Source organism: Lethenteron reissneri, chromosome 25 (assembly GCF_015708825.2).
Source record: "Lethenteron reissneri isolate LAM-NWPU_2019-01 chromosome 25, ASM1570882v1, whole genome shotgun sequence".
In the NCBI taxonomy this organism is placed as follows: domain Eukaryota; kingdom Metazoa; phylum Chordata; class Hyperoartia; order Petromyzontiformes; family Petromyzontidae; genus Lethenteron; species Lethenteron reissneri.
The window spans coordinates 13,809,805-14,055,953 of record NC_083803.1 but is presented as its reverse complement, the minus strand read 5'-3'; the positions used below and the strand labels follow the sequence as shown (position 1 = coordinate 14,055,953).

Genomic DNA, 246,149 nt, shown 5'->3' with positions numbered 1-246,149 from the left:
TCGAAACGTCGTGAGAATTTTATTGTTTTATTTTTATTACTTTATTATTTCCCTTCTACGTGACTTTACCGACAGAACCAAGATTAACATCCCTGAAATTCACCAACGACTCTCCTGGCGCCCTTGTACGCCGATCTGAATTCCTCCAAACAGACATCGTCACATCGTCACCATCCAAGCTTTTATTTTACCCTCCGAGAGCCAATCGTGCTTGCGTGGGCGATCAGGTTTGTTACAAGCGGCTGCGAACTGGCGTTGTTCGTGAAGGGCAGCGCAGGGGAATACAACGTTGGACTGTTTAATGCTGCAACGTGCATGCTCCCCATCTTCACCAACCCTCATTGACCAGTGTGGTGAAGTATGATCAACTAATCCCGCCCCCACACAGCCTGCACGGTGCGCAGCGCCCCTCATCCATCAGTGGATTGACACAAGGGGCTATGCACGTACATACGAACCCTAAGCTTCTATTTGCAGAGACTTCAGCCCATCGCAGCCACATTTAAATCGACACCATCCTCAAGGCTGCGTTGCCCAGCGAGAGAGCAAGCTGATGGCAGACAGAGGCAGCCGCTTTTAGTGGAAACACCTCTGACCTTTTCACCTCTGCCAAGGGTCCCTAACCCAGACTCCCAGTGGAGGCCGTGAATGGGGGGGGAGGGGGCCTAAGGTCCTTTCCTGTGCGGCAACAACTCCAGCCTCCACCCAAACACAGCCGTGTCCATTAAACTAAGGAGGCTTTTTTTACATTTTTCAACGTCCGAGGTATTTTTTTGTGTGGAGCGGTGGCACAGTGGTGAGTACATCGAACTACGCACCGGGCCATCCGAGTTTTGTTTCAGGCCACGGCGACCATCAGTGGCGAGTGATGTCCAAACTGCTCCTGGGCCCCCTCACTCACCAACCCGCACTCACCCAGTGGGTTTGAAGTATGGTCAAACAGCCCCCCCCCTCCCCCCAGTGTGACACGGGGAGGAGGCCTATATCCAGCAGTGGATTGGCAAAAGGCTGTGAATTAATTGTCCATTTTATATCGACGGTGCACGCATTCACTTACATCCTTTTTGTTAATATTAAACATTTGGCGCAAGACATAGACATGCAAAGATGCATCAGTTTGCTAATTGCAGTAATATAAATTCTCTAAAGCTACAACACATGCATCAGATCACGTAAGAATTTATGCCCTATCGATTTAAGTAGATTACAAGCAAATTATGCATACTCTTTGGTTCTTTCGGTAAAGTCACGTAGGTAGAAAAAATAAGATCACGACGTTTTCATCGCACCCCAAGCAACCGTCATCAGCGGATGATGACGATCAGGCGGATGACGACGATTGCTTGCGTTGCGATCGAAACGTCGTGATCTATTATTTTTTCTATCTACGTGACTTTACCGAAAGAACCAAAGAGTATGGATTATTGCAGTCACGAAAGCTTCAAATCAAGAAGCAAATTATGTTTAGACTAATGGGAATTGTACAAACCAGACATAAGAGAAACAATACTAAAGAGATGGTGACGAAACAAAAGTAATTTATCAATTACAGTCTAATCACAGCCCTGAACAGCACAACTATTCGAAACACCATGGCGAAAATCACCACAGCTCCAGTAGTAACCCATCGTGTGAATTTGAGTCGAGAGTAAAAATGATGCAAAGGGTTCGTCCAATTTCCCAAAGTAGTCAAGTGCCAGTATTTCATTCGAGACCAAGCTTCTCTGTAATTCCTCTTGTACACAAAGCACAAGCGCTAAACCTGCCACTCAAGCCAACGAGGTCCCATAATTTAACTCTCCGACCAGCCTCCGCACCCTCCATCCATTGATTTGATCATTCACACCTTGCCGACGAGACCCTTAACTCACCCGAGGATGCTCAGGAAACATTCACCTGGAACGCACGAAGGCCAATGCATCGTCGTGGATACGTTCAATGACTGCGCCCTTAACCTGCTCGCCTTATTCTAATCCGGGTAGCCGAAACACGAGCAAAGCTTGGAAAGATGAGTCAATTTGGTGGATTACTCAACAAAAAATCGTAATTAATGACCACTTTGGAGTCGATCACTCGAGGTCATTTTAAAAATGGCGGTCTTACCAACAACTTTCCTCGTGAAGGTGGGAAACCCTCTTACAAGCCAGGCTCAGCATGGCTCGGTTGACGATCCAGGTGACATTAAGCCCCGTTCATTCTCTCATCCAGCGGAACAAGTAAAAAAAACATCTTTTCCCCAAAATATTATTGAGTTATTCGATTTGTCAAGGAATCGTATCGTTAAACCATAGAGTAATTTATGCCATAAAAAATACTGGATAATGCAGCTCTAAATATTGGCTGGAATGCTCACTGTGAAGAGACTTTTATCTTGTTTCATTTTATTTCACCCACAATGTTCTGCAAAAGAACATCACAAGTTTCAGTTTTTTTTTATCCTGTTATGGTTTGTTTGGAATGGCGAATTATGAATACGATGTTGTTCATGCAACTCAGCAAAAATTAAATGTAACAAAAACACAAAAAGGGAAAAACAATGTTTTGCAAATATACGCTGCACATTCCAAGGGCACATAAACAGTTAAAGTGCAGCCCTGCAATGTATTTCTGAAGCCACTGCTCGCAAAATACCCTCCACTAGAGGGAAGCTCTATAGAACCCCTCTAGAGGTTTTCTAAAGGCACCGTGAGCCTCGAGATATTTGGCACAGCAAAGGAACCAGGAACATTCACACTTTGTACACGGGCAAGTCACCCACACAAGGATGGTTGACGTTCATCTCGACACTGAAAAAAACCCAATGGTCTCTCATTCTCTGTTCTCCCTCACAAACGGAATATAAATATATCCCTGGCTTAACTTAATTACAACATAGGTTCAGACTTCGCAAGGCTTAGCGTGAATAAATCCTTAGTTTACGTATAAATTCTCAACTATCCAAAGCTTTAAGACAATGACAATGAAGCATCGCTGCATATAGTTTATTCCCAGAAAAAAATAACTTTGTGCAGAAATGATTTATAGTACAAATTAGAATTTACCTATATTCATTACAAGGTCATTCTAATTATGGGTAACATTCCATCACTTCCGCAGACCATTAGAGAAAATATTTTACGCAGAAAAAAACCCCACCAGCAACAACAAAAATTACAGACGTCTGCGTACGGCTCCTCAATATACACATAGCTCGCACACACTCATCTGAGTAAATAACAGCGCTCGCTAACCCAGGTCTGAGAGAAACGCCGCTCAAATTCCCGCGGCTACCGCACGTCTTGTTCAGCGTGGCATCTCCTTGGGTACCTCTTCAGAAGAAAAAAAACACCAATATCGACATTATTCAGCATCACAGAGCATCACGTGAAGAGATCAAAGTTCATGAGGCACTGCTTCATCCTCCGTTTCAACAGAACCGAGAGCCATTCGCGTTGCCGCCTGGATCGGACATGGCACGCGTTTAAAACGGGAATCTCGCAGAGGGGGTTCCCCCTGCTTTGGAACGATGGTCAGGTGGCGGTGGCGGCGGCGACGACGACGATGGGTCACGTGGCCACGGCAACGTGGGTGAGCTTCCCGTGCGGACGCTGGGACAGGGGCGACCGGATCACGGCGGAAGTGACAATTGTCCAGCGTCGTCTGCCGAGTCTAGAATGCGACACATCAGGGATGATTCCACCTGCAGGGGCACAACAAGGAGCATATTGTTTATTGGTTCACGCTAAATTATTATGAATATGTTTAACAACTCTCATACAGCGTGTTACTAAAAAGAAATGTCCTTTATTTATCTAAGAAAGCCTCAGAACTCTTTTTTTTCACGAGGGACCTGCATTGCCATGTTTGACCAATTCAATTCGTGAGTGGTTTCCATTTGGGATGAAATCAGAGTGCATTGAGAAAAATTACACGGATTAGGGATGGGGGGGGGGGGGTGACACTAAGAGCTCCACACAGGCATTCAAAAATAGAACACTGCATTGTCTTGTCCCGGTCACCTCGCAGCCTAAGCCGACCAACGCCTGCTATTCTCAGGCAGCCTGCTATTCGTGTACTCAACGGGCTCAACACTACTTCGCTTGTGTGTGATCGGACACATTCAATCAGGGTGATTTTGTAATGGGCACTGGCCCGATCCTGTTTTCATACCGGATTTGCATTCCGTAAATAGCGTCGACCAAGTTCTTACAATTTTAGGAATTGCTTCCCGTAAAGCCCGCGTAGCCGGCACAGCTCAAGTTGCCGTGCGGAATCTCAAGCGAGGGGTCTTAACTGCTGCTCCGGCTGGAGGCCACGCTAAGGATGGCCCAGTGTTGGGTTCGGCTCGGTGCCGAGTTTGCACGCACAGTGGCCGAACGATCGTGCGAGGACTCCGTGCCAAACCCAGCGCTGCTCGGGGCATGCTGCAAACACTAATCGTAAAAATTGGACAAAAAAATTTTAATGACTACATAGTCCGTTGAAATATGGAAGAGGGGCAAATTGTTGGAGGTGGAGCAACTATCCAACTCCTACTAATTATAACCCTAACCACACTGGCCAATCACAATCTAGCCTTGCTACTAACAGTAATGCTAACCAAACACTACTCCTACCAAACTTGCCAAAGCAGATACCAACCCTACCCATAACCCTAACCATATTAGCCAATGAGACCATAAACCTTCTACTAACCATAACCTTAACCACACAAGCTAATCAAACACCACCATTACCCGTAACCTCAGTGACACGAGTCAATTACAAGATATCCCTGAGAATAACGCTAACCCGACCAAACACTAAACCTAATCCCAAGCCCGAAAAAAACGAGCCAATCAGCTCCGAGCAAGGAACTTACCTCGACCCGGACCCAAAAAACAAAGTCCAAGCTGGATCTTTACGCGCAGGCCTGTTTAACTCGTCATTCCCTTTACACGACAAGGAAGATTCGTTTTCCCAGTGGTTAATTGGTAACAAGCCCCATCTTTGTACGGTAAAGAGGATGGCGGAAAAAAACATAGCAAGTGTCTACGTGAATTTGAAAGTGCCTATTCATGCAGCCACCTACTTAAGCTGCCCTAAAAATAAACACGCACACAGAGCACATCTCACAGTAGACTCTTCATTTATATTTATTCACGGGCTGATACGTAGACGGCTGGAGCGGTGTCGAAGTCACCTGAGATCTACCAATCGGATATTTATCCATCACTAGAAGCATCTTAGCTGCCCTAATCGGGGAACAGAGGGGAAATATTTTCAACCTGCTAATATTGGTGACTCTCCAATTCACTCGCTCTTGACCCTTCGGGCCATTAAAATAAAAGCACGGAGCAATCGATGCGAATCATCAATTATTAAGGAAATAAACGGATATGGAGCCTTGCAAAAAAGACACAATTTTATTGGAGTCACCGTGGCCTTGAGAGCATTAGTTAGCTCCAGCAAAAACGCAATCGGCCATTAGCGATCTCAACATAAATCTGCGGTTGCCTCTTAATCCAAAGTTGTCCCTTAACCACTGTACTATTGTCCCCTGAGCAACAGTCTTTTTGGTACCATTTCCACAATGGTTTAAACAAAAGCCATCACAAACCTGTGAGGCAGGTTAAAGGTGCATCCCCGCAGTTGCTTGCACATGCCACTGCTGGCAGAAAGGCCGACACTAAATGGATCTCAAGAGAGCCCTCTACAGGGTATCGGGCACCCTCCCAGGCTGGCTAAACATTTTAGAAGATGTGGCGATACTCGTCTCACCACACGTGCCTTGCTGATCGACCTAACTGTTGTTTACCCATTTATTCTGCTGTGTGGACAGAACCGGGGGGGGGGGGGGGGGGCGGGGGATTTAAGAAACTTGGACATTCTTATAACTGCCACATCAGAAGATTGAATAAAACCAGCAATCTGTGGAACCCAAGGCCAGTGTGCTAACCATTTTACCACAGCAGCACCCTGAAGGCAGGTAATAAAGAGCTATTTAAAGGTTCAGAGATCCAATAAGCAGACAGTACCTTTCAAATAGCCTTAAATAACATCAGCAAATGATAATCCATGGCCCTGTCCACTTCTCCACCCATCCACGCAAATGAATTCGACATGTTTCCCGACAAAAAAGTATAATATTTCTTATTTTTCCCAAAAACATAATATCGCTGTTTACACAACTGATTTGGACTTCGCCCTCACATGCACATTTGATTAACATTCTTACAAGTTATGAAAATCATGTGCTCTTACACCGACGCTGTGAATCATCACACTACACCCCTCTGGCAGATGTTGTGGTTCCACATACGTCAGCCGAAAAGCAAGTAGCCAATTTTAACCAGGGAGGTTTGAGTGGAAAACACACATAAGCGGCAACAAAACGGCTCTGCTTTTTACATAACCCACGGAGCAAATGGATTTTAAAAAATACACCACTGCCAATTGAACGATCAACAGTTATTCACGCAGCTCCCCTTAAGCCGCCTCTATCAGCCACAGCAGATGCCGCGGACTCGCAAAAACACAAATCTGTCCTCGGCAAAGCGTGAGCTTAGGGGCGGAAGTGCTCGCTCTCCCGTACTCCAGCACGCGCTAGCCTGCTGGCCCACTCACTGCCTGTGCCATCTGTGCGGGACGAGCGTTTGCAGTGGCCGTCTGCCAGGTGAAACCAAGCACCTGCGTCGCCCACGACTCGCGTGTAAACACTCGCACACCACCCGCATTCTTTTGATCGATTAAAACGCTGCTGCGATGGCTCCCTGAACAATACCATTAACGTCCTTCCTGCATCGTGCATACCACAGCATTTTCTTTGCAATCGAACTGAGACGATGAGATAATTAAGTAAATATGAACAAAATTTGGATTGCAGACGATTACCCCGCTCTCCTTTTTAAAAATTGGTATTCGACCCGACATCTTGCCTCCACCGAAGGAGGGAAACCCCCTTACAAGACACGCCCAGTGTGATGCGACTGATGACATGTGTTAAAAAAGTAGTCTGGTAACACTGGTCAACAAAAAAAGCATTTTTTTCTGGCCTGGACTTTTGCAGCTGTTTTAGACTAATTTCAGGGTGCTGATTCCAAATCTGATCTCAGATTTTCTCTATCACATCTATTTTTATGCTATCGGCATACCCCATTTTCATTGATTGTACCCGAAATTAACTCTGTCACTTATGATTGTAAGTTGTTGCGAGTCAGTGACTGCTTTAGTGTTAAAATATGGTGCTGTATTTTTAGGATAGTGTGTTTATAATATAATTTTATGTAGATATCCACATTTATTTAATATTTTTTCTTCTGCAGTTTTTATTGAAAATGCAATATTTGATATCTCAAAAACCTGATGTGATAGACAAAAACTGATGCCAGATTTGAAATAAGCACCCAAAAATTACCTTAAAACCATTGGAATACCTTATGCCAGAAAAAGTGTGTTGACCAGTGTAATTGAAGTGATCATCAGTCGAGTAATGGACTACTCGAATAACCGAATTGCTAAACGATATCTTGAAGTGCTTGTGTGCACGCAATGCTTGTGGCTGATGCGTAGTCGAGCACGTTGCAAGCATATACAAAGGCATGACTTAGAAACGAACATCTTACACTGTGGAATTAAAATGAGCAAGTTTGGAAAAATCACGCGTACGAACGGATGCTTTGCAACTTCCACTTGTCTCCGCAATTATTGAAATAGCAGAGTGTAGGCCGGTGGCTGTTAGAGCAAAATGTGTCTACATACTCGGAATATAATTCTCTGGTCTGTGTCTCTAAGTTTTAGGCAACCTTTTGATCAATTTGGCAAGTTGTCTACGACGCTAGTCCTCACCCATGAGAGCAAAGACGTTATTGCAACGTTTTGCTCATGCTGGCTCATCTTCACCCGTTATTGTTTCCCCCACCCATTATAGACGGCTGGTACGTAATGTGTTAATGCGTTCAAACTTAGATGAAATGCGCTAAAAAACAAGAGCATCCTGTGACTCACCCCGAGTATGTATTGACAGCTGTGGGGTTCAAGCATGTACACCGTGACTGCGTGCGGGGAATCGGACTCTTTGCATCTGAAAAGAATTCAACATGCTCAAATGAAAATCGATCATGTAAACATTACTCTTCGATAATAACAGTATTTTTTTTATATATTATAAAGGCGTATCACTTTGGCATGACGTATGAATTCAGCAGCAGACAGTCAAAGGAGTCAAACAGTCGGTGAGTGATGGGCACGCGAGTGGGAGGACAGTTCAATCCTGGATGTGCAGGAACTTCCAGAAACCGCAAGCAAAATGACCAGCTGAGGATGTGCCGCCTCTCACTCTTTGTGCCAAATACAATATTACGCCCCAGAAAAAAGCTCTTCCAGGCCAAAACATCCGCGGCCTTTGTAACTAGTCTACTTTGGGATGAGCCCTTTCGCCACTTGCTGAAGGCTTCTGGAGAAATGCTCCCATTCATAAAAAAACAGCTTTAGAAAGGAATGTGCCAAATTGGCCAAGGTTAGTGTCTCCCCCTCGTGGCTGTCGTCCATGTCAGAATCACCCGCAGTCATGTACACCGAGCCCGTTCAAAGATGTATCCGTAAGAGGCTGTTATTTCCTCGCAAGAAGTCTTTTCAAGCTCCATCGTAGAGAGGTCAGCATTTGTTTTCAAAGACTGACAAGAGCAATGTCTGTTACCGTACAGATCAAGGTGATAAACAATAGAAAACAAGAAACTTCTTTGCCTCAGAATAAAGATGCATTGAGATGATGTAAGGAAGCTCATGGGAGAATAGAGTATAAACAATATTAGAAGTTCAGAAGAGAATGCAACAGAGCATTAGAGACGTAATGAAGAAAGGGAGGTTTGTGATGGGAGGAACACGTGTACAGGATGGAGGAGGATAGGAGATTACCAAGACAGGCATTAGAGAGGAAGGCAGAGGTTGCTGACCAGAGGAAGAGATCGAAAGCCAAACGCTGTTGGTGATGAGACTGTACGAGTGGTCTTTGAAGGACGTGTTTATTGTGTAAAAAGAAGTGCTGAGACCTGCAGAGCGGACCTTGAAAGTAAGAATGAACTTGTCAACAGCGACAAGGTGTAGCAGACACAACCCATGGTGCGGTGTGGTCACGAATGCCATGAAATACGATGACCTCTTCACGATTCGTTTTAAAGTATAGCAGAGAATGGCAGTAGAGGAGCAAAGACATTATTCACCTTTACTAATATTACCATGTAACCTGGCCAGGAGTTATGCGACTCACTTCAGCTTGACGATAACTTGTCTGGGCTTCCCGTTAATGTCGCACAAATCCCCATGGCCATAAAAATGTGACACGGATCTGCAGGAACAAAACGTGGTAATGTATCAGTCATCGCCATGGGGTAGGGTAATGTCCACATGCAGTTAATACTCTTTGACTGGTATATCTGAGCCACACTCACACGGTAAGGGTGATTACGACTGGCGATTTGGCTATAAGAGCCAGAACCAAACCCCGAAACTGACCACACAAGACAACCGAAGGCAAGGCAGTGGGGGTGAATCATTCTCATCATATAATGCAACTCGCTCGCTGCGCGTGACGTCAGCGGGTTCTGCGGTGGACAAAACAAGCTGGTGCCTCCTGAACCGAGCATCAGGCTGGCTCGGCATGGCCCCGGTATGGCTCAGTTGCACAGTGGAAAACAAACAGGTGTGAGGTCCTTCACCAAAAGGAGGTAGCCAGGAGGTTCTGGAGGGTCAGTGCACTGGGGGCTGGCACCCACTGAGGTCCCAGGGTTCTGATCTGGACAGCCACTCGTGATTAGAGTGGGTTGTCAAGTGTTACCAGCTGACGGAGTTAAAACAATCAGATTACATTTGTATTTTAACATAAATTGGCGAAATTACACCTTTGATAGAGATTGTGCGTTCGATACCGACCCTGACAGTTGTATATTTGGAGTTTGCATGTTCTCCCTATGGTCGCGCGGATTTTTCTCCTCCGGTTTTCCCCTCCACATTTAGAAACATGCGTTTGGAGTATTTGGCTGCTTTAAATTTCCACGTGATAAGCTGCTTTGTTGAGCTACCATTTGTGGCAATGTCACTTCTGAAAAAGAGCTATATAGCTCAGTAGAGGCCTGACCTGGTAAAATAAAAAAAAATAGTTTAAGAGTTCAATTATACCCCAACAGTGGCGGTTAAATTTCGATTTAAGGCTTTCATGACTGCAGGGATTCATCTTCTTGGTTCTTTCGGTAAAGTCACGTAGAAGGTAAATAATAAAATAATAAAAATAAAACTTAATAAAATAAAATTCTCACGACGTTTCGACCGCAGCTTGCGTTGTGGCCGAAATGTCATGAGAATTGTATTTTATTATGTTTTATTTTTATTATTTTATTATTTCCCTTCTACGTGACTTTACCGAAAGAACCAAGAAGATATACCCCAACAACTTACTCAATATCGGAGCACGGTCCACGTACTTGATTTTGAGAGTGCCGTCGGCTGCGCGCTGGTAGGCACGGGGGGTGCTTCCCTTGGCCCAGACCTCGTGCTCCTCCTTGTTCCACGTGCCGACCACGATGACCGTTCTCGTGCCATCCTTCTCCTGATCACGTGCGGACGTGACACGCGAAAGCAGTGTCATTCGCTCACCTCGTTTACCGACTCCCCCCTTCTCAGTCACCTGCTCGCTCGCCAATGCACTCGCTCACTCAATCACCCCACTCGCTCGTCTGTTCACTTCCTCACGCACCCACTTGCTCGCTCACCAACTTGCCCACTTACTTGCCGACTCACTTTCTCATCCGCTTACTCACCTACCTTACAATTCACTCGCTCGCTCACCCACCCGATCACTCACTTGCTCAGGTCAGTGAAACACTTACATACTTCTATTTAGAAAATTGCCTCAAGGTAAATTGCTAGTTATTTATGCGCAGAATCGCCGCATTGTTGCAGGGTTTTATGCTTCGAATGGAATCTAACGGCCACCCTCATTATTACTGCGGGTGTAATAACCGTAACAATACACGCAATCGGCTTCACAGTGGACGTTAAAGATCCCCTGACATCACGAGCGAGAGTAGGACGATGAGTGCCAGCGTCCGTGTCAAAAATTTGAAAATTACGCACAAAAAGCTCAATTGGGATTGTACAAAGCAATCATCGCCCCACCATACTGGCAGCCTAATGCCCCCAAATCACTCTTGTAAATGAAAGGCTCATGGTCTTGAATTCTCACCTGGTTAAACAAAATACACTCGTGTTTCAATCGAGCTGCTGACAGTTCTGCACCTCCCGATACATGCATACAGTCCGTATACAATGATGCCCCTCAAGCCATGCGTGATTGTGATGTGGTAGTGGTGGTGGTGGTAAGAGGCAACACAAACCTCGTGGTATTGATGCACGTGCCTGCCATAACACAACTCGTACTTCCACCACCCGACGCCCTGTGACAGAGGAGGAAAACAGGCGTCGGTAAACATTTCACACGCTGAAATGTATTGCAAATGCATCACCGTCAAATCATCATCATCATCAGCTGTGATCTAGCCACTGCTGATCGAAGGCCTCTCCAACCCATAGTTCTTTCCCACGTTCTCGCAGTGCAAGAATCCGTTTGCTGTTTGCGCACGAGCCGACTTCATTGCCCTACCTCTATTATAGGCATCCTCTCATTAATGCGAACGCAGGTAAAATTCACACTGTACATTTTGATCGGCTACACATTTAATAGTTCATAATTTACTTATCATTTAGCTTTATAAATTGTCCGTTAGCGAGCACCTATGAACGCCGGCACGGCACATGAGGCAGTGGGTGGCCAGCACCACACCAGGCCACCTTTGCCTCCCCAGTGGTGATGTTTTTACACACCGCACCAGGTACTTATTTGAGGCTGAGTCGACCTATGGGAGAGGCCCAGAACTGGGTTCAAAAAATCGTCACTTGTGTAGGCCGTGAGCGGGAATCGAACTCGGGTCGCCGGGTCCGTAGCGCGGCGCGCTAACCACTACACTACCGCTCCCCGCTGCACACACACACACACACGTGTGCGTGCGTGCGTGCGTTCGCGAGGGCTTACCCCGTGGAAGCAGTGCGATCCGGCCAGGAACGCTCGGAGAAGCTGCTCGTCGGTCACAGACGAGATGAGCGTCATCGTCCTCTGCCCGCCAACCTGTGCCGTGGCACGATGCTTGTGGGCCTGCTCAGCCGCCTTAATCGCCAAGTCGGGTGTGGCAGATTTCTCCTGCACGGCCTAAAGCAGCGGAGAAGATGACCGTGAGTTGTGCGCAGTGATTTAACTCCAACGCTTGCCTTCCTTGCCGCACTCAGGCACCGGATGTCGAAAGCGTTAATGTGTTATCTCTGTCTAGGTGTGCCTGTCTGTAGCGGGCGTGGGTCACAATAACTCTTGTAAAGATGACCCAATGTAAATTACATTTTAGAAGAAGGTCCAAAGTCAGCAAAGTGTTACGCGAAATTAGACGAAGAAGCCCAGAGCTAAACAGACAAAGAATGACGACAACAGAGGACGTGGATCATGATCAATGATCTCGATAATAATGGTGACGATGAAAATTACAACAATGACGGCTGACCAGGCTTGGCCCAAGACCCTCACAAGCTCCACCTGGCTCGTGCAGTTCAAAGGAGGGTCTTGTGACCTGGGAGGAGACCTGAGAAGCAGATTTGACCCCTCACCCGTAACGACCGCGACCCCTCACCCGTGAAAACCTTGACCCCTAAAAAGTAATGACCTTGACCCCTAACACGTAATGAACTTGATACCTAAAACGTAACGACCTTGATCTCTAAACCACGACGTTGACCACTAACCCACAACTATCTTGACCCTTAACAAACTTGACCTCTAACCGACAACTACCTTGACCCCTAAATCCACAACGACCTTGACCCCTAAATCCGCAACGACCTTGACCCCTAAGCCACAACGACCCTTACCCCTAAACCACAACGACCTTGACCCCTAGCCCGTGACAACCTAGCTGGCGACCTGTCTGGTCCTTTGGAAGGTGTCGCGGGGCAGGCTGCTCTCCTTCTGCTCCTGCTCCATGCGGTCGAGGCTTTGAGGCCGCGCAGGAGACCCGGGGAACGACTGGCAGTGAATGTCATTGATGGGCGTCGTCTTGAACCTGCAATGTAGCACAAAAGCCGGTTAATCCAAGTGATCGCATATAGATTGGGGACACTTTCCAGAGCAGGAACCTCCTGAAACTCGTTAATACTGAGCACGCACCTCTCTCTATTCGCTGTGTCACACCTCTTACCATCTCTGTGAGTGGCCAACATTAATGATTCATATGTCATAGCCTGCACTTGCTGGAAAAAAAAAATCAGTAAAATGGAGAGATTCATGTTGTTAGAATTAAAAGTGTCTGCATTATTGAGTTACATTTTCCAAAAGTGCTGCGTTCTGCTCATTTTCCCCCATCTACTTGTTCCTGATCCACATTCAATAACTTAAGGTTAGAATTACTGATGATTGTGAAGAAAAAATTTACACAATGATGACCACCACCACCACTGCGGATGGGGAGATGGGCGACAGGTGCTAGGCCGAATGAACTCCACAACTCCGTTGAGTACGGTTGGCTACGTACGGTGCGAGCGAAGTTCAACATACACACATACACACACACAACTCGTGGACACTCACTTGTACTTTGGGTGGCGGCACAGCAGCGGCGTGAGCACGACCACCTCGTACTCGCAGCTCGTCACCTCGGCCACGGAGAGAACCTCGTGGCGCGCATTGGGGTGGCACACGTAGAGGACGGAGGCGCGGCGCGGCACGCCGCCACGCAGCCCGCACGTCGTGCCGTCACCCATCTCAACCGGGTAGTAGGCCGTCATCTGCCCGTCGATGTTTTTCATCGGGATCTAACGTGGCACACGCATGCATACCCGCACACGTCAGTTTGTGCTTGAATAGAGACAAAGAACCCATCCCCCAACCACCTCTCCATTGTATAGCCTGTTAGCAAGCAAATGCTGGTAGCAAACACCGATCAGATCGACAATCATCACAGGATGGACACAGTTGATAGGCCTTAGAACCACTCAACTGACTCAGACCAGGCATTTAAATCAGGTATACTTACTACCGCACATGGAAAATAATTCTTTGTCTTTCTTGAGTTATGGGTAACAAATCCACACCTGTGTTGCAAATGAACACATAGTGAACAGACAGCAAGTCTGTCATGAATATAGAATGTATGCATAGGAAGCCAAGTTCATCCATGTAAAATGACATTTCCTTTCAGTGCAACGGCCGATCGTAGCCTTCGGCCCCAATGTTTTAATGCAGCCTTTGTTTACACAAACGAAACAGACATCCTGCCTGTGTCATTACACACTTGTTACCCACGACCCACCAACCATGGCCAGAACATGAAGCCCTTAGCAACAATGGGAATCCAACAACGACCACAACAAAGTCCAACAAATTAATCTGAAACCGGATTTCGGTGAAAGATTACGGACACCAGCATCCACACACTCGTATATTTCAATACAACGGGGGGGTAAAACCAACTTGAGCCACGCGACAGCCCCGGTAACTCGATCCTCAATGGAATCATTAGTCGTCATTAAATGATAAATTGTTACTAATTGCATTAAAATTTACCGCAAGTTGACACGCAGCAATATTGCTCGCGAGCGTGCACGTGCCACACGTCAACTGGCTGTAGATGTTTTTCAGCAGGCCAGAGATCGCTTGCCAGCGTAATTAAATTATCTCGGCGAGACAGGAATGTGCGCGCTGTCTGTTTCTAATTTTAAAGCCAAGCAAAATCACAACAAAATAGTTTGAAAGAACACGGCTAGATCCATGAACTTTAACGAGGAAACCCATAAATCCCACTTAAAAAGTGCAGCAACTATAAGTTCAGAAGGAAACAAGCCAGCATGGCTATTCCATTGAGGAAGCCTCCTTTTAAACAACACAAAGACAAAAACCCCCCCATATAATTCTAGATTTGAAGCTTTCGTGACTGCAAGGATTCATATTCTTAGGTTTTTTCGGTAAAGTCACGTAGGTAAAACATTAAAATTAATGAAAGTAAAATAAAATAAAAATCACGACGTTTCGGAGGCAACACAAGTCTCCGTCCCACCTGATGACGGAGACTTGTGTTGCCTCCGAAACGTCGTGATTTTTATTTTATTTTATTTTCATTAATTTTAATGTTTTACCTACGTGACTTTACCGAAAAAACCTAAGAATATGAACCCCCCCATATAGCCTTGACCAGACTGCTCAGCCAGTGCTGTTTGCGAGTCCCTATATATGCAAATGCACTCACTGACACGGACTCATCCAGCACATAAAATGTAACTACTTTAAAGAAATTATTTTTTATTTTACCAGATAAGGCCCACTGAGTTATATAGCTCTTCTTCAGAAGCGACCTGGCCACAAACGATAAAGCCCAATGAAGTGGCTTATCACGTGGACAATTATAGCAGTCACATACTCCAAACGCATGTTTCTAAATGTGGAAGGAAAACCGGAGGACCCGGAGAAAAATCCACGCGACCACAGGGTGGTGAACGTGCAAACTCCAAATATACAGCGGGCGTCAGGGTCGTGATCAAACTCACGACCTCCTGTATACCAGGTGAGGTAGTTACCATCTCGCCACCCTACATGCTTGCACTGTAACGTAACGCTGTAATGACAAATACAATTGTCTCTTTGAGAGTATGTTGTTGACAACTTGCCAAAATAAATATACAGCTATAGGCACTGACACTGAAAACCTTCCCGATGTTTTGGAGAGCACGGTAGTTTACGTGAAAATCGAAACGTCGTATTCTATTATTTAATTAATTTTCTTTCTACGTGACTATACCGAAAGAACCAAAGAGTGAAAATAGGGTTAGTGGCATTTCAATCGGTAGCATACTGCACGCCTGCCAATCCTACAGATTTGATTGACATGCTGTAAATGTTTAAAACCAATTGACGGCACATCGATTTTCAAAGCTCAGCATTCCATTTCGTGGATTTCTTGAAGGACAATTGTCCTGACGGAATATTTGCTTTTAAAATCAGTATGTGGTAAAATGGTTTAAGAATCGGCAGCCTACCGCTTACACCGGTACGTGTGGCAAGTTGGGATGCTGCCTATTAATAATGACAGGGTACTCGGTAGGCATCGTCCATCATAAAATGTTACTCACATCATTGTTCTTTGTTGATGTATACTCATGTTTGCTTGGTGTTTCGGTGTCTGAATAAAGGAGAGTAAAATAATCCAGTCACATTGTCTGCACACATTACACAGCTGGCTTTGCGCGATTATGAATATATACATGACTCATGGATAATATTAAAAGAAACATAAAACAAACTGGAAGGGGTATTTTTGAAAAACTTGACAACCCACAAAAGTACTCTGGTGTGTTTCCGGGTGGAAATGCGTGTCGCTCGCAATGATGTCCGACGTTTCGAAGGAGCTCCCAGCACCTCGAGTGTGAAACGTCGAACACACGGCACAACCACATCGGAGAGCTGTACACAGCACAACCGTGAACACCTGCACGGCAGTGCCCAAAAAAGTTGATTTGCCCAAAAAGCAGGCTTTCGTTGAGAGTGGGAAAATTCAGTGAAGCGAGTGGAATACTAATTCTGCTGAGCATCCACCCGTGAAGATAAGATACGATAAAAAGAAAAGTGTTTTATGTTAAAGAGATGCCAGCATAAGTCATCAACCAAAAAGTACAAATGTGGGTTACCAAATTTTTCCAAGCCACCTCTCAATTGTCTGGTTGAATGCCAGCAACGACTGTTTCTTACTTTTTGTCAGCTCTGGGTCATGTTTGGCAATGTATCCCAGGTAATATTCTTGCACAGTCACTCTCTGTAAAACAATGTCACTCAAATTGCATAAATGAAATACCAAAGACACATAACGCACTATTATACCATTTACAGATGAAGCAATTTTTGGTGAAAACTGTATTAAAAATAAAATTGTTTAATTAAAATGTATGTTCTGTGTAGCGTAAACGGTGTTGATGTTTGCAATGAAAATCATGCCAAATACAAAAGCTCAGGACTAAATCAGAACTAAATAACAAATTGGCTGAAAACATCTTAACGTACATAGGACTCCTGAGCCTGGGCAATCTGCACAAATCACAACGCTACATAAAACAAAACATTACTCATTGTCATGGTTACCAATAACAGCATTTCATCACGATAACAATAAAAACTATTTGCACTTATTATGACCCTTTGGGGGTCAATGTTAGAAAAATGTTCTTTAAGAGCCGTGAGATGAAAGTGTGTTACCGACCTGCCCAAACTCTTTCTCCTCGTGGTACTGGCGAACGTGTCGCCCATGGCAAACTTCGTAAGTCCAGTAGGGCTCAATCTGCCCGGAGAGAGAGGCACGGGGTAAGGCATGCGCTGTCAATAACGCGAAACCAGATCAACTTGCAGCATTCAAGAGAGCATGCCGTCCTGGTGGCAAGTATTCAAAAAGTCCTGCCTCAGGGGAGATGTAACAACCAAACGCTTCACCGACATGCATTTACACACTTTGTCACTCCGACAGTGAATTTCTCAAGAGCATTTTGCATGCCACTTTGGATTCAACTAAAGTAGGTTACTGTACACATCAAGGACATACCTTTCTGAAAGTGTAGAGATAACCGAACATAATAACTGTGACATGTCAATGTTTAAGATAACATTGTTTTCATTATTTTTTGTTAATGCAAGTATAACACTTTGCTGTTGCCGACGTCTGCTGGCCGAGTCGTCCTTGAAAAATTAACTTCAAAGCTCAATGGGCTTCACTTGAACCTCATGGCAAGACCCCGGGGACCCACAAGCTCCCGGCTCTCGCATAAACTGCGTTGCGACATCATTTTATGTCTGCTGAAGGCGAACGATACGGCAATCTATTCTTCTCGACGAGCTCTACACGATGCGTTAATCAAAGTTTCAAAGTTTTGTTTATGACTACGGCAATTTTGGCAATGGATTGATTTCTGGTGGGTCGCGGCGTTTATGTGCGCGGTGGGACGGAGTCGCCAAAAATAAAGAACGATTTTGACTTCCATTTATTGAGGAGCCCGGGGTCCCGCCATAAGGTTCACTTATTGAAAACTAATTTCTTCAGGACTGCTTCACGCATTTAGTTTGTTGTCCATCCCCCACACCTTCGATTAGCAAGGTTTTCTACGTACGGAGCGAAAGAAGTTCAACATACATACATAATGAGGAAATAGACTTCTTCTGAACTTCCAATAATAACAATGTTCAGCTATATTTCAATCCACTGATGGACAAAGGCCTCCTACATGCCGTATCAGTTGTGAGGATAGTTTGACAATACTTCATCAAGCTGAACAATGTGGGTTCAAAGGGGGTTGCGGTGGGGAGGGGGATCTAATGACACTGATGTGAGCCGTGACTGGGAATCAAACTCAGGTGGGCAGGTTAAGAGTGTGGTGCGTATCCAATTCCACTCCCGCTCCACCCCTAAGTAAGGTGCAACAAAATCTTATATTTATGATCCCATTCATGGCCCAAAGCTCCACTTGTCTGATGGATTTGCTGTGAAGTAGCTGCAAAAGCTGTTGTTAACATTTCCGCTGCCTGTGCACTGGACCAAGAGTTACGTGCAAATATTTTTTAGTTATGCTATTGCGTGACATAAATGGTACATTCTCGAGTGTGTGTGTGTGTGTGATCTCCGTACCAAGTCAAGGTCAAAATAATGATGATAATTTTGGTTGCCTTTGGGGAACAGCTATTACCGTTGAAATATAAACAGACAAGGCTCCGCTTCACCGTCCAAAAATAAATTTAAGTGGCCTCGAGGTCCCCATACCCGATAGGAGCAGCTGTTTTGCTTAAACAACGGATCCAAGAGCACGTCTGGGTCGGGAGCCTTTCCCATCTCTTCGTCATCCTGGAAAAAAGAAAATCACAAATTCACTCGAGTACAGAGGTCGCAATCGGGTACCCGATACCCGTACCCTACCTGATACCCGGCTACCCGTTTGCGACCCTGGTGCGGGTACGGGTAGGCCGTGAGTCACTGGTGAGTAACCGTTTGTCACTCATTTCCCAACGTCTTGTTTCTTCTCACAATTCAAGTTCCTAGAATCAACCCACCCGCACCTGCAACATGGCTTCATCCCAGAGGTCGCAATCGGGTAACCGATACCCGTACCCTACCCGATACCCGCTACCCGTACCCGGCCGGGTATCGGGTACGGGTACCCGTACCCTACCCGGCCAGGTACGGGTACCCGTTTGTGACCCTGGTGCGGCCGGGTACGGGTACGGATAAGGAATCAAAACCCGTTCGCGACCTCTACTCGAGTATTACGACTGCGTAGATCTTCATGGTTGGTTGTCGATTCCCTTGAACTCTCCAAAGCATTTTCAGAAATTTAACTGAAGAGGCTTCCAGCATGTGGAGCAAAATGTCAAGAGATCATGCTGAACTACTCACGGTACAACCCAAAAACATATCAAAGAGTCACTCTAATATTACCTACCACTCACGAGGAAGCACGCAACCAGACAGGAGGATTTTATTTTAATTACATAATGTGAATTTTAAAACATGAGGGCTGTACACTATAATAGACATACGGAAACTAAAGTATTTAGACTCACAGCTTCACATGATGGGGAATACATGGAACACTGTTGATGATGATCAAAGAAGTGATATGATTGTGACAACAGTTTGCTGCGAGCTGGGAAAGATGGACATGATCGTTTTGCTCCTCGGGTGCGAGTTACCTGGTCTGCCCTCTCCACCGACGGCAACATGCACTTGTACCGCTCGTTTTCTTGCGTCGTCATGATGATGTAATCCTCATCGCGGTACAACGCACCTGACGTTGGCTGTAATATTAAAGCATTGCATTAACATGGTTAATACATTTGAGGATACTGAAGTAGTGAGAAATATTTTTGTAAGTTTGGATAATCCATTGCACGTGTTCCCATTGGACAGATTATAGAGGCCCATTCATATGACACCATCTTCCACTCTTTGGGTGACATTATTACAATCAGCCAGTCAATCCACTGCTGCATGAAGGCTTGCCCAAGCTGCTGACATCTATCTCAATTATGCAATATAATAATCCACCTAGCGTCTGCACACGAGCTGATTTCATTGCGTCAACTCCTTGGTGGACAACCTCTCGAATGAGTTCCATCTCTTGGCTGTCACTTCATCATTATTCTTGACCATGTCCCATCTATTATCGTGACATGTTCTTCCCAAGGCCACTTACTTTAATTAACAATTCGAATGCTGTCATTTACGTGCATACATACATTCGCTAATCCATGCAGTACTCTTTCTGTATTATTGTCTTTTTGTACTCTTGATGCCCGAGTGATTCATTATGACAATCGTAAAAGGGGACAATCGAACTTGGGCCTCAATTCAGTGATGGAAATATTGATTAGGATTATCATTGGCATTGGGGGTCGGGAGTCCTCCAGTGTCCGTGGTTCTAACTTTCGCGGAACCTACTGGAAGCTGTACGGCATTCATTTAAAACAAGCACAATGTCCAAATGCCGACTGTGGATGGAAACAATGTCGTTACATTGCCTCCTCAAGTTCTCCTGCATAAGACCATGTTTTCGGTCGACATCTCATACTTTTCTCTTCATTGCCATAAGTCCCCCACCCCCTCCACACTTTCTTCAAGTTGTTATGCAAACGCCTTCCTTTTTCTACCTCTTGGCCTTTTCCCCCAAAATACTTCCACAACTTTTTTTAGCAAGCATTCACTTATGACAAGACGCCCAATCCAGATCGTATGCACGCTCTCAATGTTTCCAATTAAGACTTATTTCCTTCTGGACCCATTCGAGCACTTCCTCATTGCTCTTTCTGTAAAACTGATTTTCTACATGTGATGCTATGCCCACATCTCAAATCTCTCCAGTTTTCCATCGCCATTCATTATCATTAGCATGGATGAAGGCATCCCCATCTCTCACGGTCTTGCGATGCAACAATTTATCTAGCTCCTCCAAATGAGCTTATTTCATCACTCCATCTCCGCAGGGCACACCATCATCTCAGGCGAGTAGCCTTCTTTGGTTGCCACTCTGTCCATCATCTCATAATCCCGTCTAGTGTTGTACTGCACAGCTCACTATACAGTCACAATGATGCATATTTTTTTGCATATGCTCACAAATCCCAGCCGTTCCCCTTCCCGTTTGCCAGCACCATTCAAGCCTTAAGTTTAAAGGTGAACTCTCTCTATCCATGGCTCTATGTACGTACAGGTTGATTCCTCTATAGATACACCATTGATTTTCATGGACCCACTTACGTTTAACTTAACCGCAGATTGAATATTGTGATGGTATAATATCTTATATAGGCCAGTGATAACAGGCGCTACGTGTAATGAAGCTGGTGGCAGACTTTGAAGTAAAATTGCGTATAATTGCTCCATATTTTTCCCCTATGTAATTGGTGTCTCCATAAATGCCTCATTGTGTACGTTTTAGAGAGGGCAAATGTTGGGTGCTTAGCCGATCCGAACACGTTTTTTTTGAATGCCTCATCATCACCAGATCATGGTCCATCCACTGCCGGATGGAGGCTTCTTCATCCAGCCACCACCACCTATCACGATCTCACGCTGTTACTAATCCACCCAGCACCTGCCCACGCACCGATTGTCATCGCTCCAAGTCTCCTTGTTGGACCGTACTCTCGGACGCGTTACATCCCTTGGCTGCCGCCACGGTGAATGACATTTGGTGGTACACGTGTGGTACACGTGTGTAGATCTTGCCGTGCGTCTATGCATGTAGAAATTATTTTGCATGTCAATGCACGTACAACTGCGCTGTGTAGACACGTACACTTGCCATTGCACACGTGTGTGTTATGCGTGTCGATACATGTACACACGATACGCGTGTCTGTCCGTACATGTATACACATTATTTAATACGTGTACCGTGTCTGCTTGTAATATACATGTAACAACAGCGCCACCCACCAACGTCAGCTCGTGTCCCGGCCAGGTAATGTGGAATGGCACGTCGTCCGAGAGGATGCCGGCCCGGGCTGTCCCGCAGAGCGCGAGTAGACAGAGACCCCCGGCGAAGTTCACATGAACTCCTCCTCTCACCCATCCTCCTCTTCCACCACCACCATCATCACCATCACCACCTCCTCCTCCACCTCGTCTCGTCCGCCCCGTGCACATCGCTTTATTCCGTGGGCCGACCTGCTCAGGACACAGCGGAGACAGCAAGGCAGCTGATGTAAGAAAATGTAAATGTTTTAAACACTAACTGGTGATTCTAGTTACATCGGAGCTATCGGCAGCGATGTGTCAAGCTGCACTTACGGATGTTACTCTTCGCCGACTCCACGATTACGCGACTCGCACGACGATTCCACTGAATCGATTCCGGAAATGTTATTATTGTTACCATTGCGGTGCTTGTAGAAAAACTTTTTTTACAGCGCGCGATAGCTGAAGGATTTGTGTATCAACGATATGGACCGTATTAAAATGGAAAAAAATGTGTGTACATTTTTTTTTATAATGCGTGGATCTATGAACTCGCGTAAAATTAGATTCACATTACGGGAATCGATCCAGGACGAGGAGTTGGTGACGAGGCGTGGGGGGGGGGGGCCGGAAGCTGGGGGGGGGGGGGGGGGAGACCGGAAGCGCGCGCGGGATCAGCTGATTAGCCACGCGGCCCGCTTCCGGCGCGCGTCACGGCCACCGGCGGGAATAAACTTTATTGACAGCGAAGCCCCTCGGTGGGGTGGGGGGGGACTCGCTGTCAATAAAGTTTATTCCCGCCGGTCGCGTCACTAGGACTCGATTTCAATAAAGGTATTCTATTCTTGGTCCTTTCCGTAAAGTCACGTAGAAGGGAAATAATAAAATAATAAAAATAAAACAATAAAATTCTCACGACGTTTCGATTGCAACACAAGCAATCATCATCAGATGTGAAAACCACAGCAAAATTTTTTTTAAATTGTAAAAAAATTGCTGTGCCCCACAAGGAGGGCTCCTGTGTGAAAACCTGTAGGCCAGGTGACATCCCCACGAGGCCCTATGTGGGGGTGTGTGCGTTCAAGTGGGGGGTCAGGGATGAACAGCGTCGGCCAAGCTGCTTTGTTGTGTTGGCATCCCGGGTGTATCATCACACTATCCTTGTCCAATGTTAAATCCACTCCCGGGCCTCCGATTTTATTTCAAATGTACGTGGAATTGATCGCTCTGCTTTGCACACTTTCAGTAGTTTTGTATATTGTGTTCTTTTCATTAGGCCTTGCACTTCTTGTATTTCTTGTGTCGATTGTACCGTGTTGCGTGTTGCACGACTTTTCCATTCGCAACTTGGGCATGTACAGTTGCGTTTCGATTGTTTCGTTCGCGTTTTCTTTTGCCGTAACCAGGTTTATAAAACCAGGTCCCGATCGAAAACAAGAATTTTTTGGCCAATGGGATTTTTTCTGTGCCAAAATAAACCTCAACCCACACGTATGAGCCTGGTGTGTTGGGTTGGTGTGAGCCACGGCTCTGGTGGCTCTTTATGCCTGAGCCAGGTTTGGTTTTCGTGGGTTATGGGCCACAAGCGTTGCTCCCAGCACAAGCCAATTCTCAATGTGAGAATTGTATTATGTAAAATTTGTATTTTTTTTATTATTTCCCTTCTACGTGACTTTACCGAAAGAACCAAGAAGTTGAATCCCTGCAAGTCACGAAAGCTTTAAATTGAAAAATGTTATGGTTTGGTCACGTGTTTTCAAGACATGTGAGCCACAAAGGTTAGACAAGTTTCACAGTTCTCCACCACGTGTGTTTAGGCATGAGCCACCGATGTCAGCTAGGTATGTAAAGTGAGCCATCTGTATTGAAGGTGAGGTGTTCAATGGGCAGATCTGAATCACGTGCGATCAGGTGTGAATCTGTGGCTGTGAGTAGGTGCCACGTGTACTGTATGAGTTGGGAACAACCCACTGTGTGGGCTGCTTGATATTAAGTGCCGGTGTTAATTGGACAGAAATGACCCACTTTTGGTCAGTGGGCAGGTTGTAATTTAGTCAGAATCCATGACCAAATTGACCAGAATATGCCAGATTTTGGAAGCCTGGATAGGTTTGAGCCTGGTAGGGCTACATCGCGGGTAGTACAGCAACATCAATTGTTGTACCGTACTTCTGTGTTTCCACCACTGTTCTCTCCGTCGTCAACAATCTGCACTGAGCTGCTTGGCGAAGCATGGATCAACCCCGACTCCCAACACAGGTGTGGGGAGGCATTAACCCAGCAGTGGACTGCCTAAATGGGTTTGCACCCACAGATTCACCGTAATATTTTAAGTGTCAGCCACGAGAATAAAAGTACTGCACTAAAATGTAAGGACAGGGACAAGCGAGGCATCGCTGATATCACGATTTAATTTTTTGTTCCATTAATACAGCAAACCACAGTGAAATTACAATCAGTGCATAATATACTTTATTGTTGACAATGGATTGCTTTCAAATTATTTTAAAAAATAACAAACGTTAAATACAATGCCTTGCACGTGGGTGTAAATGCCAGTGATGTTTTGCTAAAAGCTTCATTCTAAAAGCATTTACAAAATGCTTAACTCGGTGCGCTCAGCTCAGTGAAATTGAATAATTTATAATAAAAAAAACTAAAAATTGCTTTCACTTGCCTTAACAAATAACTTCTAAAACATCACGTAAACAATTTTAACACAGTAGAAACAAAAAAACAGTTAAATAAGTCTCATTCGAAAAAAAAGTGTAGCAATCCAGGAATGTCAAAAATATATGGTGAGCAAACAGGAGTGCAAACTTGAAAAATGTTAACAGAGTGCAGGTCGTTTTGCACAGGGACAAGGTCCGGACGCAGTGACAATACAGCACTTAGATTACATGGTGCCTGTAACACATGAAAGGGAACGAATGCATTTCTCTCGTAGAAATATTTGACGTGGTTCACCGATGGGACCCTGAGACAGATTGGCAAGCGCCTGTGTGGTCCGCCAGGCCTGCATGTCGCTTCCACTGGCAATGTTACACACTAACCAGGCGGTGGCGCTGTTGCGGGTTTTCTCACTTCCAGTCTTTAAAATGTTTTCTGCATGCGTCTTGTGTGTGTGTGTTTGTACCATCGGGTGCGAACGGAAAGTGGCTCTTCCTTTTTCCACTGAAGCAAGTCAACTCATTACACTTCAACAGCACTATCACACCATCCCCCCCCCTTTTTTAGAAGTCTTCACCAAGTTTACCGTTGTTCAAATGTGAACGACGATGAGCGTGTAAGTTCTCCGACGTGTTGTATCACGTGTGGTTCAACATGATGTCCGACGTTTCGCGCTATGTGCTGGGAGCTTCTTCGGGAACCGAAACATTGGACGTCATGCCCAAGAACACGGGGCACAACTTGTAACATATCAGAGGGCCATGAACCACGGCTGCGAAAACCTACCCAAGTAGTAATGATTTGCTTGCCATGGCCTTTAGTCGAGTGTACAGTCTCTCCAATATAGTTAACAGCCTTAGGAACCAAATGTTCCTAGGAACCAAAGGTTCACTACTGACGATGCGCTCCACAAATTTCACCAGGCTCACTGTTCATGAACTCTTGGAAGTGCTTGCACAAAGGATAGTAACATCTCATCCTGTGTTTTTGGAATCTGAATTTAGCGTTTTGTCTATTCCCCAGTGGTTCGGCGTGGTTAGTAAGGAATGAAAAGGCCCACCTCCCCGTCCGATTTTTCCTTTCCCCACCCTTCTTGTAGAACTAGCGCCTCGGCACATCCGTGAGCCACAGCGCAGTCGCACTGCCTGCAGACTCAACAAGAGCTGCACCACTGATGGTCGCAGAGCAGTTATTGCGATCAATACGTGTTGGGGCAAACCTAGAGGTTATTTCACTCCAGTCGTTTGGCATTAAAAACACGAGGCATTGGTTGGCATTTAATGATTAACCCATCAGCACGCGAGTGATTTGATGAAATGTCACGACTCGGCATCACGATTATATTCGAGAATCGATTAAACTTGTCTTATTTTAACCACTTAATTTCTCTTGGTTCTTAATTTAGTCCATCTTGTTTGTAGTTTTGTTCTTCAAATTGGGCATTAGTGAGCATCAGCATATCATTTGCATATACAGTATATTGCATACATCATATCGATTCACATGCACAATTTGATGCATGTATGAGCATGATAATCGATTGTATTAGATGAATCCAGGTTTCTCGCTACATGCCCAGGCATTATCCAGAGGTGTGTGGCCTCAACAGGACTCAACTAGCTCAGTGAACTCTTGCCAAACGGTCACACAAAAGCCATACATTTTGCGAGATATTAACTACCTCGCCTGGTATGCAGGGGGTCGTGGGTTCAATCCCAACCCTGACACCTGTATATTTGGAGTTTGCATGTTCGAATGTTTGCATGCAAACTCGCGTGGATTTTTCTCCGGGTCCTCTAGCTTTCCCCTCCAAATGTAGAAACATGCGTTTAGAGCATTTGGCTGCTATAAATTTCCATGCGATAAGCCACTTCGTTGAGCTACGTAGCTCAGTATCCCTCACCTAGTAAAATAAATTATACACCAACAGTCACTAAAGCTTTGGTTTATGCATACTGTACTCTCATCTGCCAATACAGCAATACATAATCTTCACAAGAAGTTCAGTCTTTATTTCCAATGTATAACAGTAGTTTTAGTCCATAGGTCAGCTCTCCATATCAAAACTAGTTCTAATTGGTTTTACAACCCATGTATCTGCAGCATTCCTACAACCTTGGTTTTAAAATACTTATAACCAAATACGCCATTTAGAATACCGTAACCGTTAAACATATTTTTTTTAACGTAAAGGTGCAGCCCTGCAATTGCTCACTTGCGCGACTGCTGGTGGAAGGGCCTCCACTAAAGGAGCTCTACAGAGCTCCTCTAGTACCACATACTCTAGTTAAATATTGATCATAGTAAAAACAAAAATCCGTATTTAAAACGTTGACAAAAGCTGCGTATGTATTTATCAAAAGAAGTTTTCCTGCCACACTGCTGCAGGGATCGGCGCTGTGAGCGATTGCTGAGCTGTGCGAGTCGAGGTCTGGCCTGAGTGTTGGTGGTTGCTCTTCAATGTGTTTGGAGGGGCTGAAGAAGCTCTCGGCACAGGGAGCGAAACGTCGGACACTGTGCCGAATAACGTGCGGCACAACCCGAAAACACATCGAACAGCCGTACAGAGCAGCCGCGGAAAACCTGCACTTGGTTACGATGAGTTCCCTTCGTGCTCCCCCTGCGGTTCGTCCTCATAACTGCGCCCCTCTCATCGAGGTGATTCGCGCCTTCAACCTGGGGGCGACGGAGGCGCAAACGGTAACTCTGTGGCCACCAAACGATCAAATCACCAATTAAAATGGTGATTACATTTAATACGTGCACACAATCTCACAGCGCGAGGTTGTCACAAATGCATTTTAGTGTCACGGACGAGTATAGTCTGCGGTAGTTTCACAGTAGGGGGGAGATTTTGCGATGTGCTTTTACTAAATTAGGTGACTTGCGAGTATTTTTCTTTAATTTGGAAAATGCGTACTGTGATGCTGACAAACATGGCCTTCTCTTCAAAGAATATCTCTGGATCTTTAACGTCTGCCGTGACGCAGACGGCGTGTTAGAAATTTCCGGCAGATTCCAGGTGGTTTGCTAAAAGTGTAGCTTCGCTCGAGCAGTTGAGACAAGGGCCTGTGCACGTACGACTGATCACCTGCATATACATACGATGACCTGTTACATTCTGTCCGGAGTTTTTGTCCTGACCTTGCGACCTGCTGCGAAGATCCGCCTGGCCTTGACAATGGCAGAGAGGCTCGGAACTGGGCCTCCAGCTTCATGTAGATCCCACCCGGGTACTGGGAACGGCAGCGTAGCCCACTCATAAGCAGGATGTCTGTGAAGGTGTTATATTGTGATAGTACTGTAGTATATCGTAGTTGTTAGCACATTAAGCTTGCAATCTGGAGGTCACCGGTTCGATTTAATCTCCTGGCGTGGCAGATGATGCAATAGAAAAGTTATTGTTTAAATTTTTTTTCATTTTCGTAGTTTCCCCTCCACATTTATCCTGATTGTGTCATCGGAATCGTGGCATGAGACAAATAATCTAATTATATCTCCCACAGAGCAGTGTTAAGAGAACGGCCCACAGAAGTGGTTTTCACAGAGCTACGTCTGAGCTTTGGTAAACACAGTAGGGGGCAGCACTTTCCAATCCGCTCGGCACAAGACAGTAAATATCTGTCGCAAGACCAATGTTTTTCATTCTCGGAACAGAAATTTTGCCAAATGAATCGAAGAAGCAAATTGAATGCGATGGCTTTTTTGCACAACGGTGACCGTGCTGAATCCATAAACTCGCTCCACTTGAGAACTCTGTCCAATAGCAAGCGGCTGCCTCCATATGAACCCAGGATTCTCAGCAGTGCCAGCTCAGCGCTCTGATCGCAGAGTCACTCCGCCACCTCAATGGGCAAGTTTCTTAAACCCCCCTCACCACCGCCCCCACCTCTGTCCACTCAGCAGTATAAATAGGTACCTAATCATCGATCGGCAGGTCACACGTGTGGTTGGGTAAAGTGTGCGTACTCCTACCTCTTCCAAGATGTCTGGTCAGTGTGGAAGGGTAGGACACATACGCTAATGAAGTTTATCTCGAGCTCCCTCTGATGGAGGCCCTTCTTCCGGCAGTGGCGTGAGCAGGCAATTTCAGGGAATCACCTTTACCTTTGACTAGGTCCACAAACAATCGTGTTGTCCGTTTCGTGAAATGTCGTCGTGTACGCAATTATTAATGCACGTTTTTTTTCTGTGCAACGTTTAATTACCTGACGATATTGATGAAATCATTAAGTAAGAAATCAAAAGTTGTAACTCAAGAGGCATTACCTCGTGTATCGACGCGGACAAGAGGCGTTTCTCTTTTTTGTCGTGTTACCTCTTTAACTTCCTTGGTCTTGGCGCGATCGGTGCCTTCACTGCAGCGGAGCTTGGCGAGGTAAGCGCAGAAGTCGTTCATCCTGCGCTGGTCTGCACACACGCCCACCATCAAACACGAGCAACTCTGCATCTAAACAAATAACTCGAGCGAACGGTCTAGAGCACGATTCAGCTACATTTTTTCCACGGACCACGTGATACAATTAGCGTGTGCTGGCGGGCCAACGATGATGTCATCTATCCCGCTTACAGGTGTTATGAGGTAACATGGAGTTGTGACATCATAACGTCTGTACATGTGACCGCTAATATGTAGGTCTCATCTACAGCTTTCTCATGCCCCTCTTGTATATCTCACGAAGAGATGATAATTTGTCTACAGCTCTTGTCATCGCAATCTCTTGTTTACCTCTATTTCAGCTCATTAGTCATGATCTACATCTCGGTGGCCAACATCTCGAGGTGGGCCACAGCTTGGCGGGTGACTCCAAGAGCCTTTGTAGGCTAGATGTGGCCCGGGGGCCGTCAGTTAACGAACCCTGGTCGAGTGTATACCCGTAGGATTCCTCCGACTAATCAGAAAACACGACGACCAAATGCAGAACTGCATCAAATGTGCATGCGTGTGCGATGCTTGTTATCTGCCAGCGATCAGGAAAGAACAAAAGCTGTAACTGTTGCCTGTGCGTCATGGTAAGCGTGTAACGATGCGTCGATTCATCCGTTAGCGATTCTTACACTTGCGTGACATGCGTCAAATCGCGCATGAGAATCAATTACAATCATTGCAAGTGATATGAAAATATCACCATTGGACTAACGCAAGGACAGGCGATATCAATAAAACATTACAGACTAATGGGAAATAATAGTTTTTTGCATTCAATCGTGAAGATCCGTCGCAATGCACAGGCGGGTGGAGGGGTGTGGGTGGTTGATGACTTGCTACGTGCGTGGTAACGGGACTTTGCGTACCCTCCTCACGCTGGGTGTCCTGATTGTATCTCATGGAGCGGCACACGTCCCACTTCTTCCGCTGCGCACACACACTGCGAGTGTCCACACACAGACGGGAACTACTCGTTACGGTTGTTACGGGTCCGACACGACGAATAGCATCGCCTCTCGTTGCTGCCCGTCCCGCACCGCAGACCCATGCCACAACGCACCTTTACATCATCCGCACCTAGTTTACACAACAAAGGCTCATTCCTAACAGCGTGCTTCAGCCGCACCGAACCTCACAAAAATAATATCCAGGGCCTACCTTGGCTCCTCCAGTATATATACAAGGACTGTTTTCTTGGAATTTCTCTCACTTGATACAGCTATCGTGCTGTGACGGTTCCACCTGAAGACGGAAGCTTGTGTTGCCTCCGAAACGTCGTGATTTTTATTTTATTTTAATTAATTAATTTGAATTTTTTATCTACGTAACTTTACCGAAAAAACCTAAGAATATGAATGTCACCTCCTCTCCAAGAAAGATCTGTTCAAGTCCTCTTTAAATTCACTTCCCACCCCCATTGCCCCCGCCCATCCCCCCGTGCCCCAACCCCCCCCCCCCCCCCAAACACAATTTCTAAGTGTCCCAAGGTATAACCATCATATATAGGTAGGTAAAGGTGCAGCCCTGAAATAAATTAATAATGCCGCTGCTGGTGGCATGGCCTCCACCAGAGGAAAATCGAGAGAGCCTCCTCTAGAAGGTGTTTTGGCCTACTCTTCCACATTGACTATTTTGGCTTACTCTACCACGTTAACTATGTTATCATCATAGTCGTAATTTTTTTAGAATTTTTTTGAGATGGTATCATCATCATGAGCCATTGTCTATCCACTGCTGTATGAAGGCCTCCCCATTTTATCATGGTGCCTCGTGTTCCCGCAACGTCTCAATCCATCTCGCTCCGACACGTGAACTCATCGCTCGACTATGGTGGTGGTCAACTTCCCAGGCATGCTCTCTCATTTGGCTGCCATGGTGTTACCACCAGCCTTGTCGCATCAGTTACAATGGAGATTGAATAACAATATAAATTCACTCAAGTGCAAGCCGACTTGTTTACATAATACATGTGCAAATGCAGGTTACTTACTTGAATGGGGAAGGGCTCAACAGGTTTACCTATGAAAGAACAGATTTTTTTTCACACGTAAGCTCAAACAAATGGTAACAATTCCGAATTCATCAAATCTGGGCTATACCTTCACACACATTCTTTCAAAAGCAAACACATGGAATGCCTTGGCACCTTTTCTTTTGAGGCGTGCGAGAGGTTTTCTTCCTGGCTTTGATGGACTTCTTGGCCTGTTTCTTACCTAGAGAGCAAAGAGGGGAAGTTTCGCTCATCCTTGTTACATTTATACTAGCAGATGCTGGTTTACGGTTCCTCTGTAGCCGTTTGCGTCAAGAGCCACTACACACACAGATGATTGCACTGCGCTCTGCGATTCTGGGCTAGGTATCGTAAAAAATGTCATCAGCTCTTAGCATACTCATGATGCATGCATCACAACACACGCATCAAATCACAGAGATATGAAGCAATGTTTTTTACAATGAGCATGTTGCATGTGGGAGATGCCGTGGTGTAATGGCTAGCACACGATTCAATGTCTTAGCGCCCGAGTTGAGACGCAAAAACTCAACATATTTGTCAATAACTCTGTGGCCTTCAAATAAAAAAATATATATAACGGGTGACATTTCGGGCAAGGCCCTTCCTTCACAGGACATAGAGAGGCCAGAGAGGTAGCAATGCAGTATCACCAATTAATTAACAAAATGAAAAAAAAACCCTGAAAATCCCCATTCCCACGTCGTCCATCCAGCATTAGAAGGAGGTGAGTGGGGGTGAGACTTTTTGCAACTATTTTCGCATTGTCCATTTAGTCAAGTAATCGAAAAGATCATCAATAGAGCAATAAATGTCAAGTAATCGCGTGGCGCGTTTAGATGCACTTCGGTGGCCGTCTGGAATGCTCTTCCTTCCCATATTAGGAAGCTACTGGAGCTTTGCGCTTTTAAATCTCGATTGAAAATGCATTTCTTTTGAACTGCTCTTTGTGTTTAGTTTGTTGTCCTTCCGCCGCACCTCCGATTAGCACGTTTGGCTACGGTGCGAAAGAAGTTCAACATACGTACATTATTTTATAATATTAATAATGATTTAAATTCATAAAGCGCCCTTAAACAATCGTTCTCTGGGCGCTATGCATGGAAAGGCGAAATAGTTAACAACCAAGTAAATAAGAAGTGAAGAAGACGTTTGAAAATAACTAAAGGGAGAAAACCATTTTAAACGTATATGTTTTTGGTCGAGATTTTAAGATTTATAAATTGTCTCGGAAGTCCTGACCTCGAAGGGCAACGAGTTCCAGAGTTTAGATGCTGTGATGCTAAGTTGGCAGTGGTGCACGAGTACAAATAACAACAGCAACAAAAAACAACAACACATTCTATTTCGTATTAAAGGCTCTCGTGACTGCAGGAATTAATATTCTTGATTCTTTCGGTGAAGTCACGTAGAAGGGAAATAATAAAATAATAAAAATATCAAACAATAAAATTCTCACGACGTTTCGATTGCAACACAAGCAATCATCATCAGGTGTGAAAACCACAACAAGAAAATTGCTGAGGATGATTGCTTGTGTTGCAGTCGAAAGGTTGTGAGAATTTTATTGTTTAGTTTTATTATTTCCCTTCTACGTGACTTTACCAAAAGAACCAAGAATATAACAACACATTCATCAAATGACACTGTGGCCCAAAAAGCACAGTATGTAACAGGCGACGTTTTGGGCAACAGTCCTTCTGCACAGCACATAAATGGAGAGGCCAGGGAGATAAGAGTGGATACGAATAATAGTGAGAGACAACACTTTACACGTCTTCTGTTTTGAGGCAGTGTTACTGACGAATGTGTTGACGTTCATGACTACTTAAGTTATCGAACGAAAAAACTGCTTGGACCTCTCTTCTTGTGCACCTCCTCCTCGTCTCCAACTTCATCATCTGTCACCTCCGACCCCGTCGTGTAATCATCATCCTCAGAAAGCAGGGCCTGGACCTTTAACTGCGTACAAATACAATCAACAGCTGTTGCACAAAAATTATATACAAATGTCAACCAAATCAAACACTGCTGTATATGAATTATAAATTAACCTTCGTGCAGTTTGAATACTGTGATCTAAATTGATGAAATTGATGTGTCACTAAGCCAACAGGTTTTCAATCTTTGAAGCAAAAATACGCCCATGTCTTTTGTCTAAAGCATAAACACATCAGAAATTAGATAAATCACAACTCTAAACCATTGATTTGTCAGTCTAAGGACAGGTTTGTTGTCCAAGTTTCCGCCACCCTCTCCAATCTAGCGCTTTCCTTTTTGTTTCATCACGCGCCTCCTCCCTTTCTTAAATGGCCCTCCCTTGCTCTATCTAAAAAAAGCGATTTTATTTTACCAGGTAAAGCCCACTGAGCTATTAACTCTTTTTCAGAAGCGACCTGACCACAAATGATAGCTCAACGAAGTGGCTTATCGTGCGGAAATGTATAGCAGCCAAATACTCTGAACGCGTGTTTCTAAATGTGGAGCGAAAAACTGGAGGACCCGGAGAAAAAAAATCCACGCAACCACGGGGAGAGAGAACATGCAAACTGAAAATATACAGGTGTCAGAGTCGGGACCAAACCCACGACCTCCTACACACCAGGCGAGGGAGCTCTCACCACTGCGGCACCCTATCGCTTGCTCCTTTTCCTCAACATCCTTCCGAGAGCTGTCTTCAGAAAGCCTACACCGCTGACAATATAGCCACTGCAGATCTTTTTCCTTCTCTCAATTGTTTCAATGAAACATCTCTTCTCCCGATCCCACATCAGCACTTCCTCTTCACTCTTTCTTTCTGTCACTTACCCACATCTCAGTCACTTATCAGTCACAAATAAAATGACCTGCCTGCCACAGCTGACAATCCCCTCGATATGACAATGGTCAGTTTAGTTGCTCTTCAGTCTACGAGAAGGACTTACCACATCTGCCACTTTCTTTAAACCCGCAACGTTGGTAGCGCCCTCCACATCGTGCTTCTTTACCTCCGTGGCGGCCGCGGCGGTCCAGTCGCTGCCGTTTCGTGTAAAGAGAAGGCGGAAACACAAAAGGCCTTGAATTCATTACGTCGTGTTTAAAAGCCAGTCTCTTTCAACGACACAAGCTGCTCTCTTACACGAACGAGTGTAAAACTGGGTGCAGTGATTCAGTGCTTGGGAGGCAAGGCTTGGTGGATCACGTAGAGAATCGATCGGGGACCCCGTTAAATTTCTCTCCTCCATAGCTTGGGGCCTGGGCCCCTCCGGTCTGTGGGCCCGGTGCAGTTGCACCACCTGCACACTCAATAGGCATGCCAATTGAATACAGTGGGTGAATCGTTATCTGGGGTTACCCACCTCATCCGCCCTACCCCCCCAAGGCACAGGTGCCCTCACCTGCTGGCGGATGGCGTGAAAGGCACGCACACAGCGTCGCGGTGAAGCAGGAGGTCCTGGTGGACGCGCGCACTGGGCCCGGCTTCGCCAGGGCCTCCCCCACTTGCCCGTGACACCACGTGGTCACGTACTTTGCAGCCCTGCGAGGCCGGGGGGGGGGGGGGGGGGTGGGGAGTTGGGGGGGGAGGGTTAGTGAGGGGTAGGGTAGCAAATCGGGTTCAGCTAAGACTGGATTGGTTGGCACGGTGAGTTAGGTATGGACGGGGAGATGGTGGCATGGCGAATCAGATGTAATCATGACTCTGATTTGTAACAATGAATTAAATCACTGGGAGGGATTCATCGGATACCAATTGCTACAATTGTAGTGACACTCAGGGTTGACAGGAAGGTTTTTGGAGGCCTGGGGCCGTCTCTGCCCTTTCTGTTGTTGTAACTTCCCGATATTTGGACATCTGTGAAAAAGAGCTTCATAGTTCATCGGATTTCTCCAGGATAAATAAAGATCCTGACCCTGAGAACCCCTCGGATCTGAGGTTTGGGGCGAACTGCACTGATTGAAGCCCGCCACTCCTCCCCGGCTGTTCCCATCCATGGACCTGGCAATGCTAGGCAAACGATGCTGTTGTTTAAACTCGCAGGTGAATGTGTTCCCATTGGCAGCAGTGGCTGACCTTGCTGGGCTGCAAGAGATCAAAGCGGAGCGTGCGCTGCTTGCAGCAGGGATAGATCCCTAAGCCAGTGGGCGCGCCAGCCACCCAGTCATCCCCGTAGAGGGCCGGGTGCGTGTGGTACAGGCAATGGGACAAATCCTTGCACAAGAAAACCTGCGACAAAAACACACATGCACACACACGTGAAATGTTACTTAGAATACGAATGAGCTTTGGAAAAGGCAAGCCTCATTGCTTGCGTTTTGAGGGTTGTGGCATTTTATGTTGACTTACAGCTCCAGCTGAAGATTACAAAATATACCAAAAGAAAAACTTCTCGGAAAAATGGTGCTTTGGACATGCTGGAAGTATGCTACAACATTGCAGATCTGACTCACAGGGGACTTAAGTATAGGTGGATATGGTGGTTGGATATGCAACATACTGTATTTGTAAACAATACAGATCTTTCTGCGGAAAATCTACTCATATCCACCAAATTAATGCCACCCACACCACTAACTTGTGCACACGCACCTACCGTTAACCTTTTGTACCAAGTAGTTGTGCAGAGCATCCCTCAAAATAATCACTGACATCATACACCAAAAAATACAAACGGGTACATGATTGCAATTTATTAGTTAAATCCATACTTGCAGAATTGTTAAACGTCGACTTATCAGTCAGATATGGCACGTTGAGTTTTCATTATTTTCAACATAGGTTGAAAGCGTTTTATGCATCAGCTCGTCCATGTGTCCATTGGTAAGCGGCAGGTGCACTATAACAAACGCAGATCCAATATGAACAAAAATTTAAGAGAAAGCTGCGTTGCTGTTAGGGACTAGCCCACTTGAAACCTAGCCGTATTGCCCAAATTCTTGGCCAAAACTAGGAACACACAAACCAGCGCAAAACGAACTATTTGATAACAATCAAACGCAGTTTGCTCCGACAACTCCCCGTCAGCTTCCGTACTGCCAACCGAACACTTACGAAGGCAAGCGCGTGCTGGAGAACATTACATAGTCCATACGTGTGCATGATTCTTCCTGAACCTGCTTGCGTTAGACTGCACCTGATTGCAGCGGGAGCAGGTGAGGTAGTTGACGGTGCCCCAAAGGCGCCAGTAGACGTTGCGCCACGACTTGAGCTCCTTGTGGAGCACCGACAGATACTCGTACACGTCCCAGCCGCTTTCCCTGCACGGGAGGAGCAGGGCGGAGAGACAGCGGCGTGAAGGCACGTGTTATTTTCTAGAAACTTTATTTTCATGCGGTGTCGATAAATGCACTCGGAAGACGAGAGTCAGGAGTGGTTGTTGCAGTGTCGACCGGTGAAGTTGGATATCAGGAGTTATCCTCTGCCCACTGTGTGCGTGTGATCTCTGTGGAAGGGTGTGCGTCGTTCAAATGCCGGTCTTGCTAAGTCACAAGCGAACTCACAGGAGCCAAACGTACCAACCGTATCAGATGCCGAACAATTACCGACTCCATCCTTGGGGACGGACTGCATGATGATGATGATAAATGAAGTCAACTGCATTAATATAGAGGTCGAAATTTGGGTGCTAACCTGATCCTAAAAGGCAACTGTACGCCTCATCACAGATATGCTTGTCTGGATATGTATCGTCATTGGTGTGTCTGTCCACTTTCACTCGTCTGTGTCTAGATACACGCATCTGTCCATGTCTATTCGTGTACACCAATCGGTTCGTGTGTCTGTATACATGAAAAAATGAAAATTCCAGAAAAAATCACCAAGCGAGAGAGAGGGTGGGGTGAAGTGGGAGTGGGGGGGTTTTCGGAAAACCTGACATGGCGATACAGAATCTCTCCGTGGCGGTCGATGAGCATCTGGCTGCGCACGCACGGCAGCTTGCTCTGCGTGTCCTTGGTCAGCAGCCTCCGACAGAGCCGGCACCTGCAAGAAGACACGACGAGAGGCCGTGGCGTGCGGGCGGGCGGGCGGGCAGGGCGGGCTGGGGTGGGAGCGACAGCTGCTCCAGTCGGGAAAGAACATCACTACGGCGTCGCTTAGGTAACGACAAACAAACACGGCAAGCCCCTGCTGATATCTTGATATTGAGCCTGATAACTGGGAGGTGACACGGCCTTAGCGGTCGCGCGTTGACGACTTGTTGCAAAATTCTACTGTTCGAATCCAGCGGCTGCCATGGTTAATGCTGGAGATGTATTAACCATAAAAATACGAGTTGTCTGCTTCAAAGTGGACGTTAAAAATCACGCGACGGCATTCGCAAGAGTACGCCATCGTATGCCAGCAGTATGGTCAATATTTTAAAACTTACCCGTAAATGACTCAATAATTTAACTTGATATCCCGTCATTCATGCAAAACTGCATATCACAATTGGTTTACACATAGCAGTCATCACCCCCAACTGTGGAACATTGGCAGGACCCTCTTGAAAAAGTCATAAGGCTCAGTCAGGCTTTCCTGAGTAAACAAGTATAGTAATAACAGGTTTTAATCAACAAATAAATGCATCATTACACGTTTACTCTCCCCCTGAATTTGCCATCACCAAGCGTGGGGAAGTATGGAAAAATAAGCCCCACGTTTCGCACAGCATGGGGGGACCCTTATTCTAGCAGTGGTTCACAAAAGGACCGCATGTATACATTTGTTATCTTACACTAATAAGGAGAGAATATTTTGATTTGAAGCTTTCGTGACTGCAGGGATTCATATTCTTGGTTCTTTCGGTAAAGTCACGTAGAAGGGAAACAATAAAATAATAAAAATATAATACAATATAAGACAATGTTATCGTCTTATATTTTTATTATTTTATTGTTTCCCTTCTCCGTGACTTTACCGAAAGAACCAAGAATAGGATAGAATACGTCGCATATCCGACCATCACTTTTCCATTCTGGTAAATTAACTGCATGCACCCAGTGCAGTATTTAGACAAGGTGCAACTGTCACTCTACAGACGTTCACACGTCTGATCTTTTTCACAAATCCGCCTATACCTCCAGTCCCCCCAGCGTGTCGGATATGCGACCTTGTGTTATTTGCAACTAACGGCTGCAACTGCGGCGCTCACCTGTAAACAGAGGCGGCGGAGCTCGGAGAGTCAGGGTTCTTGTGCTCCGCGTCGAACAGCCGCTCGATTTTCTTACAGAAGATTTTACTGGCAAGAGCACACGGACAGCAAAGACCGAGAGCGTTACGCTGAATGATACAAATTCCTCTTGAAGCAATTTGCGATGTTTCAAGACAAAACATTGGCAAACAGCCTCTACGTTATCTTTACATCTTCTTGGTTCTTTCGGTAAAGTCACGTAGAAGGGAAATAATAAAATAATAAAAATAAAACAGGTGAAGAACAGGTCTGTCGGAAAGACAGCGTTCACCTGAGGACGGCTGCTTGCATTGTGGCCGAAACTTCGTGAGAATTATTTTATTATGTTTTATTTTTATTATTTTATCATTTCCCTTCTACGTGACTTTACGGAAAGAACCAACAAGATGAATCGCTGCAGTCACGAAAGCTTTAAATCGAAAGTTATCTTTACACTCAAGAGCATCGTCAATAACGCCGTTTCAAACAATGACCCTTCTTCACAGCATATAATTAGCTCATGCATTGGGTGTGTTCTTAATCGTACCTGTGCATCACTGCGAATGCAGCATCGCCAGATAATTTGTCAAAGTTTTTGTTTTATTGTTTTGCTCTTTTCCGCCCAAAATCATTCCGGTTGTGCTCTTGGAAATGCATCACGAAATGGAAAATCCATTCCGAAATCTTGCGGTCGCGTGCTCCATGTGTCAGGGAATGGCTGTGTTGCAGATGTTTCACGTGTACCCAAAAATAAATATGTTTTATGCAGTAGGGGTCACAATTTCCAACACACGCTGCTAAGAGGCAGCTTGCCACACGTCAGTCAACCCGTTATTTTTAATTCTCCAGAACTAAAATTTGTCAAATTAAATTCAAAACGAAGTTTAACGGGAGGTTTTTGTTGTTTTGTTCAATAAGTCATAAACGCACCGAAACCATCAACTCAATGCATTTGAGAGTACAATTTAATCACGGGCGGCTGCTCATATTCAAACCTCGGAACATAGCGGTGCCATCTCAGTGCTCTAGCCCTGGCCACTTTGGATTCTCAACCAACATCGGTTTAGGTCGAGGTACACCGATTGTTGTCTTGCACAGGTCGACGTTGACCAATTTCTCTTGTAGCCCCGCCCACCACCACCACGTTCCATTCCCTGGTTACCACATTCAGATAAGCCCCTCCCCCCTTAACTTGTATTTAAGGGCTGGTCTTTTGGAATTTTCCTCACTTGATGCAGTAATTTTAGCTGTGACGGTCCCACCTGATGACGGAGACTTGTGTTGCCTCCGAAACGTCGTGATTTATTATTTAATTTAATTTCCATTATTACTTTTATTAAGTTTTAATTTTATTTTTTACCTACGTGACTTTACCGAAAAAACCTAAGAGTTTGTAATCCAGCACTGTGGAGGCGAGGGTAGGTAGATCACTCAAATGCTGTGAAACTCCCGTCCCGTAGGCACCAAGGTGCCATACCCTGACTCGCCAGGAGAAGGCAGCACAGCAACTGGACTAATCACCATCTGTTTCCAACTGTGCAGGGATAGGCAGTTGCCCTCTCGCACGCGTGGATTGTCTCCGGACGCTCCGGTTTCCTCTAGTTTGTATGAAGGCTCATCTATTGGCTGAAAACATCTTAAAATACCAATGCAGGACCCTTCTGAAAAAGAGTCCTATGGCTCAGTGTGGCTTTCCTGGATAACTAAGTAATTATAATTACATTAAAATAACATGTGCCCGATCTTATCAGACCTTGGATTGAGCCTGGGAGAGTGCTTGGATGGCTGACCACCAAGCACAAACGCAGGTGTTGTAGGCCCTGTGGGCAGTAGAGGGCAGTGCAGCTAAATCCATTGTTCTGTGCTCCCTGCACCTTCATCCAATGCGCACTGGCCCAGCGTGGTGAGGTATGGTAAACTAACACCGCTTCTGAATGTGGAGAGGCCCTCATCCAGAAGCGGACGGACAAAACGCGCTGCACGTGTAGTGGACGAGAATGCGTTGGCGCGCGGCTGGTCAGCAGGGTGTGCCATTGCGCTGGAAATATGAAGATCCATAACCAGGATGTTAAGTAAACAGGCACATCAGCAATAGACAACGATGCTTGGTCACAAGCAAAGCACGATCAACATGGGACGGAGTAAACAGAGTGCATTCACCATCTGTCCCAGAGGTTCTTGTTTATCGTAACGGGGATTTTGTTGCCATTGGAAGCAACTCCGCCTAATGACAAACACGGATGATGGTTGGGGAATTATGGTAACAAATGGCCAAACGTTATGCGGCATGTTTTTAAACCACTTAAACATTCACCGCGGGTGGCCGGGTGTCTCGGGGAGGTCGTACTGTGTGAGAGCAGAGCTGGCGCTGCCGAGTGCCTGAGTTCGAATCGGGGGGTCAGCCGCCCATAGTTAATTGGATTCTCGAGTATAGTGGAAGCAGAGAAAGCTGCTAAAGACTGCCCGGCATGGCGTGGGCTTGTCGTGGCCTTATGCTCCACAGGAAGTGAAGAGTGAGTAAATCGTGTATCGTGTGAGTTGATGGTCTCAGAATGGTCGCGAATTACTTTTTATCAATTTAATAAATGACTTGAGCATGGAACACTACATAAGTGGGGTTGCTATGAAAACTAGGAGCGGGGCATACAGAACATGTGCAACTTTCTTGAATAACCTAAGCCCAATGACGTAATTGTGAAAGTAGTTGCACGACATCTGCCAGACTGTTCTCGACACAGAGTGGTGCAATGCTTGCCACACTACTCACTGCTAGGGTTTCATATTGAAAATGTCTTTGTCTCATAGCCAGACAACTAAAGAACAATTGCAATATAATTGTGAAGATTTTTTTTTTAAACAATTCAGGACACTCGTGCAAACTAAACCCCACCTCCTAAACTTGTCCTTGCGATCCTTGAGCTCCTCGGCCTGGCTGTGAGTGAACAAATCCGCGATGCGCATCACCAGCTCCTCGCCAATGCAGTTCATGTTCGAGGGGGCTGACACCACGTCGGCCATGCGGGCATGGCAGTACCGCACGCACTCCTCCACCTGCACGCGTACGGGAGGGAAATGAAGGCAGTTCACCATCATCATCACTCTGGGGCGGTGACGTGGCCCAACGGTAGTGCGTTCGCCGCTTGTTGCAGATATTCGCGGTTTGAATTTGGAAGGCTGCCCTGGCGAATACTGCAGAAGCATTAACCATACAGTGCATGCCGTCTGCTTCGCAATGGACGTAAAAGACTCTCCTGACTTTATTTTCAAGAGTGAGCCATTGTGCGTCGGTGTTATGGTCCAAATTTGCCAAATTACCTGCAAATTAATCAATTAGCAAACAATGCCCCCGACTGTGAACTTACTGCAGACTGTTGTTTGTTGAAACATAGTGCCTTCGTGATAGCCTTGCGTTATAAAGGTGGCACAACAACCAAATGCACTAAATTAATATAATTACTGTCACTTAATATTTGTACGACACCTCTCAAGGCACCGGGCGGCAAGGGACGCCCCATGGCAGCTGTCCCTGTGAGGCACAAGCTGAACACAACACCGGCCCGCAAACGGTCATTCGTCTGTCAGGACAGAGGACGACGCTGCTTTCCAATTCTAGAGCAAGAAAGAAGATGGGCCATGGTCCGAAATTTCAAGCAAATTAGATATTTTTACTTTTAAGGCCAGTGTTACTGATGTGCGTGTTAAGGCTTTGTTATTTGTATTTGTGCACCACTGGCAATGTAGCAGCATCACCTTTGAAGAAATACAAGTTGGCTTGAGAAGAACACATTACAGATGGTGAACGTTGTAAACATATGCCGTCGAGGTCCCGAGGAAATTGTGAAACAGTGAAATTTTGGAACACGGCCCCAAAACAAACAATCCGAGCACACGACCGAAATTAAACACAACTTCACAAATGCAATAAAGCAATTACGCACAAAACACATTGTACGAAAACATATTTTATCGTTAGCTCACTCTGCCATTGCGTCCGAATTATGAGAATGACAAATCTCCAAGTGCAATAACAGACGTTGCAAAAATTAGTTGTAATTTTAAAAAAAAGAATTAAACAAGAAAAATGGAAATGTCACAGCCTTGGTTTCGCCTCGGACTTATGAGACTGGACGGCCTCGAACGCAAGCACTGAGCCGCACCAGCGGATTTATTCCATGACGACGGTGGGGCTTTTTGGCGTGGATGAAATCAACACAGTCCAACCGTTGTCAAGAAACGAGTGTCGCAGGCACAACTGCGTCTCCGTTTGGAAAACAAAGGCAAAACAGTGCAGTGTTTGTGCAGCGTTTCAAAATATCGGCTCGCACAACCAGCTCGCGTTCCTTACGAGGGGTCACGGCGTTGCTGCTGCTGCTGCTGCTGCGAGATGTGCGTTCCCACAAGGCAAATTAGCCTCAGCTGAAAAAATATACGAAAGTTTACGCATACTCACCAAAGAGTCCATTTTTAGGAATTCTGACGAGATGAGAATTGAGATTACGTTGTTTGGTTCTGTATGGGTGGTGGGGAGGGGTAACATGGAAGTGTACATTTATCAGTACCGTATAATGCACGTGAAATTTAAACGTAATATAAGTTTTGGTAATGGTTAGAGAGTTGAAATCAAAGACAAATGCTCTTTTTTTTTAATTGCATTAAAACTCACTATTGCGTTGCAGTGGACCATTATAGGTAATACCATGTTTCAACAACATTTCCGTGTTCATAAATACTGCTGGATATTGGTCTCAAAAGCCAGCTAATGGCTAAAACATTTTTTGTATCGTGAGATACAAAACAGAGTTCTATAAAAAAAATGGGTTAATAAAATTTACTAAATTGAATGATCGAATCAAGTTTCATCAGGGTTGCGATTCAACTCAACACTCCGGTAAAACGTAGCACATTTGTTACAGGAGTGACGTAAAACGATTACGTATCAGCATATATGCATCGAGAAATATTGATTCTTACACATGAAATTCAATGTATGTATCTGCTCAAGAATCGACAGTATATGAATTATTACATCATGCCATCCCCATTATAGAGTAACTAAGAGGTTAATTAAAGATAGTAACAGGGTTTTTGCTATCACTGAACGACATCGCAGCTCCGTGAATCTCGATTGTAGGGATCAAATAGATTAACGATGGAACTGCTGGGTCCACAAGAGGAACACGACCTTGCCCCCTTAGGGGTGGCCGGGTGGCACGGTAATCGGAGCACTGCCCCGGAAGAGCGCAGAACCTGGGTTCAAATTCGGGTTTCAGCCAACCGCGATTCAGCAGGATTTTCAAGAGGTGTAGTCAAAATGTATGGTCTCAGCTTGGTTGCAAATGACCGCACAGAAAAAGCAGAACATTCAATGTCGCCTTTTTTCCACTTCATTTGGGGAAGTTATTTCTCTCTCTCATATTATATTATTTAAAAAAGAAGTTTGCTGGCTGGTTGCCTAGCTGGCTATGCGCCATCCTGACTGACTGGAGGCTATGCACTACCCTGGGCGCCAGAAGGAGGGGGTGCATGGGTGGCCGGCACACAAGTGGGGGTGTGCGGTGGGGGGGGGGCATAGTGAGGGGGTGCGGGGTGGGCCACAGAGGGGAAGTGCAGGTGGGAGTGGTTGCGGGGGCCGCGGGGGGCACGTGTGGTGAGGGGTACACGAGAAAGAGGTGCAGTTGGTGAGGGGGGGGGGCACTGGGGGTCACCTAGCGGTGGGGAGGTGTGCATGTTGGGGGTTGAGGAAGACGATTGTTATTCACTATATAGCCAGAAAAAGTTTTGCTGGCTGGCTGGCTGGCTAATCGGCTGGAGGGAGGGAGGATCACATCCAAATGATGTACGGGCTGCTAGTCTTCTTAAGCATATTACCAATAAACCCCCTTGGCAACGCGTGATTTTCTAAACAAATCAAGGAAACATAACAAGATGGCATACCAAGTGCGTGCAACACGCAACACCACGGGAGAAGAAGCTCCTACTCACAAATACAAAAGCAGTACGAGCAGAAGCTATTGTTATGGTACCATTTTGCGCCTAGAAAGCTCTTAAAACAAATAAGCACGGAGGCTATTTCCATAGACAATGGTGTTATGCATGGCAGCAATCAGCCCCTGTAAGAGCTGACATTTCACCAACTCAGCTACACTTATTTTGGTCTTGCACAGCCAAAGTGTCTGCACAGCATTTCTGCAGCAGGGGTTCTCAACTTTTCGGGGCTGCGATGTGGCCTATCGGTAGCCTATTCACCGATTGTTGCAGAGCTTCACTGTTAAAATCCAGCAGCCGCCCTGATTATTACTCTGGGTTTAATAAAGCGTAATAATATTACGCGATGTCTGCTTTGCAATGGACGTTCATTATCCCAATGGAATTCGCAAGAGTCAACCCATGTGTACCGAAGTCATGGCTCAAATTTGTCAACTTGAAAAATTACTCGACTGGAAAAAAGTAACAATCATCGCACATTACTGCTTTAAACTTGGTAGAACACTTCTAAAAAGCTCATGAGACTCGATGAGGCTTTGCTGGGTAAACAAGAGTAATACAATTAACAGCTACCCCACGGTTTCAACAGTGTTCTCTTTGTATAGTGATCAAAATGGATGCATTGTAATACATCACCTATATTCTCAGGATGTTATTCATGGGTTAGTAGTGCGTCCGTAACAATTTGTCAGCACAGTCTAGAATCCTGCTGTGATCTTCATACAAACCCCCGAGCCTCTAGCAGCCACCACAATGCTTATTTTTAGTTGCACGAGGGTTCGAAATACTATTTTACGCGAGCACTACCAAGCTGCGGCTGCTCTCCGCGGTCTGCAAGCCGCGTGTTGCGCTTGACATAGCGCATGAGCCAGTCGAAGATGTGCGCGTCGCAGTGGACCGAGATGTCCACATCCTCCCAGCGCTGGGCCTCCATGGAGAGGTATTCGGAGAAGTAGCGCATCTCCTGCACCAGCAGCTGGCGCGGGCAGCTGAAGTCTCGCTTCACGCCGCGCGCCTCGTCGCACACGTGGATCACCATCGTGGGCCTGCGTGCACACACGGACACGCACGCGTGCAAAGATTACCCCTGCCGCCGTCCCACCCCTTGTGGCCTTTAGCAGACTGTCGGGGTAAGTGCTGTTAGAGAGCAACTATTAATGCAGGCACAGCACACGAAAGAGTGGTGGTGCTCAGACGCTTTTGTCGCCCAATCGCTGTATTTATTCACCGTACCAGGTACTCATTTAAAGCCGAGTCAACCTATAGAGGTGACCTCGGACTGCTTCAGCTATTAGACACTGCTCGCCATTGGCATTTGTCCTGGCTGGGAATTGAACTCAGGTCTCTGGATTCATAGCACAGTGTGCCCAACTACTGTGCCACCACTTCCCAAATGCCACCACAAACAATGGCGCGTACACACTCATATGCGTGCATATCTTATCACTGTCAGCTAGAGGCAGAGTAGGTATGGTGCTTGCTGGAGTCCCATGGGCAGTTTCATACAATGCCTTTATTTTTCAGGAGGCTTCTGCATTGGGATGTTTGACCAATACAAATGGAGAGAGTTGCACCTCGTGATGGAACCTGGAGTATCCAGATGAGCCATGGATAAAAAAGCCAGATTTAAGGGAATGCTCACTGATGTTCACCGTGGCTGGGCAACCAAACTCGGGTCACCGATTTAATCATGCGGTGCACGAACCAGCGTGCCACAGCCTCATACATTAGGTCCAGCCACAGCTTACCCCTGACTTTCCGTTGACTTCTTTGGCTCTGCAACATCAGCTGCATCTTCCTCCTTGTGGAGCCCGGTTTTGGCAGGAGATGTAGCAGGAACATCTTGACGCAAAACATAAAAATCGAAAAAAGCAACTCGCCAAGCGTGAAAAAATTCCTGATTCAAATAGATTCTTAAGCTCGCAATGCGTGCATCCGATCCTGTGTGTATAAAAATACATTATTTTAACATTGGGTTCTTGAATCGAATTTAGACCCTGGAACGGGACAATTGAGCTAATCGCTGACAGGATAATCACATTTGCAACATAAACAAGTTTTGACTACAGAATACTGTAACGCTCAGCAGAATGCCGTGCTGCGCACCTGGGGGCCAGCACGCCACGCTGTCCGTCTGGGTTGACGGCTGCGCCTTCATGGCGCAACGCAGCAGCAGCAAGTCCTTGATGTGCCCGACCAAAGCCTGGAACGGCGCGTCCGGCCCATCGTCACCTGCCGGATGAGCCCTGGGAACGAGCGAGAGGACGGCGCTTCTTCTCTTCAGCTCCTCGAAACGCCGGGCACACTGCGAAGCACAGCGACGCACTCCCATGAATGACCCTTCTCCGTGAAGTGCTTCCTCGACGTTTCCACAGCGCGTGCGCAGAGCGTCCCGCGTTTCCACCGCGCAACGGGCAGAGTGCAACCGGTGGTAAAGAAGGTGGCTCAGTTGGGCCAAGTCAAGGGCCTCCGTGGGGCAGTTTGCTTGCAGGGCGCCGAAGAGTAGTTTTTAAGTACCCTTGGCAGGTCACATGCTAACACCCTCCTTCGCGTTATCCAATAATAACGGGAAGATTCCGTGCGAGTGTAAATGGGCCCTTGCAGCGACGTGACTATACATTTTAAACGCAATGTTGTCAGCTGTACAATATTATCCCCTCTATTAGCTGGTTAGCACGGCTGAGATGCTCACATTGACAACTAATTACGTTTCCGGGTTGTTTTGAAATGGAATTGTAACTCAAGCCATTGCATTTATAGCACAGTGTGCAGACCACTGTGCCACCCGCTCAAGAATGAATGTACATACTGTGACTGCGAGCAGTACATGAGCTGAAGTCACGGGCTGTGAACGGCTCAAGGGCAGTGGGTCCCCCTCCCCCGCTCTAAGTGGTCCCCCGTGGCTCATAGCTCTCGTGAACCGATGGGCACTTCACGAGAGGCAAGCCGTGATCATAACGTTTTAAATTAGCACCCCCTTGACATGGTAATTATGCTCTATTAAATTGTGTACACACGTGTGCGACATAAGAAGTCACTGCACTAACAAAGACACACACGATCATGAAAAAGCGCACACAGCACTCGTCTAAGGAACCTTCAGGATTCACAGGGTACAACGTTAATGCCCAAAACGCCGTTCCCCAAGCCTTCTGTGTCATCAACCCCCCCTGCTCTACAGTTCCAGTCCAGGCACACGACCTTGCTTTTTCTGTACAAATCTACAAAGTATAATTGCGTGCCGTTTCTGTGCAGCACATTGAGATGCGGTCACATTTAGACGCGTTATAAATTCCAACTGCATTGTACTGTACATGTACAACTTGCTTTATCAATCCTCTGCTGTGAGGCCTGTTTGACCATACTTCACCACACTGGACAGTGCGAACTGGTGAAGATGGAGGGGGGGGGATCAACAATAGACGTTTGCTGCACTATCCGCTACTAACCACAACACCTAATTACCCCTTGCTTTTACACACGGTTGTCACCCAACAAGCATTAGCCAGGCCCAAACACGGTTAGCTTCTGACATCCGAAGCATGGTCACCACTCCAAACGCCTTCCAGGCCCAACAATTCTGCTTAGCTTCTGAGATCTGACTCTATCAGGCGTCAACGGTGGTCACCCATTGGAGCACTATCCGGGCTCAACACTCCTCAGCTTCCGAGATCTGGCGAGATGTGCGGCACACCGCGGTTTATTTCTCCACAGGCATTGTGTACACTGCATTGATTCGAAGGAGGACGGGGGGGCCTCACATCGTCGGCGCTGCAGCCGGGCACGAGCCGAGCGATGCTGCCCCAGTCGCCCGGCGGCTCGAGGACCAGCAGCGAGCGCAGCACCGAGTCGAGCAGCTCCTGCTGCGCCGCTTGCGCCGGCCACGCACCGCCGCCGCCACCGCCACCCTCGGGTTGTCCCACTTGGCTCATCGTTCCTCGCCAGTGGCTGCAGACGCATGAGAAGAGTGCTCTTCATACCCATGCGTTTCCGTCGAGCAGACTGCCAACCACATACCAGCTGGCACAAAATCCTCTTTCAATGTTTTTGTATTCCCATTCATAAATTATGAATAGAAAAAAAGATTAGCCCTCTGTTAGTCCACTGCTGAATGAAGGCCTCTTCACACAGTGTTGGTCAGTTATCAGGGGGTTAATAAGATTTCACCACACTGGTCAGTGCGAATTGGTGAAGGAATGGGAGCCAAGACTAGATCAGATAAAACTCGCTCCTGATCTTGGCCGTGGCACGGCATTTAACTCAAGTTATTGGCTTCATAGCGCAGTGCGCAAACCACTGTGCCCACCACCTCATGAATTAATGTACATGCCATGAAATACAAATCTGCACCGTTCTTGTGCATGCACCTCTAATCTGCAATGGCCCACCGTCTGTTGGGTATGAACATAGAATAGATGGTGACAGCTGATACCGTGCCAGTTCCAACAAATTTTTTTTACAATCTTTAGGAAAAACTTTTACGTGGCTTATCGTAAAGGAAGACACTCAACCAAAAAATCATTTTCTGGACGATGTAATAACAAAGATTAATTAAATTTTGATTTAAAGCTTTCGTGACTGCAGGGATTCATATTCTTGGTTCTTTCGGTAAAGTCACGTAGAAGGGAAATAATAAAATAATATAAATATAAAACAATAAAAATTCTCACGACGTTTCGACTGCAACACAAGCAATCATCAGGTGTTAAATCCAGAGCAAGACATTTATTTTATTATTTCCCTTCTACGTGAAGGGAGCCAAGAATATAACGATTAAATTAATCTATTTGATTTCATCAATTTTCATTATTGGCTATATCGTCACACTACACAAGTGATGAATTACTTGATTCGATGATGACGAGGGTCACATATTATTAAGCATTTACGACAACACTTGAAACATTTCAGAACATTGCGCTGACTATTCCCTCTGGGGTGACATCAATCAACTTCCAGGCTGTTGTTATTGGGCCTCCAAATAAAAAACCAAACGTATTTCTTATTTTACAGTTTTACACTCATATATTCCATCAAATGTCCGCTTTCTAGCTCTCTGATGAAATTCGACTTCAAATAAGTCGCTGTCAGAATCACATATACAAATCAGACGCAAGACTCTTGCCATTTGTACGAACAGCTCGGCCTCAAAGCACTCAAGCAGCACATTTTGCCAACAACTGCAGTGTTGTATTGCAAATTGTCAAACGTTTCGTACATAATTAATAACCAAACTCTCTCTCTCTCTCGTTAACACAGAGCATAGAGTCTTAAACATCTCAGCAGGGTTTGCCCTGGTTAAATCGGGGGGAGGGAGGGAGGGAGGCAGTTATATGAATGAGCCCCGAGTTGGTTTCTCAGCCCAAGGTGACCACGGCGGCGGGTGATATCTGAATCGAGTCGGTGCCCTTGACCCTCCTTCACTAACCAAACCAATGACCAGTGCGGTGAAGTATGGTCCAACAATCCCCCACATTGTGGGGGAGGCCTTCATCCAGCAGTGAGAGGACATCGGGGCTAAATGTTGTGTTTGTTTATGATTGAGTGTTTAATGACTCAGTGCAGTCTGCGAATAGTAAATGATTAACCAGTAAGGTCATTGCCCAAGACTTCCTGGCAATACTCTCCTGTAATGATTATAAATCTATTGGGCCCTCAACGTGTTCAATAACGATCCAAAGTAAATAATGAGCCACTGAGCTTCGAAACCCGTAACTATTATTTACTTTTTACCATTTACTCGTTCAAAGGTTCATCTTCTTGGTTCTTTCGGTAAAGTCACGTAGAAGGGAAGTAATAAAATAATAAAAATAAAACATAATAAAATAATTCTCACGACGTTTCGGCCACAACGCAAGCAGCCGTCCTCAGGTGAAAACCAGGTCTGTCGAGGCGACAGCTTGGAGCATATATATAAGCTGGGTTGGAAGGGGGGGGGGGCGCCTTGACAAAGGTTGTATTCCCATTTTCCAATCTACGTAAAAGGGAAAAACAAGATAAAGGTGCAGCCCTGGAATTGCTTGATAAGGCCACTGCTGGCAGAAGACGGGCCCCTCCGATGAATTAGGCCTACTCTTCCACGCTTGCCCGACGTCTTGTAAGGAGGTGGCAGCGACCAGATTGTACCCATTTATACTGCTGGGTGGACATCGGCCGTGGGGGGGCGGGGGGGTTGGTGGCATTGATGTAAGTGCCGCACCGGGAGATCGAACGGGTGAACTCTGGCATAGATTTTTTCTAGAACAAAAAAAAATCTACTTTCAAAAACTGGCACCTCGGTAATGTTGTTGTCCCTAGCTGCTGCCCAAAGTTTCGGTAACGGTTCACACACAAAAAGAAAACTTTATCTAAGAGGCCGTCCATAAATGACGTCACGTACCTGGGGGGGGGGGGGGTCAGACATTTGTGACGATGTGTGACGAGGTGGGGTGAGAAATGTGACGTCACATCAAAATGCGCAACTTTAAATAAATATAGACAACACGTTCTACCGAATTAAATAGACTTTTTAATTAACGTTTTCTCCTACAACATCAGAGTGCAGCGCCACATTAAATGCGCACTACAATGACAATAGTTTAAAGCGATCTGAAGCATGTTTCATTTTCAAAATGGAAATATGGTTTTGGGTGTGGGGGGGGGGGCAGAGCTTTGTGACGTCATATTTGAGGGGGGGGTCTGACTCTTTGTGACGCCGCGTGACGAGCGGGGGGGAGGGGTCAAAAATCATACAAAATCGCGTGACGTCATTTATGGACGGCCCCTTGTCCCTGGCTGCACAAAGCTTCGGTAACGGTTCGCACACAAAAATGAAACTTTATCTAAGTTGAAGAATACTGTCGTCAACTCGAGTTGACTTACTGCTCTCCCAAGCCGATCTAAACTCAACACATTCCTCAATAACGCCACCCTAATGGGATGAATAAAAATAATTTATGTGCGACGTTTCAGGCAATGGCCCTCGTGCATAGCCACCGAATCTGCTTGTGCACCACCACTACCAACGTAGCATCGTGATTTTTGTGCAACTTTATCAGTTTTAGATTCGAAGCTTTCGTGACTGCAAGGATTCATCCTCTTAGCTGTTTTTCGGTAAAGTCACGTAAATAAAAATAAATAATAAAAATAATGACTTTATCAGATTCATAAAATCGGACGTGCGGCGAAGGAGCGAATCGATATCATCCGGGGAAGCAATACGCCGATTGAACGATGAATTGTTGTCTTATAAGATAAATAAAAAGGCGTGAAAGCCGCTCACTTGCCCGGCAGCAGCAGCAGCAGCGTCATTCAAACCTCGGCACTTAGCAACTGCTGGGCCCCGTCCGCCTTTATCTCTCCTGTAGACACCTGACTCCTCCTTCACGAACGCGTTCCCCTGGCTTCTGATTGCCGCCACACGTCGATGATTTATCTTCGATTATTATTATTATTTACAGATGTAGAATTAATTCAAACAACGAGTATATACATATTGATATTTGACACTGAAGTGATACTGTAAAGGAACGATACAGATGACAGTGAATACTGTACGGGAGGTGGATATGCCGGGCTGCCAGGGGAGACGGCCCCGCCCCTCGATCAGCTGTTCGCTCCACCCACGTGATCCCCCCCCCACAACCCCCCCCACCCCCAGAACCCCCCCACGTGATCACCCCCACCTCACCCCTCCCCTCACTCTCACTCCCGGTGACGGAAATTCAAACATCACGTGATCACCCCCCCCCCCCAAATCCTGCCCCCACCCCCATACGCAACGCACGCGCTTCACACCACGTGATCCACCCCCCCACCACTCACCTTCCCCACCAAAGACAAAGGTCCCCCCGTAAGAGGCTGTCGGCCAGACTGTTGGGGCAAGTGCTGTTAGCGAGTAGCACCGAATGAAGGCCGGCAACTGTGGGCACAACGAGAGGGTGGGGGTGGCCAGCGACTACGTCCGGCCGCCTTTGTCTCCCCCCCCCCCCCCCTGTGACGATGTTTAACACACCGCACCAGGTAGTCATTTTGAGGCTGAGTCGACCTAGGGGAGGCTCAGGGAGCGATTCGCAGCGTAACGCTAACCGCTGCACCACCGCTCCCCTTAACCCCCCCCCCCACCCCCCAATCTCTAACCTCTTCGAATTCCATAAAGCGCATAAGAACGCATGGCTATTTCTGATTGGTCCGTTTGGGCGGGCGGGGGTCGATATTGTCACGTGCGCGCCGGACGGACCAATGAGCGGCGAGCTCACAAACCAACACCGGTACGCCCGCCGGCGTATGCGGTCTAGGAAATTGTAAACAGGAAGAACCCGGCGTGAACGGTGCGTGTGCGTGTGTGTCCACAGCGTCATGGGGATTATAACATTCACAAAAGTAGCACTTTTAACGAGCTTTATTACAAATATGCGATCAAAATAAACTCGCCCGCTAGCGTCTTGTTGTTGTTGTTGTACGTGCGGCGAGGTGGATATCGGTGTTGGTTTGTGAAGTGGAGTTTCTTCTATATTTGAAGCTTTCGTGACTGCAAGGATTCATATTCTTAGGTGTTTTCGGTAAAGTCACGTAGGTAAAACATCAAAATTAATAAAAATAAAATAAAGATCACGACGTTTCGGAGGCAACACAAGTCTCCGTCATCAGGTGGGACCGTCACAGCCAGATCAGCTGCATCAAGTGAGGCAATGATTCATAAGTGGAGTTTCTTTTTTGTTTAATTGCGAGACCCGCCGCTGTTGCTGTGTGGCGTTCTCGCTCCCGTCGTCCGAGCGACGCGGGTTGACAGATCCCAGCGGCGGCCTTCGCTGCCGCCGAGGCGAGCGGACTGCACCGCGTGCGTTTGAAGGCCACGGCGTGTCGATCAGCGAGTTAGAGAGTCGTTTAAAACGCGCCTCGCACACGGGAGCGAGCGAGCGAGCGGTGCTGTGGTTGTAATTTCATTCAGTTCAGTGTTCATAATAAGGGGCCGTCCATAAATGACGTCACGCACCTGGGGGGGGGGGGTGTTTTGAGAAATGTGACGTCACATAAAAATGCGCAACTTTAAATAAAGATAGAATTGTTATACATAATATAGGGTTTTGGATCAGATCGCGTTATTTATAAATTGTGTCGTAACCCTCCACCACCCGACAGGGCCAAACAGTAAAACATGTGTCACGTTTTTCAAAGGACAAAATAATTCACTTCTTTAGCCCACCGGTGTGCTGAAGAGAGAATTAACAGCATTTTAAAATTGTTATAGCAACACTAATTGTTATAACAACACTCCTACAACATCAGAGTGCAGCTCCACATTAAATACGCACTGCAATGACAATAGTTTAAAGCGATTTGACGCATGTTTTATTTTCAAAATGGAAATATGGTTTTTGGGGGGGGGGCAGAGCTTTGTGACGTCATATTTGAGGGGGGGGTCTGACTTTTTGCGACACCGCGTGACGAGGGGGGGGGTTCAAAAATCGACCAAAATCGCGTGACGTCATTTATGGACGGCCCCTAATGACACTTTCTGTAGTGCCCTAAACCTAATGGCGAGCCATTTAGCCGGGCAATGATGGTGGTTTATCGCACGCCTCTAATCTAGCACCGTGGAGGCGAGGCTTGGTAGATCGCACACATGTTGTGGAACTCCCTTCCCGTAGGCGTCGAGGTGCCATGTACCCTGGCTTGCCAGGAGATGGCAGTACAGCAAGTGGACTAATCGCCATCTGTTTACATCTGTGCGGGGATTAAGTATTGCTCCCTCGCGTGTGTGGATTTTCTCCAGGCTCCTCCGGCTTGGTCCCACGTGTATAAACTCTCATTGATTTGCTAAACACGTCTTCAAAATAAATACCGAAATGCAGGACCCTCCTAAAAAAGAGTCTTACCACTCAGTGTGGCTTTCCTGGATAACTAATTATAAATAATATATATCTACAGGAGCGCTCAAGTGTTGAACCATTTACTGTTTAAATTAAACGAGTTGGTAACACTGCGTTCGCAGTGGTTCACAAACAAATGCTACACATTCATGAATTACGCTGCCTTAAATGGAATACTGTACTACTATATAATTGGTGACGTTTCAGGCAGTAGCCCTTCATAGCACATTAGGGTTACTATTTAATGTTTAGTTTATTTAAAAGTAGTTTCACCACCCCTGGTCTGTAGCGTTTTGTGTCTAGCTTTTGTCTGAAAATGGAAGAAAATGTGTATATTGAGCATAATAGTTTTAAAGTAACAAAACAGTTGCAGTAAGTCAGAATTTATTCTAGGTTTATGATAAGTTTAGAGTTCACTATTGGAGTTGCCTTCACATATTTTGCAACACAAGTCTCAGCTATGTCTTATATTACGTGAGTTGTCAATCTCTAAATGTATCCTGCACTTCTCTGTTTAATCCACCACTGCTGCCTGGCAGGATGAACACAATGAAGACAAATCCGCCGTCCCCGAGCAAGTGTCGAGGCCGGGCTGCAGCGCCTTGCAGGCAGGGCGCACAGCCGCCCGCCGTGCGACCCACGGGCCGTCCTCTGTGGCGCAACGCCACGGGCTCCCTGACGGGGGTCACGGGGGTCACCGGCGTGGGGATCGCACCGACCGTGGCCGACAGCGGAGGACAGCTGAGCCTGCCCCTTGCCCAGTCACTGCCCCCGCCTGTGCCCCGGCACCCTGCCAAGGAGGCAGCTGCGAGCATGGAAACCCAAGAGGGAAGTGGCAATACAGCAACAGATTTGCACGTACAGGTAGAGCAATGGCTGCAAAATAACTCGCTTTTACGTTTTCAGACGTGTACAGACTTGTCGTGACATGTTAAATATTTAATGGTCATATTTTTTTCTTTTAATGTGTTTCTGATAGTTTCAAGACAGGGAGAAAGAGCTGCTGGATCAAATACGTGCCTTGACAATGCAGGTGAACCTGTTGGGACAGGAAAATAAGGATAAAGATTCAATGGTGACATCACTGACCGAACAAATGGATGCAAAGGTTAACTTTCATTTTTTTGGCCTTTCAAGAGCAAAAATGATTTATTCTGGAAAGAGGAGTTTGTGAAAAGTGATGATTAAAGCCTCGTGCAGGGGTCAATGGGGCTTTTTGTTTTTTTCAGGAGCTGGAGCTTGAGGAAAGGCTTGCCACTGAGAGGCAGACGCACAGACAAAGTCGAGAGGAACTTGCTAAAGTTGAGAACCTGGCAAAAGAGCGCATGCTTCTCTTGCAGGAAAACACACGACTGCATCACGAAGAAGTGGAAAAGATGCAAATGCAGGTTTGCATACGTGCGGCGCTCTGGTATGGTAGCATAGCAGAATTTAACATTTCACGTATTATCTTGTGGGAACTGCATAATTTGACTGACCACAAAAAATGTAACGACACTGCAACATGTACAGGCCTTTTAAGTAAATGATTTGTCTTAAAATGTTTTAATTGTCTATGCTGTGCTTGCCCAATGGATCAATGAATGTGCATCATTTTGTTATATGTTTTATTTTGAGGCAGCACAAAGAGTCTATGGCTGCAGTTCTAGAAGGTAAAGAGAAGGAGGTGCAATGCTTGGAAGAGAAGATTGGCAAGCTGAAACAGCACATCGCCGACCTGTTAAATGGGAGGTCCAGGTAAGAGGTTAAACTGGAAACGTATGAAACGGAACATACTTTTGGGGAGCGGGGGAAAGGCAGATCAAGCAGCTGCCCACCACCCCCTAACTTTTTAATGGAATATGCAAACCAGTTAGCACCGTTGGGTACTTATGGTGCGAAAGAAGTTCAATATACATGGGCCAATGTCCCCCCAACTTCAACTCTACAATCTTTCCTACACTTCTGGCTAAAGTGATGCTCCTCAGTATTCTTATGAGCAAATATGGTATTCATCTTCTTGGTTCTTTCGATAAAGTCACGTAGAAGGAAAGTAATTAAATAATAAAAATAAAACATAATAAAATAATTCTCACGACGTTTCGGCTGCTTGCGTTGTAGCCGAAACGTCGTGAGAATTATTTTATTATGTTTTATTTTTATTATTTTATTACTTCCCTTCTACGTGACTTTACCGAAAGAACCAAGAAGATGAATCCCTGCAGTCACGAAAGCTTTAAATCGAAAAATATGGTATTATGAGTACACTCATACAATTTTAGTTAGGAAGTGATATTCCGATGCTTTCGGTCTCAAAGACGGTTTATGATGCCAGCAGATGAAGATAATTTACTTGTAATAAAGTTGTTTTTATTCCACTTACGGGCATTAACCATTTCATGAAAATGTTAAATGTTATTCACAGAGAACGGCAGCAGCAGCTGGATGAGCTGAGGAAAGAGCTGACCCGGATTACCCAGGAAAATGAACTCATGCAGAAAAAACTCAAACGATACACGTCTGGAAAAGAGGTGTTAAACGTTGTACGAGCCAAACCCACATAAATGCATTGTATGAGTTTATCTTAGCAACCTATTGAGTTTCTCAAACTCGCAGTCTGAACATGTGAAGTTACCATTATCGTCGCTTATCTGGACTCAGAAGCATCATGTGAATCTCAATAAAATCGATTTGTTTTTCATGTACTTAAGTCATGTTAAGCTATAAAGTGCCATTACATCAGCAGGTAATGTGTGCCTTATGTTGTGAAAGAATATATTTACTTTTGTTATTTAAATAATGTATACACATTTTGTCCGTCTTTGGTACTTTTGTATTGCATCAACGATTAATTACCACTAAATTAGAGGTGAATGATTAATTAAGCTGCATGCCTTCAATTATATGTCAAGTAAGTGAACCCAAATGTTATATTTCATATATGCGAAAGTGTAGGTTTTCATTAAAATAATATGCAACCACAACAATAAATAATACCAAAGTGGTGTATCCTGGGATGGACATGGTTTTAAAAATGAGAAGAAAATGTGTTTTAAATACAAACGACGCCACAGCGATGTCACTGGAGTGAAAGTACGCTCACCAACGTGCACGAGTGGTGGAGCGATTGTCAACGAGAGTGCACTTGGTACTGGTAGAAACCTCCTGGTTACATCAGCCCTCAGGGGATTATTGTGTCCGTCCGTCGTGCAGGGAGGGGCTGGGTGGGGAGGGAGGGGCTTGGTGGGGAGGGAGGGGCTTGGTGGGGAGGGTGGGTGGGGGGTGGGAGGGGTGTGGCTGGTCACCCCGTGGTGCCCTTATAAAACTCAACGTTTAACCTACTCACGCCGGCTTGTGCCCGCCCTCACAGTCGGGCATATTTGCGGAATACACCACGCCGCCGTTGACCCTGGCCATTGACCGAGCAACCCAACGTTCCGACCAGCTCCCTCCACAGGAATGTGTTTATGGCTGGGGGCGGTCCATAAATGACGTCACGCGATTTTCGACACTTTGACCTCCCCACCCTCGTCACACGGCGTCACAAAGAGTCAGACCCCCCCCTAAAATATGACGTCACAAAGCTCTGCCCCTCCCCAAACCATATTTCTATTTGGAAAATAAAACATGCTTCAAATCGCTTTAAACTATCGTCATTGTAGTGTGTATTTATTGTGGCGCTGCACTCTGATGTTGTAGGAGAAACATTCATTAAAAAGTATATTTAATTAAGTAGAACGTGTTGTCTATATTTATTTAAAGTTGCGCATTTTGATGTGACGTCACATTTCTCAAACCCCCCCCCCCCTCGTCACACATCGTCACAAACATCTGACCACCTCTCCCTTAGGTGCGTGACGTCATTTATGGACGGCCCCCTGGCTGGAGAGGGGGACCAACGGTCACGTGCAAAGGATGTGCGGGCTGATAGGCATTATGTAAATCGCTTAAACCTGGTCTCGTCAAGTTCAAGTTCATTTATTAGGTATAGCCCTGTGAGCCATTCGGCTCTTGAATCGGGTGCAACCGCAACAAACAAAAAACTAAAACATGAACAAGAAAACATCTTAAAGTGAATATGTGACTAAGTGCAAACAGAAAATCCAAGAAAAGACAGCAAAATATTGCAGAAAAAAACACCGTACACCAACGCTGTGTGAAAAAATCCCAGTGGGATGCAAGTCAAACAACAACCACAAGACAACTTAGATTAAGGCCATCAGTCTTACTCTGTACTACAACAAACATGGCCAAACCAAAAAACTTTTCGAAAATCACCAAAATAAAGCCATAAAAGCAATGAAACAGTGATCATAGGAAACTCTGCAGCTATAGCTGGCTGCATGAGTCACTCCACAACAGCAGGAGCATCAGTTGGAGTATCAACATTTTTCAATGCACCTTAAAGATCAGCACACTAAATCAAAACACAGATCATACTTTGCAGCGATCTTCCGGAGCGAAACATTGTATTTTAGGCCACTGAATTGCAGTGGCAGCTAGGGGTGTACAACTCCTCGTCTCTATATTTCAGCATTTTGCTGCCGTTTTGCTTTCAAAAACTGATCCTCGGTTTACATTTTCTGCTGTTTTCAGCAAAAAAAAATGTGATGACGCTTGTTTACGAAATGAAGCCCCACTCAGTCTCAAGGCTCTTTTCAGGAGGGCCCTGCCAAGTTGTCGCAAGAGAGAGAGAGAGAGTGATGTTGTTATGTGTAATACAAAGTGAGTTATTTGCAGGCAATTATTCAGCATTGGGATGGTTTGACCAGTAACAGCTTTTTGTTGTTTGCTGTGGGAGCAAAGCGGAGAACCCGGATGACACCCATGCAGAACGGTGGGTCAAAATACAAAGCTTCTACACAGGAAGAGATGCGAGTTGGGAATCGAACCGAGTCATATCTTTTGATTTAAAGCTTTCGTGACTGCAGGGATTCATATTCTTGGTTCTTTCGGTAAAGTCACGTAGAAGGAAAATAATAAAATAAAAGAAATTATATATATTATTTATATAAAATATATTAGTAATATTATTTAAATAATTTAAATATATTTTTTTTATATATTTATATAATTTTATTATTTCCCTTCTACGTGACTTTAACGAAAGAACCAAGAATATGAGTAATATCTTGTTCGATATCTCGAAACGTTTATTTGCATTTGCGCCAACCACGTTAACATTGGGTACACGCTGCGAACGCGTTCACCCTGTCAGCCAATCACACGCGAGTGGGCGTGGCAATACAGTTTTATTTGCAATTTTTTAAAAGTTATTTGTTTACTTTTATTATATTTCGCACCCCTATCGTGTTTTTGTATTGTTGTATCATTCTGACGTGCCCCAACTGGACATCTGTGAAAAATAACTTTATAGCTTATCGGATTCCTCCTCGAGTTTAAATGAACACTGTGATCTCGTGTGCACTTTGTAAACGCGCTCAGCCTCGGCAGCCAATGGCTGCTCAGCTCGCCCATTGGGGTGCACTCTGTGAAAGTGCCACGACCACGCGCGACGTTGCCACGGCAACGTTGACAACAGAGAGAGCGAGAGGAGAGGCCGGCTGCCATGGAGGAGGAGGCGACCGCGGCTCCCAGAGCCCGCCGCGTCTTCATCAACCGCGTCGACTCGTTCCTGGGTAGGAGCCTCGCGCGGGTGAGTGGGGTGGATTTGGCTTGTTGGATGAGTTGGGCTGGGTGAGTGGGGTGGGTTTAGCCTTTTTGGGTGAGTTGGGCTGGGTGAGTGGGGTGGGTTTAGCCTTTTTGGGTGAGTTGGGCTGGGTGAGTGGGGTGGGTTTAGCCTTTTTGGGTGAGTTGGGCTGGGTGAGTGGGGTGGGTTTGACTTTTTGGCTGAGTTGGGCTGGGTGAGTGGGGTGGGTTTGTCTCTTTGGGTGAGTTGGGCTGGGTGAGTGGGGTGGGTTTGATTTTTTGGGTGAGTTGGGCTGGGTGAGTGGGGTGGATTTGACTTGTTGGGTGAGTTGGGCTGGGTGAGCGGGGAGGGTTTGACTTTTTGGCTGAGTTGGGCTGGGTGAGTGGGGTGGGTTTGACGTTTTGGATGAGTTGGGCTGGGTGAGTGGGGTGGGTTTGACTTGTTGGGTGAGTTGGGCTGGGTGAGCGGGGTGGGTTTGACTTGTTGGGTGAGTTGGGCTGGGTGAGTGGGGTGGGTTTAGCTTTTTTGGGTGAGTTGGGCTGGGTGAGTGGGGTGGGTTTGTCTCTTTGGGTGAGTTGGGCTTGGTGAGTGGGGTGGGTTTGACTTGTTGGGTGAGTTGGGCTGGGTGAGCGGGGTGGGTTTGACTTTTTGGCTGAGTTGGGCTGGGTGAGTGGGATGGGTTTGACTTTTTGGGTGAGTTGGGCTGGGTGAGTTGGGCTGGATGAGTGGGGTGGGTTTGACTTTTTGGGTGAGTAAAAAGGAGATAGTACAAATACTGTAAGTAGTTACAGCAACAAGGGGCAGTACAAACAATTTACATCGCGTTTTCGAGACAGTACAAAGTATATATTACAAACGTGACATGGCCATGAATGGTGTCAAATTCATCATTTCGCTGGAGGTGGGTTGATTCATTATGTGGCTAGTGACAGCCATGTGTTTGCATTAGGACTTAATGACTGATGAATGGATTTTGAAATGAATGCTTGCATGCGCGAGTGGATGGATGACTTAATAACTTAGAGGCCCTGGCTTTAGATGATGCTCAGTTTCTCCTAAAATTGCATCTAGAAATACAGCAAGGACATGCAGTCTGGGATTCATTATCTCCATCGCCCGTGCAAAGGCAAGACGTCTGTCTAAAAGTCGCATGAGCAGTGTTGCATGAGCGTTCCCACCACAATGAGCCGCGGTACATGGCAGGGTCATAGATTACTCAAGTGTGTTCAAAAGCGTTGAATTGCACCGACGTTAATAAGGGACACAGCAATAACCCCTTCCCCCCCAAGGAGAACACGCCAGCAAACGTGGCTTTTCTCTAGTGTCGTGCTGTGCAGCTGTTGAGTTGTGATGCACAAACCCGGCCTTAGAGCACAAATGTGGCTCCTGGGATATTAGCAGTGAAACGAATGCTCCCGAGACTGTGAATTCTCACTGTGAAAAGCGAGGCACAATTCATCAACTTCAGCGTTCCATGGAGGTGTCATGGAAACGTAGATACATGTTAGACTTGTGCCACGAGTCGCCGAAAACTGGAGCCTACAATTAGTCGGGGGGCTCAGTGGAAAGGGCACTTGCCGAACGTGCAAAGATGATAATAAGAATATCAATGACTTTTGTTTTACCCAGGAAAGCCTTGCTGATTCTCAAGACGCATTTGCAGAAGGTTCCTGCATTGGGATGTTTCTCACTTGAGTTCTCTAACCATGGGCAGATCCATGGCTCAAGCTCTTTCCAGCCCATCTGTCTTCCTTAACGTTGTTTTTTTTTAAACCATCACCGGATGCAGTTTAACATTATAGCAAGGACATTTGGGATGTTTAGCTGATTCCATTAACAAGTGTTTGCCTTCATTGGAGGAAATCGGAGTACTCAGATAAAACCCATGGTAGCAAGGGTGTAACAGTGCAAGCTCTGAAAATATGTCTTTAAGAATTTCTTACTGTTCTGCCATCTCCTATATGTATGTATTTTGAACTTCTTTCACACCATATATAGTCAATCTCATACTCCCAGGCAATCTCCCATCCAAGCAGTATCCAGGGTCAATGCTGCTTAGCAGCTTCTGAGATCTAATGAGGTCGGACACATTCAGCATAATTTGGACGCAGGTAACAAGATATCACTGGTGGAATATACGAATGTGAAACTTAGGTTTATGTGCTCGTGAAATAAGCCAATGCCAATGGAGGTCAGGCACATGTGGGGTGATTTGCGCATAAGCGATAATTATGGACATTGAGTAGTGGAGTAATTTGAGAGGTTGGGGCAGAGTGAGAGGCCAGGCAAGAAATATTGTGACCTGTCTCTAAAGATATTTTTCAAAAAAGATGTAACGGAGCACTTTCAAGAAATTTTGACAAATTACAAGCCCTCAGTGTTACTTTGCGAAAACCGAAATAGTGGAAAACAGGTTTTATTCATATCTTGTAAAAGAGACCAAATCTAGAAGATGTCCTGTGAGATGATGCAAACCAAGGGAGGACTGCGAGATAGAGTGAAAATCTTAATTTTAGAACTTTCGTGACTGCAGGAATTATTATTTGTTTCTTTCGGTTAAGTCACGTCTAAAGATAAAATAATAAATTAAATTAAATAATAGAATACGACGTTTCGATTGCAACACAAGCAATCATCATCAGGTATAATGAAATAGCGACATAAAATCTAACCAGAAAACTATAGACAGACATATTAGCAGACAGATATCACCAAGATACATAGAGAGAGCAACACAGGTAACAGAGAGAGGTGATAGAGTGAAGGCTGGCACATGTGTATAGGATAATTATATTAAAAGCTGGGACGCATACCGTGGATAATACTTAATGCTTGGCAGTGGATTAGAATGGGCCTATGGGATTCTATATATTAGCCGGGCATGTTGCCCAAAACATCCCTCGTAGGAGGTATTTTGTTTCTTGTTAAGCGTTGCATCAAGTGGGAATATGAATAATTCATTTATTTTTGACCAGATGCTCCATTGTGTGTGGATTGTGCGAGAAAAGGTGTGTGTGTGTGCATGACCAAAACATTGGCAATCATTGTCCATTTTTGCTCATAGCATTTGTCGGGCTGTGTGGTCGGAGCATCCTTGGAAAGCATGGAAGGGATGGAAGAGGACGAAGAAGAGGAGGCGCATGATGAGATGGATGGGGAAGGATCTGGACAGGGCCCATCAAAGGCAGCTCGTGTAAAGATGACTTACCAGGTTGTGGGCACCCTTGGACAACCTGAAAGCCCGGAGCCTGATTTTGTGCAGCAAATCGTGAAGGTATTCGCAGCAGTCAAGGTTCACTACTGACGATGCGTTCCCCAAATTTCACCAGGCTCACTGTTCATGAACTCTTGGAAGTGCTTGCACAAAGGATAGTAACATCTCATCCTGTGTTCTTTGGAATCTCCAGCCGAATGCACAATTTACCACCTTGGTCACAAGTGATCAAATACATCCATTCTGTAGGGGAAGTGCTCTTTCCAATAACGTTTAGTAACCCAGCAGAATTTGTGTAGCAAACCTGGCTCTACTGATGAGACCCAGAAAGTCAAACCAATCCCAGAGGTTTGCCTGCTTAAACCAAATGTTGCTCGATAACATTGGTTCGAAAGCCTTATTGGCTGATGGACTGAAGATTTATGATACTTTGGCAATGTAACAAACTCTCATATGTTTACTGACATTGGATTATTTTGTAGCAAAATAACATGAATGTCAAAATATACTGCTGGAAAGCAGACATCTAAATTGTAGGTGAAGGATGACACATCACAAGGTTAGTAAAAAGTCAGAAAACAATAGGCCTAGTCCGTGTATAAGAATAACAATTATTACCCCTTTTATGCACGTGATTTATTCTTTGGATAGACAGATCGAAGTGTTTTTATTTATTTATTCTGTTCATTTGAGTTTTCCGCTTATACTTTTCACAGCCTTCGTCACGCGAAGACCTGCTTTGCCATCTGATGGAGTGTGACATCATTGTTTACAACATCACGGAGGATGCCGATCAGACAGAGGAAGCCTCCTGGGCAGTCACCGGTCAGAACTGCCACAATTGGATTTACCGCTGGGCCATAAGCAGATGTTATCGCTGAAAATATGTGGAAAAAAACATTGGCTTTTGAGTTTGGGTTAACGTTTTTTTTCAAAATGTTGTTTCACAGAATTTCATGAGAAGTTGAAAAGCTTTGAAAATCCCAAGATGTTTGTTCTGTTGTCTACGATAATGACATGGGCACGTACCAGGCCTCTGGACCCTGTGAGTGCAAAATACTGATTGTCGTTTATTTACTCAGGAAAGTCTCAGTCTCTTTCAGAAGAGTTTTGAATTGGGGTAATGTTTGCCATTTTGTAGAACACCAGGGTACCTGGAAAAAACCCATTCATATGTTGAACTTCTTTTGCACCGTACATAGCCAATCGTACTGATCGGAGGTGCAGGGGGAAATAAAACAAACACAAAGAGCAGTTCGAAAGAAATTCGTTTTCAATCAATCGAGAATGAGTTTTCAATTCACACGAGGGAATAAAGCACAAAGCGCCAGAAAGATAGAGACTCAATCCATTGGATAAATCTCGCGTAGTTTCTGCGATATGAACAAATCGCGTGTATTCAGGGCGAAAGCAAATGGGCAACACTTGTACACACACTCTCCGCGACTTAATGAGGAGTTTTATATTTGGCACGTGCACTACAGTGTTATCGTGTTGGTCCCAGGATGATCCAGAGCTGGACTTCACGGAGGAAGATTACCGGAGGAGGAAGCCCCATCCCAACTTTACACAGGAGATAGATGTAGAAAGACTTGTCATCAAGCTGGGAAAAACGGTTAGTGCTGCATAACACGAGTACAGTCTTTAATACATGGTGTGAAACAAAACAACAGATTCACAAACAATATATTTACCACTTCAGCGTGTGATTCTGCTTGCTTTCCAGAATAAAACCACGTTCTCCACCTTTGTGCTGGCATCTGGTCTCGTGTATGGAATGGGAGAGAGTGTTTTTCATCACTTCTTCAAGGTAACTTTGTTTTGCTGATAACACAAGATAACATAGACTGCCACGGTTGTGTCATGCGACTCGTTTGCAAAGTGAGCCTTAACAGCGCAGAGTTGTTGTTGGTTGCAGACAGCGTGGCTTGGAGAATTGTCTGCCCTGCCGATATACGGACCCGGAAGCAACATTGTCCCAACTATCCACGTTAAAGACGTAGCTGGGTAAGAGATGCTGCCATGGTGAAATGGTTATCGCGCTGGACTTGCAATCCAGAGGCCGTTGGTTTGATCTCCTGGCGCGGCAGGTCAAACAATGTTGCAGTCTTCTTAAACCTCCCTGCCTGTATCCACGTAGCAGTGTAAATGGGCAGGTTGCATGTGGTGGGATGAAGTGTGGGTACTCCAACCTTTTCCAAGATACCTACTGTGGAAGAGTCCGAATATTGATTTATCCTGCAGGAATCTGACGAGCTACAAAGCTATTTTTTACAGATGTCCAGTAGTCACAGAGTCACAGATGTCCAGTCGAGCAGGCCAACAAACCCTCGCGAGTGGCTGTCTAGGACTTCCTCTCGTGGAAGCCCTTCCACCAGCAGTAGCGTGAGCAAGCAATTGCAGAGCTGCATCTTTTCCTTTCATGCTAAATTGCGGGCCAATTATTTACCTATCAAATCATCGATCCATATTAATGATTGCGCTAGTGATGCATGCATTGAATTGTGCGTGTGGGAAGCCATTCATTATAATTCACGCAAATGAAGTGAACAAAACTGTACAAATTAGATGAAAATAAATAAGCGCTCAACAGACAAAGGCAAACATTCAATTGTTTTGCAATGCCACCATAATGCCTGGTAATACTAGTCCACTTTTGTTAGACTGAGCTCCAACTATATTGTCAAATACACCAGTTCACCAGGAATGCACCGATAAAAGTATTTTTTTATATCTCTCAGGCTAAGTATGGTTGAGCCTGGATAGTACAGTATCTGGATCCGCAACTACTGGGCATAAAACAGCTGCTGTAAGGCTTTCGCACAGCTGCATCATCAGCAGAGGGCAGTGCAGCAAAATCTATTGTTGTACTGTACTATGTTCCGGCATCTATGCTCCTCGCCTTCATCAACCTGCCCTGACCAGCACGGTGAAGCATGGTCAGAAAACCCACGTCACGCGCACAGCAGTGGGGAAGCATTCATCCAGCAGTGGATTGACAAATGGGCTGTGCATGAAGAGCATATGCTTACGCATTCATGGTGAATTGCTCATAACATTTCAATATGTCTGTCTCTTTCAAACAGTGTGGTGCAGAATATATTGGACAGAAAACCAAAGGTCCACTACTTGCTTGCTACAGACAGCTCAAAGCACACACTGGAGGAGATCGTCAAGGTATTTGCTTGACATTAAGGGTTGTATTTTAGTAAAACATAGGGTATTTAATCCATGTTCTCTTACCTTTTAATTTGATTATGCTATTAGTTTAGTTTCATTAATCTTGCATTCCTTATTCTTATTATGTAACCAGTGTCACTCTTGCGAACTAGACCACGTTCGTGTGTTTGTCTTAACGAGTTGTTTCCACGTCTTGCTGAGTTAAATATTGAATTGGATTTCATGGACTGTAGTTTATGAACTCATGCATGACAGTACAGCACCCGTGGGATTGGCAGCCGCATTCTTCCAGCGGTCAGTCAGTTCCAGAACTTCGTTCGCCCAGCACCGCTGTGTTCGCGGATTCGGCGAACAACCCTCATCGGGATTTATGGAAGGTTCAGCGTGTGATGTGTCACGTGGTGTGTGTTTTGTTAAAAAGTCTCGCACTCGAAATCTCACCGAATTTCTGGAGGTGGCAGCAACGGGGCTGTTACCGCGTAGTGTCATCTCGTCAGCGCAGGATTAATAAAAAAAAGTTGTTTAATTGACTTCTGTGAATGCCTTTGCCCTATTTTGTGTATAATAAATGCTGTCTTATTCTTGTTTTTTTCGGTAAAGTCACGTAGAAGGAAAATAATAAAATAATAGAAATATTTTTTATGTTTGTTTAATTGTATTATTTCCTTTCTACATGATTTTACCGAAAGAACCAAGAATATGAATCCCTGCAGTCACGAAAGCTTTAAATCAAAATGCTGTCTTGTTGTGTTATTGGCTTGTTAACGTGCTCGGGTATCATTTTTAATGCTTTATAATTGAAGTTAAAAGAGGTGGAGAAAGGAGTATCACGATTACTCTCGTTAAGATAATCCAAAATATTAAATAATTTGTAAAAGTTGTGTTGCTATTAGGGACATAACCTATAATGAAACTGGCAAAATTTATCAAAGAGTTGCCCAAAATACGGTGATTAAAAAAAAAACTGCAAAAAATTAGGTGATGACATTACAGGCCATGCGCCTTGCCTCTCCCATGACATCATTACGTGTGATGTCATCCAATTGTGCGGCTCAAAAAGTAACGTTATCATTGATAATTAAGCGCTTCTAAACGCGTGTTGAAAAAGCGGTATAGAATTCACGTGAGCGCATGCATGTTCATCCATAATCATACATGTAGGGGTTGATAATAACCTAAGGGTCACATGCACTCTCAAATCGTGAAACTGCATATTTTACGAGTATAATATTTGACATCTTTACGTGAAAGAACTGTTGATATAATAATTTACCTTCACTCGAATCCAAGTTGAAATTCCCGTAACTAAAATTTGTCATGAACTTTGCATTTTACAGGCCATCAGCAAACACTTGGGACCTGGTAAAACCATAAAAGTGCCCAAGGAAGAAGCACTCCTGTCAAGAGACCTCGTGGTAATGTCATCTCTGTCTTGCATACCGCTCTTGGTATAACACAGCTGTATATAGTAAGCAGTTGATCTGTATACATGTGTGTGTTCAGAGAAATAACTCTTCCTAGACCTCTGCAATAATTTCAATGTTTTAGGAGTAATTTAAAAGCTAATGTAAACAATGTAAAGATTACGAGAGAGAAACAATAGTTTTAAAACTATAATTTGGCTTAACAGCTGCAGTGCTGGTTATCCGATCTATCATTTGCAATATCGTGGAATGTTACGTGCCCCTCTTTAAAAAAAAATCATGAAGAGGTCTGCGTGTTGGGGTAGCAGGGGTCTGTGAATCTCAGCGGGTTTCCAACTACATTGCATAAACGAGTGAGTGGTCTACTTGAACGCGCCTCCCAAGCGTGGAAGACTGAGCGACTCCCCCTTGTGTCGTGGCAGCAATCGGATTACGACCACCTGCTCGTGAATCTGCGATTCGATGCGCAGTTCTTGCGCGGGGGCATGAACATCCACTGGGTTGCTGAGGGTGGCCTGGTGGAGAACATCGCCACCATCGTCAGGGAGTACAAGGAGACACGAGGTCTGCTGGTGAGAACCTTTTGCTCCCCTCGAGCGCGCTCGTGCGAACGCTCCGCACTCGTTTCGTGCGCTTGAAAGAATCCCACTGAAGCGTTGAATTTTTCTCGAAAGTCGAATTACAGTTTTAACTGATTCTTTCAAGCATTTTTGGCAATTTGGATGATGTTTAACCATCTTTGCAAGCACAATGTAAAATAATGAGCAAGAGTACTTGTTGCCTAACCCATTTGGAGCAACTCGATCTGTGGTTAATCTCGAGCGTCCGGGGAAATGTGAATATCATATGCATGAATCAAATCAGTTTCATTTATAAAAATCGATGTTTAAGTTTGTTATAATTGCCTTAAATAATGCGAGTAATAATCTATTTACTATTTTGGGAATTATTGTGTTGCTATCCATTTGTAAATGGTCATACGAATAATTGCTACAGTAATCAATTACTTGAATAATGAGATAGCCAGGCTCCGAGTTGCACCCCCCGTCAAAACATCCCCAGCGCGTGCGCATCCCTCGCGGGTGTTGTTTGCGCTCACAGCCCATGCGTGCCTGCGTGCTTGGCCCGCCTGCCGTGGGGAAGACCTCCCTGGTGGAGAAACTCTGCAAGCACTACAGGCTGCACCACATCAAGGCCAAGGACGTCGTAGATGGGGCCATCGAGAGGCTGGTGAGCAGCGTGGTGGAGAGCTGCCTGTTGAATTTGTGATTTGCGTGGCTTTACCTGCGAAGCACGACGCTGCCGTGATGTGCCGATTAACACGCTCGGCTCGGTGGGCACACTGACAATCCAGAGGCTGCCGCTTTGGTCTCCTAACGTGGCACTTGAAGCAATGGGCAGGTTTTTCTCTTGTCTACCCAGCGGGAAAAGATGGACACACCACAGTAAGTCGATCAGCAAGTCACACGTGATAGGGTAAGTAAGGTACTGTACTGCCACCTCTTCCAAGTTCTAGCCTGTGTAGGGGAGTAGGCCAAAGTACCCTCGAGAGGGGCTCGCTAGAGTCCCATCTACTGGCGTGGGCCAGTAGATTGCATTGCTTATGTGAGATGCCCAGCAAGCTGACCCATTTATAAATCTGACAGGCAGCATGGTCAAGTAGAGCGTGGGGAGGCCCTCATCTAGCAGTGGATTCACAAATCGGGCTGTACATGTATGTGATCTTGCAATGGGTCCCACGTTGGTGGTGAAGGGCACTCTTGTCTGTAAAACACCAAGGCAACACAGCAGCATTTGTACAACAGGCCTCACTCCAGGGTTTTCTGCATAAACAAATGCTGCTGGAAAACATTGCTCCATAAAGCCCAGAGGCTGATGGACTAAAATGTTATTTTAAATAATACATCTCAGTTCAAGGGACCCTTGTGTATGAAAAAAATGTTTTACAGTCTTGGAGGATAATGGGTAACATTTAGAAATAATACATATACATTTTCAGTCCAATGATTTTCTGTAAAAAAAATGTGGAGCAAGAATTGTTCAAGCAGGTAAACTCTGGACTGTTTTTGACCTCCCGGGTCTCAATGGTGGCATTAGGCATGTTGAATAATTCTGCTACATTATTGTCAGGAGCGATTCATGTGCTTCTAATGCCTAGTTTCCACAAACAGCCAACTCGAGTCGATTTGAGGGCACTCGATTTGGCCAGAACTCGAGTTGAAGGACAACTGTCGGTTAAAAGTGTGGCGTTTTCCATTATTCTCCAAGCTACTCAATTTATCACACGAGTTTGACAGGCCTTTCCCAGAAATACTTCCAAGTAAGATTTTCTCAGAAATGCTTATGAATTAAAGGTCAAGACCACGTTGCTGGCAGAGTTAAACGTTGAATTAAATGTAAAATCAAATGTTCATGTTGTCCCACAATGTTTTTGAATGTTACGTGTTTGGTGATGTATTTCCGCTTGGCCTGGATCTGATATAGGAATTTCATGTCAGCCTGCGAAGCGAAATTGACCCAGATATCTCTGCCTCGAGCTCGAATTCGCCGCCAACTCGTAGGAGAGCAATTCGCGTTTATTCTCGAGCTCTTTGGCTCGTGGAAATGAGGCTATAGTGAATGTCTCAGTGGGTAGAATGTGTCAGTGAGGCTGCAACACGGGGCGCCACGGTGGCGAGAAGTTAACTACCTCGCCTGGTATACAGGAGGTCGTGGGTTCCATCCCGACCCTGATGCCTGCTGCTGTATATTTGGAGTTTGCGTGTCTCTCTCTCTCTCATCATCATCATCACGGTGGTTAGGAGATGTTAAATACCTCGCCTGGTATACAGGAGGTTGTAGGTTCGATCCCGACCCTGACGCCTGCTGCTGTATATTTGGAGTTTGCGTGTCTCTCTCTCTCATCATCATCATCACGGTGGCTATGAGATGTTAACTACCTCGCCTGGTATACAGGAGGTCGTGGGTTCGATCCTGACTCCTGACACCTGTATATTTGGAGTTTGCATGTTCTCCCCGTGGGTTGCATGGATTTTTCTCTGGGTCCTCTGGCTCCCCCCCCCCCCCCCCAACATTTAGAAAGATGCGTTTAGAGTATTTGGCTGCTGTAAATTTGCACGCGATAAGCCACTTCATTGAGCTATGATTTGAGGCCAGGTCGCTTTTGAAGAAGAGCTATATAGCTTAGTGGACCTTTCCTGGTTAAATACAATTGGTTAAGTTGACATGCAGGGATACTTCACTCTGCTTCCAGGAGAGGATAGCAGCTCGGGCACAGAAGGAGGGCGAAGAGGAGGAACACAGAGAGACGGAGGAGGAAGAGGAAGGAGGAGGAGAAGCAGAGGAAGAGGGGGAATCAGCTCAGGATGCACAGGAGCTGCTGGAAGCTGTGAAAGAAAGCTTGGAACAAAACAATGGTAAAAAATAATAAATGTCATACAGGGTTTGTGGAGCATTCAAAGATGGATCCTGTTACAGACAATCATAAACTAAATACACATGTTTGTAGTTCTCATATTATACATTCACATATATGCAAAACATGATACCATGGTAATGGAAATATAAAAACGTAATGTTAACATCACCACAGCACTGGAATGGGCTTTTTATGTAATTCATCGACTTCCCGTGTAAAAGCCCGAATGATGCTTACATTAAATTCTGTCAGTGTCAGATTCTTTTTTTCCCGTGCTGCAATTCCTGTTCTGCAGAATTTACCAGATGAGCAGTTGAGGGTTGGCTCGAACCTCCTTCCTCAGTCAATAAAATCAGGATTGCTTTGTCGGGTGTCAGTAATGGTTGCTCTTCGCATATCTGCCAGGCGAATGTGGAATTTATTTACCCCTGACTCAGGACTCTAAACAGGCGACAAGCTTGTTCAATCGGGAAATTCTTTCGTCCAGGGTGGGTTGATCACACACATTTATAAACCTCCCAAACCCACTTGGGCTACGAGGTGGCCAGGAGATGTCAGTACAGCAAGTGGATTTAATTAATCTGTGCAGAGCTTTGAGTCGTATCTCCTTAAATGTGTGGTGGGATTTCTCATTTTGAAAATAAAACGTGCTTCAAATCGCTTTAAACACTTGTCATTGTAGTGCGTATTTAATGTGGCGCTGCACTCTGATGTAGGAGAAAACATTTATTAAAAGTATATTTAATGAAGTAGAACGTGTTGTCTATATTTATTTAAAGTTGCGCATTTTGATGTGACGTCACATTTCTCAACCCCCCCTCGTCACACATCGTCACAAATGTCTGACCCCCCCCCCCCCTCCCCTAGGTGCATGACGTAATTTATGGACGGCCCCTAATGTGTTTGATCCCAATAGGTCGGCTTGAGGACACGTACCTGGTGAGGTTCTTCAAGGAGAAGCTGCGCTCCATGTCGTGCCAGAACCAAGGGTTCATTTTGGACGGTTTTCCCAAAACCTACGCCCAGGCCAAGGAGCTGTTCACTGGTACGGCGTTTGAATATCAGAACATCGAAAAGGTTGTGTTGGTGCAGGGCGCTGGCAGTCTGCTGCCCCTTCCACCTGCTCTCCCATTTTTTTTCGCCTTCGCATTGATGTTTGTTTTTCCCAATGTATATTTGACTTTATGTGTTTACCCTCACGATATTGTCTTGCATAGCTCTTTTGATTTAGATTTTTTTTCATGGAGTGTTGAAAATGTCAAGTGTATAGCGCTGTGCGATCTTTCAATGAAAGGCGCAATATAAAAATAAATTATATATTATTGTTACTAACGAGATGGGGCCATTCAGTTAAAGTAGTTTGTTAAGGCAAGAAACTCCGTGGGAGGCATCTGTCTCACGCGTTTACTGCTTTCATTATGATGGAAATTCATTGTCGCCGTCATCGTGGTTATGTGCAGTTGACGGAATAGGCATTGGCGTGCAACCTCCAAGACACCGAATGGCAAATTGAGATGAACTGAAAGAAAATAAAATACAAATGAAACATGTATAAACGTAGCGTACAACCAAATCACTCTGAGTGTACCAGACCTCTTCGAATCTCAGAAGCAAAGCAGGCTTGAGCCTGCTACATACTTGGATGGGAGACTGCCTGGTGATACGCAGCACTATAGGCTTGGTCGTCAAGGTGGCCAACATGTGACAGTATGGTGATGAATTCTTGATTCTGTCTGTGTAGAGGTTTGAGTGTTACCCCCTCCGATGCATGGGCTTCCTCCACGTTCTCTTGTTCCCCACCCAAAGCAAAACACTGAAATTCAATTGATCAAACATCCCTGTGGAATTGACCAAACGAAAAAATATAAACCTTTCGTTGGTAAGAAACAAAAATATAAATAGTAAAAAAACCAGGTTGCTGTGACCAAATTGTAAATGCTGATACCACATCAGGTTTGACTCCAAAACATCTTGAATACACACATCTCGTGCTTTAAAGTTGGGCATTGAATCAAGCGTTCTCAACCCCATCGAGATTTCACTCCCAAAATGCGGACCTGCCAAGCGTGTGGCACAACAGAGGAAACTTTATGCTTCATGCGCATAATGTTTGGGGAATTATTGTACGCCGTTAAGTAAATTCACCAAGAGTTTTCCCTTCTTCTGCTTGCAACAGGGGAAGACGATGCTGAGGAGGAGGAAGACGCAATATCGGGCAAAGAAAATCACTACGACAAGAGCATCATACCAGGTGTTGCAACGTGTGCTATTTCGACACCACATGCGATGGACAGATAGCGCCAAATTGAATCAACTCGCCGTGCATGCTGCTCTCATGACAATGTACACTGCCAAGTGGCAAATCCCTATTATGATTATCTATGGAAATTTCATGAACTCATATTTTAAAAAAAATTCGGCACAATTTTTTTGACGTTCATTTTTACGTAAATGTTTACATACAGAGCACATACAATGCCATCCAAGGCATAATACTCCCCCTGATAGGTTCTGTGTATTGGCACATTTCAGATAATAAGAGGGGGAAGAGGAAGGGGAGGAGGGGGCATCACTTCTCTTAATATCAGCCCCCTGATTGTGAACCACGTTTATTGAAGCTCAGGACAAAAGTACTTCAGCACCTAAAATCGAATAGACGTTTAAAACATTACCATGAATATTGCATTGACAGTTTGGTTCTGATCATTTCAGTTTGAGTATATTTTTGTTTGGCTGTATTGTACTTGGGATCAAGCTCAAGAAGTCATCATGGACAATCTCTGGATGCCAACATTCTTCTATAGTTGACATCTGACCATCAAGGGCCACTCTTACAGTTTCCTCACCGTCCAGCTTGCCACCGCAATGCTTGTCCTGATCATCAACCCTCCATCATTTTTATATTGGCGTGTCCCACTCATTGCAATCGCTTTTTTCTTAATTACATGCACAACACTTCCTCGCCAGGTTCCCTTAAGAGCTTTAAAGTTTGCTTACCCTATCCTTCCGTCAAATTCCTAGCACCCTCCGCATGCACTTGTTTTTTCAAAGGCCAGAACTATTGCAACTCTTTTCAACTAAGGTTGAATGCAGACATGCATTCGCTCCATCCCTGTGTCTGTCCGTGTGTCTGCTAAACATGGGGTCATCTTAAATCCTATGATGATCCAACACGTTTTATTCGTCGTGTTAAGTTTTGTAGCTGTGAAGGACGAGGCGGAAAAAAGTCCACCGCCGACTTGGTCAAGCACGAGGATGTCACACACCATGCGGGCGCTTCTCCTCTCGTGACGTCGTTGTGTGTGGCGTCATTGTGTGTGACGTCATTGCACGCGGCTAGTTGAATATTATACTTCTGATGACAAACACACTTCAGAAAGCGTTACAGAACCATGCATGTGCATGATTTTTCTTCATTGTTGTGTAATGGCTGCATGGTGAGTGAAACTCGCTGACCCGAGCAAGCAAAATAGACATTCCTCCTACCTCGTACACCGCCCTTCAAATCGCCCAGCAGAAATTTCCTCTCTCTGTCTCCTGGCCTCTTTCTCGTCAACCTTCCGTGCTTTCGGAACCTCTGAGAATGTGACGGTGAATCTTCAGGACTGTCCTAATTAGACCGTCGTTGTGCTGAGATCCGGGTTTTTGCCACGGCTGTGGGGGCGGTGCAGACTTGGTGGTTTCCCTGGAGGCCCCGGACGATTTCCTGCGTGACCGCGTGATGAACCTGCCCGAGGCCGTGGTGTCCGGCACTCACTACACCGAGGAGTCCACTCTGCGGCGGCTGGCCGCTTTCCGCGCGCACAACACCGTCGACGAGACCATGCTCAACTACTTTGAGGAGCAGAGCGTCGCCGTCGCGCACTACGGTGGGCCCGCTGCGTTGTTGCCGTCGCATCGATACGCGGTGGCAGGCGGTTCAATTGCACCAGCCAAGCGAACTATTAGGGTCATCATAGATAATATGGCTGCATCAAATGTAGGCACATTTATCACGCTCATTAACGTTACAAAAGACTTGATCACTCGCGTCTCTATATTGTCTGCATCTGTCTTCTGCCATCTCACTACATTTTTATACCAGTCGAAGATATTTTAAAAAATGTTAATTTTTTATTTTGGCTTATTCTGAATTATGGTTTACTCGAGTCTGGATTCAGAGGTTTCATTCTGTGGTGCTTCTCCCTGTAGTGCGTGGGACTCATGGTACAGCGCATGGCTTATCACTGCACAGGTGTTACTGAGGCTGATGCGTAGCCAGTGAATTCGACACACATTGTTTAATATTATCCTTACTTTGCAGATGTAACCAAGGAAGATGCTGAATTCCTGCTGCTGGCACACCAGCTGCTCAAACGGATGGGCGAGCTGCGCAACTACGGCCTGACGGCCGAGGAGAGGGAAGAAATCTTCCGGCGTGCGGCGGAGGAGAGGATGAGGCAGGAGGCCGAGAAGTGGGCCGAGTGGGAGAGACACGAGGCGGTGGAGGCGGCCGAGAGGGAACGCAAGCTCAACGAGTGGGTCGGTACTCTCCCTCCAAGTAGCACCTCGCTCGCGTCGGCTGCTGCGTAGTGGACCAGCCTCCACTGTTAACAACGGACCCGTGCTTACACGGGTCCATTGAATTTATTTTCGCACCGTGCATTGGCAACCGTGCTAATCGGAGGTGCGGGGGAAGGACAACAAACTCAAACACAAAAAGCAGTTCTAAAGAAATTGGTTTTAAATTTAGATGATTTAAAAGTGCACAGCTCCAGTGGTTTCCTAATATCGGAAGAGCTTTCTAAACGGCCGCAGAAGCGCATCTGAAAGCGCGCGATGCAGTAACCGTCTTTGTTCGATGGTTAAAAACGCCGCTGCGAGGATGACCGGAGTTTGTGGTCAACCTCATGTAATAAACGATCTGCATTTATGATTTGTTTTGTATGATCCCCCTGCAAATACTTTAGGGTTTATTATTTTTGGATTTGTATATTACATTTTATTGCAAAGTTCACATCTTGAAAAGGTCTCTGAAAACAACTTTATGTGGCAGTTGGGGTTTGACACGGCCATCATGTTTAAGTGTAATGTGCTTGTGTATGCCACTTCCGCCAAGCTTGGTTGTATTCGCAGCAGGTTTCAACGGACAATGTTCACAAGATCTTTCTGGGACAAACCGCAAATGGAGGTTTGGTACCAAGGCTGAATGCAGAACATTCAGGAGGCAAGAGGCTTTGGGACCAAACCTCCACTCGGGGTTTGTGCCAGGTACCTCTTGTCAAGACTGTCTGTTGAAACCTTGAGTACAACCACTGTCGAAGCACTCGGAGAAGAAAGGGTGAGCGGGCTTCACTGACACAATATACCGACACAAGATGAACTTGGCCAAATGTTGAAGCCAAGCAGTGGTGATACCACAGGCGTCCTTGGGGGGGGGGGGGCATACATCCCCCTTAATTAGCAGCAGTACACACCCCTAAGCACCATGTGCCCCCCAATTTGGAGGCTGGAGAGGTACTTGACTTCGAGTTATGTAGGTCATCACGGCCGATCACCCATATTCCTCAACAGTTACTCAGTTAACACCTGATCATCAAAGGTATGCTCTTCAAGTCCCCTGCTTACTGAGCTTTACATTAAGGTTATGAACATGGACCCCCTCCGTTTAGAGCTGCCCTATTAAGTGCAGTTGCGTTCAACATACATATATAAATTTGAAGTTTTCGGTAAAGTCACGTAGGTATAAAATAAAATAAATTAAATCACGACGTTTTGGGCACAACACAAGCGTCCGTCACCAGGTGGGACAACCACAGCAAGAAACAATTGCTGAAGTGGGCAAAAGGGCTGCCGTGACAAGAGGCTATATACCTACGTGACTTTACTGAAAGAACCAAAGAGTATACATATACAAGATTCGTTCACCACATGGGACGCTGCCGTGGTGTAATGGCTAACACACTGGACTTGCAATCCAGGCGTCACCGGTTTGTTCTCAGTTAAAACGATTGACAAGTTGCTTAGAAACCCTGTTCACCGAATAGTAGGAATGGGTACGGCAGTTAATCGGCAGGTCGCGTGTAAAGTGTGGACACTCCTACCACTTCCAAGACGTCTGGTCAACGTGGAAGAGCAGGGCAATATCCCTTGTAGAGGGGCTCTCTAAAGCTCCCTCTCGTGGAGCTCCTTCCACCGACAGTTAAGCGAGCAGGAGACTTCAGCGCTGCACCGTCACCGTTCACCACATGTGCAGCGCTTTAAGGGATCGATGACCCCGTGTGCGTTGCAGCAAGCCAAGCTGGAGGCAGAGAGGCAGCAGGAGCAGGAGCTCCTGGCCCGCGAGACGGTCCCCCTGCGCGAGTATCTGCTCGCACACGTGATGCCCACGCTCACCACGGGGCTCATCGAGTGCTGCTCCATGCGACCCCCAGACCCCGTCGATTTCCTGGTCAGTGCTGGTGCCCTTTGGATTGGCTTGTTTTACTAGCATGCACACCCGAGTTTCCACTTCAGATAACTCATTTCCATCCACATCACACTGAATGCGCCAAAATCCCGTAAAGGTTTTGGAAGCTAAGCAGGGTTTGAGCTTGGATGCTTGGATGGGTGACCACCGTACACACGAAACAGGTGGTATAGGCATTGTGGGCGGTGCAGCAAAATAATGTTTTCTTCAAACAGGCTGCACATGTCCACATGCTACTTCAGTGCCATTGGGAATGGCTTAAGTTTCCAAGCACGTCGAACCCAAGTTTCACATCCGCGTAATTTACTCGTAAGAAATCATATTGCCCTTGACCAAATCACCCTAAATGTCTCCTCAGATCTGGACGCTCAGCCAGATTGAACTAAGTCCGCACTTTGATGACAGTCTGGGAATTGGCTATGAGGTGGCTGGGAATGGATTTTTAAATCCATTTGGAACTTTGAGTGTTAGCACCTTGTGTTTTTTTTTATCAGCTTACTCCAGTTTCCTCCAGTATTCATAACACACATTGGTCTAACATCCTAAAAAAACTATCTTGAGGCTTTTCTGGGTAACAGGCATTCATTTGCTTTAATAACCACAATTTGACATTGGTATTCATAAAAAAAAAACTATTCTACAACTTCACTGTACACTGGGCAGATACTCTGCAGGTCTCAATTATAAAATAGCTTTTAAACTTAGTTTCCTAAGATGCAGTACTGTATTGCGAGAAATTGTGGAACCTATTGTTTAATCAGTGCATTTGCATTGGTGTGGTGTGTCTGTTGCAGGCAGAGTATATATTCAAGAACAATCCTCAGGTTGACTAAGTCAAGCTGATCCACCCTCACAGAATGGTCCAGAGAGCCCTTTAAATGCAAGCCATGCATGCGAATTACATTTAACATTAAAAAAAGAACACCACTGTTATACAATTGTCACAATAGAAATATTTTTAAGACGGGAACATAACACAAAACACAAGTTCTCAAGTGTAAGACGCATTTTAATTGAGAGCCTGCACAAATGTACGTTTTTGTGTGACAAAGGTTAACTTAAATATATGTTTTAATAAAAAAAATGTGTTTGGCAGAGTGCATGTTTGTTCAACAATCGTTATGACGATGGATAAACAAACACAAGTGGTGTAATTCTTGTTTTATGTTTCTTGTTTGTGTTTTCGTGAAAACGTGTTGACATCTCTGTTAACAACACTGGTAAATTACCGAGACATTCCATGTTGGCCATTCTACTGCCCAAAGCTCACTTGATAGATTATTTCAGCAGTGGTTTTTAATCCAGATCTCAAAAACCCCAGATCTCAAGTTGACCAAGTTCTAATGTTCAGCTTATTGGTCAATAAACTGTATGGAATGAAAATGGGTACATGACACAGCATCATACTGCACGTGGGTGGCCTGAGTTGGATTTAGGATCACCGGTGAAACATTTTAGCCCTCTCACTCAGCGTTTCTCCAACTCCAGCCCCCGTGAGACACCCACGGCACACCATTCCACATCTACCAATCTTCCAACTTCATGTGCAAAAAATAACCCACGGCACGTTGCACGCTCACGCACGCTAACGCATGCTCACAACAGTTGTTAAGCAAAAAATAAAGATGCATCCTGCGGGCCAGCGAGGACTGGGGTTTGAGAAACAACGCTCCAAGTCAGCAGCTGCAAGTTAACTGCGCCGCTCGTTCTTGACGACCACGGCGGGCTCCTGCAGTTGCATAGCGGTCACTTTCTCCACCAGCTCTCTCACGTAGACTTTAAACAGCGGCTCAACGTCCTGCAAGAAGACGCCTCGGTGTCAACACCTCATCGTTTCTAACGCACCACTTAAACCACTTTCCCTGTTCAATAGTAGGCATGCAACCATTCACCATCGAGTGGAATGATTCATTTTCACGAGGAATAGTTTGATTCGAGAATCGGTGAAATTCGTGCGATTGTCATCTCAAATAGGATTCTATTTTTTTCCCCCTTTTTGTAACAGTATATCATTTGCTAAACATTATCTCGTACACAGTTTTCAATGTATCGCAAGTGTAAACATTGATTTTAATCGATGAATCAAAGCGTCGTTACACGCCTACACATCTTTATGTGATTGGTACACAAAATAAAAATCAACCTTGCAACTGTACCGTAGCAGTCACTGTCATACCTTCTTTTCTAGTTGTCTTTGCTTTTCAACAGCCTCCACCAGAGAAAGGCCAACCCATTCTGCCTCCGCTTCTGGAATCACAAACTCCTGTACAAAAAGCACAACAGTCAGAGATGCTGCTCAAGTCACAGAAAATATATACTATGTCAATTCTAGATTTGAAGCTTTTGTGACTGCAAGGATTCATACTTTTAGGTTTTTTTGGTAAAGTCACGTAGGTAAAAATAATAATAGTTAAAAATAACTCAATTAAATTCTCGAATCAAACTATTGATTTAATTGAGTTATTTTCATTTATTATTATTTTATTATCATTTTTTTACCTACGTGACTTTACCGAAAAAACCTAAGAGTATATACTATGGAAACTGCCCTTCTTCATGCAATACTTTGCAAGCGTGAACACAACGGTGCGGGCTGCAACACGGCAAGCAGATGGCAAGTGCAGAAAGTGGTTTGAATCCATCTGCGTGGAGCTTTTGAGTGTTACGCCTTGTACCTGCGGAATCTATCCGTGTTCCGTTTTCCTCCAATTTTGCCACACACCCATTCATTGAATCTAACCAAAAATCATAATGCAGACTCCCCTGCAAAAGTCTTGGGAATAAAGTGAGGCTTTGCTGAATTAAGGGCAGTATCAATATAGTTCACCCTTCATTATATATGGGTGGATTCTCTGTATTGCGGCTAAACCGTGCTTACGGAGAAATTATATGTTCACGCGCGTTGCTTTCATTATTAGCTGCTTCTCATTCATCGACAGTCAGTGATTCATTGCCCATGTGAGTGCATACATGTCGGCAGGTAAATGGATTACTTACAGAAGCAACGAATACAGACAACACATTCTTTGTCTTTTACGAAGATAAACAATACATATATTTTCGTTATATCCTAGTTTACATCTGTTTTGCATTGTCTGTTTGTATTTATTTCTGGCCACCCCTTCCTCCCCATGACCGTGGATAATCGAGAGGTGACTTTATTAGTTCCTTGTTGGTCAGCTACCTTGTACTTGTTGTAGACAAACTCCCTCTTGACAGGATCATCGGGGTAGAGCTGCGTGTCTTTGCGAGCGAGACGCAGCAGCAAGGTCCTCTTCAGCTCCATGCCAAACTTGGAGTTGAGGTCCTCCTTTGGGGTCTGTTGTAAACAATTGCAGCAGAACATTCAGTGCTGCTCGCAAAGCACGATTCGCATCCGGCAATAGTTCAGGATGTTTTTGTCCCCTTGTTTATATTGGAGTCGCAATGATGCGTACTGCTGCCTGCTATAGGTAAATTGGACACTGATATTCAGCAGATTGTCACATGTCAATATGCCTTAGGCAGGTATTGTTATTCCTTGTGCTGTGGGTATTTATGGGATGAATCAATTATTTTATGTAGATGTAGTGAAATATACATATTACTAATAATGCAGTTGTAAGTTAAATTAACTTAAGTTAATTTACGAGTTGAACAGCATAACTGCTGATGGAACATCTTATGCAGGTTTATGCCCTATAAACGAAGTACATTTTAACTGAGAGTTCTGGACTGATGAAAGGAGTAACTGGCAGTTCAACAGGGGTGAGCTCTCAGAACCATTTCTCAGGAATGAAATCCCAGCTTGCATGTCATTTCCCATTACTGGTCACATTGGCAATAATGACACTCACTCTACTCACTCGCAAACTCAAGAGCACCTTTTCAAAATATGTATTATAACAAATCAAAAACCCAACCTACACAATGTATTAGTTAATTCACATCCATACCACGTGGGTATTTACATCAGAGGTGGCCAGGTTAAAAGGGAAAACGAAAAACTGCGCCTTCTGGGTCACACGATGAACACTTCTATACCCGTATCGTCCGGTCTAAAATCTCCATTTAAAAATGTGGTGGGTTCGTGGTGGGGCGTTCGAGGAGGGACTGAAGATTCACCTTGAGGATGTAAAAGTCAAATCCGTAGGCATTGTCAATTAGGTCCAGAGTCCTCATGGTGACGGTGACGCTGAACGTGTGGTCCAGGATCTCGCTGTACAGATCCCGCTTGAACAGCTGGGGTTTCCACAGCCTGCGCAGCTTCCGCGAGAGCTGAAGGGACAACACAGCCCGGCTCCATGGGGGGGTTCATCATGATGGTGCTGCGGGTTCTCACGCGAGGCCCCGTACGCGCCTCAGTGCGACGAGAGGCATTTTATTGTTTGTTTGCAAAGTGTGATGAGATCTCCACTGTGGCTATTGGTTGGTGTAACAACAGCGCACATTTGTTGCCTACGCTCGAGATACTTTCCTTCACACATTTCCTTGTCTCCTTTGTAACCAGAGTGGAGTAAGCAATTGAAGGGTTGCACTTTTGCCTTTGGTTTCTACCGTCTCCACATGGTTACATTGAGCTGTGTGATGGCTCACTTAGGGTGGTACCACACGGAATAAAAACACTATTAAACTACAACTACATTTTTATTTTTTGTATTTTACCAGGCGAGGCCCACTGAGCTATATAGCTCTTTTCAGAAGCGACCTGGCCACAAATGATAGCTCAACAAAATGGCTTATCACGTGGAAATGTAAATATATATAAATGTCAAACAGCCAAACACTCTATAAACGCGTGCTTCTAAATGTGGAGGGAAAAACCCTGGGGACCCGGAAAAAAAAATCAACGCGACTACGGGTAGAGTTCACCTAAACTCAAAATATACAGCGGGCGTCAGGGGTCGCGATCAACTCCGCGACTTCCTGCATACGAGGCGAGGAAGTTAACATCTCGCCACCGTGGCTAAACAGACGGAACTCCGCCGCCGCGGGCGTAAGGTCCGTGGGCTCGCAGAGGGCCGACCTTCTCGTTGTTGGCGTAGGTGAAACCGTAGAGCCAGCCCTCGCCACCCCAGAGGCCGTTCTGCGACTCGCGCGGATAGTAGACGGGGATTGCCGGGTTGCGCTGGACGCGCCACCGCCTGCCCGTACGCGAGCACGACTCCCAGCCGTCCTTGCCCGGCACAAAGTGCACCGGGGTCGGTTCTCGGGGCACCATGGAGCTGCAGGAGAAGACGCGCCATGGAGTTAATCGACGTCTCGCACCGTCTCGATCACTCATCACTGTGTGTGTCTGTCTATCACTACCACTGTGTCTATCACTACCACTGTCTACCACTACCACTGTGTGTGTCTGTCACTAACCACTGTGTCTATCACTACCACTGTCTACCACTACCACTGTGTGTGTCTGTCACTAACCACTGTGTCTATCACTACCACTGCCTATCACTACCACTGTGTGTGTCTGTCACTAACCACTGTGTGTCTGTCACTAACCACTGTCTACCACTACCACTGTGTGTGTCTACGACTAATCATTGCCTATCACTACCACTGTGTGTCTGTCACTAACCACTGTCTACCACTACCACTGTGTGTGTCTGTCACTAACCACTGTCTGTCATAATCACTGTCTATCAGGGGATGTTTGAGGGGGGGGGAAGTGTGCACACAAATCTGTCTGTCGCCTGATGAAGCTGGTTGTAATTACTGGCGAAACATCGTACTCAGATTGTAAATGTTGTGGCTTGGCTCTCCAACACACCGGTTAGTGCTGTACGAGTGACGAATTGGCCACGTTCTGTTTACATGACAACCCTTACTAGTTGGCCGTGTCAGGTGGTGGAGGGTTTAACGACACATTTATACATTTACGCGATCTAACCTCCAAAAAAACCTCTATTATGTCAAAACAGACTGTTGTACTGTACTACTAATGCTGCCGTGCTTGGAGCGCCTAACGCTCCCCGCCTTCAGCAGACCCGTACGGACCGGCGCGGTGAAATGTTTACACGCTTTCATAAGTGACAACTACAACAAAACAAAAAGGGTCCCATTTTGTGGCGTGGTGAAGTATTTATGCTCGAATGCCTCTCCTTCCCTCACCCTCCTCAACTGACGACCGAGGGAGCCCCCCCACCTCCCTCCTCATGGTGGTGGTGCTATGTTCGTGAGGTGGAGGTGTGTGTAGGTCGGGGCAGGGTGACGTGGTGGTGGTGTATGTAGGGGCAGGGTGACAGGGTGACGTGGTGGTGGTGGAGGTGTGTGTAGGTCGGGGCAGGGTGACGTGGTGGTGGTGGAGGTGTGTGTAGGTCGGGGCAGGGTGACGTGGTGGTGGTGGAGGTGTGTGTAGGTCGGGGCAGGGTGACGTGGTGGTGGTGGAGGTGTGTGTAGGTCGGGGCAGGGTGACGTGGTGGTGGTGGAGGTGTGTGTAGGTCGGGGCAGGGTGACGTGGTGGTGGTGGAGGTGTGTGTAGGTCGGGGCAGGGTGACGTGGTGGTGGTGGAGGTGTGTGTAGGTCGGGGCAGGGTGACGTGGTGGTGGTGGAGGTGTGTGTAGGTCGGGGCAGGGTGACGTGGTGGTGGTGGAGGTGTGTGTAGGTCGGGGCAGGGTGACGTGGTGGTGGTGGAGGTGTGTGTAGGTCGGGGCAGGGTGACGTGGTGGTGGTGGAGGTGTGTGTAGGTCGGGGCAGGGTGACGTGGTGGTGGTGGAGGTGTGTGTAGGTCGGGGCAGGGTGACGTGGTGGTGGTGGTGTGTGTAGGTCGGGGCAGGGTGACGTGGTGGTGGTGGAGGTGTGTGTAGGTCGGGGCAGGGTGACGTGGTGGTGGTGGAGGTGTGTGTAGGTCGGGGCAGGGTGACGTGGTGGTGGTGGAGGTGTGTGTAGGTCGGGGCAGGGTGACGTGGTGGTGGTGGAGGTGTGTGTAGGTCGGGGCAGGGTGACGTGGTGGTGGTGCTGTGTTCGTGAGGTGGTGGTGTGTGTAGGTCGGGGCAGCATAACGTGGTGGTGGAGGTGTGTGTAGGTAGGGGCAGGGTAACGTGGTGGTGATGGGTTCGTAAGGTGTAGGTAGGGGCAGGGTAACGCGGTGGTGGTGGTGCTGTGTTCGTGAGGTGTAGGTGTGTGTAGGTAGGGACAGGTTAACATGGTGAGATGAAGGTGTGTGTAGGTCGGGGCAGGGTGACGTGGTGGTGGTGGTGCTGTGTTCGTGAGGTGTAGGTGTGTGTAGGTAGGGACAGGTTAACATGGTGAGATGAAGGTGTGTGTAGGTAGGGGCAGGGTGACGTGGTGGTGGTGGAGGTGTGTGTAGGTCGGGGCAGGGTAACGTGGTGGTGTGTAGGTAGGGGCAGGGTGACGTGGAGGTGTGTGTAGGTCGGGGCGCAGGGTGACGTGGTGGTGCTGTGTTCGTGAGGTGTAGGTGTGTGTAGGTAGGGGCAGGGTAACGTGGTGGTGGTGCTGTGTTCGTGAGGTGTAGGTGTGTGTATGTAGGGGCATGGTAACGTGGTGGTGGAGGTGTGTGTAGGTCGGGGCAGGGTAACGTGGTGGTTGTGGTGTTGTGTTCGTGAGATGAAGGTGTGTGTAGGTCGGGACAGGGTGACGCGGTGGTGTGTGTAGGTCGGGGCAGGGTGACGTGGTGGTGGTGCTGTGTTCGTGAGGTGGTGGTGTGTGTAGGTCGGGGCAGCATAACGTGGTGGTGGAGGTGTGTGTAGGTAGGGGCAGGGTAACGTGGTGGTGATGGGTTCGTGAGGTGTAGGTAGGGGCAGGGTAACGCGGTGGTGGTGGTGCTGTGTTCGTGAGGTGTAGGTGTGTGTAGGTAGGGACAGGTTAACATGGTGAGATGAAGGTGTGTGTAGGTCGGGGCAGGGTGACGTGGTGGTGGTGGTGCTGTGTTCGTGAGGTGTAGGTGTGTGTAGGTAGGGACAGGTTAACATGGTGAGATGAAGGTGTGTGTAGGTAGGGGCAGGGTGACGTGGTGGTGGTGGAGGTGTGTGTAGGTCGGGGCAGGGTGACGTGGTGGTGGTGGAGGTGTGTGTAGGTCGGGGCAGGGTGACGTGGTGGTGGTGGAGGTGTGTGTAGGTCGGGGCAGGGTGACGTGGTGGTGGTGGAGGTGTGTGTAGGTCGGGGCAGGGTGACGTGGTGGTGGTGGAGGTGTGTGTAGGTCGGGGCAGGGTGACGTGGTGGTGGTGGAGGTGTGTGTAGGTCGGGGCAGGGTGACGTGGTGGTGGTGGAGGTGTGTGTAGGTCGGGGCAGGGTGACGTGGTGGTGGTGCTGTGTTCGTGAGGTGGTGGTGTGTGTAGGTCGGGGCAGCATAACGTGGTGGTGGAGGTGTGTGTAGGTAGGGGCAGGGTAACGTGGTGGTGATGGGTTCGTGAGGTGTAGGTAGGGGCAGGGTAACGCGGTGGTGGTGGTGCTGTGTTCGTGAGGTGTAGGTGTGTGTAGGTAGGGACAGGTTAACATGGTGAGATGAAGGTGTGTGTAGGTCGGGGCAAGGTGACGTGGTGGTGGTGGTGCTGTGTTCGTGAGGTGTAGGTGTGTGTAGGTAGGGACAGGTTAACATGGTGAGATGAAGGTGTGTGTAGGTAGGGGCAGGGTGACGTGGTGGTGGTGGAGGTGTGTGTAGGTCGGGGCAGGGTAACGTGGTGGTGTGTAGGTAGGGGCAGGGTGACGTGGAGGTGTGTGTAGGTCGGGGCGCAGGGTGACGTGGTGGTGCTGTGTTCGTGAGGTGTAGGTGTGTGTAGGTAGGGGCAGGGTAACGTGGTGGTGGTGCTGTGTTCGTGAGGTGTAGGTGTGTGTATGTAGGGGCATGGTAACGTGGTGGTGGAGGTGTGTGTAGGTCGGGGCAGGGTAACGTGGTGGTTGTGGTGTTGTGTTCGTGAGATGAAGGTGTGTGTAGGTCGGGACAGGGTGACGCGGTGGTGTGTGTAGGTCGGGGCAGGGTGACGTGGTGGTGGTGCTGTGTTCGTGAGGTGTAGGTGTGTGTATGTAGGGGCAGGGTAACATGGTGGTGGTGCTGTGTGTTCGTGAGATGAAGGTGTGTGTAGGTCGGGGCAGGGTAACGTGGTGGTTGTGGTGTTGTGTTCGTGAGATGAAGGTGTGTGTAGGTCGGGGCGCAGGGTGACGTGGTGTAGGTGGTGTGTGTAGGTTGGGGCAGGGTAACATGGTGGTGGTGTTGTGTTCGTGAGGTGTAGGTGTGTGTATGTAGGGGCAGGGTAACATGGTGAGGTGTAGGTGTGTGTATGTCGGGGCGCAGGGTGACGTGTGAATCGCCGCCTACTCGCGGTAGTGTTGCGGCAGGCGCGAGTAGACCCCCTGCTGCAGCTTCAACGCCTCCCACATCTTGGGCGGGTACTTGTGCAGCGGCATGGCGCCTTTCGCTCGCCTCCACGCGCCCTCGCCGCGACGTTGACAACAATCGATTGAAGGCGATGTTAAGAGAGTAACAGCGCCGATGTCGATGGATGCTTTTTGGTGATCGATTAATCGGCTGACGGAGTCGCTCTGACCGCGGTCACTGCGTGGGTCGAGGCCACTCCAGGCGACACGATGCGCACCAAGACGGATCAACCGCTCCCGACAAACCCTCCCGGTCATCTATCTGACTATCTCCGCCGTCGACAACGTGAAAACGCATCGACGAATATCTTATTTTCTTTTTCTCTGGGGGTTATTCTCCAGCGAGGTGAATTCGTGAGCGCGCGACTGTGTTTTTAGTAATTTAGCATGGAGCGTAAATCGGGACTGCTGGAGCCTTTGCGAGAGATCTCGATCCCAAGGATTGTCGTCGGCGCAAGTGATCAGGTTGAGGGCGCGTCGAGTCGCCGCTGCCACTCAGCTGAAGGTGACCCCGAGGGGAGGGGGCTGGTGGCGTTTCTTAGGTTCCCAAACCACGTGGAACCAGCATGGCAATAACCGTCGCGCTATGCAGGAAACACGACACGCGGAACCGCCGTTGTCAGTGATGATCACGGCTGTGTACACCATTGGAACCTCATTTGCCAGTAACAAAATATGATAATTGTTTTTTTACCCTTTTATCTGGCAAGAAAACTGACACCTTTTTTTACAAGGAGTCATGTTTGCATTATGACTGCAGGTATTGTGGTCTATGCAAAAAAAAGGTGTCAGTTTTGTTGCCAGATAAAAGGGTAAAAAACCAATGATCACGGCTGTGTTTGGGCGTGTAGGGCTCCCCCAGTGGCAGCTGTCTCAGTGCGCACAAGATGATTCCGCTAGTAAACATGGCCCAACGTTGCATGTTTACCCGAGCACCTGGTTTATAAACATTGTAATTAAAATCCCTTTGTGATGTCAATGACCTGCATATTTTCTATACTTCGCGTGCACTCTCAGGGCAATTGCAAGCACGCATCTCATTGTACCGATCGGGATTAGTTCCCTCTTAGCTGGAAAAATAAATGCAGGTTACATTTTCTAAAGTCTTGGGTTACCCAGAAAGGTCAAGGACTATACAGTACCCGTTCGTTTAATGTGTGATAATGTTATGCACAGCTCTTGTCGATTGATTTGCTGGATTAAACATCGTGTCGGTCACGGAGCTTGCTTCGCCAAAACTTCGCCAGTGCTCGTTGGTGCAAATGGTTGCCTGAGACCCATTCAGGTGTCGCCACTCATCCTAGCCGCTTCCCGGAGTCGAACTGGGGTTCACCATGTTTGTTTGTTGTAGTACAGAGTTAGACTGATGGCTTTAATCTAAGTTGTCTTGTGGTTGTTGTTGTTTGACTTGTATCCCACTGGGATTTTTACACACAGTGTTGGTGTACGGTGCTTTTTCTGCAATATTTTACTGTCTTTTCTTGGATTTTCTGTTTGCACTCAGTCACATATTCACTTTAAGATGTTTTTTGTTCATGTTTTTGTTTGTTGCGGTTGCACCCGATTCAAGAGCCGAATGGCTCACAGGGCTATACCTAATACATGAACTTGAAACTTGAACTTGAAAACCGAGCTCAAAGCACCGTGCGATACATTTCCACGAGCCGTCCAACAACTCTATACACTAGGTGGCAGCAGATATATGAGAGAATACACATGGAGTTAGCAGCAGGCGGCATGGCAATTTGACGAGTGTGTCTTGCAGCCACCACGTCGCTTATCTGCATAAATTAAAATCATCATGAACCATTGTCCACGGTTGGATGAAGGTTTCCCCAGCCCTTCGCCCTCTGGCGGTCATGCAATAAACACAACCAATCCACGTCGCTCCTGCACAACAGCTAATTCCATCGCTCCATCTCCACGGCGGTCATCAAGGTCGTCGTCTTTTCCCTCCTTCGCCACTGCGTCGTTAGTTTCGACCAGAGGTCGCAAACGGGTTTTGATTCCTTACCCGTACCCGTCCGTACCCGTACCCTACCCGTACCCAGCTGGGTACCCGATACCCGTACCCTACCCGTACCCGACTGGGTACGGGTAGGGTACGGGTATCGGGTACCTGATTGCGACCTCTGGGATGAAGCCACGTTGCAGGCGCGGGTGGGTTGATTCTAGGAACTTGAATTGTGAGAAGAGACAAGACGTTGGGAAATGAGTGACAAACAGTTACTCACCAGTGACTCACGGCCTACCCCTACCCGTACCCGGCCGCACCTGGGTCGCAAACGGCTACCCGTACCCGGTCGGGTACGGGTAGCCGGGTATCGGGTAGGGTACGGGTATCGGGTACCCGGTTGCGACCTCTGGTCTCGACTTCGAGTCGTCATCATCATCCTCATACCCTCAGTAGGGACGTGTCCTGCCCACGCCCACTTTATTATTAATATTTTATTTTAAAACAGCTGCTCACTCAAAACTGATTATTAATAAATACCATTCTTAAAAATGTGTTTTTTTTAAACCATGCACGTTCAGTCTGTACCCCACGTCACCCATCAATTACGCCGAGTATAATTTACGCAATGACTAAAACTAATGTGTGAGCATGACCAGGCGCACGTTGCTATGCAGATCTCTTGTGTGTATACACAAATAATTTATAATTTAATAAAAAAAAAAGCAATGATAATTTATTGCCGAGATTTGTTGGAAACAATATTTTGGGGCAGACTGGTATTCGTCAAGACGTTATTATAATACAACGATATTCTTGTGTGCGTGTGTGCACATAGACGGGCAGAGGTCAGTCCCACGCAACTTGTGGAGAATATAAAAAAACCTGTGAGATCGACAGTTCGCCAGGAATGATTGAAGCAAGCCTCGACTGCTGATGCGACACTGTCGAAACCGGTCCAGCATTAGTCTTGAAACAATGCTGCTGAAATCAGGCACCTACAAATGGCCGTCCGGCTGATGGGTTGTATAAGAAATATATATTTTTTATCTTTAACGTGAAAAGACGAATATGCGAACACGACGTATTGTCTGCTCATTTATTGATTTTACCAATCTCCGTTCAAATACAACTTAATTCGTTGCACGTGGAACGCTCCTGATGATGAATAAACAACCCACGTGATCCAGAGCTCTGATTCAAACTGATAATGCTCTACGCCACAAGGGATACACGTGTACACACATACACGTCTTTATAACTACAAACATGTTTACAGGTTACCTATCCGGATTTTAAGATGCTTCGGAAAGTAAGACTCATCCCAGACCTTGTTCCCGGTGTCAATAAAGTTATACGATTCTGGTCACACACACACCTACCGGATAAGACGCACCCCCAACTTTTGCTTGAAAATGCAAGATAATGCAATACAAATTGCGCCTTATAAACACATTCATGCGGGGGGAGCTGGTAGGAACGTTGGGTTGCTCGGCCAATGGCCAGGGTCAACGGCGGCGTGGTGTATTCCGCAAATATGCCCGACTGTGAGGGCGGGCACAAACCGGCGTGAGTAGGTTAAACGTTGAGTTTTATAAGGGCACCACGGGGTGAGCAGCTCCTCCCCACCCAGCCCCACCCCTCCCACCCCTCTCCACCCAGCCTCACCCCTCCCATTTTTGGATGCACGACGGACACAATAATCCCCTGTGGGCTGGTGGAACCAGGTGGTTCCTACCAGTATTATTCAGAAAATACAGGACATGTGTAAGAGCGTCAAGCAGGAACATAACATTGTAATTCATATTGCATCGCAGGCCTGCCTCCAGCTCCTCTTGGATGGGGGACACAGTTTGGCAAATGTGTGGGTGTCCTATTGCGGTGATTTACTGCAAAAGGGGAGAGTGAACTAGGGGGCGGGGGGGGGCAGAGGGACATTTGGTGGCCGGCATGCATACCGGACATCTGTGGGGGGGGGGAGGGGGAAACGCTTTATAGCTCATCGGATTTCTCCAGTGCAGAAACAATATTCTGATATTGTTTCTGCCTTCACAAACCCGCACTGACCAGCATGGTGAAGTATGGTCAGACAACCAGCCCATGATCCGTACGGTGCGGGCAGAGCTCTCAACCAACAGCGCATTGAAAAACAGAAGAAGCTGTGCATGTGAACATGGCCCAGCGCGCGTGTGCCGCGTGTTCAGGATGACGGACGACGTTTCGCTGTACTCGCTGCGGACCTTCTTCAGGAACCGAATTCAACGAATAAACACGAACAACACGCGGTTATAACCAGGGGTTAAACAAAACAATACAACCCAGAAGAACCGAATAAAAATTACTGAAAAGGCTCCGAGCACGCGGAGCGAAACGTCGGATCGAAGTAGAACACACATCGGAGAGCAACAGAGAGCGAATGAAGACGCGGGGGTGAATGAGGAGGGGGGGGGGGGCAGCAGTGAGTGCGTAAGCGAACGAGGAGCGAGGGTGGGGTCCTCCTCACCCATCCCCGTCATCTCGTCTCTGAGCTCGTCCCAGCCCCCTTGGGGAGCCCCCCCCTACCCCCTCCCCCTCTGCCCCCCCCCCCCGGTATAAGTGGCTGTGCGCGCCGTGGAGTGGATTGTGAACACGCGGGCTCAGGAATGCGCGGTCTGGCACCGCGCGGAGTCTCTGTGCGCGCCTTCTACTGCTGGGCGGCCGATGCGTGAGGCTACTGCTGCTGCTACTGCTGCTGCTGCGGTTACTGCTGCTACTGACTTGCGTCTCTACTCGTTCCACGAGCAGCGTGGAAAGCCTTTGGTTGTGTGGCTTGGCTGGTGCATGGGTAGGTGCCTGGGTAAGCGTGGTGGTGGGTGATTCGGTGCTTGGGTTTGTGAGTGGATTGGGTGCCTGGGTTGGTGAGTGAGTAGGTGGTTTGGTTGGTAAGTCGGTGGATATATGGGTTGGTGAGTGGATGAGTGGATAACTGGATTAAGTGAGTTGTTGGGTACCTGGGCCTGTGGGTGGGTTAAGTGAGTGGGTGGATACCTGAGTTGCTGGGTGGGTGAGTGAGTGGGAGGGTGTGCGAGTGGGTGGCTGAGTGGATACCTGAGTTGCTGGGTGGGTTAAGTGAGTGGGTGTGTACCTGGGTGGGTGAGTGGGTGTACCTGAGTGGGTGAGTGGGCACCTGGGTGGGTGAGTGAGTGGGTGAGTGTAACTGGGTGAGTGTACCTGAGTGGGTGAGTGGGCACCTGGGTGAGTGAGTGGGTGAGTGAGTGAGTGTACCTGGTTGGACGGGTGGGTGAGTGTGTGTAACTGAGTGAGTGTACCTGAGTGAGTGGGTGGGTGAGTGAGTGTACCTGAGTGAGTGGGTGAGTGAGTGGGTGAGTGAGTGTAACTGAGTGAGTGAGTGTAACTGAGTGAGTGTACCTGAGTGAGTGGGTGAGTGAGTGGGTGAGTGAGTGTAACTGACTGAGTGAGTGTACCTGCAAACGGAGGATTGGCGAGCATGCAGCACCGGGCGCGAGCCAGCGGTGCTCTGCTCCTGAGCGCGACAGCGCTGGCCCTCTTCTGGATGCTGGCGAGGCCCGTGCAGGTGGGTCCGGGTCCTGGGCGTGCAGCATGGAGAGCGGTGGCGCGAGCAGCGTGCAAGGGGTTCAGGGCTTTTTACAAAGACAAACATCCACCACCCCCCCACCCCACCCACCATGTTTTGCCTTTAACAGACTGTTAGGGCAAGTGCTGTTAGCGAGTAGCAGCACCTATGAGGGTCGTTACGGCACACTAGGGGGTTGGTGGCCAAGACTACGCCCGACCGCCTTCATCTCCCCAGGTAATAATTTAAGGCTGAGTTGACCTAATGGATGCCCAGGATCGGTTCAGATATTCGTCACTGAGTATTTGACGTGAGCGGGAGTCTGAGGTCGCCGGGTTCGTAGTGCAGTGTGCTAATCATGGCAAAGACAAAGCTCCCCCGTATATCCTTGAACAGAATGTTGGGGCAAGTGCTGTTAGCGAGCAACTATGAATTACGGCACGGCACACGAGGGGGGGGGGGGGGGTGGCCAACACAACGCCCGGCCGCCTTTGTCTCCCTAGTGGCGATGTGTACGCATCGCACCAAGTACTAATTTGAGGCTGAGTCGACCTAGGGGAGGCCCAGGACCGGTTCAGATAACTGTCACTTGGTATTGGCCGTGAGCTGGAATCGAACTCGGGTCGCCAGGTTCGTAGCGCAGCGTAGCGGTAACAGCTACAACTATACCGCTCCCCACTCAACTACTACAATACCATGACACACACACGTAACATTCTCTCTCTTAGGAACCCTTTGTGTGTCACGTGCGCTGCTCTCTGAATGTGTTTTCGGGTTGTATCGCGTTTTGGAGATCGGCATGCTGTCCGACGTTTCGATCCACGTACTGAATTGAGCGGGAGCCGCATGCTCAATTCGCTTCCCGAAGAAGCTCCGCCGTGCGTGGAGCGATTACACTGGTCAACAATTTTTTTCTCGCCTGGACTTTTGCAGCTGTTTTAGACTAATTTCAGGGTGGTGATTCCAAATCTGATCTCAGATTTGCTCTATCACATCTCATTTTTATGCTATCGGCATACTCCATTTTCATTGATTTTACCCGAAGTTAACTCTGTCACTTATGATTGCAAGTTGTTGCGAGTCAGTGACTGCTTTAGTGTTAAATATGGTGCTGTATTTTTAGGATAGTGTGTTTATGATATCATGTTATGTAGATATCCACATTTATTTAATATTTTTCGTCTGCAGTTTTTATTGAAAATGCTATATTTAATATCTCAAAAACCTAATGTAGTAAACAAAAACTGATGCCAGATTTAGAATCAGCACCCCAAAAATTACATTGAAATCGTTGGAATACCTTATGCCAGAAAAAGTGTGTTGACCAGTGTAATAAAGCACAACCGTGAAATCCTACGCAGCCGTGTGTGTACGCGCATGTCTCACGTGGCGCAGAGAGCCCCGATCCAAATTCACGGCCACGTGTTGTCGTACATTCGCGTGTGTACGTTCGCGTGTGTGTGCCCGCCACGTAGCGGCTGTCCGCTGCAGCGGGTGTTTGCGGTGATTGTCGCGCTGCGCTACGAACCCGGCGGCCCGAGTTGGAATCCCGCACACGGCCAACGTCGCTGACGAATGTCTGAACCGGTCTTGGGCCTCCGCTAGGTCCACTCAGCCTCAAATGAGTACCTGGTGCGGTGTGTAATCGTCAGCATTTGGGGAGATAAATGCGGGTCGGGCGTGGTGCCGGCCATCGACTCACATCGTGTGCCGTGCCGGCCTTCATATGTGCTCGCTAACAGCACTTTCCACCAAAAGCGTGTTAAAAAGTTATACGTGTGTGGGGGGGGGGGGGGGGTCTTTGTCGCACGTGACGTTGTGACTGTTTACTGCAGCCACGTGCTGCGGCTATTGTGATGCTGCACGCGGCGTGCGGTTTTGAGCGAAGAGCGGACGATTTTTGCAGCGAGAGACCACGTGGTGTTTGGCATCACGGGTGTAAGCGACAGCCGTGTTGGGCGACAACCCTTCACCGAGCCACCGCTGGACGCACTCCTCGCCTTGTCACCCATTGGAACAATCCACGGAGATGTTGAGTTCGATTACCGGTCATGGCGAACACGGATTTAGAACATTCAAAACAATTACCCATCCCCGTGTCTTGAGACAGATGAGGAAGCCCACTTTAAAATGTTAACACGTACATATTTGTATGTTAATGGTTTAATCTAGTAAATAAATAATTGAGAGTTTTGCGCTTAATTCGTAGCGGATTTTTCACTTAACATGCCAGCTCCGAGGACTAAAACGCATTTGGTTCGACTCCACGTGACGTAGAATTCGATATTGATCAAATCTGTCAAATACGAGGAAAGGCCCATCATAATATTAACAATAGGTCGAGCTAGAAAACCTTCAATTTCAACGCCTCGATAGCAGGGCACGTGAGAAGGCGAGAGAGGCAATTGAGGAAGGGACCTCAGACGTAGTTCTCCGATGTCACCTTCCACGGGCCGTTCTCTGACACGTGGTGACGTCGACAGTTGACCGTGGACATCCATTGGCGTCGTGACATCACGCCGCGAACAGCGAGCCTCGGGTGTGAATGGAGAACATTCTGTTTCTGCAAATGCTTCTGACGTCTCGGATGAGGAATGTTCGACTGAAAGCGTGTCACCTGGACCCAGGTGGCCTGCCTGTTGTGAGCATTGCGCGCGTGTCGAGAGAGTTTCGCGTTTGACAGCGGGCGCCGTCTTAAGGACGATTGCAAATGGGAAGTTTTAAACACGTGGGCTTTCGCGACCAATATCCACAATAGAGGTTTGTTGGGGTTAGGACGCGTAAATACGCAAAAAGGGAAGCAGCTTACATGTATAACAATCTGTGTGTGTACGTGCTTCCCCTGTGGGGTGTTTCCTGCAGATTTTCGTGTTTGCGTATTTACATTCCGATTTGCGCTGTCCGTTGTCATGGCACGAGACAACGGAGTTTCCACTCGGAACATCCACGGCTCGCGATGCCGTGCCATGTGTCAGGAAAAACAAAACTGACCCGGAAGATGGCATCACAGAACTAGAACGAAAAATAGGATTTTTTTTGTTACCCTTTCTGGCAGTACAACAGGAGGTGTTAAAATGTTCAAAGAACAAATAGAAATCTTTTGAAAAGAATCAAGTACATCATTAGCCACACACACAGTACTTGTGGTAAACATGCAAACACAACACGCTCTGATAATAAATGGCATTGTCTTTGAAACGGATTGGCCTACACCAGGGACAGCCTGAAGGCTGCAGACTTTATTATTTGCAAAAGGTATCTATTTGGTGTTTGAACATCTTAACACAATTGTTTTATTGCCAGAAAGGGTAAAACCTATTCTTGTTTTTCATTCTTTGATACCGGCAAAAAAAGGCCCCATGATAACGACTTCTGAGATTCCTTAAATAGCCTTCAAACCACGCCGCCGTAGGAGTCAATGAATATCATCCATTAACCATTCTCAATCCGCCAATGAATGAATTCCTCCGCACGCCATGTTGGTCACGTGGGTTCTCTTGACCATACTTCACCAGGCAGGTCAGTGCGCGTCGGAGGCGAGGAGAGGGAAGCTAAGCATTCTTCTTGCGTGTGGCTGAGTGAACTGTAACTCAAAGATCTGTGTCCAAGTTTGAAGTCCGCGAAACACCCTCCAGTGAGACCGAATAAATTGCTGCTGTTGCTACCGTACCGCTGCTGTACCTCTTGAATTGCCGAAGTTGGCAGTGGCTCACAATGTGCCCGACAGTCTGGGCTCGATCTCCATGGAGGGGTGGGGTGGGGCGAGGGGAGTACAAGACCGGGTCTGATAACACTCTGCAAATGATGTTAGCCGTGGCCTGGAATCGTATTTGGGTTCGCCGACTCCATAGCGCAGCGCGCTAACCACTCGATCACCGTTTCACCAAAATGCAATAGTCACAATATACGGTGATGCCTTTACTTGGGAAAGCTTCGCTGAGTCTTAACATTTCTTGAGAAGGGTCCCGCAGAAATGTATTTGGCCAATTCCATTAATGCGTGTTTCAGGTGTGGTAGCAAACCGGAGAAACCCCACTACGAATATTTACATGCATGTATGTCGAAAGTATTTCACACCGTACGTAGCCAACCGTGCTAATTGGATGTCCGGGGGACGGACAACAAACGAAATACAAAACTAAGTTATCAAGAAATGAGTTGTCAATTTAGAAAATGTGTTTTCAATTTCGAAGGGAGTTTCACAACATTTGTGCGGTGATCCACCTTACTACCTCGCCTGGTATACAAAGGTCGTGGGTTCGATGCCGACTCTGACGATCCCTGTATATATATTTGGAGTTTGCATGTTCTTCCCGTGGTCGCGTGGATTATTCTCCGGGTCCTCCAAATTTTTCCCACCACATTTAGAATCAACATCACGCGTTTAGAGGTTCCGCGGAATATGAGGGTATAACCACAGCTCCGCACAGATAGACTCAAGTAATCAATTTGATCAACTTTGCCATCTCCTGTTCACCTCGCATTTCTGAATATTATTGTGCATCACAATTTAATCCGACAATTTTTTTTATAGTCAAGTGAGAGAAAAAAACCCCAACTACATTCATCATGATGCTTTTATGTTTGCGGGTTTAAAGATCGTCTTCTATGGAGGAGGCTCGTGAAGGACGCTGCTGCTACTGCTGGGCAGTTGGAGGCAGTCGCCCTCCAGCAACAACGGAGGGCAGAGGAGCGACGCTCACAACAACGAGCGAAGCGCCGGGTGGCTAAAATGAAGCACGTTGGCACAGCAGGGGGTACAGCTGGTGGTGCATCTACCGGTCATCTCAGCCGGCCAACCCATGGCACCTGCTGGGCCTGTCCCGCGACCCCCAGTTAGCGAGCCTTTGACACTTCACGTGGCCTCAAAGTGCACTTGGCCTGGCACAGGAGCCGTGGTGACATCACCGTCACTGAGTGGCGAATGGCGGTTGTTGGTATTGGTCGGCGACGATCGGCCTGATCTGATACTGTCGTGAGCAGAGGCCGGTTTAATCACGAGCGGATGAAACCCGGATTCAAACTCACGTCCACGGACGTGGACACGGCTCGGTGCTCTGGCATCGTAACAGGGGTAGCAGCAGTGCGCGTCTCGTGCAGCCGCTATCACAGAAACCTCAACTCGGAACCCCGGCAGCTGTTATTGAGTAAGTTACATCAGAACCTCGGTTATCACGAGCGTGCGGTATTCATACACTGCAAGCTCTGTTAAGCAATCGTGTCTTGTAATTTTTTTACTTAACTTGTTAAATGTCTGTGAAGAGTCTCGAACATCGCGCAGCGGCACTGAGTTACAGGCCTATGGACCGCCGAGTAGGTGAGTGGGTAGGTGAGTAGGTGAGTGGGTGGGTGAGTGGGTGGGTGGGTGCTTAGGTGAGTGGGTGGGTGAATAGGTGAGTGCGTAGGTGAGTGGGTGGGTGAGTGGGTGGGTGGGTGGGTGCGTAGGTGAGTGGGTGGGTGAATAGGTGGGTGCGTAGGTGAGTGGGTGGGTGAGTGGGTGGGTGGGTGGGTGCGTAGGTGAGTGGGTGGGTGAATAGGTGAGTGCGTAGGTGAGTGGGTGGGTGCGTAGGTGAGTGGGTGAGTGGGTGGGTGAGTAGGTGAGTGGGTGGGTGAGTTGGTGAGCGGGTGGGTAGCTGAGTTACAGACCGATGGACTGCTGAGTAGGTGAGTGGGTGGGTTGAGTTGGTGAGCGAGTGGGTAGGTGAGTTCTAGGCCTATGAACCGCCAAGTAGGTGAGTGGGTGGGTGAGTAGGTAAGTGGGTGGGTGCGTAGGTGAGTGGGTGGGTGAGTGGGTGAGCGAGTGGGTAGCTGAGTTACAGACCGATGAACTGCTGAGTAGGTGAGTGGGTGGGTGAGTAGGTGAGCGGGTGGGTGAGTAGGTGAGCGTGTGGGTAGCTGAGTTACAGGCCGATTGGCCGCTGATCGCAAATCTGCGAGGTCCAAATCTCGCTGTCCGAGTGCGCCCTCGACGATCAAGGCGTCACCACGAGCTCGCCGAACGAAGATGACAACGATTCACTGGCATCCATCCCTCTGTATCGGAGAATGCGGAGCCGCTATCTATCTCTCGCAGCGTGTCTGTGTTCCCACGCCTCCCGCCAGACGGGAGGCGCTGATGGATGGGACTCGACTCCCGTAATCGGCATCATCAGGCACGGCACGCTGGGCGTGACTTGTGTGTGTGTGTGGAGGTCGGGGCGGGGGGGTGTTACAGCCTTAGGAAGGAATGGATATTTGGGCTGGTCTGGCCATCGTCTTTAAAGGAGGCTCGAGTAATCGACCAGAAAAAAAGTAGTCGATTGCAAATGTTGGCTCGATTAATCGACTTAATCCATCGATCGTCCAAACTCGACGAGCTCTGTTCACGTCAGCGCGTGCGACTCCCTCCCGCGAGTATCCCTTCGGGATTTTGGGGAGAGGTTGAGTCACGGACAATATTTGCGCGCAAGTAGCCGTCTCGAGCATGTGTCCGTCAGTCCCCCGCTGGTGACACGGTGAATGTGCGTGTCGCGACTATATGTGCGCACGCCGCGCGTGTTTGTTTTCCAGAGCAATGCGTGGTGCCAATGTGGAAGGAGGGGAGGGGGAGGTGACAGGGAGCGGGGGAGGGTAGAGGGCCGGGGCTGTCCGGAGCAAGCGAGAACAGGGAGAGGGTGGTGATGATGGTGGTGGTGGTGATGGTGACGGCGGCGGTGGTGCTGCTGCTGATGTAGGGCCGCGCCTGTACCGTCGTCACCATGGCGAGGGTGTGTTGGGTGCCACACGAGTCGTGCGCAACTCTTGTGGGACCATTGCTTTGTTTGGTTTCTATCCGCTGCTGGATGAAGGGCTCCCCTGGGAATGTTTCACCGTAGCTCTCCGGGTCATGGAATAAGCTCCCAGCGCGTGCAGCGAAATGTGGTGACATCATGCCGGACATCATCATCATCATCATTGTCTTGTGTTTACGACCCAAAGCACAACGGCCGTAGTATTGTTTTGACCATACTTCACTACGCTGGTCAGTGCGGTTTGGTGAAGTGTGATCATCCGATTATCGAATTTGGTTGTTGGCCTGAACGTCTATGTTACGTTTTAACAAGCACGCAGATTTAGTTATTCGCAGCTTTGGAGGCGAGCGTTTGGTGGGATTTGTAAAACTCTCAAAGCCAGTGCCGGACTTGCGAATTGGCCGGAAGATGGCAGTGCAGTAGTGTATTGAATACATCTGTGCGGAGCTTTGAGTGTTATCTCCTCGCGCGTGCGGTGCCATTCCTCGGGGCACTCCGCGTCTCTGCCAAACGAAGCAGCAGCCCTTCGTCAATGGAATTGGCCAAACGTCCCAAGGCAGGACCCTCCTCAATAGGAATCCTAAGGACTCGGTGATGATTTCCTGGTTGCGTGCATGCTATAGTTGGGGTGCAATGGTGGGACAAGGGTGTAGAACCCCGAAATATTGAGTTCCATTCCAGGTCACGGCTAACATCAGTGGCGAATGATATCAGACCCGGTCCTAATCCCTCCCCCCTCTCTCCCCACCAACCCACACTGGACCGGCGTGGTGAAGTATGGCCAAACAACTCGCATGACCCACGGGGTGCACGGGGAGAGATGCTTTCATTCAGCAGCGGATTAAGCACGCGCTGCGTATCATTAATCTGTTTTGTGTTTTTTTTGACGAATGTGACGGCTCATTACGACCGCGTATGCTGCGTGTCGACAGCGTCATTGCGCAAGCGCGCTTAGAGTGTCTCTGTCATTCCCAGCGTGATTCCACAACAACAGCAGCAGCGAAAACGCTTAAAAAGGGTGCGAAATGCGAGCTGCACGTCTCGGCCCTTCCTGGGTTTTTGAAGCCCCAAAAGTTTGCCTAAACCACACACACAAAAATAACCCCACACTCGTTTTCGTTGTTTTTCACAAACGTCTTATCGCGAGCATGCACCGTACCAGATGAGTAAGCTAAGGAGGGAGAGGGGGGTGGGGGTGTGACGGCAGTGTGCTTGGATTCGATGATTTCCGCACGAAATCATCGATGATTTCCGCACGAAATCATCGAATTTCGCCGCCTTCACGCGTGAGACCACACACAGCCACATCGCTCGCCCACCGATTGAACATTCATTTATTTAGAACTGGATTTTGTGTGTGCTTCGTTTGTTGTCTTTCACCACCCACACCTCCGGCCGGCTACGTACGGTGCGAAAGAAGTTGAACGTACATACTCGTGTAGTGGGGTTTTCTCCGGTTTGCTACCGCACCCAATCACACGCATTCATGGAATTGGCCAATCGTACCTCCCGCAGGACCCTCCCTAATACTTCTAACGACTCAGCGACGCTTTCCCGAGTAGAGGCATCAATGAATATTGCATTGTGGTGGAGCGGTGGTAGAGTGGTTAGCGCACTGTGCGTTGGAGTCGGTGAACCCACGGCCGCGGCTAACGTTAGTTGACGTTACCTAAAATTCCCTAATTAGCCTCCTGCTGCTGCTGCTACCAAGCTTTAACAATGCATATTGTTTGGGTCTTTCGGTAAAGTCACGTAGATAGGTTCAAAGAAAATAACAAAAAACTACGACGTTTCGATCGCAACACCATTATCCTGATGACCACCGCTTGTGTTGCGATCGAAACGTCGTCGTTTTTTTTGTTATTTTCTTTGAACCTATCTGCGTGACTTTACCGAAAGACCCAAACAATATGAATTCCTGCAGTCACGAAAGCTTTGAGTCAAGATTTAACAATGCAGTTGTTAAGGTTTAACGACGCGGTTGAGTCGCTGCTGACGGCATGCTACGAATGTCACGCCTCTCGCTGCCTCTCAACACTTTCCACTGATACCGAGACGCCGCTCCAGCCGCTAATCCTGACGCCTCGTTCGTGACCGTGATGTTTTCTTGTTCATGTTTTTGTTTTTTGTTTGTTTCGGGTGTACCCGATTCAAGAGCCGAATGGCTCACAGGGCTTTACCTAATAAATTAACTTTGAACCGTCGACGACCGGCCCAGGTCACGGGATTTTTTTTTTACTTTCGTGCAATTCATCTTCTTGGTTCTTTCGGTAAAGTCACGTAAAATGGAAATAATAAAATAAAACATAATAAAATAATTCTAACGACGTTTCGGCCACAACGCAAGCAGCCGTCCTCAGGTGAAGAACAGGTCTGTCGAGAAGACAGAGTCTGAATGACACGCCCCAGGCTTGGAGCGTCTATTTAAGCTGGGAGGGAGGAGGAAGAGCGCCTTGACAAAATAATTTGCATATCAAGAGGAATTTTAGCATATTTATGGGAAATGCATATATGCAATTCCCAACTGCGTCCGCTAAGCGGCGCCACCACGCATTTGCTCGAAGCGTGGTGAAGATTTATTGATTGTATGAAAAAATAAGAATTGGATTTTACCCTTTATGGAAATAAAACAGTTGTTGAGGTGTTCAAACGCCGAATAGAAACCTCTTTTGCTTAGAACCGCGTCTGCATTAACCACACACAGTCCTCGTGGTGAACATGCACACGAAACTTGCTCTGATAATAATTATTATACTGGTAGGAACCTCCTGGTTACATCAGCCCACAGGGGATTATTGTGCCCATCCGTCCGTCGTGCAATCAAAAATGGGAGGGGTGGGGCTGGGTGGAGAGGGGAGGGTTGGGAGGGGCTGGGTGGGGTGGGTGGGGCTGGGTGGGGGGTGGGAGGGGTGGGGCTGGGTGGGGAGGAGCTGGTCACCCCGTGGTGCCCTTATAAGTTGTATTGAAGAATGCGATGAGTGTTTGTGTCATCCACCGTCAAGGCCGAGATGTGAATGCCTCGTGCGTTGATGTTCTCGTCACTTTGAAGTCGGGGCCTATATGCGGGCAACGTTGCGTCAAACGACCCCGTTGTCTGGACAAAACGCTCTTGGCGAATGGTTTACTTGACGCTGAGGAATACACCTCTCCCCGTGGTGGAACGTTTGGGGCACTTTGCACGAGCGGAGGACGGAGACGTTGCTGGAGAGAGTAACAAAAAAAAAACACCACCAGCCAAATGTATTTTGAAATCCCAATGGGATGAATGTTCTCAACCGAGTAGTATCGGTGTCGTCTTTGGAACTTGCGTGGTGTGTTTAGTTCCTTGTCTTTCTCCCGCACCTCAGATGAGCGTCGTTGGCTACGTACGGTGCGACAGAAATTCAACATCCATACATCGCGCTCAATAAAGAGGTCATCATCAGCGATGATAAATGCACATCGGGATGAAGGCGTCGTCCCGAGATATGTTATGATCCTTGCGATGTAAATCATTCACCTCTCCACGATCTCATTCAATTGCTCCATCTTTTCACCAGACGCGTCTTCTCGGGCGATCTCCACGGTTAGCGATGAACGAGACTGGCGACGGAATGGCAGCAAAAGGAGGGAAAGGCGTCCGGTTCAGAAGGGGGGACCCCCCCCTCCCCACCGCGGAGATGGAGTGAGGCGACCAGTTCACGTGCAGGAGTTCAATGGCGTGGTAGCGGTAGTGGAGTTTGCGCTTTGGCGGCGGCGTGATGCGTTACGAAAGTGCTCTGTGATGTGTGTGTATGTACACGTGCGCGTATGTGTTAGTGCATGTGTGTGTGTGCATGTGTGTGCATGTGTGTGTGTGTGCACACACACATGGTGTAGCGGTTAGCGCGCTGCGCTATGAACCTGGCGACCCGGGTTCGATTCCCGCTCACGGCTAACACCAGTGACGATTATCTGAACCGGTCCTGGGCCTCCCCTAGGTCGACTCAGCCTTAAATGAGTACCTGGTGCGGTGTGTAAACATCGCCACTAGGGAGACAAAGGCGGTCGGGCGTGGTGCTGGCCACCCACCCCCTCGTGTACCGTTCTGGCCTTCATAGGTGCTCGCTAACAGCACTTGCCCCTACAGTCTGTTCAGGCTATACGGGGGATCTTTGTGTATGTACACGTGCGCGTCTGTGTTAGTGCATGTGTGTATGTGTGTGTGCATGTGTGTGTGCATGTGTGTGTGCATGTGTGTGTGCATGTGTGTGTGCATGTGTGTGCATGTGTGTGTGTATATGTGTGTGCACACGTGTGTGGTGTGTGCTGTGTGATTGGCCTGACAGAGCGGGCACTTGTGTGTGTGTGTGCGCACGTGTCTATGTGTCAAACGGTAGTGCAGCGGTAAGCGCGTTGCGCTACGAACCCGCCGACTCGGGTTCGATTGCCGCTCACGGCCAACACCAGTGACGATTATCTGAACCGGTCATGGGCCTCCCCTAGGTCAACTCGGCCTCAAACGAGTACCTCGTGCGCTGTGTAAACATCGCCACTGGGGAGACAAAGGCGGCCTGGAGTGGTGCTGGCCACTCATCCCCTCGTCGTGTCGCGCCGGCCTTCATAGGTGCTACTCGCAAACAGCACTTTCCCCAACAGTCTGTTACGGCTATACGGGGGATCTTTGTATGGGTGTGCGATGTGTTATTGGGGTGACACGGCGAGCACGTGTACGTGTGTACGTGTGTGCGGGGGGGGGGCTAAGGGAGGAATCACCCCAAGCACACTGCCTCCATTCATCAATCTGCCTGCCTCTCTCTCTCTGTCCCAGCGCGGTCACTTTGCCATTCACAAGCGGTCGCCTCCACAGACGTCACTGCCGTCACAGCGGCACAAGTTGCTTAGAGCCCAACGAGAGAGAGAGACTTTTAAACAACTTTTATTGCCGCCAGCAGCAAAAGCACTGGAGGCGATTTCAATATTAAATACACAAAGTCACCAGAAAACAAAAGAAAACAAACGTTACAAATCGACGCGCTGTGGCGCTGAAAGGACCGCGCACACTACAAAAGAAAAGCCACGTGGTGGCTGTGGGGTTCTCGCGGACGCCACGGTGACGAGCGAGCGCTTCAGAGAGAGAGAATCAGCAAACAGCCCCGTTGATGGGCGTCGCGCACGCACGAGGCCTGGGGGTAGGAGGAGTGGGAGCTGCTTTTGGACTCTCTTTAGAACGTAAATCGTGGTTGGGGGACGACGCTGCATTGTGGGGGATGTCCAGCATTTCATAATAATCATCAGCCACGCTCAATCGACAACGAAAAAGTGTCGATAATAACGGTCATACCCGCTATGAAGACGGGTCATTATCGCAAACGTCAACAACTCGATATGTTAGTTTAACACGTCGGCTTTCGCGAGCAATATTATCCACAGCCAGGGGTTCTTTGGGGGGGTTAGTACGCGTACATCTTCAAATACAGATCGCGTAAATATATTGGGACTCTTAAAAAAATGTTTACGCAATCTAACCCCTCCAAAAAACAACTTTAATATGGATATTGTATGTGTTGTTTTTCTTCCTTTTATAGCGGTGTTATTGACGAATATGTTTACTCAATCTGGTTTTGATTTATTTGATTTTATACCTACGCGACTTTACCGCAAGAACCAAAAAGTATGAATATGTTTACGTTTTATTTATTTACTTTAATAACACTGGTCAATACACTTTTTCTGGCATAAGGTATTCCAACGGTTTTATCACACCAGGTTTTTGAGATATCAAATATAGCATTTTCAATAAAAACTGCAGAAGAAAAATATTAAATAAATGTGGATATCTACACAAAATGATATTATAAACACACTATCCTAAAAATACAGCACCATATTTTAACACTAAAGCAGTCACTGACTCGTAACAACTTGCAATCATAAGTGACAGAGTTAATTTCGGGTAAAATCAATAAAAATGGGGTATGCCGATAGCATAAAAATGAGATCAGATTTGGAATCAGCACCCTGAAATTAGTCTCGAACAGCTGCAAAAGTCCAGGCCAGAAAAAAAAGTTTTTTTTTGTTGACCAGTGTAATGACTCAACGCTCTTTCCCCGCTGCATCTACAAAACTCGGTCAGTGGCGATTCAATCTCCGGCTTCACCCCCTAACCCCGCTCCCCCCCCCTCCCCCCGCTGCTCATCCCCCAGGGATGCGCAAATCGCCAGGAGCTGCAAGTGGCGGTGCGTCAGCTGCAGCAGTCGCTGAGCGCGCAGGAGTCGCGCTGGGCCGACGGGATGAAGCAGCTTCGCAAGCGGCTCTCGGGGCTGCAGCAGACCGTGAGCAGGGGGTCACGGCCCAGAGCAGGTGAGAGAGAGGGGTGGGGGCGGGGGGGGGGTGAAGAGGGGGGAGGTCAGAACAAAGGCAAAGATCACCCGTGTAGCCTTAACAGCCTGTTGGGGCAAGTGCTGTTAGCGAGCAGCACCGATGAAGGGTGGCACTGTGGGCACACGAGGGGGTGTGGGTGGCCAGCACCATGCCCGGCCGCCTTTGTCTCCCGAGTGGCGATGTTTACACACCGCTACGCCAGGTACTCATTTGAGGCCGAGTCGACTTAGGGGGAAGCCCAGGACCGGTTCAGATATTCGTCACTGGTGTTGGCCGTGAGCGTGAATGGAACTCGGTTCGCCAGAGTTTCGCAGCCCACGTCACGAATCTCAACGCGACTTCCCCATCGATACGATTTAGTTCTTGAAGCAGGTCTCAGCAGGCGCGGCGAAACGTCGTACAAGCCGCCGCACACAGCACGCGGTTCAACCGTGAAACGTATCAGAGAGTCAGGTACCCTCACCGCCATCACAATCTCCATCACTCCCTGTACCATCACGACCCCCACCACTAGCCCTATCACTAGAACCATCACTCGCCCCTATGGATTGCCACGAACAATCCCGCGTCTCAGTGGCATCTTGACGACTGTCTCCTTGTTGTTGTTGTTCGGCCCGATGACTGACGTTTCACTGCACGTGCTGGGATCTTCTGCGGGACATCTGAAACGTCAGACATCTCGCCGAGGAACACGGAGCACACACACACATCGGAGAGCCGCACAGCGCGACTGACAATGTTTTTGTTTTTTTGCTACGCTCACACTTAAGCGAGTACGAACATTTTGGTGAGGGCTCTTCCGTGTCTTCGCCGTGTAACGATGGCGATGCACGTTGACCCCCAACACATCTGCTCGTTTCGTCAAAGATGGGAAAGAGAGAGAGCCCGTATACTTCTGACGAAGAAGAAGCCCTTTATTTATTAAGAGTGCGTATTTGTGATTTCTGTGCTGCCCATAAAATAAAAAATAAAAAATGTGTAGCTGGCAAGCGGAGTTCATTCCGGAGTCACCAGGGTGTGAAGCCAGCACCAGGCGTTTCGAGAACATCGATATTTGCAGCTGAAACCACACTGGCCGTGCGTGTGTTGTGTTTGGATACAAAAAAAAAGACGTGAACACGCACGGCTCCACACGAATCATTTCCAGTTCCGTAGCGCGGACAGGTACAAAGAGCGAATGGACTCCTCCTGTCAAAAGTTGATCCAACTTCACAGCTGTGATTTGTAACCACGTGGGCCCCCTCCAATACGCGTGTTTTCTTGGTGAATAAACCAAAAAATTCGCGTGATTTTTGGCGATTTTAGTTTTTTTGCTAAAGTCTACTCCATGGTCACCAGGGCTGGGGGTATAATGACCCATCGGCGATATCACGGTGGCTTTTTGTTCAGCGATTTGAGTCGAGACGCGAGTCGGGGCGACGTGTCTGTAGGAGGGTGGGTAGGAGCTACTCGGAGCTGGGCGTTCTTACGAATCTCCCCTTCGTTGCACGTTCTGCATCTGTCTCTATTGGTTGCTCTGTCTGGCCGTTGCATGAGCGCCGTGAGGGTCATGAACAGACGCGCGGACAAATCACCTGGCAGTGCGTCCGATGGGCCGTTAGTTCTCTTCCTTCTTTGTTTATGTATCCGGGAGAGCCACAGTGAGTTCGTAGGAATCTGTATTAGGAGGGGTCCTGCATTGAGATTTTTTCTTCTACATTAATGTCACTTCAACCGATGAATGAAGAGTTGTGTTTACTAGGCAAGTCGGAGGGAACCCGAGGCACCCAGAAAAAACCCACACGCGCGCGAGGGGCCAACGCACAATCCCCGTGCAGATGAAAACAGATGGCGATTCGTCCTCATGCTGTACTGACTTCTCCTGGGGAACCAGGGTATGGCATCTCGTCGACGTCCACAGAAACGGAGTTTGACAACATTTGTGCGGTGATTCACCAACCCTGGCTGCTGCCTCCACAGTGTTGGGTCACAGGTCACGTGCAGCAAAGCTACCACTGCTAAGAAGCTAAGCAAAAATGACACCTAGGTATTGCTTGGATGGGCGACCGCCGTGCATGCCAGGTGTTATAGGCTACGTTGTGGGCAGCAGTGGGAAGGGCAGCAACATGCATTGTTGTACTCTACTTCTATAGCCCCATGCCACTGATGTGCTGGAGCCAGTGGTGGAACATTCCCATGGCAAGAAGCGGTCTAGCTGCTGCTTGTTAGTCAACCCTTGTTGTTGTTGTTGATGGTGATGGTACTGCGAATGTTGTTTCTGTAGTCGCTACTCCTCATAATAACGATGATGACAAGTAGGACAATGATGATGAAGAGGATGATGGCCATCATAACGATGATGTTGATGATGAACATGTCTAAGATGATGACGATGATGGTGTTGACTTTGATCATGAATATGACGCTGACGTCATCAGGCTTGACGAGGCTTGCTGTTTGACCCAGGAAGGCCTCACTCGAGTCTCAGGAGCGTTATGCCCAGTTGTCTCAGTAGGTGAGGATGTGTCTGCCGTTGGTGCTGTGTAATCCAAATTGAGTAAATATGTGGCTAGCTTTTGACCAATACCAGTCACGTTGTCCGTGCTGTTAATGTCTTATTATTTTGAATTTATTATTTAAAAAAATAAATGTATTTTATTATCTGTTATTTTAATTTTATTTTCGATCTACGTGACTTTACCGACAGAACCAGGAATATATATTTGCGGGAGAAAAACAGAGAGCCCAGAGTAAACCCCACGCAGAACAGGGGGGGGGGGGGGATAGAGCCATCCCTAGGTCACGGTGAATCGGAGGGACCCCCAAAGGCCACCGCGCTTCAGCTTCGCCGTGTCAGTTTGTAATTCTTCCCGTTCAGTTTGAGCGCGTTGGAGACCCGCGCGTTGGAGACCGGCGCGGCGTGGGATTTGCCCCGAGCCCCCCCACCTCCAACCCCCCCCCCGAAGCCCTTATAGACGGACCTGCAGGGAGAGAACATATAATATCCGCAGAGAAAGCAGCCCGAGTCGAACCCAGGAGATTTTTGCTGTGAGGCGTTACCACTGTGCCACCCTGATAACGACGATGATGATGACGACGACGATAATGTCCCGCACCTCCGATTAGCACGGTTGCCTACGTACTGTGCGAAAGAAGTTCAACAAATACACGAAATATTCCATGACGACAACGGTGAAGATGATGACGACGCCGACGACGATGATGACGATGACGACGCCGACGATGATGACTGTGGTCACTGTGCGCTCCCCCCCCCCCCCAGTGGCCTCGTGCCCGCGGCTGGAGGCCCCTCCCAATGGACATCGCCTCGGATCGAAGCACTCGAGTGGCCACGAAGCGCACTTCGTGTGCGACACGGGCTTCCTGCTCACGGGCGCCAGCACGCGCCTCTGCCTCGACAACGGCACCTGGAGCGGAGAGGCGCCCTACTGCCACAGTCAGTGCCGTCGGGAACACACCTGCACCGACAGACCACGTGGTCACCCCCGCCAGAGCCCCACCACAGACCACGTGGTCACCACCACTACCTGCACCGCCAGAACCCCACCACAGACCACGTGGTCACCACCGCTACCTCCACCGCCAGAGACCCACCACAGACCACGTGGTCACCACCGCTACCTGCACCGCCAGAACCCCACCACAGACCACGTGGTCACCCCCGCTGCCTTCATCGCCAGAGCCCCACCACAGACCACGTGGTCACCACCGCTACCTCCACCACCAGAACCCCACCACAGACCACGAGGTCACCACTAACCGCTTGTACTACCACCAGCAGCACTAACAGCGTCCACGTGGTCAGCGCTACTGCTGCCACCACCACCAATACCACCACCGTCGTCGTGATCACTACCACAGCCAGCAGTGCCAACAGCATCCACATGGCTGGGATACGCCGCGGTCGTTCACGAAAGGAATGGAACAAAAACTGCAAAGTGCGCAACAGAAGCACTGAGAGAGACGCGTGCTTGGGCTTACACTGAGAGACAGAAAGAGGAAGACGTGGATCCGAGATCCTATGCAGGTTAAAGGCGTGATTTCGACGTTGGGTAAAAAAGAAAACGGGCAGAAATACGTCACGGTTAGAAGGGATGATCGATGGCCGATGGTCAAAGACAATGACAGAGTGGGCAGCCGAGGACCGGGACGCGTTCCAGAGAAGAGGGCCACCGTTAAGAGATGGAGCAACGAAATCGGCTCGTGTACAGGTGCCGGGGGGGGGGGGTGGATTGTTGAATTTAGAAACGTAGAATTGAAGGCGGCGAACCTTGGTTGCGTTGGGGGGGGGGGGGGGGGGGAGACCTTCATCCAGCAGTGGATTGCTCGTGGCTGGGGATGGAGACGATGCTGATGATTCACGTCTGATCATTTGTGTCTGCACGCGAGCTATGCGCGGCGAGGAGGCACCCAGTGCCGTGATAGCCAAGGTACGCTCCAAGTTCCAAGGCTGCGAAGTCTTAGACGTGGACATCAGACGCATTCCACTCATAGTCATTTTCATCCTGGCTTTACATCGCATGTGCAAGTCATTCATCACATTATTTAAATCACTCCCGGTGTTTTTTTTTTTTTAGTATGTGTGTGTGTGTGTATATATAACATTCTTGGCATCTCTTGCAAATGATATTTTATACACACCGGGACGGCGAAGAAAGACTGAAACAATGTGTTATGAGAAAATGCCTCTCTCTACGTGAGCGAGCGGTGAGTTTTACAGTTAGCAGAACAGCCGCAAAACATTCCTGTAGGAAACAAAAACACCCCACAAAAAACTCCCATAGAGACCCAACGATTGACTCAGAGACCCACGTAAGTTCATAGAGACCCAGATACTCACATAGAGACCCACATGCGTTCATAGGGACCTCAGAGGCTCGCGCAGAGACCCATAAACTCACTTAGAAACCCAAAGACTCACGAAGAGGCCCACGGACTCGCATAGAGACTCATCGACTTGATAGAGACCCATAGACTCGCATAGAGGCCCGTAGACACCTACAAGGGAACTGGAATTCGTTGGCAGTGGCTTTACCATCCGCGCCTTCTTCACGAGCACCATCGCCACCTTAAGCGTCGTTATTCTAACGACTCAATAATCTCGATTTAAAGCTTTCGTGACTGCAGGGATTCATCTTCTTAGTTCTTTCGGTAAAGTCACGTAGAAGGGAAATAATAAAATAATAAAAATAAAACATAAAATAATTTTCACGACGTTTCGGCCACAACGCAAGCAGCCGTCCTCAGGTGAAGAACAGGTCTGTCAGAAAGACAGCGTCTGAATGGGCACCACCAAGCTTGGCAGCGTATATTTAAGCTGGGTTGGAGGGGGAAGAGCGCCTTGACAAAGGAATTTGCATATCAATAGGAATTTAGCATATTTATGGGAAATGCAGATATGGGATTAGTCACTACTTGTGGAATGCGTAGGAGGTGGGGGTGGGGGGGACTCAATAATCATCGTAATAAGAATCGTCATTAATAGTCAGTAGTCATCGTAATAATCAACATTATTATTATTATTATTATATTCGTACAAATTATATTAATGGCATCACGCGCTGCCTTCAAAGGAGAGCAATAATGGTTTGGTAATAGTTTAGTCCTGGTTCGGTAGAGGTTTAGTAATGATAATTGGTTCTTTACCCTTCTATCTGGCAACAAAACTGACACCTTTTTGCAAGGAGTCATGTTTGCATAGACCGCAATACCTGCAGTCATAATACAAACAAAAGAACATAACTCTGATAATGTGCACTGTCCTTGAAGTTGATTGGTCCACACCCGAGACAGCTTTCCTTCGAGCCTAGTCTCATATGGGTTGGACCAGATGACGCCAAAAGGCGCACAACTCAAGGACAATGCACCATCAGAGTATGAGAGCTCGGGGCAAGTGTAGATGCTTGCCCCGAGCTCTCATACTCTGATGGTGCATTGTCCTTGAGTTGTGCGCCTTTTGGCGTCATCTGGTCCAACCCATATGAGACTAGGCTCGAAGGAAAGCTGTCTCGGGTGTGGACCAATCAACTTCAAGGACAGTGCACATTATCAGAGTTATGTTCTTTTGTTTGTATTATGACTGCAGGTATTGCGGTCTATGCAAACATGACTCCTTGCAAAAAGGTGTCAGTTTTGTTGCCAGATAGAAGGGTAAAGAACCAATTATCATATTTTTACTGGCAAATGAGGTCCCCATAGGTTTAGTAATGTTTGTTTTTCTGGTTCGGTAAAGGTTTAGTAATGGTTTGGTGACGGATCGGGAATGGTTCCGTAATGGTTTGGTTCTGGTTTTAACTTCTGCCGTGAAGCAGATAGGCGCGTATTTTGTTATGCAACTGATGCCAAGGGGAAAACATTTAGCTGTTTTTTTATCGCTAAGTGTTTTGCAGAACCCTCGGATCAATTTGGCCAAAATTAGTTTTATTGGATACGGCCCTAATAGCAACACAAATCAGCACGGTTTATTTACGTACGGTGCGAAAGAAGTTCAACAAACATACATACAACGTTGCACTCATTACCTTAGAATAAAAGTTTTGCTGGCTGGCTGGCTGACTGGAGGGATGAACGGTCACAACCACAGGACGCGTGCGTTGCGAGTTACTGTGCTCGCAAACGTAATTTATCTTGGATTATCGTTACGCGGGTTTGCCACGACCCCCTGCTACGGACGGACGGACGGACGGACGCGTGACCCGCACTATTTTCAGGTCAGGGTTCGGTCGCGGGGGGCGGGGGGTTCGTGAGATAGAAGCTGCGTGGCTGCTTTGACGGCGCGTGGCGACACCTTGAGCGCGCGGGCACCTGGAAACTATGTGGCGCGCGCTCTCCATGGTGAGCTGTGCAGGAATGCGGCGGAGGCGCCGGCTGCAGGGAGGGGAGGAAGATTGTTCGCTTGCGAGCTGCGATCTTGTCGTAAATCTGAGCCAGGAGGTCGAATAGCCCCCGCTGTGAGATTCTGGACAGATGAGCGGTCCACCACCATCACTGCCGCAACCACCATCACCACAGCCGCAACCACCACCACCATCACCAAGGCCACAACCACCATCACCACAGCCGCTAACCACCACCATCACTACCACCATCACCATGGCCGCAACCACCATCACGGCCGCAACCACCACCACCATCGCAAACACCCTTATCACCACCGCTACCACCACCACCACCACCACAGCCGCAACCACCACCACCATAACCACCCTTATCACCACCAGAGCCAACAAAGACAAAGATCCCCCCCCCCCTTCTCCGATTTCGTGTCTCCAATCAACCCTGTGCTCAATTTATCCACTTTTCTATGCATTTGTCAATACCATTCATGTCCGAGTTTTGCAGCAGAGTTTGATTAAGCAGGCGAACTCCGGACTGGTTTTGACTTTCTTAGTTTCAACAGCAGAGCATGGCCGGTTCCTGGTTTCCCGAATACGACTGCTCAGGTTTTCCGTGTCCTTGCGTGGCTTCAGTTCCTGACTGAGCTTTCCAGAACGTGCGGCGAAACGTCGGTACAACACCCCAAAAAAACACACACAAAGACATCCGAGACCTGTTGTCGAACACTGTGAGCAAGATGTCGCACACAATGCTGCGTGCTGTTGCTGATGATGTGTATTGTTGTCGTTATTATTACTTCGTTTAATTACACTGGTCAACAACAAAAAAACAGTTTTTTTCTGGCCTGGACTTTTGCAGCTGTTTTAGACTAATTTCAGGGTGCTGTTTCCAAATCTGATCTCAGATTTGCTCTATCACATCTCATTTTATCCTATCGGCATACCCCATTTTCATTGATTTTACCCGAAATTAACTCTGTCACTTATGATTGCAAGTTGTTGCGAGTCAGTGACTGCTTTAGTGTTAAAATATGGTGCTGTATTTTTAGGATAGTGTGTTTATAATATCATTTTATGTAGATATCCACATTTATTTAATATTTTTCTTCTGCAGTTTTTATTGAAAATCCAATATTTGATATCTCAAAAACCTGCTGTGATAGACCAGATTTGGAATCAGCACCCCAAAATTACCTTAAAACCGTTGGAATACCTTACGCCAAAAAAAGTGTGTTGACCAGTGTTATTCAGTGAGGCATCTTTTTCTCTGCCGCTTTTTCACAGTGGTTGCTCTGTGTAATCCCAATTGATTAGCGTGCAGGGCACTTTTTTTCGAATTGTGCCAAATGTTGACCTTGGTGCCGGCACACAACGGCCTTCTCTTGCGAACTGCGTCACTCGATCTTGAGCGACCACCGCGAAGTGGACGTCGCGTAGTGCTACGGTTAAATGCTACCCGCGGTATTAACCGGGGCGGCCGCTGGAATTCGATGGGTGAATCTTCGCGACAACAAGCGGTGGACGCGTGGCCTGCTGGGCCACGTCACCACCGCAGCTCCCTGATCATGACGATGGTTGTCGAGGGTGATGTTGGAGCGGCTGACCACGTGTTCATCGTCGTCAGGGCACGATGGTGGTGAGATGGTAACTACCTTGCCTGGTATGCAGGAGGTCGTGGATCGTGTGGAATTTTCTTCGGGTCCTCCAGAATTTCCCTCCACATTCAGAATCAACGTCACGCGTTTAAAGAATGTGGCTGCTGCTCTAAATTTCCACATGATGAGCCACTTCGTTGAGCTATCATTTGTGGCCAGGTCGCTATTGAAAAATAGCTCAGCGGTGGGCCTTACCTTGTAAAATTAAAAAATAAATGAGAGATAATCAATGCAATTCTGGCAAAATCGCTTGATGAAGCTGGTTGTAATTACCAGCGAAACACCCTGGTACTCAAATTGTAAATGTTGTTGGGTTTACTCTCCAACACACCGGTGTGCTGAAACGGTAACATAATTGGCGCGTTTAATTTGCGTGACAAACTTGACTGATTGGCTGTGTCGGGTGGCAGCGGGTTTAACGACACATTTATACTTAAACGATCTAACCCCCCGCCCAAACCTCCCCCCCCTTCATTATGAATCGATGCACCCACCCCCTGCCTTCTCCGCACGCAACGCGCCGGGGACAGACGTCAACGAGTGCGCGAGCAGCCCCTGCCAGAACGGGGCCACGTGCGTGGACGACATCAACCGCTACGCGTGCCTCTGCCAGCCGGGCTGGGCGGGCGCCGCCTGCCAGCACGCGACCCTGCCACGTGAGAGACTCACTCACTCGCTCGCATCCTCACCGACGCCCTCCGTCCTCGTCGTCGTCGAACAAAGGCGGCGGTCACCCGCGTCGCGCGGCGCTTTCAGATGCGCTTTCTGCGGCCGTCTGGAACGCTCTTCCTTCTGATGATAGGAAGCCGCTGGAGCCGTGTACTTTGAAATAATTTTGGATTGAAAACTAATTTCTTGAGAACTGCTTTTTGTGTTTAGTTTGTTGTCCGCGCCCCGCACCTCCGATTGGCACGGTTGGCTACGTACGGTGTGAAAGAAGTTCGACATGCGTGCATACACCATCAGCAGCACCTTCAGGGTCAATATAAAACTCGGTACTCAGTTTACGCAAAGGCCACGGCAGTCGTCCCATGGATAAACTGTCCCCGCCATAGGAGAGTGGAATTTCCGCCGCGAACCGAGACAAGCGTCGTACCAATGCCAATCACGGGTGGCTCAAACTGGGATTCGAACCCGGGCCCTCAGTGTCCCTGGCACGGCCATTATAAATCCCACCGCGAGCCATCGACCGATATATTATTTCGTCCAAACGTTCACACGCCCTCATTACCCTCACGTTGTACGTTAGGGGCAAGTGCTGTCAGCGAGCACCTATTAAGGCCGGCATGGCGCATGGAGCCGGTGGTGTGACGAGCGCGCCCCAATGCCTTCATCTCGCGAGCGATGAGAGTTACCCACCGCACCGCCCTCGCCCGGCCACCTTCTGCGCGCAAACAGTTCGCGCGATTACTCGACCCCGCCGCGCGGTTCTTCTTTGAGTCGTTGCTTCGGCTGTGCGGGTGGCGGGTGACAGTGGGGGGCCCCCCGTCCCCGCTGGAGGCGCCCCCCCCAGGGAACACGTTCAACCGCACGCCTCGCTGCGCGGCGGTCGAAGGCTCCCAGCACTGCAGCTGCGAGCCGGGCTTCCACCTGAGCGGGCGCGCCAACAGCCTGTGCCGAGGTGAGCTCATCGTCAGCGTCATCATCATCAGCATCATCGGCATCATCGGCATCATCAGCGTCATCATCAGCATCATCATTAGCATCATCAGCGTCATCAGCAACATCATCAGCAACATCAGCATCATCATTAGCATCATCAACGTCATCAACAACATGAGTGTCATCATTAACATAATCAGCGTCATCATCAAAATCAATATTACTAGCATCATCGGCGTCATCGGCATAATTTTCAGCGTCATCAGCATAATCATCGGCGTCATCAGCATCATCAGCGTCATCATCATCAGCATCATCAGCTTCTTAATCATCAGTGTTATCATCGTGCCTTTACAACCCCAACCACCACCGCCATCATCATCAGCAGCAACAGTAGCATCGGTATAATTATTTCCACCATTAGAAAAATCACTACAAACAGCACTACCTACTTATCCGTGTCTTACCTTCTGTCTCGTTGGTTGCGTCTCCTTTCTTTCTATCGGCTTAAACGTATCAATTCGCCGCTGTTTGAAGCCGAGGGAACAGTTGCACAACTCGGTCGCATGTTGCGCAACTACTCGCTCAGACTCGGAACACGGCAGTTGCACGGCAATGGTGACGTTCTCGGATCAATTTTGGTTTTTTTTCATCCACGAATCATTCTCCACAATTCTGCCCGTCGCCTGACGAGGCTGGCTGCAATTGCCGGCGAAACGTCGCACTCGAATTGTAAATGGTTGCGGGTTTACTCTCCCGACACACCGGCACGCTGAACTCGTAACTAATTATACTCTTTGGTTCTTTCCGTAAAGTCACGGAGAAAGAAAAATATGTTTTGTTCATTGATAAAAAAAAATCTTTCCACGTGACTTTACCGAAAGAACCAAAGAATAATTCCTGCAGGCACAAAAGCTCCAAATCAAGTTCGTAACCAATTGCCACGTTTTGTTCACGTGACAAAATTCGATTCACCCGCTCGTTAAGAACTTGCTGCGACGGCAGATCGATGAATCACTTCTAGCGCTCGTCTCGCGTCCACCCCCTGAACCCCGCCTCCACCACGCGGCCTGCGGCAGACGTGGACGAGTGCGAGCTGATCAAGTCGAAGCCGGACGCGCGCCTCTGCATGCACGAGTGCATCAACACGGCCGGCTCGTACCGCTGCGCGTGCCCCGCGGGCTACCGACTGCAGGCGGACGAGAGAAGCTGCGAGGGTGAGTGGGGCCCAGCCAGCACCTCTGACACCCCTTGCCGTCACGTCAAACCCTCCGCCCCCACCTCCCCCAACAAAAACAAAGATCCCCCCGTGTGGACTATTAACAGACTGTAGGGGCAAGTGCCATTAGCGAGTAGCAACTACGAAGGACGGCGCGGCACACGAGGGGGTGGGTGACCCAGCAACCACGCCCGGCCGCCTTTGTCTCCCCAGTGGCGATGTTTACTACACACAGCGCACCAGGTGCTCATTTGAGGTTGAGTTGACCTAGGGGAGGTCCAGGACCGATTCAGATAATCGTCAGCGGTGTTGGTGGCCGTGAGCGGGAATCGAACTCGGGCGGCCGGGTTCGTAGCGCAGCGTAGTGCTAACCACTACACCCACCGCTCCCCCGCCGCCCCCCGCCCCCCGCCTTCTCCTGTTCCGGAAAATTAGACGCACCCAATCTTGTGCCCGGTGTCATTAATGTTACACAGAAGCGGCAACGACACGAATGTTGGCACGTGGCACCAGGGCGTGTCCCGGTGTCTTCTCGGGCCCGGGCAGGAGACCCGCGCCTGAGTCTGACGAGAGCTTCAGGAGGGTCTCTGCATTGGGATGTTTGTCCAAACTCGTTGGTGCAAATGAAGACCTGATCTCATGCGACGGGGTAACACCTAAAAGCTCCGCGCGGATGCATTTAAGAATCTCTCGATGTACTGCCATCTCCTGGTCAGCGCGCAGTGCCACTACTACACCAGCTGGAATTCCCAGGCGCAAACCAGGCTCATCTCCGCTGAGCTTCTGAGAGCTTCGGGGTGAGTTGGTCGTCGTGAGTCCACGTGGTCCTGGTCCGTCTATCGTGCCACGTGTCTTTGTCTCCCCCTGCCCCCCCCCCCCCCGTGCAGACGTGGACGAGTGCACTGCTGAGCGGCACAACTGCTCGGGCTCCGCACGCTGCGTGAACCTGCGTGGGGGATTCCGCTGCGTGAACCCCGAGTGCCCGAAGTCGAACGGAGACGTGAGCTACGTGAAGACATCCCCACTGTGAGTGCGGCGCAGTCGCTTGGTCAGTCGTGCTCATGGCCGGTCTGATGGTCTGTCTGATGCTCGGTCTGATGGTCTGTCTGATGGTCTGGTGGTCTGTCTGATGGTATGGTGGTCGGTCTGATGCTCGGTCTGATGATCTGATGGTCTGTCTGATGGTCTGGTGGTCGGCCTGATGCTCGGTCTGATGGTCTGTTTGATGGTCTGGTGGTCTGTCTGATGGTATGGTGGTCGGCCTGATGCTCGGTCTGATGGTCTGTCCGATGGTCGTTCTCATGGTCGGTCTGATGGTCTGGTGGTCGGTCGGTCAGCCTCATGGTCCGTCAGTCAGTCGGATGATTTTTTTTTCTGATGGTTGGTAAGTCAGTCTTTAGGTTGGTCTGATGGTTAGGTCGTCGGTCTGTTGGGTAGTTAGTTGGTTTGTCAGTAAGTCAGTCATTCGGCGAGTTAGTCAAATTTGGCAGTCGGTCGGTCAATCGTTACCCTGTGAGTGTCATGCAGAGGGTTGGTTAGTTGGTCATTCAGTGAAGCGGTGGTCGATCCGTCTCGACTGTGAGCGCGTCGAAGTCTCTCCATCCATCAGTCAGGCAGTCTTGCGGATAACACAGATACATAAACTGCACGGACGAAGGAAAATATCCCCCATGTAGCCCTTAACCAGCTGTTGGGGAAAGTGCTGGGAGTGAGCACCCATGAAGGCCGGCACGGTTGCTAGCACCATACGCGGCCGCCTTTGTCTCCCGAGTGATGATGTTTATACACAATGCACCAAGCACTAAGTTTAGCCCCAGTCAAACCTAGGGAGAGGTCTAGGACCTGGACAGATAATCAGAATAATGACCTCTGATGTTGACCTTCACCGGGGGAGGGAGTTATTGAGTTCACGCCAGCTACGACGCTACCGCTCCCCACGCACACACAAATATCCGGCGGGGACACAGGCGCGCGCCAGTGGAGTGCGTCACAGGCCTCGTAGCCGCTGCGTTTCTGAACTGTTGTTGTTGTTGGGGTGGTTTTTTGTTTGTTTTTACGGCAGTGTTTGTCTTAGCTGCAACAGCTTCACGAGTGAGTGCGGTTTGCCGTATACCGACTCACACGGTGCTTCGTACAAAAAAGACAAAGATCCCCCGTATAGCCTTAACAGACTGTAGGGGCAAGTGCTGTTAGCGAGCACCTATGAAGGCCGGAACGGTACACGAGGGGGTGGGTGGCCAGCACCACGCCCCACCGCCTTTGACTCCCCAGTGGCGGTGATTATACGCCGCACCGGGTACTCATTTGAGGCTGAGTCGACCTAGGGGAGACCCAGGACCGGTTCAGATAATCGTCACTGGTGTTGGTCGTGAGCGGGAATCGAACCCGGGTTGCTGGGCTCATAGCGCAGCGTAGCGCTAACCGCTACACTCCCGCTCCCGGCACGCACACGCACACACACGCACGCGCGCACACAACATTGAAGGAATTCTCGCCCCAGCTACGCTAACGCGTGCACGCGTGTTGGCAGAACGAAATCGCATTGCCCGTAAAATAACAGCGGACTCAGTTGTTTATCCAGGAAGGCCACACTTGAGCTGTGGGGGAAAAACAAAAATTTGACCGAGGTTCCTGCAATTGGGGTTTTGTTTATTTACAAGATGTTTTCAGCCAATTAATGAGTTGTTTGCACAAGTGGGAGGAAACCCGATAAAGCCCACGCGTGCGATGGGAGACATTGATATCCGCCGTACGGATGGAAACAGATGGCGTTTGGCCCACTTGCTGCACTGCCTCGACATCCGCGGGAACATGTGGGTATGTTGAACTTCTTTCGCACCGTACGTAGCCAACCGTGCTAATCGGAGGTGTGCTGGGGACGGACAACAAACGGAACACAAAAAGCATCCGTAAAGAAATTAGTTCTCAACGTAGAAAATTAGTTTTGAATTTAGAAGGGAGTTTCACAACATTTGAGCCGTGATCCACTCACTGGTATACAGGAGGTCGTGGGGTTCGTTCCCGACCCTGACGATGTCTGTATGTTTGGAGTTTGCGTGCGTGTTCTGCCCCGTGGCGGCGTAGATCTTTATCCGTGTCCTCCGATGTTTCTCTCCACCTTTAGAATCAACGTCACGCGTTTCGAGTATTTGGTTGCTAGAAAATTCAACGCGATAAGCCACTTCATTGAGCTATCGATTGTAGCCAAGTCGCTTCTGAAAAAGGAGCCATACAGGTCAGTGGGCCTTACCTGGTAAAACAAACAATTGCTTATAATTAACATAGTTTAGTTCACGTACATCATAACCACCTTATAAGAGCGGCTCTGCATTTACGTTGACTGGGACGGGCAAAGCAACCAAAAAGCGCGCGTCGCTGTGAAACAAGACGAGAGTTATGAGCGGCGATAGTGCCGCATGCTTGTTCGTTTTCGTCTTCGGCTTCTTCTTCTTAAAATCACGCTCGCGGAAAACGACGACGTCGTCGCCTCTCCGATTTGAGAGTCCACAGAGAGAGGGAGAGAGAGAGAGGCACCACGGCGCGCGAATCGTACGCAACGCTCGGGATCGAGACACGAGGAAGCGCTCATTGCCTCTCTTTAAACCCACCCCCTCCCCGCAACATTTTGCCGTGAAGTCTGGCAAACACTGGAGGCCAGATTGTGAGCTCATCCCTGGGCCCCTGCGGAGCAATGTCGGTGACTTATGGCTCGTCCCAGGCCTGCACAGCGAAGGTCACGTGTGACGCCAGTGCCTCGACCACGTGCCCGTAGCCGAGAGGGGCGGGATGTGGTTACAATGAGCGCGGCTCCTCTCTCTCTCTCTCCTCTCTCGCTCCGCGTGCTCGACTTTAGTTGCACGCGCGTGCGCGGGTCGACTCATCGTTAAATTGGTACCCCGGTGTGGTGTGCGAAAACGTTAGTGTTGGGGAGACAAAGGCGGCTGGGCGTGTTGCTGCCCCCCGCCAACCGCTCTCCCTCGTGTGCCGTCCGGCCTTCATCATCGCTGCTCGCTAACAGCACTTGCCCACAGCGGCTTGTTAAAGGCTTGCACGGGCGATCTTTGTCGCACGTGACGCTGCGATTGTTGACTGCGGCCACGTGCTGTGGTCACGTGCTGCGGTCACGTGCTGCGGTCACGTGCTGCGGTTCCATTGTGACGCTGCACGCGGCTCATTCGAGCGGTAGTTGCTGTAGGTGCTCGCTAACAGCACTTGTCCCACCAGACTGTTGAGGATATACTGTGGGGGGTAGACCTTTGTCTTTGTATGTATGCAACGAACGTGTGCGCATGCCGTATTGTGTGTTTCTCCCTGTGTGCTTGCGTGCAAATGTGCCCGGTGTGTTGTGTTTTCCGCGCGCGCGCGTGTGTGTGTGCGTGCGTGCGTTCTGTCTGCGTGTATGGTTGCCTTTTTGGAAGGAAGCTCCTTCCTTCTTGAATCGATCTGCTAATGGCAACAAAAACATCTCGGACCGACCGAATGCCCCACCCCTCCTCCCCACCCGTTTGTAACATAACGTGTGTTCTTACGTCCCTACGTATTCGTGAGTGCGTGTGTATGCACGTGTGAGATCGTGTGTATGCACGTGCACTGCTATTGTGTTCGTGCGCTCTGCCCCGCGTGAATCTCTTCGACTTGTGCGCTTACGCACGTGTCTATGACGACTATCGTGAACCGGTCCTGAGCCACCCCTAGGTCGACTGAGCCTCAAATGAGTACCTGGTATGAGGTGTAAACATTACGTTAAGGCTATAGGGGGCGGTTTATTTGTGCTTGTGTATGTCTACGTGTGCTCACGCGTTTGTACATTCGTGTGTGCGCCCCTTCTCCTACACAAACTATGCCACACCCCCCCACCATCTCCCTGCCCCCCCTCCTCCTCAAACCCACCCACCCACGCACGTGGCGCAGTCACTGCGAGCGCAACCCGTGCCCGATGGACAGCCGCAGCTGCCACCAGGCGCCCAAGACCATCTCGCACCACTACCTGGCCCTGCCCAGCAACCTGAGCACCCCGGCCACGCTGTTCCGCATGGGCTCCGCAGCGCCCCTGGGCAGCCGCGCCGCCAGCGACAGCCTCCGCTTCGGCATCGTCGGCGGCGCCGGCGGCCACCGAGGGTCACTTCATGGTGCAGCGCTCGGACCGGCAGACGGGGGTCCTCATCCTCGTGAGTCCCCTGCGCGGACCCCGGTCCCTCGAGCTGGAGCTGGAGATGGCAGAGTTCGCCGACAAATCCCTGCTCGCCAAGCACGTGTCCCGCGTCACCGTGCTCGTGTCGGCTTACGACTTCTAGGCCCCGTCGGACCTCCTCCGCCCCCCCCCCTCACCCCCCACCGCTTTGCTGCGATATTTCTTGCTGCCGTTGTTGATGTTTGTTGCTGTTGTTGTTGTTGTTGTTTATAGCAGCGCGGCTCCGGTTTTGTACGAGGCTCCTCTTTCAGAGTTCTGACTCCCCCCTCCCCCTTCCACCAACCGTACAACCGAGACTCGTCGAGGGGGCCGCGAAGAGCGAGGGAGGCCCCGCGGTGTGAGGGGAGTGGGGGGGGGAGTGGGAGGTGGGGGGGGTGGGAGGAGTGGGGGGGGGTGTCACCGCTGCAGAATTCGAACCGCGCCGTCGACGTCGCACGCACAAATGAGCGAGTTGAGACATCACGTGGAGATGACGCGGCGAGAGCGTTGCCCGCGCGGCGTCACGGCCGATGTATGTCGTGCACGACGAACGCGTCGTTAGCCCTGGCCCTACTTCGGCCCCCGAGTCGGATGTCTTTTTTGAGACCTCGCGTATCATGGTTTGGTTCCAGCTGGGCACGGCAAACGGCCAATGGAAAACCGCCCGCACCACGAGTGCCCTCTGCGCTGGCGCGGCTCGGTTGAGCCAGTGGGAAAGGGCTGAGATCGTGTGTTGTGTTTCCGTTGGACAGCCAACTGGGGTCGACTCAAGTCGGCCTGAGTTGGCCTCATTTACGTCCCAGATTTCCAGCGGAGTGACAACTCGCATCGGCTGAAAATGTAGCAATTCAACAATTTTTCCGAGTTGCTAGAGTTACCACGCGAGGTGGGCAGGTCTCTAGCCCTAAAATACAATTTTCTAAGACGCATTCGCGAGTCAGTGGCCAAGACCGCATTGCTGACAACATTTAATGTCAAATTTAAATATAAAATGTAATAATTTATCCGACTCCAAAGGTCTTTTTTTTTAAACATACATGGTGACGCATTTACTCGCGGCAGCCCGAACTCTTACGGAGGGAATTTAAGCCAGCCCGTGAAGTGAGTTGGGCCCCTTTAAAATGCGGACCGCAGCAAAAATTTGCGGACAATTCGAGTTGACAAGATACATTACGTACAGAAACAAACGGCTGCGATGGGAACTCGAGTTCAAACCCGATGCACGTGGCACATGAAAACTACATGTGTGCATTTGGGCAGGGTCGGCGGGTTAATGCCGACCGGGGGAATACCCTCCAGCCAAGTTCACGCTTTGGAGTGGAAGTGGGAAGACAGGTTTAGCAGTGTCGGGTGACGCGTGTAAGTGGAGTAATTGACCACCACGCGTTAAATGACCACCACGCGCACGCGTCACCCGAGACTGGAGTGTAGTGGAGGCACGAGCCGTGAACACTGTCAGTGAGAGGAGCTGGGGAGGAGCGGAACGGGAATTCTCTCTCTGACTCTGGTCCACTACAAAAATAAAATTAATGAAAGTAAAATAAAAAAAATCACGACATTTCGGAGGCAACACAAGCTTCCGTCTTCAGGTGGAACCGTCACAGCACGATAGCTGGTCCACTACAGTCCGCCTTTCCATCTTCACCAATGTTCTCGAACATAAATTCAGTCTTACACGCTACCCGCGCCCGATGGTTATTCAACACACCCCCACGTGACGTACAGAGTGCCGGTTCAGCTGAAGATTGAGATCGTGTGTGTGTGTTTTCGACGTCACGCAGAGGCGAATCGATGGAATATTATCTGAGATTGTTGACCAATCATCAGGCGCGTGTAGCGCATGACGACTGCATTTGTAATTCAAAATAAATAAGCAAGACAACAAGCTGCGAGTGTCTGATTATTCGTCAACAAGTTTGTATATCTCCCTTTGAGCCTCTTCTCTGCGGGGCAGAGAGGAGGTAGAAGCTTCTCGCAGCCGCGACAAACTCTGTCTCCTCGCTTATTGCAAGACGGCATCGGCAGTGAAACTTCACGGCTCTGCATCCATTGCCCTCCACTCGACTCTTCACGCCCGCCACGATCGACGTTTGCCAATCCAAAGCAACACGTTGCACGCGTGTATGGAACTTCTTTCGCACCGTACGTAGCCAAACCGTGCTCATCGAGGGTGCAGGGGAAGGACAACGAACTCAGCACGAAAAGCAGTTATACACGTATGTATAGATGTATGCATGTTGAACTGCTTTCGCGCAAGAAGTTCAACATACGTACGTTGGCGCACTAATAACTGTCAAATCATCGTCATTATCATCCTGTCTCCTGAATCTCTTGATTAGCTGGGATCAGCTAAAACAGAGGCCAATAAATTATGCGAGGTTTTAGGGTTTTCTGAGACGCTCACAGCACCGCGCCGTGAGACACGCGACGATTCAACCTGAGCTGGGCCACCCGATTATTATTATTATTAAAGTCATCAATCGCTCCGTGTAACGATAATGACTTTAGATTGTAACGAGCCGCACGGCATCCTCTCACTCTGGGAGAGAGGACGACTCGAAAGGCGCGAGGAGGAGGAGGAGCAGCAGCCACGCGGTCAACCGCCACCAGTCTCCCCAAGTTCTGCCGTCCTCTATATATTTTTCAAGTGTTATCGGTCGATGAATGCGTGTTTACATGATAGAGTACAATTAGTCTACGGTTAGAATTACGCGACTGATGGGAAGACACGATAACAGTTGTAAAGAGAGAGAAACAAAAACGTTTCACCTCTGTTCCCACGTGTGCCGCTGGACGGGAGGTGATGGGCGGGGTTTAGTGATGGAAACGGCATCCATCGGCTGCGTCACGCTGGCTGTGGCTTCGCGAGGCAGAATGTGGGAGGGGGTGGGAGGGGGTGGAGGGGGGCGACTGCTGATATAAAATAGTCCGAGTAATCGACCGCAAGATAAGTTTTGTCGATGAATCGACGAATCGTCCCAGTTCGAAATTGAGCCCTCAAGCCCCACCTCCAGCCCCAACGATTCGAATAATATTCACGATCCGGGTCGCGATTCAAATAGCCAGTGTTTTTGTTGTTGTTGTTGCTGTTTTTTGTTGTTCTTGTTGTTATTGTTGTTGTTGTCTCGTTTAGCCATCTCGTTTGTATCGTTTCGCGGTCACGTCTCACTTGTACAGTTCCGTACGTTCCACGAAGCACCGAACGTCACGTCAGCGTAATAATTACAATCGATTGGCACGGAACGCCAACAATCCATCCTTTCTCGCACACTTTGACGCGTAAAATGATCGCCAATTTTCTTCATCTGATTCATCGATACGTCGCCCCATTTCTGCTTGCAAATTCATTGGCACCCGCGCCGGTCCACAACAACGCTCGCAGGGCCGAGGGACAGATACGGACGGATGGAGGAGCCGAGAACCCACAATGTGTAGGGTCCGAGGCTTGTTGAGGCTGGGAGGAAGACGGGAGGCCGTAACCACCCACTGCGGCCGTCGTGCCCTCGCTGCGTTCCAACTCGAATTATAAAGCCACTACGACATCGACGGCCGTTCCTTTAAGGTTAAAGGCATTCGTTGTGGCTGTCCGGGAGTTGGACTTTGTATCGAGACATTATTGGGTAAGGCAAGACAGGATTCCTTCTCCAACCGAAGGTAATTTAATCTCCGGGTAGTTGTTGTTGTTGTATCATTGAACGTCTCGAGAGATTTAATGTGCTATGGTTGGAGAAGCGTCTGCCTTCTTGGTGAGATCTTTCCCTCCACGTAACAGTCCGGATGTTAAAGGTAAGAGGGTGCAGCTCCATTGCTAGCAGAAGGACCCCGAGTACATGTGTGGATCGTCACATCGCAGACCTGTGCCAGACGTCGTCGACTACTTGGCGAGGCCTGCATCCAGCAGTGGATTGATCGTGGATGATGATTGATGATAATGATGATTCGGAACGGGAGAGGGATGTTTGGTCGCTTGGTGGTTTTTTTTGGCGGTGGGATGACACCTTGGAGTCCGACTCAAGACGCTGGCACGGGACTGCTGCTGCGCCCGTCGCGTTTCCCGTGACGCTCGCTTGCAACCGGGGCGGCCTGAACGCGCCCCGAACTCGTTGGCTCTCGGAAGCTAAAGCAGCGTTGAGTCCGCTTCATATTTTAGGCGATCGGCCAGTTGTGTCGGGAGGCGGGGAGGCTGCGAGCGAGGTGCGGCGAGGAGGTGGCAGCGCTGAGTGCCACCCACCTGGTATGCGTGGTGCGGTGTTTTTCTCCGGGGTTTCTGGCTTGCACCTGCCCCAATCGTGAAGCCTAACACGCCTTAGTGGAATGGGCCAAAAGTCCCAGTGTGGCACCCACCCTCCATGAAACTGAAGGCTCGGCGAGGCATCGACGGTTAAATGTTTGGCACTGCGATTCGTGAGTTGTCGCTTTGTCACGGGCTATGACCAAGGCCACACGGCGTTTTTTCACCTTCCGCTGTCCAACCGCCGTTCAAAGAAAATAAAAAAATATATAAAAAAACGAGTTGGCAAGCCCATGTTACTTTCATTTACAAATGTTGGGGTCAAATGTGTCAAATGTGTTTCATGCAATGGGCGATGTCGCACGCGCAACTGCCCGAGTTGAGACGGCACGTGGAGATGACGCGTTGAGTTATGAGCTACCCGTCGGAGGCCGTTGGACTGCGAGAAGGGCTGCGTGCAGAACGAGAGAGAGAGCGAGAGAGCGAGCGAGAGAGTGAGCGAGAGAGTGAGCGAGAGAGTGACCGAGAGAGTGAGCGAGAGAGTGAGCGAGTGAGTGACCGAGAGAGTGACCGAGAGAGTGAGCGAGAGAGTGACCGAGAGAGTGAGCGAGAGAGTGAGCGAGAGGTGGGGGTTTACATAAAGCAAAGTTGAAAAAAAAAAAGACGAAATGATGAACGAAGCAAAGTGCCGACTACACCGAGCATCTTCTTGTTTCCACTGATCGTAAAAAAAAAGAGAGCGTTGCCCGCGCGGCGTACCGGCCGATGTCGTGCACGATGGACGCGTCGTTAGCCCTGGCCCTACTTCAGCCCCCGAGTCGGATGTCTTTCTTTGAGACCGGCGTATCGCGGTTCGGTTCCAGTTCGGCACGGCAACACGGCCAATGGAAAAGCCGCCCGCACCAAAAAAAAAAATTGCGTCTTCATCAGCAAGGTGACATTACACATCACCGTTTGTTTTTCTTCCATCTGCCGTGTTTGCTAAAATGAGTAAAATTCGTTCACTTTCCTTCATCGATCCACTACCGGCTGAATCCCTTTCCCGCGCCATACGTCACCACCGCCGGTCAGGTGCGGCGGTGGTGACGGACGCGCAGAGAAAGGCAGCTGCGCTCAAAGGTCTGGACAGACGGGTTAATGGGCGTGAATGACGAACTGAACTCCTTCGAGGCGACGCTATTTTGACGATGCCTCGTGTTGTTGTTCTTCATCTTCTCCTCCTCCTCGAGTCTCCGGGCGCTCGCTCGGCGCTGCTTCCTCCGGGAACAATTTTGGACCGGAGCTATAAACACAGGCAGCTCGGGACCAGCTCAACTGCGGGGATTTATGGGGTCCAGATGTCCGATTCGAGGGCTTTAACCTTGACTGGGGCAGGTGCTAACGCACACGCGCTCTCACCCACACACGCGCTCACGCAGACGCGCGCAAGCGTGTGCACACACGCTCACTCACTCACACGCGCACGCACTTACACACACGCTCACTCACTCACACGCACTTACACACACGCTCACTCACTCGCACGCGCACGCACTTACACACAAGCTCACTCACTCACACGCATTTACACACACGCTCACTCACTCACACGCGCACGCACTTACACACAAGCTCACTCACTCACACGCACTTACACACACGCTCACTCACTCACACGCGCACGCACTTACACACACGCTCACTCACTCACACGTACGCACGTACACACAGGCTGGTGGGGCATTACAGTGTAGTGGTTAGCGCATTGCGCTACAAACCGGGCCAGCTGAGCTCGATTTTCTCTTACAGCCAACACGGGCCGAGAACTATCTGAACCGTTCCTGGGCTTCCCCTCGGTCGACTCAACCTCAAGCGAGTACCTGGTGCGATGCGTAAACGAGGCCACTCGGGAGACAAAGGCGGCCGGGCTTGGCGTTGGTCACACCACCCGCTCGTGTGCCGTTCCCGTTCACGAGGTGCTCGCTCACAGCGCTTGCCCCAAACAGTCTGCTGAGACCCTAATGAGCGAACTCCGTTGCCCTTGTAAGTTGCGGCGGTGGTTAGCAGACTGGGCCACGCACTCGGCGAACGTGGGTTGAACTCTCATTGCAGACTGACATCAGTGGGGAGGGGGATATTAGAACTTGTCATAATGTTCCTCTAGGTTGACTCGGCCATAAATTAGTCCCCTCCCCCCAACAAATAAAAACCGTACCAGGATTTCCCCGAGTGCCGGTGCTTGCGCGTGACGCATGACTATTATTACTACTACCGTGCCCCGTTCCACACCGCACGCACCTGATGATTGGTAAACTGACACAAGGCGGGCGACGGACCGCGGTGGCTTGCGAGAACGTGTGTTTGTAAGCGTCTTCTCTGGATGGAGTACATATGGACACGCGTGCAGATGTGAACAAAACACATTCCTGCGGAGGGAGCTGGTAGGAACGTTGGGTTGCACGGTCAATAGCCAGGGTCAGTCAATGGCGGCGTGGGGTATTCCGCAAATATGTCCGAATGTGAGGGCGGGCACAAGCCGGCGTGAGTAGGTTAAACGTTGAGTTTTATAAGAGCACCACGGGGTGACCAGCCCCTCCCCTCCCCACCCAGCCCCACACTTCCCACCCCCACCCAGCCCCTCCCCACCCTCCCCACCCAGCCCCTCCCCACCCAGCCCCTCCCACTCCATCCAGTCCCTCCCTGCACGATGGACGGGCGGACACAACAATCCCCTGTGGGCTGGTGGAACCAGTGGGTTCCTACCAGTAAAATGTGTCCCGTGTAGAGGCTACACAAGCTGCTGGGGCAAGTGCTGTTTGCGAGCACCACATTAGCTGCTACATCACAATTGTGCACTGTGTAGGGGCACTGGGAAGATCTACCACCAGAAATGCACTCCGGGTATCAGATTGTTTATGCAGCCTGGAAGAATCCGATGAGCTATGAAGCTATTTTTCACAGATGCCCAGTAGGGGCGGGTCAGACAATTATAACAACACACAAGATATAAAAAAGACACGACAGGGGATGAATCACATTAAGCTCAATCTCAGCACTGGAGCATCTGAGCGCTGAGCTCAGAGACAAGGAAAAAAAATACAGCACGTGCATGGGGTCCATTCCTACACATTGGGACAGTCTTAAATACCTGAGCCCAGAATGGCAATGACCTGGCCCACCCACGGCCCCTCCTTCAAAGAAAGTCTGCCCTTCCCCGCCTGCTCGAATGAGTCCGGAGTGCCTGACACCGTCGATGCGACTGGTAACGCCGTCCAGAACGTCACGATGCTGCAATGTACGATGCGAGGGAGGATGTGGAATGAAACATTTTTTTTATCTAAAAAAAAATAAACACGACGGGAGTGCGAAGTATGGGAAAGCTAAGCAAATCACTAAATATAAATAAATCAAGTATATAAATACAAATCACGTACCATCACCGCCACTACCCCTCCATCCCGCTTTCAATGTAAACCCAAACACGATGGAACTGCGGGGAAACGCTCGCCAACAACAGCTCGCTATGAAATGAAGGCGGGGGGTGGTGGTGGGGTGGTGGGGGGGGGTGGTGGTGGGGGGGTGGTGGGGGGTGGTGGTGGGGGGGGGGCCGCGGAGTAAACGTTGAGAGCATTCCGCGCGTGCGTTCGTCAAGAACCAGGCACGCGGCGACACGCACACAGATAAAGACGCGCTCGCTCGCACACGCACGGACAGACACACACAGACAGACACAGATAGACACACAGACACAGACAGACACACACACGGACAGACACACAACACAGACAGACAGACACAGATAGACACACACACACAGACAGACACACACACGGACAGACACACGCAGACAGACACACACACATACAGATAGGCACACGGACAGACAGAGACACACACACAACACAGACACACACACACAACACAGACAGACAACAACAGCCATTCGCCAATAAGTGGCGGTGACGTCGCCACGGCGCTTGTGCCAGGCTGGGTGCACGTTGAGGCCACGTGAAGTGTCGAACGCCCGCTGGAGCTGCGCTCAACAACGCGACCCAGGGAGCGACGGCGTTCGGGCTCTTTCAGTCAAATCCACTGCTGGATGAGAGCCTCTCCCGTCGCCATGCCGGTCGCGTGTGCGTGTGTATGTTGGGGGTGGGGGGGCGGCTGGGCGTCAAGTAATGATTTGACCATATCTTCTTGGTTCTTTCGGTAAAGTCACGTAGAAGGGAAGTAATAAAATAATAAAAATAAAACATAATAAAATTATTCTCACGACGTTTCGGCCACAACGCAAGTAGCCGTCCTCAGGTGAAAACCAGGTCTGTCGAGGCGACAGCGTCTGAATGAAACAGCACACGCGCTTGGAGCATGTATATAAGCTGGGTTGGAAGGGGGAAGAAAGGGGGAGCCTTGAAAAAAGAATATGCATATCGATTTGGCCATACTTCATCAATCGTTTCCAGCGCTCTCGGCGCTGGAAACGATTGGTGTGTGGATTTACGCGAAGTACCCACCGCTCGTGAAAAGCAACCAGTCACGGGTGCGGCACGCGCGGGCCCAGTGTGGGTTCAGATGTAAGAGCGCCACGTTCTGGACATGGACTCGGGTCCTCTCGACACTGACACCTCTCGCCCGCATGAGCCGCGCCACCCCCAGCGTATTATTTTTGGATCTAGGAAATGGGCGCTTTGATAGATGAATGCTTATTTTTGTCCAAAAAAAAAGTACATGTTTGTGTTCTTATTTAATGTCCTTTGGGTTTTGTTTTGTTTGAGCATTCCTTTCTTTTATTGTAAAATTGTCGTTTCGAATGTTTACGTATGTGTTTAAAAAGAGCCGTAATATATGTGATGCTGTTTAGATGGCCCCAGTGGCTCAGAGGTCAGAGCGCCGAGTACGGCACCGCTGAGATCACTTCCTGAGTTCGAATCCAGACGGCCGCCTGTGATTAAGCCGGGTTCTCAAGATTAGCGAGTTGCTGATGGTCTCACACACACAAATTCGATCCCCTGAGAATCAAACGCATCGGGTCGACTGCCATGTAATTTAAACACGAATTACTCTAGTAATAGGTGTTTACCCTTTCAACTGGTACAAAAACTGACACCTTTATACAAGGGGTCATGTTTGCAATAACCACAACACAAGCAGTCAAAATGCAAACAAAAAGAAACAACTCCGATAATGATAATGATATGCACTGTCCTTGAAGTTGATTGGTCCACACCCGAGACAGCTTTCCTTAGAGCCTAGTCTCCATTGGTGTTGGACCAGATAACGCCAAAAGGCGTACAACTCAAAAACAGTGCACTATCAGAGTATTGAGAGCTCGGGGTTAGCATTTACGAATTACTCTCTGTGGAAGAGCGTTTGGGAGAGTGCTGCTGCTACTGCTGCTGCTGCTGCTGCTCTGTGGAGCACATTTATTAATTCTCAAAACTGGAAATTTGAAGGAATCTCAGCTGTAGCTCCGTGGTGTCCGCTTCCGTGAGCCGTTGTCTAACACGAACGACTGCACTGCCACGTGGGAGCTTCGAGTGGATTATTTATTTCGTTGCGAGACACCGAAGGCGCAATGCGGATGAAACTGGGGGGGAAATAAACGGGTTTGTTTCGTGTGTTATCGTGCTATATTGCTCTAGGGATATTTTCTTTCACGACAAAAGCAGCCAGCCCTTATCTTGTAGCTCCACGCATAGACCGTCTGTCTGTCTCCGGGCTGTTAATGAAGGCGAAAGAAAGAAATCCACAAACAAACTTTAAATATACTTTCTTTGGGCGCCTCCATCGACCTGCAGTCCTATGAAATAGTTCGGTGACAAGGAAGTGACGGCAAAACGTTAAGACGAAGTGATTTCGTTTCCAAGAAAGGCGTGTGTGTTCACTTGCAGCGCTCTGGAGGACAGGGTTGGCGGATCACGTAAACATTTGTGAAATTCCCAAACCCGCTGCATGGCGCTGCCAGGTGGCCAGGAGATGTCAGTGGCAGCAAGTGGGTTCGTGAACCCATCTGTGCCAGCAGCCGGGTTCAATGCAGGACCCTCCTGAAAAGAGACACAGTGAGGATTTCCCCCCGACTTCAATCCGGTTTTAAGATGTTGGAGCAAAGTGCTTTAGCGAGCGCCTATTAAGGCTTGCACTGTGCACAAAAAAGTTCGTGCATCTAGAACCACGCCCGGACACCTTTGTCTTCCCAGTGCTGATGTTGACCAATCCCACCAGTTACTTGTTTAAGGTTGTGTTGATCTAGGAGCAGCACCGGCTCAGATAATCACCACTGATGTTAACGGTGGCCGCTAGGAACCTAACTCGAGACGCAGGTTCAGAGTGCAGTGCGCTAAACACAGCACGACTGCTCCCAACACTACACAAAGGCACACACATACACACCACATACTCGTATACACAGACACGGATACACAAAGACACACCAACATTCACACAAAGATCCTCCGTATAGCCTTAACAGACTGTTGGGCAAGTGCTGTTAGCGAGCACCTATGAAGGCCGGTACAGGCACGCGAAGGGGGTGGGTGGCCAGCACCACGCCCGGCCGCCTTTGTCTCCCGAGTGGCGATGTTTACTACACACCGCACCAGGTACTAATTTTGAGGTTGAGTCGACCTAGGGGAGGCCCATGACCGGTTCAGATATCCGTCACCGGTGTTGGCCACGAGCGTGAATCGAACTCAGGTCACCGGAGTTCGTAGCGCAGCGTAGCGCCAACCGTGACACTACCGCACACTCACATAAACACACGTGGACACACACACGCACATAACCCACACATAGACACACACACGCACAGACGCAAACAGAGACGCGCCGTCTGACAGTCGCGACCATTTGGTTTCACGTTACAGAGGAATTTCATATCTCGTGTCGGAATACCGCGTCACGCCCGTTACAGACATCTCCATCTCAGCCTAACGGGGGACGCGTGCAAGGAGCCTTGGAAGGCAGGGGTTGGTGGCTCACGTAGAGATGTGCGTCAAACTGACACCCGACTCGGGAGATGGAGGGACGCGAAAGGAGATTCACGAATCCGTCTGTGTGGTGGACCCAAAATTTGGTTAATTCGATAAATAAAAAAGCGATTACAAAGAAGGTTTTTTAAACCTTACGCTTATTTGTGGTGACCACTAGTGGTTGGATGGAACACGTGAACCCATCATTTACATGCGGCGTATGATCATCTAAAGTCGATTTATTTTCAACGCGCCATTCGACCCACGTAGGAATCGATGCATCGTTACTCACCCAGCGCCATACCCTCGTATGCGCGGTGGAGATTTCTCAGAGGGTCTTCACACACGAAGGCCACTACTAAATGCTCATGAATTGGAATGGGCAAACATCTGAATGTAGCAGGAGCCTGCTGAAAAGAAAAAAGTGTATTGATCAGTGAAAGGTGCGGTGATCGTTTTCGTGGAGTGGTGGCGCAGCGGTTGGCGCGCTGTGCCCTGTGAAGTTTTTTTGAAGCGGTCCTGAGGCGCTCGCTTCAGCAGCCCACATCGGCCAGCGTGGCGAAGTATGATAATTATGAATGCAAGTACCAAATACAAAAAAACACGAACACACGCACACACCAACAAAAAGGACTCGATTCTAAACCCAGGACGACCTCAGCGGGTGTCGGCTCGGGGTGTGTCCGACACGGCCGCTATGAACCCCCCCCCTCTAAGGCAACCGGGGCCGCTCTTCCGAGCCGTGTTGATGAAGCAGCGGGCGGTCAACCCCGAGTCGTCGACTCCTCGACTCCTCGCCTCCTCGAGCGCCAACATCAACACGACGCGTGCACCGAGGAACGGACGCGCTGAGCTTTTCTGTTATCTCTGAACGTGGTCCCAGCCAAACAGCGCCGAGCAAATCGGCGGCAGTGATTTTTACGACTCGTTATGGGGGGAGCGGGGTGGGTGGTTGGTTGGTTGGAGCGGTGGCACAGTGGTTAGCGCGCTGCCATTGCGGTGCCCGAGCCAAGGAGAACATGAGTGGCGAGTGATAGATCAGAACCGGTCCCATCCCTTCACCCCCCTGCCCCTCTCCCCCCCTGCCCCTCTCCCCCCCTGCCCCTCTCCCCCCTGCCCCTCTCCCCCCTGCGCCTCTCCCCCCTGCCCCTCTGCCCCCTGCCCCTCACCCGCCCTGCCCCTCTGCCCCTCTGCCCTTCTCCCGCCCTGCAGAGTTCATACACACACACAGGTAAAGCGCCTATGACCCAATCACCCCTCGAATGCACCCGAGCTCGTCAGATCTCGGAAGCCAAGCAGGTCTGAAGCCTGGCTAGTGCATGGATGAGGCGACCACCCTGGATTGACCGACGATTATCAGCAAGGGGCAGGGCAGAAAAATCTCGTGCATCAACCCCCATTTGACTAGCCTGGCGAAGCGTGGTCAAATGATCACTGCGACCCACACACGACGTGTACATTGGTTTACGCAGGGAAACTTTCGAAACGTTTTAGACTTGCCTCAGTATCATCAGCAACGTGTGGCCTGCTAAACCTAGGTTCTCTACTGCGTCAGTGCCTGATGATGGTGTTAGTATTGGCAAGACCTCTCCCTGAATGCCATGGGACCCGTTCACGACGAGTGAAGTTCTACGCCACGTGCCGTGTCACGTGCATGAGAAATGTGGAATGTTCAGCGGGGAACGTCAGCGTCACGTTGTGGCCACAAACACACACGAAGACACAACGTGAAACACGTGCCTCACTCACACAGATCATTGGTACACAACGTGAAACACGTGCCTTACGAATACACAACACTCTAATCATACTCGTTAATCATAATCCACATCATAATTCACTATATAACACGATTTTTGTTCCTTGGTATTAAGTGTTATACTGGTAGGAACCTCCTGGTTACACCAGCCCACAGGGGATTATTGTGTCCGTCGTGCAGGGAGGGGCTGGGTGGGGAGGGAGGGGCTGGGTGGGGAGGGGAGGGTGGGGAGGGTGGGGCTGGGTGGGGAGGGAGGGGCTGGGTGGGGTGGGGAGGGTGGGGAGGGGCTGGGTGGGGAGGGTGGGGCTGGGTGGGGGGTGGGAGGGATGGGACTGGGTGGGGAGGGGCTGGTCACCCCGTGGTGCCCTTATAAAACTCAACATTTAACCTACTCACGCCGGCTTGTGCCCGCCCTCACAGTCGGGCATATATGCGGAATACACCACGTCGCCGTTGACCCTGGCCATTGACCGAGCAACCCAACGTTCCTACCAGCTCCTTCCGCAGGAATGTGCTTTTCTAATTGCTTATGCATCAAAAGTATAGAAAGTGGCTATTATTCCCCACAAGCTTTGCTTTGGTGACCAGGACTTTTTTTTATGAAGGAATAACACAAATGCACACCACGTTTTCTCATTGCAAATAGGTACATTTCAAAATATCACTGTCCTGGTCACAAAAGCAAAGTTTGTGGGGAATAATAGCCATTTTTTGTACTTTTGAGACATAAGCAATTAGGAAAATAATACTTACTACCCATGAACAAAACAAATATTTGTTACACAGTGTATAATAATAGTCAAAGTGGCGATGCTCTAAAATTTGCAACAACAAACAACCTCTCAACACGTTCGTCAATAACACAGTGGCCTTGAACGTATATAATACATAAAAGGAGACGTTTCGAGCAATAGACCTTCTTCAGGCGGCAGTATTAGCGACGATTGTGAGTGTTTCAAACGCACTCGGGAGAATCGACGCCTCGTGAGGCCACAAACACGCGGACGGAGAGGCCGTGAAACGTGGCCACGGACCGCGATCGACAAAGTTCCTTTTGTAAATTCAGGCAAGAACACTTGCGGTGCTTTAAATGTAATAAATTAAGTATCATTTTACTCAAGTTGGGCCCCCGGCGTTCCTGATTTATGACGCGTGTTTAAATATTTAAATGTCCGCACTACATCCTTTACCACGTGTTTTTCTGCGCCCCCCCCCCACACCCCAACCGCCTGGGGCCTGCTGGCATAAAATAAGTGACGGGCTGGAGGATTAAATGCGGCTTTGGGCTGTGACTCAAAGGGCGCGTGCGAGGCGTGGGTCGTCCACGAAAATCCCCGTCGTTTATTGGCCCAGAGACACAGCCCCGCTGAGTCTCGAGACGCATTCTCGAGAGGAATAAATGAATGCCCTGGTGATGGTGGCTGCTGCTGCTGCCGCCGCGTTTGTCAGCGGTGCACACGCACAATGAACAAAGCAAAAACACTCAATGTGGCCTTAATATATGTAAAAAAATGTTTTATATAAAAGACGGCGTTTCAGGAAATTGTCCTTCTCATTGCATGTTGTACGTGTTGTGCTCTGAGAAAATACCATTTCCCGAAACCTCGTCTATTATATATTTATTTATTTTAAGGACACAGTGCTAGCTTCTTCCGGGAGGGTTATTTCTTCTCCATTGGGGTGTCAGAATGATTCCACGGAGTAGAAACTGGAGTTACGGGAAAATAAACTCAGAAAATGGCATCATAGCAATGCCGATCGTTTACCCCAGGGCAGCCTTCGATGAGTCTCAAGGCTCGTTCTCAGGAGGGCTTCTACTCCATTGGGATGTTTGGTCAATTCCATTTGGTGAGCGTGTGGCTTCGCGTGGGTGCAAACTTGAGAAACTCCCACATCGCAAAGTTGAATGGCGCGAGACTCAAATATTTCCACATGCGGATTCAGTCCACAGACTCATCACGGTGAGCGACACAAAAAAAATAAGTATAACCCGTAAAAACAAAGTTTTTCACTCTAAATCCTTTATATGCGTGGCGGCTAGAGTCCTCTCGTCCTCTGGCTTGAGATGGCTGCCACCTATGGGTCAGATGATTGTCTGCAGTATTAAACAATTGGTAATTAAATATTTAATTTGTTTTCCCTAAACAGTGTAAAATTTTGGAAATTTTTTTTCACGAACATTAATTGTCTCGCACAACGAGTCTGTGTGCAAAATGTCAGCTCGATTGGATCACGGGAAGTGGGTTAAAAAACGACCGAAAGGTTTGCACGGTCGTAAGCAAGCAAGCAAGCGAACTTAATATAAAGGATTTAATAACCGAACTTCGGACCGCACCCATCGCTGTACAGCAATCTCCTGGCACCGACAAACACGTGGTAAGCCCGGGGATGTCACCCAGACAATCACTGACCAGGCTCGATCGCACAGCGAGGCTCTCCGGGAAAAATCATCGCCAGTCGTGAACAATTCACCGCTGGATGAAGGCCCCTTTCTCACGGTCCTGACATTCAACAATCCGCCCAAGCATCTCCACTCGAGATCGCTCCATCTTCCTCGATGGATGCATTCCTTGGCTGTCACTCCATAATTGTTCTCTAACCTCGGCCACGAAACCCTTCCAGCGACTCGATGTATGTTACCCTTTCTACGACGTCTGTGCCTTGCGTGTGATGTCTGTACGTTCCCTGATTCTCCCAAGGATTTGCATCTCTCCACCCTGCTTCGTGCGACTCTTACGTTTTTTTTGTTTGTGGTTGCTCGTGTTCCATTCGTTAATGTCCTTGGTTTTTTTCTGATTAAGATGCAATAGCAGGTGTCTGCGCATTGATTAACCGCGCGTTCTGCTTTTTAGGCAACGCATTGGCTTCGTGATTTAATTGTTTTTTTTATTAATTTTAATTTCAGTCACGAAAACTTCAAATCTAGAATTCGTTAGACCCGGTTCAGTTATTTTGTTTCCTTCCAAAAGCACCACAGGACGCGCTCGTCTGGCCAGCCTCCATGATTCCATCTCTGTGATCGCCGCAGAGGTGCTGCCACAACTCGTATCTCATAATTTATTGACGACCGCGCCGTGTCCTCGATAACGACGACAGCCAGGACAGATCAAGGCCCAGTGGGCACGGGCCACGCTGCGTCGTCCAGATTACATCCCTCACACAGATAGCTCCACTAGTTCGGCGAACGTGTACATCATTTCATGGGATAAATACATTAAAAAAAAATAAATGACGTTATTATTATTATTACTTGCTCGGTGTTGTTATTCGCAACGCGGTGGAATTTCCTGTTGAATGCTCTTGCGATTGTAGCGCGCCATCAATGGAAATGATCATCATCATCAGCAGCAGCAGCGACCATGATCAATCCACCGCAGCCATCACACAAACTCCCACAACGAGCAACCGACATCAATAAACATCGCCAGTGGCAACAGCGCACGGACAACGCATTGTTGGTTACCGCATTGACGGCCGTATCTCTTTACCAATTAAACCACCCTCACCGATTGCGTTTGAAATGTACGCAATCGAGACTCTGCTGACATGAGTATCGAGTCCGCCATGCATACCACGTGCGAGGATGAAAGCCTAACGCGTCGTTATTATTAGCACGTAGTGGCGTCGCGGTGCCCCCGTACCCACGATTCAAACGGTCTATATGGAGATGTGGGGTTTCACCACGGGATCATAGGGTGGGGGGCGAGTGTTGTTAGCGAACCCCTATTAAGGCCGGAACGGCGCACGAAGAGGGGAGATGAGTGGTCAAGAACATCCTGGCCGCTTTTGTGTCTCCCCAATGGTTGATGTTTGGACGACGCAGAAGGTTTACCCTTGTAAAGGCTGAGTCGACTTAGTGGTGTCCCAGAACCGGATCAGATATCTAATCACCCGCTGGCTCGCCACTGATGTCCGTCGTAGTCGCGGATCGCTGGGTTAGAAGCGCGGTGCGCTGACCACTGCGCCACCGCTCCCCACACAATCTGGACGCAGGGCAGCGATAGCAGCCAGCACTCGTCACTAAGTTGATGGCGACGGGGCCTGTGCCAGGTCAGGTGCACTCCGAGGCCGTCACGTCAAGCGTGGAAGACTCCGTGCTGGCAGGAGGTCGCGAGACAGACCCCCGGTGCTACGGGTTCACGGACTTGACGTGACCGGCAGATGCAACAGCTGCTGTGTGCTCCGCTCGCTGTCACGAGCCTCCTTCCTCCGAAGTCCAATCGAAGACACGCGCACACAACAACAGCAGCAACAACGGCCGCCGCCGCCGTTCACCACGACGAAAGTGGTGGTGACGTCGCTACGGCGCTTGTGCCATGCTAGGTGCACTCTGAGGCGCAACACACGGACACGGATGGACCGAGGGTGGAGTGCAATGGGACCACTAGTCCGTCTAATTATGAGATATCGGGGTGGGAGGGGGGAGGATATCGCGATTACAAAGTCGCACGCACGTGGAACGTTTGAAAGCAGCAACAGGTGGCAATAAAGCAACAGCAGCAGAAGAAAGGAATCGTTTGTTTTGGAGAAGCTGGCGTCGTTAAATTTTATGTTTTAATTTAGCGCCGCGGATTCGCTTGCACCGGCTTTTGACGGTCCCCGCCAGAGATGTATTTGCGCGGAATGAAAGAGCAGAAAGAAAAAAAATCCGAAAACAATCCTCGCTCCGCGATAAACTCATCGGAATGTTGCGTTCTTGTGTTCGTTTGTGGTGGTTGGGGTATTGTTAAGGGGAGATGAAAGCGACGGGGCCGGACGGAGTCAAGAATTTTTGTTATTTTTTTGGTGGCGGCGGCGGCGGCGGCGGTGGGGGAATGTTTCACTCACAGACAAAGGAAACAGCTGCATCCGTACGCGACACTTTCCCCCGTGGGGGTGACAATGGGAATGGGTTCTGGATGGGGAGACGGCGCAAGGAGGGAAACGCTGATGCCAATAATGAATCATCGTCATCACAATAATAATAATAATGATGTCTTCTAGATTTGAAGCTTTCGTGACTGCAAGGATTCATACTCTTTGGTTTTTTCGGTAAAGTCGCGTAGGTTAAAAAGTTTAAATAAAATAAATGAAAACAACTCAATTAAATCACGACGTTTCGGGCGCAACACAAGCGTCAGTCATCAGGTGGGAAAGCATGGCCTGCTGCTAATGCAGACTGTTTTTTTTTGTGTTGCGCCCGAAACGTCGTGATTTAACTTAGTTGTTTCCATTTATTTCATTTTTTACCTTCGTGACTTTACCGAAAAAAAACCAAAGCGTGATAATAATGTCGCTGACGACCTGCACAGGTTTCTCCCACGCCGGTGCTTGTGCAGCCCTCCGAGTCGTCAGTGGGCACGATGTCCGACGGTTCGTACTGCGTATTAGGGGTGGGGGGGGGGGAGCTTCTTCAGCTTTGGTCAACTGGAAAGCATCTGTTGCTGCGGCTTTCAGCGCATGTGGAGCGAAACGTCGGACGTGGCAGGGCTGCGCTATGAACGGCACGGTGCCGCGTGAGTTCCCGCCGACTGTGATTTTTGCACACAGCGTTTTAATACGTTTTTTTTTTGGGGGGGGGGGGTATTTGCTGGTTTATTCTCGGATGTTTTTGTTGCGCGTCGTCGCTTTGGGATGTTCTGTGTTCATATTTAGTTTGTTGACGTTGCACCCGTCTCAAGAGCCGCATGGCTCACAGGGCTCTACCTAATAAATGAAACTTGAAGACTTGAAACTTGATGATGCGCGGCCCTCCCTGGCTTGTCGGCTTGTGCCGCGTGTTGTTCCGCGTGGTGTCCGACGTTCCGAGAGCTTCTTCAGGAACCGAATTCAGCAGCTCGACACTCCACACCCCAAAGCTCTTTTAATCTCGTTCACTATACACAATGTACACAATGTGCGTGTGTGTGCGTGTGCTATCTCGGTCATCTCGGTCAGTCGACCCATGGCACCTGCTGGGTCTGCCCCGTGACCTCCTGCCAGCGGGCGTTCGACACGTCACGTGGCCTCAAGGTGCACTTGGCCTGGCACAAGCGTCGTGGTGACGTCACCGCCACTTAGTGGCGAATGGCGGTTGTTGTTGTTGTGCCAACTCTTATCCGTTACAATTTAAATTGTGCTGTTTGTTGCTGGGCGATTGATGTGTTGGGGCCTTTCGGCCCTGCGCTGAGCGACTGTCTTTGAAACAAACAACCCGATATGACGCAGAACACAAGACGCCCCCAAAAGTAAGGCACCAAAACGGATCACACAGGGAGGGGGTGCATGCGTGTTGGGTGTGCGGGGGAAATAAGTGCGCCGTATAATCGGGAGACTACGGTCAAACATTGACGTTACCGTGGCAACGACCTCGTTAGCAGCGGGGACTGACACCGCCTGGTCCTCCCTCCTCCACCTCCATGCCACGACGGAACCGACTCGATGTCTCCCCTCCATCGGGGGGGGGGGGGGTTACCGCAGCTGTGGATGTTGCAAAAGGGAGGGAGATCAGAGACCCTCCCTCCCGTTCCCCCACGTGCCTCCCCCCTCCTCCACCACCCGTCCCATCTATCTATCTCCCACCAACCCCATCTGTTCCGCAATTGCCTCGGACCCAAGGCCCTCGCTTCGATTGCCTCGGCGCGGACTCAACGACAGCCCCAAAGGTCGCGAAGAACTCCCGCGAACGATGGGAGGGAGAGCGCCCGGCGGCACAAACGCAGCGAGTTGGCACAGTCGGGAGGGGGCGATTTGGTGGTTGGTGGTGGGGACACGGTGGGGTCTCGGCTGCCACTCATCTCAGTCGCTTCACCCACAAACGCCTGGTTCGCGTCCATGGACCTCCTCGCCTGCGGACCTTGGGACACGTCGCGCGGCGTCGAAGTGCACCCAGCCTGGCACAAGCGCCGTGGTGACATTATACCATAACGGACTGAAATATGTGCACGTGTGTGTGTGTGTGTATTTGTGTACACATGTGAGCGCATGCCTGTGCGTGTGTACACGTGTCTGTGTGTGTGTGCCTGCGTACACACACGAGTTCAAGCCTTGTGTACACATGTGACTTCATGCCTGTGCGCGTGTGCGCATGTGTACACACGTTAGTTCATGCCCATCTCTGTGTATGCACGTGTGTTTGTTTTTTAAGCATTTGCCAAGACGCATAGCGTCTGCAAAGTGGGGCTATACATCTTGAAATGTGAGAGCCGTTTCTTTGCCTTTGCCAAATCTACCGACCTCTCGCGCCGCCCTCCCTCCACGTCCCAACCACTTGCCAACGCAAGTTCCTTCTTATATTTGTGTTGTCGTCGTCGTTGTTGTTGTTAAAGCCGATGACGTCACGAGCAGAGTCCGGGAGCCGTAATGAATTCTGAGCGAACGGAACCGAATGTTGATACAACTTGATCCCGTATGTGGTGGTGGTGGTTGATTGTGATGGTAGAAGTGGATAGTGGTGGTGGTGGATGATGGTGGTGGTAGTGGATTGCGTTGGGGGTGGATTGTGGTGGTGGTTGGCTGGCGTGGTATTGGATTGTGGTCGTGGATTGTTGTCCGAATAGATAGTGGTGGTGATTTACAGTGGAGGTGAATTGTGGTGGTGGATTGTGGTGGTGGTGGATTGCGGTGGTGGATTGTGGTGGTGGATTAATACGGTGGTGGATTGTGGTGGTGGATTAATACGGTGGTGGATTGTGGTAGTGGATTGTGGTGGTGAATTGTGGTGGCGTGTTTGCACAATGTTCGCTTTATTCCCTGAATTAAATTCGCAGGTCCCTAATATTTGCTCATTACATCACATCACATTGAAAACAGCCCCCACCCCCCAACTCCCCCCCCCCTAAAAAATAACAGCTGTAAGAATAATCACTGTTTTATTTAAGTGGTCATTTATAAACAACACGTTACGTTTCAAAGGGTGCATTATGTCGAGAACATTACAGTGGTGAGTGTGATTCGTGTAGATGCATATGTGGCAGCGTTTCATATAAAAGGCTAATATCGCATCCACCACCACCAGCACCACCATCATCATCATCAGCCATGATCTATCCACTGCTGGACGAAGGTCTTCCCGTGCCGTCTCCATCCCTCGCGGCGCCGCGATGTTCACAATCCATCTCACGCGTGCTCACGAGCTGATCTCCATCGCTCCATCTCCCGCGTTGGCCGTTCCTCGTGGGCGCTCAGTCACCAGCGTTAACCTGCGATATACAACAACAAGAAGATAAACAACAACAATCTTGTTGTTGTTTATCAACAACGAGATATACAACAAGATAAACAACAATATTAACAATATTAACAAGATAAACAACAACAAGATGAACAACAACGAGATATACAACAACAAGATACACAACAACTGCAGCTACATACTATTAACATTCCTTCCCTTTGTTAATGCTACCCCCTATCCTCTCCCTTTGATGCTGCTAATCCTGCATAATGCACGGGCATAATATGACTTTGAAACCCCCGCCCACCTACGCATTTCCCATAAATATGCTAAATTCCTCTTGATATGCAAATTATTTTATCAAGGCGCTCTTCTTCCCCCTCCAACCCAGCTTAAATATACGCTCCAAGCTTGGTGATGTTTCATTCTTCACCTTAGGACTGCTGCTTGCGTTGTAGCCGAAACGTCGTGAGAATTATTTTATTATGTTTTATTATTATTTTATTATTTCCCTTCTACGTGACTTTACCGAAAAAACCAAGAAGAAGATACACAACAACAAGATACACAACAACAAGATACACAACAACAAGATACACAACAACAAGATACACAACAACAAGATACACAACAACAAGATACACAACAACAAGATACACAACAACAAGATACACAACAACGAGATAAACAACAACGAGATATACAATAACGAAAGCAATCGCAACTATTGATCGTTAGGTCGTGGCCGAAAGCTCGCTTTCAAAAGGTACTGTGCAAAAATTATGGATACGTACGACAAAATAATTTTAGTTTTTTTCAAAGTATTTTTTTGTTCGTATATTTAATTTCCAGAAATGGAGCACTTAGCCGGGCACCGTTTGAGGTCCCGAGTTCGAATCCAGGCGTGTCGGGCACCTGTGCAATAGTCGCGAACAATCCCAGGTGTGGGATTGCTCCGTGCGCGCTCGATACAAATCCAGCCGCTCAATTGAAGGGTTTTCGTCTCGTCGGCCAGGGCGATGACGTCACAAAGGGGTGAGTGCGATGACGTCACAAGGGGGGGGGGGTGCGACTCTCCTCCACCGCATCTCGGCGCGCGTCACCTGTCACGTGAGCCGGCAGTCTTCGATTGTTTTATTTATTTATTCACATTGACGCGTCTTTAGCCAGGAGAGCCGCACAGTCTCAAGGCTCTATGTCGGGAGGGTCCCGTCACGTGTTTCGCAGTAAGGGGGGGTGGGGGTGGGGTGGACGTTGCGATGGAGTCATTTACAGGTTGTGTTTCAGCGTTGGAATGTTTTGGTCAAAAGCAGTGACATTGTTGTACAGTATACACACACGTATATATGTTTTTTATCTATGAGGGGTTGATGGGGGAGGGAGTCGGGAATCGAACCCATGCGCTTAGTGCTGCGCGGCACGTGCCATCGCTGCGTAACGGCTGCAGCCTGATCCCTCCATGAGTCAAGTGAATACCTGGCTCACGTGAAGGAACAAAAACAACAACAACAAAAACAAGAACAACAACAACAGCAACGAGACGGGCTGTCAATGTTTCGACGAAACAAAGAAAACCGAACGCAGACATGAATCGAAAATAAATCGAGATCCCCCCCCCCCCAACCCTCACCCCCCACGGGGAACGATTCGAAGCATTGCAGCGAGCGCGGAGCGTGAGAGTCGATCTCGCTCGACGGCTCGAGCGAGCGATCGGTGGACACCATCGACCCGCGCGAACTCCGCAGACGTCCGAATCTCCCTGTGACTCAACCTCACAAACGCGCGGACCGCTCCGTTTATTTCCCAGAGACAACGACACAGGACCCACGTGTAGCCTCAACATTCATAATCAACGTTTTTGGGTTAGATCGCGTTATTTATAAATGTGTCGTAACCCTCCACCACCCGAAACGGCCAATTAGTAAAAAAAGTGTCACTTTGACAAAAGACAAATAGTTCACAACTTTAGCCCACCGGTGTGTTGAAGAGTGAATTCACAACATTTACAATTTTTGAGTAGCACGACGTTTCGCTGGTAATTACATCCAGCATCATCGGGCAATTTACCAGAATATACTTTCGGGGCAAGTGCTGTTTAGCGAGCAACTATGAAGGCCGGCACGGCACTCGATAGGGGGGGGGGGGGGGTGAGCGGCCTGCACCACGCCCGACCGCCTTTGTCCCCCAGTGGCGATGTTTACACACCGCACCAGGTACGCTCACTTGAGGCTGAGTCGACCTAAGGGAGGCACAGGACCGGTTCAGATAATCGTCACTGGTGTCGGCCGCGAGCGGGAACCTCTCCACTCTGCTTCGTCACTCATGGGGAGTTCAGAGGGTCGACTGATTTGATGACATCAAATATTAAGGCAAGTGCTCAGTTTTTTCGGGACTGATGCTAAGCCCCCCTCCCCCCCCCCGTCTTTTAGTGGCGCGCTCCAGGTTCGGCAGCAGATTCTCCAACTCCTCAAGAGTGTGCGGCAATTACCACGCGAATTATAATATTGTTCTACAGGGACTAGAGCTCTAAACGCGCGTATGGCTCCATCCCAGCCCTGACAAAAATAAATAATAATATAAACCACCAGGGCAGGGCTCAAGGGTTGATTGGTTTCACTCCGAGGGCAAGGCGAAGTCTCGTGTGCTCCAAGTCTCGTCGTGCTCCAACGTTCACAAACGTTACAATACCTTCAGTAAACCAAGGAGTTTACACCATTGGAACCTCCTTTGCCAGTAGCAAAATATTATCATTAGTTTTTTACCCTTTTATCTGGCAACAAGACTGACACCTTTTTCTACAAGGAGTCATGTTTGCATTGACCACAATACCTGCGGTCGGAATGCAAACAAAAAACACACAACTCTGATAATGGATATGCACTGTCCTTGAAATGTATTGGTCCACTCCCGAGACAGCTTTCCTTAGAGCCTAGTCTCACATGGTGTTGGACCAGATGACGCCAAAAAGCGCACAACTCGAAGACAATGCACCATCAGAGTAATGAGAGCTCGGGGTGAGCAGCTACATCATGGGACCTCCTTTTGTGTCGAACAGGGAGGGCAACCGGTTTCGCCCTTGGGGAGTTTCATCAGCACGTCCAGACTTCTAAAAGACACAATACCGGAACGAGCGTCAGACGTTACAGACGAGACGGGGGGGGGGGGGTCTTATTCAACGAAACAAGAAAGAATGTATTAAAAAAACACAAAACACGAGCGTGCATAATGAGTGTGTGTACTCGCTCCTATTATTGGGGGCGCCCCGGTGCCTCGGTGCCACTTAGGCCAAGATTGGCCGAGAGTTGGGGAGAGAATTCCTGACATTTTTCGGCCACAAAGACCAACAAAGAACCCCCTCAATACCCAGGCAGGTCCCCACCTCCTCTCCCCCCCCCCCCATGCCCTAATTTAATGCGGCTGCTATTTGAGATTCCTCATACGCACTCAGAGAATGCGAACACACGATAACCAGTGTGTGGCTGTTTTGTGTAAGCTCACGTGTGTGTGTGTGAGAATTCAGGTGTGTGTGAGTTCAGGTGAGTGTGTGTTCAGGTGAGTGTGTGTGTGTGAGTTCAGGTGAGGTGTGTGTGTGTGAGTTCAGGTGAGTGTGTGTGTGATAATTCAGGTGTGTGTGTGAGTTCAGGTGAGTGTGTGTGTGAGTTCAGGTGAGTGTGTGTGTGAGTTCAGGTGAGTGTGTGTGTGAGTTCAGGTGAGTGCGTGTGTGTGTGAGTTCAGGTGAGTGTGTGTGTGTGAGTTCAGGTGAGTGTGTGTGTGTAAGTTCAGGTGAGTGTTGTGGGGAGCGGTAGTGTAGCGGTTAGCGCGCTGCGCTACGCTGCGAACCCGGCGACACGGGTTCGATTCCCGCTCACGGCCAACACCAGTGACGATTATCTGAACTGGTCCTGGGCCTCCCCTAGGTCGACTCAGCCTCAAATGAGTAGCTGGTGCGTTGTGTAAACATTGCCATTCGGGAGACAAAGGCGGTCGGGCGTGGTGCTGGCCACCCACCCCCTCGTGTACCGTTCCGGCCATTTATAGGTGCTCGCTAACAGCATTTGCCCCTACAGTCTGTTAAGGCTATATGGGGGATCTTTGTCTTTGTGTATGTAAGCCCTCGTATGTGTGTGTGTCAGCTCACGTGTGTACATGTGTATGACCTATGGTGTGTGCGTGTGTGTATGTGGGAAGCGGTAGAGTAGTGGTTGAGAGCTACGAACCAGGCCACCCGGGTTCGATTCCCGCTCACGACCAACACTAGTGACGATTATCTGAACCGGTTATGGGCTTCCCCTAGGTCGACTCAGCCTCGAATGAGTACCTGGTGCGATGTATAAACATCGCCACTGGGTAAACATCGTCACTGGAGAGACAAAGGTGGCCCGGAGTGGTGTTAGCCAGCCATCCCGTCGTGTTCCATGCCGGCCTTCATAGGTGCTCGCTAACAGCGATTGGGATATTGGTCATTGTTGTGTATGTTAGCCGCTGTGTAAGAGTTCAGGTGTGTGCGAGAGAGAGTTTGTATGTGTGTGTATAAGCTGGTGTTTGTGTAAGAGTTACGGCGTCTGTGTGTCAAAGTTCAGGTGTGTGCATGTGCGTTTAAAACTCACGATCGTGCACCCTTTCTACAGTCTATTGCATCAATGTTATTCTTCATTATTCCAATTCCAATTCCCCTGCAGTAGAGATCGATATCTCAATTTTCCTCCGCACGGGCATTAAACGATCATGGGCGCCCGAACGAGCCACCTCGCGTGTCCGTGGGGAGCGGTGGCGAAGCGCTGAGTTGCAATGCGCGTTACGAACACGGCAAGGAACAAACAAACAAAAAAAACAATACAATCGTACGGCTCCAATTTCACTCGACAATAATGGTAACCATGGGCGGGAATCGAACTCTGAGCGGGGCCGTGTTCATAGCGCATTGCAACTCAGCACACCGCTCCCCACGCAGGAGGAAATTGAGATATCGATCTCTACTGCAGGGGAATTGGAACAATAAAAAATAACAAAGATGCAATAGACTCGGGGAGAATAAACCCAATACCAATTAAGAACGAAAAACACAAGTGCACGCGATTCTAGAAATGAGAATCGCATGGAGAAGCAAACTTTACTGATGGCTCTCCGATCTGCCATTTGGTGCCATGGTGGCAACGCACGCGGCTTGTAACTCAGCACTTGTACAGGCGACGGTTGGTAAATCACACGCAGATGTCGTGAAACTCCTTTCGCATTGGTGTCGAGGAGATGTCGTTCCGTGGCTCGCCAGGAGAACGCGGTCCAGCAAAGCGCAGACTCATATCATCTGCTCCCTCTGCATGGGGTACAGGCGTTGCCAACTCGCACGGCGTGGTTTTTCATTCGAGTGCTCCGGGTTCTTCCCTACATCTGCAAACACTCGTTCATTGGCTGAAGCGCCTACATAGAGGACCGCGGAGCTTGGAGGAATGTTTATGGCGCCGCGTCACCGCCCGGCAGGCAGCCAACCCAAGCTTGCATGTGGTTCATCGGTGATTGTCAGATTCAATTTGCATGAACGACGTTCTGTACATATTTTTTTTTAAACGTCTTTGTTACTACAGCGGTGCGACAATTCGCTCGTCTTGCTGGGCTCTCTTTCAGGAGCTAAAGCGAGTAGCTCAACGATCTCAATCGACGATGTCGCGTCGCAAGCTGCTCCTTGGCTTCGACGCAGGCCGGCCGGTGTTACTCATCCAGTTGGCGAGACGATCGAGGGATAGAGAAGGGAGCTTCTCAATTCAACTCGCCGAAGAAGCTGCTCCCAGCCGCGTGAGTGAAGATGTGGGTAGGAGAAAATCTCTTCGTGATCCACCCCCCCCCCAACCGTTGGATCATTGGTAAAAATACATCCCCGCCACACACCTTTAACGCATTAGCCTTCCTGGATGCACGTAAATTTAACCGATAAAACAAAGCTGAAACAGCACCATTCTCTCAACGTCCAACCACTCCACGCCACCTCCACCCTCCGCACACAAAGTTTTTTTTTAGTTTTTTTAAACGTTGCAAGATTTGTATAATTTTTTTTTAAAATATTTATTTTAAAATCTTGACTAGCTGCGCAGATTTCTAGTCGAGTCGAGGCTCAAAAACCCCTTCGAGGTGGTGTGCCGTGCTCGCTAAGAGAACGCGCGCCTTCCGTGGGCTCCCGTCGGGGCCCTGAGCGGCCACGTGCGTCGCTCGGCATTGATCCGCGCCACGTGGCACTCGTGAAGGTAATTGCGGCTTCTCCGCGCTGCGAGGTTGAGGGCGCGGAGCCTCAGATGTAGTCAAGAAACCATTCGGGTGGGTCGGGGTGGGGGGTCTCAGCGAGACGCCGCAGACAAAGATTCCCCCGTGTAGCCTCAAGAGAATGTTGGGGCAAGTGCTTTTAGCGAGTAACAGCGCCTATGAAGGTGTGTCAGCTTACGTGTGTACATGTGTATGAGCTATGGTGTGTGTGTGTGTATGTGGGAAGCGGTAGTGTAGCGATTAGCGTGCTGCGCTACGAACCTGGCCACCCGGGTTCGATTCCCGCTCACGGCCAACACCATCAGTGACGATTATCTCAACCGGTCCTGGGCCTCCCCTAGGTCGACTCAGCCTTTGCCGTCGCCCAGTGCTTAAGATTTATAAGTCGCGAAAATGTTTACTAATTTAAGGATGAGTCCACACGACAAAGAGGCCTTGTTAAGTTAAATTATTCGCCGCCACTGTCATTTGCTCGTGAGCGAGAGTCGAACTCGGCTTGCCGGGTTCGTAGTGCAGTGCACGTAACCACCACACTCTCTGATTTAAAGCTTTCGTGACTGCAGGGATTCATATTCTTGGTAAAGTCACATAGAAGGGAAATAATAAAATAATAAAAATATTAAACAATACAAATTCTCACGACGTTTCGACTGCAACACAAGCAATCATCATCAGGTGTGAAATCCACAGCAAGAAAATCTTCTTGCTGTGGATTTCATGAGAATTATTTATATATTTATTATTTTATTATTTCCCTTCTACGTGACTTTACCGAAAGAACGAAGAATATATATACACCACACTCTCGTTCGCCGTGCACACATGCGCATAGACACACGCAAAGACAAAGACGCATACACACACACACACACGCGGGCGCGCGCGCGCATAATAAAAAAAATGAAATGAACATTTTAACGTTCCTGTGGGAACGTAACGTGAGAATATTAATCCGAGCACAATTGCGCGAGTTACAACCTCGTGCTTCCCGAGGCGCGCCGAACCACTTGAACGTTGTCAAAATTCGTCTCCCGTGTCTCGCAATTGTTATCTACCCCCCCCCCCCACTCGCGCATCTCTGGCTGCCAGGTTCATGCGATGAGCGTTCCACTAACTCAAGTTCAAGTTCATTTATTAGGTATAGCCCTGTGAGCCATTCGGCTCTTGAATCGGGTGCAACCGCAACAAACAAAAATATGAACAAAAAAACATCTTAAAGTGAATATGTGACTGAGTGCAAACAGAAAATCCAATTAAAGACAGCAAAATATTGCAGAAAAAACACCGTACACCAACCAGTGGCATGCAAGTCAAACAACCAACAACAACCACAAGACAACTTAGATTAAGGCCATCAGTCTAACTCTGTACTACAACAAACAAACATAGCTAAACCACCATTGGTACCTCATTTGCCAGTAAAAAATATGATAATTAGCTTTTTACCCTTTTATCTGGCAACTGACACCTTTTTTCACGTTTCGGGACAGGACCACCCATCCAGCGAGCTTACACCCCCCCCTCCTCCTCCCTCTCTGTGAGTGTGTCTACGTCGAAGACGCGTGCGAGTCTCAAAGGCTCGCGTGCGTTCACGAGGCTCCTGCTACATGGGGATGACTTGGGTGCTCGCGTGTGAAAACAGAGAGGCAGCCGGGGAAACTCCGGAGAACACAGGTCGCAGTGCGATGGTCGCGATTCTGACATGCTCGCTACTTCCTCGTGTGCACCGTTCTTGCTGTCCCCATGAGCCCAATTGCAAAATGAGCGTGTCAATTGCACATGGATCGCAATTGATACGATTTGATGCATGCATCATTCGCCTTCACGGAGCTGTCGGTGGAGGTGCAGCCCTGCAATTTTTGCCCACGCCCCTTGCTGCTGAAAGGGCCCTCCGTTCGAGGTTCTTTTGGCCTACTCTTCCACGCTGGTCGTAAGTCTTTGAAGAGGTGGGATTACCCACACTTTGCCTCACCATGTATATTGCCGGGGGGAGGGGAGGGGGGAGGGGCGGCGGGTGAGGATGGGTTATTGAAATTCGACCATTGTTTCAACTGCCGCGCCGAGAAATCGAAAACAGGCGAGCTGTGCATTGCAATTCCATGCGCGCTGACCCCTGCACCACGGCACACCGTCGGCAGTCTCTATAAAACTTAATGAGCTCTGGAGTCGGATAAGGAGTGTGGGGTGGTGGTGGTGGTGGTGGGGATACAGGGGGAGAGAGATCCCACGGGACCATTACACAGGCACGTGACATTCATTTTGAAGTTGGTGGTGGGGGGGTTGGGGGGAGGGGGGTTGTGGGGGGGGGGGGCATTTGTTTTGTAGAACTTCGCCGTCAGACGAATGAATGATTTGAGTTGTTTTTTTTATCCGTGCTCTAAAGCGCGCACACACATACGCCGTCACCGGCATTAGTCGACCAAGAAATTCGCCTCCCGTTGAGTGTCACCGTAAAGCCGACGGATATCAGACGAGGCCGGCGCGACCTGTTGAGAGATGGCGGACGGCTTGGGAAAGGGCCTTTATCCAGCAGTGGATTTATCATGGCCGGTGATGATGATGAAGGCAGTGACATTCGTGAGGTTGGTGAATGTTTTTTGTCTGCATGAACACCCACCGCCAGACGCAGTCACTTTGTGTTTCATTTGCAACAACAACAACAGCAGCAGCAGCAAACAAGAACATTTCAGTCGAATTAAACCAAATCGCCGGTGATGCTCCCGTGGCACAATGCACTTGAGATCCGTCTGTCCCCGCTTCGATTTGATTCGATCTCCCGGTACGGAAGTTGAAGACAATGGTTCGGGTTTCTCGCCTGGCTCCTGCCCGCCTCTCACACCCGGCAGCACGCAATGCGTTCACCACAGTTGCTCTAAGGGCAGCTCGCACGTGGCGAGGTAGAGCGTGGGCACTCCAAGGTCTTCCAGAACGTCTGCCAAGCGTGGAAGAGTCGACAAAATACCCTTCTAAAGCGCTCTCTCTCTCTCTCTCTGAAGTGGATGCCCCTTCCGCCAGCAGTGGCGTGAGCAAGGAACCTGCAAGGTTGCGCCTTTACCCCCCTCCCCCCGACAGTCAAAGGAATTAATTGTGTCCTGGATGGAGCGGGCGGGAGGGTGGCTGCTTGTTTCATCTTAAACGGGCAGTTTATTTAGCCCGAGTTGTCCTCGACCCGCTTTGCTTTGGTTTCCATGGGGGGAGGGAGAAAGGGGAAAAAAACGAGAGGAAACCCTCCCCCCCCCTCTCGAATTGGATCTTATCTCGCGTGTGCGTGACTCATGGGGCTCGCGGTGTTTACTCGCGAAGCGCGCGACACGCGGGGGATTCCATGCCGCGAACAAAAGTACGAGACCGCCGAATGATGATGATGATGTTTTTTGTTTTGTTTTTCTGGCAGTCGCGAAAGCTGTCGGGCTCGCAGCAGCTGCACCGGGGGCCCCCACGGATCGGAGGGGATCCAAGCGCCACAGGCGAAAAGGAAGAGGGGTGAAGAGTGGGCCCCGCGGATAGGGGACGGGTTCCCCATGGATAGGCGGGTCCTCCTGTGACGAGGGGTCGGCGGGGGTCAGAGTTTTCTTTTTCCCCTAGCGTCAGGGCCCATGGCAGCCAGGCTAACGCACACTGTGTCGTGTATTTGCTCAGATTCCGAGACATCGCCATCTTCGCAATCATCATCGGCAGCATTCTCCATCACCACACCGCTTACGAGCGTTGTCATCATCATCATCATCTTTTCACCATCAGCACCACCGGGCAGAGGTCGGATAAATGAACACCAGCTGATGGAAGAACCCTTCGATGAGAAGTTAAGAAGTCACCAGTAGGTGTAAAATGGATATGCTCCTCGCTGTCAGATGAACGTGGAATGTCCACAACTGATTAAGGACCGCCCAATGCAGAACAATCAATGCCCAGATATTCGTTTTCGCTATGAAATATACACGAATATAATCCACATATAACCCAATTCGTACACTTTATATATAGTAACGAATTGGCCACGTTTTGTTTACATGACAAACCTTACTAATTGGCTGTGTCGGGTGGTGGCGGGTTTAACGACGCATTTATATTTACGCGATCTAATCCCCAAAAATGCATCTATTGTGGAGCCTCTCCCTCCTTATCCGCATCTCTCCGGAGCCTCTGCCCTTGCTGCTCCGTTGCCTTTCCATTATTTCCTCTTGTTTCCCATGTTCTCTCTCTCATCTCTCTCTTCCATTTCACCCTTCTTTGAAATTGTCCCATTCACTGGAACATATCCTTGACTCTACCCCCCTTCCCGTCGTGGTCGTGTAGCGGTCAGCGCGCTACGTTTCCGGCGATCCGAGTTCGATTCCCGCTCACGGCCAACACCAATGACGGTTTTAGTTCATCGTTCCTGCTTTAGGCCGACTCGGCCTCAAATGAGTACCCGGTGCGATGTGTAAACATCGCCACTTGGGAGACAAAAAAAGAGGCGGTCGGGCGTGGCGCTGGCAACCCACCCTCTCGTGCGCCGTGGCGCCCTTCATAGGTTCAGTGCTCGCCAACAGCACTCGCCCCCAAGACTTCTGTTAAGGCTATAGAGGGGGGGGGGGGGGAGTGCAGGTGGATTGTTGTCTCCGTGAGCATGCGTTAGCCACTCACTCGCCCGCACGCTGCTGCTGCTTGCTACTGCACCTGCATGTGTGACACACACGCGCGCGCGTGTGAGTGAGTTCCCATGGAAGAGAGTGTTGAGTGATGGCTCGGCGCTTGTGTCGGCGGCACTGCACGGTATGCGACCCCGTGATCGCAATCGTGGGCACGAGGTGCGAAGGGAGGAGTGGTGGGAACGGCGGCGGTGGTGATGGTGGTGGTGGTGAGCCGTGCCGGCCTTCATAGGTGCTCGCTTACATCATTTTCGCCAAGAGCCCGCGTAGTTTATACGGTGGGTCTTTGTTTTGGCGGTCGGGGTGTATTGGGAGCGGTGGCGCAGCGGTTAGCGTGCGGAACCGAAGACCTGTTCAGATATCACTCGCCACTGATGTCATCCAAACACAGGTCGCTAAGTAAACAGCGCAGGGCTCTAACCACTGCGCCACCGCTCCCAAAATGCAGTTATGCGCTACGAACCCGGCGACCTGGGTTCAATTCCCGGCCACAGCCAAAATCAGCGGCGAGTGATTTTCGCACTGATTCTGGGCCTCCCTCTGGGTCGACTCAGCATTGAACGAGCGCCTGTCGTTGTACGGAAACATTTGATGAAGGCGAGCGGGCGTGGTTTTGGCCACATAACCCTCCCGTGCGCCGTGCCAACAGCCTTCACAGGTCTTCTTGGTTCTTTCGGTAAAGTCACGTAGAAGGGAAATAATAAAAATTCAACATAATAAAATTATTATATTTATTATCATTTTACTACTTCCCTTCTACGTGACTTTACCGAAAGAACCAAGAAGATGAATCCCTGCAATCACGAAAGCTTTAAATCGAAATTTAACCTTCACAGGTGTTCGCTAGCAGCCCTTGTCCCCAACAGTCTATTGCAGCGTATTCCGAGTATCTTTATCTTTGTGAAGCCGGGTCACAGCTGAGCGAATCAGTTGCGCAATAAAAAAAATCATCCCCCCCCTCTCGAAATCGCGCAACGCAATCGTTGCCTGGCGACGATTTTTTTTCTGTCCGCATCTCGGCGAGATAAACGAAGTGACCGCAAACTCCGCAGCGCTGCGTGCAGCGCGCGACGAAAGACGCCGCCGCAAAGTGAATCGTCGGCGAGCAGAATTGCGTCCCTCCTGTGAGCAAGCCGCTTTCCGCGACCGACCAACACGCCACCACGTCCGCACGCCGGCGACCCCGTTGCATGCAACCGAGTTGCAATCGAGTTGCATGCAACTGAATTGCAACCGAGTTGCATGCAACCGAGTTGCAACCGAGTTGCAACCGAGTTGCAACCGAGTTGCATGCAACCGAGTTGCAACCGAGTTGCATGCAACCGAGTCGCATGCAACCGAGTTGCGCGACTCCCCGAGCGAGCTCAGCGTGCCGGGAGGCGGCGGGAGGACGTCGGCGGTGTCGGAGCTCGATCGCTCGCGGCCGCGTGCTCCCCGTGAATTCCACGTTAAACGCCGAGTCAGAGGCTAAATCTGGTCTCAATTTCGCCGGGGGGGTGGGGTGGCGGGCGGTTAAACCGCGGTGCGCCTTTTTGGCTGTTGTTGCTGCTGCTGCTTACAATGATTGCTCCTCGCGGAGAAGCCGGCGACGCGCTCGGGTCGACACCGAGCGGCGGTGACGTCTCCGCCAACGCGACGACTTTGAGGCCCGCGTGGTCGCAGCGATGGAGATCGCAGGCGACATGCGTTGACCGACTGACGGATGCCACAGCCATGTTCGACAGTGTTCCACTTTTGCTTGCGTTTTATCCGCCCGGCGCTCCGCTCATTGTTGTGAGCGTCGCCCGTCCGTGCTCCGCTGTTGCTGGTGGGCGATTGCCTTCAACTGCCCAGTAGCGTCATTCACGAGCCTCTTACACACGCATCGACTTTCAAACATACATATAAAGACAACGATCCCCCCGTGAAGTATGTAACAGACTGCTAATGCAAGTGCTGTTAGCGAGCATCTATGAAGGCCGGCACGAGAGGGTGGGTGACTAACACCACGCCCGGCAGCTTTTGTCTCCCTAGTGTCGATATTTACACATCGCACCGAGTACTTCTTTGAGGCTGAGTTGACTTAGGGGAGGCTCAGGACCGTTCAGATAATCGTCACTGATTTTGACCGTGAGCGGGAATTGAACTCGGGTCGTGTTATAATTGTGCAAGTGTTATTAACATCTGTTTCCATTACCATCATCATCACCGGTCTGCCACGCACGGTGCGACTGAAGTTCAACACGCGCACGCAGCGCCCGATGATCCTAGTAGCACAAGTAGCTACACATGCAGCTACGGGCCCCGCACCTTCAAGGGCCCCGCGCTAAGTGCAATCAAGCTATCAATTCCGGTTCAGTGATTCTGAACTTGCTATATTACTATAGTACTATACTGCCTTCAACTTTCATGAACGACTGGGTGTTTAAGGTTAGCGATTTGACGTATTATGTGCCTGTATAGCAAATGAAAAAATACAATTACTTTCCTATGCAAGTAAAAAAATGTGTGTTTTAATATTTATGTGTTTTTTATTTAAATTTAGGGCCCCTTTATAACATAATCCTACAGGCCCCGCACTAGCTTAATCCGGCACTGGGTACACACAGCGTTGCGTTTCTCCACGAATTCTTTGCGCACTCGCGAGCGTTGACTTGATCCATCCGATGCGCACGTGTCTCTACGTTTTCCATCCGTGGCTGTACCGAAAGTTAGCGCTCGCCGATGAAACCCGCGCGCCGTTCGGGCACGCCGTCGGTCAGTGTTCTTCACATCACGATCCAGTTCGCATTCTGCGTCTGACCCCGTTTAACCCCGGACCGTGTCCCACCCATCTTGGCAGCGCGACGCGCACGCACGCACTCCTCACTCGTGTTCCTCAATCTCCGCCGCAACCGCACAGCACTTAGGCATCATCCACACAGCATATGCAGTACTAGCCCTTGCGGTTTGCGATTATTGATAGGGAACAAACACGCTTCGTTTTTCCTCCCACCCCTTGAGCAGAGACATGTTGGACGAGGTCGACCTACCGACACTTTACCCCCCACCACATGCGCGAAACTGCAGATCGGAGTGGAAAGATGTTAACTCCCTCGCCTGGCATGCAGGAGGTCGTGCGTTCGATCCCGACTCCGACGCCTGCTTATTTTGAGTTTGCGTGTTCTCTCCGTGGTCGCGTGGATTTTCCTCTGGGTGATGTAGGGTTTTCCCTCCACATTTAGAATCAACGTCACGCGTTTAGAGTATGTGGCTGCTGCTATACCTTCCCACATGATGAGCCACTTCGTTGAGCTATCATTTGTGGCCAGGTCGCTTCTGAAAAGGAGCTATAGAGCTCAGTGGGCCTTTCTTGGAACAAATAAAAAAAGTTTAGTAACTGTGATGGTGGTAGTTCAGTTGTCGTGCCTGATAGAATCGAATCGAACCGGCGACCTCTGGATTGCATCTCTAGCCTGTGAACCAATTTCACCGTGGCAAACTCTAGATATTTCCACACACACACACATAATGTGTCAATATACGTATAGAAGGGCTGGTGCACTCTAATGAACCCATTAACGTGACTTCAAAACCGCTCGCCCAGACGCCCGCAAATTAGCGATGCCAGGAAGCGTGACACGCGGTCTCGGAGCGCTGTAACTCGTGTTTCTTGGAACATACAATCCCCGGGCAGGACAGTGTGTGTTTCTGAGAGCCCTGAGGATGCGGGGGTCTGTGAAAAAAGGGGAGAGGGGTGGGGCTGCTTGTAAGGAAGGGGGGGGGGGTGCGAAAGGGATCGGGGAAGACAGGATAATCACCTTTCTCCAGCAAACACCCGATAATGCCGCCAGCATGTGGCGCAGGTATTTATTCTCCTGGTCTTTTTCATCTCTTAGGAATGCATGACATCATGGCCATGTGCGGAGAGAGTCAAATAGTACTGACACTACTACTACTACTGCGACCGCTGCTGCTGCTGCTGCTCATCACAATCACCGTGCAGCTGCTGCTACTGCTGCTACTACTGCTGTTGTCGGTTGTGATTGTCTGGCAGAATTATAATACGGTACAGTATCTATTTAAGATACACAATACTGCGCTAATGATGTCTTGCAAGATGTTCATCATCAATATTATCACACTGCTATTTAGGAAGTTAATTTTTGTTGTTGAAAACATTTCCACTTATAGCTGCAGAGCCAGCTAGAATCGATTAGCAATAGCCACAAAATCTTCAAAAAAAGCATGTCCATTCTAAAATTAAAGTTTCTAGTTCCGTGAGGGCCGTGTTCTGACTTGGAGAGCGGCCAAAACATTAAACGTAGCAATTGGCTCGTTGTGATTGATCGTTCGCGACCTCTATTGCCAGGTGGCTTAATTATGACATTGTTATCATCTTTATCAGGCTACTATTGATGTCCTGCAAGATCGCTGTTCAGTCATTTCCGCCGTTTTCTCGAGAAACCAAAAGCGGGACAAACGTGAAATCCGTTCTTCGCGTGTTCACCGCCGCAGCGGGTGGCGAGACGGGAATTAGGAAATCGTTTTTTTTTCTTCCAAAAAATGTACTTCGGAAGTTGGTGGTGAGATTGGTGATGCACGCTGGGGTTTGAGGCATGCATAACCCGTGAGAAAGCATTCCAGCGTAATGCGCTTCAATAAACCGCCCTTTCCAAAAAAATATGGTTGTCGGCAGTAAGTTCATTAATCTTAGTTACAATTCAAAAAGAACCACACCAATACGGCCCCTTATTTTATGAAGTGCGTCTTAAGGCCACTTAGAGACAATTATATCAGAGAAGTGACGGGATGATCTCAGAATGAGAGCACCTGAATCGGGACGTTTCGCCAGTAATTACAATTAGCTATTGGCGAAACATCGTACTCAGATTGTAAATGTTGTGGCTTGGCTCTCCAACACACCGGTTAGTGCTGTACTAGTGACGAATTGGCACGTTCTGTTGACGTGACAACCCCTACTAGTTGGCTGCGTCGGGTGGTGGCGGGTTTAACGACACATTTTTTTTATTTACGCGATCTAACCCAAAACAACCTCTATTATGGATGATATTTGTCGCAAAAGCCTACGTGTTAAAGTGATTGGAATATCTGCCTGAGTCTCACATTGTGTTGGTGTCCCTCACGAGAGTGTGGCGGAAGAGAGCATTTATTTACGTTGAATTTTCCCTGTTGCGGTTCCAGTAACGGCGAGTATGAAAAAGGGAAAAATCCCCCTTAAGATGATTTGTGCAGCTGGCCGCCGGTTCGATCGCCCTTTTCAAAATGACGAACTTGCCAAAGAGATATCAAAGCAAATACCAAAAGTAACGCGAAGAGCTTAGAGGCGACATTCCTATATCAAAGCTTGCGGCGTGTAAAAACAATATCAAACAATACTCTGGCACGTGGTCGTGTCGGACGCTGTGAGATCCGACCGTGGTCCGTCCGGTGCTCCCTGCATCGGCTTCCGGTTGCAGATCCAGGCACGCTCATCGCACACAACCATGGGTGGAAAAAAACCCGATTTTTCCAGCGGCAGGCATCGGGTTTTTTCTTTAATACATTTAAACCCGATTTCGGGGAATTAAAACCTGGTTTAATGAATACGAAACTCTGATCCAAGGCTTAGGCTGCTTCCTCGTCGGTGCTGCTATCGTACTCGGGGGGGCCGTCGGGCACGGGGTAGTCGTTGAATGCGGCGGGCAGGTTGGTCTTGATGAACACGAGCTTCTCCTCCACAATCGTGGGCGCCAGTGAGTTCCTTCGCTTGGAATGGATGAAGCCCATCGTTGAGAAGTGCGGTTCTGCAACTGCAATTAGAACCAATTAAACCGGATTTCTCCCAATCTCAGATGATCGGGTTTAATATAAAAAGACAATTAAACCCGATTGTAAAAAACCCGACTGTGCCACGCTTGCACACAACCGAGTGCTCGCCACAGATGGAACCACGATAGCTCGCTGGCCTCGGTCCCAGGAGCAGACACCACGTTGTGAGCAGCAGAGACAAATGCAGCAAAAACCTACTGGTTGTACTGTACTATGCTCCCACGTCTAGCCTCCCTGCCTTCACCAACCCGCACTTGAAGGCTGAGACCCATGGCCGACGCGGGGTGTGGCGGAGGCCGTCATCCAGCAGTGGATCGACAGGGGGTTCTACATTCCCATTATTGTTACGACACCATGACCGGTTCAGATAATCGCCACTGGTGGTGACCGTGAGTGGGCATTAAACCCCCGGGTCGCCGGGTTCGTAGCGCAGCGCGTTAACGGCGACACCACCGCTCTCCTCCACAAAGACAAAGATCCCCCGTATAGTCTGTAACAGACTGTTGGGGCAAGTGCTGTTAGCGAGCACCAATGAAGGCCGGCACAGCACACGAGGGGGTGGGTGGCCAACACCACGCCCGGCCGCCTTTGTCTCCCCAGTGGCGATGTTTACACACCGCTACACCAGCTACTCATCTGAGGCTGAGTCGACCTAGGGGAGGGCCCAGGACGAGGTTCAGATAATCGTCACCGGTGTTGTCCGCGAGCGGGAGTCGAACCCGGGTGGCCGGGTCCGCAGCGCTACCCGCTCCGCCTCTCCTCCACCTCGAACACAAACACAAACATCACCCCAATTCACTCCTTGCCTCATCTGGCTCCCCCACTCTACCCCCGCATACCCCGCGTTGCCTCCCTGACCCCCCACCCCCCCAGCCTCTCCCCGTCACTCCACGTGAAACGTGCGCTGACGAAGCAGAGCCGCTCATCAGTGCGGGGTCACCTTCGGGCCCGTGGTGGTGAGGAGTGAATGGGGGGGGGGGGGGGGGGTGAGCGAGTCCGGGTCAAGGTGAGTGGGTGGCACGAGCGAAGCTTAACGGCCTTCGTTTGTGATTTGCTCAAGCGCCGTCGTCATCATCGCTAAATCCACTGCTGGATGAAGGCCTCCGCAAGCCGCCACCACCCAACGGCGTCGTGCGATGTACTAATCCACCCGGCACCTGCACAGGAGCTGGTTTAATCGCTCCGTCTCCTCGGTGTAAGTCAGAGAGTTGCGCACATCTTTCGGCGGCCCGCCAACCCTCGTTCTTAAAATGTTGGGGGTTCACAGGTGCCTGCTATCAAACCAGTTTCTCGGGTGTATTGAGTTGTTGATCCAAAGCCTCGCAACCAAATGACTGCAAAGACAAATATCTCCCGTGTAGCCTTAACAGCCTGTATGGGCAAGTGCTGTTAGCCAGCACACACACAAAACACCTCCACATCACATGAAATTTGTTTCGATTTCAGCTCTGAGAATTAAAAGCAATGGTTCGACTGTCATGCGACAAACATTGCCCTCGTGTGGCAAAGCGAGTGGGCAAAAGCCGCCCTCTGCTGAGTAGACCAGGTCACTTGAAGGAATCCAAGAGGAATTCAGCGAACTACCAAGATGCTCCCGAAGGAATAAAGATGCCATATCAGCTGCTTGTGACGCGTGTATGAGAAACGTGGATATGGGCAAATACAGCGGCACAAAGGCGGACGAGTGCGCAAAGTAGCACGGAGAGTGGCGCACGCTCGCAATGTACGCTGAGATACACAAAGAGGAACCCCCCCCCCCCCCCCCAGGTGAGAGAACGCACACACAGGTTAGATTCGTCATTCTGGCCGTAAATAAGTAGACTTGGGCAGGACCCTCTCCGCCCCCCCCCCCATCCATGGTCGAGACGAACCACAGAGTTGCAGTCAAAGGAGGGAGTTACCTCGTGAACCGCACAGATGGAAGGATGACATCAGCTCGTGGTGCATAGGAGCTGCGGTTGAAGGTTGGATAGCGACAGCGTGAGATGGCAATAGCTTGGGGGGGGGGGGTGGCGTTCAGCCAGCAGTGGATCGATCATGACTGCTTGCCGCTCTTGCTGATGATGATATAGGCCTTTAGGGCGGTGCGTACATTCACTGTGTTGATGCGCGTCGCTTGGATACAGATGTGGCTGGCAACAGCTGGCAGTGTTGCAGCGGGGGTGATCCTTAGGGATGGCGGTGGTGATGGTGGTGATGATGGGGATGATGGAGGGAGAGATGCTGGGGGTGGGGATGGAGCGAGAGGGGTTCGGTGGGGGGGGACAGAATTCACATTAATCTGAGCGGCTTGGCCGGGCGATGTGGATTGGTGGTGAGAGGGGATGCTGTTTTTAGCCGTGTGATGTCACCTTGTCAAATGCGCGCACAGAGACACACACGGGCCCCTTTGTGAGGGCCAACATTTGCCAAAGCGCCGCACATGGAATCCACGCCTTCACCTAAATCAATCACGAAATCTCCATACACTTTGACCAAACATTCACGGACGCTAGCCACAACACTAACCCGCAACCACCCCCCACCACCCCCCCCCCTCCATTGCGACACAAACCTCTGTTGATTGTTACTCAAGAGTAAGTGTTAGTGTGAGTGCTGCTACAACTCGAAACACTTCTGTATAAACATGCATATTTATTTTAACGTCAATTTCTAAGAATTCGTGACGCTGAAAGAGGTAAGCGAGGTTAAGGCGCAGCCCTGCAATTTCGTGCGCCTGCCACCGGTGGCGAAAGGAACCCTCAACCACAGAGATGCACGGAGAGAGCCACTCTCGCCGGACTTTGGTCTACTCTTCCTCGCTGGTCAGATGTCTTTGCAAGGAGCGGTAGTAGCCACACTTCACACCACCACAAGAGCTCCTGCCGATCGGACAGCAGCAGCAGGGTGACTTAGGAAACGTTGCACCGTGGTTTCAACTGCCGCGCCGGGAAATCGAATCGAACCGACTACCTCCGTTTTTATTTTTCAGGCTTGGTGTACTCACCATCACACCATTGGTGCCGTGCAGCGTTCCCTCGTTATTCGCGAGAGGGATACTGTTCGGGAGATGCTTGCGAACAGCACATTTCGCGAATAATGATATTGGCCCACGAAAACTTTTCAACGAATTGCCTCAATTAAATACGTAAATAAGCTATTAAAACCATGACAATGGTGTATCTATCTCATCTCTTTATCTCATCACTTTTTATCTCATCACTTTAGCTCGTCACTTTCTCGCATTACATTCTCTCTCATCACCTTGTCTCTCATCACTTTATTTGTCTCACTTTCTCTCTCTCTCTCTGTCAATGCAGTCGTGAAGAGTTCCAGATGCGATTCGCGGAATAGCCAAAAATTGCGGATAGCAAATTCGTGAATAACGAGGGAATACCGTACTTGAAGCATCTGTACGAAATGCATCGCATTGAAAGTAAATATGAATCAGAGACATAGCATTGACTATATTATTGGTTATTTCGGTAAAGTCACGTATAAGGGAAATAATAAAATAATACGTGACTTTACCGAAAGAACCAAGAATATGAATCCCTGCAGTCACGAAAGCTTTAAATAAAAAATTTGCATTGACCGTTAAGATTGTATACGGGTGCTTGGTGTTGGTGTGAATCGAATCACATTGGCACCCACGATTTGTCCACGGGAGTAGAACCGTTGTAGATTTTCGCGGATGTGCTGTGCAGTTCCCCCTTGCGTTTTCGGGCTGTATCGCGCTTGTTCGCCATGATGTCCGACGTTTCGCTCTACGTGCTGGGAGCTTATTTCAGGACCTGACGGAATGGAGAAGCTCCCAGCACGCGTGGTGCAATATTACTGGCATCAATGCCGTGTGTTTACCCCGGGAAAGCCTTACCGACTCTCAAGATGTTTCACAGATGACCCCTGCATTGGTGATTTTGGCCAATTCCTCAAATGTGTGTTTACGTATGTTGATCGTCTTTCGCACCGTACGTAGCCAACCGTGCTAAGCGGAGGTGTGGGAAACGGCAACGAATTAACACACAAAAAATGTAACCCGTAAAAACAAAGTTTTTCACTATAAATCCTTTATATGCGTGGCGGCTAGAGTCCTCTCGTCCTCTGGCTTGAGATGGCTGCCACCTATGGGTCAGATGATTGCCTGCCACCATTAAGCAATTGGTAATTAAATATTTTTAAAAATTCCTAAAAAGTGTTAAATTTTGGAGAAAAATAATTCACGAAAATAAATTGTCACGCACAACGAGTCTGTGTGCAAAATGTCAGCTCGATTGGATCACGGGAAGTGGGTTAAAAAACGACCGAAAGATTTGCACGGTCGTAAGCGCGCAAGCAAGCAAGCAAGTTAACTTAATATAAAGGATTTAAAAAGCGGAGTGCCTGAATAAACACAAACCACGCCGACGAGGGAATAACTCTCAAGTCTCAGTAAAGACCGCTTCACGAACCCACTCGATTATCTCCCGGCCACCTCGCAGCCCAACAGGTTTGCGAGTTTTTTTTTATTACAAATCTCTACATGATCCACAAACCCTTGCTTCCAAAGCGCTGGACCGCAGGCGTGCACCATCACGCTCGGTTAAGGGATGATAATCATAATACTTTCATTTTATATAGCGTCATTCATGCCAACAGCATCCCACAACGCTGTACATTAATTATATGTATTCTATATAAGTGTAATAAAAGGACTCGGACACTTCCTTCTGTCTTCGTGTCTTTTATTGGGTTCTCGTCTTCACCCACACGGCACTCTGTTATAACTCTGTATTTGTAGCCCCCGGCTATTCACTGCTATTATAGCTTCTTCTTCCCTCTGACTCTCTGCTTCATCTACTGTAACCTCCTCCCTGCAGACTCGCTGCTACCTCTATGCAGACTCCCGCTGCTACCCCTATGTGCAGACCCTCTGGCTGCCACTGTATGCAGACCCGCTGCCCACTCTCTCTGTGCAGCCCCGCTGCTGACTGCAGCCTCCTCGCTGCCTCGGGTCGGTCACCGCTGGCCAACGGTGCCGATCCTCGCTCCCCCCGTGTTCGTGGCGATCTCGCCACACTCCGCTTCGCCCTTCGTGGCCTCTCTCTGTCCCTGGTTCCCCGTCACTCCCTATCCTCTTCCGGTTCCCCTCCTTCTATAGCTCAACCCCTCTCCCCCCACGTGACCTAACTCCTCCCCTCATGACGGCACCTCCGGAGGGCCGTTTACGCCCGCATTACATCACCCTCCCCCATAAAGAAAATCCAGCCGACCTCGGCTGAATTGCAACCTGAAAAGCAATGCGGGTGTAAAGGGCCAATACCTAAAAAGACACGAAGCATGCAAGAACAATATAACAATGAACACAACACAACACAATCTAACGAAACGTGAGGGATTTCGAGCGAGTACGGGCAGCCGGGCCGTCCCGGACGGTCGGCAGACCACCCGCCGAGCGGGAACGTGGAAGGGTTTTAGGGGCGACGGGTGCAAGTTCTTCCGTCGCCATTGGAGGCCCGCCACTGTCCCGCTCGCGTCCAGAGACATCCCGTACTCGCGTCCGCGGAGGGATAGGAAGAGCTGCAGGTCCCGTGGGTTCTGCGGCTCCAGTCGACGTCCCACGAGCGGAACGTCCTCCTCCCTGCGCTGTCACGGCCGGCTTGTCTGTGCCGGAGGGTCTTTCTTTGGGGCGTCCGCTGTCGAGGCCTCCTGCTGGGGCGGCCCCGGAACCCGGGCCCAGCAGTCCCTGGCATAGTGGCCCCGACGGCCGCAGCGGAAGCAGTCGACGTCGGGGCGGCGCGCAGCGGGCACCCCGTCCCGACGCGGCCGCGCCGGCGGCGGAGCCCGTGGCCCTGGCCCGCTTCGAGCCGGCCACGGAGTGGAGGCGGCCGACAACTCCTTTGGGCCGGTCGCATCCGGCACGTACACGGCCTTTGTAGGGTCCCACCCTACGGCCTCCCCATCGACGACAGGACCGCCCGTCCACGCCGTGACTTGTTTCCAGCGGCGGAGATTGAACTGGGCGTCCAAACACTTGGCCGCGGCCCGGGACGTGAGTTTTTCGTGACCGCACGCCGGCATAGGAATGCCCAGATCCCGGGATAACTCCAACATCTTCCCCAAGATGAGAGGTTCCAGCAGGTCAGGCTCCGTCTCCGGGTAAGCGGCCATAGCGAGTTCCAACACGGCGCCCCTGTACGCTACAGGCGACTCCTCCGGTGCGCGTTGCCGCTGCACGAAGCGGCGATGGGCGTCATCCGGTGGCTCGTACGCGTCCGCCATTTCATCGAACACCCCACGCAGAGTTTTCTTCTTCGCAGCTTTTATAGAGCGAAAAAAACGAACGGACTCATCATCAAGAAGAGTCGGAAGCACCTCCAGTGCCTCAGCGTCCGTCCACCTTGCCGTACGTACCGCCGCCAAAAATCTACAGGCGAACGCACTCCAATCGCCCCCGATGGAGAACTCTTTGACGGTTGTAAGGTGACGACTGCGGCCCCTTGGCCTGCTTCCGTCCGTCGCTGACTCTTCCGGCGGTAAGTTCAGCAAGGCGTCGCAACGCGGTGTCGCCAAGATGGCGGACGATCCTCGCGGCGGCCCCAAAATGGCGGCTTCCCGCCTTCCGTGGTGCGCCACGCCCAAGATGGCGTCTTCACGCCGCGTGGCCGATGGCGGCGCCATCGAAGACAATCCGGGCTCCTGCCGATCACCACCATCCCCCTCCAACGCCGCCCTTGGCGTGACAAGGTCACACAACTCAGTGATGACGGTTTTAAGAGTCGCCAGCTGCTCCGCCATTCGGGTCCATCTTAAATCTTCGTCCTTCAACGCAGACGGGGCGGACGCAGCGGCAACCTCCTCGACACCCGGGCCCTCACGGATCTCTCCCTCCGCCGAAGTGAAGCCGACCTCAGGAGGAAGATCGTCGTCGTCCGATGATGAAGCCGACGCCGGAGATGGGATATTCTTTTTCCTCAGTTGTTTCGCCATGCCGTTTCACTTCTGACTCCAGTGTAATAAAAGGACTCGGACACTTCCTTCTGTCTTCGTGTCTTTTATTGGGTTCTCGTCTTCACCCACACGGCACTCTGTTATAACTCTGTATTTGTAGCCCCCGGCTATTCACTGCTATTATAGCTTCTTCTTCCCTCTGACTCTCTGCTTCATCTACTGTAACCTCCTCCCTGCAGACTCGCTGCTACCTCTATGCAGACTCCCGCTGCTACCCCTATGTGCAGACCCTCTGGCTGCCACTGTATGCAGACCCGCTGCCCACTCTCTCTGTGCAGCCCCGCTGCTGACTGCAGCCTCCTCGCTGCCTCGGGTCGGTCACCGCTGGCCAACGGTGCCGATCCTCGCTCCCCCCGTGTTCGTGGCGATCTCGCCACACTCCGCTTCGCCCTTCGTGGCCTCTCTCTGTCCCTGGTTCCCCGTCACTCCCTATCCTCTTCCGGTTCCCCTCCTTCTATAGCTCAACCCCTCTCCCCCCACGTGACCTAACTCCTCCCCTCATGACGGCACCTCCGGAGGGCCGTTTACGCCCGCATTACATAAGGACCGAATTCCATGTACGCGATTGGCTACGCACAGCGCAAAAAGAAGCCCTACACACACGCACGCACACGCGTAGCATACCAAGCACACGAAAACCCTGCTCCCAAGCAAAATCAACAATGAATAAACTAATTCAGAAATGGCACCAAAACAAAAAAAAGCACAAACAACAACAACACAAACGACAAAGTTTTCAAAACAAAGAAACGAGTCCATTCGGTGATAGCGGGTGGACGAGGCTGGTGGTGGACCGGCAGCTAAAAGAGGGGAGATAGAGCGCGCGCCATGGAGGACGCTCGCCACGTCCGTGCGCAGGAGAGGAATTGCGGCTTCGCAGAACCGTGGGCGATGGCGACACTGCATATCCAGCAGTGGACAGACCGTGGACATTAGGAGGTTCAGGGACTCTGTGAAGTCATGGGAGAGAGGTGTTAATGGTTTCTCTGGGATCTTCACTCAACGAACACTTCCCCCCCAGTACTGCAGAAACCCCCCCAAACTCCCCATTTTTCTCACGGCCCAACCCGCACCTCCCTCTCTCCCACCACCCAGCCGGCAAGCACACCCGGTGGGTAACGGGTGGGCCCCTAAAGTCAGCTCTAATTCACCGCATCCATTATTTAAGTAGCAAGGTCCCACGTGGTGAGATTAATTAAGACTTCGATGTCCTCCGAGAGGCGCCTCGATCTGAATTTTTCGTGGGATATTTCCACCCCTCCGCCCGACCAATAACCAGCCACCAGGACACCGTCCTTTCCCTTAACCTCCCACCGATAGCAAGACGGTGGGGGGAGTTGGGGGGGGGGCATTTTTTCCAGAGCTTAGCATCGGACAGCTCCGCTGAAACTAAAACTGTTCTTGTAAGCTGAAGGATGAGAGCGGTGAGCGATCGGCGGTGGGGCAGGAAATTCTCTAGCGGCATCTAGTGGACATCAGTCGCATGAACAATCTCGAGACGGATAAAAGAAAACGCACGCGACTATTGCAAAAAAAACCCCACAAGAATAGGCTCGAAACCCTTTCTGGCAATAAAGGGTGTAAAACATTTTCATACGCCAAATATATCCCTTATCGCAAGGCATCGAGTCTGCATTAAACCACACACACTTGTGGCAAAACATGCAAATTAACATGGTCTGATCATATGCATTGCCTACATCAGATACTGCCTTGTGTGGCCTTGTCTCACCGGTGTTAGACCAGAGAACGTCGAAAGGCGAACAGCGCAAAGGCAGCACAAGTATCAAAGTATGATAACTGGCAAAAAAGGTCCCATAGACGTAACACAATTATTATTATTATCATCACTGCTGAGGTTGTCGCGGTTGTGCCCTACAGTTCTCCGATGAGCGTGAGGTTGTACCACACACCCTGTTCAGTATTTTGTCTGACGTTTCGCTACCACGCGGTGAAACCTGAAAACACATTGGGGAGCTTCACAATGGGAAGTGGCCTGGAGACAGAGCTGGATTTGTCCGTCACCCCGAAGCGAAGCTTCCTCCGTAAGTGAAAAATAACCACATCATCTCAGTTGGACGTTAGAAGGATCGACTCGGATACGAATTTCCATGAAGAAGCGCTCAATTACTTTTGACCCACAGATAAAATTACGTGATCAACGGGCCAAATCACAAGTGACAAGGATGTCAATGATTAGAACCTACAGAGTTGAACAGTATCCGACAAAGCACATTCACAATCCACAAGGGTGCCACAGACCTACCGCCGATGAAACATCAACTCCCAGGAAGAGAACAAGACCCAGATATTCTAGATTTGAAGTTTTCGTGACTGCAAGGGTCCATACTCTTTGGTTTTTTCGGAAGTCACGTAGGTGAAAAATAAAGTAAAAATAAATTAAATCACGACGTTTCGGAGGCAACACAATTTATTTTGATTTTATTTTAATTTTATTTTTTACCTACGTGACTTTACCGACAAAACCAAAGAGTAATATCCAGATACCAATACAAGGCCTGTCCCAGTCAGCTTCCAGAAATTCACTTACCACCCACCATCCAGGTTCATCACCACGATCACATTCCACATACGTTTCAGACAACACAAACACGTGTAAGAAGCACACAGCCTCGATCCGTATGCAAAACACATGAGCATTTCACGAAGAAGTGCATGTGGTACTCTTAAATCACCATCAAAATACATTTGAGCAAATGGGACCTTGTGACAGCAGCAGTGAGGATATGCCATTGGTTATTGCATAATGCAGAGGTTGAGAAGCATTTTACACACGATTGTGTTGCTTGAAACTCATGGTTTTACAGAATGCACGATTATACTTATTATGTTTGTCTTGCCCTTGACGCATTTGAACTCGCTCCCATTCCCAGAGAGGTCCTGCCGATCCCATAAGGGTGACCCAAGAGGTTCCCCAAAAACTCCCAGACTTTCCCAGGACGGTGGGGAAAAAAAAGAGATTCGAGTGCAGCAGAGATCTGTGTAAAGTTTTATTATAGAGTTTTTCCCGTCAAGAATCACTTTGCACGGCAGACGCATACGGGGGGGGGGGGGGATAAAACGTTACAGCACAGACCAGTTATTAGAGACGCCGGTAAATAAAGACTAACTTCCTCTCGGGCAGTTATGTTCACACGATTCCGTTGCAATGTTAACAAAAAAAAACGCAACAAGACGATTGACGAGTCGTGGCGTGACCAATGTTAAAGGGAGGGGGGGGGGTTTCAAAGCAAAAAGAGGTTGGCTGTTTTGTTTTTGGGTGGCCAAATGTGGCTTGGTGTGTCGTGGATGCGTTTTGTGTGCGCCACCCTGGAGGGTGTGGCACGTGTTGGCAATTAACTGTGGAAAACACCATTCTTCCGTTGAGTGTGGAAAACAATGACCCCCCCAATCACTCCTTGAACTCAATAATAGCCTCATGAGGACAAGTCGTATAATTGTAAGCACCGACTATCAGGGATTCTGAAACTCTAGTTCTGACAAACCACCAAGGCGGTGCACCTTGAAATTTTACAAATCAAGTCGCTCCATGTCACACTCACTGCAACTGGTAAATGTGGATCCCTTGCACCCTGGTGGGGAGCTCGGGCTGGTGCCTGACGACCTCAGCGGACTCACTACATCGCCTCTTAAAGCTCACGGAGCTTGCTTTCGGACTAGGGCTGGACAATGGTTTGACAAAAAACAGATACTTCGGTTGAAATGTCAAATTAAAAAACTGCACTTGTCAAAACTTGTTTATTAAAAAGTGACCAAGGTACAGAAAACTGGGTGCATGGAGCCGGCTGTGGCTCCATTGACTGACACTTTCCCCCAGGCGAGACATTATTCGTGAAAGCCAAAAACATTCACGATTGAAACAAGGACGTTTGACACCGACCACTTCCGTAACAATCACTTGGCTACAAACACTAATTCGACTGCTGGTGTTGCATTGAGGTGAATGTGTTTTCTGACCGCGGTCGTTAACAAAAACAAACACTGTGGCCACTGAGATGGAGAGCCAGCCCCGCCCTACACCTTAAGTGTTCTTTGAAGGAGCTAGGAAAACCATCCCTAAAGTGGCCTTTCTCAAGGCCCCCTATTTTCCGCCTCTCGTTGCTTCGACTCCACGGGCCTCGGGCGAGACCAGGCGGGAGGGAGAGAGCGGCGTGCTCCCCATCCTCGGGGCATCCACTGCAAGTCCTTGCGGTGCTGGCGATGCGTGCAGTATGGAAGCGAGGAGCGGACCCTGCCCGTGCGCCACTTTTGAGGCTTCCCCGCTGTGCGAGGAGCATCCCGAAGAGTCTGGTCCACTCCCATGTGACCGCTGAGCCTGACCACGTTTTGCAGAACTCCAAGCCAAAAGCAGTGGCCAGTGAGCAATTCAACTCTCCCACCGACTTCAGCTTTCTGACAGTCAAACTCTCAGTCCATGACCTAAGCCGCAATCTCAACTTTTTCCATGTATCTTCTTGGTTCTTTCGGTAAAGTCACGTAGACTTTACCGAAAGAACCAAGAAGATGAATCCCTGCAGTCACGAAAGCTTTAAATCGAAATTTTTCCATGTATTTTGCAAAAACCTGGTAGGCAGGAGACTGAGTGGTGGTGTTGGTGGGGCTCAGACTTTTTCCGAGTGTTTGCAAATGCAAGGCCTTGCCGACGCACATGCCGGGTCCACTAGAGGTTCTGCATGCCCCTCGTGAACTTGTAGGTCGGCACTTGTAGTCCGGTGACCTGGTTGGAGAAAGAGGGGCGGGCCATCATGCCCTGGGAGATGACGTGCGCGGCATCGATTCCCTGCGACACATCGGCCGCGTTCACCTGGTGCATCACCGTGGTGCCGGGCGACGGCTGGCGGATGGGGCCCGGCATCGCCTGGAAGCCGGCGGCGGCGTGGGCGGCGTGGGCGGCGTGGGCATGGGCGGCGTGAGCGTGGGCGGCGTGGGCTCCCTGGGGCTGCACTGGCAGGAGCCACCAGGGGTTGGAGCGCACGGGCACCATCTGGGACTGCGGGTAGTATGGAGTGCGGGCCTGCGCTTGTGACAACGTCGTCATAAAGTATCCAGAGGTGGTCGCCGGCTGGTACTGCCCGATGATGGTGGTGCTCGGCGCCACCATGCGCACGCCGCCAACGTGCTGCACGTACTGCGAGGACGACAGCTCAACCTTGCGCTCCACCTTGTGCTGCGCCAGCGTCACGTACATGGGCTTGGAGCCGACGATGCGGCCATCCATCTCCGACATGGCCTTGATGGCCTCCTCGGGCGTGGAGAAGCACACGAAGCCGCAGCCCTTGGACTCGCCCGTCTTGTTCACCATCACCTTGGCGCTCGTGATACTGCCGAACGGCGAGAACTCCTTGCGCAGCCTCTCGTCGTTGATGTTGCCGTCCAGGTTCTTCACGTACAGGTTCACGCCCTGGAACTTGTTCTTGCCGTCCTGCTTGGACATCTCGTACTCCCCGTTGAGCTCCATCTCGCTCTCCGACCTCCTGTGCCTGCTGCCCGCGTAGAACTCGTGCTCGTTCAGGTGGGGGGCCAGATGCTGGAGGTTGCGTTCAGCCTTGAGCTGCGCCAGGGTGACGTAGAGCGGCTTGGAACCGATGATGCGGCCGTCCATCTCCGTCATGGCCTTGGTGGCCTCCTGGACGGTGGAGAAGCACACGAAGCCGCAGCCTTTCGACTCGCCGCATCTGTTCACCATCACCTTGGAGCTTGTGATGTTGCCGAACGGCGAGAACTCCTTGCGCAGCCTCTCGTCGTTGATGCCGTCGTCCAGGTTCTTCACGTACAGGTTCACGCCCTGGAACTTGTTCCTGCGGTCCTGCTTGAGCGACTCAAACTGTCGCTCCAGCTCCAGCTCCTCCGCCGACTTGTGAAGATGGCCTACGCAGATCGCCCGCCCGTTGAGGCGAGGCAAAGGGAGGCTGCGCTCCGTCTTGAGCTGGGCCAGCGCCACATAAAGCTGCTTGGATCCGAGCGCCTGCCCGTCCATCTCCAGCATGGCCCTGGAGGCCTCGTCGTGCGACGAGAAGCACACGAAGCCAAACCCCTTGGACTCGCCGCTCCTGTTCACCATCACCTTGGCACTGGTGATGGTGCCAAAGGGGGAGAACTCCTTCCACAGCCGCTCGTCGTTGACGTTGGGGTCCAGGTTGTTGACGTACAGGTTGACGCCCTGGAACTTGCTCGTGCACTTGTGTCTGAGCACGTCGTGGCCGCCGAGCTCCATCTCGAGCACCGCCTTCTTGTGCGTGCTGCCCACGTGGAACGCGTGCTCACTGAGGTGAGTCGCCAGCTGCTGCATCCTGCGCTCCCCTTTCAGCTGCGCCAGCGTCACGTACATGGGCTTGGAGCCGACGATGCGGCCGTCCATCTCCGACATGGCCTTGACGGCCTCCTCGGGCGTGGAGAAGCACACGAAGCCGCAGCCCTTGGACTCGCCCGTCTTGTTCACCATCACCTTGGCGCTCGTGATGGTGCCGAACGGCGAGAACTCCTTGCGCAGCCTCTCGTCGTTGATGTTGCCGTCCAGGTTCTTCACGTACAGGTTCACGCCCTGGAACTTGTTCTTGCCTTCCTGCTCGGGCAACTCGTACTCCCCGTTGAGCTCCATCTCGCTCTCCGACCTCCTGTGCCCGCTGCCCGCGTAGAACCCGTGCTTGTTCAGGTGAGAGGCCAGGTGCTGGAGGTTACGCTCGGCCTTCAGCTGGGCCAGCGCCACGTACATCGGCTTCGAGCCCACCACCCTCCCGTCCATCTCCGTCATGGCCTTGATGGCCTCCTCGGGCATGGAGAAGCACACGAAGCCGCAGCCTTTCGACTCGCCGCCCCTGTTCACCATCACCTTGGCGCTCGTGATGTTGCCGTACGGCGCGAACTCCTTGCGCAGCCTCTCGTCATTGATGCACTCGTCCAGGTTCTTCACGTACAGGTTCACGCCCAGGTACTTGCTCCTGCGCTCCTGCTTGAGCATCTCGAACTGTCGCTCCAGCTCGGCCACCGCCACCGCCTCACCCTCGGCCGCAGCCTTGGAGGCACGGGCCCCGTACATTACCCGGCTCCCGTTGAGCTCCTTCGCCTTGGCGTTCATCGCATCGAGGGCCTTCTGCGCCTCCTCGTGGCCCTCGTAGCTGCCAAAGCCAAAGGCCTTGTCCCCCACTTCCATTGGCACGTCACGCAAGCGGGCTCCGTGGCTGGCTGTGGCACGTCCGTAAGTGAACAAATCAGGCAGGGCAATAGGATGTCTTCTGACAGGCCGGTGAATCAACTGCGACTGTATGGCTAGATGTCTGTCTGGCTGGTCATTCAGGTTCCGAAGACACAAACCAATAAATTAATGTAGCTCAACAGGCTCACTTTCAGGTGTTACGGAGTGGTTATCTGGCAGAAAAACTGTACAACAGGCAGGCCGATTGCTGGTCTGGGTGTTAAGCTGGCAAGGAAGTCCAGCAGCAGCACAACAGGTCGCCCAAACTGAAAATCTGTCTGGCTGCCCAAGCACTTGGCTTGCTTGGCGTCTCAGTGGTAATGAGTGGCACAGTCCAGTACCTGGGTTTGCAGGCAGGCAGTATTAACACGTTCCACGGACAGGGTGTCTGTGTCTGCTGGCAGCCAGTCCAACCACACTCTTTGGGCTGTCTATGCGTGTGAATGGCTGCTCGTGAGGCAGTCCCAACAACGACAACACGGGATGTCTGTGAAGCAGCCGGGCAGTACAACAGCAGCAGCAACAACAAGTGGCTGGCAGGAAAGGCGGGCAAAGCGGTTCGTCCAACAGGTTGTCTGGCGGGCAGGCGGGCAGGCAGGCACGCAGGTAAGGCACACAAACAGGTAAGGTAGGTAAGGTAGGTAAGGCAGGTAAGACAGGCAGGCAGATAAGGCAGGTAAGGCAGGAGGGGCTGGCCAGCAAGTCGGCAGGTCCACTGGCCGCGTGTCCAACGCTGGGCCAGCTGTTGTCGTGGAGGTGCTGGGAGAGGAGGGCGATGTTGTTGTTGTTGTTGACGTAGGGAGAGGGCGATGTTGTTGTTGACGTTGGGAGAGAAGGGCGATGTTGTTGTTGACGTTGGGAGGAGGGCGATGTTGTTGTTGTTGACGTTGGGAGAGGGCGATGTTGTTGTTGTTGACGTTGGGAGGAGGGCGATGTTGTTGTTGTTGACGTTGGGAGGAGGGCGATGTTGTTGTTGTTGACGTTGGGAGAGGGCGATGTTGTTGTTGTTGACGTTGGGAGGAGGGCGATGTTGTTGTTGTTGACGTTGGGAGAGATGGGCGATGTTGTTGTTGACGTTGGGAGAGGAGGGCGATGTTGTTGTTGTTAACGCTGGGTGAAGAGGGCGATGTTGTTGTTGTTTACGTTGGGAGGGCGGTGTTGTTGTTGACGTTGGGAGAGGAGGGCGATGTTGTTGTTGACGTTGGGAGGGCGATGTTGTTGTTGACGTTGGGAGAGGAGGGCGATGTTGTTGTTGTTGACGTTGGGAGGGCGATGTTGTTGTTGTTGCGGTCGTGGTTGGGTGTCGCCTCGTCGTGCAAGACGGCGACGCGACTTGGTGGCGTAACTTGAAGTAGACAATTTAAAAACAACAAAAGTCGAGGGGCGCGCACGATCACCACGCGCCGTTGGTGGCCCAATGGTGAAGATGATGACAATTAGTGGTGGTGGTGGTGAGGGCGAACAGATGTAGAAGACTCAAACTAGCAGTTGATGAGAAGCCCTGAGCACAACACGGCAACAAACAAGTGGGGAGAGACAGAGGGAGGGAGGGAGAGACAGAGAGAGGCCGCTGGAGGTTTTTCTTGTTGTCGCCGCGGCCTTTTTCCGTCGCAACTCGGGGCAGGAAGCGACTCCCGGCTGCTAAATATCTCGCGGCCGCGCGCACCGCGCATGCGCAGGGCGCGTCACCCACACGCCGGCTCTCACATGGAGTTCAAAATTAGTTTTATATTTTTTTTTATTATCGCTACTTTTCCCTTTCCGTTACTTTTTTTTTGCTCTACGCCGACGCTTTGAGAGATTTTAGTTATATTTGATTTTAAGAAAACTGTTTTTACCCACAGGCGGTGTTTTATCTATTTTGTTATCCTGCTTAGAATAGTTTGGGATTGATTTCAAATAATTTTTCACAAATACCACCTCTAACCCGACCCCAGCTACGGGAGTTGTAACGAATTATATTCGGTGATACTGCTGCTGTCGCGTTGGCAGTGGCGCACAAATAACAAACCAAAAACAACTCCACACGTTCGTCAATAACATTGGCATCAAAATAAAATAAAAAAGTACCGACGTTTCGCTGACTGGGCCTTATTCATAGCCACATTGTGTGCCGTCAAGCGCAGGCAAAACGCGCTCATCTCTGCCGAGACACATGTGAAGGCAGAGAGAGATATACACGAGCCTGCAGGCGTGTGATTGTGGCCGTGCAACCACCCCTTGGGGTTGTAGTCAACCATCGTGGGCTCTGCACACTCCTTGGGGGATAGCGAAACAACACGAAACTCTCTCTCTCTTGCAGCCTGCGAGCAGACAACGTTGCCCCCCCCCCCCCGTTCGTTCCCCCTCGACTCGACACCCCAACTGAGAATCGCACGTGAAAATGCGACAACAGAGCCTCGTTGGTTCTCTCCGAAACGATTTAAAGCTTATTTCGCCACCGCACGTAAGTAGCCCCCAGCGTGCCTCCAAGCTCTTCATCGCTGTCTCTCTCTCTCTGAGAAGCGCCCATTGCCCGAAACGTCTTCTGCCGTGCACACACGCGCACGCAGTCCATCATTAGTGCCGCTAACAGATCCGTGTCTGTGTGTCACCACGTGTCCCTGTGCACCACGTGTCTGTATGCAGCACCCACGTGTGTGTGTACCACGTGTCTCAGTGCACCACGTGTCACCACGTGTCTGTGTGCACCACCCACGTGTGTGTGTACCACGTGTCTGCGTGCGTGACTGGGGAGCGGTGGTGCAGTGGTTAGCGCTACGAACCCGGCAACCCGGGTTGGATTCCCGCTCACGGCCAACACCGCCAGTGACGATTATCTGAACCGGACCTGGGCATCCTCCCCTAGGTTGACTCAGCCTCAAATGAGTACCTGGTGCGGTGTGTAGTAAACATCGACACAGGGGAGACAAAGGCGGTCGGGCGTGGTGCTGGCCACCCAACCCCCTCGTGTATCGTTTCGGCCTTCATAGGTGCTCGCTAACAGCACTTGCCCCGACAGTCTGTTAAGGCTACACGGGGGATCTTTGTCTTTGTGCACCACCGCCAACGCAGCAACAGGCTGGGGGTGGGGGGGGGCGTGAAGCGGCATCACCGGGGTGACGAGGGAAGCCGGGTGAGCCGGGCGACAGTCGAGAACTTCTGGCGGCCATATTACTCAAGGAGACTCCCCACCACCAACACCAGCACCCCCACCAACACCACCACCACCACCACCACCCCCCTCACCACCAACACCCCCCCCACCAACACCCCCCCCCCCCACCAACACCCCCAACACCACCAACACCACACCAACACCCCACCAACACCCCACCAACACCACCAACACCCACCCCACCCCCAACACCCCCCCCCCAACACCCCCCCCCTACCAACACCCCCCCCCACCACCCCCCCTAGGTAAGATGGCCGCAGACGACTTCACCTCCCCACCACCACCACCAACAACATTGACCACCCCCACCCCCCATCCCCCCACTCCACAGCACGTGGAGCTATCGAGGCAGCATGGCCGCGTCCACGGAGCCGCCGGCGGCTTGCGGCGCTCCGAGCCTCAAGGAGCTCACGGCGCCCGACTACGGGCGGCCGCCGGCCACGCAGAGACGCGCCCTGCAGGAGCTCGTCAAGTCGCACGTCGAGTCGTTCGACTACGTGCTACACGAGGGCCTCTCGCAGGCGGTGCAGGTGAGGCCGTGGCGAGCGGGGGGGTGGTGGTGGTTAGCCAGTGGTGTGTGTATGTGGTTGTGCATCGGCCATTCATCTCGGTCATCTCGGTCAGTCGACCCGTGGCACCTGCTGGGTCTGCCCCGTGACCTCCTCCTGCCAGCGGGCGTTCGACACTTCACGTGGTGGCCTCAAGGTGCACTTGGCCTGGCACAAGCGTCGTGGTGACGCCACCGCCTACTTAGTGGCGAATGGCGATTGTTGTGTGATGGTGGTGGCCTGAGAGGGCCCACAGAATCCCATCGCCGCCGTCTTGCGCGGTGCCACCACAGAGGGCCCACTTTGTACAGGCCTCGGCGTGGCCTCACTGAAAACAGGACCCTGCGGGGTGGGCTGGTAGGAATAATACTTAGTACCGGTACAGAGATATCGACCGGGTATAGAGGAGTTAAATAAAAAATTACTGTATTCTAGTGTAACGTTAATTAAAAGTGTTTGTTTTGACAAGAAACGCTGTGAGATTTAAAGACTCGTAGTCTTTCATTTCCAACACCACCCTCAAAACCACCCCTCCCACGGACGGACGGACGGACACATTAATCTATTGGTGGTCTGGTCCACTTCGTTCCTACCAGTATAATAGCGGCATCTCACCGGCGGCGTGGCCTTAATAAAATAACACTGGTCAACAAAAAAATAAAAAAAATTCTGGCTGGACTTTTGCAGCTGTTTTAGACTAATTTCAGGGTGCTGATTCCAAATCTGATCTCAGATTTGCTCTATCACATCTCATTTTTAGGCTATCGGCATACCCCATTTTCATTGATTTTACCCGAAATTAACTCTTGTCACTTATGATTGCAAGTTGTTGCGAGTCAGTGACTGCTTTGATGTTAAAATATGGTGCTGTATTTTTAAGATAGTGTGTTTATAATATCATTTTATGTAGATATCCACATTTATTTAATATTTTTCTTCTGCAGATTTTGATATCTCAAAAACCTGATTTGATAGACAAAAACTGATGCCAGATTTGGAATCAGCACCCCAAAATTACCTTACTACCGTTGGAATACCTTATGCCAGAAAAAGTGTGTTGACCAGTGTAATCATCGGTGGTGACGAGCCAGGTTTGGTGGACGTTACACGCTGCCGCGGAAGGCTGCCGAGGTTAATGCACCCTGCCCTTAATGTGACATTAAGCACGCCATTCCCCGTGTAATGTAGCCTTATTGCGGCATACCCGGTAAAAATGGATAATCGTGTAATTATTAATTGTGTGCAGGCACGACAATGAATTCGGGTTTTTATTCATGCGTTTCGCGAGGAGCGGTGGCGCAGCGGTTAGCGCACTGCCTTGTGAGCCCCGGCCACGCCGACTTCAGTTGCAGGGCACCGATCTTGGAAGCTTGAGCAGAGTTGAGACGGGAAAGTTATTGGATGGGTGTCCGGCATGTATACCGGTCCACCTGTGAAAATAAAGCTTCATAGCTCATCGGATTCCTCCAGTATAAATAAAATATTCTGATTCCGATGTGTTGTTGATGGGTTTACGTTACCAGCAGAGGAAAGTGCAGTCAAAGGCCGGTCGTGGTGCTGGCCACCCACCCCCTCGTGTGCCGTGCCGGCCCTAATAGATGCGCGCGAACAGCACTTGTCCCAACACCCTGTTAAGGCTATACGGGGGATCTGTGTATTTGGTGTTGTAATGAAGTTGTTGCGGCGATGATGATGATGACATTGTTGCAGCATTGATGGTGTTGTGATGATCGCGCTGTTCTCTGTCTCGTACCCAGGCCATCCCTCCCATCGAGTTCATGATAAATGGCAATCGCCTGTCGCTGGCTTTCGTCGACACCTCCATCTCTCCGCCCATGGTGGGCAAGGCAGCCGTGTGCCGGGACATGCGCGTCTTCCCCGCCGAGTGCCGTGCGCGCCGCGCCACCTACCGTGGCAAGCTCATGGTGAGATCACGACACACCCGCTCGCGTCACGAACTTGGCATGTTGTGAGCAATCGATCCCTTGAACAGCCCTGTTGCATCCTCAAAAAGTCGTACAGCGTCTCGTGCACGAATGGTTAACTATATACGACCAGCAAATGAGGGCGCTGATAAAAGCAGATAATAACGAACACTTTTTTTTTTTACAGCGTTGATGAGAAGATACGGTCCATTTTGCCGGATGAGATTGGAGGGTGTCAAGGCATGAGGTTCATTAGATAAATTGTTGTGGTAGTAGTGATAAAAAAGTGACATGGAAATGGTTCAACGGCAGTGAGCGTGTCATTGCAGTGAATCGGGGCAGGGTCATGTCAACCGAACTTCTTTATGTTGAGTTTCATCAAGCAACGTCGGGAAGGAAGCTAGAGCTCTTGATGCAGATGTGGCTGCTGCGGTATTTAAACCTCGGCAAATGTGTTCCTTGTAGAGCTTGTAAACCGCCGGCTCTGCGCTACCAACTACGGTACGTGTACGTGGTCCACTCTCGCTGCCTAGCGTGAAACAACCAGCGCTTCCCTGCCATCCACCTTCTCTCCCCTCGTCCTGGTCTTCATCTTCTCCCCTCCTGTTACTCCCCCCCCCCCCCCCTTCGGCCAGGCGGATGTGAGCTGGTCGGTGAACGGGGAGCCGCAGGGCATCATCCAGCAGAGTTTGGGTCAAGTGCCCATCATGGTGAAGTCCAAGGCTTGCAACCTGCGCGGGATGTCACCCGCCGAGCTCATAGCTCACCACGAGGAGGCCGAGGTGAGCCGCACAGCAAAAGAGTTATGGTAACACTCACAATCACAACAATTATTGTTATGATGTAATATACCTGCCCATTTATGTACCTGTACGCGCGTGTGTGGAGTGAAAGTGTAGTAGTTCGCTCGCTGCGCTGTAAATCCAGCAACCTAAATTTTATTACCGAACATAGGTAAGATTTCGATTTAAAGCTTTCGTGACTGCAGGGATTCATCTTCTTGGTTCTTTCGGTAAAGTCACGCAGAAGCATCTGACGCTCTCTTTCCGACAGACCTGTTCTTCACCTGAGGATGGCTGCTTGCATTGTGGCCGAAACGTCGTGAGAATTGTATTTTATTATGTTTTTTTTATTATTTTATTATTTCCCTTCTACGTGACTTTACCGAAAGAACCAAGAAGATAGCTAAGATTGGTGGAGAATATTTGAACCGGTCTTCGGCTTTCCCTGGATTGACTCGGCCTTAAATAAGTTCCTAATGCCAAGTGTACATATTAGTACTTGGGATACAGGCAGCTGGGTGTGATTCTGGCCACACTGCCCCATATTACGCCTTGCCGGCCTTTGTAGGTGCTCGCTTGTAGTACTTACCCCAACAGTTTGTACGGCTATATGGGCATCATCTGCATTACGATTTTGAAACCGGTCTCCGTAATCAGCCACAAAAAAATAGTCCATTACAATTTTCACCTGATAATCAAATTCATTGACGAATCGGCCCAACTCTTATCGTACGGTCACAACAATACTTTTAACAATGCGTTATTTTTTGACTGGGATCTGTTGGGGGGGTGGGCGTTCGTTTTGGACCGCGCGCAGGAAATGGGCGGCTACTACATTATCAACGGCATCGAGAAGGTGGTGCGCATGCTGATCATGCCACGGCGAAACTACCCTATTGCCTTGAACCGGCCCAAGTGGAAGAGCAGGGGCCCCGGCTACACCGAGTTCGGTGAGTGAGTCGCAACCAACGCCACCACCGCCGTCACTGCCGGCAAGCGAAAACAACTTGGCGCGAGCCCTGACGGTCGGTGTTTCCTTTCTCAACTTCACCATCATCGTCATGATCACTATTTTACAGTGAGCGTGGCTTTGTGAAGGAATGCCGTCATTGGGTTATCATGCCATACTGCGTGCGTTTGTGTATGCGTTTGGTGCTGTAGCACAGTGTTCAGCGCATGGCGCTACATAACCGGCCACCTGAGTTGGATTGCCAGCCAATGGCTAACATTGGAAATGATCTGAGCTCCTCCTGAGCCTCCCATAGGTTGACTTAGCCTTACATGAGTCGCTGGTAGTGTGTTTCCATTCGCACATGAAATGCAAAAAATACTCAACACATTTGTCACGAAATCTGTGGCCTTGAAAATTAAAATATATAAAATATATTTCTGGAAAAGCCTTATTATAAATAACCCTTCTAAATAAGACCTTCGCCTAAAATGTCACCTATTATAAGTAATTAAATATATATTTTTTCTTGAAGGATGTGTTATTGACGTTTGTTCTAATATGATTGTGCTCCACTGTTAACACACCACCAAATAATGTGTGACACAAAGGTGGTAGACATGTGTGGTACTGGTCACAGTACTCCTTGACAGATACTCACTAACATTTACCCCAACAATCTGTATAGTTCCTTTGGGGCATCTTTGTTCTTGTGTGTGTGTGGGGAGCGGTATTACAGCGATCAGCGTGCTGCACTACGAACCCGGCGAGCCGAGTTCAATTTCCGATCATGGGCAACATCAGTGACTATTACCTGAACCGGTTCTAGGCCGATTCGGCCTCAGATGAATGCATGGTGCGATGTGTAAACATCACCATTCATGAAACAAAGGCTGCCAGGTATTGTGTTGGCCACCCCACCCCCTTGCGTGCCATGCCGGCCTTCATAGATGCTCGCTAGCAGCACTTTCCCCACAAGTCTGTTAAGGCAATACTGGGGGGTCTTTTTCTTTTGGGCAGGCATCTCCATCCACTGTGTGTGCGAGGAGCACACGGCCATCAACATGAATCTGCACTACCTGGACAACGGCACCGTCATGCTCAATTTCATCTATCGCAAGCAGCTCTTCTTCATGCCGCTCGGCTTCGCGCTCAAGGTGAGCGAGGCGGTGGCGGCGGCGGCGGTCGCATTCCCGCGCAAGATTCCCCCGAGACGCTCGGTAACGCGGAACCGGCATCGCGCGAGCCGGATCTAATTTCGAACGACAAGTCGTCGGGACACCCGCGATCGCTGCCCTCCCCCTTTCAACTCTGCCTCCGCCAGGGCCTCGTGTCCTTCACAGACTACCGCATCTTCAGCGAGCTCACAAAGAGCATGGAGGGGAACTCGTTCTACCGGAGCTGCGTGGCGTACATGATGCGCGCCGTGGGTGACGAGGGCTGCCTCACGCAGGCCCAGGTGATGCGCTACCTGGGAGAGCGATTCCGCGTCAAGCTTGTCCTGCCCGAGTGGCTCACGGACGAGGAGGTGGCGGAGTTTCTCTTCGAGTGAGCCTCTTTCCCTCCCTCCCTCTCCCCCCCCCTCCCACCCTCACCAACCTTTGACCCTGTGGCGTTTCCCAGTGGCCAAAGTGACGAGAAACTAACAGCACTCTCGAGATTGCGACGGGGCTCGTTACGTTTCTTGAATTAAGCGAGGTTATGAGCACTTGGGAAAGGGACTATGGAAGGGGATTTCAAAGTCGATCGGTGAGAGGAAAGCGACATAGAGAGAGAAGTGTTGTGACGTGCAGTGCGGTGGTGGTTGAACATTGAGGATGAGACGAAACAGCCATTCTGGTAGACCAGAGTCCTCAACATGGGCGGCGTGAACAATGGGTGAAGTTCTGGGGAACGGTAATCCTGTTCGTAGCTATGTAAGAGTGACATGGAGGTGACTGGCCTGCCGGTTAGAGGGAGTGACTGCATGGGTGATTGACGAGATTACCACCCGACCCTGACTGTGTGTGTATTTCCAGCCAGTGTATATGCATCCATCTCAAGAGCAACGTGGAGAAGTTCCAGCTGCTGTGCATGATGACGCGCAAACTCTTCGCCTTCGCCAAGGGGGAGTGCGCGCCAGAGAACCCCGACAGCCTCTCGACGCAGGAGGTCTTGACTTCGGGGCATCTATACCTCATGATGCTCAAGGTGCTTACCCCACAGTTCCCCGCAGTGACCACTACCACCAGCCGTTATTATTATTATTATTATTTGTTCGACTTATTAGACTATTTTATTTGTTGTCATAACGTTTTCCTTGTTGGTGCTTTTTTTTTGGCGCCATTTTTTTGTTAATTCGTTTTTGATTTGGCTTGGTTGTAGGGTTTTCATTTGCTGGTAGTAGCTATATATGGGATTTGGTCATTATATATAATGTACAGCGTTGTGGGATCCTGTTAGCATGAATGACGCTGTATGAAATGAAAGTATTATTATTTCCTCTCTACGACGTGTTTTTCCGGTTCTGCGGGCAAGCGGTTGTTACATTACGTCCGACGTTTTGCTCTTCGTGCTGGACGATTCTCTACGAAATGTTTATCAGACATCGTGCCAAATGAAACGCGGTACAACCAGAAAACCATCGGGAACCTCTGCACCAGCATCGTTAGTTTCATAGAACTTAACTCTTGTGCTTAGTGCAAGTTGATGGAGACAAGGATCGTAGATATGGAAGTGTAGAAGTGCAGTACAACGATGGATTTTGTGCAGGACAACAATGACATTTTGCTGACCCAACAAGGTGTTTGTGTGCGCGGGCTAAAAACCTGCTTAGCTTGCGAGATTTGATGAAAAGTCAAACAGGATGGGTTTACGTTGTTCCATTCTTGGTCACTAGGCTGAGGCCATCAACTTGCTGCATTTGAGAAGCTGTTGGGTGACTGCACCATGGTTTCAAACCCAGCGTCCGCTCAGTCCTGTAACTTCTGAGCCACTACTCGGCCACTTGAACCATTGATATTTAAAAGCTCCCCACGCCCCTCACCCCATGACCCTTACCCTTGCCCCTTATCTTTCGACCATCATCCCTTGCTCATCACCCTCTGACCCTCATCTCTTTCCCCTCACCCTCTGACACTCACCCTTCCAAGCGCACCCCCTTGCCTTTCAACCTTTGACCATCACCCTTCAACCCTCACCATTTGCCCCCCCCCATACCCTGTGACACTCACCCTTTGACGCTCACCCCCACACGCGTGTGCAGGAGAAAATGGAGGGCTGGCTCGTGGGCGCCAAGTTTTCGTTTGACAAGCGCGTGCAGCGCCACAGCAACATCCCGCTCACCACGGACTCTATTGCCAAGGTCCTGAGCTCCGTGTCGGACCTCACCCGCGCCACCGAGTACCTGCTGGCGACAGGGAACCTCGCCTCCAAGACAGGTACCGCCACTCGTCGTCGTCGTCGCCATCATCACCATCACTTCATATTTTATACTGCTCCTCCATTGCAATGCGCGCACGGACCAACTTCCACTCGGTGAACGGGCAAGGGGATTGCAGCACCGGCCAGGAAGTTGGGCATTAATCTGCGAGTAGCAGGGAGTGATGTTGCCACGTGGCTTCCCAATTAAGTAACCAAACCAATATTTTTAATTCTCAGAGCTGGAATTTGACAAATTTAGTGAAACTTCAAATTTAATGTTCTGGATTTTTTTCACGGGCAATTGTTGGTCAGGCTTGAGACCATAAACTTGGTACACTTGAGAACCCAGGTTCGAACCCACAGTAGTGCTGGTTCAGTGTCGCCCGTTCTTCACAAACTAAAAAAAATCATTCCGTCGCCGCTAGAGCAGGATGGGAGAGATGTTGACTAATCCATCGGTGCTTTCCGGGTTCTTACCAGTGTCTCGTCCGCCCGTCCGTCTGTACATCTGTCTCTGCGTGCGTGCGTGGGTTCCCGCAGGCCTGGGCATGCTGCAGGATGCGGGTCTGGCGGTGGTGGCCGACAAGCTGAACTTCACGCGCTACATCTCGCACTTCCGCGCCGTGCACCGCGGCGCCGCGTTTGCGCGTATGCGCACCACGACGGTGCGCCGCCTGCTTCCCGAGTCGTGGGGCTTCCTGTGCCCCGTGCACACGCCCGACGGGACGCCCTGCGGCCTCCTCAACCACTTGACGGTCGGCGCCCAGGTGGTGACGGCCGTCACGCCCATCGGTGGCATGCCCGCCCTGCTCTGCTCGCTCGGTGAGATTGCCGCGCGGCGGTGCGGTGTGGCATGGTGCTTAAACGGTGTGGCCGTTATTCTAATTTTATTAATTTAACTTGATTATTTTGGCCTTAAAATCCTAAAATCTGCCTCCCAAAAATGTAATAAAAAAATTTTCTGTATTAGGAATGCTGGTGTATCTTATCGAGTATATTAGTAGAATGTCAGTGTGTCGGCTTACCAGTGTGTTGGTATATGAGTATGTCAGTGTGTTGGTCTGTTGCCGATGTTTTTGGTATATTCGTATGTTAGTGTGTTGACGTGTGCATCGTGCCCGCCCAGGCGTGGTGCCGGTGGACGGCACCCCCGCTTGCCCCTACTCCGAGTGCTACCCGGTGATGCTGGATGGCTCCTTCGTGGGCTGGGCCGACCCTCGGATCGCGCCAGAGATCGTCAGCACGCTGCGCACCTACAAGGTGCGCGATCGCAACGTCGACGGGGCTGCTGGCACGACTCTCCTGCTCCTCTTGGCTCTCCTTGATGGCTCATTTTAGTTTGGCTCCAAGGGTTTTGGGTGTTCCTTAGCTAATGTTGGCCTGGCCGCACCATCCCTAGCCACGCACTGTGGCCACCCCTTTTAATAGTTGCTCACTCGCAGTAATTTTCTCCCAAAGAGTCTCTAGAGGCTACATGGGGGCCTTTGTTAATTGAATGTGGTTGAAACGTTTATGAGAATATGTTAGAAACATCTTCTCCTCATTCCCTGGGCTCTGTTTGGAGAGGAGGTGAATTAGTTGTGACCACGTGCTCGTTGTGGTTTCCTTTTTCTCCGTGTCATGATTTTCCACCTCCACCAACATCTCAAGCGCCACCACCTCCTCCTCCACAACCTCTTCACCCGCCCCGCTCCACCACCACCCCGTGGTGTCGGCGTGTTCCATGCCGCAGGCGCGCAAGGAGAAGCGAGTGCCGCCCTGGACCGAGGTGGTGCTGGTTCCCAAGACGGCCTGCGCCAGCCTCTACCCAACGCTCTACGTGTTCACGGGCGCCGGCCGCCTCATCCGCCCCGTCCGCAACCTGGCACTCGGCGTCGAGGAGCTCATAGGCACCTTCGAGCAGGTGGGTTGGTCGTGCTCGCCACCGCGGCACCAGTCTGGTGCGTACGTCTCTGTAATGATGACTTCTTCAGAATCGGAATGTTTATTTGTACTGGAGAAATCCCGGTGGCCTATAAAGTTCTTTTTCATAGATGTCCAGTAGAGGGGCGGGACGGAACAATACAAAAACACGATAGGGGTGCAAAGTATAGGGAAGGTATGCAAATCACTTAAAATAAATATACAAATAAAACGAAACTAGTTTATATTCTTGGTTCTTTCGGTAAGGTCACGTAGAAGGGAAATAATATAATAAAATATTAAACAATAAAATTCTCACGACGTTTCGACTGCAACACAAGCAATCATCATCAGGTGTGAAATCCACAGCAAGAAAATTTGAAAATGTGCCGTTTCTTTCTTAATTTTCTTGCTGTGGATTTCACACCTGATGATGATTGCTTGTGTTGCAGTCGAAACGTCGTGAGAATTTTATTGTTTTATATTTTTATTGTATTATTTCCCTTCTACGTGACTTTACCGAAAGAACCAAGAATATGAATCCCTGCAGTCACGAAAGCTTTAAATCGAAAGCTAATTTATTTTACCAGATGATGCCCACTGACCTATTAGCTTCTTTGCAGAAGCAACCAGGCCACAAATGAAAGCTCAACGACCTGGCTTATCATATGGAAATGTATAGCAGCCAAATATTCCAAATAATGTAAGCCACGTTGAGTCTGAAGACTCCAGGAGGGTCCTGCACTGGGATATTTTTGGCCGACATTGTGTGTTTTTAGCGATTTGAAGAAACTGGAAACACATACAAACTCCACACAGAAAGGCACCCAAGTTGGGAATCGAACCCAGGCCCTTCTTGCCGTGGGGTTAGAGTTAACGCTGCACAACCAGACATTTACCAGCCCGCACTAACCACTGTGGTGAAGTGTGGTCAAACGACCACCATGAGTGACATGGGATGGAGCTGTTGTCGTTCATGGGTGCTGTCTAACGTGTCCTAAAAGCCCATGTAAGCTATACAGGAGATATTTGTGTTCCGGTATTGCCACATCATCTCTCTCGCCCCCCGCCCCACAGATTTACATGGACATCGCGATCCGTGAGAACGAGATCGTGAAGGGGGTGACCACGCACCAGGAGCTGTTTCCACACAGCATGCTGAGCGTGGTGGCCAACTTCATCCCCTACTCGGACCACAACCAGAGTCCCCGCAACATGTACCAGTGTCAGATGGGTGAGCGTCTGCTCGCCTCACTGCTGCCTACCCCTAATAAACGCTTGCCCCTACCTACCCGCCTGATTGCCTGCCTGCCCACTTACCAAACTACCTAACTACCTTCCTATCTACTAATCTATTTGCCAGCCTTCATACCCGCCTACCATCCTACCCAACTATTTGCCGACATGCCTACCTGCCTACCGAACTACCTTGCTCCTGCCTAATTTAGTATCAACCTAACTAACAACCTATCTTCCAGGGGACTTACCTGCCTGCCTACCTAACATCCTACCTACCTGTAAATTACTTAACCTAACTTACTAACTAACCTATCTAGCTATCTACTTCTCTAACAACGTACCTGCCAGCCTATTTGCCTGCTAGCTACCTACCAATCTCACTACCTCGCTATCGGCCTACTTACCTACCTGCCTGTTTGCTTATCTAGCTAGCTACATATCTACCTGCCTGCAAACCTGCCTACCCACAATCCACAGGAATTACTACAGACCTACTTGCCTACCCAACTCCTCCCACTTATCTACCTACTTTACCGTAAGTTTTACTTCTGCCTATCTACCGACCTACCTACCTAGCAAACTATCCACACTCATCAGTGTACCCACATAGGTAGGCTTCTGTTACCTACATACCTGACTACCCACACACCTATGCCCCTGCCTACCTACGAGGTTGACTTGAATCTACTTGGCTTTCTGCTGACAGACCTACCGTTCTACCCACAAGTACTTGACAGTCAGTGGTGACCATGAGGATACACTCTGATTGAATCCCAGGTAACCTTTGCATGAGAGACAATGATTTACATGTCTCAATAAGGTTCATTCCATGTCTTGGTTAAATAAAGGATACAATGGTACAACATTTAGGTCTCGTGATATCGCTCTTACCTACTCGCTGTTATCTGGTGGCAACCTTCCGTGAAATCACTGGAACACGTGATGAAATCGAATCTGCACGATCCACGACGCCAGATCCGGTCACCGCCTTCATCAGTGGAAATTCAAAGGAAGTCCGAAATGTGACTGTAGAGGCTCTGACCAAACTGTAGAGCGCCGTGTAGACCACTGAAATCCAACGGAGGTGCAGTAGCATCAGAAATCAACTCAGCCTCACCCGTAGCCATCGCCTGCCTACCAAACTCGAATACAGACCTTCCAAGTTGTTCTTTACGAAGCCATACGCAAGAAGTATCCCGTTTATGCGGCTCGCTTGATCCTTCCCACACGCATCTCTCCCCATCCCCTCCGCGTGCAGGCAAGCAGACGATGGGCACCCCGCTGCACAACTTCCGCGACCGCTCTGACAACAAGCTGTACCGGCTGCAGACGCCGCAGAGCCCCCTGGTGCGGCCGTACATGTACGACCACTACGCCATGGACACTTATCCCGCGGGCACCAACGCCGTGGTGGCAGTCATCTCCTACACGGGATACGACATGGAGGACGCCATGGTACATTTGCGCACGTTGCTTTACAGGCCGGGCCCTCTCGCCCACTTGCGTGCGTGCACGGCTGGTGTGCGTGCACGGCTCTGTGTGCGTGCACGGCTGGTGTGCGTGCACGGCTCTGTGTGCGTGCGTGCACGGCTGGTGTGCGTGCATGGCTCTGTGTGCGTGCGTGCACGGCTGATGTGCGTGCACGGCTTTGTGTGCGTGCGTGCACGGCTGGTGTGCGTGCACGGCTGATGTGCGTGCACGGCTCTGTGTGCGTGCGAGCACGGCACCAGTCGCCCGCTCGTGCTGTCCTTTGTTGCCGAGCCCTCCAATTAAAAGCCACGAAGCGTCACGGAGAGGCCTTTATTCCACGCGTAGACTTTGTACATCCACGACGCGTTTCACGAGTTGTAATAAAATACAACCGGCACGCGATCAACGCGAGGCCCGGTTCCCGAAGGTCTCTTTCTCGGCACGAAAAACAGATCGTGAACAAGTCGTCGTGGGAGCGCGGCTTCGCGCACGGCAGCATTTACAAGACGGAGCTCGTGGATCTCACCAAGTGCGTGCGCGAGGGCCGCGACGAGCTCGTGTTCGGCTTCAAGGCCGGCGACGACGCGCGACCCGGCGCCGCCAAGCTCGACGCCGACGGCCTGCCCTCGATCGGCTCGTGGCTGCGCTACGGGGAGCCCTTCTACTCCTACTTGAACCTCGCCACCGGCGAGGCCACCGTCATCGCCTACAAGTGAGCGAGCAGTCTCAAAGGGGGGGAAGGGGGTAGTGGGGGGGACTGTTTTGTTGTTCATAATCAACGTTTTTGGGTTAGATCGCGTTATTTATAATTATGTTGTAACCCTCCACCACACATTGTAAATGTTGTGGTTTCACGCTTCAACACACTGGTGGGCTAAAGTAGTGAACTATTTCTCTTTTGTCAACGTGACACTTTTTTGCTGATTGGCCGTGTCGGGTGGTGGAGGGTTACGACACATTTTTAATATTAACGCGATCTAACCCAAAAACGTTGATTATCAATAATATTGGTCGCGAAAGCCTAAGTGTTAAACTGTTTTGTTGTTGTTTTTGATGCCTTGCCCAAGCTTGACAAGTCAGACTTACATGATGGGATATTTTATTATTTATTTACATTTCGTGGCATTTTCTCTATTTTGCACTCCTATCGTGTTTTTGTATTGTTCGCTGTGGTAACTTGCTGACCCGCCCATACTGGACATCTGTGAGAAAGAGCTTCATAGCTCATCGGATTCCTCCAGTATAAACAACGATTTTTATTCTGATGGGGGTGGTGGGGGGCGAGCGTAATTGTCGAGTGTGCTGACTGAGCAACTGCAACGGGTGCCCATGGGCCGGAGGGTCACGTAGATATGGGGCGGGGGGGTAGGGGGGTGAAATCGGGATGGGGGGGCACGGGAGGAGGGTGGCTTTGTCATGGGACAAATACTCCTCTTGGTGGCGGAGGGAGTGGGAAAATGCTGCCACCTACTGTGTGGATGAAAGGTCCCAGGATGGGATCTTAGAAGTAGTTTGCTACATCTTCTTCCATGGACCCTTATCTGACGCGAGATTGCACTGCTGTGTGAGATATCCAAATGTATTATTTATCTCATGACATGAAGGCAAAAGCACCGTTGGGATAAAAATGGGGGAAAATATATATGTTTTGTTAAGTTAAAACTCGCGCTTTACATGCAAGAAACGGTGGGCGGTCTTACAGGCACGTAACGTTTCATCCATTCGTCAATTAAAATCGATTCTAAAGGCTCGCGATTCACACATCAGTGAGGTGGAGTGGTGGTGCAGTGGTTCGCTTGCTGCATTAAGAATCCGGTGACCACGGCTAGTGTCGTGCACGCCTCTTCTTAAAAATATCTTCTTGGTCTGAAGTGCCGGCCTGACAAATTACGACTCCATATGTTGCTCGAGTCGTAATTGAAACAATTTGGCTGTCCACTTCAACTCACCGGCGAGCTGAAACAAGACGACAATTGGCCGCGTGAAACGCCAGTGCGTAGTGACAATTTAATTTCTTTGGCCGCGCCGGGTAGGTGGGAGAACCTTGGTTGCCGCAAAATCAGGTCGGATCGTTAGGCGGCCTAAACCCCAGATTTCTACTGCACATTCACAAGACGACTCGTCCCCAGGGGCAAGGAGGACGCGGTGGTGGACAACGTGAAGGCGTGCGGCAACGACAGCGGCACGGGCCACTTCTTTCGGGCGTGCATCACGATGCGCATTCCCCGCAACCCCACGATCGGCGACAAGTTCGCCAGCCGCCACGGCCAGAAGGGCATCTTGAGCCGGCTGTGGCGCACCGAGGATATGCCGTTCAGCGAGGGCGGCATGACGCCCGACATCCTGTTCAACCCGCACGGATTCCCGTCGCGCATGACCATCGGCATGCTGATCGAGAGCATGGCCGGCAAGTCGGCCGCCATGCACGGCCTGTGTCATGACGCCACGCCGTTCACCTTCTCGGAGAGGAGCTCGACCGACGGAGGTACGGCGCTGGCGGTGGAAGTGGTGGTGATGGTTGTGGTGGTGGTAGTGGTGGTGGTAGTGGTGGTGGTAGTGGTGGTGATGGCTGTTCGGGTGGTTTTAGAGGTGGTGTTGGTGGTGGCAGTAGTTTTGGTGGTGGTGGCGATGGCGGCGACAATTGTTGTGGCGGTGGTTGTTGTAGTTGTGGCGGTAGTGGTTTTGGCGGTGGTGGTTGTGGAGGTGGTGGTTGTGGAAGGTGACCGGGTGGTTTAGAGGTAAGAGCATTGAGCTGGCATCGCTAAGATCCTGGGTTTGAATTAACCTGTGAGTAATCTGGGTTTGAATTCATGCAAGCGTGTGTGTATTTGTCTTGTGTTCGTGTGCACGTGCGCATGTTGTGTCTGTGTTCGTGGCGAGCAATAACTCGGTGATTGCGCTATGAACCCGGCGACCTGGGTATGATTCCCGGCATTGGCGACCGGGGATTGGTTCCGGCCACACCACTCATGCACCGTTCCGGCCTTCGTAGTTGCTCTCTAACAGTGTTTGCCCCAAACGTCTGTTTATGCTGTACGTGTTTGTGTGCGCGCGTCTGCAGACGAGGGTAAGCAGCTGACGGCGGTGGAGTATTTTGGCAAGCTGCTGAGTGCCGCGGGCTACAGCCACCTGGGCACGGAGCGCCTGTACAGCGGCATCAGCGGCCTGGAACTCGACGCCGACATCTTCATCGGCATCGTCTACTACCAGCGCCTGCGCCACATGGTGTCCGACAAGTTTCAGGTGACGCAGGGTTTCCGCCAGCCTGAGGCCGCGCACTCGGAACGTGTGGGACTTGTGGAAAGAGCCTTCTCTCACCTGTCTGTCCGTCCCATCTGTCCATGTGACTGTTCGTCTCTTCATCCGGCTCTCCACTCTTGATTAGTTTTTTCCATCACGCCGTCTTTTTCTCCGTGCGGTGATAGCAGTGCACGCAGCCCTGATTTTCGCCAACAGTGCGCATTCGTTTCAGATCTCCGAATGACATCAAAACCTCATCTCGACCCCCCCCCCACTGCCCCGCCCCCACCGCCCCACCCCCACCCGCGTTCCACCCCTCCCAGGTACGAACGACGGGCGCGCGCGACCGCCTCACCTGCCAGCCGGTGGGCGGGCGCAACGTTCAGGGCGGCGTGCGCTTCGGCGAGATGGAGCGTGACGCGCTGCTGGCGCACGGCACCTCGTTCCTGCTGCACGACCGCCTGGTGGCGTGCTCGGACCGCTGCGAGGCGCGCGTGTGCACGCGCTGTGGCTCGCTGCTGTCGCCCACGCTGGAGCGGCCGCCGCCCGACTGGGCGCACACTCGCAGCGGTCGCCGCGCCTGGGTGTGCGTCGTGTGCAAGAGCGCGGACTCCGTGTGTGTCGTGACGATGCCCTTCGTGCTGCGATACTTCGTGGCCGAGCTCGCCTCCATGAACATCAAAGTGCAGCTGCAGGTCAAGTGAAGCTGCCTCGTGTGTGTGTGTTGGTTGGGAGGAGGGGAGGTGCAGTGGTTAGCGTATTGCAGCGACCCGGTGTTCCACTTTCTGCTCGTGACCAACATCGGTGGCGAATATGTAAACGAGTCCCGAATACTTTGTGCGATTTGGCAACATTACTGATGAGGCAGTTTCGTTGGGTTTGGTGTTGACCAACCCACCCCCTCGTACGACATCCAGAACTCAATAGGTGCTCGCTAACAGCACTTGCCCGAGCAGCTTTTGAGGTTTTTTGTTCTTGTGTGAAGGCTGGGCCAGGAGGTCCAGATGGCTGGGTAAGCCACAGAATTATTATTTTAAAGCCATATTTCTTGTAAAAAAAAAAGATTCCATACATTTCCTCGTGTGATTCTGAATAAACGTTATCGAGAAATGAGCCGTGTCCCAGACCTTTTGAATTACAACAACACTGCCTGGTTAGCCTCCTCTTTGAACAATGTCTGCTGGCCCGCTGGATCAGAGGTTCAGGGCGCTAAACAGTGTCAATAGCTACCACTGGCGTTGAACAGTGGACCTGTGTGCTGCAAACGCGATGTCAAAACAAAATATGTACAATTTTGTCCTCCGTACAAAGAAAAATCTAGTTTTATTTACACATCCCATCAACCACGGCCTTCTGGGAGTTATTTTTTACACATCCCATCAACCACGGCCTTCTGGGAGTTTTTTCTTTTCTTCCAGCAGCATGTGTAACAAGCTATGGCAAGGTTTAGACACTCAGTGTATCATCAGGGTGAGCGTGCTAACACTTGCGACTCGCAGCCAAGAACGACCTGTGTTTTATTCATCACTTTGGAACCTTTTCTCTGATCGGTTCATCCACTCCCCCTGTGCTGCACGGGTTTCCTCCAGGTTCTCCCGTTTCTCCCCATATGTACAAGAACGTACTTTGGTATTGCCAAACATACCAACGTAGCAGGACCCTCCTGAAAATGAGAATTTGGGCTCGGTGTGGCTTTCGGGGTTAACTAAAAGCGCGTCACCATTGGTACCTCATTTGCCAGTAAAAAATATGATAATTGCTTTTTTACCCTTTTATCTGGCAACAAAACTGACACCTTTTTTACGAGGTGTCATGTTTGCATAGACCACAATACCTGCAGTCATAATGCAAACAAAAAACATAACTGATAATGTATGCACTGTCCTTATCAGAGTTATGTTTTTTGTTTGCATTATGACTGCAGGTATTGTGGTCTATGCAAACATGACTCCTCGTAAAAAAAGGTGTCAGTTTTGTTGCCAGATAAAAGGGTAAAAAACAAATTATCATAAAAGCGCGTCATCGGCAACGGGAAGGCTTCCTTGAAACCAAATGCAGGCGAACTACCAACATGCTTGTCGGAACACTAACTCAAGTGTTCCGTTAACCTGCGCACTCACTACGGCGCTGGTGGTGGGGGGGGGTGAGAAAGCCACGGGAGTTGAGGTTAGTTTGATTGATTGATTTATTCTGGCGACACTGGAGCCACGATGGAGCCGGCATTAGAACTTGGCAGACGGGGGAGCCGGGTGGTGGTGGTGGTGGTTGGTGCCGCGCCAGGCCCAGACTGGTCGGCGGGGAGCGGTGTCCCGGGGCGCCTCGTGTTCCCTCCGCCACCAAGAAGAAGGAAGGAGGAGGAGGAGGGGAAGGAGGCTTTGTGTGCGTGTGTGAGAGTTGCTGCTGTCGGCTCCCTGCGGCAACGTGAGAGAGTTGAGGGTGACACGGGGCGCCTCGTGTTCCCTCCGCCACCAAGGAGGAGGAGGAGGGGAAGGAGGCTTTGTGTGCGTGTGTGAGAGTTGCTGCTGTCGGCTCCCTGCGGCAACGTGAGAGAGTTGAGGGTGACGCGGGGAGGCGGATGGGGGGCTTTGGTAATTCGCCCGCTCTGCCGATGGTGCAGAATTAGTCGATGGGAAGGCACATTTATATATACAGTATGTATGCCTCGGAGAAAGGAAGTGCATGTAATAGGCGACGTTTTGGGAAATGGCTCTCAACAGCACTTAGAGAGGTAGAATGTATTCTAGATTTGAAGCTTTCGTGACTGCAAGGATTCATACTCTGAGGTTTTTTCGGTAAAGTCACGTAGGTAAAAATAATAAAATAATAAATTAAAATAACTATATTAAATCACGACGTTTCGGAAGCAACACAAGCCTCCGTCATCAGGTGTAACTGCTCCAGTAAAATTTGTTGTTATTTTCAAAAAAATGTTTTAACTTACGTGACTTTACCGAAAAAACCAAAGAGTAGGTAGAATGTACCCCAAGCCTCTTGTGTACGTGTCCAAAGCGTCGTCTGTTGTATGTTTACGTTTTACGGTCGCACTTGTTATTGACGAATATGCGTTGAGGTGTTTTTTTTGGTTCGCTTCATTAATTCTGGTGCTTGTGCCCTTGTGGGGTGTTTAACGCAGTAGCAGCAGCATCGCCAAATACTCCGCGGCGTTTAACAATTGCACAGTCGGCGTTGCTGCGTCTCCGAACACCAAAAAGGCAGCCCCGTTGCAAAAGCAGCGGCGAAACACCGCCTCAGCATCCGTCTATTGATAGATGGATGCTGATGGTGCATCACTTCAAACAGACTCCTATTGGCAATTCGTCGAATCAAGAGTTGCAGTGGCAATTGTTTTGTTTATCCTGCTCAGAGCTCAAGAGACCAGGACGAGACTGATTAGCAAGGGTGACCTGGGTTGATTGATAATGATCAATCCGTGGATTATTCTAAAGTGTGTTCTCATTCCGGACCTCCGATTAGCACGGTCGGCTGCGTACGGTGCGAAAGAAGTTCAACATGCAATGACTTTAATACAACCATTTTACTCGTCATAACGCATTGTGCCAACAACACGTTACAATTGTTATTATAATGGAAATACGTGTATTTAGTAAAACACCCTTTTGTACGTTTGAAGGGTTTGCCTGATCAGCTACCAATAGGCACGGTTTGCTACGTACGGTGCGAAAGAAGTTCAACATACAAAGACACAGCTCCCCCATATAGCCTCAACAGACTGTTGGGGCAAGTGCTGTTAGCGAGCGCCTACGAAGGCCGGCACGGCGCACGAGGGGGTGAGTGGCCAGCACCACGCCCGGTCGCCTTTGTCTCCCCAGTGGCGATGTTTTTACACACCAGATACTCATTTGAGGCTGAGTCGACCTAGAGGACGACCAATTCAGATAATCGTCACTGGTGTTGGCCGTGAGCGGGAGTCGAACTCGGGACGCCGGGTTCGGAGCGCAGCGTAGCGCTAGCCGCTACACTGCCGCTCTCCACACGCACACGACTCATCACATGCAATTTTTTAAAAGAAAACCTGTTAATCGTGAAACGATTTAAGAATACGGTACTCATCAGGCCCCCGCGGTGTCAAGTGCAGTCTGCAACTCTCGTTTATCCACTCCCTGTCCTCTCTAATGATCTGCCACGAAGAAGAGGTTCATTGCACGAAACGTCACGTAGAGGATATCCTGTTCCGTTCAAGGCAGCGTTATTGACGATCGCGTTTGGTTCAAAAAGTATCATCGCGCACACATTTAATTGTGGCAGGTGCTGATAGAGTGGATGATTGCGCTGATCTTGCTGTTGTTGTTGAAGTTGTTGTTGGGACAATACGGGTTTTCATAGAATACGTAACCAGGGGAACACACATTTCTCAATGGTTTAGCATTGGCGTTCCAAGACACCCTCATAACAGCGCTCGGAACGCGTTCCACGCTGATTGCGTGGACAGCGACGATTTAAATTTGAGATTGTTAAGTCCGCGATCTAACCCAAAAACCTTTATTATGAGTAATACTGGTCGCGAAAGTCTCCGTGTTGAACCGTGTGTGTGTGTGTGCACGTGTTCCGCCTGACGCAGGCAGCGTTAATTGCTCAGCGCGTCACGTGGGACGTTGATGATATGAACGAGGAAATGAAATGAGACAATACAAACGAGACGGATAATACAAACGAGAGAGCCAGGTTTGTGAATCATGCTTCAATCAATTGGAATCCTTGGGGGGGGGGAGGGCGGGGGAGATAGGAATGGGGGGGGGGGTGAATCATGTTTGCCAATCAATGAATTCGTCACCCCCGTGTAATCACGAATGATTCTGCACGCTCATGCCGTCCGCTCGCGTCTTCTCGTCGCTCTGGCGCGCGTGCGTGCGCGTGCGTGCTCTTTTTTGTTTTGCAAGGCGCCTTAAGCTGCTTCCGCTGGGCGTGCGCGCGCGTGCGTGTGCGTGCTCTCTCGCGCCTGCCTCGCGAATGAGGCAGTCGCCTGCGTCCCAGTGGAGCTCGGAGACAATTGTAGTTTTTAAGACGCGTCGTCAGGAGCGAAGTCGAGGGGATTATCGGGTCGATTGTTCGACTCTTCCCCCCCCCGCCACCCACCGCGGGTAGGGCGCGGTGAGAGGCGGCTTCCGCCTGCGCGGGTTTGGCAGTGCGAGTGATTGAATGAATCGCTGCGTCTGAAGTGTTCTCCGCATCAATGCAAGTGTTTGTTTACTTAACATCGAGGATTGTCCATATGTCGTGTGCCCGTTAATGGTCATGTGAGACGCGGCTGGTGGTTCACCAGCGTCTTTGAGTGATGTCGAAGCCAGCAGGTGCGATGTTTAGGCCTCGAATGAGGGTTTTCTTTCTTTTAATTACCAATTGTTTAATGGTGGCAGGCAATCATCTGACCCATAGGTGGCAGCTATCTCAAGCCAGAGGACGAGAGGACTCTAGCCGCCACGCATAAATAATTTATTGTGAAAAACTTTGTTTTTACGGGTTAATTTTTTATTGTTTTGGTTTGCGGTGGCGACACTTCGCCGTACGTCGTGGCTGCCTGTAATCTCGTTACTGTGGAGGCAGCGAGGGGGTCGGTGGCTCGAGACGCGAGGTGCCATACCCTGTGGCTCGCGCAGCAGAATGCGTTTTATACAGCCGCAAAGTGTGGACTTTGTGCGTGGTATAGTGTTGCGTGTTTTCTCCTGGGTCGTCCGGTTTCATGCCCACCGTGTATATGAACACTTGCTAATTTGATATAAGAAAAACTATCTTAATAGATAGAGAACTGCAGAGCAATTGTTGACGCAGGATCGTGGCAGCCTTCCAGTTTGGTCTGTAGTCCCTCGGCGATTGTGAGATGCAAGTCAACAAAGTTGTTATAAAACTAATCCGATGTATTATACGAGGACTGCACGTGTGCTCGCAAAGCAATTGCCACTATGCTTAACAGAATAGATAAGCAATCAATGACTCATTCATATACACGGCGTATTGTTTGCTTCTCTGTTTTATTTATATTCGCCTCGCCGATACAAGTGATTATATTTTGAGTTGTGTGTTTTTGGTTTAGATCGTCAAACTTGATGAATTTTTTTTTACTTAAAGAATTTATAATCGCCTAAGATCTTGTCCTATTTTGCTAATTTCACCAGTTTCTCCTTGCAAATACATGGGGTGCTGGGGCCTACGCGTTCTAGTATGTTAATGGTCTCAAATGTGGTGTTTTGGCAATGCTGTTATAATTGACAGCTTCCAAAACGTAGCTCTCCCAAATACGTACACTTTAATTCATGACCTGAAATTAAACTCTAAACATTCTTGATTTGAAGCTTTGGTACTTTCGGTAAAGTCACGTAGATATAAAAGTAATAGATCAAGACGGTCGCTTGTGTTGCGATCGAAACGTCGTGATCTATTAATTTTCTATCTAAACTGAACATGTTTGGAAAATTAGACCTAGAACTGAATATCGTTTGTGGAAACGATGTGACTTTTTTTATTAAATGATTCTTACAGAAGGATTTTTTTTTACCTGAAGGTGACGCCTAATACAGGTAGGAACAACAGGTTCCACACTGTCCACCAGGGATTATTTGTCTGTCTGTCGTGCATATCTGGAATTCCGCCCACCCATGCACCACCCCACCGAACACCAACATCGTCAACGCCGTGATTGGTTGACTGATGTCGGGGAGGGTGGGGGGGAAGGGTAAACACGCCCACTCATCCAACTGCCCTCCCCTGAACGCCGCGCTGTCCAGCCAAGTTCCTACCTGCCCACTCCGAAGGAACGTGATAGTAGGATCCCATCGGTCTTGAAAATATTTTTGTATTTGTTTTTTTCTCTCTAAAATTCGTGCTGTTGCTTGTACCGTGTGGTGATTGGTCTCAAGAATGGTGCAGGGTGTACTTTTGCACCAATACCTGAAAAAATGTTATGCTCGCCTGTGGTTAGTGTCTTTTAAAACGTAATTTAATCACAATGTACGACTCTAATATAGTAATTAAGAACCGACTCCAGCAAAACGAATCTTACAAGTGACAAAGACTGCGTGGGAGAAGTTAAGCAGCACGTAAATAATGACTACAAAACCGAACCTGCCCACGACGCTGTCTACAATGTGACAACTGGAACTGAAGGGAAATCCTACGTGCACAACAGCACTTTCACCAGCCTTCCAAGGCGAAATGTGGAACCTTTTGCAGTTGCGCAAACGAATTGGTCGCATTGCTTGCGGTGAGCACTCGCAGACAAGAGTTCTAATGTTATGTACTTTTTTTTAGCATTTCTGTGATGTGCACCGTAATTTAACGGTTTTTTTTCAGTGTGCCGTGTTCGTGCCAAAGACTTCGTGTGGTGGAATTGGGTTTAAGTTAATTTGCGCTGGACCAGTTGCCAAAAATGTGGCGGTAAAGCTTCTAGAAGCTGGCATGTTTTACGTAAGATTGGCAAACTCTCTGCACCAACGTGGTTTTTAGCTCTCCGTTTCGTTTTTGTTCAACGGCGGCGTGGCTTGTAGCTTGCTCGCGGTGGGATCCTGATCATCATCCTCGACGATAAATACGCCATTAATTTTGTAATTTGTCATGACCAACCTTTTTTTCCTAGTCTTAGGTTTTTTTCGGTAAAGTCGCGTAGGGAATTTTTTTTAATAAAAATAAATAATAATAAAATTGTCTTTTTTAAAATTATAGTATTATTTATTTTTTACCTACGTGACTTTACCGAAAAAAAACAAACCTAAGAGTATGAATTCTTGCAGTCACGAAAGCTTCAAATCTATAAAAAATTTCCCGAGCTTTTTGCTTTTATTTTCATTGTATTCGTCTTGTGCTGCTTTTTACTAAAATGGAACCTGGGATCGTTTTTTCCTCCCGACGGATAAATTTCTGTATCGATGTCGTGGTAAATCTGAAATAGCTGATTGTGTGCCCCTCTTTCTCTCGTCTAGCGTGTGTCGTACCACCCAATCCTTCCCACTGCCGGGTGATACGTCCACGCGCTATCTCGCGTTACTTGCAGGACCAGTTGCTGTGTGTAGGATTTATTAAATCCTTTATATTAAGTTCGCTTGCTTGCTTACGACCGTGCAAATCTTTCGGTCGTTTTTTAACCCATTTCCCGTGATCCAATCGAGCTGACATTTTCCACACAGACTCGTTGTGCGTGACAATTAATGTTCGTGAAAATCTTTTTCCAAAATTTTACACTTTAGGACAAAAATATTATATTTAATTACCAATTGCTTAATGGTGCAATGCAATCATCTGACCCATAGGTGGCAGCCATCTCAAACCAGAGGACGAGAGGACTCTAGCCGCCACGCATATAAAGGATTTATAGTGAAAAACTTTGTTTTTACGGGTTATATTTGTTTTAGCATGTACGTAGCTAACCCTGCTAGTCACGAAGGTGTCGTGCATGCGATTGAAACTACCACTATCCTTAACGGAATAGAGAAGCAGACAATGTCTCCTTCATGGCATGTTGCCTGCTTCTCCGTTTTTTGTTTATATATAATGTACTCCTCGCCAATGCTAAATTGTGATTTGGAGTCCTGTGTGGTTATTGTTTTTGGATCGTTGAGTTGAGGTTTGATTGTCCTTTTGGCAAAAGGTGAGCACCTACAGACCTAGTCGTCTTTTTTCCCCAAGGTGACCTGCGCCGCATTGGAAACCAAATGCCAGTGGCCTGCGCATTCCAGGCCGAAGTTGATGCTTTTAGAATTTGATTTATTTTCACTCTTCTTGTTACACTTACGATAACATTTTATCTACATAATTACACCTTTCCATACTTACAACGTGTAATCTTATTTGTATTTTTGTATTTTAAGATTGTTTAATACGGCTAATTAACATTTTACATTCGCATTTTATAAGGTCTACTTATTCATAATTTTAAAGATTTTAGCCCTTTGGTATTACTTATACTTTGTAACGTTAGTATAGTTAGAGTGTATACCTTTTATACAAGTTAAGATTCCTACTTATTCAATGTATGCACCGTCCCGCCATAGTGAATTCCTTGTTTGTGCAAACTTACATGGCGATTAAAACCGTTTCTGATTCTGATTCTGCGATGGGTTGAGGTGGATGTGTGGCTGGATTAACTGACATTGCCCTGCTCATCGTTACAGCTGCAAGACTAACAAAGGGTTTTCTGTTTATGGCCTCCGAAAAAAGGTAAGATGTGACTATTTGTTTTGTTTATGTATCTGACCCAATGGCAAGTAGCAGAATAAAACATTTATTTCCATAATTCCAGGCTTTAATTTGTCCACTCTTGCTTAAACATCCAGAGGTGACCCATGTGTAGTGGGCAAGCATTAGGTTTTCTTCATTAAACCAATCTGTAGCCTAATACAGAGCTAGAAGGATCCCAAAAGAAAGACCTGTGTCTTTGAAAACAAAGTCATTCCAAACACTTAAATACCCTGAAATGTTCAACTCTTGATTTGCAATAAATTTTACTTGATCCTAAAAAATGTATTGGACCAATTGAACTGTCGCAAATCACCTTGGTGCGGTCTCTATTTCGAGGGTTGTGCGGTGAAGACTTGACAGGAGCAGATCTTAATCTGCCCATCCCACATTGCTCCCTGCAGGAGATGCCTCCAAAGGATGGGAATTTTTTGAAGGTCTCCGCCGCCAAGCAAGACAAGTCGCAGTCGGTCATCTGAAGTCCCATGAAAGATGACACCAGCAACACAGGAGAAGAGGGCGCCATGGATTCATTGTGCCAAGTATAAAATGCTTCGGGAGCTATTTCAAAACTATGATCTCCACTTTTTAATCAACCCCTGTAATTCGCACAAAAACCATCACGGCAGCAGCCACGAGCTTCAGCTGAAAATGAAATGCCAAGTGTACGAAATGATCAGCGGAGTGTGCCACGCTGTTTAACGCTTTTCCCGTGAGCACGCACAGTGTGACTCGACTGGCTATGGGCAGACTTCACTCTTTGTTGTGGATGCACCCGTCTTTGCTGGGAGCTGTAGTGGCCAGCTTTGGCGTAGATTCTCGTTGGCAGGAGACCTCTCCCAGGTCTCCCGTAGGCCACGAGGCAGCTTTGGGTCACGTGATGGGCCGTTTGCTTGGGTTAGAGGGATAGAGATGCATGCTGTAACAACGTCATCCACGTTCGGACGTTTCGATCCCAATTTGCAAACGAGGAACTCCTATTTTTAAAATGTAATGTAAGAGGAGTCCAAACTAAATATGGATTGGGAGCAGTTAAATCTGCCGGGTTTTTCGCCCCTAGCTGGGTTGCAAGGAGGGGAGGAGACGCCGAGAATTATTTGCGATGTCAATCGTAGAACATGTTCTCAAACGACGTTTACGTGACCTTGTTTGAGGTTTCATGTTTTAACATCGACATGTTTACAAATGTTGCAACGGGGGGAGACCTTGGCACATTTCCTGGCCTCTAGTAGTCAACTGACCCTCTGCAGATTTGGGCCCAGGTGTTCGTTGGTGATGTTCATGGTTCATCTCTGCGCTGGGTGCACGTGCAATTAACTGTTCCGTGTTTGGTTTTAAAAGCCGTGCCCCGTCGCTTGTAATTGTCAGCCACTAGCAAGGGAGCAGGATTTTTAGGGCCTTTAGGTTCAGTAACTCGGACCACACTGCTGTGGTACATTACACCAAGTCAACGTTGTCCATGCACGAATTGAAATGCCTTACGCTTGTAGGATTTTTATTTAGTATGGCTAATGATATTTGTTTTTTTAATGCTTTGCTCTTCAACCAAAATATGTAGGAACCCGTTTGCGGTGGCGACTTGCGTTTTGATTGCCGCAGGGGTCCGACCATGATGGGAGGGGGTGGGGAGGGGGAAATACAAAGCTTATACTGGTAGGAACCTCCTGGTTACACCAGCCCACAGGGGATTATTGTGTCCGTCCGTCCGTCGTGCATCCAAAAATGGGATGGGTTGGGTGGGGAGGGGCTGGGCTGGGAGGGGAGGGGCTGGTCACCCCGTGGTGCCCTTATAAAACTCAACGTTTAACCTACTCACGCCGGCTTGTACCCGCCCTCAGTCGGGCATATTTGCGGAATACACCATGCCGCCGTTGACCCTGGCCATTGACCGAGCAACCCAACGTTCCTACCAGCTCCCTCCGCAGGAATGTGTTCGCAGAATAGGCGACGTAGCTTTGTGAAAGCTCCCTCGGGTGAGTGCTGTTGGGAAAAGTCACTTTTTGTGGTGGTCGGCAGAGCAGTCTTTGAAGTACGGTCCTACACAAGGGGGGAGGAGTGGTTCTCGGAGTATGATGTTGGTGAGATTACTCGCGCGCGCATTTATTGGCAACTGAAGCGAGTTGCTACGGGGTTTAACGTAACCCTTCGGGAACAACCGTCATGCATATTCTTTTGGTTCTTTCGGTAAAGTCACGTAGATAGAAAAATGGTGAAAACAAATGAAAACAAAAAGACTTGATTTGAAGCTTTCGTGACTGCAGGAATTACTCGGGTTTTTTCGGTAAAGTCGCGTAGAAAGAAAATAAATTAAACAATAGAATACGACGTTTCGATTGCAACACAAGCAACCGTTATCAGGTAGAACTAAATGTGAGAGAGACAAAACAGACGGACACACAAGCAGAGAGACGACACAGACACAGAGACCCAATGCCTCTGTCTCTCTGCCCCCCTCTAAGACCTCGACACAGAGGCATTGGGTATTTGTGTGTCTCCCTCTCTGTCTCTGCGTCTGTTTTGTCTCTCTCAAATTTAGTTCTACCTGATGACGGTGGCGTGTGTTCCAATCGAAACGTCGTATTCTATTTAATTTATTTTCTTTCCAAAGAGTAAAAAAACACTTGTAGACTGTAGCTTGGTTCTTAAGTTTGATCTGGTAGTCTATATAATCTAGACTATAGCAATGGGTATTGAGCCTGGTGAGTGTACTTGCAGTCTATAATGTAGACTGTAGCCTGGTTCTTTCAGTAATACAAATTCTTCGTGACTTTGCCTAAGGAACCAAAGAATATGAATTCCTAGTCACCAAAGTTTTAAGTCAAAATTTAACCGTCCTGCACCCGATTTCTCGGCCTGTCCGTTTCCCCATCGCCACTGCAGCACTTTGTGAGATCTACTGTCCAGGAGAGAGGGTTCATGGATAAGGTGGGGGGGGGGGGGTGACTTAATGGATGTGGGTGGGTTTTTTTGTGGTCAAGGTTTGTTAGGGTTTTCAGAAACTCCAACAGTCGGACAACATGTCCTGGTGGCTGCTAGGGACCTGGTTGGAGAGTGACAGAATGACACTTTTTTTTACCCTTCACAACCGGCGTTTATAATTGGCGGCCTCGGATGTTATTGTGTCGAGCGGGTTTTCCCTGTCGAGATCGCTTGCTGCTAATGGAGGCAATTAACCAATTTCAACCAGGTGCATGGCGCCTGGAAAAACAGTGGCCGGTGTAAACGACGCTCATGCCGTGAGGGTGGCACGGGAAGAATTCGAAGTGGCTCTGTAATATTCTCTTCCGTGAGCCGTTTTCTAACTATGAAGGCGGCACGTCTGTGATCCAACTTGAATGTCTTGTGAAATTTGTTTTGTGGTTGGATGGGCACATGCTGAGATGGCACCTCGTTTTGAGTCGTGATCTTTAATTGCGTTTTTTTTAATCTTGGCCCAGTTAAAAAAAAAATGGCCTGTGCCGACACAAGCCTTGGCGCTGCCGAGTCCAAGATCAACTTACAAGGGGTTTGGCTGTTCTTACGCACACGGAAAGCCAATGGTTTTTAACGGGAGCAGCTTTGGCCTCCCCCTCTACCAGTTCTGTTGTGGAGGTTTATTTTTTATTTTACTTGCTGCGGGAAAGTGGGTACAGTAAAACCTCTCAGCCCGGACTAATCGAGACTTTCCAGTTTGGGGGGGTGGGGGGGGGGGTTGGCAAATTTTGAATGGCTTTTACTCCAGCCATTCTGAAACCCCTTGACATTAGTAACATCGTTATACCGTGTGTCCGTAATTGATGTTTTTATTTTCATACTTCACCATGTGGGGTGAGTCTTTTTTTTGTGGCTTGAAATGCATCAATTATAGGTCTTACGTGCGTTAAACACGATTTGGCATGTAGCCGTTTGAGAGAAACACTTTTTTTTTAACACGTGGTAGCGAAAACCTGATGGCACTGCAAGACGCCTCCTGCAGTTGTATGCGCCGGTGGATGCGAGGAAAGGTTTGGTGATGGTCGCTCCTACACGTATCGGACGGACGAGGGGTGGGCTAAGCAACGGAATCTCTCCGTCTTTCGCCGTCCTGTTGCTAGGAGCTCTTGACGAAGGACCGCGATTAAAGCCTGCGGTTTGGCCCTTGTCCGAAACGTTCAACGCAACTTTTACCATTCTGTTCTCACCTCCCCGATAGGCCTTTCCCACTGCAGAGGCTTATTTGCAGGGCTGTTTTCTTTTGTTCATCACGTAAGTAATGTGGTGATCATTTATACATTTATTGTAAAAAATTATTGCCACTTTGGTTTAAGCGGACCATGAAGTGGTGGGAGGCTGATATTCACGAAATATACTCGCACGGAAGTGGTTTTATTTACAGGGCCTGACTTTTATTTGTCAACGTAAGTCTGTACGTAAGGAGTGGGCAATTATTGGCGTGCCCGTGGCATCCAAGACAAATGGGTTCACTGAATTGCATCCAACGGATGAAATGGCTTTTACAATTGCGTGTGCATGGTCTCATATCATGCACCGCTTCAGTGAGCTTACCAAGAATGCTCTTTGGTTATTTCGGTAGAGTCACGAAAGAACCAAAGAGTATAGATTCCTGCATTCACGAAAGCTTCAAATCTAGATTATTGCCAAGAATGTTCCGGTCAGAATTTGTCCTAAAATTGCCCAAGTTTTATTTATTTATTTAAAGTGGCGTTCTGGCGAACTCGCGTGTCCGGCAGACTCGGTCTGGCGTTGGAGGAGGTTTAACTCTGCTGGACATAATGCAGATGTTATTGCATTTTAATCTGCGCAAATGCAATCGTGTAATTCCTAGGCTGTTATTTTCTGCATTTGGCACTGGTGCCCAGATAACGCGACACTCGGCAATAACACTGACCTTAAAATAATTGGATTTACCACGCTGGTCGCTGAAACCGCTTTTTTTTAAAGGGGGGGGGGGGGATACATGTTTACCCTCCATCTCCTTTTTGCGGTAGATGCTTTTCCAAAATAAGACTCGAAGCGACATCGCATAGCTTGGACCGCACAGTCGAGCAATCCAGAGTGCACGATACGGCTGTCTGCCAAGTAGCGCCTACAGTACACACAGTCGTCCCACGTCCGGTCGCATACGAGTGACTTCAAACCGCATAGAGCGAATTTTGGGTAGATGTTGGTTAGCAGCATATACGAGAAATCGGACAAAGCGGGGGGGGGGGGAGACCTATATGAGTTTTGGGGATAATGGCCCTTCAAAGCGCAACACATTTGTGCGCTCAGTATCGACAATGTGACCGCCGCTGATAGAACCGACTTGAGCTACGTGAGCTCTTATTTACACAGATGTCGGGAACGGCTCCCAAGGACGTGGAGTGAAGCGCCGGGCATTGTATCGAACAACCAAGAACCGTGATGTTGGTGGTGGTGTCTTGGTACTGAAGTTGGACCTCCCAATGTGCGGTTTGTACATAATGAATGCACTGGGCGGGCGGTCGCTCTTGCCCTGCAGGCTTGGGTAGGGGAACCCCACCGCTGATTGCGTTTGTTCCCGTGAAGGAGACCGCACCGCGAAACCTTGGCCGTGTTGTATTCGTGTTATCCGACGCCTTGTGCTTTGGTTTTAAATTGAAATTTGACGTACAATGGTTCAACTGTTACTCCTTTTTCTGCAAAAGTGCATGATCAGACGTGTGTGAGCGCCGCACTATGCCAGCTGTTTAATAAAACCAGATTCCTGCCCATTATGCACAGCAATCGTAGGAATCTTCTTAAAGCGCCGTCGATCCGGACTTTGTTGGGATATTTGGCCCAATTGAGTTCATGGGGGGGGGGGGAGCGGGGGGTATAGCATCTTGGGAGGCTATAATATCTGTGCGAACCGCCGTGGGTTTAGTTAAAACATCTATCGTTACCGAGCAGCGAGAGGGAAGGTTGTCTCAATTGCTCGGTTTTGTTAACGCGCACCAATCGAGACGCGATCGTATCGCGTGGCTGCAGGTATCACGACGGCCACTCGAGGCGCTGTTTACTATGTCAATGATCTCTTTGTGTACAATTCGTTAAACTGGCAGGATGGAACAGGGGGGATGGGGCGCTTTGGGGGGGGGGTATTAAATAACATACATGATTTTGCCTCTTTCCACACAACTACCCGACACGCTTGGCCGTTTTTCTTAAAGGTCGCGATCATTACACAACAAAGAGCTCGCCACAAATGAACCACCAATACCTTGGCGACCCTCGTCAAGGAGCAATAAACCAGCCGCACGCCAACTCCGGTCGTTATCCTCGCAGCGGCTGTTGGCTGCTGCCGTCGGACAAAGACGGCGGTCACCGCAGCGCGTGGCGCCTTTCAGATGCGCTTCTGCGGCCGTCTGGAACGCTCTTCCCTTCCGATGTTATGAAGCCACTGGAGTTATGCACTTCTTAAATCCCAGATTTGAAACTCACTTCTTTTAGCACTGCTTTTGTGTTTAGTTCTTCCTCTGCATTTCCGATTTAGCACGGTTGGCTACGTAAGGCGTGCAAGCAGTTCAACAATGTGTAGCACTACTTGACTTGAGCACATTTTTCATACATCCTATATACGGCGATGCACTATTCTATGCATCGTGTGAATACAATTTCGCTAAAAACCCCTCTTGTGATCGATCACCGGGTCATGCAGGCGCTGTGCGGGAATCGAACAAAGGCTGCCGAGTTAATTCCTAGCGCAGCACGCTAACAACTGCGCTGCTTTAACAGATACCTGGGGCAAGTGCTGTTAGCGAGCAGCACCTACGAATGCCGACGCGATCGGGTGGATGGCCAGGAACTACGCTTGTGGGCGCCTGTTATCTCCCGAGTGGCGACGTTTTCCAACAACGCATCAGGTACTCCTTTTTGTGGCAGAGTTGACCTGCGGGACGCCCACGACCGACTGGTTCGGGTAATCGTCACTGGATGGTGTCACACCGTGAGCGGGGAATCATCTTACACGCGAGTCGCCGGGTTTGTGGCGCGGCGCTCCCGTCGGCCAATGCGCTGTCGCTTCCCACGCTCTTGGAGGCACGCACAAAGATAAAACAAAAAATCCCCCGTATGGCTTTAACAGACTGTGAGGGCAAGTGCTGTTAGCGAGCACCTATGAAGGCCGGAACGGTACAAGAGGGGGTGGGTGGCCAGCACCACGCCCGACCGCCTTTGTCTCCCCAGTGGGGATGTTTACACATCGCACCAGGCTGAGTCGACCTAGGGGAGGCCCAGGACCGGTTCAGACAATCGTCATCGGTGTTGGCCGTGAGCGAGAATCGAGCCTGGGTCGCCGGGTTCATAGCGCAGCGTAGCGCTAACCGCTGCACTCCCGCTCCCCACTGGAGGCACGCACGCACACACACGAACACACACACGCACGCATATACTCAGACACACACACGTCTCATGGTACCAAACACGGGCACTCGGACACTCATTCGCACCCAGTCGAGGGCTGAAAGATTAATCGATTTCAAATCGAAATTTGAAATAATGCGATTAGCAAACCGCAAAGGCTGCGATTTGAAAAGTCCTATTACTTTTTGGAATTGTTTTCTTAATTATTATTATAACTTTATTTAACTTAAATTGTTCTATGTTTGTTCTATTTCAATAAAAACATTTTAATAAATAACATGTTGGAAGCAAGTCATATCTTTTAAGCTATCATCCTTTTGAATAAATATAGCAGTTTACATTTTGATGGTATCATGTGCTAATGCTCCATAGCATGTTTTAAATCTATTACACAGTGAATATTGAACTGAAGTTTGACCTAAAAAAATGTAATCCCAATATCTGTTATAAAATCGCAATTAGAGATTTTCCCCAAATCGTTCCGCCCTAACCCAGTCGCACACCCACGTGGACTCACTGGGGCGGCAGGGGGGGGGGCATCGCGGCTGAACTGAGGTCGCCGTGGTGGTGGCGGCGCAGGAAGGAAGCGGCACTTTTCGCTGATAAATAATCTGAGGTCCGCACGCGACGACGAGGAGGGGGAGGAGAAGGAGGGGGAGGGGGAGGAGGAGGGGTGGCCCCGCCCCTGCCAGCCACCAATTGGAGCCGCCGTTCAGCGCAATTTGTGCAAACCGCAACTCAATCACATCGGTTGTACGATCACCCCCCCTCCTCCTCCCCTCCTCCACACACACCCACCGCCCCTTCCGTACACCACCAGCACCACCAACCAACCACCCACCCAGCCCAAGAGTATAAAGGCACGGGTTCACTCCCTCTCCCGTCTACAACCGGTGCTTCTCCTGGTACACGGACGCGTGCTCTCTCTCTCTCTCCTCCCCTCCTCCGTTCTCGTCCTCGCGAAGTTGCCGGGGATCCGTTGAGCACGAGTTGGGGGAGTTGAGCGCGCGTTGGTTCAGTGTGCGTGGTCTGTGCGGCACTCGGGATGAGAGACGGGCAACGACTCTGCAGAGCTCCGCCAGGGACCTCCTCCTCCTCCCACCTCGGCCGCAGCGGCAAATGTCAACTTCTCTCGCCGAGACGCGTGTGCTGGTGACAAATCTAGCGACTTGCATTGCAATGCGCGCCGCTTAACTTGCAGCAACGTGCGATTTGCAGAACGGAGCATCCAGACACACGGACGTCTCTCTCTCTATCTTTTTTATCCCCTCCCCACCGGCGAATTCGCGCGCGGACGCGCGGACGCGCAAACTTTGGACGTGCGGAGTTTGCGCCGCGCTCAAAAGCGAGCGCGATGAATGAATTGCGTCGAGAGCCGCAGGGGTCGGGCGGGGTCTGATACGAGGACCTCAATCCTTGATCGTAGCCCGGGGGAGGAGGGGGGGGGAGACCTCGGGGGGGGGGGGTGAAATACCAAAAACCGTTGCCTCGCACCTCGTCATCCGTCATCACGTCCCTTATCGTCAACAACAACAACATCACCACCGCCATGGGTCTGAGCGGACAAGAGGTGACCGGCGACCTGCGGGCCGCGCCGTGCAAGAGCTTCGCGCAGCCCTTCCTCCTCGTCTTCGTCGCGCTGCTCGTCGCGCTCGAGGCGCGACGTTGGCTCCTGCTGCGTCGCCGCGCCCGGAGCTCGCGGGGGCCCCCGGGGCCCTTCCCGTGGCCCATCCTGGGCAACGCGCTGCAGCTCGGCTCGGCCCCGCACCTCGCCATGTGCCGCATGGCGCGGCGCTACGGGGACGTGTTCATGATGAAGCTGGGGGGCCGGCCCGTGCTGGTGCTCAACGGCGCCACAGCCATCCGGCAGGCGCTCGTCAGGCAGGGCGCCGACTTCGCGGGGCGCCCCGCCTTCCCCAGCTTCAGCGTCGTGTCCGACGGCCACAGCATGGCCTTCGGAGGCTACAGCCCCCTGTGGAAGATGCACAGGCGCGTGGCGCAGTCCACGTTGCGCCAATTCTTGTCGTCGGGGAACGCGGAGGCGCGGGCCGACCTGGAGCGCTACGTGGTGTCCGAGGCGGGCGCGCTGCTGGACATCATGTTGGAGCGCAGCAGCGGCGGCCGCTATTTCAATCCGAGCCGCCTCTTCATCCTCGCCATCGCCAACGTGATGAGCGCGCTGTGCTTCGGCCGCCGCTACGACTACGACAACAGCGAGTTCCGGGAGATCGTGAGCCGCAACGACAAGTTCGGCCGCACGGTGGGCGCGGGCAGCCTGGTGGACGTGATGCCCTGGCTGCTGTACTTCCCCAACCCGGTGCGCACCGTCTACCGCGACTTCGTGGCGCTCAACATGGAGTTCAACGCGTTCACGCGGAGGAAAGTGGAGCAGCACCGGGCCGACTTCAAGGCGGGCAGCGTCCCGCGCGACTTCACCGACTCGCTCATCGCCGCCGTGGAGGTGGAGCGACCGCGGAGCGACTCGGGCGAGGCGCTGCTCTCCGGCCAGCACGTGTCCGGGGCCGTGAACGACATCTTCGGCGCCAGCCAGGACACGCTGTCGACCGCGCTCCTGTGGCTCCTCATGTTCCTCGTGCGCTTCCCGAGTGTGCAGCGCCGCGTGCAGGAGGAGGTGGACCGCGTGGCGGGTCGCCACCGGCTGCCGCGCCTCGACGACCGCGCCTCGCTGCCCTACACGGAGGCGTTCGTGTTCGAGACTCTGCGCTACAGCAGCTTCGTGCCCGTCACCATCCCGCACTCCACCACGACCGACACGGAGATCGCGGGCTACCGCGTGCCCAAAGACACCGTGGTGTTCGTGAACCAGTGGTCGTCGAACCACGACCCCGAGCGGTGGCGCGACCCCGAGACGTTCGAGCCCACGCGCTTCCTCGACGAGAGCGGCACCCGCGTGGACAAGGACCTCGCGAGCAACGTGCTCATCTTCTCCGTGGGCAAGCGCCGCTGCATCGGCGACGAAATGTCCAAGATGCAGTTGCTGCTGTTCGCGGCCATCCTGGCGCACCAGTGCTCGTTCGAGGCGGACCCCACGCAGACGCTGACCATGGACAGCTCGTACGGCCTCACGCTCAGGCCGATGCCCTTCCAAGTGTGCGCGCGCGTCAGAGACCACGTGCTCGCGGAGTGCTTCGCGGACGCGCGCCGGCAATCGTAGCGCGCAGTGCCCGCAGCCGCCGGTCCCCGAAGCGCTGTCGTCGCTGTTTGTGCCGTCATAGCTCGCTGGCTCTCACTCGCTCGCTCTCTCCATCCGATGGGGTTGTCGCTTTTGTCGTGCGGTGTCGTTCGGAATGACGGTCCGATGTTCCGCTCCAGGAACTGAATCGGGCAGCTCACTTTCTCCCATTGATTGCATAGCGCTGCCGGCTGCTGCTGCTGCTGGTGATGACGCTTGCTGTTGGTGTGGAGGAGGAGGGGGGGGGGAGCTGCTGAATTGGGTCCTAGCAGATGGAGCTCCCAGCGTGCTGGAGAAGCATGTGGCACGTGATGCCGAGCCACACGCGTGGAGCCCTGTCGTCTGTGAGCACGGACGTAGTCCCAAGTGTGCTGAGCCCGTGTGCCACGATTCATCCCCGCCTCTTCCCCGCGATCAGATTTCGCCGGTTAAGTTAGCGAATCGTTTCCAGAACATGCACATATATATACTGGATATGTGTGGTTTGTCCAGGAATTACGTCTGCGTTTATAACTCCACGTTTGCAGTTTGGCTTGCTTCATTATCCCCAACGTAGCAACGCATTGAAAAATTATTTATAGGCAAGTTGGCATGCATCGTAATCGATTTCTACACATTCGATGCATGGTATCGTGAGCGTAGGAATCGAATGATATGGCATCGTTGCATGAAGTTGGCATGAAATTACGCAATATAAATCGAAAGTGTTTTTTTATCATTATTATTAATAGGACGGATGAGACTTTAGGGACGAGGCGCGCGCGGACCGAGACCATGAAATCGCTTCAAGACTAGTCACGTGTCCATTCGATGGGTGTGGGAGTTGTGACATGACGCGCGTGTGTGTGTACGTGTGTGCGTGTGTGTACGTGTGTGTGTAAGAGGGGAGCGGTAGTGCAGCGGGTAGCACGCTGCGCTACGAACCTGGCTACTCTGGTTCGATTGCCGCTCACGAGAAACACCCAGTGACGATTATCTGAACCGGTCCTGGGCCTCCCCTAGGTCGACTCAGTCTCAAATGAGTACCTGGTGCGGTGTGTAAACATCGCCACTAGGAAGACAAAGGCGGCCGGGCGTGGTGTTGGCCACCCACCGCCTCGTGTGCCGTGCCGGCCTTCATAGGTGCTCGCTAACAGCACTTGCCCCTACAGTCTGTAACAGGCTATACGGGGATCTTTGTCTTTGTGTATGTGTGCGGCTATGTGCCTCGTGAGGCCAGATGAGCGACGCTCACGCCAACGAGTGGAGCGCCGGGCGGATAAAATGGAGCAAGTTGGCACCGTAGGGGGGCAGCACAGCTGGTGCAGCTACCGGTCATCTCAGTCAGTCAACCCATGGCACCTGCTGGGTTTGTCCCGTGACAGCGAGCCGTCGACACTTCACGTGGCCTCGAAGTGCACCTGGCCTGGCACAGGCACCGTGGTGACTTCTCTGACTTTTGTCCAGTAGCGTGCATCGCGTGTGTGTGTGTTCGTGTCAGTAGACAGTGACTGATGTTTATTGTTTGCGTAAGTTATTTTTTTTTAAACAAAGTGTACAGTATATCTACATAATCTCGCTATGCGTACATTACGTACGCCATAAAATATAAATATATATTGCAGACCTTGGCGTGATGCGCGTAACAGCTTCAATGCCAAAACTTTTGAGGCGTTTAAAGGTAGCTGTTCTTGTAACCCGCATGCTCGTTGTAGTGATCGCCACGGCAATCAAGTTATTAACTACGATGGCGGACTATTTTCATGTTGTCGTTTCGTTGACTTATTCGTCGTCGGTCAACTCTGTCGTCTTAAATCGGCCCAGATAAATCATCGACCGTCCGTCATCAGCACCATCATCATCATCTCACAACCTCATCATCATAGTCGCATTTATCTCGATCTTTGTCATCCACTCACCAACCACGATCATCATCGCAACCCATGATCTGTCCATCCTATCTAATTGCTAATCTACCTGATCAATTTCACCAATTTGCTCCCATCCATCCATCTGCATCGGTCACCATCTTCACTGCCTCGCCATCATCGATCAGTAGACACCCACGATACCCCCGTCTTGTTATGCGGAGCGTGCCAACTCGAACCTCTGTGCCCACGTGCTGCCACTGCTGCCACGTGCTGCCACTGCTGCCACGTGCTGCCACTGCTGCCACGTGTTGCCACGTGCTGCTACTGCTGCCACGTGCTGCCACTGCTGCCACGTGCTGCCACGTGCTGCTACTGCTGCCACGTGCTGCCACTGCTGCCACGTGCTGCCACGTGCTGCCACTGCTGCCACGTGTTGCCACGTGCTGCTACTGCTACCACGTGCTGCCACGTGCTGCCACTGCTGCCACGTGTTGCCACGTGCTGCTACTGCTACCACGTGCTGCTACTGCTACCACGTGCTGCCACGTGCTGCCACGTGCTGCCACTGCTGCCACTGCTGCCACGTGCTGCCACTGCTGCCACGTGCTGCCACGTGCTGCTACTGCTGCCACGTGCTGCCACTGCTGCCACGTGCTGCCACTGCTGCCACGTGCTGCCACGTGCTGCCACGTGCTGCCACTGCTGCCACTGCTGCCACGTGCTGCCACGTGCTGCCACGTGCTGCTACTGCTGCCACTGCTGCCAGGTGCTGCCACTGCTGCCACTGCTGCCACGTGCTGCCACTGCTGCCACTGCTTGGTCATTCCGCTCACGTCTCCTCCTCCTCCATCCTCACCTCGCTGGCACCCTGTGCCTTTCTAGGGCGCTAATTCTAGATTTGAAGCTTTCGTGACTGCAAGGATTCATACTCTTAGGTTGTTTCGGTAAAGGTCACGTAGGTAAAAAATAAAAGTAATAATGGAATTTTTTTTTTAGCTGTGACGATCCCACCTGATGACGGAGACTTGTGTTGCCTCCGAAACGTCGTGATATATTATTTTATTTTATTTCCATTATTACTTTTATTAACTTTTAATAGTATTTTTTACCTACGTGACTTTACCGAAAAAACCGAAGAGTATATTTCTAGGGCGACTCCACGTGGGCTGCTGGCTTGAGTTTGTGGGGGGGGGGGTGGAAGTGAGTGTGGGGGGGTATGAGAGGAGGAATCGGGGGAAGATGCAATGGAGAGACGGCAGGGAGCGTTGTTAGAAGTGGGAGGGGTGGTGGTGCAGGGAAGGAGGGGAGGGCGGGCGGGCGGGCAGCCTGGGCTCGCGTGCGAGCGTGTGGCGAGCGCGCACACTTTTCGCACGCTCTGCCTGATTGATGGAGGGGGTGGAGGTGGGTTTTTTTTGTTGGGGGAGGGGGGGGCTGTCCGTGCGCCGCGTGTGTTGCGATGCTCACGACCAACCGGACTTTCCAGGAACTTGCCTCTCGGCTTTGCCAACACGGCACCAACGATGGACTCGTGTGACTGTGTGTGTGTAACTGTATCTGAGTTCTCGGCGCGCGCGTTGTTTGTAAATGTGTGAAGGCTGCCGAGCGTGTGGGGAGTGCGTGCAGCTTTGTGAGTGTGTGCATCTGTGTAGAACTGGTTGTTGCGTGTGCCTTCATAGGTGCTCGCTAACAGCACTTGCCCCAACAGTCTGTCAAGGCTGTACGGGGGATCTTTGTCTTTGTGCGGTGAGGAGCGGCAGTGTAGTGGTTTTGGCACGTCCGCGGTACAAACCCGGCGATCCGAGTTCAACACCGGTGACGATTATGTGAAGCGGTCCTGGGCCTCCCCTAGGTCGACTCGGCCTCAAATGAGTACCCAGTGCGGTGTGTAGTAAACATCACCACTGGGGAGACAAAGGCGGTCGGGCGTGTTGCTGTCCACCCACCCCCTCGTGTGCCGTTCCGGCCTTCATAGGTGCTACTCGCTCACAGCACTTGCCTGTTCAAGTGCTCCCCATGAGATCTTCGTCTTTCGTGCGTGTGTGTGCAACTTTGAGTCTGCGTGCAATCTGTCTGTATGACAAGTTGCGTGTCTGTGTGGCTGTGATTGTTTTGTGTGGCTGTATGCAAAATAAACGTTCTCCTGTGTGTGTGTCTGTATTGCATCTCGTGTGTGCGCGTCTGGTACTGTGTTGCTTGTGTGATTGTTGTTGTACTTGGTGTGTGTGTGCGTGTGTGTACGTGCCCTAGTGGTGTCTTTTCATCTGCATTGCATCTGTGCGTGTCAATATTTGTACGTCGCTCGGGGCGTTTGTCCGCGTGCGTGTATCATATGTGATTATTAATGCATGTGTGTTCAGCCTTTATCAGTGAACCATTCCCACTGTCGCTTGCATGTTTTTGTCCGTTTAGCAAGCCTACGGGGTTTATTAAATATATACTGTATGTGCAACATGAAAAGTAATGTATAATCACATGTGATAAGTTTTATAGTATTTGTAAAGTCGTAAACTTACGTTGCAATACTACATTTAATGTGACCGCGAGTTATATAACGCCTGTTCCGATGTAAACCTGTGGTACGGCTGATATCATGATCTTATATACAGCTCCAAGCATTGTTGTATAACTGTACACATTATAATGGTAGCAAATCGATGCATTTATGCGCGGTTAGAGGCTGCAATTCACGTACAAAAAAAGAGTATTTATTTCGCCGCGTGCACGTAGCGCAATCGACAGTTCGCACGCGGTTTCTTGCACCAGGGCCTCTTGGGAGGAGCGATGGCCCAAGTTGTTGGCGCGTCTCGGCTCACGAGGCATTCCACATCATTGTTGATGTTCGATTATCGACCGCGGCTATAAAACATCAGTGGCGAGTTGCGATAGCCGGAACCGATCCTGGGCACGCACGCCGGCGTGGGAGGCAAGGAGGCCTTCATCCGGCAATGAATGTGATTGTTTTTTTGTTTTGTTTTAAAGAGGGGCCCTAAATTGCGCAAGGCTGGTGTCCTGAGCACGAGGTCACCGTTCATCGTTCCGGTCGCTCAGAAAGGGTGATTTTGATTCAAATGCGCTTGTGTCATTCAACTGCATTCTGGCTCGCCGAGTTTTTATTTTGTTTAAGAGCGCCCGGGTTGATGGACACGTGACGAGCGCTCGATGGCGCGGGGGGCACGTGGAGTGTGTGGGCCCTGTACAGTGAAAGGCGCGCCCCACGACTTGGTTGTAGCCGGAGTCGAACGCATTGTGGAGAACTCGAGCGGTTGTGTGGGTGTGTTTCGTTTGTTGTCCTTTCCCCCCACCATCCACTCACCCACCCCCGCAACTATCAATTATCGTGGTTGGCTACGTACGGTGCAAAAGAAGTTCAACATAGATATTTACTGCTCGCCGAGAGAGAGTTTAGCCGAGTGACTTGAGGGCTGAGGCTGGCACAATAGCGGCCTATGCTGTGGTGCATTGCAGGAGGTCATGGGTTCGATCTCGACCATGACGCCTGCATATTTGGAGTTTGCATGTTGTCTTTCTTCCAGTGCTCGTGTATATTTTTCTCCGGGTCGTCCGGGTTTTACGCTTCCACGTTTAGAAACGTGCGTTTAAAGTGTTTGGCTGCTGTACATTTCTATATGATGAGCCACTTCGTTGAGCTATGATGTGTGGCCAGGTCGCTTTTTAGAACGAGCTACGTAGCTCAGTGGGCCTTACCTGCTAAAATACCCAAATATATATATCGTTTATATTCTGTGGTTCTTTCGGTAAAGTCACGTCCGCTTGTGTTGCGCTCGAAACGTCGTGATGTATATTTTAGTCACTTTATTTGTATGATTTTATTGTTTATTTTTTATATCTACGTGACTTTATCGAAAGAACCATAGAATATGAATTCCTGCAGTCACGAAGGTTTTAAGTCAACATTTATATATAGTTTAGTTTAGAATCAAAAAGGTTTCTCGGAGTTTTGAGCTGCGGCCGTATAGTCTATCATTTTCCCTGAGATGACCTTACTGAGTGAGCAGTTTAACAAAACACCCGAAAAGTAAGTTACGTTTTAACCCAGCAAATCCTCTTCGGGTCTCAAGACTCCCATTTGTAGGAGGACACAATCACGGGACGCTGTACACACTCGTCAATAGCACTGCTTAAAAGTGAACACAACGCCATATAATGAGCGACGTTCCGAGCAATGGCCCTTTTCAGGGACGGCTCTACTATCATTGGGCATGTTTGGCCAATCCCACGAATGAGTGTTAGGCTTCGTGTGGGAGGAATTCCAAATGCGCTGCGATCGGCCACCCAACGGCTCCGTCGTTGGATGTTGATTTGATTGACGACCGCCGTGCATGACAAGCGTTTGATGTTGTGGGGCTACGTTGTGGGTAGTATTATAGTTGACAGATGTCGACTGAAACATCTGTGAACGAATGGACATCTGTGAAAAAAGAGCTTCATAGCTCCTCGGATTCCTCCCAGTAATAAACAAATATTCTGATTCTGATAGAGCGGTGCAGAGAAAGCCGATGGTGTACCTTACAATGCTCCCCGCGTTCATTCAAACCGACGCCGTCCAGCGTGGTGAAATATGGTCGAACAACACCGCTGATCGACAATCGGTGTGGGGGGAGACCTTCATCCAGCAGTGGATCGGCGCATAGTGGTGGCGTTAAATAAAGCGTCGGCGAGTTTTTGTGTTGTTGAGACAAATGAATTGGAAGGAAATGAAAAATGCGATTGTTCCACTACCCAAGCCGGCCGAGACCCTATGCGTGCCGCGTGAGCCGTCACGTGTATTCGCGGTTTAGAGGAAACGAGTAGGCGAATATAAAAGTAATAGTTGATGTTATAATCGTTTAAAATAATAATCATCATTCGCCGCGATTCGTGTTTTGAAGAAATGCCGTAGAATTGTGAAAGGGCGTTGTTTTATGTTCAACGTGTATGGACACGAATTATATTCGGCCAATCTATTGTGGAATTGTTACGTGCTGAATGATATAACGACAATGTTAGGTGGTTTCTGTCGTTTTTGAAATATCATTTGTATTTTACCTTTTTTGTGTTTTATGGGTTCGTCAGATATTTATACGGTGTGTGTGTGTACATATATGATATGTTACAAACAGTATAAACGAATTGCATCAATATTCCGTGATATGTAGGCAATGTTGTATTCTACCTCCGACGTACAATAAAGCACTTTACACTCGATGGACGTGGTTGAAGAATGATGCGCGCATTGCTGTAATCCCAAAAAAAACCCCAACACATCACTATGAACACGGCGAAAGTCCGAGTTCGATCCCTGGCCGAAACACCTTGCTCTCGGTCAACCTGCATATGTTTTTTTTTTTCAAATAAATTATAAACATCTAAATGTTATTTTTTACGGCAAAAAGACGCCGAAAATATTCGGTCACGTGGGGTACAGAAAGTCTGCGGGGATCGATTCCGGGGCGTGACGGAACCACACGAAAAGTTTGGGGGTGGTGAGAAGGGGGGTGGGGGGGGGGTGAGAAGGGGGGGGGGCGTTGCTGCCCCAGCCGAGTGAAAGGGGGGGGGGGCAAAGAGACACCCTTAAGAAACAATCCTAGAGGTTTTTTTTGGGTTAGATCTCGTAACTATGTGTCGTTAAAAAAACCCGCCACCTTTCCGACACATCCAATTAGTAAGCGTTGTCACGTAAAGAAAACGTCACAACTCGTTACTATTTCAGCACACTCGGTGTGAGTACGACGTTGTCGCCGGTAATTACGACCAGCCTCATCAGGCAACAGCCAGAGTTGGATAATATTGGTCGCGGAAGCCTACGTTTCTTTTTAAAACCAAATAATCAGCTTGCTGAGGAAAAGCCAGGGATGGGAGGGGGGGGATGAGGGGAGTGCGGGGAGGGGGGCCAAATAAAACCCCTTAAGAAACAAATGAAACAACATGCGGCGAGTGGCCTTCCAGCGGAGGGTGTCGGCAGGTATCAAAGTCAACACGCGGAATGGGGTTGGGGAGGCGGTGGGGGCTGGTTACATTTGTTGCAGAAGTTAGCGGTTCGAATCCAGCGGCTGCCCCGGACGATTAGTGAGGATTGCAATAGCGGTAGCAGTCCACTCTCTCTGCTTCCATATAGAACACCCACTCTGCCCCCCCCCCTGACCCCCCTCCCAACGTCATGCGCAAGGGTCGGCCGTCGTGCGTCTGCTTCAGGGTGCAACTTTTCCCATAATTCGAAATTTACCGCAGATGACCCCATTTGGGATTATATCTATATACATATACAGGTTTCCCTCCGCTTTATGCGAGTTCGCTTTGAATTCGCTCGCGTGCGGCTATGCAGTGGGACGTGGGACAACGTTCTTTGTGGACTCCATGCGCTACTCTGCAAGGCAGCGGTCTCGTGCAGTTTCGCTTTGCGCGCCCCCCCCCCCCCCACACTACCGCGTAAATCGAGGGAAAGCTGCCTATACAGAATATACGTCTCGAACATTGACTGGCGGACTAACACCCCAGACCGCTCTCGAAACATGGAATCGTCTCGATTTAAAGCTTTCGTGACTGCAGGGATTCATCTGCTTGGTTCTTTCGGTAAAGTCACGTAGAATGTAAATTTATTATTTTATTATTTCCATTCTACGTGACTTTACCGAAAGAACCAAGAAGATAGAATCGTCTCCCCCGAGTTCTCACCGAGTGAAAACAAAAGACGCTTCACTTTAACGAACTTGAACGCCGACTGCGGTGAGACGCACGGGACGTCTCCTCGGTCTCTCCGCCACTGCCGCAGGAGCTCGTGCACCGTGTGGAGGAGCTTCGCAGAGGCTCCGGGGAAACTCGTCTCCACTGCCGTGCCGGGAAATCGAACGGGCGAACCCTGGATCGCATAATCCCATCATGCCAACAATCTCACCCGCGCGGCAGAGTTTCTTCCCGTGTGTCGACCAATCCGCACGCTCCCAGAATCGCGGAATCTGATCCTAGACACGTATCGACTTAGCACGCCCAGTCCACGTGCGCATGTTGAACTTCTTTCGCACCGCACGTAGCCAACGGCGCTACATCCCCGAGGTACGCGCGGCTGACGGTTTAGTTGGAGGCGCTCGAGCCGAGGACATCGGCTCGGCTGGCGTTTTGTATCCCACGTTAGCGCGAGAGAAGAACACCCGAGGTTCGGCAAACACGCGCAGGTCATATTCTTGGTTCGTTCGGTAAAGTCACGTAGAAGGGAAATAATAACATACTAAAATAAAACAGGTTAAACGAAAAAGGCATCCGTCAAACTGTTACGACAAGTGAGCGTGCGGGACGTGTCGCCGGAAGGGACGGTGACCGCTGGGTCGAGAGCGGACACGGAGTGTGAGCCAAGCAATGTGACACGCGTCCGATAGGACTGAATTCTATGAAATCGGCTCGCGTGCAGCTTGGCTGACAATCGTGAAATGTATTCCGTATTTAAGAAGCGTGTTTTGTTTTTCACCTCCATTGAGTTGCCCTAAACTCCGAAAGAGAAATTCCGAAATTTAGCACGGAGCCTTTCGCGACAACTATTATGATTCAAAATTGATTTTCGCGAGAATAAAATTACATTTGGTGTGCGGTGTTGAGTGTGCGCGTAATGCGGTGAGGTCGTAATTGCTCTCGGGGGGAGAAGGGGGGCAGGGACGGGGGAGGGTTAACGGGAGTATTTGGGGGGGGGGGGGTGGGAGGGACAGGCGTGGAAGGAGGAGGAGGGGGAGGAGGGGGGTGGGGTGGGGTGGAAACGATTGCGTGACACCCCCAGCCTGACGGAACCCATCCCTCGACACGCAATTAACGCGACCGCAGATGAGCCTCGGTTTCTCTGGACGCACGCATCTGGGCCGTCCACACGGCGCCTCCCGCAGCCCTCACGCCAATAGCGCCACGTGTAGACTCGGTAGGGGAGGGCGAGCGGTGGCGCAGCGGTTGGCGCACCGCGCTACGAACCCGGCAAACTTCCCGAGTTCGATTCCCTACCACGGTTGGCATCGGTTGGCGAGTTGTTTCTCAACCAGTACAGCACTCACCCCGCCGTGCCCCCATCCTCTCCCAACTCCACTTTACCCCACCGCATCATAACTTCTTCAACCATGACCAAACCAGCTGTGGTGACGAATGGTCAGACAACAGTCTATAACCGATGATGCGTGAGTGAGGCATTCATCCAGCAGTGGATTGAAGGGGCTATTTATAAACTATGTTTGTTTGTTGTAGAACAGAGTTAGCTTGATGACTTTAATCTGCATTGTCTTATGGTTGTTATTGTTTGACTTGCATCCCACTGGGATGTTTGCACACAGCGTTGAAATGCGGTGTTTTTCTGGAAGACTTTGCTGTTTTTTCCCAGGATTTTTCTGTTGCGTGTAGTCACTTTACGATGTTTCTTGCCCATGTTTGTGTTTTGTTGCGGTTGCATCCGAGTCAAGAGCCGCGTGGCTCACAGGGTTATACCTAATAAATGAAACTGAAAAATGAAACTGAATATCTTTTTTAAAAAATAGCCGATCCTGTGCAAACGGGCCCGGGCAGAGATAAATCGCAGGCAGTGCAGGCCGTCGATGTCTGCGGCTGCTCTGTAATTTAATAGAGCTGGCGGTGAGAGTTTACTACGCTGCGTTTTGTGTGTGTTCGCGTGAAAGTGACAGGTTCGGTTTGTGTTAGAGGTGATGCAACACTACAGAAAAGTGTGCTCAACGTATCGTGTGTCCGTGTGTTTGTGTGTGTGTCTATGTTAGATTATTTGGATGATAGAAAGTTCCACGTGATAAGCCACTTCGTTGAGCTATCATTTGTGGGCAGGTCACTTCTGAAAAAGAGCTACTTGGCTCAATTGGGCCTTACCTGGTAAAATCAAATAAAAAGTATTTTTCTGTGCGTTTGTGTCCGTGTCTTTGTGTAGGGGTAATGGAGAGCGGTGGTGCAGCGGTTAGCGCTACGCCGCTCTACGAACCCGGCGACCCGAGTTCGATTCCCGCTCACGGCCAACACCCAGTGACGATTATCTGAACCAGTCCTGGGCCTCCCCTAGGTCGACTCAGCCTCAAATTTGAAACCTGCTGCGATGTGTGTACCCGGTGCAGTGTGTAAAAACATCGCCACTGGGGAGACAAAGGCGGTCGGGCGTGGTGCTGACCACCCACTCCCCCGCGTGCCTCAACAGTCTGGTAAAGGCTATACGGGGGGGGGGGGGGTCTTTGTCTCTGTAAAGTCGTGGAGAGCAACGCTGTCGTACACCCGGGCATCATTGAACGCGGCGAGACCTGTACGCGGATACACCTGCACGCGCACGGGGTGACGGGCATTGTTGCCTGCCACGTTCTATTCTGACCCAAATTAAGTCGCGAGGGAGCAGCGCTCGAAACTGCATCTGTCAGTCTCAATGTTCACAAACATAACGCGCCTCTCTGTACACCGATCGCGCGCGCATGTTTATACAATTCGGCTCGGCCTGGTCTCTCCGACGTTGGCGGATTTAGCAGATGAACGCGCTAAATGAATGTCCTCTATGCGAATTGTCTCGGCATCGTTTTTTTTTTCTTGTTGCTGTGGTCGTGAACTTTGTTTTTTCTCGTCCGTCTCTCAACTCTGCGTTCAAGTCCCAATCTGCACTGTCTCGCTGTCACTTCCTGACACGTGTAATGCTTACACGAAAAGACACTTGATATCCCAATGGGCCCTCTCACCTGCTTAAATAAAGTACATTTTAGGGGGTGGAGGAGGAGTAGGGTGGGAGGCGGCGAGGGGATGAACTGGTGGCTTAATGGTCAACACACCTGCCCGATAAACTCTGACTTAAGTTCAACTCCCGGCCACGTATGATACGAGGAGGCGCGCGATATCGGAACTGGTCCTGCACCAGCACTGGTTGCTTGGCCCGAAGGTCCCCGATAGCCGACGGTTCGGGCACTGACCCTGCTTCACACAGCGCATAAAGAGAGGATTCCACTTAACCAGCAGTTTACACCCGGGTTTCAGTTGTTGTTATTGTTGTTGTTGAAAATCGCGTTTAGGTGCAAGATTCCCAACGAATATTTCTCAAGAGTTGCGAGCGTGCTCAGCGGTTCGATGAAACCGGAGTCCACAGCGAGTTGGCGTTCGCAGCCGTTACCTGCCACAGGTAAAGCGCTGACCGCCGCCAGCCGACGACTCTACCGCCACATTCAAGCGCTGGAACGCGGTTTAGTCTTTTTCGTCTTCCTCTGTGTTGCGTTGTGCGGCACTATACCCTGCATTGAATGTTCCGTTTGTACCGCGTGTTGGTCGGAAGGATGTTCGACGTTTCACTGCACCTGCTTGGGAAGGCCTCTTCGAGGAACTGGTGAGCTTATTTGGAAACCGAAGATGCTCTCAACACGTGGAGAGACAGAGAGAGAGAAACGTCGGATTTAATGCCCAACGAATTGCGCCGCACAACACAAAAACACAGCCGAAATCGCTGTTGTTGTTTACAAAAGCTTTCCGTGGTGGATGGATGTTCATCCTCATCATGGTCACCACCAACAATCACGGTGCGAATACCCACAGGCGATGGCGTGTTTGTGTATTTCGGACGTTTTGGAACAGATGTGAATCTTTCACAAGATCTCCTGAAATAGTGACGTCCTCCCTCCTCCCTCCTCGTCAGAGTTGTGAGTCAGGAGTCGGCCCACTGCTCGACGAAGGCCTCCCAAAGCTGTCGCTGTCTCTCGCCATCTTGCCATGCGACCTGAGCGTGGTGGAAAGTTCTCGGCAAAACAAAAATGAAATCGGAGGGGCCGGGCCCCCGGGCAGCGCGCCGGGCGGCAGGGATCGCGTGCGAACGGTGCACGGCGCGTTCCGTGATCAGATAACCGCTCCGACACGGGGTAGGGGCGGGGCGGGGCGGGGTGCGGTGGAGTAGACGGGAGGGAGTGAAGAGAGCAGAGAGCAGAAGAAGAGGAGGAGGTGGTGGCGGTGGCGTTCGCCATTTTTCACCACCCCCACCGCTAGACCCACCGCTCCTCTTCCTCGTTGCCCGCGGTGTCTCTGTCTTTGTGCGTCTGCGCGCGCCTCGCCATCGCGCGCGTTGTGTTTGTTTCGTTGCAACGCGCGTTCACACACGTGTCCGCGCACTTCCATTATAGCACGGTTGGCTACGTACGGCGCGAAAGAGGTTCAACGTCCACACGCACGTACAACGTCGCACCCCACGCAGCCACGCGAACGCCGCGTCGATGCGTTGCTTTGTTTCCACGTTCGTGTCTTTGGCCACGTGTTGGTTACGGGGACACCCTTGCCAAAGAGAGTCGTAGTACCCCCACCACTACTACTGCTATCGAGGACGGTACTCGTATAATAACGATCCTAAGCTTCATCAACAGGTGACCCCCCCTTCTTTCCCCCAATCTGGGACAGCCAAGACTCAATTTACAAATGCGATTTACAGCAACTGTGCGGATATACAGATGCTAAATCGAACACCGTAGAGTATGGTAAACATTTAGATTTAAAGCTTTCGTGACCGCAGGGATTCATGTTCTTGGTTTTGACGGTAAAGTCACGTAGAAGGGAAACAATAAAATAAGAAATGTTTTAAAAGAAAATGTTCTTGCTGTGGGTTTCACACCTGATGATGATTGCTTGTGTTGCAATCGAAACGTCGTGAGAATTGTATTGTTTTACATTTTTATTATTTTATTGTTTCCCTTCTACGTGACTTTACCGAAATAACCAAGAAAACGGTAAACATGTCAGACACTCGGAATGGAAGGTTAAATGGAAGCGTCTGATGTTTCCGTCTCGTAGTGCGAACGGACACGAGGCCACGCTTAGTCGCGGAAACGAAGACTTAAGAGCCTACAAATATCCCTGTTCAGGTGCACAAGGGGGTGGGGGTTGGGGGTGGGATGGCGACAAAGACAAAGACCCCCCCGTGTAGACGTTCATCGACTGTTGGGGCAAATACTTTTAGCGAGCAACTCCGAATGCCGGAACGGCACGGCACGCGAGGGGGTGGGTGGCCAGTACCACGCCCCCCCCCGCCTTTGTCTCCCCAGTGGCGATGTTTACACATCGCACCAGGTAACTAATTTGAGGCTGAGTCAACCTAGGGGAGGCCCAGGACCGGTTCAGGTAATCGTCACCGGTGTTGGCCGCACATACACAGACACCACGTGCACGCCCCCTGGGATGTCTGTGTCTCCCGACTGCCGCTCGGATTAGCGTCCACATTGTGCGGCGATAAACACGCTAAACTAAAAGTAAATTTTTTTTTTATTTTAGCAGGTAAGGCCCACTGAGCTACTTATCTTTTTTTTAGAAGCGATCTGGCTCTCGCAAATGATAGCTCAACGAAGTGGCTTATGGTGTGGAAATGTATTGCAGCCAAATGCTATGACCGCGCGTTGATTCTAAATGTGGAGGGGAAAACCGGAATGACCCGGAGAAAGAATCCTGTCTTCATGGGGAGAAAGAGGGACACGCAAACTCCAAATATACAGCAGCAGACATCAGCGTCGGGATCGAACCCACGACCTCCTGCACACCAGGCGAGGGAGATAGCATCCCGCCATCTGTGGAGCCTTATCATCCATCAAGGTCCCTGCAAGCAATCATGTACATATCGTCTCACAAAGGGACGACGTATTTATTGATCATTTTTGTTCGTGGGATAAGATGTTACGCGGACTGCACAAGTTGCCGTGGTTGCACCGTGTTCACATTTCCAATGTTCGGCACGATGCCCGAAACTCAAATTCTCCCGACGAAGCTCGCAGCACGTTGGAACGAAACGTCGGACACCGTTCCCGAAACAGCTGCGTTAACGCGTGAACAACCCGACACTACGTCGGCGAGCTGGAACTGAGCAGCGCACCTGTGAACAGCGCACCTGTGAACAGCGCACATGTGAACAGCGCACCTGTGAACAGCGCACCTGTGAGGATCTCACCTGTGAACAGCGCACCTGTGAGGATCACACCTGTGAGCAGCGCACCTGTGAACAGCGCCCCTGTGATGATCTCACCTGTGAACAGCGCACCTGTGAGGATCTCACCTGTGAACAGCGCACCTGTGAGGATCTCACCTGTGAACAGCGCACCTGTGAACAGCTACGCGGCAGTAGCAAGGCCCTCCTGGATGTAAGGAGTGGAGACGCGCCAGCGTGGCCTCTCTTGTTCTCTGAGCAAATAAATTGGCGTCGGAGTTGCTTCGTCCGTGGGGCATTTGCCCAATGCTCAATGAAGGCGTTTGAGGTAAAGATATGGCGTGTGGATTAGGGGCCGTCCATAAATGACGTCACGCGATTTTGGACTATTTTTGACCCCCCCCCCCGCCTTCGTCACACGGCGTCACAAAAAGTCAGACCCCCCCCTCAAATATGACGTTACAAAGCTCTGCCACCCCCCCCAAATAAAACATGCTTCAAATAGCTTTAAACTATTGTCATTGTAGTGCGTATTTAATGTGGCGCTGCACTCTGATGTTGTAGGAGAAAACATTTATTAAAAAGTCTATTTAATTAAGTAGAACGTGTTGTCTATATTTATTTAAAGTTGCGCATTTTGATGTGACGTCACATTTATCACCCCCCCCCCCTCTCGTCACACATTGTCACAAATATCTGACCCCCCTCCCCCCTTAGGTGCGTGACGTCATTTATGGACGGCCTCTTACCTTGGCGTTGTGTTTGAGTACCAGTTGTTGTGCCAGGTCGACGCATTACTTTTAGAATGTTGTTTATATATATGTGTGTGTGTGTGTAATTAATTAGGTCGTAAGATGTCTGCGACATCGAGAGCCATATGCAGAGAAAACTTGAGACGTTGACAGCTCACACGTGCCGGGATAGATCTGATTTCGTGCCATCTAGATTATGGCAGCTCCTTTCTTAGACCCCGACATGAAGTCAAAATAAAACATTGATCAAGAAACAACTGAGTCGAAAATTTATTTTCAGAAAGACCCGAACCTCATCGGGCCATGAGGGCCATCCACATCGCCGAGTAGTTCGGCTTCACGTGCCAGAAAGCCAGAGCCCCCCCCCCCCCCCCCAATAAAACCTACCATGCACACGAGGGGTTAACTATAATTTCCGCACAGATTGATTTAAGAATCTGTGTGCTGTACCGTAATTTCTTGGCTACCTCGAAATACACGCCGATGAAGAGTCGGCGTCCCAAGGTAGTCTCCGATGCAGGCACTAACCAGGCGATACGGTCGTAGAAATGTAATGGGGCATTTAATGCATCAATCATTATTATCATCATCACTGTAATCGTTGCAATCATCTACTAATCACCATCATCACCATTCCCATAATCATAAATCATTCATTCATTCAATTAACTTTGATCAAGCACTCCAAGAGTATCACCACCTATCAATCCGTCAATCGTGATGAGATCCACTTGTGGATGAAGGCTTCACCACGCGCGTCGGTGCCCCACACGGTCCCGTACAGGTCGTGCTGTACCGGCAACGTGAAAGTGTTGGAGGGTACTTTGCCAGTGGCTCAAGTTTATCTGGTGGGTTGTAATTGTGTTTAATCTTCTTTTGCTTTACCAAGTGAAAACTCAAGAAAGTTGAATGAGTCTCCATTTTCAAGGGTTACATCCGTCACCAAAACGGCAAAAGGCAAACGATGCGATCGCCAAGCACGACAATGAAGACGATCGTTTTCTTAGGGTGGGGGGGGGGGTGTAAAAAAACACAAAGCCACTGCATCACACGAGACATCGAGACTCATCGAGCCAGACTTGGCATGGGAAATTCCGAGCTCTCGCATCCGTCCCTTTTGTCGAGTCTCGAGCGAGCGATGGAAATTCCACATTGCTATGGGCAACCGGTATGACATGGGTATCCACGGATGACTTTTTTTGTGGACCTATAAACCACGGCCATTGGGGCAGGTGCTTCATACTTGCATGTTGTTGTTGTTGTAATTGTTGTTGTTTGTTGTTATTGTTGTTTATTGTTGCTGCTGCGTGGAGCGGGTGGTACATTGGTTCGCACCCTGATGCGCTATGAACCCGGTGACCCTGAGTTCGATTCCCCGGCGCGCCTAACATCGGTGATGAGTGACATCTGGACCGGTCGGAGGCCTTAAATGAGACACACGTAGGCCTGCCGCCACGTGACAACTGACGGGAGAGAAGACGACTGGTGGTGATGATGATCATCATTATTATCGACCGTTGAGTTCAAGGCTGGACTGATACCCTAATGAACCCCATCTGCCATAGCTCACATGACAGATCCACTCCAGGGAAGCGATCTCGTGGTGCGGAAACTGTTGCCGCTCACGCCAGCCCCGGCTGAGAATCGCACCTTGGTATTGTGACCGATCCTCCCCCACGCCCCTCAACTTCCACACAAAGACAAAGATCCCCCCGTATAGCCTTTTAACAGAACAGACTGCACAGGGCAAGGGCCCTTAGCGAGCACCTAACGAAGGCCGGGACCGCACACGAGGGGGTGGTGTGATTAGCAGCACGCCCGGCCGCCTTTGTCTCCCCAGTGTGGCGATGCTTACACACAAGCACCACGCCACCTTTGTCTAAAATATACGCACGGAATCAGGTACCGATTTAAGCCTGAGTGTACCTAGGAGCGACCTATAGTACTTTCAGATATCGCGTGCCGCTCACATCCACAGAGAGGCACGCGCGTGCCACAGCAGCCACTCAAATAGTGGTGACAACACGGACGCGCGTGCCAGGCTAGGTGCACGTCTGGGCCACGTGAAGTATCGAAGGTTCACTGGCCGGAGGTCACCGGGCAGATCAGTGTCATGCGTTAACTGACTAAGATGACTGGCAGATGCACCGCCTGCGCTGCCCACTCCACGAGCCTCCTCCACAGAGGCGGATTTTGACGCAGCTTGGGACCGGTCATCAGCAAGTCCAATAAGCTCCACATTCCTCATGCACCACATCAGCCCATCTATTGCCTAACCTGTGTCGTTCCAGTCTGGCCCCCTCTACGGCCAAACAGAAGCTGCTTGGGCATGCGATGTCTGCGCATGTGGGCTCTGTGAGCCAGTCAACGCAGCCTCGTCTGCTAGAGGAGCTCACTGATGGGACCGGGATCTGTGAGCTCCTCGCACAATTCAGTCTGGTTAACCCGGGCTAGCCAGAAAGTTTCAAACCGGCGCAGGTGTTAATTTAGAGGACTTCGCGTTTCGCAAGGGAGAGGGCTTCACTGTGGCCGAGAAGACCCGGAGCTTCGTGTTTAGTGATAGACCAGGCAGCTTGCACACAGCGTTACGCAGCTGATGGAAATATAATGCTGCTCGGCTGATTCGTAGTAAAACAACGGCTGCCAAACCCACCTACACACATGGGCTTAACCGCCATCATCCACCATCCACACATCCACCCACCACACCCCCCACCCACCCACCACACCCCCACACCCCCCACACCCCCCACCCCACCCACCACCCCCCCCACCCACCACCCCCCACCCACCACACCCCCACCCACCACACACCCCCCACCCACCACACCCCCACCCACCACACCCCCACCCACCACACACCCCCACCCATCCACCACACCCCCCCACCCACCACACACCCCCCCACCCACCACACACACCCCCACCCACCACACACCCCCCACCCACCACACCCCCACACCCACCACACCCCCACCCACCACACACCCCCACCCACCCACCACACCCCCACCCACCACACACCCCCCACCCACCACACCCCCACCCACCACACCCACCCACCCACCACACCCCCACCCACCACACACCCCCCACCCACCACACCCCCACCCACCACACCCCCCCACCCACCACACACACCCACCCACCACACGCGCACAAAGGCTTTGGGGGACAGCTGTTCGGAGCCGATGCGACGAGTGACCTCTGAGTCGCGTGAGACCTCGGCGAGAAGGAGCGCGCCGAGTTTACAAAACAAGCGTTGCCCTGTGCTAATGAGAGCCGCTAAGACCCAGAAACAGGTGTTCCTTTCTTGCGTCTCACGGGGCCCTGTTCGTGAACGCCGCGGGTCGCTTCCAAGGGCATCCGCAGTGCGCGTCATCCCACTTCTGAGCAGCGTCTTTAATCGGGCGCCGAGTGGCCACGCACCACGTGACCTGTCATCCGGTCGACTTTCGAGGGCAACCGGCGTTGGTGGATGTCGTGAAGCGGCGTCCCCGTGGGTGTCGAAGAGGTGCCATACCCTGGCCAATGGTTCAATGGGGGCGCCACGGTGGCTAGGAGATGTTAACTACCTCGCCTGGTGTACAGGAGGTCGTGGGTTCGATCCTAACCCTGACGCCTGCTGCTGTATATTTTTAAGACGGGAAGCAACAGCAGAGCTTCACCATTCTTGCCCGATGAAGCCGATTGTAATTATCAGCGAAACGTCGTACTACTCAAATTTTTAAATGCTGTTGATTCTCTCTTCAGCACACCGGTGGGCTAAAGAAGTCAATTAATTTGTCCTTTGAAAACGTGACACATTTTTTACTGTTTGGCCGCGTCGGGTGGTGGAGGGTTACGACACATTTATAAATAACGCGATATGACCCAAAAACCTATATTATGTATATTTGGAGTTTGCGCGTTCTCCCCGTGGTCGTGTGGATTTTTCTCCGGGTCCTCCGGGTTTTCCCTCCCCATTTAGACACGTGCGTTTAGGGTATTTGGCTGCTATAAATGTCCGCATGATAAGCCACTTGCCTGAGCTCTCACTTGTGGCTAGGTCGCTTCTGAAAACGAGCCACTTAGCTCGTTGGGCCTTACCTGGTAAAAACTAAAAAAGGTTGAGTTTTTATAATTTAATACAATCAACACTGCTGATGAGACACTGACTGTTGAAACCGACTCACCGATTGTGTTGAACCAATGCTGCCGATGAACTCCCAGGTGTGTTTTGTGTTTTGTTGTTATTTTCTGTTGTTGTTGTTGTTGTTGTTGTTTTCGTGGCTTGTGCACCACTGCCAAACCAACGCAGCATCGTCACAAAATAATTCGAACAGACGTGCAATGATGAACGAGTTCGTGTTCATCGCAGCTTTTATTCCCTTACCCTCCCTTGTTGAACTGAGCCCCCGTCGTTAGGAGGTGCGCCCTCTCGCCATCGACGTCTGGAAAGCCCAGCGGCATTTTTCGTCCAACAAACCCCGATACTGTGCCGACGAGAGCCGCGGGAGGATTTGGGCGCTCCGTGCATTCGCCGAGCGTCGCCCCTTGCACGTGGCGCGATTATCGCGAGGCAAGTGCCGCTCACAATGAAACCTCTCCTCTTGGGGAGGCGGCGGCAGGCGGCGGGAGGGGGTGCGAAAGCCGTCATACCATTATTTTTGTTGGTGTCGTTTTAAAAAAAATTATTTTCTTCCGTGCCGCAGTTGTATTCCCATCGTGGTGTGAGAGCGTGTTTGCCATCCGATGACAATGCCACTTCTGGCTCTGTCTCCAGCGGCAGGCGGTGTGTCGCACTGCTGGGAAGCGTTGTCACGCCTGAGATGCCATTGCACCGGACCTGCATGAACCTCGCATCAGCACCGGAGGTGGACCGAACTTTGTCGCACATCATGCTGCAATCTGCAATGCTGACGAAGGGTTCGTCGCACACGGCAGTTAAAGTCGTAACTTTACATTCCCAGGAGCTGGAATTTTGCCAATTGAAGAAATAAATACATTCAATGCGATGGGTTGTATATGTTTTGTGTAACAGTCTCCTACGCTTACGAGAATAATGCAACTTCGGTAGACTTTTGACTTTTAAACAACTTTTATTGCCGCCAGCAGTAACAGAACTGGAGGCGATTCCGATATGAAATACACGAAGTCACCAGCAAACAAATGAAAATTATCGCTATAAATCCACGCGCTGTGGCGCTAAATGCAGCGTGCACAACACGAAAGAAAAATGATGGTGGTGATGGTGGTCATCGCGCACGCCACGGTGACGAGCGAGCGCTTCAGAAGGTGAACACGAGGGTGCCGTCCACGCTGGTACAGAGAGGAGGTTTTCCGGCTCCCCAGCGTTCGAGGAAGACGTGCACATCACCGGCATGTGTGTGGTACATGGCGTGCTCCAGCCGGAGCCGCGCCTTCAGCAGGCCCCTGAACACTGGCTTTGTATCAAAACTCTCAGGTCTACGTGCGGGCACGAGAGCCAAGGCACAGCCTCGCGTGATCGCTGGATGTATGGCTTCGATGTTTCTGATCTCGTCGCTCCATCTCCACTATCGTCGTCTTCCTAGACGCGTTATGTTTTTGTTTTGGCGGCTGTCTGTCACTCCAGTCGCCTAACCTCGTCCAGTGGACACGAGCCCCCGTTCCTGCGATGGAGGCACTCAAACGACACGAGGACGACCGCCGCATGGAACATCGTTCCTTGATGAGCTCGCTCATCCCTGCCCACCGCCATCTGCAGCAGCAGCAGCAGCAGCTCCTCACTCTCGTGTCCCTCCCGGTCTCTCCCACACGCCTCCGGCTATTGCCGCACGCGCAGGTGGATTGTTCCACAGAGCTCACACCCAGCCACATTCTCACTCACGCCTCAACTCCTCCGAGCGCGAAGGGCGCGCTGCACCTTGGCGAGACTTTCCAACCCCCGATGTTGGCGTAACAGGAGCACTGCTGTCCATACAGATGGCGGAACTCCGAGTACCCTTCCTTGAACTCCAGTCACCATCACTGCTGTTCAGTCACTTCCAAAGTCACTCTTTCACTGCTACTCCTACTACTACGGTGGGTGTTGTTGAAATGAACGCCACGTCCCTCTGTCAATGTCACACTTCTCCATCAACCAAATTGACAGCTCCCTCGCATCCCTTGTGTGCCCTCGTCGTCTGGGGCGATGTGTGTATATATTTATATCCACCCCTGCTCGTAACGGCGCGGTGGTTCAGGAGACAAAGGTTGGTGCAAAGGTCGCCTTTCCTGTGTGGCTGCCAGGGGAAGTCTCGCGCTCAGGTAGAGCGGAACGAGAGAGGGCGGCCCTGGAGAAGCGGCCAGGGAGGAGACCTTCCTGTTGATGAGCCAGAAAAGCTGCCTCTGCCCTCCAAGTCAGTGAGTGTGGGTAGACCTTGGCACCACCACGATATACCGCGAGGCACCGCGCGGTCTGACTTCGGTTTCGCAGGAGGCCGTGACCTCGCGCGAACCCATTCAATGTCCTCTCGCGTGACAATTCACGCAAACAGAGGCATCCGGCGGACCGCTGGCCACCATCAAATGAGGCCTAAACCGCATGACCGGAGCCGGGGCTTTTTTTTTAATGCAGCTCCGTCGTAAACTTCCTCTCCTGAATTAGATTTCACGCCACCTCCCCCCACACACCCAGCCCCTCGACCCTCCCTCCCCTCCCTCCCTCACCTCCCTCCCCTCCCTCCCTCCCTCCCTCCCTCCCCCGCCGCCCCTCCCCTCCCACCGCACACACCCGGCAGGCATTGTGTCCTCCAAGTTAGCACGCAGAGTCCTTGTGTTGTGCTCAACTTCACAGTTGAACTGTAATTGCGGTAGAGGAACATACCTCGAAGCTTCCCGAGGGTACATGTGCACCTAGCCTGGCACAAGGGCCGTGGTGACATCACCATCACTTCTTAGAGAACGATGGCGACAGTCTATATCGATCCGTTTGTTATATAGCACTGTACTTTGATCTTGATGAATTGAGTTCGATTCTCAGCCATGGCGAAGGGCAGTGACATCTGAACGGGTCACCGTGACGAGCGTGGTAAATGCTTACCCCGAGCTCTCATACTCTGATGGTACATTGTCTTTGAGTTGTGCGCCTTTTGGCGTCATCTGGTCTAACACCATGTGAGACTAGGCTCTAAGGAAATCTGTCTCGGGTGTGGACCAATAAACTTCAAGGACAGTGCATACATTATCAGAGTTGTGTTTTTTGTTTGCATTATGACTGCAGGTATTGTGGTCTATGCAAACATGACTCTGTAAAAAAGGTGTCAGTTTTGTTGCCAGATAGAAGGGTAAAAAAACTATTATCGAGCGTGGTGAAGTTTGATCAAACGACCCCCGTGACCGACGCGATGCGCGCCTCCGATGAGCACGCTTGGTAACGTACGGTGCCAAAGAAGTGCAACGTACTGATATCGATATATTACTTCCAGCGGTGGATTCATCGATACTAAATAATGACATCTTCTCAAGCGCCGCAGCATGGCAAGCCATTGCAAGCGCTGCACGTTATAATTTTGTATAAATAAAATAACCATATGCCTCGTCTAAAATCACCAAGTGTGGAGGAAATTAGCATGCATTAGAACTTGTCCTGTGCCTCCCCTTGGTCGACTCAGCCTTGAACGAGTAGCTGGTCGGGTGTGTAATCATCGACACGTGTGGAAACAAAGCCTCCTGCTGGGCGTAGTTGTGACCATATTATTTATTTTTTGCAGCACAGTGTGATGCCCTTAAATGAAACGAAACAATTTTCTTTTTTATTTTGCAAGGCAAAGCCCACCGAGCTAAGTGCAACTCGTTTTTTTAAGCGACCTGCCCACAAATGATAGCTCAACGAAGTGGCTCATCGCGTGGAAATGACTAGCAGCCCAAATACTCTAAACGCACGTTTCTAAATGTGGAGGGGAAAAAACCCGGAGGACCCGGAGAGAAATCCACGCGACCACGGAGAGAGAGAGAGAAAGAGAGACACGCACACTCCAAATACACAGCAGGGTCGGGATCGAACCCACGACCTCCTGCATACCAGGCGAGGGAGTGAACACCTTCTTGGTTCTTTCGGTAAAGTCACGTAGAATTGAAATAATAAAATAATAAAAATAAAACATAATATGATGTTTTATTTTAATACATTTTTTTAATTCTTTATTTTATTATTTATTATTTTATCATTTCAATTCTACGTGACTTTACCGAAAGAACCAAGAAGATGAATCCCTGCAGTCACAAAAGCTTTAAATCGAAAAGTGAACACCTTGCCACTGCAAGTCGCTGGCTGACAGCACTTGCCCTCCGCGCAGAGCCCGATGCTGCACGAGGGACGTCTGTGTGTATGGTCAATGCCAGCGGTGGTCACGATTGATTGACATTGAGGAATGGCCGTGTCGTTCGAGGCTCGAGACGGTGGCTTGCAAATGTTTTTTTTTTCTTTCTTTCCTCTTCATGTGTTCGCTCTTGATCGTAACCTCGGTGTACTATTACACCTGCTAGGTGTTGCGTGTCACGCTCCGTGTTGTGACATCTCGGTTGCTAAGAATTACACTTAACCCTCCTGCTGCCACGTGTAGCTAGCAACACTTACAAAGTGCAGCTCACGTTGTTATGATTGCATTTCCTTTACGGTTTGACTGCTTTTTTTTGTTGAGTATCGTTGCTTCCCCGCCCGACCCCTCCTCCTCTCCTCCGAATTGTTTTCCGAAGATCGCGCTCACCTCACCTGTGTGATATCACGAGGAGAGATTTCCCCCCTCCCCACACACTTTGATCCGTTCCAGCAAGCAGCGCATCACCCTGTGCCAGAGCATTGACTGGATAGATTTTGAGGGGGGGGGCGGGGCGGGGTTGGTGTTTTGTGCGGCATTGGCGAACGAGCTGAATTACATTAATTCTCTACACGTGAAAGAACCCGCTGTGATCACAGGCGGCTAAAACGTGGATTCGAACCCAGGTGGTTTATGGTGCCAGCTCGCTGTCTCTGACCTCTGAGCCGTAAAGTGATAATGAAACACATTCACAAAGTCAATTCCTCGTTCGGCCGATTCCTATCACGATCGTGTCGCTTCGCATGGCAGGAAACCAGATAACCTTGGAGAAAACCCGCCACGCTGTGTACGAGGGGGTGACACTCAGCACTGCCCCTTTCCTGGTCAATGTATTACTCTTAGCCAGCATGTCCAGCTACACACACACACAAATATATACAGTCACGAAGACAAAGACCCCCCGTATAGCCTAAACATACTTTTGAGGCAAGTGCTGTTAGCACCTATGTAGGTCGACACGGCGCACGAGGGGGGTGAGTGGGTCGGTGGGTGGTTGGGTGGCCAGCACCACGTCCGGCCGCCTTTGTCTCCCTCGTGGCGATTCTTGACACACATCGCAAGCAGGTCACCACTTTGAGGCTGCGTCGACCTAGGGGAAGCCCCAGGACCCGGTTCAGATAATTAAAACAAATCGGCACTGGCGTTGACCGCGCACGCACCTGCACACATTCGGCACCAGTAGCAGCAGAAGCACCAACAGCATCAGCAGCAGCAGAAGCAGCAGCAGCAGAAGCAGCAGCAGAAGCAGCAGAAGCAGCAGCAGCAGAAGCAGAAGCAGCAGAAGCAGCAGCAGCAGAAGCAGCAGCAGCAGAAGCAGCAGCAGAAGCAGCAGAAGCAGAAGCAGCAGAAGCACCAACAGCAGAAGCAGCAGCAGCAGCAGAAGCAGCAGCAGAAGCAGCAGAAGCAGCAGAAGCACCAACAGCAGAAGCAGCAGCAGCAGAAGCAGCAGCAGAAGCAGCAGAAGCAGAAGCAGCAGAAGCACCAACAGCAGAAGCAGCAGCAGCAGAAGCACCAACAGCAGAAGCAGCAGAAGCAGCAGCAGCAGAAGCACCAACAGCAGCAGCAGAAGCAGCAGCAGAAGCAGCAGCATCAGAAGCAGCACCAACAGCAGCAGCAGAAGCAGCAGCAGCAGGTTCTGCTTTCGTTGCGCGGCGTGTAGAAGCTGTCCGGCTGACGTCTCGGCTTGCACGCCGGCCCGGTGGGTCACCGCGTGTCAGGCGCGCCCCGAAGTGATGACTTTGATGACGACCTCCCTTCTCGGTATTCTGTAAGGAGGGGGGGGGGATATGCGGGGGGGGGGGGGGTGCAGTGGGGGGGGGGGGAGCATCTGGGGGGTGGTAGGAGTGGGGATGGGGGGGGAGTGGAGAATTGTTTTTGTTGTTTTCAAAAAAACCACCCCAAGACGTCGGATAGATTGACAGGTGTTTGTCGGGTCGTCGTCTTAAACTTGACACGTTGCCACGACGTCGCGGCAACACTGCGTATGTTGCTTTAAATTGTTTTGAGACGCTGTCGGTCTCGGCTTATAAACACAATCCACGCTCTCTGCGTGACAGCAGCAGCAGCAGAATCGGCACGCGGGTCAAGGAAGTGGAGTTTAGACCCGGAATGGCGCAACAGGTCACACGCGCTGTGTGCCTGTTTCACGATTGTTATGATGATGACGATGATTGTCGCCGAGCTAACGAATTATGGGGTCGATTACTCGGCAAAATTGTATCACGGCGACAAACCGTTTGGATCAAAGTATCACGGCCTCCGCAGGTGCTCGCTGACAAAGCGACGTGTCTCCGGCCAGCATCACAAATACAAAGAGAAAGGTCCCCCGTGTAGCCTCTTCACAGACTGTTGGGGCAAGTGCTGTTAGAGAGTAGCACCTATGAAGGCCGGAACGGTACACGTGTGGGTGGGTGGTCAGCACCACGCCCGGCCGCCTTTGTCTCCCCCAGTGGCGATGTTTGCACACCGCACCGGATACTCGCTTTGTGGCGGAGTCGATCTAGGGGAGGCCCAGGAACGGTTTAGATAATCGTCACTTGGTGTTGGCCGTGAGCGGGAATCGAACTCGGGTGGCCAGGTTCGTAGCGTAGCGTAGCGCTAACCGCTGCACCACCGCTCTGACCAGCACCACGGACACACACACAGAGATGCTTACTGCGCACGCACATTCACAGGAATTCATATTCTTTGGGTCTTTCGGCAAAGCCACGTAGATAGAAGAAAAACAATCACATTACTAAAAATAACAATAATATTACGACTTTTCAATCGCAACACAAGCAATCGTCATCAGGTGAGAAATATAGCTACTTTATCTATGTGGCTTTACCGATAGACCCAAAGAATATAAAAACACGGATGATGAAAAGGAAATGGGCTTTGCCCTTGCCGGCAAGAGTACAGGAGGTGTGTCAAGATGACCAATCGCGAAAGAGCCGCCTATCACAACATCGCAAGGCGCGTGCTGCTGCTGCTGCTCCACGCGGGCCGTGTGACGAGGCCACGACGGAGGCTGCGGCTCTTGGGGTGAAGGTCATTCGGTGTCCCAGGGACAATGGAGAGTGGGGGGGGGGGTGTCGCATTGCGGTGCACTGACCACTGCCCCGCCGCCTCTCCCCACCACGAACGCGGCTTCGCACGCCGTTCCCGGCGCCGCTGAACACGCCGCGTGGACGCTGCGTTGAGTCTCACCGCGGCATTTGCATCTCAGACAAACCCCCCCAGCTTACTGCGTCTCTGCTCCCCCGCCGCCAATCCCCGACACTCCCCCCTCCCCCTCGCGTGAGTGAATCTCCCCACCCTCGTGAGTGAATCTCTCCCACCCCGTGAGTGAATCTCCCCCCCCCCCCCCCCCCGTGAGTAAATCCCTCCCCCTCCCACCACCTTTAACCTCCCCCTCCCCCGGGCATCTGCAAACTGTTGCAAGCGATCAGCTGGATAAACATTCGACACCGCCCAATCAAATTGCTGCTCCACTCAACCGGGCGACGATCAAACGGAACATCTGAAAACGAGCGCGGGGGGGGGGGGCGTGGGGGGGGGGGCCCGTGGCTCTGCCGCGCGTTGTGACGCGCCAGGGCCTGGGAGGAATTCGCCAGAGTTCACGTCGGGGTTAGGGGTCACGGGGACTCGGCAGCTTTCTCCCAGCCGCGTGCGCGGATTCGTCGCTCCGCGCGCCCCGGACGCCTCCTTGGATCGAGCTGAAATCAATTGCCGAGGGCTTCTCCGCTGCTTCAGCGCAAGGAGCGAAACGTCGGACATCGCGCCGAACGAGCAACGCGCGGTGCCACCTGAACGCACACGGGAGAGCTGCACGGCGGCACAACCGAGTCCGAGCTAACGTACCGTGCGTGTACAACCCTGTCTTTATCCACTGCTGGATGACGGGCTCGTCACACCGTGTGGGTCGAGGGGGTTCATTGAACATACTTCACCACGCCGGACCACTGCGCGGGTTGCTGAAGACGGGAAGCATAGCAATAGAGGACAACGAACCACTCCTCTGCTGCCCACCGCTGAACCCCAGAGTCTATAGCACCTGCTATGCACGGTGGTCGCCCATCAAAGCAGTGTTTGGCTTTCGAGATCCGATGCCCTCCGCTGATTCAGGCAATAACGCCGCATCGAGTCTCGGGCCGCTTTTCAGGAGGGCCCAGTTTGATTGCCGTGCGTTTTTTTCCATTCTCGCGCATGATGGCAGCAATGTGTTGGGGAGCTTAATGCCGATGTCGAGGGCTTCGGGATCGGGTTCGTGTGGTTTTGCTATCCCTGCGTGAGAGCCCGGAGAATCCCACCCTCCCCCCCCCCCCCACCGATGAGGGGCGATGCTCAGGACTGCCATCTGCTGGGCACATCTCGCATCTAAGGCACCCGCCAAAGTCCGGGACGTCTTCTCGTCCGAGCGCTCAGCGCCGCTGCGTCGCTTGCGAGAATCCGACGAGAATCGGGGGGTTATTTGGCCGAAGGTAAACCCGCAGCGGGGTCCGCGTGACTCCACTTCTCGTGTCTAAAGGCGGAGTTTGTATATTTACACAGCATGCGCTCACGCCAGCCCAACGGAGAGAGAGAGAGAGACGAAGCCTTCAAGGAGCAGTGGGCGATGGAGGAGGCCGTGTGCTCGGTGGCAGATTATGGGGAGCTCTGCATGCAGTTATGAGCTACCCGTCGGAGGCCGTTGGACTGCGAGAAGGGTTGCGTGCAGAACGAGAGTGAGCGAGAGAGCGAGCGAGAGGTGGGGGTTTACATAAAGCAAAGTTATTAAAAAAAATTACGAAATGATTAACGAAGCAAAGTGCCGACTACACCGAGCATCTTCTTGTTTCCACTGATCGTAAAAAAAAGAGAGAGAGAGACGAGGAGAGAGAGGACACCATAAGGGGGGCAGCTCTCTGTAAGGTCTTCTGGAAATGGTAACCAAAACACGCGAGGCTGCGGTGATAAGTTCCCAGCGGGGGAGAGTGTTTCACAATGTGGGGCTATTGACATCGTGACCGTGTGATAGCCCTTAAGTGGCTCGGTTTGTTTTTCTCTTTCCCCCCACGGCCGCTGTTTACCCAGCGCGACGCTTGCAACTTAACGCAAGCCAGTGGCTCCCCGTCCATCGCGTGACGAGCTCAGGGCCAAACATCTGGGCGGGGCCTCCATGGGCAGCATCGAGGTGGCGAAGAGGTTGACCCCTGAGGGCAGGGGTCAGGTGGAGGGGGGCGGGGGGGTTATGACGTAGCAATAGCTGACCGTCACATATCCGCCCTGGCCATTTAACCGTCCACACCTAATGCGGTGTTGGTGTTTTTGCGCAGATTTAGAAAGGTTCGCTCCAAACATGGATAATTGATCAAGCAGTGGACAAGCCATTGATATTGATGATGGTGAGATGGATGACATTTACATTCATTTCAAAAGTGAATTCATGCACGCACTAATGCTAATGACAGTCAGTTTGAACATTTGTGAAACTAAATTAAATAACCATATGTGATTTGTGAAAATATATAGAAAACTCCGTGTCCTGACTTTTGAACAAGCCTGTATAATAGGCTATGTGTATGTACTTACGGTGAACTTTTTCGCACCGTACGTAGCCAACCGTTCTCATCGGAGGTGCGGGGGAAGGACAACAACCCAACCACGAAGAGCGGTTCTCAAGAGACGAATTGTCAATCTGGATGCATCGGAAGGAACCGATGCATCTCGTGCACGCCTCCAAGAAAGCGTCTCTCAGCTGTGGGTGAGTGCAGGAGAGAAGGAGACTTTTGACTTTTAAACAACTTTTATTGCCGCCAGCAGCAAAAGCACTGGAGGCGATTTCGATATGAAACACACAAAGTCACCAGCAAACAAATGAAAATAAACGCTACAAATCCACGTGCTGTGGCGCTAAAAGCACCGCGCACAACACGAAAGAAAAGTCACGTGGTGGTGGTTGTGGTGGTCATCGCGCACGCCACGGTGACGAGCGAGCGCTTCAGAAGGTGAACACCACGAGAGTGCCGTCCACGCTGGTACAGAGAGGGGCTTTTCCGGCTCCCCAGCGTTCGAAGAAGACGCGCACATCACCGACACGTGTGTGGTATGCGTGCTCCAGCCGGAGCCGCGCCTTAAGCAGGCCTCTGAACACTGGAAGCACAGAGCAGCCGTCAGTGTCACCTTCCAGCATCGTAGGAGAGAAGGAGAGAGAGAGAGGATGGAGGGAGAGCAAGTGAGAGAGGAAATGATGAACGAAGCAAAGTGCCGACTACACCGAGCATCTTCCTGTTTCCACTGATCGTAAAAAATAAAGAGAGAAAAGCGGAGGGGTTGGCGGGGGTGGTGGTGGTGGGGGGGGGGCAGCGAGAGGGTGAAGAGGGGAGAAAGGAATCGTTCGCCACCGGCGTACACATTGCACGCCGGATATAAACCGCGCGGCAGCGTGCGATACCCGTGCGAGGCGCGCGCGCGCGCGCGACACCGCCACCCCCCCCCCCCGCCCCCCCCGCCCCCCCGCCCCCCCGCTGGAATTGTTCCAATTCCCGTCGATCGCGGGAGTCGTCGAAAGGTCCCCATCCCCACCTCCCCCCCTCCCTTGAAGCGGACAGACCACGTGGCTGAGCTCTGCTCCCCAAGCTCCTACCACGGCGCATGTGGCTGGGCTCTCACACTCTCACCTGCAGCCCCCCCCCCCCCCAGACAAAGGTTGAATCGCCGCGTTATTGCGGGCGGGGGCGGGGGGGTCAGTCTGCGGTGAGTCGCGGTCGTGATTCGCAATTCAGTGGCACGGTGCCAGCACGGCCCCATTCTACTGATGGTGTCAATATGATTATACTGACACCAATGCGTGTATGTGTATACTGACACCAGCATATATATATACGGACTCATGTATATAGTGACGCCAATCTATATACTGACACCAAAATATACTGACACCAATGTATAAATATATAGACTAACATCGATGTATATATAGGCAGTGGAACAGCACCAGAGCGCATGGGACGTATGGGCCCAGACACCAGGCTACCAAGAAGGGGGGGAATCGGATTCCCTACGCCACTGCACGAGTATGCACGTGTGTGTGCGTGCGATTGCGTATGTGCGTACGTGTGCGTATGTGCGTGTGTGCGTGCGTGTGCGTATGTGCGTGCGTGTGTGTGTGTGCGTGTGTGCGTGTGTGTGTGCGTGTGTGCGCGTGTGTGTGTGCGCGTGTGCGTGCGTGTGTGTGTGCGTGTGCGTGCGTGTGCGTATGTGCGTGCGTGTGTGTGTGCGTGTGTGTGCGTGTGTGTGCGTGCGTGTGTGTGTGCGCGTGTGCGTGCGTGTGTGTGCGTGCGTGTGTGTGTGTGTGTGCGCGTGTGTGTGTGTGCGTGTGTGTGTGCGCGTGTGCGTGCGTGTGCGTATGTGCGTGCGTGTGTGTGCGTGTGTGTGCGTGTGTGTGCGTGTGTGTGTGTGTGCGTGTGTGTGTGTGCGTGTGTGTGCGCGTGTGTCTGTGTGTGCGTGCGTGTGTGCGTGTTTATCCCTGACTCTGTGATGTCCTTCAGTCCTCGTTCTTTAATGTCTTTTCATTGTTTTCTCCTTACCCCTGTCCGCCTGTGACCCTGGCGAGTTAATGTGATCCTGGTTGTGGTTTTGTAATGCGCTTTGAGATCGCGCGGAACTGGAGTGCTTAGCACATCCTCGAACAAGAGACTTGAACTGGCGCTCGCGTGACTAAAATAAAGAAATAACGATGATGAAATAACATCTGTATTGTAAGTGGAACGTCTCTTCTGGAAATACTGAACGAATAGTTGTCAGAAAATCAAGTGAGGCATTGCACTCAGTGTCTCAAATACATAGTCTTAAAACGAAAAGGTTCATAATCCAATTGCGCTATGGGTGTCGTGTCACGAAACGAAAAAACTTCCAATTGGAACCCTCGCAATGAGCAGTGCATTAGGCGGTGTTAGAGACCCACCCTGGGAGATGAAATCCCCGAACTACGCTGTGAAATCCCGTCAATCTCCACAACTCGGGATGAAACCTTTTTATTAATCCGCGCAGCGTATTCGTCACCCGTCAATCAAACCAAATGCACATTCTGGGAACAGGAATGCAGCCAAATGTATTGGCATCCCTTAATTTCACATCGTAAGCTTCTGTTCGGTGCAATTGTTGGGGCGGAAACCATCGACTGATTATTGGTTTAAGAACCCGGTTTTAATCACAGGTGGCGGGGAACCTGGACTCAAATCCAGGGCGTCAGCGGTGCACGCTGGGTGGCTCTGACGCGCACTCAGCCCGTCTGCAACGTCTGTGAATGTGGCAGAAGAGACACGCACGATCCATCTGAAGAGACAAAGATCCCCCGTATAGCCTGTAACAGACTGTAGGGGCAAGTGCTGTTAGCGAGCACCTATGAAGGCCTGCAACGGCACACGAGGGGGTGGGTGCCCAGTACCGTGCCCGACCGCCTTTGTCTCACCAGTGGCGATGTTTACACACCACACCAGGTACTCATTTGAGGCTGAGTCGACTTAGAGGAGGCCCAGGACCGGTTCAGATAATCGTCACCGGTGTTGGTGGCCGTGAGCGGAAATCGAACTCGGGGCGGCCGGGTTCGCAGCGCAGCGCGCTAACCGCTCCACCACCGCTCCCCCATCAGAAGAGACGCGCACAGGGACACACAGCGGTCCGGCAGGAAAAAATGTTTAAAATGACCGGGCCCTTTTTATACATTGGCCAAAAATACAGCGGAGGTGGCAGGGTTGGGGCGCTTGGGTTTGGGGGGGGGGGGTCAACGGGGAGGGGGGGGGGGACGAGGGGGCGGGGGGGGGTGTTGTTGGAGGGAAGTTGTCAGCGCAGGGTCTGGCGTCGTCTACAATGCAAGCCGCCGAGGAACGCGCGCGCGCGCACCCGGCGAGATTGACGGTCCCAGCTGGGAATGAGAGACGCGAACCGGTTGGGTCCCGTTTCCTGCTCAACGGCGACAACCAAAATCATCATCAGAAGCAGCGGCGGCGGCAGCAGCAAACGCCGCAAAGACCCGCGGCTTCCCCTGTGCCCGCATGGGGGAAGAAACGCTGCGGCAGGTAAAGCCGCGTCCCTGCAATTGCTGGCTTCGCTCGGCTCGCTCCACTGCTGGATGGGAGGGCTTTCGCTCGAGGCAATTAGTTAGGTAATGTCGTCTGCCAGGGCCGTTCTCTAACGCAGCGTGATGCACTGCTCACTGCGGGGGCTCCTATTGGAACGTCCTTAGTTTCATGACACGACACCAATAGCGCGATTGGATTATAATAGTGTTTGTTTTAATATTTGTTATTAGATTAACATTTAATTGGAACAAATGTGGCCTCCTGTTTCACGCTGGCAATACGTCTTGGAAGACTTTGGGGGTTACCCACACTTTATTCCACTACACGACACGTAACCTGTCAATCAACTCACCGTGATTAACTCATTTATGCTGCTGGCTGGAGATCAGGGGCGGTGGGGTGGATTCACGAAACGTTCACCGTCGTTTAAACCGAATCCAGCGTGGAAACGATTATCCTGCTGCAGAAGATCCCTGCTGCATGTAATTAACTGTCCGTTCGTTTAATCAACTACATTCTTACCACGCAATGTTGTCCAGCAGGATTTGTTTAAGCTAGCAAATCCGGACTGGTTTCGACATTCTGGGTCCCAGCAACAGAGTCCGGCTTGTTGAATAATATCAAAAAATGCTTTTTCCTTCATGGCATATATACAGGAGATATTAAGATGTTCAAGCACCAAATATGCACCTTTAAAAAGGCATAAAGTTTTCATTAACCATTGGGCGAAACCAGAGACGTCCTCTTTTATGGTTTGTGCCACCAGCACTCGACCAAGGGCAATGCAAACACCAAAGCATCGATAACTGGGGTTGTTTTTTTATCTTACTACTGGTAAAAGGGTCCCATATATGGAGTTAGCCTTGGTAAACGTGCTCTATTTTGTCGGATCTCGGAAGCTCCTTCTTCTTCTTTCGAATGGCTGATGTCGATGTAGAGCAACAACTACGAATTTACATTCAGGTGGTGAAGCCAGACAACCGCGTCAGGAGCAGCGCAGTGGCTGTCGCTGCGTTGTCTCCTTCGCAGTTGTGGATGATCGGGCGTTGCGTCGCTACACGTTGCATGGTCTGTCCTGGATGACCACAGTCGCACAACGCTGGAGAGGTTTTGTCGCCCCCCCATTTGTGAAACAGGAATCCGCATTTGCCATGGTTTGTGCGGAAGCTAAGCCGTGTTGTTGTC

At 50.0% G+C, this 246,149-nt stretch overlaps 9 protein-coding genes and 1 long non-coding RNA gene across 19 annotated transcripts; 6 read left to right on the top strand and 4 right to left on the bottom strand.

The window, feature by feature from the left end:
- Positions 1–1,521: 1,521 nt before the first annotated feature.
- On the bottom strand, positions 1,522–22,479 carry ERLEC1 (endoplasmic reticulum lectin 1). 2 transcript variants are annotated; one of them, XM_061559421.1, is made up of 15 exons: positions 22,365–22,479; positions 22,011–22,241; positions 19,766–19,870; positions 18,840–18,920; positions 17,295–17,372; positions 16,790–16,853; positions 16,174–16,223; positions 13,640–13,863; positions 12,977–13,115; positions 12,044–12,217; positions 11,349–11,408; positions 10,437–10,561; positions 9,227–9,304; positions 7,966–8,041; positions 1,522–3,679 (listed from the first exon to the last, which is right to left on the bottom strand). In XM_061559421.1, the coding sequence occupies exons 2-15, from the start codon at positions 22,218–22,220 to the stop codon at positions 3,608–3,610; spliced, it is 1,536 nt and encodes a 511-aa protein (XP_061415405.1). In that variant the 5' UTR covers positions 22,221–22,241; positions 22,365–22,479; the 3' UTR covers positions 1,522–3,607. The 2 variants fall into 2 exon arrangements, with proteins under 2 accessions (XP_061415405.1, XP_061415404.1); XM_061559420.1 differs by lacking the exon at positions 22,365–22,479 and having other exon boundaries at positions 22,011–22,355.
- A 1,943-nt stretch (positions 22,480–24,422) lies between these two features.
- SANBR (SANT and BTB domain regulator of CSR) lies at positions 24,423–51,822 on the bottom strand. 5 transcript variants are annotated; one of them, XM_061559415.1, is made up of 19 exons: positions 51,518–51,822; positions 48,018–48,204; positions 46,363–46,561; positions 46,005–46,098; positions 45,064–45,302; positions 42,722–42,780; positions 41,162–41,322; positions 38,254–38,340; positions 36,990–37,100; positions 36,253–36,376; positions 35,193–35,345; positions 34,519–34,658; positions 34,066–34,156; positions 33,001–33,103; positions 31,121–31,343; positions 29,997–30,070; positions 29,020–29,111; positions 27,846–27,975; positions 24,423–27,377 (listed from the first exon to the last, which is right to left on the bottom strand). In XM_061559415.1, the coding sequence occupies exons 1-15, from the start codon at positions 51,544–51,546 to the stop codon at positions 31,246–31,248; spliced, it is 1,875 nt and encodes a 624-aa protein (XP_061415399.1). In that variant the 5' UTR covers positions 51,547–51,822; the 3' UTR covers positions 24,423–27,377; positions 27,846–27,975; positions 29,020–29,111; positions 29,997–30,070; positions 31,121–31,245. The 5 variants fall into 5 exon arrangements, with proteins under 5 accessions (XP_061415399.1, XP_061415398.1, XP_061415402.1 ...); XM_061559414.1 differs by having other exon boundaries at positions 27,846–27,937; XM_061559418.1 differs by having other exon boundaries at positions 27,846–27,937; positions 51,522–51,822.
- A 750-nt stretch (positions 51,823–52,572) lies between these two features.
- LOC133346927 (centrosome-associated protein CEP250-like) lies at positions 52,573–57,297 on the top strand. Of its 3 annotated transcripts, none has more exons than XM_061558752.1 (6): positions 52,573–52,884; positions 54,647–54,971; positions 55,087–55,215; positions 55,337–55,518; positions 55,725–55,844; positions 56,512–57,297. In XM_061558752.1, exons 2-6 carry the CDS (start codon positions 54,648–54,650, stop codon positions 56,648–56,650), a joined length of 894 nt encoding a protein of 297 aa, XP_061414736.1. In that variant the 5' UTR covers positions 52,573–52,884; position 54,647; the 3' UTR covers positions 56,651–57,297. The 3 variants fall into 3 exon arrangements, with proteins under 3 accessions (XP_061414736.1, XP_061414737.1, XP_061414735.1); XM_061558753.1 differs by having other exon boundaries at positions 52,573–52,917; positions 55,337–55,495; positions 55,729–55,844; XM_061558751.1 differs by having other exon boundaries at positions 52,573–52,917.
- A 2,284-nt stretch (positions 57,298–59,581) lies between these two features.
- On the top strand, positions 59,582–79,575 carry AK7 (adenylate kinase 7). The gene is made up of 18 exons (XM_061559412.1): positions 59,582–59,742; positions 62,801–63,010; positions 63,667–63,775; positions 63,901–63,995; positions 64,455–64,565; positions 64,677–64,760; positions 64,869–64,957; positions 66,037–66,127; positions 67,468–67,545; positions 67,977–68,126; positions 68,656–68,784; positions 70,808–70,970; positions 71,889–72,017; positions 73,149–73,223; positions 74,644–74,841; positions 75,276–75,493; positions 77,244–77,402; positions 78,215–79,575. Exons 1-18 carry the CDS (start codon positions 59,656–59,658, stop codon positions 78,251–78,253), a joined length of 2,214 nt encoding a protein of 737 aa, XP_061415396.1. The 5' UTR covers positions 59,582–59,655; the 3' UTR covers positions 78,254–79,575.
- Positions 78,409–87,157, bottom strand: MRPL28 (mitochondrial ribosomal protein L28). The gene is made up of 6 exons (XM_061559413.1): positions 86,674–87,157; positions 82,426–82,624; positions 81,525–81,677; positions 80,605–80,739; positions 79,597–79,683; positions 78,409–79,218 (listed from the first exon to the last, which is right to left on the bottom strand). The coding sequence occupies exons 1-6, from the start codon at positions 86,988–86,990 to the stop codon at positions 79,111–79,113; spliced, it is 999 nt and encodes a 332-aa protein (XP_061415397.1). The 5' UTR covers positions 86,991–87,157; the 3' UTR covers positions 78,409–79,110.
- A 4,164-nt stretch (positions 87,158–91,321) lies between these two features.
- On the top strand, positions 91,322–124,735 carry FBLN7 (fibulin 7). Its single transcript, XM_061559411.1, is given in 9 exon segments — positions 91,322–92,260; positions 105,195–105,351; positions 108,635–108,808; positions 114,394–114,519; positions 115,338–115,484; positions 116,545–116,682; positions 117,572–117,710; positions 121,596–121,794; positions 121,796–124,735. Coding segments are annotated over 9 exon segments (1,350 nt in total). The 5' UTR covers positions 91,322–92,173; the 3' UTR covers positions 121,979–124,735.
- A 15,972-nt stretch (positions 124,736–140,707) lies between these two features.
- LOC133346925 (uncharacterized) lies at positions 140,708–157,474 on the top strand. 3 transcript variants are annotated; one of them, XR_009755664.1, is made up of 3 exons: positions 140,708–140,997; positions 148,548–148,715; positions 152,572–157,474. It is a non-coding gene; the product is annotated as an uncharacterized LOC133346925 (long non-coding RNA). The 3 variants fall into 3 exon arrangements; XR_009755665.1 differs by having other exon boundaries at positions 148,548–148,731; XR_009755663.1 differs by having other exon boundaries at positions 148,548–148,783.
- Positions 157,475–169,565: 12,091 nt separating this feature from the next.
- On the bottom strand, positions 169,566–175,435 carry LOC133347279 (polyadenylate-binding protein 1-like). Its single transcript, XM_061559409.1, has one exon. It carries the CDS (start codon positions 173,736–173,738, stop codon positions 171,249–171,251), a length of 2,490 nt encoding a protein of 829 aa, XP_061415393.1. The 5' UTR covers positions 173,739–175,435; the 3' UTR covers positions 169,566–171,248.
- A 1,832-nt stretch (positions 175,436–177,267) lies between these two features.
- POLR1B (RNA polymerase I subunit B) lies at positions 177,268–193,504 on the top strand. The gene is made up of 17 exons (XM_061559410.1): positions 177,268–177,467; positions 179,243–179,410; positions 180,046–180,192; positions 181,010–181,142; positions 182,162–182,298; positions 182,466–182,689; positions 183,160–183,331; positions 184,386–184,560; positions 185,084–185,365; positions 185,670–185,803; positions 186,276–186,446; positions 187,523–187,679; positions 188,943–189,139; positions 189,607–189,866; positions 191,284–191,639; positions 192,216–192,397; positions 192,718–193,504. Exons 1-17 carry the CDS (start codon positions 177,291–177,293, stop codon positions 193,096–193,098), a joined length of 3,453 nt encoding a protein of 1,150 aa, XP_061415394.1. The 5' UTR covers positions 177,268–177,290; the 3' UTR covers positions 193,099–193,504.
- A 16,873-nt stretch (positions 193,505–210,377) lies between these two features.
- LOC133347278 (cytochrome P450 1B1) lies at positions 210,378–215,129 on the top strand. Its single transcript, XM_061559408.1, has one exon. It carries the CDS (start codon positions 210,468–210,470, stop codon positions 212,091–212,093), a length of 1,626 nt encoding a protein of 541 aa, XP_061415392.1. The 5' UTR covers positions 210,378–210,467; the 3' UTR covers positions 212,094–215,129.
- Positions 215,130–246,149: the final 31,020 nt, after the last annotated feature.

Bases quoted from the DNA above. Each gene is read 5' to 3' on its own strand.
- ERLEC1 (XM_061559421.1), bottom strand. From the start codon at position 22,220: ATGTGCACGGGGCGGACGAGACGAGGTGGAGGAGGAGGTGGTGATGGT. The intron at 19,871-22,010 runs GTGGGTGGCGCT...TTAATATTACAG, and splicing joins CGGGACACGAGCTGACGTTG to CCAACGTCAGGTGCGTTGTA. The intron at 17,373-18,839 runs GTATGGGGACCT...CTCTCCGGGCAG, and splicing joins AAAACAGCTGCTCCTATCGG to ATTGAGCCCTACTGGACTTA.
- SANBR (XM_061559415.1), bottom strand. From the start codon at position 51,546: ATGACGCTGCTGCTGCTGCTGCCGGGCAA. The intron at 42,781-45,063 runs GTAGTGCTCGCG...CCACCCATACAG, and splicing joins CGGAGAGCAGCCGCAGCTTG to AACCAAACAACGTAATCTCA. The intron at 31,344-33,000 runs GTCCAAGCAGTT...TTTGCTCTCTAG, and splicing joins GGAGGTGCACAAGAAGAGAG to GTAAGAAACAGGCCAAGAAG.
- LOC133346927 (XM_061558752.1), top strand. From the start codon at position 54,648: ATGAACACAATGAAGACAAATCCGCCGTCCCCGAGCAAGTGTCGAGGC. The intron at 54,972-55,086 runs GTAGAGCAATGG...TGTTTCTGATAG, and splicing joins CAACAGATTTGCACGTACAG to TTTCAAGACAGGGAGAAAGA. The intron at 55,519-55,724 runs GTATGGTAGCAT...TTTTATTTTGAG, and splicing joins TGCATACGTGCGGCGCTCTG to GCAGCACAAAGAGTCTATGG.
- AK7 (XM_061559412.1), top strand. From the start codon at position 59,656: ATGGAGGAGGAGGCGACCGCGGCTCCCAGAGCCCGCCGCGTCTTCATC. The intron at 64,761-64,868 runs GTAACTTTGTTT...TGTTGGTTGCAG, and splicing joins TTTTTCATCACTTCTTCAAG to ACAGCGTGGCTTGGAGAATT. The intron at 74,842-75,275 runs GTGGGCCCGCTG...CTTACTTTGCAG, and splicing joins CGTCGCCGTCGCGCACTACG to ATGTAACCAAGGAAGATGCT.
- MRPL28 (XM_061559413.1), bottom strand. From the start codon at position 86,990: ATGACCGGGAGGGTTTGTCGGGAGCGGTTGATCCGTCTTGGTGCGCAT. The intron at 79,684-80,604 runs GTAGCTGACCAA...CTTTTTGTACAG, and splicing joins TTGTCTACAACAAGTACAAG to GAGTTTGTGATTCCAGAAGC. The intron at 79,219-79,596 runs GTATGACAGTGA...GTCTTCTTGCAG, and splicing joins AAAGACAACTAGAAAAGAAG to GACGTTGAGCCGCTGTTTAA.
- LOC133347279 (XM_061559409.1), bottom strand. From the start codon at position 173,738: ATGGAAGTGGGGGACAAGGCCTTTGGCTTTGGCAGCTACGAGGGCCAC.
- POLR1B (XM_061559410.1), top strand. From the start codon at position 177,291: ATGGCCGCGTCCACGGAGCCGCCGGCGGCTTGCGGCGCTCCGAGCCTC. The intron at 182,299-182,465 runs GTGAGCGAGGCG...TGCCTCCGCCAG, and splicing joins CGCTCGGCTTCGCGCTCAAG to GGCCTCGTGTCCTTCACAGA. The intron at 186,447-187,522 runs GTGGGTTGGTCG...CCCGCCCCACAG, and splicing joins TCATAGGCACCTTCGAGCAG to ATTTACATGGACATCGCGAT.
- LOC133347278 (XM_061559408.1), top strand. From the start codon at position 210,468: ATGGGTCTGAGCGGACAAGAGGTGACCGGCGACCTGCGGGCCGCGCCG.